At 31.3% G+C, this 256,249-nt stretch overlaps 4 protein-coding genes across 9 annotated transcripts; 2 read left to right on the top strand and 2 right to left on the bottom strand.

The window, feature by feature from the left end:
* Positions 1-27,015: 27,015 nt before the first annotated feature.
* LOC142322102 (ran GTPase-activating protein 1-like) lies at positions 27,016-91,740 on the bottom strand. Of its 3 annotated transcripts, none has more exons than XM_075360787.1 (12): positions 91,619-91,709; positions 86,005-86,114; positions 83,707-83,846; positions 77,022-77,209; positions 73,634-73,813; positions 69,583-69,717; positions 63,665-63,937; positions 57,744-57,925; positions 49,014-49,191; positions 44,892-44,984; positions 33,377-33,583; positions 27,016-28,313 (listed from the first exon to the last, which is right to left on the bottom strand). In XM_075360787.1, the coding sequence occupies exons 3-12, from the start codon at positions 83,825-83,827 to the stop codon at positions 28,152-28,154; spliced, it is 1,719 nt and encodes a 572-aa protein (XP_075216902.1). In that variant the 5' UTR covers positions 83,828-83,846; positions 86,005-86,114; positions 91,619-91,709; the 3' UTR covers positions 27,016-28,151. The 3 variants fall into 3 exon arrangements, with proteins under 3 accessions (XP_075216902.1, XP_075216903.1, XP_075216901.1); XM_075360788.1 differs by lacking the exon at positions 91,619-91,709 and adding an exon at positions 90,338-90,355; XM_075360786.1 differs by lacking the exon at positions 86,005-86,114 and having other exon boundaries at positions 91,619-91,740.
* Positions 91,741-92,285: 545 nt separating this feature from the next.
* Positions 92,286-159,298, top strand: Eb1 (microtubule-associated protein RP/EB family member 1). 3 transcript variants are annotated; one of them, XM_075360783.1, is made up of 7 exons: positions 92,286-92,425; positions 97,745-97,915; positions 101,330-101,436; positions 110,978-111,233; positions 133,579-133,682; positions 134,542-134,691; positions 158,342-159,298. In XM_075360783.1, exons 2-7 carry the CDS (start codon positions 97,756-97,758, stop codon positions 158,408-158,410), a joined length of 846 nt encoding a protein of 281 aa, XP_075216898.1. In that variant the 5' UTR covers positions 92,286-92,425; positions 97,745-97,755; the 3' UTR covers positions 158,411-159,298. The 3 variants fall into 3 exon arrangements, with proteins under 3 accessions (XP_075216898.1, XP_075216900.1, XP_075216899.1); XM_075360785.1 differs by lacking the exon at positions 110,978-111,233 and adding an exon at positions 101,815-102,049; XM_075360784.1 differs by lacking the exon at positions 158,342-159,298 and adding an exon at positions 145,229-145,320.
* A 16,286-nt stretch (positions 159,299-175,584) lies between these two features.
* Positions 175,585-212,029, bottom strand: LOC142322100 (pyroglutamyl-peptidase 1). Of its 2 annotated transcripts, none has more exons than XM_075360781.1 (4): positions 195,426-195,607; positions 191,137-191,370; positions 185,824-186,053; positions 175,585-176,755 (listed from the first exon to the last, which is right to left on the bottom strand). In XM_075360781.1, the coding sequence occupies exons 1-4, from the start codon at positions 195,531-195,533 to the stop codon at positions 176,554-176,556; spliced, it is 774 nt and encodes a 257-aa protein (XP_075216896.1). In that variant the 5' UTR covers positions 195,534-195,607; the 3' UTR covers positions 175,585-176,553. The 2 variants fall into 2 exon arrangements, with proteins under 2 accessions (XP_075216896.1, XP_075216897.1); XM_075360782.1 differs by lacking the exon at positions 195,426-195,607 and adding an exon at positions 211,875-212,029 and having other exon boundaries at positions 175,588-176,755.
* Positions 212,030-212,210: 181 nt separating this feature from the next.
* Positions 212,211-250,573, top strand: Efr (ER GDP-fucose transporter). Its single transcript, XM_075360780.1, has 8 exons — positions 212,211-212,519; positions 220,309-220,422; positions 226,009-226,111; positions 229,103-229,234; positions 237,226-237,295; positions 239,281-239,390; positions 240,071-240,222; positions 245,214-250,573. Exons 1-8 carry the CDS (start codon positions 212,443-212,445, stop codon positions 245,455-245,457), a joined length of 1,002 nt encoding a protein of 333 aa, XP_075216895.1. The 5' UTR covers positions 212,211-212,442; the 3' UTR covers positions 245,458-250,573.
* The last annotated feature ends 5,676 nt before the right edge of the window (positions 250,574-256,249 follow it).

Raw genomic sequence — 256,249 nt, 5'->3', positions numbered from 1 at the left:
TTTCCAGTCTCAGACTGATCACTCCTAAAATATTGCTATACGAATTAATCACCAACCTTCATGTTTAACTTATTATTATTATTTATGATTAAAATTTACTCAGGAGGTTTGATCAAAAAATTAGAAATTTTTAAATTTTCTGAGTCACAATTTTTTTGTGTTGGAAACATGTCTCTAATGCATATTTGCATTGGTCAGTGATTTTTAACTTGTGGAAAAAATAAAACAAAGAATTTGCATTTAATTTTCCTTTAGGAATGGAATAAAGTGCAGCACCACATTGGAACTATTGAATGTTGCTTTTGGCGATTTTTCTGAATAAAACAAATCTTGTCAAATCAACAAGCCTCACAACTTGACCATCACCAATTTCAAAAAGTTCACACAGGATTGATCATTGCAAAAAAACTTTTTTCAGTCACTCAGTTTTTTGTGTAGAACCCTGTAAAAAAGTGAAAAAATTGCAAAAAGCAAGGTTCAAGTAATTATAAAAAATTAATTTTCTCACCTCGTATAAAAGCTAGAGAGCTCAATTTGGCGTAATTTTAAAGCTCTTGGAATGGGCTTTCATGTGATATATCACTTGACAAGAATTTGTGGCATTAATAGCACCACATTGGAACACAATTGCAGCACCACATTGGAACTATTGAATGTTGCTTTTGGCGATTTTTCTGAATAAAACAAATCTTGTCAAATCAACAAGCCTCACAACTTGACCATCACCAATTTCAAAAAGTTCACACAGGATTGATCATTGCAAAAAAACTTTTTTCAGTCACTCAGTTTTTTGTGTAGAACCCTGTAAAAAAGTGAAAAAATTGCAAAAAGCAAGGTTCAAGTAATTATAAAAAATTAATTTTCTCACCTCGTATAAAAGCTAGAGAGCTCAATTTGGCGTAATTTTAAAGCTCTTGGAATGGGCTTTCATGTGATATATCACTTGACAAGAATTTGTGGCATTAATAGTTCAAGGTAACTAAAAAAAACTTATTTGACCTTGAATATATTCAAAAGTGTATTTTTAAAAATGAAAAAAAAACATTGCTTCATAATGTGTTGTATGTGTGATAAACATTTCATAATGAGATTGCAGTGTGATCATGGTGAAATAAAATATTCGATTTGTATGTACCACTTAACTGCAGTTCATATAGCTTACTAAGATATTTATAGAAGAATTGCACAGTGTACACTTCTGGTTAGCATTGTCCACTTCTTGCTTTGAGAGGTTATAAACTCTTCCTGTTGGATTTATCTAGATATCCTATGTACATGAAGCCTCAAAGTCTGAATTGTGGAAGGAAGGTAAAGATCCATGTGGATGTAAGAACTTCATCTTCACTGTTCGATTTGAGTGTAGAATACACCCCAACCACAAGTGTTTGTATGTGCAAATCAAGAACCCAACCATTTCTGTGAATTCAAGAACATTCTCAATATTTGTTGTGCTTGCTACTGTTGAGTTAGAAAATGAAAACAACCTTACTTGAACCGGATTCTTGTTCAGTAGAACAAAAGAATGGAGTTTCTGAGTACCTGGTATAGTTCTTGCAGTCATTGTCCTACTCTTCAAAGTCTCTTCTTCATGCGGTTCAATTGTATTGTAATGGAAATGTATCGACTCAGTGTGTCCAGTCATACAACTGTCGTGAAGTCATGATCTGGACATTGTAGGTCATTTGAAGACTTGCTCTAGCTGCAAGTCTTTTAATAGCCCCTCCCACACAATCACATGCACTTTTGCCAGGAGATCTGGGAAAAAATGGCACTCTGCTTTGGTCCCAAAGTTTGTCTGACTCATGGTTACTGAGCTTGAGAAAATTGAGTAAGCTTTTGTACTAAGCAAAAGCACCATTATACTGTGGTAAAATGAGACTGCATGAAACCAATTAAATATTTCTGTAAAAGGTGCACTGCTACCATGTGTCATGATAGCATGCCTTGTGTCATGTATCATGTGTAAGACAGTCAGAAATTATGACAAGAGATGTATGCATCAATGTTTTTGTTGTTTGATCTTGGAAATAGATTGTAAAGTGGTGAACTGTTGCCTGTGCATTGATCGAGTGGAGACCTTGGGCTGCATTCTAGAGAATGAATGAATAGTTCTCAGCAAAGTCGCATATTACATATTCATCTTCTTTCAGAGATTGCTTCAGATGTGTGAGTTAACTGGACTGTCGACTAGCAAGAAATGAGTGTTGAAGAAGTTGTATGGAAGTTTTAAAAAAGTATACTGATGAATTCTTCAGTAGGTTTTGACTAATATCTTGAGAGGTGTACTTTTCAATACAGTTGATCTCGATAGCTTCCTCAATTCTTCCCTTGACTTCTTCAGATCCAGGACAGTTCTTACAATTTCCAAAGTAGAAGCTTCAGTTGTATTAGCACACACTACATATGTCATAATATCTTTGTAAAACTTAATTGGTCTATCACCTTCTTTCAGTTCCTTCATTCTATAATGCATAACCATAAGTTTTGCATTTTGGTGAGTTGTACATACACAAACATTGTGTGTTCAACTAGCAGCTGAAAGAACAGAGTACTTAGGCCTGAGTTGACAGAATTTTGAAAATCCTGTTTTCAGCAATGGATACCTCTCTTTAAACAATGCAAAAGCTTCATGGAGATTACACAGAATTAATTTTTTCTGAATGTGCTCTCCGTCTTCCATTTATCTTAAGAGAATAAAATCTTTTTTCCCAGGCATCATTCGACTTACCATATTTATTCGACTACACCCCGCCCCCGAATAAGCCTCGCACCTCAATTTTCCAAACCGAAAATCTAAAAAAAAAAACTTGAGTGTATATACCGGTATTTTAAAGTGCAACAGATATGATAAAAAAAATATGTAAATACGAAAATATTCAGAAAGTAATGCATTTAATTCGTTCATTTAAATTACAGTAATTACTAATTACATTAATAATTAGTTACTGTAAGTACTAGTTTAGTTCAGAATCAGTAGGCCAGTAAAACGAAAAGAAAGTATCATGTTGAAAAGGATCATTTCAATACACTTTTTAATATGGGATTTTATTTTTAATTAATCACTGTCACTGTCAATAGAAGAGTTACCGGTATTCTCCACGTCGCTCTGCCAAAGGTGATAGTCTTCACTACCATCAAGTTCATTAGATATTCCGCATTTTTTAAAACTTTTCCTTACTAATTCCGTGGAAATACCTTCCCAAGCGTCTTTTATCCAAACACAAATCTGATTAAAATCTAGGCGTTTGATTCTTCCTGTAGGCTAGAGAAAGAAATTTTCATCAGCCATCCATTTACTATACAGTTGTTTTAATGCAGATTAATGGGGGTTTGATCAGCGTTTCCTTTTTGAGAAGGCAAATAGCCTTTATCTTTTCTAAGATTTATTATGTATTTGTGAAAATGTAATATTTTTTGTTCATAAGCATCTGGAAGTCGTTGAGAAATGGTCGTCCTTCGTCTTATTGACAAATCATTTCGTGCAAAAAATTGTGTTGTCCATCCACGGCTTGCTTTAAAATCAACTTTATTCAATGATGGACACATTTCTGTCATGACGGCATAACCGCATTTCCCTTTTTCCATAACAAAGTTATACAATTTTTTTTCTATGTCTGTGTATTTTGGTTTTAAGCCACGAAAAGCCCTTTTATTACCAGTGCCTTTCACCAGAAGTTGTTTCTTCTTACGCTAGTCTCGAATGCAGCTTTCATCTGCGTCAAATTTTCTTCCTGCCACCTGATTTCCAATTTTTTCAGTCTCTTCTGTAATGCACAGTTTTTCATTTACTGTAAAAGATCGTAGACACTACCCTTTTGTAATCATTTTAATGCCGTAATTAGAATAAATCACTGTATTAAACTTTACAAGATAAACTAAACAGATAAAATGTACATAACCGTCCACATGTACAATGACTACGACGAAGGGTAACTGTCATTAGAACCGGATGCAGCCTATACAGAATGAATCAGATTTATAAAAATACCGTAACTTCGTTCCTATCGATAATATGAACAGGATGTTAATAATTAAGGATGAATTCTGTATAAGCGGCATCCAGTATTGATAAACAAAAGTCTAATGTAACTATATTTATGTGACTGAATTTAGGTATTTCTAAAAAAATGTTTACTTTACATAAATTATCCTGGCTAAAGGCTATGTTTCAAGTAAGCCCTACACCCTTATTTTTTCTCTCCAATTTCAAGAAAAAAAGTGCGGGGGAACTCGAATAAATACGGTATTTCCTCACTCTCATACAGATCAGTTACTTTTTCTGCTGTTTCAAAATCTAAAGTTCTACCAGGTTTAGTATCAGGACATGATGTGGACGAAAGGCAAGCTCAGTTAATAAAGAGTGACTGAAAAAAAATTTTTTTTGCATCTCTATAGATATGAACAACCCTCTTGGGGACAATACCACTGGACCTTCTGTTCCAAGAGAAAATCCAGACTGAATATTACTTTACTTGTCTCAACAGGATGAAAAGTGTAAATTTTTTTGCTGGCACTACGAGTGCATGTCATGACATGCTATTTTTCAAGTGATCAAGTGATCCAGTCTGGAAGGGGATTCATTGATTGAATCGCAATTAGAAATTGCCATATAGGAGAACAAATTGAATATTCTGCTGTACTTACTTATTACAAAATTATTTTTTAACATGATCCCATTATGAAATGTTTACCACATTAGGAAGCAAAAAAAAAATTTTTTTTAAAATACACTTGGATATTTAAGGTCAAATAATGTTTTTGGTGACCGTGAACTATTAATACCACAAAACTTAGCCTATTGACATATCATATGAAAGCCCATTCCAAAAGCTTTAAAATGAGCTCTCTCTTATAGGAGCTGAGAAATTTATTCTTTTGTACTTGCCCAAACCTTGCTTTTTGCATTTTTTTACAGGGTCCTACACAAAAAAAACTAAGTGACTGTAAAAAATATCCTTTTGCATCACTTCATGGGTAGAACCAAATCTGTAAATTTTGTTTGAACATGAATCTGGGAATGCATTTTTTTGATGTGGAATGATCCTTAAGATGACGAGTGTCCTGGTCGTTCAAAGTGAAGAAAATGATTGTCTATAATCACTATCAGAGAAGTTGCTGATGTTGGTGTAACATTTGGCAGCAGAATTTGTTGAATATTAACCAAAAGCAGTCCAAATGAAGTGAATGATGGTCCAGAACTGTTCAAACTGGTGATGTAACCAGATGTATGGATGTCATTAAAACCAAGACCCAGTTGTCCCAATGGAAGCTTCCTGAAGAGGCAAGACGAAAAAAGGTTGTCAAGTTTAATTGAATGTGAAGGTTCTGATCACTGTACTTCAATTTCAATGGCTTATGTAATATAAATTTTTGCCACCAGGTTATATGGTCAATAAGGAGTACTACCTGGAAGTTCTACGCTGTTTGCGTAAAACAATCTGAAGAAAAGAGGATTTGTGGCAAAACAATTCATGGCAATTGTACCACAGTACTTACCTATTCACACCACTATTGTACCTGCTCACACTTCAATGCTTATTCATGAATTTTTTTGGCTAAAAACAACATTGTTATGATGCCTCAGCCTCTGTACTTGCCAGACATGGGCCCCTGTGACTTCCTATTCCTTAAGCTGAAAAGAACCATGTAAGGATTGATATTTTGCTAACATTGAAGAGATATAGACAGAATTGCTGAAGTAGCTAAATGCCATACTGAAAATTGCATTCCAGAGGTGCTTTGAACATTGAAAAAAGTGCTGGCACAAATATATTACATTGAAGGAGAGTAGTTTGAAAGTGAGAAAATCAATATTGAATAAAGATTTTTTGAAAACTAAAATTTTGCATATTTTTTTATCAAATCCTCTTATGCTTTGTAGAATAACTTTAGTATTAAGTTGTATTCTGTTTTAACAGAAGTATTGTTATCAAAGGTTTAATAATTTTGTCAAACGCAAATGATTCTTTTTAAAATTAAACTGTGATTTTGTAGATTTCTATTGCATAGTAGCTTCTGATTTGATTTTAGGAGGTAAACTTATATTTAGTTATTTGAACTTTCAGAAACTTGTGATAAATCATTTTTTTTAAAAACCTGCCTTTTTAAACATCCATTGACAAATTAAAGTTATTTTTTGTAATTTCATCTTGTTTGTCAGAGCGATGTTTTCTTTGGAATTAGCTAATGGATGATTATTTTGTTGTGGAAACACATTCAATTATGCATAAAATGTATGAATTCAGTTCATAAGGTAAGTGTTGAATAGATAACATTTTTTCTTTCATGTTATACAGTTCATTGCATCTTGCCGTGTGTAAATGGGTTCCCAGATTTAAACAAATGTAATGGGAGATAATGTATATAGAGTAGCATGAAATTAATCTGAACACAAATGTTATTTAATAAAAAATATCTTTATTTAGAAAAAGATCATGCCTGTACAATTTGTGAATATCTATCTAGTAATTAAGTTAATATGTCCGTAATCACTACACATACATGATTTGACATCGATTCAGCAAGTGTATGAATATTAACCCTTTGCAGTCCTTTGTCATAATATACTCAACACTCCAAAATTCACATCAGGTCCAATAACATAAACCACTCGATATGTGATTCATGTAGCAGTTCAATGTCGTGCATTGACATGATGTTTAGACGTCAGTAAATCTTGAACCGAGCATTGCTTGACATCATATTCTATTTAGTTTAGCATCAGCTGTTTAATCTGAATCTGTTATTAGTAAATGAACGCACATACAACAACATATTTAATAGGCTGTGTTCTGACTTCTTGTCTGAATTGAAAATAAACAAGTTACAGTACGAAAGATGGCTGGAAGTTCTTGTTGTAATCGAATTTGTGATTTCGTATTGAAAAATAATATGAATAAGTTTTTTAGTGATTTGTCTGTTTAGTGATGATGTAACTACGATCCAACAGTTAATGAAAATACTTTTGATTTGCCTTTAGGATCAGAAAGTGATAGTGAATTTGAGATTAGTGATCTGCTGGTTTTTGACAATATTGAAGATATTTCTGTGAGTAATACCAATAATTCTGATAACTATATTGACATACCTTCAGGAAATGGGCCATTCGCTGATAGTTGTTCTAATGCATTATAGGAAAATACGATGTAATTGATGGTAATTTGCCCAAATTTCCATTTACAGTTCTGCGATGTGGTTCAGTGTATAACAACAATTGGAAAACTGAATTGCAGTACTTCCAGTTATTTTTTATTGATTCATTATTGTCTGAAATTGTAGCCAAAACTAATTGATAAACAGAATAAAAAACAAAAAAAAAACATGCTGCTTAGGCAATATTCTATACAGTGGTGCTGGATGTTATCATCCTTGTTGAAATTAAAGCTTTACTGGGGGTAATAATTAATATGGGTATAAACCCTAAAACTAATATTAATAAATATTGATTAGAAGAATGGCAGAATAATGTGTTATTTTTTAAAGATGTATTGCACGTCATCACTTCTTTCATATTTTTTGGGCAGTTCGTTTGTTCTACAATCCAGGAGTTTGTTGGAGAGGCGGAAAGGTAAGAAATGTTTCCGACTATTGATAAACAATGTGGGGAAAACTTTATTCCAGCACAAGATATTGTTATTGATGTAAGTACTGTGGGTTGTAAAGGAAGAATTAAATTTAAATGCTGCTACTCAATGAAGCCCACTTCATATACGCACATTTTTTTTAAACAGATTCCTTGTTGTATACATAAATTTATTCCCTACTTTGAGAAGGCAACAACAAATGTTCTAGATCGACCAGAAATTCCTTTTACAAGTCAAATAGTTCTCCACCTTCTCAATAAAGTTATGCCTTACAGTCAGGGTTCAGACCTTACCATTTATATACTGATCGGTTTTACACTAATCCTGATTTAGCACTTGAACTTTATAAGCAAAGAGTGTGTACCACTGGCAATATTATGTTAAACTGTAAGGGAGTCCCTGAGGTTTTTAAAAATAAAGTACATGAACAGGTTGCTTATTGTTATGGCACAAAAATGATGTTACTTGCATGGAAAGACAAATGAATTGTTTCTTTATCAACATATCATAACACAACCACACAGACTGTTCAAAAAATAAATAAAAATAATAAGACTGAGTTCAATAAACCAACTGTAATTTGTCACTACACAGCTGAGATGGGTGCAGTTGATCAGGTGACCATTATATTGGTAGTTAAGCATTTGTAAGAAAATCTATAAAGTGGTGGTGAAAGATGTTCTTTTGGATGCTCGAGGGTTGGGATTGTAAATATCTATTTGTTATGTTGCTGGGATAAACAGGTACAAAATAATAATGCTCTCGCTCATAAGAGGTTTCACAAACATTTGCTTTACCAACTTGTTGGTGATGTCCGTAATCAGGAGAAAAGAAAAAGAGGGCAACCCTTATAAAGTTCTGATGCTGAAGAGCATTTGAATAATAAACCTCATTTTATTTATAAAGGAGCATCAAATAAGTAGGTGATAGGTGGTAGAAAAGAAACTGTGTTTTACTGCAATACTTGCAGTTGAAAGCAGCCCTTCATCCTAGTGAATGTTTTAAGAAGTATCACTGTAAAATATTGCTACACTTTTTTTTTTGTATTTTGCATACTTTATAAATAATAATAAATCATAAATGATTTTTTTCATTTTATTATACAATTTTTTAAATTTACTACTAACAATTAAAATAAAATAATTTTTTAAGTATGAAAATAAATTTATCAACTTAAAAAGAAACTTCAAGTATTGTAATGTAATTAAAATAAATGTTGGGAATTTTGCTGAGAAATTAAATATCAGGCAAGACAGAAATATTAGATTTTTCTTGCTGTAAAAATTGGACCTGGCTGGGATAGCGGTGAAAAAATTGACTCTAGGCTAGTTGGTCATTTACAATAAAAGTACTGCAAAGGGCTAAGTGAGCTAAAGGTTTGCTACTGTCAAGTGAATGTTGGCTGGCATAGGCGGGATGGGCGAGCGAAGTGAGGTTTGTTGTACTATCTAACCAGATGACATCAATCGATTGCTAATAATAAGACACATTTGTATACAAAATGCAAACATTAAAAATCTTGTTACAGTTTAATTGTGTAAAGTTAATTTGTTTGTACTCATCTTTTGGTTTTTTCATATTTTAAGTGCATTATCCTGTGTATAATATTTTTGTAGTCATATTCTAATATTAGCGAATATTTATTTTCTTGCAACAGTTATGGAGGTTTTACGTCAGAACTTAAGAGGGAAAACTATTCATAGTCAAGCTTGGAAAATTATATGGAATGTTAAATCAGTTTACGGAAAGAGAGGCTGAACAGTTTCAAGAACAGGTGATTCCAAGCGTATCATTTATTATTCCTGTGAAAAAGTGTGTATTGAGAACTGCTGCTGCTGCATGTGGGATTTCAGCGAGGCCTTTTAAAACTATTAGAAAAAAAAGAATTGGATATTAAGGGTCCCAAAAAAACGGGAAAACAGAATTACAAATTATAGACAGTTTCGATAAATTTTAGTCAGGCAACTTGTTTATGATTTCTATTTGCAAGAAAAAGTACTTCCTACAGCTAAATGTATTTGTAATAAACTGAAAGAGGCTGTTAGTTTTCAGGGTGGTACATGGAGCACCAGGAACATTTTGAAATCCTTTGGATTTTGATGGAGAAAATAAAAAATTAATATCAAATATATTCTCATCAAAAAATAATTAAATACAAGAACAAAGAATACATTATTTAAGGATGTTATAAAGAAGAAAAACGTCCTACGAGTTATTTAAATGAAACATACATTTTATCCTCTCATATCTAACAACTTGATTGGACAATTCTGATCAGGGCATACATCATGCTATTTCAAAAGGAGACCGAGCTATTAATCATGCACTGTGTCGGTGATGTGGGATTCATAAACAATGCTCTGCTGATATGGAAAAGTATCACATCAAATGAACTCCGAAAATTAAATGAATGGATGGAAACAAACTATGTCCAAATATACTCCCACAAGTTGTGATGCTGTGTACCATAATAATCAGTAGGATAAGGCACCTACCACAAAATCTAAGAAATTGGAAATGGTATCTTGGTAATAGGAGAAACAAATATAGTTTCATCCTAAAATGCTTAGTCCAGAACTTTACAAACTAAGGTGTAAGGCATATATTTTGGATCGCAGTCTTTAACTTCACAATCACACAGCCATTTTCCTGCCACCATACCACGTAGATGTAAACCCCATCAGAATGATATGGGCAAAAATAAAAGGATATGTGGCCCAAATAAACATCACGTCACGTTACATGCTATGATTACACTACATGAAGAATGAATTTCTAATATAACAGAGAAAGACTGGTCTCAGATATGGGGTATGTGAAAAAAATTGAAAACGAATATTCGGAGAAAAAACATTTAGTTGATAAAGAATCGTATCAATTTACAAGAAAGTTGTAATGAAGACAATGATTATTCATCTACAAATGAATACGATTTAGCGACACCTTTAGAGTAATAGTTTCTACATTATGGTAACTGAAAATTTAAAGTGCAAAATTTTAAAGTGCATAAAGAGTTCAAATTTATATCGTGTATAATGTATAAAACAATAGAAATAAAAAGAAATGAATACGAGCAGGCAAATTTTTTTGCAGGAGTAGTACACTAGACACTGCAGCTGGCGAAGGGTAAACTTTCAGCTCGCATAATGTACTACACATTTTTTTTATTTATACATGGAATCATACTGATATTTTTGCTTTAATGAGGTCAATTTTTGTGGTACAATCCATTTTTGGATGTTTTTGACTATTGCCCTAAGATTTTCAATCTTTGAGTTTGATTTTCAATCAAAGAGTATAAGTCTGGGTAGTTGTCTGGCCACAGGAGCACTGTAATGTTTCGTTCTTTGAAAAATTTTTTCACTTTTATGGCACCAAATCTTGTTGAACACTACTTTGCCTTGTGGGAATTTGTTTTGAAGTTATGCCAACCCTTTCTGTCAGAATTTTCAACATATCTACTGGGAAGTAATGAACAAGGACTTTAAAATGTAAAACAACCATAAAACTTTTTCTGCAGATGTTTTAACTGATTGTTGGAAATATCCATCTGATGCTTTTCGAATGTTATAAAAATTTGACTTGTCAAGTTTTTCCGAGATAAATTTTTATATTCACAACTGAAGTTTCTAAATTAAATAATTCATTCGGTTTATAAAAACTGAAGTTTTTATGTTTACCTGTTCCAGGTAGTCTGACAAACTTTCTTGACTACTTATTTTTAGTTTTTCTGACTACTAATATATTTTGGAGTCTTCTTTGATCCAATTAGCATGAGCTTAGAGCCTAACATTTGCCATGTTTAAATCAGTTCCACTGGCTGCTAATTCTTATTTAAGTTGCAGCATAAAATTTTGAATCAAGTTTACTTTTTCTCACTAATCCTGTCTGTCTTTGAGTAGTTTTTCTTTTACGGTCACATTTGGCTTTCCTTTGAGGTGAAAAAGAACCAATTTCTTTTAACCATTTTCTAAAGTAGCATTCACTATCCCTAGTCCAACACCACAATCAGAAACTACTTGTTGTCATACTGATATACTCTGAAAGAGAAACAATTCTCGATTGCTTTCTTTTGTAGTTTTAATAATTATTATATATTCAAGACAAGAACAAAAAATATTGTTTTTTAATAAAAAATACCTCCTCTATGGATCATGAGACCTTGCCGTTGGTGAGGGGGCTTGAGTGCTCAGGGATACAGAGTAGCTGGACCGAAGGTGCAACCATATCGGAGAGGTATCTGTTGAGAGCCAGACTAAGGAATGATTCCTGAAAGAGGGCAGCAGCTCTTTCAGTAGTTGTTAGGGGCGTGAGTCAGGACGACTTAAACGGCCGTATCAACATCACTCAGTCCTCTGAGTACTGCGCAGCTGAAAGCAATGGAAAACTACAGCTGTTTTTTTTTTCCAAGAAAATGTGGCTCTGCATTTTCAAAAGCAATAATGGAGGCGCCTTCCTTGGTAAAATATTCTGGAGGTAAAATAGTCCCCCGTTCGGATCTCCGGGTGGGGACTACTAAGGAAGGGGTCACCAGAAAAGTAAAAAATAACATTCTACGAGTCGGAGCGTGGAATGTTAGAAGCTTAAAAAAGGTTGGTAGGCTAGAGAATTTAAAAAGGGAAATGGATAGGGTAAACGCGGATATAGTAGGAATTAGTGAGGTTCGGTCGGAAGAGGAAGGCGACTTTTGGTCGGGTGACTTTAGAGTAATTAACTCAGCGTCAAATAATGGGCAGGCAGGAGTAGGTTTCGTGATGAACAAGAAAATAGGGAGGAGAGTGGAGTATTTCAAGACGCATAGCGATAGAGTCATTGTAATAAGGATAAATTCAAAACCTAAACCGACAACGATTGTTAACGTCTATATGCCTACAAGCGCCCATGATGATGATGAGGTAGAATGTGTATACGAAGAGATTGATGAAGCAATTAAACACGTAAAAGGAGATGAAAATTTAATAATAGTTGGAGATTGGAATGCAAGCATTGGAAAAGGCAAGGAAGGAAATATAGTGGGTGAATACGGGCTGGGCAAAAGGAATGAAAGAGGGGACCGACTTATAGAGTTTTGCACGAAGTATAATTTAGTAATTGCCAACACCCAATTTAAAAATCATAATAGAAGAATATACACTTGGAAAAAGCCAGGCGATACTGCAAGGTATCAGATAGATTATATCATGGTTAAGCAAAGATTTAGAAATCAACTCGTGGACTGCAAAACTTACCCTGGAGCAGACATTGATAGCGACCATAATTTGGTGATAATGAAATGTAGATTGGGGTTTAAAAACCTGAAGAAAAGACTTCAAAAAAAGTGTTATAGTAATGATACCAAAGAAATCAGGGGCAGATAAGTGTGAAGAATACAGAACAATTAGTTTAACTAGTCATGCATCAAAAATCTTAACTAGAATTCTATACAGAAGAATTGAGAGGAGAGTGGAGGAAGTGTTAGGAGAAGACCAATTTGGTTTCAGGAAAAGTATAGGGACAAGGGAAGCAATTTTAGGCCTCAGATTAATAGTAGAAGGAAGATTAAAGAAAAACAAACCAACATACTTGGCGTTTATAGACCTAGAAAAGGCATTCGATAACGTAGACTGGAATAAAATGTTCAGCATTTTAAAAAAATTAGGGTTCAAATACAGAGATAGAAGAACAATTGCTAACATGTACAGGAACCAAACAGCAACAGTAGCAATTGAAGAACATAAGAAAGAAGCCCTAATAAGAAAGGGAGTCCGACAAGGATGTTCTCTATCTCCGTTACTTTTTAATCTTTACATGGAACTAGCAGTTAATGATGTTAAAGAACAATTTAGATTCGGAGTAACAGTACAAGGTGAAAAGATAAAGATGCTACGATTTGCTGATGATATAGTAATTCTAGCCGAGAATAAAAAGGATTTAGAAGAAACAATGAACGGCATAGATGAAGTCCTACGCAAGAACTATCGCATGAAAATAAACAAGAACAAAACAAAAGTAATGAAATGTAGTAGAAATAACAAAGATGGACCACTGAATGTGAAAATAGGAGGAGAAAAGATTATGGAGGTAGAAGAATTTTGTTATTTGGGAAGTAGAATTACTAAAGATGGACGAAGCAGGAGCGATATAAAATGCCGAATAGCACAAGCTAAACGAGCCTTCAGTAAGAAATATAAGTTGTTTACATCAAGATTTTTGAAAGTGTATGTTTGGAGTGTCGCTTTATATGGAAGTGAAACTTGGACAATCGGAGTATCTGAGAAGAAAAGGTTAGAATAGGAGAATGTTAAAAATCAGATGGGTGGATAAAGTGACAAATGAGGAGGTATTGCGGCAAATAGATGAAGAAAGAAGCATTTGGAAAAATATAGTTAAAAGAAGAGACAGACTTATAGGCCACATACTAAGGCATCCTGGAATAGTCGCTTTAATTTTGGAAGGACAGGTAGAAGGGAAAAATTGTGTAGGCAGGCCACGTTTGGAATATGTAAAACAAATTGTTAGGGATGTAGGATGTAGAGGGTATACTGAAATGAAACGACTAGCACTAGATAGGGAATCTTGGAGAGCTGCATCAAACCAGTCAAGTGACTGAAGACAAAAAAAAAAAAAAAAATAAAAAATAAAATAAACCTTCACAAAACATTACAAACATCAATAACCTCACATTAAACAGATAACTTACAGAATGGCCATGGTCAAGCAGCTAGCCATAACCCAGAAATAAAGAAAAAAATCCTTGTGTTCAGATTAATTTGCATACTACTGTATATACAGAGTATACCATTAAGTTCGCCCGGGACTTTCATAACCTATTATACTCATGAAAAATAATGGAAAAAATTTGTATAAACATATGTCCTAAAATACTTCGTTTAGTGACCCCCAGTGAAATGAGGACTTACTGAAATTTTTAGGGCATTAATTAAGGGGCAAAATTAGTGATTTCTTATGATTCTGACCTGAAAAATCAAATAAAATAGTTCCCAGAACCATATCTGCAGTAGTTTTTGAGAATTAAAATCAATAAACTGATATATAAATAATTGGGGAAATCCGAGCAAAATCTTTTGCTACTAGATGAAACTCCCAAATAAAGCACTTTAGGACATGTTTATATGAACTTTTTCCATTATTTTCATGAGCAGAATAAATTATGAAAGGCCAGGGAGAACTTTGATAGATTCTGTATATATTAATAAAAAAATTTAATTACATGTAAAAACCAGGGTACTGAAGTTGTTTGAACCATAAATTTCAGTCAGAACAAAGTATTAAAAAAATACAACACAGTGTGATATAATAAGATTGTCTTGATCTTTATAGCTCTCTGCAACTAGTATTCAGTAGTTGAAACATGATATAACAGTATGATCATTCTCGACCTTTATTATATTAGTGTGTTATGTGAACTTAATCACACAGTGTGATTAAAAACACAGTGTTTGACTATATCACTTATTATTGGAGTATTTGTAAATTTCTTGTTAATCATATGCTAGCCAATTAATCATAATTGTCAGTGTGGACTGATTTTTTTTTCTTTTGCACTGCCTGGAAAACTTGCAAGGTAATAGTTTGTAACAGTTATGATTTTGCTAAACTGAAACAATCTAGCATATTCTTTTCCTACACACCTGAAGTACGACTGGGTTTACTTTGCTTAAGGGGTGGAGAATCCAGATATTATTTAGAACAACGAATAAATTTGAAGGGTGAAGATCAAACCCAAAAATTGTCAACAATGATTCCAGTTTTGAAAGTAAAAATAATGCAATCTGCCGAAGTAAGTTATGTCAAAGTAATTTGAAATTGCATCTATTTAAAATTTTTAACCATAATCAAATTTACTGCTGCAAGATAATTAAAGGAAAGTTAATAACTGGACAAATTATGTATCTAAAAAAAATATAAGTCTCATTTTATTACCTAGGTTACATATTACATATATATTTCAGAAATAAATGCCATCATCTGCTAGCAGGTCTTTTGATGCATCTTAACTATTCCTGGAGAGAATAAAGAATTGCAAAAAAAAAAGTTCTACAATACAATGAAATGAAAGTTATAAACATGTGCAAACAAATACTACCAAAAATTTTATCAAATTTTTTCAATAACAAGTGATTGTGGTAAGAATTGCTTTCTAGTCGGAAACAACCTGTTTTTGTGGAAATATCCATTTTGACTAGTTTCGACATGACGTCTGTACATACATATGTATGTATCTCACATAACTCAAAAATGATTAGCTGTAAAATGTCAAAATTTTGGATTTAGGACTGTTGTAACATCTAGTTGTGCACTTTCCCTTTTGATTGCGTGAACCAATAGTGTCCAAAAAAGCCCAAAATCCAAAAAAAATTAGATTCTGGACTTTTTCTTAATTGCAGTAATAAGCCCTTACTGAGAGCTTAAGCCCTCAATGGTATAAGTGGTACTTATTTTCATTGGTTCCAGACTTATAGCCAAATATAATTTTAATTAATGAAATATTTGGATCTTACAAGGAGAAGACATCAGTTCGAATCCAACTTCATTTCCTTTTTTTTATTTAAATATTTTGATTTATTAATAATTATTAACCTCTGATTGAAAAAAAAAATCAATCATAAGTTATTAGTGAAATAAAATTTTATGTACTATTAATTTTAATTACAAAATTTTTACAGAGGTTAATAATTATTAATAAATAAAATATTTAAATTAAAAGAAAATAAGTTTAAAAAAATGTATATATGGACATGAAGCTGGATTCAAACCGATGTGTGTATGGTTACGGATTCGACACATTCTCACTTACACTAGATAACTACTTGAGCAAAGTGTATATAAACTAATATAAAATACTGATATGGACACCACAAAAAAAAGTGATGCATGCAATGTGGTGTCCATCACAATGCAATTGTATAACTGTCCACTTTATTAAAGAAGAATCGCACTTTCAAATGAACTAAGTTTAAATGAAATGCAGCAAAAACTGTGTATGTGTAATTTAATAGCCATACAAAGAAGCCATGTGGTGTCCACATCATATTTATTTAAAAGCCGTGACTATTAAAACAGTCAAGTTTTTAAATGGTAACAAAAGTCAATGACTCTTTAGTTTAAAAGTAAAAAAAAAGAAAAGAATTTGTAATTTTGTTTATTTTAAAATTATTTGGTGTTTGATTAATATTGTGTGTAAAATAATGTGTAACTGTGACTCCAGTAACATAAATTAGTGTATATATGAAAAGTACTTCAGTGCTGAGCAAGAAAGAAAAACTAAAGTAAGGGTAAAACAATATTTTTTGTCTTCACATGTAACTTAGTTTATGTAGTAATTATAGTGGTCGCCATGAAAGATGGTGCTTGTGTTTAAACTATATTATCTCAGTAAAAAAAGTCGCACAATAAAAACGATAAATCACCGGATACTGCTATTATTTTTGGACTACCTGGATTCAACTGATTTTCATCATTTTTTTGAAAGTTTCCATCATTCTTTTGAAAATTAAGGAAAAATTAAAATTTTTTAAACTTTTTTTTTGAGAATATCATCTTTGAATTATTTTAAAGTCAAAACCAATAGAGATAAAAATGTTCTGCTTCTGGAGGTAGTTAAATGATTGTTTCTCAATAATTATAATTAAGATTTAGCCCAAAACTACTATTATTTAAGTATACAGGTAGTTTCAAGTAAAACCATCACATTTTGGTTAACATTAAGTATAGAAAAAAACATTTCTGCTAATATCAGGCATTAATTAATTATGTAGAATTCATATTTATAGATTTTAAGTTAATAAACATTTGGATTTTATGGTGAAGATGATAATCGATTTAAAAATGTGGCAATACAAGGACTAAAGAAGCTGTCTCAGCAAGTAGTACAATCTCTACAACTATGTAATAACTTCTGTTTAGGAATCCATAAGGATAAAAAAAAAATATAGATACATTACAATAACATCATTTCAAGTTATCATACATGAAATAAAAAAGGGGCCTTAAAAAGGTTTAAAACAAATAATAAAATGATAAATAACCAATAAAAATAACAAAATAGTTAAGAAACGATTGTTTTTAACTGTTTTCTTTGTTTAATTTTTTATTTAATTATTATCTGAAAAATTATATAAGCCTAATAGAATTAAATTTTAGACCTGTTCATGGATAAAAAATTGTTGTGCAACAGCAGATAATGTTATAGTAGGATGTCATAACTTCCAGGACTCATGTTATTGTTGCTATATGTTTATGTTCTTTGTTTTCTCATAAAACAAATGGATTTATGGCATTGTATATTAGTATAAAATAACTGCAGTGGCAGTATTGATGGGTTCAATACTGATCAGTCTGATGGGTTCATTAAGCTCTCAGCTTAATGATTTGATAGAATTTTTAATTTCTATACATTCAGTTTGTGTTGGTTTCTCAGCAAGTTTATTTAACACTGCTGCATTATGTCAAAGACGGTTTAGAACAGTATGTAAATTATATTTTCTTCTTTTTTTTTATCAGGTAATAAGTTAAGATTTTTGTTTCTCATAATTTTTCTGCAACTATTTTAAGTATAATATGAATGAGATGAAAACACTATCGTTTTCCGGTCAATATGGCTTAAGAGTGGTTTGAGAAATTTAATCAAATCTATAATGAATACAAATTTTTTCAAAGGCTGTTTTACCTTAAATTCCATAGTGTGATTAACTGTAACAAAGTTAAGAACTCTGCAGAACATATGGCATTAGTTAAGAGTCAGTACAAAGGATATGTAGGATAGATAAGGAGTGCCGACAGTTGCGTTCAGTTTGAAACACTAGGGAAAAAACCCTTTAGCATGTTGGAAGGTAGAGGTAGATTTCACTTGTGCTAAGTAGGAGATAAAAAAATGTTCACCTTAATTTGAAGAAAAACTTCAAATTTACTCAGTACGACAATGGTTGCATGTGAAAAAAGTTTCACATGTTTAGCATACGACAAAGCCTCATCTTACAATTCCATCAACATTTTGGTTTTTCCCATCAACAAAATTTTTTCAGACTTAAGTTTTAGGTAATGTTAGAGGACTAACGACCACTTTAAACCAATCTGATACTGTGTCTATTGAGGGAGGTATAATTTTTTTTGTCTTCAAAATCCCATTTTTTCCACCCTCCTTTTTTTTTTGGCAATTGTACCAGGTGGAGACCAGACCTGCTTTTTAAGTTCAACTCAATCCCCATCCTGCAAAAGGTCACATCCTCTACAACAAACACAAGCAAACATGCAGGGGGACGAACAGTGATCAGAAAACCTCTACACACCCTCGTCCACCTCTCTACCACAAACAATGGCCTCCACCATAGCAGCTACAGCTTTCCACCCAGCCTCTGAGTTCAGCATCTTGGTAACCATGCTTTCAGCCACCAATTCCCAGAACTCGGTAACCACGCTTTTAGCCACCAACTCCCCAAACTGGACTACTGGGCACCGTACATCATACCAGCGCCCACACCAGAACACCACATGTTCCAGGGAGTCGACAGCTGCACAATACCTACATAGGGGGGAACACCCTTCTCCCTATCCTATGCAGGTAAGCGCCAAAGCAACCATGGCCACTCAGAAACTGAGTGAGTTTGTATGACAGGTTTCCAGACTTCCTCCCTACCCAGGTCTTGATGTCTGGGATGAGGGATCTTGTAAATCCACCTGTCTGTGATGCCTGCCACCTCTCTTGCCACTGCCTGATAAGCCAATCACAAGCGACACTTGGCAAAGCATCCTGTTGTCTCATCACCCTCTCCTCTGCCATGAGACTCAGAGGCGGCACCCTGGCAATGACAAACACGGCCTCGCTAGAAACTGTCCTATAGGCACATGCAATCCGCAAAGCCAGCACCTGCTGCAAGCCGTCCAGTAGCTCCCTGGCCTGCCTAATACTAAGAGCTCTAGCCCAAACCGGTACCCTGTACAGGCAGACCGACCATGCCACCGAAGCAAGAAGTCTCCTTCTTCCGGTGGATGAGCCACCCCGACTCCACATCAGCTGTTCTCCTAGCCTTGCTTATAGCTTCTCGGACATGCTCCTCAAACGACCTTTGGTGGTCAAGCCACACTCCAAGGTATTTTACCTTATGCGAGGTCAGGACTTCGGTCGCAACGATATGTAACGTGATGGGGTCAAGTTTACGTTTCCCGGCCATGACCACTGACTCTGTCTTCTGCTATGTGAGCTTCAGTCCTCTTGTAGCAAGCCAGTCGCTCACCATACGGATCGCCATAGTGCCCTTCTCCACGACTTCCAGCTATGTTTTGGTGACAACAACCAGTGCCAGATCATCAGCAAAACAGACTGCAGTGACCCCTTCCAGGTATTCGATCCTCAGCACACCATCGTAAGCAATATTCCAGACCCCTGTGGGACACCACACACCACCTCATATCTAACTGACAGCCCCTCCTCAACCAGGCGACCTCAAACCTGTCGCTCAAGTACTGGCTGACCAACCGCCTGAGGTACGTGCTCACGCCAGGCAGCTCAAGCTCATCCATAATAACACGCCAGAGGCATTATTAAAGGCATTTTCAATGTCTAGGAGGATAACAAACAGTATTCTCCTAGTGCGCCGACTGCCCGTGGCAGCTTCGTCGACCAGCTGCATCACTTGGTCGATAGCATCCTCGGTAGACCTGCCTTTTCGGAACCCGAACTGGTTCGCACTTATTCCTACCTGTTTTCAACTCGGCTGTCAATCTACCTACAAGGAGGCGCTCGAAAAGCTTGTGGAGCATGCTTAACAAACACAGATATCCAGTAGCATTATCAAATTTGTCACGCCCCTTCTCAATCAGAGCCAGCCGAGCAACCTTCCATGCTCCTGGCACAAACTCGTTTGTTAAGCAGTAATTAAATGCATCGACAAGCTTCTGTGGGGCCACCTCAGCTAAGATCTGTACCGCTGATGTCATTAAGACCGGGACTCTTCTGCAGGTTGACACGCTTAGCTGTTGCAACCACTTCTTCCTGCTTGAAGAGAGGAACTACTTCATCCAGAGCAATTTACTTCCAAGGCATCCGTTCTACCTTGGGGAATAATTTGACTATCGCGTCCACTAGGCGCTCCTTACTCAGAATGGGAAGGGAATGACCAAACTTCTTCATTACTATCTTGTAATCGCTCCCTTGCATGTCAGCATTGACCTCATTGAGCATGTCAGTCCACTTTTTCTCCTTGGCACGACTAATACCTGCTCTGTAAGCCCGCCTAGCTTCACCAAGCATCTCCCTAGCATGAAGGATGCCCATTCTATCATTGCCTCTACAATCTCTGTCTTGCTCTGAGGCACTCTCTTCGAAGCTCCCCTACTTCCTCGTACTACAGTAAGCACTCTTGTTCCTGGCAGTGCATTTTGGTCGAAGCTCATCAAGTGTCTCCTGCACAATGGAGGTTACCTCATCAGGCATTAATGCGTGCCTTAGCCGCCAGCGATAGTATGGCAGAAAACCCCCATTGCATGCTCGCTTACTTTGCACTTGGGAGTGCAGCTAGCCACACTCCCAACAGTTTTATAGATGATGAGACGACCTTATGGTTGCTAAGGGTCTCCTCATCCAACACACACCAATTGCTGACCCTTTGGCACATCCTCTTACTTGCGAAAGTAACATCGATGAATGACGTCGACTCACCTCTCTCAAATGTAAGGACATAAACAATCACCCAGAGAGGAAGGTCCAGTGCCACTTGCAGCTTCCTCAAGGATTTGGCCCCTTCGATTGGTGACCACACCACCCCATGGCACACACACTTGGCGCTGAAGTCACTGTAGGCCATCTCCCCGTCAAAGCCATAACTTCATCAATGAATCTTTCATATTTCTCCAAACCCGAATTTGGAGAAATGTAGCCAACTATCAATGTGACCTCCTTGAGCTGCACAACGACAAAGCCCTTGCTAAGAGCTACACTGACTATTGGAAAGATTCGGGACACTTCCACAAGTGCAACGTCTACATCTGTGTCCCTAATCCAACCTTTCTCCTCAGCCAGCTTTTTGTTTGGCTCGCTTAGCAGGATGAAGTCTGCTTGGCTTCTCACCGCCAGCTCCCACGCATGTGCGAACCTACTCCTATTTGCATTAAATTGATGGAATTTAGCCATTTTTCTTTTCGCAGCCACCTAGTTTATGCCCCTTACCTTTGTACTTGAGACATTTCATAGCCTCCTTTGCCCCTCTTTGCTCTTTACATCATGCAGCAGATCCGCGTGATGTAATGTAATTTTGAGTCTCTGTAGTAGTTGCTTGCTCCTTTCCTGCAGAATTCACCACATCCCTAGCAGCAGTACCAACTGTTCTAAGGGAGTACTTGCAAATATCACATACTCTGCAACCTTCCTTAGGCTCTTACCCAACATGTTGACACATAAGGAAAGCTGCGGGGTGGCACTGATCTTCTGCAATGCATGGTGGAAATCCCACATTGCTGCCTCTTCACCCTTGGATGAGTCCACAACTACTACATATGCTCACTTCTCCGCCACCTCTACTCCCACCCCAAGAATCACCACAGGTCTGGAACACTCAGCAATAACAAGTCCTGCCTTCAGTTGTTCTCAGCTTCAAGCTGCCAGAGCACCTTAAACGCTCCAAAAACGAACCTCACAGCACCGCTCTTTGTCTGCAGCCAGATCTGCGATGTGAATAGATCCACCATCCGCTGTTGGTTCACAAGTTATGGCCACACGGGTCAACACCCTTATCGAGAAGATTTTTCACCTCCTCAAGTCCCCTGTTGGATGTTGTCTGGGTGGCCGCATTGATGGCCATCATACGCTCACCTGTTTGTCTGGCCGCACTTTTCAGGTCTTCCATCATCTCCTGTAGTTCAGCAAGACCGGACTTTAATTCTTTCTTGGTACTGTCGTCAACATGCTGCTGTAGCATGCTGATCACCTTACGGGCCACCTTGTCCACTGTATCAGTGAACAGATTCGCCTCTACATTGTTCTCCCCATCCAACTCCTTCCGGTCAAGGGAGCCCATTCTCTTAGGCAACTTAACCAACAATTGTCGCCCTTGGCTTTTACTTATGTGGGAGTTTTCTTCCTCATCCATTACCAACGACTTTTCATAAATTTCGACTTTCAACGAAATTTTCGTAATTTCCGACTCCCAAATTTTTCAGGGTTTATTAAACTAGAAACCTTTTCTGTACTCCAAACAGCCAACCTGCCAGTTTTTAGGCGCTTCGTTATTTCTCCACCTTTTCCAGTGGTGGGAGACCTTGAAATACTATACGAGGCTTAAAGACTGCCTCTACTGTCATTCCTGTTCAGTTGCAAACTGAAAATTTTCTTGTAAACAAGATTCCCGAACACTCTGTATTTATGTCGTTCAAAGAGCCCCAGAAGCACAAAACTGGCCCCGGAGACTATTTTTGATCCGATTGGACAAATAGAAAAATTTGTTGTCGTAGAAGCAACAGAAACCCACTACTTGCCAGTTTAGGATTAACTGACAATTGACGTCAACAGAGAAGCTGGCGCCAAGAAAAAACAAAAATAATGAGGTAAATACTCTTAAAAATACATAAAAACTAGAACTACTATCCACGTAGTGCGTACCAGACCTATACCCGACCAACTGCATTATTCGTCTTGCTCTGGGCAGACTCTAACCTGTATTCTGTATGTCAACATAGCCAACAGATACAGTCCTGTGATCAGTACTTATTTTCTCTCAAATATTGTACCTGGGGGGTAAGCCCCCAAAATCCAGAGATATTATGACAAAAACATGAAAGGTAGTCACCACATGCCAGACTGGAAGTTGCTCAGAAAAAGCTTATAAATAATGTTTTAATATAAAAGTTATATGAATTTACTTAACTAAACCTATTCTAAAGCACTATGAACCAATAAACTAGTAAATTAATGTAGTTTTCTGAAAATCGGCCCGTAAACACATGATGGACAGGAAATTGTTCAAAAAACGGCTTAAAAATTAAGAGTTTAAAATTAAAAACTATTTTAACTCACTACCTAGTTTTAAACACTGTTCGCGCTTCCTTAGCTATCGTTATATAGCTATATTCCTTAGCTATCCTTAGATAGCTAACAGAACAAAAAAAAAAGTTTGGCAACACGTGGTCACTCACTTCAATTATTAAAACGCTAAATAACTTAAAAATTAACGATCCTATTTTAATAATTCACTATTTACACTAAAATATTCCCCGCACCTAACATTATTACATTCCGTACAAAAACAAAAAGGAAACTCACTTTTTACTACTAAAATTTACAAAAAAAACACGGAGCACCAAAAACATACGTCCACCATGCACAATTAGTATACATAACCTAGCTCCTGGGCCATTTTCCACCCCCTGGGTCAATGGTTGGTGATATCAAAAAACTTTACTTAGATAAATTTCAGACCCTTATCCAAAGAATAGTAGGAACTTTAGACGAATTCGATATTTTACTTAATAAGAAAATAATAGTGATATTTTGTTTTTTTGAAAAAGCCACCCCATTTCCATCCCCATGGTCGGATTTTGGCTGTTAACGAACTCAACCAAGATTTTTGGTCGTGTTATTTTTAGGGAACAATTTGAAAGTTGCATTGGTGCAAAATTATGGCAGTTATTGTGTCCACAAGAAAGTGAAATATAAATACATATATATGTATATATATATAAACTTTTGAGGTGATGGTGATTTTAGGGTCTGAGGGATGTGAAACGTGAAGAATGTCAAAATTTTCTGGTCAAAATCATGGTACCCATTACAATAGGTAGCTGTTTTATGAAATCGACCTAATAGGCTATGAAATGCAGGTCTGCTACTGGATGATTTCAAGTCATGTATTGCACAGAATCAATCATATATCAGTACTACGATTGGAATGAAACCCCTACCATTAAGAAGCTCAGAGAAGAAACATGAGAAAAATGGATGTAAATCTATTATCTACCATTTATTGTATTCTGAAAAAAATTGGTTTTTGTTACAAAAAAATAAAAATGAAAGATGGGTGACATTTCTTGTTGGAAAAACTTGATATATTGCATTTTTACAGATATTTCACAAATTAAAAGCGTCAGGTGATGTTCGATCCATATTTTACATAGATGAGACGTGGGTTAATGAAAATCATTCTATACATATGGCAAGATTTGAAGAACAATGGAGGGATTAAAATACCCATCGGAAAAGGCAGTCGCTTAATAGTGTGTCATGCAGGTTCGGCTAAGAGTTCATTAAAGAATGTAAATGGGTTTTCCATAGTAAATCGAAAGCTGGTTCAGATTATCATTCAGAAATGAACAGCAGCAGTTTAAAAAATTGGTTTATAAATAACTTTTTGAATTACTTACAAGAAAGGAGCATAATAATAGATAACATAAGTTGTCATCCTGTTGCAGTGAATAAAGTTCCCACCAAGAGCTGGAGGAAAAGCTGAAAATCCAACAGTGGCTTCAAGAAAAAACGACTGCTTGCAATGATACTGAAACTAAACTAGAACTTGTTACAGCCAACAAGAAAGGACATTGTTATTTGCCTGTCATATGTAAATGTAATGAAATAGAGATTATACGGGTGCAAGTGAAAAGGAAAGTTGCTGATCGAAATCGAACTTTCAAGTTGACAGGTATTAAGAAATTAATTAATGAGGAATTAGAAAACGTTACAGCAAAGGACTGGGAAAAATGCGTTTTGCATACAGAAAAAATATCAGAGGATTTCTGCAATGAAGCTGTGTGAGATACTATAACAGAAAAATTCATCATAAATCTTCAGGAATCAGACTGATGTAAACAATTTTGATACTTCAGACAACAATGAAGAAGAGGATGAAGCCCTGACAGAATGACTTCCAGACTGAATACTACAAACAAACAATTGAGTATTACAAACAATGTTTATGAATTTTTATATTATTTTAAGCTGAAGGTCTTAACTTTATTTATTCCAACTTCTATGAAAGATTTTCACTACTGGAATAAAACATTAAAAATAAATGATGTATAAGAAGTTACACATAATAACACAATTTGTTATTCTTTTTATTTCAGCTGACTCTTTGATAGAAATATTGTAGACAGTTGTAAAAATAAAAATATATGAAAATAACTCAGTAGTAGTAATAAAAATAGTAGTAAACTACTAGTTGTGACTGTACTTTTTGAATGATAGTTTACCTTTCTCACCTCAATTAAAATCTTAATATTAAATACTTTATTTCAAAATACGTCATCTTATTCAAATTGTTTCAAAGATTACAACGATGTGTTTTTCCCCGTAAAATATTCATTGAAACTAAAGATAAGGTTGTCTTGTAAAACAACACTCTGCACACTCAAATAATAATAGTTGTGGGCTAATCTTAATTACAATTATTGAGAAATGATTGTTTTCTATCTGTAGTAATTCAAAGTTGACATTCTCAAAAAAAGTGAAAAAAATCGTGAGTTTTCTGCTTCTCATGCCTCCAATTTTCAAATGATTGACAGTAACTAAAATCAGCCAAATCCAGGTAGTGCAAAAATAATTGCAGTTTCCAATGATTGATACCTTCACTTTTAATGTACTTTTTTTTTTAACTTAGATACAAAGTTAAAACACAAGTGCCATCTTTCATGGCGACCACTGTAAGTGGATATAATTATTTAATAAATGCAGAAATTAATAACCTACTGTATCTTACTGACAAAGAAACATTTTCTGTAGTGAAAATCGTTACGGGGTTAATTTAATTATTACAAAATGAACTGACTTATAACAGCCTAAAGTTAGCCTATTACAGCTATGCTATCAACATATTTCTCTAATAACTACTTATAAAAACTAATTTCTTTCTCTAGTAACCTTTATAATTCATTATACATATTATTATAGTTACAGCTATACAGTTTCTATAATTAAAAATTATAATTCATTACAGGCAATAGGAACCAAAATATACTTATTTTTATGTAATCCAGAATGGTAGTAATGTTTCAATTTTAGGAAAATGACAAACAGTTTCCTGTTAGCTGGTAATTTTTGTTAATTTGATTGAAAAAAAAAAGTTCAAATTATTGTGATTTGACAACAGTGATCTACAAGATGAATGTCTGAACAATATTAAAATCATGAATAAGGAAAATGCCAAGAGAAAAAAAAATTTCAGTTTATAAAGCAGCACTAGACTAAATTTCTCTTAATGAAAGATTTAGTTAGAAAACCAAAATCTATAAACCAACCAATGTATAAGTAAAAATATTCATTCACTTGGAAAAATTGCCCATTAGTACAACAATTTATAGATTTTACACCTAACTGAAGTGTTTTTTTTTTTCAAATTCCTTTCAAATTTAAATACTGAACTTTGTTGAGTAACCTGCAATTATATAGCAGATTAGAAATATAATTATTTTTAGTGATAGATTCTTAAGTAATAAAGAATACAGAAAAATATACAAAATAATAAATCATTATTATTATCATCATCATCATCATCACAAAGTTTATAAATAAGTTAAAATAAGTAAAACTCATAAAATTTTTTTTATAATTCATAGATGAATTGAACATATCTTCCACATTAACCCTATGCAACCTCAGCATGTTCACTAGAGGTAGTGAACATGGTGATATCCTACATTAAATTAAGCCCATGCAACCTCTTGTGAACTAACTAACGTGCTATTTGTCACATCTTCCCCCCTGAATATTTTAGCAACTAATCACTGTATTTTTTTTTAAGTACATATATTCAGTTAATTACATGCACTCAATTCAAACTAAATGTAGCTCTAGGTACACAAGTTTTATATACGAGTATAGATTTTTTATTTACTATTTACAGCTTTTTATAACATTAATAAAGTACATTCTTTGTTAACTGTAAGTAATATGTACTAATCTCAACTTAATAAAACATAATCTTTATGAAACCCATAAAAATCAAGGATAGACAATTTTTCAGCAAACACAAGATAAAATACTCCTCCTTCATTGGTTATTGGTTTCAGAGTTTCTATTATTACAAGAATTGTATTTATTTATACTAGTTTAATTGCCTTCTTAAACAAAAGAATGTTAGATATTATTGGGTGGCATTGATTCTGAACCAAGATTTCATTAGAGTTTCAATATTTTTATTTCTCTAAACCATGTGTTCAATAAATAATTCTACAGAATTATTCAGTTAAATGTGGCCTTGATACTGACAAAAATTTATTAAATTATTTTACATAGCCTAAGAAAAATATACAAAATAACCTACCAAATATTTATGAAACAGTAGTTTTTAGATAAAAATAAGTGTACAGAAGAAATCTGTAAAAAATAAATGACTGCAACTAGTTAATGTAACTGGTTGCAAAGGATTGTTTAGTAGAAAATGACACATGAGTTATTTAGTTTTCTTGATAACTGAAAACACAAAATTTTAACTTTTTTTTTCACTAGAAATTTTTCATTTCACTTTGTTCATCATGACACTGGTATTTCTACAGCAGATTTAATTAAAAATAAAGAAAAAATTAAACACAATTAATTACAACAAATCCATCACAATTAGAATAAGTTAATTTACAGATACAAATCTTTCATAATACAATTGTAGTAACTTCTTTTTTAACTTGTCGCTCAAGGAAGAGTTTTATAGTATCACTTGAGTGAGCTGGAAAGTAATTACGTTTCATAGCTTGTCGCAATGCTAACTTACAGCCCTCAACATTGTTTGAAACTTTGAACTTCTTATCTTCACTCTGAAAATAAAAAGGAAAATAATTTATTTTTAAATGCCTTCAGTTTCATGTTTCTGTATTTGTATGCACTGTTTATCTTTAGTTAGTTTACTGAGAATAATTTCATAATTCTCTATCATATTTAGTTAATACTTAACAGGAATGTTATGTATTTTGTATTTGTTATTTACAAAAACTGTACCTTTATAAACAGTTGCTTTATAAGGAAACTGGTATTAAGTATGATAGTTAAACAAGCATCATCAGAAGGTACTAAGGAATTAAAAATATTTAATAATATTAATAAGAAACTAATAAAACTATTGATAAAATAATTGTACAATATATATGAAACATTATAAAAAGGGTATTTTTACATAAGTTAAAGAAATAAGAATTAACTTTTGACTAATAATTATGAAGTATTGGTACAATACTTCAACCCACAACCACAGCACACAGTAGAGAAGTTAGTACAACAGTCAAAACTCTCAACTAAGATTGCCCATCATGACCTAATTCACACCTCATGTAGGGATGGATAAGCTTAAAATTTATCTCAAGACAAAGATAGGAAGAACCTTAAACAAAAAAAAAAAACATCCTCATCCTCAATACTTTCAGACCTGGCCCTGAAAAAATGGACATTCTGTGTTGCATATAAAAAAATTGTAATATAGTACATGGAGATAACCTAATAAATTAACTTTAAATATTAAATCATCTGAAAGAGAAAAATGTAGAACTTCAAGATGATGCCTTGTTGTCGCATCCTCTCTCCATCAAGCCACTGTATAATGTAAAGCCTACAATCGGTAGGCTTTGTGCTGAACACACAGAATATTCAAAAACACTCTTTGTTTTTGAAAAATGCAGCTCTGAGACGGGCAATGTAAGGGAGCAGCCTTATTTTTCCTTCAAATACATACAAATGTTTTAGTTTACTTTTTCATGGTCTACAAGGTATATATAAATATGATTATCTATCAGTAAATTCTTTTATTTTAGAAAATCTTTTTTTAGCTAGGGCTTTTATTTTGTTAATCCCTATCCCACATTTATTTTTATTAGTAATGATCCTCCCTGGGCAGCAAAACTTTTCAATCTCATCCAAGACTGATTATCTTTCTTCTTTTCTATCACAATTGTTTTCTTTTTGTTAACCTTCAATTTTAATCCTAAGGGTTCAATAGTGGTTCTAGCATTTTGTTCATTTCTCCTTCAAAGCTTAGATTATTACTATATCATCAGTAAAGTGGATATTATAGATATCTATTATTAATCTTAATGCTGGTGGTAAACTATCACTTCTATGAGCAAGTAATAAGTAAGGTGATTAGACTACAACCTTGTCTCAGTCCTCGTTTTATTCTTGCTTATTTTTTATAACAGATAACATCAATTCCTCTCTTGTAATAAGTTCAAATTTGAAGTCATTATAGTCTTCTATTTCTCCGATCGAGTAGGAAGTTTCTCATTGTCCGAAACAGGACTCCCTGGTCAAGTTTATCAAACACTTTTTTCAAATCCAAAAGGCTGCTTATCACTTTCTAATAACCTCGTTGATCTTTCTCTTGATTAAAAATAATATAGTAGTCTTAAAAGTCAAAATTTCTTTCAAATTTCATGAAAATAAAACATCTATGTAAAACATCAAGGTTTATTTATGTGTTTTAGCATATATATCAGATAAATTTACACTAATAATCATTCATCATACATAATATAAAACTTTGTACTGAGAATAACAAACAGAAAATATAAAACATAAATGTCAAGCTTTTAATGGTAAGCCATTATATTTCACTACAGATTTTAACAGAATCAGTTTTACATCCATCCTTCTGTTTTTGGGCAAGGTATTTGTTAATGTGGGCTAGGTTATAGATCTAAAAGTGTTAAGCAAAACTTAAGGGAGGAGTAACAATTTAGTAGAAGATTTTCACAAGATTTTTAGTATATTTAAAAGGCTATCAGATACTGTTTCCTATTATTTTTCAACAGTGAAGTTTGAAAGGGCAGATTTCAGTTTGAAAAGTGTCACTTGATTTGGAAGCTTGTAATGGAGAACAGATTTAATTGCAGATACAGCTAAGTTTAATGTTTTTATTAAGGAAACCACAGACACATAAAAAAACAATCAATAAACATTTAGCAAAGATATAAAACAACTGTACTTCAAAATAACAAAGAATCAAATGAAACATGAACAGGAATTGTCATTGCCCTCTGTTTAGCAGCATGAAAAAAAAAATCTTAAACTATAACCTTAATTTGCCATGGTTACATCAAGGAAACAGGCCTCTGTTCTCAAAAATGCAAAAGATAAAACTGAATCTTTCATGGCAATGATTTAGGATGCTAGGCAAAATGAAAGAAAACTTTTAATGAGTAAAGAAGGATTTGATGAGATTTTTCTCATAACATAAAGCCAGAGAAAATGGTTGTAGCTCAACACTGCCTGGCAACTAGTCATGAATTGGTTTATTAGAAAGTTTTAAAAATGCCCATCGTTGGAAAACTTACTTTATAGATAACACAGAAACTTCAATGGTGGATAATAATGGGGGACTATCTGTTGGGTAAAGTTAACAAAAAACACACAGCTCGTATTTGCCAAAATAAATTGGACTTTAATTATGTAAAACAACTGAACATAACCTTAAATTAAATGAAATTAGGAAATAAACATAATTTAATTTTACATAAGAAATATCAGCATATCAGTAATAATAATATTAAATGAGATTTACAAAAAATATACTTAAAACAAAAACAAAACATCAATAAACATAGTAAAACTGGAAAACTATTGCATTACTGACAAATGCTGTAATATTGAAAAATTAGCAATGAACAAATGTCATTAACTTAGAAAAATAAATTACAGTAAATCTTAATTGGCACTGGCCTTTCCTGATTTATGAACAACAAACTTAGCATTAAATAATTCAAACATGTAATTCTAGTTTAATGTAGAAAAAAGGCCAAAATAATATTATAGCAAAAAAAGAGTTAATTAAAATAAATCAACATATAAATAGAGTTCCTTTACTAGTATAAGCTTTCTTGAAAATATAAAATTACAAAGAAGTCCTAAAACATAACAGCACATCAGGAGTAATTTGCTTTAGGTTAATTTACGAGAAGTATTATGAACACAGTTCATGCGTAGAAAAAAATTAATCTCGGCGATCAACAAGTTACAAGATTAAATTATGGAGTTAATTACCATAACAACAAGTTGCAATAATAAAGCACGTAAAATATGTAAGCCACCTATCAGGATTGCACTTAAGTGAATAAATGGTTTTTTTAAACTAAACTTGAAAATGAAATTCGCAAGGGTACGATGAACTGAATGTTCCACAAATTTTAATGATAAAATAACTGTTTAACGTAATAAATAATGAAAAATTGAACTTGCCTGTAGCACACAAATATTAGCAAGAGACGAACTCGTGAGTGAAGGTAAAGGAATACATACAGTAATCCTGGGCGTAGTCCGCACTGGTGTATCAGGAATACAGGGTGAGACGTGGTTTAGAGGTAGAATAATACGTAGCATCTCAGATATGTAGCAACGAGTTTGGAGAGATTCTGCATCGATGAAAAAGTAATCAGCAGTTAGAGAAGATTCGGCATCAATAGAATTGGCAGTTTGTAGTAATTGAAGCACTTTCAGCATAGACGTAATATACAGAATTTGAAGATTAAACTTGACAAAGAAACGAGGCAAAAACAAAACATAGAGATCGGTGAAATAACGAACCACTGACGGGTAGAACTAGAGATAATTTCGACAGAGAAATACCGCAACGTTTATGAAGACGAAGAAAGTATTAACATTATACAAGCGAAAGAGAACATTGAAGCCTGGTCCTCCAAGTCTGGAGGACCAGGATCCGCACAGCGTGAAAGTCAGGACTACAATGAACAAATCTGGCGTGGTGAGAAGTAGGGGAAGCGAACAAAGCAATGGACAGAAGAGTGTGTGTGTGTGTTGACAACAAGAGTAGTGTCTTAGTGTTAGTATGAGAACGATTAGAGAAAACGTGTGGAATTCGAGAACGAAGACAACAAAAATAATTTACAAGCAAGCAGACCACTAAAGAATTACGTAAGGCTGATAAAATAAATTCTGAATACGCAAGTTGAAGAAATGACATCAGGGCAGACAAAGAGAAATAGACTTCTAGGAACTATGACAATATTGAAATTGGTTGAGAATAAAAAACACTTAAGAATAATATATATATTAAGACTAAACAGTAATAAATAATGCGAGATATGAAATACGTTGACACCAATATGATGATGCAACAGTCAGTCAAGCTGGAGCCTGAGAGAAATGATATTGAAAACAAACCCGAACAACCTATTTAAAAATACACGTATGATAAGCCTTACAAAAATGCAAAATAAAATTACCAAGCCTGTAAACTACAAGATTCGACTATAACCTTGAATTCATTGGAATAAAACGACTTTACGCAAACAGCGTAAACACTATCATTCATATCTAATAGCCTTTTAGGATTTTAAATTTATCAAAGATATTTTTGTAAATTTTTTATTATCAGTTACGATCATCTTTAAGGGAGAAGACATTTCTTAGATGAGATAGACGTTCATATACTATGTATTTCTTGAGGTAAAATTTTTATCTTAACGAATCTGAATCATGTTATGGTGAGTTGGTTTCAAAGGTTAGGTAAATTCTAAGTCAAGTTTCTGATTTTATAAAACATTTCATCATTCTTTTATTAGTATTTAAATTTATCTTGTTCTCAGTGGTCACTATTCAAATATATTTTTTACTACTTTTATCTCCAATTTTCCATTTTTGCCAAGCACTTTGATTTAATGGCACTATAAGCAATAAAGCACTGATGAAATTGTGACAGTGAACAAGGTACACTCAAGAATTCTGGTCATCTTAAAAAATCTTTAATTATTCATCAGTTACAATTAAATTCTAATATGACCTGGTACAATCATAAAATATTCTTATTAAAGTTTAGTCTCGTAAGTTAAACTTGTTATTTTTAATATAAAAAAAAGAAAAACTATATATATATTACCTTTAATAAACCAAGATGAACAAGCAGAGAATTATTTACTAATGATAGCTGATCTTTGGAGCTGGCCCATCTGAACATTTCTTGATATAAAGCATCACTACATGCTAATGATGCTGATTGTATAGTACTATTATTACTGTTACTTAAGCTGGAAACTTTCATTAGAGATGTTAACAGTGTTTCTAAATAGCTGTCATCAGGTTGTTTCTGCAATAAAAACATTTTTAATAATACCAAATCAAAACAGAAACAAAAATGTGATCTATTTCAACAGATAAAAATATTTTTATTTGGTGGCATTCATTTCATAAGAATTTATATACAATGACCTGGACTGAATTACTAATGGGAACAAGTTAAAATTTTATTTATTAAGTTTGATTAACAATAAAGACTTTATTACAAAACAAAAAAAATTATATATTCTAGAAAAAAAACAATCAAAATTAAAAAAAATAAATTAATGAAAAATTAAATAAAACAACAGAGTAAAATAATTTATTATTAGACATATTAAAGCTAATTCAAAATTAACTTTATCAACTTAACTTTTTTAAATTTGTTTGAAATAATTCGTTTTAGAAGTAGGCAAAACTGTCAGCTGATACCAAAAATTAACTACTGAAAATTTTGTTTTTAGTACTTAGTTAAAACTTCCACATTTACATATGTTTTGTTATTAATAACCTTTGAAATTCTTGTTTGTATTTAGTTTCTGTGAACTTTATTCAAACCACTTTATACAGAACTAAATTCTATCTAAGTTTTGTTTATTACTTTACTGTTTTCATTACCTATTTAGCAAAGTTATTTTACACCAAAATGTAAAACAGTAAGTTTTCCCCAACCTTATGTCTTTTACTCCAGATTACTAAAATACAGTTCTGGGACCTATTTTGTTTTTCAATTTTCAGGTCAGATATATAAGACCATTAAATCTACAATAAGGAACAAATACAAGTTCAAAAAAACTTAATTTTATTACTACCACTTACTGTATGAAAACGAAGAGATTTAAAATTATAAAACAAGTTTGCTTTCCTATGAAGTACAATTATACAAAAAATACTACTGTATTAAAGATAATTAAAAAAATAAAAAAAACCAGTAATGTTATTCAGATAAAGTTTATGTATCTTTCTCTAGTTCACTGTAAAATTGAAAATTTGAGAAATTATGATTTTGTAAGTAGGTAATCCAGAAATCAGCTGGGCATCAGTACATTGCATGTTCTGGGTTACTGCTGTGAAATATTGCAGTACGGTGTAGATTAATTGTGTGTTAGTTTTAATTGGTGTTAAAATACAGCAGTGCCTTTGTTATTTATGACCAAGGAATACACTGACATGGTGTTTATCTTGAAGCTGTCTGATAGAAATGCAGATGCTGCTACAGATTATCAAACGTTTTCCTAACCGCAGAGTTCAGAATCCTAAAACTATCAGTGGAACATTCCATACACTACAAGAAATGAGCACACATTAATACTTACTGTGACCGTTTTGGCCATCATGATGCCAATATTGATGCTACTCAATGCAGTCTGGATCTTAGTACACGATGCCTTTCCAGGCGGTTTGGATTTTCCCAGTCTATGGTATGGAGGACACTTAATAAAAGCAAACTGTATCCTTACCATAATCAATGAATATAAAATCTTCAATCAAAAGATCCTCCTCTTCAATTGCAATATTGCAACTGGTTAAATATGAACAGCCGATTGCACAGGTTCATTTTATTTACTAATAAGGCTCAGTTTACTTGGAATGGCATCAACAACATTTGCAATGAACACACTTGGGCAGAAATCAATCCACACACGACAGTAGAATGTAATTTCAAAACATTGATTTAGTCAATGTGTGATGTGGTCTAGTTTACAATCAGCTAATTGGACTGTTCATTCTCCCAGGATGTCTAAATTATGAAATTTACTTGGAATCCCTTCAATTGCAGCTGCAATTAGAAATGTTCCACTAGCATCAAGATAGTATTGGATGCACTTTCAGCATGATTGTGTGCCTCCCCACTTCTCACTTACCATATGCAGATTGCCTGCCACCATTGTGCAGAGGGGTCGCATATGAATTTACATGGTCTCGTGTCGTGTCGATACAACAGAGCAGCCCCTGAAGTGCTTCAGGTGTTTTGAGGCTGATCACACAGCAAGAGGTTGTTGCGGCAATGACAGGTCTGTAGCACATTTTAATTGTGGAGGCGAGGGTCACAGGGTGGTGAACTGCAGGGAGGTGTCCAGATGTCATTCCTGTGGCGCTGAAGGGCACCACACAGGCTCTACAGCATGTCCTAGAGGAGCTGGAAAGGAGATTGCCGCTGAGGGCCGGGAGAGGACTGGGCATAGTAAAGAATGAAAATGAAAATTATACAAGTTAATTTGAATCACACAGCACTGTTGCATGACTTATTGGCCAGATATGCCTCAGAGATGGGCACGAATATTGTGCTTGTCTTCGAGCTGTACGTAATTCACTTCCAACTGGGGTGGCATCTGTCAGGAGTGGAGGTGCTGCCATCTGGACATGCAGGTCTTTACCTATCAGAGAAGTTTGCTTGGGAAGAACTTACATTAGGGCGAGAGTTGGAAAGATCTACCTTTACTCTTGTTATACATCACCGAATATTCCAATCGAGAAGTTTGAGAAGGAGTTTGGCTGATCTATTGTTGACATAACGTTTGTGACTTCAGAGCTGGCCACGCTTATTGGTAATTATCAGGTGTGGGAGGGCTTCTCTGGTAGTGACCATCAGCTGGTCATAATGACAATAATGGAGGAAGAATCTGGTGGAGAAGACCATCCAACATTCATTGGTTGGAGCACCAAAAACCTGGTTCCTGGTTGTTTTACACAGGTGCTTGAACTCAGAAGAGTAAATGAAGGGCGCGCAATGGAGGAGAAGGCATCTCGTTTAGTGAATTCAATTGAGGTGGCGTGTGGCAGTCTACCGTGAAGGTATTCCAGAAAGGGGCACCCGCCAGTATGCTGGTGGACCACTGAAATCGCAGAAAAGAGGAAGGCCTGTCACAGGGCTAGGAGATGCATGATGAGGATGCCTTCATCATGCAGGGAGGTATGCACCTCTCTGCCCTTAGAAACATCCTTACATATAGATATTATGAATGCAAGAAGGAACTTGTTAGATGCATCTGAGAAGCTAAGAAGAAGTCTTGGAAGAAACTAATTTCAGAAGTAGAAGATTCATGGGGCAGGCCTTACGACATACTGGTAAGGACGGCCTTAAGTCCTAGAGCCCCTGTTACTTAGGATGTCCATGAGATTTACAATATAATAGACGGGCTCTTTCCTGAAAGAGAGGAACTTAGGATTGTTGAGAGGAGTGAACAGGAAAGCCCTCCTCCTTTCACTTTAATTGAACTTTTTGAGGCAGCAACACAATTACCTCCAGCTAAGGTGCTGGGTCCAGACTGGCTGTCAAATTTTGTGGTCAAGGTGGCAGTTCGGGCTGCACCAGAGATTTTTCTTGAGGTTTACAACAGTTACCTCATGGAAGGGGTATTCCCCAAGATATGGAAGCGCCAGCAATGGTGCTTGTGAAACCTGGGAGAGATCTGGCACTCCCTTCTTCTTACTGGTCGCTGGCGATGATAGATGCGCTGGGCAAAATACAGGAGTGTATGCTCCAGCACAAATATCTCAGGCAGTTGTGGAGGGGAGGCGGACTCTCTGCTAGTCAGTATGGCTTTCGCAGAGGTAGATCCGTCCTTGATACTGTGGCGGTGGTGTGTGAGGTGGCTGGTAGAGCTGCAAGAGGGGAACAGCAAGGAATCTCTGTCCTTTTCACTCTAGACATGAGAAATGCATTTAACTGCATCTCTTACGTTGCCATAATGCAGGCCTTGGAGGAACATTAAGTGCCTTTGTATTTGCGACGAATGGTTCGTTCCTACTTATTGGGGCACAGGCTTGAATGTCGGCTATCAGGAGAAACAGTTCTGCAGAACCTTCATAGAGAAGTCCCTCAGGGGTCAGTACTTGGACCGACTCTCTGGAACCCGAGCTACGATGGTGTTTTTCAAGTTGCCCTTCTGTGCAGAACGTAACGATGTTTGGTTATGTCAATGACCTTGCTTTTGTTGTCAAGGCGAATACAAAGAGAGAGGTCATTGACAAAATAAGAGAAGCATACACAATGAAAGATTGGATGGGAGTGGGACTTACACTAGCTCCAGATACGACAGAAATGGTAGCGATCTCTGCAGCTAAGAAACCGATCCTCAAAGTAACATTAGAGGATAGGAGAATAGTGTCGAGGCCGGCAATAAAACACCTTGGCATATGGACAAATACCAGGTTAAGATTTAGCACACAAGCAATAGAGGAAGGTAATAAAGCCGAGAGGACAGTGAGATTAATAGCCAGCCTCCAATTTAATACTGGTGGACAACTATACATAGGAGATTATTAGCAAGTGACATATGCTACAATGCTGTACAGGGCGGATCTTTCGGCTGATGTAATGAGATTTGCAAAAATTTTGTGGAAGATTAGAGCTGGTTCATGGACGATGTTGTCTGCGAATCATAGCAGTGTATAGAAGTCTCTAAGGAGGCAGCTGAAGTCCTGGCATAGATTTGGTAATTTTGCAGAAGAAGAGGGTCAGCAGAGGCCTCTGCCATTAAGAGACAAAAAGTGCATAACATCCCAGATAACAGAAGAATTAATGGAGACTTGGCAGGAATGGTAGGACCAAGCCACTAAAGGTTGGTGGACCTATCGCCTTATAAGTGACATTGGGAGTTGGTGTAGGAGGACCCATGGTCCATTAGAATACAGTTTAACACAATACCTGGTGGGTCATGGCTGTTTCAGGGTGTATCTATATAAATATGGTCTGGACCACATGGATCGCTGTCCTGACTGTGATGAGAGAGACTCATGACCACATGCATTTCTCTTGCCCGCGCTTTGATAAACACAGGAAGATGTTAAATATGTTAGGCTTGGAAGATATGTTCTGTCCAGAGGACACACAAAGCATAATGCTAAAAGGAGCTAAAGAATGGAAAGCGGTTAAGAGCTACGTTAAGGAGGTGATGGATAAGCAACACATCTATGAAGAGTTCTGCCAGGAAATGAGACATTGAAGGGAGCCGGGGCAGATGGGACTGCAGCTGAGTGCTTAGGGGGCCCCCTGAGCACATGGGGGTCACCTCTGCGCAATGAGGCAGTGGGCACTCTGCATTTTGATGCCTGATGGTGTGACACACCCCTTTACCATATGTAATGCTCTCCACGAGTGGTCCCAGAAAGGGGAGGGGAACAAAAAGAAAAGCAAGAACAAAACAAAAAAAACCAACATTAGATTTGTATGTATGGGGCTGGATGGAAAGTATTGTGAACAAGAGAAATGTTGGTTGCGGTTGTATTACAGATGCTACTGCACAGATTAAGGAAAGTTGTGCTGAATTGTGGAGAGCAACGCTAGCAATCCAAAAGTGTGTAGCCAAATGTATTAAATTCGGACAATTTTTGAAAATTTACTGTAAAGTTTATTAAATGTATCAATTACATTTTAATTTTTTTAACATTGTTTCAATGTATGTTAACTTCATTTTATGTAGTTGACAACATTTAAAAGTTTTCAGACGTTAAGTGATTTTAATAAAATCAAATCTCTTGAAATTGTATTTGTTTTAATTGGATATCTTTATATAAATTTTCTCAGAATTAAATCCTCTACAAGTTTTGATAATAAATTTTACACATTTTCTAGTCATTTAACAAAGTTTTTGTATAACAAACATGTTTTTAGATAACTAATTTTTCTGCTTTAAGTTGAATATTATAAAAAACTACTGGAGATAAGGTTCTGGTAACAGTATGTTAATCATCCTGTACACCACGTTGATTTGTTCCTATCTTTCATCAGCAGATAGTCGTAGAAAGAATTGTTTGTATTTGGTAGCATTCTACATGTTTACTGTTCTGTGATGTACTTTAAGTTACTATTTTGTTATAAAGGGAATTTAAAAAATTGTGCAGAATTTGTTCAACATTTTCCTGGTTTTTTTTTTTATTATTTATTAAAACACAGACTGTTTTTACTGAAATTTCATATGATCTATTGTACAAATTTGTATGTTTATCTAGAATAACTCAATGTTATTTTTTCACAATTTATTAGTGATTCTAGAATTTTAATTAAGCTCAATCCATTTAAAGTGTCCCAAAAAAACCATAAGCTAGTTGCTGACTAATGTTCAAAAACAGAAACTTACTCAGTGTTTCCTACATGTTTCAGGACCTCAAAACTATTTTTTAAAATTTTTTTATTTAAGCAGTTTACCTGTGGCAGCCATTTTTTGTACGGTGCGCACAACCTATTTTTGTGATTATAAGGGTTTACAGAAAAAATCATAACTAAAAAACTATTGGTCCTGTATGTATGAAACAAAAAGCAATTTAATCATATTTTATCAAGGTAAAAGATTGGTCCAGTGATATATTATTTACCTATCTCTCTTCTTTCTATGAGAAAATGACCAATAAAGTTGAACATGAAAAATGGTGAAATTTCACTATGGTAATTTTTTTCAAGAGGCAGGGATGGCATAGACAATTTGAATTATTTTTTTATATTTAAGTATACGTTAGTAGTTTTACTATAAATAATATTAATAGTGATAAATTTTATGAAAAAAAGTTTTATGAATTTTTGAAAACTAATTTTTTTTTAAATTCAAATTTTGGCTTCAAATAACTCTGATGAGGCTGGTGATAAAAATCTCAAATTTGCACAACTTGCAGTTTTTATTTTTATGGCAAATAAAAAAGTTTCTTGTGTATTGTACTAATAAAAGTTACCTCTCAAAAATCATGAAAAATCCTGTTAAAAGCAATACCATTTTGACTCTCTAAGTAAGTTCTCCAAGGGGGTTTCTTGTCTTCTTTGCACTTTAAATTTTTTACATATTTTTTAAATTTAACTCCTATGTTGATGAAGTTAACGCTTTCAATATTTTTAAAATTATTAATGATACATCATAGTTTAATGATAACTTAAACCAATATCAGTAACCTAATACAAGTTTGATTAAAAAATGCTTGTAACTGAGATTTCTATGAGTAGCCTTCTACATCTTTTTTCAAGAATTCATTTTTATTTTTATATTGGTTTATTTTTGTTAACACTATTGAAGAAAAAATAAATTGTAGCAAAATTTTAATTCATCAATGAAATAGCCTGTTTTTGTAGCAATGAAAGTTTATTATTTAGTGTGGTTAACCAACAGCTGTGATATCTCTTCTGATAATTTTCTTGAAATTGTATGAGAAGACTTGTCACTGTAGTTAATTCAAGTGATATGAACTTTCTCAAGATCTTGCAGATCGGTACCCACACTTTGTCTTGCTGAGACTTTTGAAATGATGTACATGGTTCAGCTGGGTGGAAAAAATGAAGCTGCACATTGTATTTTTATACTTTTGAAATACAGAAACTTTCCAGGAACTAAATATAAATTTGGAAAAAATGTGTTCTTTAACAGCTTGCTCTAACGTTATTTGTCTTCAGTTTTTCTTAACTGTTTGTTTATAAGTTCTCAAAGGGTCACAACAGAACTGTCCATACAGGTGACTGAATTTAGACAAAAACATTTTTTATGGTATTTACAAATACTAGTGACATCTGAATTAACACGTAAAAAAAATAAGTTGTTGGTTTTCATCACTAAATTCACAAATTTTAATGAGTTCTTTTGGCACTGTACCATACACTGTTTTATGACCCTCTTAATTCACTAAATTCCTATGGAACATTATTCTTCCATTGCTTTATGTGAAATTACTTGAAAACAATGTAAAAATTTAACTGATTTTAAAATCTGCAAATATAATATTAAGTAAAACTTATTTATTTAATAAACATTTCCAAACACGCAATGAAATTTGAGACACTCAGTAAAGATGTGAACAGGTTATTGACTAATGTCAGACTGACCATTCTGTAACTGCAAAGCTAAATAAGCAGTTGCAACATGAATTTTCCTGACGACTGGAAATGACTTCAAGTGCCTGTTATAACATGTTTGAGTGGTTCAAACAAGTCTATTTCAACTATAGTAATAAGTATAAAAATATTAAAGTTCCAAGAAGATAAGAAACCCTCTTGAAGCACCTTATTTAGCGAGTCAAAATGGTATTGCTTTTAACAGGATTTTTCATGATTTTTGAGAGATAACTTTTTTTATTAGTACAATACACAAGAAACTTTTTTATTTGTCATAAAAATAAAAACTGCAAGTTGTGCAAATTTGAGATTTTTATCACCAGCCCCATCAGAGTTATTTGAAGCCAAAACATGAATTTAAAAAAAAAAATTAGTTTTTAAAAATTCATAAAACTTTAGAGGTACGTACATCACCATTAATATTATTTATGGTAAAATACTAACTATACCTACATATAAGAAAATAATTCTAACTGTGTACACCATTCCTGCCTCTTCAAAAAAATTACAAAATGTAAAATTTCACTGTTTTTCATCTTCTTTATTGGTAATTTTATCATAGAAAGAAGAGAGATAGGTAAATAAACCACTGGACCAATCTTTTACTTTGAGAAAATATGAATAAATTGCTTTTGTTTCATCCTTCTCGGAGCAATAGTTTTTTAGTTATGATTTTTTCCATAAACCCTTATAATCACAAAAATTGATGTGTGCACTGTAACAAAATTGGCCACCATAGGTAAACGTTTAAACCTTAGTTTTAATTTTAAGGTCCTGAGAGACGTAGGAAACAAGTGGGTAAGTTTCAATTTTTTTGAATTGGTCAAGCAACCACAGGGGTCACTTCAAATGGACTGAGCCATTAGCTAAGTAATACGAATAAAAAACACATGGATTGACCCATTAGCTAAATAATGTGAATAAAAAACACATCTAAGTCTAAAATCTGAAAAGCATTAATTAAATGTTTATTTGTAATTTGTTTCTTTTCCACTGAAAAGAAACAAAAATAAAATTAAATAACAAAAACTAAATAAAATGATACAGATCAGTAAACACAGGTGTAGACCTGTATAGTTTATTATATACTTGGGCCTCATCATTAGAGAAAAGAAAAATGAACTGAAAAATTTATGATGATAATTATAAGAGTAATATTGTAACAATTATGATCAGGAAATAATATTTAATAATAAACACAATTTACAATATGCATTATTCACTTTACACTAGACAATCTAGTTTATAATTTCTATAGACTCTGTTATAGTCTATGAACTTTTTACTTCTTCTAGCCAACATTAATGGCCTTTTGAGGATGAAGGTGCAAATTAAGTCCGGGAAGTGAATTCTGGTTCAAAGTCTGGGATTTTAAGTTCCTAGGTAGCAACATATTGCTGATGGCAAAACTCCATGTTAAGTAAATCTGACAAATATAACAAAATGTGTAAGAGAACTCCATTATAATAAGTAAGAAAGGAAATGATAAAACTATACAAAATCATGGCTGCACCTACAGATTTGGGTGATGAAATCTGCTGTACTGGTTGATACAATTGCATTTTCTTCATTCTGTTACTGAAATTACAAGGAGAGTTAAAATGCACAATAAGGAAGTGGGGCAATGGTAAAATTTAAATAGCTTTAATGCAAAAATTATCAAATACAGGACAACTGGAAACACTATATATATATATATATAAAAGGTCTGTTAAAAAATAACCTAACATTTTTAATTACGTGCCAACGAAGATATTTAGTGATGTACAGTTGGCAACAATGTGTACTGCATAACCTACTCTGTAACCAAATGTTCTTAGATTGTTGGTATCTCGTTTAATTTTCGTGTTATTGTTATTTGAGTGCAACATGTTTACGTGCTAGTAGCGATTTTGTAATGTGCGTTTTTCAGGAGCAACAATATAACATAAAATTTTGCGTGAAACTGGGGAAAACTTTCACAGAAACTTTTCAAAGTTTTGAAACAAACTTACGAAGATAATGCTCTGGATTGTATGCAATACTGCGAATGTTTTTCACAATTTAAAAGTGGTCATCAGTCAACTGAAGATGATCCTCGACCAAGAAGGCCTTTAACTTCAACTGATGACATACACGTACAGAGAATCAACGATCTGGTATGTACAAATTGCCAATTAACTGTCAGAGAACTTGCAGGAAGGGTTAGTATCTTGATTGGATCATGTCAGGACATTTTGATTGAAAAATTGAACATGCATTGAGTTGCAGCAAAGTTTGTTCATTTGATGACCGAAAAACAGAAAGAACATTGAGTGGACAATTGCCGGCAACTCTTTGAACAAGCTGATGACAATGAAATATTCATGCAAAGGATCGTAATGGGAAATGAAAGCTAGGTTTACGGCTACAACATTGAGGCTAAAGTTCAGTCATCAAAAAATCACACATTACAAAAATTGGTACTAACACTTAAAACACGTTGAACTCAAAAAAAAATAACACAAAAACAGATATCAACAATCCTAGAACATGTGGTTATAGAGAAGAGGTTATGCAGAACACAATGCTGCCAACAGCACATCACTAAATATTACAGTTGGCAAGTAATTAAAAATGTTTGGTTATTTTTTTAACAAACCTCATATATTACTACTTCATAATAAAAAAACCCTGAGATATACAGAAATTCTTAGAGAAAATGAAATGAAATAGCTAACATAATTAACATCACGTAATTTAATCTTGAGCAGGTTGTAAAAGCTAAACCTTGGATGCAGAAGAAGATGGCTAAACATTTTGAGATGTCTATTTTTCATAGCAAAATTTTAAAAAACTACATTGTAATCAGTTAATAAATTACATCAACATATATATATATACAGAGAAATTAAATCAAATATTATTATATACAAAGAGAAAATACCTTAAATTGGAGGATGATGTGAAAGGCTTACAGTATTTGAGATTACATAAGAGTGGAGAGGAATTACATAAGAATGGATTGAGGCAATGAAAGAAATTAATCTGTAAAATAAGAAAAAACTGTGATCACTTTCTATCTAACTTTTGTGCTTTTGGTCACAATCAGTTCAGCCATTTCCTGTAAATAAGTAAAAATTTACACAGTTAATATGTAGGCTATTTATAAATACTACAGATGGTCACACGTTATAAACAAATCAGTTTCCAAAGCAACATAGCATATGCGCAGTAGGCATCAATAAATATGATCACACATAGTCAGGTGCAATTTCATTTTGTACCACTCAAGTACTGCAGTATGAGGTGAAATATGGAGGTAATTGATGTTGGATTCTGCTGGTTGCAAGGTTCATGTCATTAATTTTTTGCACGTACAACAGAGTCAGAAAGTGATTATTTGCTTGAAACCCGATTACTTGAAGTAATCAATCCTTAAACCTCACTCAAATTGTAAATATTACATTTGAAATAAAAAAAAGGACTGCAAGGTTTCATTCACAACTCATTGAAGAAAATATAAGAATAATTGTTACATTATAATCATAAACAAAATAATACTTACTTTTATTTCATCTAATATTAGAGATGTTCTGTTATTACCAAGTCCTAACAATTTTTCTGGAGTAGGTGAGTTTAAGAAGTCAGCAGCAGATACCTGAAAAAGAATTCTGAAGTTAATTTTATAGCACATTTTCAGGAAAGGTTTTTAATCACTATAGAAATACTTATTTCACGCCTAAAAAAAATCAATAAATACTTATTTCTTTAGTTATTAAAAATTAATAAAGACATAAGTGATAATTATTAAATTAATACCAAATAAACATGTTCAGTGCCACCAAGAAACAATAAAGCTTATATAAAAGATTACATATGAAACAATTTTTTGCAATTACAGAATTAAATTTTTAATGATCTACACCTAGTGCCATAGGCCCTCAAAATTATTTTTTTTTGACAAGTAGTGCTTATGTAGAAATTTATAACACAATCAATTTTGAAAAAGTTCCTTTTACTAATATTCAATGTAAATTTTTTTTATGTAAAAGTGATGAAGAAAATTTGTTGGCTAAATGTGAAAAGTCTATTGGCTGATCATTATAATGATGAGAAAATTATGAAAATATGCGAGTATTTATATAAATATAAACTTGGGTATATGATGAACAAAATATTTTTCAAATCTGGTAATCTGGCACCACAAAACCTAATTTGGATTAACCATTTGCAGTAAACCGATTCAGATGTTTAATAAGTTTCATTCTAACCTTTATCACTTTCTCTATCAATTCATCATCACTATCATCCTCCCAACTATAATTCAATTAATTTCCGGATTGGGATGTCTATATATTTTATACATTCACTGCTTTTACTGTCTAAAAATTGTTTTAGTTTTAAATCTGACATTTAGCTGTTCTCTCTGATTTTGAAGGACCAGAATACATTGATAATATTGTATAAATTTTAAATAACATGATGCAATTAAAATAATTTATTTAAGAAATCTTATCAGTACACTGATTTCACAATCTCTTCTTGATGAATTACTGAATTAAACTATGCATTCCCCATTTTATATGCATAAATTCATTTTAGTTTCCCAATTTTAAAACTGTTTAGAATCCAGAATGATACAATTACAGCTGATTTTTTCCCAAAATTCATTAAGGTGGTGAGGGGATGTTGTCAAAAAACTAATCCTGATTTTCATCAGAGGCATTTTACAGAAAATTTTATTAAAGCAAAATTGTTACCTATAATATATATTATTATTATCATCTTTTATGACCACATAGGATCACTTTAGTCAGTCTGTTATCCAAGTTTCTTCAATGAGACTGTTTGGGCCTTGCAGTCCTCCCAGTACTTTTTCATAAGTTTTTTCTTTGTGTTTTTTTTAGCGTTGAAAATGTTCGTGTTGAGTTTTTTCTTGAGTGTGAAGCAAGTGTTTTTGTTCTAGATTTTCTTGTTTAATTTTATCTTATCTGTAGTGTCTACTGGTGTAAGGCCTATTTCCTTCAGATTTCTCTGATACATCTGCATCCTGTCTTGGGTGTTTTTCGAGTCTAAGACTGTTCTTGAATCTTGCATCCTCATGAATGATATGTCCAAAGAATCCTAGTCTCCTCTTACATATGGTATCAGTGATAGGTTCTAACTCTGTAGATGACTTTGTTGGGCACAATCCACCACTGCCTGTCTTTCTGGTACTTTTTATTGATGCAGGTTCTTCCAATTCTTCTTTCGATTTTCTGGAGTCTGACTGTCTTTGATTGTTCATTCAGCTAAAAGTGTTTTTACTGCATATGTGGCTTCTGGTTTTATAACTGGGTTGCAGTGTCTTATTTTTGCATTTAATAGCATTTTTTATTGTTAAGTGTACCCATTTAATTTTTGAGCTTTAGCTAGTTTGTTTCTTATTTGGATTGGGGTTTTTTCTTTAAGTTAGTTTGTTGCTATTTTTCCGAGGTATTTAAATTGGGTAATGTTTTGATTTTATTACCGTTTATGATTGATTACTTCTTTTAATTGTGCTGGTTTTTGGGGCATAATTTCCATCTCTTCGAATGGAATTTTGAGGCCAATTTTATCTGCAATGTTTTGAAGTTCTTATATCTGTGATTTAGCTTTGTCGATGTCATTTGCTACCAGTGCCCAAGTCATTGGCAAATCCAAGATAGTTGTTTTGATTTTTTGACCTATTTTTACTTTTGGTGGGCATTTTTTGAGCCATTCCCTCATTACCATTTCTAGAGAGCAGCTGAATAATAGCAGTGAAAGCCCATCGCCTTGGCACAGTCCTGTTTTGATCTCAAATGGTTCTGAGAGCTTGCCTCTGAATTTTACCTTCAACTTAGTGTTTGTGAGGGTCAGTTTTATCATGTTTATTAATCTCTAATATGTAGTCTGAGATGTCTTAGAATTTTTTGTAAGGATACTCTGTGAATGCAGTCATAAGGTTTCTTAAAATCTATAAATGTTATCACCATGTCTGTTTTTTCCTGCTGTAATCCATTATTAACTTGAGACTTATGATCTGGTCTGGACAGCTCCTCCAGGGTATTCTCCTAGTTCTTTCTCGAGTTGTGGACTGATCCTGTTGAGGATGATTCTTGAAATTTTATACGTTGTGTCTAGGAGCGAGATTCCCCTGTAATTGTTAGGGTCTGTTTTGTCCCCATTTTTGAGTAGCAGATGGATCAGGGTATAATCTGATGTTCTGATAGTTCTTCTTTAATCCAGATGTTAACATGCTGTTGATGAAGGGCAATTTTTGCTGATCTTCCTGCATGTTTCCAGATCTCTACAAAAGTCTGATCTTCTCCTGCTGCTTTGTAATTCTTCATCTCACCTAGTGCTTGGTACACTTCTTTTATTATGGGAGGTTTGATGTTTTCTGGTGGTGTTGTTGAAGTTAGGAATTCTGTCAGTTCTTCGCAATTTAGGAGTTTGTTGAAATATTTAGCTAGGATTTCTGCATTATCTATTGTTATAGGCCAGTTTACTGTTTCTGTTCTTTATTAATAGGATTGGGGTACATATCTTTGGAGCTGATTTTTGAAGGTTTTGTAGTAATCTCTCGATTGTGTTGTAGTGAGTTCTTCTTCTATTGACTTCAGTGTATCTCTACAATTCTCTACATCTCTACAATTCTTTTAAATTATAGACCCAAACCTAAAATGCAGAAATCTTTTGAAAACTCTATTTTTCTTACTTTATCCTTTATTGAAAGGAGTGTTAGATTTAGAGAATACTATAGTTAAGCAAATTTGTTAAGCTTAACATATATATGAATATTTTTATATATAGGTTAATATTTTATAAATTAATAATTTTTGAAGTAAAAAAAATTATATATAATATAATGTAATAAAAGCTGTGCAAGGTATTATATGACTTGACAGGCATAGTTGGAAAATGAATGCAGTAATTCATCCAGCTTTTATGTAATAGTTTTTTTTTTTTAGTGCGTTCAACATGTGACACTGACTTTAACATAGTTATGTTATATATATTGAAATTCAATGGTAGCATCCATCTCAAAAAACTAGTACAAAATTGATCCATTACCTAGTTTTAGAATAACAACACGTAAGCTAAATCACCGTTATAAAAAATTAACTACATTCCAGACTTAACTCTAAGTACCAAAACTTTCTTTAATCTTAAGGTTTAAACTTCTTTAAAAATTACAGGATTCTCCAGATATATTTAATAGAAAGAATAGATATTTCTGTACTAAACAAATATTTTAAAAATTCAAAGTTAAATTAGTCAGACTATATACCATGTTATTTGGAGTTCTATTTGAAGTTTCTATGTTAATAATAAGCACAAGATATATTTAACAGTGATTAAGAGCTCGGGCACAAACTGATTTTTTATAGTGACAATCTTTCATTATCTAACATTTTTTCTTTTATTAGTGGTTGGTATAATAAAAAAAACTGAAATTTAATTACAACTGGCTAAGTAGAAATCATTTTAAATATTGAACTCAAATTTTAGTTCATAATGATGACAGACTAATACATAAAAATAAAATACATTTCATTGAATAAATAAATTATATATAGGTTTTTAAATGAATAAATACAATAAAAATTACAGTGTAAAGAAAAGTAGAATTTAATTAAATTTATACTATACCTTTAACTTTATATAAATGAATTATACTAACATTTGAATAATAATTCTGCTGAACTACTGAATTCTGTTTTTCTTCAGGTTTCTCATTATTGTCATTTTCTTCTTGTTGTTCATCTTCACTTTCTTTTTCTTGTTCTTCTTCCTCCTCCTCATCCTCTTCTTCATCTTCATCATCATCATCATCTTCTTCTTCTGGGCCTTCGTCTTCACTATATTTGAAAGCAAAAATATTAACAAAGACACAATTAGGAGGATAGACCATCATGAAAAAAAAACCCATTAAAACTGCAGAATATGATCATCTATTTACAGATATATTATTTTCTTAATCAATGTTTTAAAATACAGAAATAAAATTAGATTGTGCTTTTTGTCCCAATAATCCATTACACAACATAAACAATACTTTTAGTGAAAATTTTGAGTCATAACAAAAAAATTAATTAACCAATCAGGAATGTGTTTGGGATGTAAAGAAAGTTAGCACCATCCCAACAAATTTCCTGCTCTTCTGAGTGGGAAATCAAGAGTTTGAGAACAGTCATACTGTAACTAACAGTTCTACAATACTTTCTTCTGGTTGGATTTGATTAACTGCAACACATTTTGACTTGCTAACTACGGTATGTAACAAACTTCAGGTAGTCATTATTCAAAACAAGGGAGCTGTTGCCTATGAACTTGAATCTAAGAGGCAAAACAACATAACTGAATTCTTTCAGAGTATCAAATGAATCAATCAAACTGCTGACATAAAATTTTAGTATTTAAACTAGAAATAGTTTTATTGCATAAATCTACAGCTTACATAAATGAATCTGTCACAAGTAATTTGTTTTTCATTTTATGTTCTCTTTATGTAGATACCAGAAAAAATAAAATTATATCATAAAGGAAATTTACCAATAAATCACGTTTTATAATTCATAAATTAAAAAATTATTTTAAAATATCTTGTTATAAGAGTATTGAAATTATTGAAGCAGACCCTCAAATATAATTAGGAAAAATTGTTGATAAAAACAGTTTGCAGCAAAACCATGTAAACAAGAAAACAAAAATAAGCAACTTCATTACACTTATTCTTCTGAAACAAATCTTAATCTAATTATAATAGACATAAGAGAAAAATTAAGAGCAAAAAGTGATACAACTAAAAAATAAAAATCTGATGTGGTCAGAAATGACTTCCTCATATGCATACAAATTTTTTTAAATTGAAAAGTAAATAAAATTTTATATCATAAATAACTTGATATTTTTTCATATATTTTTTTATTGTTATTGTTAAATTATTATTATCATATTTTTTTTACAGAAGTTAATAATTATTAATAAATCAATATATTTAAATTAAAAAAAGGAGATGAAGTCTGATTCTGATATGCCTTCCCCTTGTAAGATCCAAATATTTCTTTAATTAAAATTTCATTTTGCTATAACCCTGGGAAGTGTGAAAAATTACAAATCTACTTTTAAACTACTGACTTAATGTCATCTAGTTTTATATGTATATATAAAATGTAAGAAAAGTATGAAAGTGGTTTCAAAATATAAAACTGAGTGTTAGTAAGATAGAAACAAATTCAGATAGGAATAACTATTAAAAATAATATAATATATTAACAAATTAATTTTTGATTGCCATCCGATTCATTTTTTTTTAAATAGCAAGGAGGTTAGATAACATGATTATAATTATATAACTGTAGATATTAATGTTATAATAATCATGATGGATCATAGTTTCATACAAAGCATCCTCTATAACTGAATATCTATCTGTATAAAAGTCAATAGATTTCATACTGTCAAGGCCATCCTTAGAAATTGAGGTGTCCCCCCACTGCCAAATTCACCAAGTAGTGTAAATATTGAAATTTGAGTGCTAAAGGTAATGAAATAGAAAACAGATATACTTTTCATAATAACCTGAATGTTTTATTAAAACAGATTGTAAGACATATATTTATAAAAGATCTCTATTACTGTATGTATATGATCCAAATGTTATATTTAGGTTACCTGTATGTCTAAATATTATTTTACTTAACATTTTTAAATGATAAGATTTGTATCGCATGAAGCTAGTTCAAAGTAGTCTGCAGCCACTAAAACTATTAAGCAAAATTTATGAAAATAGTTGTAGACAAAAAGGAATTCTAATGCAGCATTGTTATTAGCCCAGTGTAGGTACAATCATTCTCATAGATGGAATAATTTTCGCTGTTTGTTTCTAAGACATATTGTATTATAAGAGTTAAATTTTCATTTGGTTTTTGAAACAAGCTCATTCAACCACTGCAAACATTCTTGAAATTTTTACACTACCCATTTTGTAACTACTATAAGTATGCGGAATATGAGATAGTCTCAACTTTACAATTTATTTTGAAAAAATAACATCATTTAGATCAAGTCCTTCATTTCTCATTAAATAGGGATTCTGCGTATTTTTGATTTGGTGAATAGGTCAATGATCTTTTCTATGCTGACACCCTTTGTGTCTTCATTTTCAAGAGATTATCGTGATTAACCTTTCTTGTCATTGTTGAACGTAAGTAAACTATTATCACTTTTAACTTACTGAAGCTTCATTCCCAACATGCCACCGTAACCGATATGATTAGAAGGATACAAAGAGAAATCCACAGATCAGTGAAGATATCTGCTTGTATTTTGATTTCTCACTTGTTATTACATTTACATGCAATTTCATTAAACAAGTCCTGCCTGTTTATATGTCTGATACACCTTTTACAGTAAGATGTTCCTGTAAATTTTTACAACGTTCTCAAAGTACTTCTTTTTCTGGTAAATGCATCAGGTCAAACAAATATTTCCATTTTGATTCACGGTTTAAAAATTAAAAAAAATTTTTATGGATGGATTTTGGATAGCCTATCTTTCAAAGACATTGTGTCAACAAGAGGAATGAATAAATCTTCAGGGCTCGGACTGTACTTATCCTTAGTTTTATAAGAGAACAGTCTTGACTTTGTTCTGGATTTTTTTTGTTGAAAAACTACTTCAATGCCAATTTCAGCAGCTATCTCTTTGGCTTTCGAGATTGAATCCTTCAAAATCCACTATCCCTGAATTTCTCAATGAAATCAACATGTTTTTGTAGTTGGTTAGACGCCAAAGAAATATCTGCAGACTGACTTCGAAGAATTTTGTTGACAAGATTAATCTCAAAGAGTATACCACACCAAGAATGAGAAATCTTCTATATGCAACTGCAGTGACTTTGCTTTTGATGAGATGGTTGAATCAGTCGTGGTTTCTCTCAGTTGATCAAATGCTTTTAGAACACTACCATACTGGTATTGGATAGCGTATACACAATTTATCTTTACTTCCCACATTGTATCACTAACTTTTTTGACTATTAAAGACTGAACATGATGGAATAACATCACCATCATTTTGATGATGCAGCAAAAATTATATATATTCATTGTAACACACCAAACAACAGGGTTAATTTCACCGAAGTTTTTACTCTGACACAGACAGCTAAATTCAGATTGTAACTGCAAGGCAGGTGGTCTGCTAAAATCTGAGCTTGAATGCCTTTTTGAATTCTAGCCATGTTTGCTGTATTGTTGTAGCCTAGGTCTCAATAGTTTTTTAGGTTTAACCTGCAGAATTCTATTTCTTGATTAAAAAAGTTTGAGATAGCTTCATCTGTCGACTCTTTGGCTAAGATATAGCCAAAAAAACTTTCTTTGATGATCACTTCATCTTCTCATCTTCACCGGTACTGTTTTCCTCTTTTCATGGATGTAGCGGATGGTAAGACAGGTTTGGTCCTTATGACTTATGTCTGGAGTGCAATCCATGACAATTGAAAAGTACTCTGCAACTTTTATCTTGAGAAAAATAGCATCCTTGACTTGCCAGAAGATTGATTAATTTAATTTTGAATATTTACCCTTAATATTTGTAAATGATGCTTCTTAGCTTCTATTTGTTGCAAGAGCTGCATCATCACAGTATCAAATTGTCCAAACAACTGGATAAGGCCGAAGAAGTTGCCATTAATTTTTGTGAAATGTTTTGATGAGTTCCCTCAGAATGCAATGTTTTTTCAACCAAGAACATGATAATTGCTATAATTCTTTTCAGTATATTTCTCCAACTATCAGTCTTAATGATAATTTGAACAATCATCTTTTGATTGATAGCTTGATCCTGTTTGAGCCTTTCAATCCATATTTGAGAAGAAATAAAATGCCTTAGTAATGCTTCATGTGTAGAAGCCCATTTGACAAACTTTTTCTAGCTGTTGAACCCCCTTCTTTTTTTTTTATAAATTTGATTTGGAATTACAATCAAACAAGCAACAAGGCAAACAAAAAGCTGCATTAGTAGACTAAGAAAACATGAGCCATCTTCTTTTGATACTTTCACCATTTTGTGTCAGTCTATATTGATATTCATTTTTAAAATGGCATTTTTCTACTCCAGGCTGAGGATATTCATCATCATGTTTTGAAAACTGTCAAGGCTCCATCAAGAGAATCTCATCTCTTTCTCTTACAATTAGGCATTCTGGCCAAGCTGATAGAACATTAGACAAAAGATTCATTGGATCAAGTAGGACATCTGTAAAACTATCATCTAGGCCTAATTCTACCCTAGTTTTACTCAAATCAGTGAGACTTCGGATAAGTTTCTTGAAAATCTTGTTCATCTGATTTTTCTTGGCCGCAAGTGGGACAAGAAGTTGAAGTTAAACCAGGAAAGACAATACTACTGCCAGCTGCTTCTTCAGGCACTTCAGAAGAAGTAGCTGATTTGAAAAGGTTTATTAATTTTGTAACTTTGCACAGAAGTGCTTCATGAACAGTATCATTGTCAATGATTTTTCTTTTCACAGTTCCATAAAACTATATAAAACAAAATAAAAAATACTATTCACAAAAAAAACACAAATAAGTTAATTACTATAACAATAGTAAAATTAAGTAAAAGAAAGACATTGTAAGTAATTTGTTAACCACTTACCAATAGATAGAACACAATGACCCTTAAGTAAACAATGCAATACATACAGTATGTGTTTGTATAGGATAGAATTGTTGACTGAAGAATATTAGAATTAAATCTATGTGAAAATAGTTTGTGGATATAATTATTCCCAGAGTATTAGGATGAAACATAATCGAAGAAAAACTGAAAGTGAGAAATGAGAATTGTAAATATATAGTCAACGGTGAATATAAATATTGTATGAATTATCTGTTTGAACACTATCCTCTGAAAGAAATTTTATTAAGATATTTACCTATTATTCACATTTAAATTGGAGAACAAACACATTTTTTAAGTCTATATGCATGTGTAGTGTTGTTTTTTAAAAATTTAAGTGATACCTATTGGTTTTGACACCTCAAGAGAGGGGACACCTACTGACACCCAGATCAGCTTGACCTCCCCCCTCTCCAGGGACGGCACTGCATACTGTAGCCTTTATTAGATGGTCATTTTACAGGCATTGCTAATCATGAAATGCTTGTCAATCAGATTCTACCAACCATCTATGAAAGTACTGGACAATAATTTAACAACTTATGGTTTTTGCATAAATAATAATACAGGGTGGGCCATATTTATATTCTAAATACTGCAAGCAATAACGTCATGCATGTTTTTCATTTAGCTTAACAGGAGTGTAAGGATGGGACTTACTGATACATGTTTCTTTCATTGTGGCAGGGAATCATCATGATGTGGACTGCCATTGAAATTTTGTATGTCATGGAGGTGTTCTTCAGTAGTGGAAACTCCATCATCACATCACAATGGCATTTCAAACATTTTAAGAAACGTGTAGCACCATCCCAAAAGATCATACTGCATGCTGTTCACAACTTTCATGAGGCTGCAAATGCCAACAAAAAGTTTGGTTCTTTGTAGCAAAGTCCAAAGAAGTCAACTCAGCAATTGTGTCGTCAAGTACATATTCCACGTACCAATGTGCGGCGAATCCTTAAAAAGGACTTACAACTGTAACCATATAAGATACAGGTGGTACATAAATTGTTTGATCAAGATAAGGTTCAAAAACCACATTCTGTGATTGTCTAATCGGCAAAGGTGATGACTTCGTGCAACACCTTATCATGTCCGATGAAGCCCATTTCCACCTCAGTGGTTATGTCAATAAACAAAACTATTGATTCTGGTCTAGACCAAATCTTCAACTGTTGCATGAAACACCATTGCACAGTGCTAAGGTGTGGTGTGCACCGAGTCATGCCTGTGTTATAGGTCACTATTTTTTGAGAACGAACATAATGACACTGTCATAGTTACTGCTGAGCAGTACAACACAATGTTATGAACATTTTTCATTCCTGAAATGAGACAGCTTGGCCTAAAGGACATGTGGATGCAGCAGGATGGTGCCACCAGTCATATTGCAGTAGTGTCAATGACAACCCTTCCACGAACGCAACATCTCCAGATTTGGTGATATCCAATGGCTATCCGGATCCTCCAATCCAACTCCACCAGACTATTTCCTGTGGGTTTATCTAAAGGAGAAGGTGTACATCACAAAGCCCACTACCATCAATGAACTGAAGGACAGCTTCCAGATGGCTGAGGTAGCAGCTATACCTGCCAAAACCCTGCACCAAACTGTGCTGAACATGATTGTTAGGGCCAAAGAATGTTCTTGTCAAGGTGAAGCCCAACTAAGGGATGTAATCTTCAAACACTGAACACAGCGCAAAACTCCTGTCCTTTGGCAATGTGTTCCACATAATCGGTAATAAATTTTCTGTTCAACATGCTCCACAAACACATTTTAAATGTGTCCTATCAATACGGCTCACTCTGTACATACCCAGATTGAGGGTTACATCATAGTGAAATACAGCTGGCTGTTCTCTAGACCAATCTTCAATGGATTATTTACATTTGCAGTACCAGAGATTTAATGTTTACCAAACCTGATACAATCAATGACCTGAGAAAGGTTTTAGAATGGACTAATTGGTGAAGCTACTTGCATACCAACTAATATTATAAAAGATCAAACAGATGTGACAGAAATCTGTGGGCTGAAAAAGTACAGAAAGGAAGTACTTTGAACATTCATTGTAAAGAAGTGAGCTTCCAAAATTTACTTTTACATTATAAAGAGACAAAAAAATCACAATCTTTTAAAACTTGATATTAACTACTTCCTAAAACTGTTTCAATAAAAAAATAAAGCTGATCAACAGCAGTGCCATTTAATATTATAATAATGGTGTAAAGTATGTGTAATTCTCCAAATTTTTGTTATGATATTGAATAACCTAAAACAATGAGTTGTTTTAAAACAGTAACTGTCATGAGTACAAGTGTATAACTACAACTCTTGTTAGTGTTGTTACTAAATGAAATATGAAGGTGAAACACAACAGAACAATTCCTACATGTTTTCCCCGGATTCATTTCTTAAATTTTTTTCTTTGAAATAGCAAATTTGGTAGTTAAATATGTCAAAAGCAAGAGTAGACCCTATGAAATGGGTTTCATCCAAAATTTTACATGAAAATCATATATTACATCAAAGCATCTTACTATTTAAAAATTTTAATTTAGATTTATGATAGTAAGCAAAATTCCATACTCTCTCTAGTATATTTGGAACTATACACATCTCCATCAATCTGTATTACCCAGTCACTTTCAGTTTTGTAATAAGAAGCCACTTCCAAATCTTTTCAGCATAACTTTAATAACTTTCATTTTACTCGGTAGTGTCAATTAATTTGATAAAATCTCCACAGTTATATCTGTTATGTCTGAGGGTAATCATTTAACATAAAGGGTATGAATTTAATAATATGAGGGCAGTTCGGAAAGAAACCTTCATTCAGCTGTAAATAAAAAACCTACAGATAGAAATATTTTATTACATGCAACTTAAAACTACAGTTTTTAACTATTTTTCAACTTAGATACCATTTAAATAGAAGCATTTATCCTACTGTATCACTAATTTGCAAATAATTTCTTCATAGCCACCTGGTTACCTAGCCAATCTTTCATGGCATTTTGAAGTTTGTTGTTGTCATCGACGTGCTGTGACGCAAGACATTTCTTCAAGTAAGTAGAGATGAAAATCACTTGTCGCCAATTCTGGGCTAAGCAGATGATAAAAAATGTCCCATTGGAATTGATTCAGAAGTTCTTTGAGCACTCTGAGTATGAGTGTTGTCATGCAAAAAGGACAGCATACTGTGACGTTTGTTCTCAATGGCTTGCCTAAGTTTCTTCAAAGTTTCACAGTAGACTACTGAAGTAGCTGTTTGGGTCACAGCACTTCAATGACGAACTTCTAAATGCCATGAAAGATTGGCTAGGTACACAACAGGTGGCTGAATTTTATGAAGGTATTTGTAAATTAATGCAACACTATGACAAATGCTTGAATTTAAATGGCGACTATGCTGAAAAATAGTTAAAAGCTGTAGTTTTAAGTTATACACAATAAAATATTTTTATCTATGCAGGTCTTTTATTTATAGTCAAATGGAGGTTACTTTCTGAACCACCTTCAGATTTTTCCAAGGTTCATGGTATTTTCTACAAGACAGATGAGCAAACATGATGTCTATAGAACACTTCACTAAGCATTCTCTAAAAATATTGAAAAGAATCTATTCAATTAAGTATTTCAGAATTATAGGATGTGTTTAAACTGATATCTCAAGAAAAAATATCACAAATAAAATAATAAATCAACAAAATGTACCTTATGCTAATAGCTGCACTACCAGAGTTTGACATAATTTTATTTTTAATTTCTTTTATTCCATCTTCACCAAACTGGTTACCATCTAGAACAACTGTAGTTAAATTTCTTTTTGTAGCCAAAACTTCAGCAATAGCTAATCCACCAGTTCGGCTAATTTCATTACAGGCTAAATGTACCTCCTAAGGAAAAAATAAACAAAATTTCTTTTAATTTTAAATAAAAGAATAATTTAATAAACTCTTTCTAAAATAGGGTGGGTTTATTTTTATTTTCAAATAGGGGGCCCACAGGTGCCTGTTTGAAAATAAAAATAAACTGTTTGTAATAGTAATAATGATTTCATTAACATGTTCATTGCTTCTTGGCCCGATTGGTCTCACTGGCTTGCATGATAGGATGCCGTCAGGACTGTTCAGTCTCATGATGACTAACTTAATTCTGGTGCCTGTCTGCAAACAAGCATGTGGCCTTGGTTCATTTCTATACTGTGGCAGTGTTCAATGATGTATATCCATTACTACTGTGCGGTTGGTTTTTGTAAAATGTGTTCAATGTTACTAATTCTTGCATTGTTGTTGTCTCGCTTCATCTTAAGATATTTGTGTTTAGTTTTTATTTTATTGTTCTAATTAGTTATTAACAATAATTTAAAAAAAAAAATCTGATGTGGGCACCAAGTAACTTCCTTATACGCCTATTAAATTACATATACACAATTTTTTTTATATTTAAATTTAAAAAAAAGGGAGATAAGTCTGATTCGAACCGATGTGCCTTCTCCTTCTAAGATCCAAACATTTCTTTAATTAAAATTTTATTTGGCTATAACACTGGAGCCAATGGAAATAAGGACCATTTACGATATATTGTTGAAAGGCTCTCAATAAGTGTTTATTACTACAGTTAAGAGAAAGTCCAAAATCCAAATTTTTTGGATTTTGGGCTTTTTTGGACACTTTTGGTTCAATCGATTGCAATCAAAAAGCGAAGTGCAGAGCTTGATGTTACAACAGTCCTAAATCCAACATTTCAACATCTTACAGGTAATAGTTTTTGAGTTATACGAGATACATATGTACGTATATATGTATATACATACAAACGTACATGCAGCTGTCAGGTCAAAATAGTCAAAATGGATTCAGAGATTGTCAAAAATGGATATTTCCATTCAAATCTGAAATTTTTCATGATCATAATATTTCCTTTACTTTATACAAGGAAGTAAAAATGAGTGAAATACTGGGATCTTCGTGTGAAAAACAACGATGTATTTCACAAAAGAGTAATTAAGTGAACAATGATTCAGAAACTGAAGATTATCTTTAGAAAGACAGTGGTTCTGAATATGAATTCAGTGATTCTGAGACTTCCTCTGAAAGTAATCTTTTTGATGCAGAACAAACATTCATGTGTTGTAGAAATAAATGATGGGATGGAAATACATTTATTGCCCTCAAACCAACCTGAACAAAACAATCAACCACCTGAAGAAAACAATCAAGCTAACAATCCTATCCGTGCTGAATAATCTTCAGTGTGGTCGTCTACTGGAACAATGAAAATTGGTATAAATTTTGACGAAGGTCAGGAATTACTTGCTCAACTTCCAGGTGACAATCCAATTCTTTAATTTTTTAGAGTATATTGTTATTGAAATAAACAATTGTGCAGCAAATCTTTTTTTATTGCCTGATATAAAAGAACATTCACAGATTACAAAATGGCATGATTTAGACGTAAATGAATTTCAAAATTTTCTTGGCCTTTTGTTACACACTGGAATCATTCCACTAAGTCATATTACTGATTGCTGGAAGAGTGATAGATTGTTCAATATTCCAATTTTTAGAGAACAAATGTCAAGGAATAGATTTCTATTGATTATGCGATATTTACATTTTAATTTGAATGACGATACTGATAACTGTCTGTCAAAAATAATTCCTGTAATTAATTTTTTAATGCCAAGATTAATTCAATTTATTCTCTGGCAAGGGAATTTATTCTCTCTCTTGATGAAAGCATGATTCTACAGCAGGAAAGGTTAGTATTTAGACAATATATTAAAAACAAAAGGCACAAGTAAGGTATTAAATTATATATGTTTCTTCTACAGTTTATGGTGTATGCTGGTGCAAACAATTATACTGGAGGGCCAGGACATACATAAAATTTGTACTTTCTTTACTACAATGACGATTACAAAAGGGACAAGCCATATTTATAGATAACTTTTACACCAGTTTTGCATTATCAAAATAATTACTAGAAGAGAAGACGTACTGCACAGGAATACTAAATAAAAAACAAATTGGTAATCCTAGATTTAGTAAAAAAATATTAAAAAAGGATGAAAATGCATCTTTATTCAAAGACCAAATATATATTGTAAATGGAAGGATAAAAGAAAAGTTTTATATATTACAGATGAATTTGAAAATGAAATGCAATTGACGACAAACAGGCCAAAAAAACAACCCGAAAGCAATTACAGAATACAATAAACATATGTCAGGAATTGATAGGCAAGATCAAATGATAGCTTACTATCTGATGGAATGTAAGATACTTCGGTGGTACAAGAAAATAGTAATTCATGTTTTACAACTTATAATTGTAAATTCCCATAAATTATACAACCGCTATAACAGCCAACAAAATGATTTTTGACTTTCTGTAATTACTGCTTTGTTACCATTAAAAGAAATACCAAGGAGACTGATAATTAAAACTTGTAGACTAAAGAAATTCTAGGAATTAGTTAATGACAAAGGAGAAGGACAAAGATTAGCTTGTAAAAGATGCAGATTGTGCTACAAGAAGGGAAAGGAGAAAAAATCCTATATTTTTGTGAAAAGTGTGATGATATATCAGGACTTTGTTTTGATGAATACCACATAAATATTTTGAATTAATTTTGTATGTGTTTTTATTTTTTGTATTAGCATTTTCGTATTCCTTATTTCTTATAGCGTAAGTGTATTTATTGCTATATTTTATTTTAAAATACTATTTATAAAAAAATCCAAACCAGAAAACATAAATCCCCCAACAGCCCAAGAAGTTGAGACAGCATCAAGGAGCTGAAAAACTATAAATGAAACGGGGAAGACAAGGTTTTCGCAGAAATTTGGAAATAAACTCAGACCTCTATAAAAAAATTTGGGAGACAAAAATCTTCCTGACCATCGGACAATGGCTATAATTCATCCACTACACAAGAAAGTGGACAAGAGCAATCCAGATAACTACACAGGCATATCCCTACTGGACTGCACACACAAAAGTTTATCCAGAATCTTGTACAACAGAATCAAGAAACAACTGGAACATTAATTAGGTGAGTATCAAGGAGGCTTCAGGCCCTGGAGAAGCTGTTCAGAACAAATTATCACCTTAAAATTGATCATGGCATACTAAAAAAAACAAAACAAATCTCTATCTGTAACCTTTGTGGACTTTAAAAAAGCGTATAACTGTGTCCATAGACCCCCAATGTTAAATATACTAACAAACTTTGGAGTTCACCCAAAACTGGTCAAGATGATAGAGCTCACATTAACAAACACAATATCCAAAGTCAAGTTTAGAGGGGAATTCTCTTAACCATTTAACATAAAAACTGCGACTGAGACAAGGAGATGTCCTTTCAACACTGCTGTTCAACTGTGTCTTGGAATATATAATGAGAAAATGGTACAAAGTCAACTCGAAGAATATAAAAATTGGATAACATAGAGAAAACATAAATTTAAATTGCCTATGATTAGCAGATGATCTGGCCCTTCTGGCAAACAATATACAAGAAACTAAACAACAAATAAAATCATCACTACAAGAGATAGCACAACGAATCGGTCTCAAAATATCTTTTGAAAAGACAGAAACAATGTTAACAGACTCCCCACTTGCAAATAAAACTTCAGTAAATAGCCAAAGAATAAAATTGTAGATAAATTCAGATAATCTCAACGAAAAACCAGAATGGCATAACAGAATAAACAAACTGACTAGGGTGTTATCATCTTACTAAGAACACCTACAATAAAAAAGTCTCTCAATAGCAACAAAATTAAAACACTATAAAACAGTCACACAACCAGAAATTACATATGCGAGTGAGACCATCTTCAAAACAATCAATACTGCAGCAATAGTCAAGATCCTCAAGATAGAAAGATTAGTCAGAACACAAAAAATATTTAAAAAATGGACACTGGAGGCTCGCTTCAAATGAAACAGTCTACAAAGAAATAAAACCAAAATAAAATGGATTACAGAAATCAAAGAAGAGATGAAGGAACTCGAAATTACAGTGGAAGATTTGAAGAACAAAACAGACAAAATTAAGAAACTCAGACAAACTAGACTACAAACGAAAATCAACAGACAAACAATAGGAAGGGTAATTTCAGACCAAGAAAGAAAGTTAAGATCCGAAAGAATGAAGTACTGGGCTAACAGGAAAGTGGAAAACCCCTCCTATAAAAACTGTCTAAATTTTATTTTAAAATTACTGATGCTTTTCTGATAATTTTGAGATAGAAAGTAGTTTTATATAATGTGGTTTATTATTCCAGTTACATATTCAAAACAAGATTTTACTTATATTATTATAATTTATTTTTTATTAAATTACTTTTCATATTACATTAAAACAATTGTTTCTAATGTAACAATATAATGATAATTTTTTGAAATAAATATTAACAAAAAATTTAAAAAAAAATAATGTGACCGTTCGATCCCACTGGCCCCAATGATCGTAATTTCATCTCGGGTGTCAGTCAAACCGATAGGTCTCAAGTTAGTTTTTTATTACTTTTACCAAAGAATAAGTGAAACGAACAGTTACCGATTTAAGGACCGTGGGAGGAAATTATTATTCTGGCATAGGGGACCCAAATAAAAAAAGTGGGAGAAATGAATGTGTTAATATAAAATTTAAAGAAAGCGACTGTAGAGTTTCTTTACAAAGAAACTTTTTCACTGCATTAAACATTTTTATTTATCCTGTAGCTACAACAAAACCTCCTATAGAATAAAGATAAAATGTTGCTAATATGTAAAAATGCCAAAAATATACAATATTTTAAAAATAGATTTTTTGGTAGCAATGATTCAAAAACCATAATTAAACATATGAACTTTGTTTAAACTTCAATTGTAGAATCAAGCAGTTATCTCATACAAAATGAGATTTGGAATGTTAAGAGGTTCAACATCTACTCTGGATGTAGACAATACATGTATTTCATATTCTCACACATACACAGTTAAGAGATAAAGATGAATTCCTAGAGTTCATTTTAGAAATAAAACTGAAGGTAAAGTAAGAACAGAAACTGAAATGCTATTGAAAAACAAAAAGAAATAGGAGAAATTTGAACAGGTATGTCTTCCTGAGAGTTAATTACATTAAAAAATTATTCTAACAGAATACTGGAACTAAAAATAGTGTTCAAAAATCTGTTTTTATGTTATATTTTTGTATGACACAGTAACATATTATTATATTAAATATTGTTCTGGAATGGCCTAAACAAACACCAACTCTATTTTTATTCATCTAAAAATATGAAAATATTCTCTAAACTTTTTGACAGATCTGTATTGTTCTTACTGTATCTTAATTTCATATTTGACTACTATCAATAAATAACTTTTCAAAATATTGTTTGAAATTTAAATTTGCAAAAATTACATTAGATAAAGAAATACTAGCTACAATTTTGGAATCTTGATTATTCATGGCAACTGGGCTTTCACATCTTAGAATACTTTTACTCTACCTTGCATGCACAGTTTCCAACCAATTACCTCTTGGATATAATGAGTAGCTTGGTGATGATCATGGTTTCTTAGAGGTACAGTTAACAGGGGGTCTTAATTTATAAATAAATAGTGAAACTTACCTTTAAATTAGCATGCCCTTCTGATAAAGCTGATGCAATGGATAACGCACCTTTTGTTTTTAATAAACAGTCACCAAGATTCAGGATTCTTAATGACTGAAGTTGTGGTAATACTTTAGCAAGAGCAGCACTACCTTTTTTGCCGACTGTGTTGTCATTAAGATCAAGAACTCTCAGGTTTTTATTATTCTGAAGAGAATTAGCTAAAGCAGTGACCCCAACATGATAGATACCATTTTGCGGCATTATTATTTCTTCAAGACTTTGCAGGGTCTAAAAATGAAAAAACCTTGAACTAGCAATAAATATATTAACTGGTAAAGGTCTATATGAATTATAAAAATGCAAAATAATATTAACTAAAAAGTAAATTATCATTTCACACTCCTTTAAGTTAAAAAAAAAAATAATAATAATAATGACAGAAAAAGAAAACTTTTTAAACATGTAACAAACACATTTGGTAGAGTCTGTTGCCTGAACTTATCTTGGCCACTCAATGTAATTTTAAATCAATGTCATTGTTTCAGATCTCCAGTCAATAAATAGTTTGTAATATGATTATTTTCACTGTTGTGAAGTGGTTATAAAACTATTTTGTAAAGCCATGTAATAAAACAACTGCAAATGAATTAGAGTCCATTATTAATTGACACTATTCTCAGGTTCATTATGTTATACAATGTTTTTTTTTAATTTTTTTATTATATTATTTTTTTATTACACATTCCTTTATGTTAAATAAATGTGAAAATGGAATATAAATAACAGTGCTAAAAACAATATGAAAAACTGTAGAGCAAACAGTTTTTAAGTATAATAATTAAAATGTCTGCTTATAATATAATGCTACAAGAGTATGTTCATATACAAGGCATCTTTAACAAAATATTAAATCTTTCAAATAAAAATATTATTTTATACCTTAAAACTTTTTTAAGGCTTTCCCGCCTTCAAAGTAGTTCTGTTGAATAGACAGTTTCCAGTGTTTCTTCAACTTTTGGAATGTGTTTTGAACTTGAATGGTTTTTTTATTTTGAATGGGATGCAGCTGTTACCTTTTTTAAATTTTTTCTATGGTTTAAAAATTATGTCCTTTTAAACTTGGAATGGAAACATCTTCTGAGGCCAAGGCATTAGAGTAGGCAGTACACTTACCTCAGGTTTTGCCAATTCACATGTGTTATTTCCCATAACCCAGGCCTCTTCCTGCGAACAGCATACTTCAAGTCCCCAAAAGCTTCAGGGTAGGAGTTCTTGTTATAGTCTGCCAATATGGAATTAATTCATAATTGATAAAGCCAAAAAAAATAAAAGAAATGATGTTCATTTCATATGGGTTTGTTTTTAGATGGGCGATCCGTTGTGATACATCAGTTTTGAAATCATAGTCATAACTCTAATTTTCTATGATTACATTTTCAAGAAATCTCATCATAAGCACAAGTAAGCAATTCTTGATTGGTATTAACACACGGTTTTTTCTGATTAACAGTTAGAATGGCATGACTTTTGCGATGTTACAATGCACAATGTGTGTTCCTCTTAAATCGGCATGAACCTAGCTGAGGCCCATTTATTCAGCAACTTTTAAGAGAAATAAATGGAATTCTTCACACATCATAAAATGAACTGCTTTCAAGTGGCCATCATCTGCTGATATGGAATACAACCAGGACTGAGATTTTCATTAGTTTATACTCTGTCCACTTTAAAGATGAACCATTTATGGAATTGCTTTCCCAACAAGCTTACTGAAGCTACTGAAACATCTCTGTAAACATCTTACAATTTAAAGCGTATTAAGTGCGTATGTGTATTACACATCTCTAGAGTAGCTTGATAACTAACATGGTAGCATGATACAGCATTATTTTCAAAGCTTGCCATAGCCTACACCAACTGTTAGAATACATTTCACACATTAGTAGTTAGTGTGCTACTACAAGTTCAGTCTTTTTATAACTGCCTCATATATATACATATATATATATATATATATATATATATATACATACATATATATAATAAGTAAGTGACACCTCTTACATTTTCATGTATATATATATATATATACATGAAAATGTAAGAGGTGTCACTTATCAATGATTCTCCAACTTCATGAAAACATAGAAATCTGAAATTTTATAACACTCCATTTACGACAACTTTATTTGGAAAACCAAGCTTAAATAATCCTGATTATTAACCTTTACAGAATTAGAAAGGTTTCAATATTTAAAACCTGAATAACAATAATATTTATTATCTTTTTGGGCACTTGGATCATTGGAAATTTTATGTTACAATTTCTGAAAAGATAATAAATAATTAACTTATTTTAAAAAAAATATAAACTCAAATTGTATTAAGAAGAAGTTAAATCTGAATTTAATTACTTTTCAATGTGAATGAATTTTTGTATGGTTATTTATAAGGACCACCAGCAAATATAGAACTAATAAAGTCTTGGTCAACATATTTCAAAAGATGTAAACAATATTTTATACCTAACAGTAACATTTAAACTTCAAAATAAAAAACAATCTAAATGTTTATCCTGTAAAAAAATTGGCAGAACCTTACAATTCTTACAACACTTTAGTAAAGATAATAACAGCATACAATCTCTAAGAGATAAATACAGGGTTGATGTAGATCAACCCTGTATTTATCATCACATACTATCCAAAAATTTTCTGAACTTTAGCATCAAACATAAAAACGTTGTGGTTTCATATTGATTTGAGTTTAATTTAATTAGAAGAACCCAACTGTTTTTATATACATCATTTTTTAAAAATTCAAATAATTTCTTAACATACTAATCCACCAAAACACAGTAAATAAAACTTATCTGTAAATAGATAAGTTAAACTTACAATATTAATTTCAAGAATCAATTTTTGGGAGATCCTACATCTTTATTAGAACAAAGGAAAATACAACATTTTAAACATTATGTGATTCCAGTTCTGGACAGCAAAATTTACACATTTGTCCATAATAAATTTCAAAAGTTCATAAAACAATAATAAATTCAAAATTCCCAAATTATTAAAACAATTTATTTTAAAGTAATTATAAAATTAAATACCAACTGAAGATGCGAGATGATCTCAAGAAAATTTATTCTTGGAATTATAAGTTTAATTTAACTATACTAAGTTTTGGCAGTTTATATTCCATTTAATATGAAATATATATATATATATATATATATATATATATATATATATATATATATATATATATATTTAATTTTATTAATATAAACCACCTAATACAGAATATTAAGATAAGACATATCTTACCTTAATTTTACCATTTTTAATCAATATTTTTATTTGTATTATTCAGTTTAATTAAGTATTTCAATCATGAGTGAGGATGCAGGATCTGCAAAAGTACTTTCATGGTAAAATTAAGGTAAGATATGTCTTATCTCAATATTCAGTATTAGGTGGTTTATATTAATAGAATTTAAAATGTAATTTAAATAATAGTACAGAAGAATAATATGAAACTTATAAACATTAATTTCAGTAAAGTAATATATATACAAATGTACAAGGTCTGTAAATAAAGTAATGAGACTGGTATAGAAAAATTTTTTATTTACAATCTAAATTATACATGGACTCACCTTCGAAATAGTTCCCTCGGGAAGCCATGCAATGCTTCAAATGGATTTCCCAATCTTCATAGCAGTGTTGAAACTCAGAATATTCTTCAGATGGTGGTTTCACTTTTTTTTTGTATTCTACTGTTCCAAAATGGTGTCCTCCTTTGAGGTGTTTTTTTAAAGTCAGGAACAGGAAAAAGTAACAGGGACTCAAGTCAGGTGAATAAGGTGGTTGAGGAACTACAAGAATGTTTTTCTTTGGCAAAAACTCATTAATTGAGAGTGCAGTGTGACAAGGCACATTGTCATGATGCAGCATCCAGTTGTCTATGATGGCTGGTCTCATACGGGCAACTCTTTTCTGCAGTCTTTCATGAATTTCTCAGTAAACATATTGATTTACAGTCTATCCTGTAGGCAAAAACGCCTTAGGGACAAAGCCATTAATATCAAAGAAACAAATTAGCATGGTTTTGATTTGCTCATTTCTGCTTTTTTGGGACGTGGTGAGTTTGAAGTGTGCCACTCCTTGTTCTGGCATTTTGTTTCTGGGTTGTACTCAAATATCCAAGATTCATCACCATTTTTTTTAGAAAATCAGGATCAGTTTCAATTCGCCATAGAAGATTGTGGCATACGTCCAACTTGTTTTTCTGTTCAACAATAAGGTTTTTTGGGACCAATTTTGCACGTTTTTCATGTCCAATTCGTTTGTCAAAATTGATGAACTGTGGTATGGTTTAAATTCAATTGTTCTGCTATCATTCTGACAGTTAATCGCCAGTCGTACTTTATCAGGTCTGATTTGCTCAACATTGTCATCACTTTTTGACATTAACGGTCTTCTAGAGTGTGGATCATCTGCAACTCATTCCCAACCATCTCAGAATACTTTAATAATCACCTAAAACCTTGTGCTTGTGACAAGTGTCATCTCCATACGCTCTTTTCAATTTTGAAAAAGTTTAAGTAACATTCTCACAGAGTTTAACACAAAATTTGATTGTACAACATTGCTCATAATTAGTATCACTCACTTTTGTAATGCACAACAAAAACTCGTTTTACGAAAAGTTTGTTTACGGCTCATGTGGCAACAATAGACTAAAAATATTAATACCTAATATAAATCAGCTGTTCATATAATCAAATTTTTACTAGTAACTATAGTGTTGCCCCTTTGGCTGCAAAAAAAAAACTAGTCTCATTACATTATTTACAGACCTTGTATGTGTGTGTATATATATATATATATATATATATATATATATATATATATATATACATTTTTCTTCCTTTTTCTTAATCTACAACATTAAATTAACAGTATAAAATAAAAAATCTTCAATTTAATACAAGTATGCATCATTTTGTAGTCATAACATATCACAATACAAAATGCTAAATTAATGAATATCATTTGTTTAAAGGTCATCTTTAAAATAATTATTACAAATTTTCCAGAGATTAAAGTGTTATTGAAATTAATATTACTGTTTTATAGTTCATTTCCACGAAATGCAACTAAGATTGTATAATTTGTAAAATATCTACTGCTATAAAGACTCTTTCAAAAGTTGTTAAATTGCAGCAGATTATTTATAAGCAATTTTGGTCATGCTTTTTGAAAGCAAGGCTGGAAAATATAATGATATATTGTAAAAAGAAATGTAGAGTCTTTTCTGTAGCAATTAGATTAACAAAATGTACTCATTCAGTTTTATACTTGGGATGGTGAATGTAAACTTTATCCATAAGTGTATCTGATTCTAAAAAAATGAGATTGAGTAAATTAAAGTGAATAAGTATAATTCTAAAATAATTGACTGTTCTTTCATCAGGTTTTTATTTACTCTATTTCCACAGAATCACACAAAATTATAAAATATAGTGAACTCTTTCGTGATAAAATTCTCAAAAGATGTACACATTGAAAAAACTGGATCTTAATTAAACAGTGAATAAAATACTGTATGGACAAGAATTTTAAATTCTAAAAATCATAATCTGTAATTTGGGAATCCTTGGCAGTTATTTTTTTAATAAACATAACAGCTTATTTAATTTTAAGCAATTTGGTATATAAAGCACACAACTGATACATTCTAAAAATAAAATATAATTAAGTAGTGTACATGAGGTAAATACTTAAACATAATGTTAGTATTAGAATTACAAAATTAAATACCACTGTAGAATAGTTAGGATATGAGTTGACTTTCTTACCTAAAAGGCACAGAAATCAAAATCTTTGTTAATTAATGAGAAAAAAGGAAAAATTTAAGAAACCTACCTCAAAAACATGTGATAATGCTTTAGCACCTTCATTTTCAAGTCTGTTACGCCCAGCAACGAATACCTTAAGAGCCAATGGTTTGTTCAAAGCTTTACTGTCTTCATAGCAATTCATCAGGGCTTTTGCTAATAACTGTGTAAAAATTAAATTATTTCATTAAAATAAAAACTTGTCAATTTAAAGAATAAGTAAATTAAAAAACCATTATGTCTTACAAGATCTGTTTGAAAAAAATAATCTTAGATTTTTCTTATTCCAATAAACTAACAATCTTCAAAAAAAAATTACACATGAAAAAATAAAAGCCTCTTTGTTGTTACTCTATTTACGCTGCTGTTGGGCTTGATTTCTAATAAGTATCTAACAGTCTTTCATAATCACTAAAACATCCCAACTTCCATGTTAAATATGTATAAATCATATTTGGGGATAAACATTAATCAGTAATAAATTATTAATACAAATTTACATTATGTAATTCGTATTCATTTTTAAATTCAAGTAAAGTATTTCTTAAATGCCTTATTATTTCCATAGTTATTCTCTTTCAAACGAGAAGTATTAAAGTTAATTTCTTTTTTGATAGTTTTTAAGTTTACAAAGTTGTAAACTCATATTCAATTTTGTTTTAATAATTAAAAAAAAATTATTTTAAATTTGATTGATAACATAATATAGTGTAACAAGATTGGTACAGCAGGTCTTTTCTTTCTTTTTCCTGTTTAACTTCCGGGAATTACCATTCAGGTATTACTTCAGAGGATGATATACATGTATGAGTGTAAATGAAGTGGTCTTGTACAGTTTCAGTTCGACCATTCCTGAGATGAGTGGTTAATTGTACCCAACCACAAAGAATACCAGTATCCATGATCTAGTATTCAAATCCATATAAAAGTAACTGCCTTTACTAGGACTTGAATGCTGGAATTCTCGACTTCCAAATCAGCTGATTTGGGAAGATGCATTCACCACTAGACCAACCCAATGGGTTAGTACAGCAGGCCTGAGTAACGAATTCCTACCAATTATTATGAAAGTAACAGAAAGTATAATATAATTGGAAGAATCCACAAAGGGACAAAAAGGAGAACCCTTTTTGTAAAGAATAGGTCCATTTAACAATTGTTCTTTGTTATACTGCCAGCTGTCACACAATGAACAAATATTTCTACAACGAGAAAAGCTACCGGACCTGGTTATGGAATCCATGAGAACGAACAGACTTGTCTATTGTTCTCACGCTTTGAGTTCGGTCCAGTCTGGTCTGGCAGGTAAAGAGCCTAGCAGTATAAAGAGCTTAGTAAGGTCAGCTAAAAATCAGTTCTATTAGAACCAGTCTGCAAGACGTTATGGTGTTGGTCCCACAAGGGCAGTTCTGCCAGGTGTTCAGCGAGTTGTGTGGAGTCATGTGGGTTCAGCAGATTTCTGTGAACAGTCCAGCAAGGAGTCACGGGTGTGAGTCTGCGAGGAGTCTTGAATCCAGTTTGATATGAGTAAGATGACGTCTCGAGTCATTCCAGCAAACAAGAAATATTGTCGGTGAGTTTCAGTAAAACTATAAGTGTATAAGTAAAAGAAATAATACAATAAACTTCATTCACAAACTGTTAGGGTAGACAGCAAAAGTATTTGCAAGTGAATTTTATACAATTGTTTGTTAATATAAGACTAGTGGTTAAAAAGAGTTAAAACTAGTGGTTTCTTTTGTTGTGGGTCTAAATTCATGTCTTCTATTTATCTACCTGGAAGAAATTCCAAACGATTATTTATTTTGAACTCTGTCTTGTGTATAATCTGTATTTATTATTTACTATTGACATTTATCACTATTTGATGTGTAATATTATGATTGTTATTCTTTGTTGACTACGTTAAGTATTATGTCTTGTATTAATTGATTTGTTTGTTATTGACATGTAACATTATTATCGTTTACTACTATTATCCTGATTATTATTGTCGTAATTACTATATTAATATATGTATTCATTAATTGTCACTTATTATTATTATCATTATTGTATTTATCACCACTGTTATTATTATTAATTTATCTGGTTGTAATTATGAACATTTAAAAATAATAAACTGTAATTATATAAACATTCTAAATTGTCAATCTCTCAATATCCTGATCGAGCAATGAACCATGCGACAGTACTGATTAACCTTCAATATAATTTCAGAAAAAATTTTTAATAGCTCAAACTTTTACAAAATTTAAATAACATCATCTGTCTTTCATATTTTTTACAACTTAGTAAAGCATTTTATTCAGTTCCACACCTCCTACTAATGAAACAAATTTATTCAGTATTTTATCAGATGAGCTGCTAAAAACTGGTTTCATTGTATTTTAAAGAATAGTATATTATATATATTTCTAACTTCACATAAAAAATTCATTTATCTCTAAAAAAAAAAAAAAAAACAACATCCACTCCTACAAAATCAGAATTTTAATTGGCTCCTTTTTATTTGGAACCCAACAATTTCAGTATGGCTTCATTTTACTCTTATGACTGCAATCAGGGCAAAATATTTTGCTAGTCATTAATAAAAAACAAAACGATTTTTGAACAAATGTTTATAGGAATGTTTTTGCTAATACAAGGTCTGTTCAGAAAACAACCAAACATTTTTAATTACACATCAATGAAGATATTTAGTGATGTGCAGTTGGCAGATTGTGTTCAGCATAACCTCCTCTGTAACCATGTTCTTGGATTGTTGATATATAGTTTAGTTTTCGTGTTATTGTTATTCGAATGCAACGTGTTAGTTGCAGTTTTCAGGAGCAACAATCCAATGTAAAATTTTACATTAAATTGGGGAAAACTTTCACAGAAACATTTCAACTTTTGAAACAAGCTTATGGAGATGTTGCTTTGGATCATATGTAATGTTACCAATGGTTTTCACGATGGTCATCAGTCAAATAAAGATGACCCTCAACCAGGAAAGCCATTCAACTTCAACTGATGACACTCACATTCAGAAAATCAACAATCTGGTGCGTGCAAATCACTGATTAAGTGTCCGAGAATTTGCAGCAGAGGTTAGCATCTTGACTAGATTCTGCCACGAGATTTTGGCTGAAAAATTGAACATACATTGAGTTACAGCAAAGTTTGTTCCTTGTTTGATGACTAAACAGCAGAAAGAACATTGAGTAAACACTTGTCGGCAACTTCTTGAACAAGCTAATGATGATGAAACAGTCATGCAAAGAATCATAATGGGAAATAAAAGCTGGGTTTATGGATACAACAGTGAGACAAAAGTTTAATCATCACAATGGATTGGCAAAAGATCTCCACGTACCAAGAAAGCACATCAGTCTCGATCCAGTGTCAAAGTAATGCTCTATGTTTTTTTTTTCAATTTTAATGAAATTGTACATTTTAATTCTTGCAAGGTGAAACAGTGAACTGTGCATACTATCAAGGCATTTTATAATGGTTAAGTAACCAAATTTGCAAAAAGAGACCGGAGTTGTGGCAAGACAACTCATGGTTCCTTCACCATGACACTGCGCCCGCACATTCAGCTTTGTCAATTCATCAGTTTTGTGCCTAAAATCAGATGACTGATTTACAACCTCCCTACTCGCCAGACCTGGCTCCTTGCAATTTTTTCTTATTTCCAAAATTAAAATCAGTGTTGAAGGATGCCATTTGAAACTATTGATGACATTAAAGCAAATTCGTCACAGATCTTAAGGCCATATTTTAAATGAAGCTATCCAGGGCTGCTTCACAAAGTGGAAACACCCCTGGGAAAAGTGTGTGAATAGGGGAAGGGAGTACTTTGAAGCGGAGGATGGATAATCTGTAAAAGAATAATAAAGATTAAAAAAGTAAAGTTCAGTTATTTTCTGAACAGACTTCGTGTTTGTTCCAAATCAGTTTCTTAAGCATTGACAAACAATTTTTAATCATTCTGTATATTAAAGCCACATTTATTTTATTAAAAACATCAGCCTTATAGTGTAAATATTAATTACATTAATTGAAATCTATAAGTTTCTTAAAAGAAAGTTTACCTTTCCTCCTGTAATACCAAGTCCATTGTTATTGAGTTTTAATTCTTGCAAAGCATAACAACAAGGGCTTTTCAATAATGATGCAAGACCCTCGACACCGATTGGTCCAAAAGCATTATCACTTAAATTCAACTCTGTTAAAGTAGCACCAGCTAGCATCAAACCACTACCTAGGAAGCGCTTTATAATAAAAGAACATCTTAAATTAAAGCAAATATTTTTTTATAAATAAATTAGAGTAACTATTTTAATCTAATTAAATTTTACATTATGTAAAAATATCTTTTTAAATACACTAAAAAAACAGCACTAATTTTTCTCAATATCTGCGCAATTATTAACTAACAAATGGAAAATAAATAAATAATTTCATAAAAAACACCTAATGCTGAGTTACAAACTTTGGAATTCTATTTCTGAGTTTTTCTTTATGTTCCTTTAAAAGTTTTAATTTTGTTACAGACTACTATTGAATACAAATGAAAACGGCACTACAGCTAATTCCGGTAATAAGTTAGGTAAGGATATTTGCAAAAATATCTTTAAAATATTCCACATCACAATGTGCAAGTGTACATCTGAAAAAAATTAATGAATTAGAGATTGTCTTTAAGGCCTGTTGATCCAGATGTTGACTGCATCACAAAACAAGTGTTTTGTGATACAATAAGCGTTTTGTGTAAATTTGTAATAATGAAATGGCTTGTTCTTTCTGTAAGAGTAAACAATCAAAAAATAAATAAAATAATTGTGCAAGGCAGAAATAAGAGTGGGTAAGGGAGTGAAGGATAAGACTGATACAAGATAAAACAGTTTTGATACTGCATTTTAGTGGTACAATCTTATTTTTATTAGCCTTCTATTATTTATGTTATACATTTATATTTCTATTTTAGTTTTATAAGTCCCTTTAAACCTTCAACCAAAAGTATACAGATCAATGTTTTTTTGTTCTTCATGTAAGATGGTCCCAACATGTGTCTGGATTTCTGAATTTATTATTTTTTATGATTTTTAATTTACTATATTAGAGAAAGAAATAAAGAATTGATGATTTATAGAACTATTTTCTCCAGTAGAAATTCATTTCCTTGCATTATTTTTAGTCTTCATCTCCATGAAAATGGAATTTATTTCAATAAAGAACTTTATTTAATTTTTTGTTCTAATTTTTCAAATTAAAAATTACTTAAAATTAAATTAATTTAATCAGTAAGTCAGGTTTTAATATTATTTTTTAATTTAGCCTGACAGATTTTCCAGTCAATCGACGCCCAAATCGATAAAAATTAAATATTTTTTTAAATATTCAAAATTTTTCAAGATTTTGTACAACAAAGTTTTCTCTTAATAATTATTTTTATTTTGGATGTTTCAATACAGGATTATCTACAGTTACAGTTGATGTTAAAACAAAATAATAAATTAAACTATGTGCTTACATGAATAAATTTTAAATATTCCTAGGCAAATCAGATTTATTAATGTAGAAAAATATATAAATAAAATTGCACATGACATTATTCTGGGTAATTTTGACTAATGCTTATACTTTCTTCAGGGTAGTAATTAAGCAAGTTTATTTTAAAAATAAACTTGCGACTTGATTTCAGTTGTATTCTCATACAACTGAAATCAAGTCTAGTGTAACTGAACAATAATAATTTAAGCCTAATCTATGGTAAGTGCTCACGTTGATGCAACTATTCCTCATCACTCTGCACAGATCACCTCAAGCATTACGTTAGCAGTGATAATAAGTGTGTTAATTACGTTCAGAAATACGTATGTTGATCTTTATAGATCTTTCTATGTAAATTTTTATTTATGACTTTTTTGTCTACAGGTGTTTGCGTGAATATACTGTTTTTAATTCAATATCTGATGATTATATATTTAAATGTGAAGAATACAGAACAATTAGTTTAACTAGTCATGCATCAAAAATCTTAACTATAATTGTATACAGAAGAATTGAGAGGAGAGTGGAAGAAGTGTTAGGAGAAGACCAATTTGGTTTCAGGAAAAGTATAGGGACAAGGGAAGCAATTTTAGTCCTCAGATTAATAGTAGAAGGAAGATTAAAGAAAAACAAACCAACATACTTGGCGTTTATAGACCTAGAAAAGGCATTCGATAACGTGGAATAAAATGTTCAGCATTTTAAAAAAATTAGGGTTCAAATACAGAGATAGAAGAACAATTGCTAACATATACAGGAACCAAACAGCAACAGTAATAATTGAAGAACATAAGAAAGAAGCCGTAATAAGAAAGGGAGTCCGACAAGGATGTTCCCTATCTCCGTTACTTTTTAATTTTTACATGGAACTAGCAGTTAATGATGTTAAAGAACAATTTAGATTCGGAGTAACAGTACAAGGTGAAAAGATAAAGGTGCTACGATTTGCTGATGATATAGTAATTCTAGCCGAGAGTAAAAAGGATTTAGAAGAAACAATGAACGGCATAGATGAAGTCCTACGCAAGAACTATCGCATGAATTAAACAAGAACAAAACAAAAGTAATGAAATGTAGTAGAAATAACAAAAATGGACCACTGAATGTGAAAATAGGAGGAGAAAAGATTATGGAGGTAGAAGAATTTTGTTATTTGGGAAGTAGAATTACTAAAGATGGACGAAGCAGGAGCGATATAAAATGCCGAATAGCACAAGCGAAACGAGCCTTCAGTAAGAAATGTAATTTGTTTACATCAAAAATTGATTTAAATGTCAGGAAAAGATTTTTTAAAGTGTATGTTTGGAGTGTAGTTTTATATGGAAGTGAAACTTGAATGATCAGAGTACCTGAGAAGAAACGATTAGAAGCTTTTGAAACATGGTGCTATAGGAGAATGTTAAAAATCAGATGGGTGGATAAAGTGACAAATGAAGAGGTGTTGCGGCAAGATGAAGAAAGAAGCATTTGGAAAATATAGTAAAAAGACTTATGGGCCACATACTAAGGCATCCTGGAATAGTCGCTTTAATATTGGAAGGACAGGTAGAAGGAAAAAATTGTGTAGGCAGGCCACGTTTGGAATATGTAAAACAAATTGTTAGGGATGTAGGATGTAGAGGGTATACTGAAATGAAACGACTAGCACTAGATAGGGAATCTTGGAGAGCTGCAACAAACCAGTCAAATGACTGAAGACAAAAAAAAATATATATATTTAAAAACTGAATTATTTGTATATCACATCGGAAAAAACACATCACTGCTCTCCATAATTATAACTTTTTATTTATAGTTATCATATTTTTATTAATTAGGTTTCTATTTGTAGAAACTTACTGAATGGATAAATTTACAAACAAGAGAAAAATTACTTTTTAAATTATTACTGAACTCATTTTTCATATTAGTAAGCAGAATACTTACCAGTGCATCAGGTATCTCTTCTTTCAGACGCCCAGTAAATATATCTTTCCATAAGGCTCTTTTAAATTCAGGATGGGATTCCAAAGCCTTGGCAATACCTTTAGCTGCATCAGTTCCTAAGGTATTTCCCTCTAGATTTAAATAAGTTAAATTTTTACATGCCAGTATAGAATCAGTAATTTCTTTAGCTAGGAAAAAATCAAACGAAATAAATAATTAAAGATTGAAAAAACATATAAGTAAAAGATAGAGTTTAACACAAAACACACAAAAAAGCTAAAAATCAATGCAGCCACCACCAAAACCAAGGTAATGTCACATTTGTTAAATCCACTAATTACTTACAGACAAAATTAAGTAGAATAACACCTTTATATTATGTTGATATAGCACCTTACAGTAAAAGACAAATCTAAAGGTATACCCAAAGTAAACTCACTCTTGATAAACACTCTACATACTTAAAACAACTCATTGGCATCAAATTGATCTACATTTTAATTTTATTAATAGTAATTTCGGAATAAATCCACACAGAAAACAATTAAAGGATTAATAAATTATTCATATCCCTTAATAATATAGTACACATTTTTTTTAAACAAATATTAATAATTTACCAAAATGAACAAAAAGAGTGTAAAACGGGATATTATCTTTTATTTAGTGAAGTGAATAAACTATACTTTTTACTTTAAAGTAAATACTGGTCAAGTAAAGTAAACCTTTGAGACTAAGTGAATAACCTTTTACTAATACTTATAAGTAAACACTTGTAACATTTGTAGTTGTCCAAGTATTTGCCAGTAGTTTTCCCATTTTGCTTTTACTTATCCAGTAAACACTTATATGATTTATATCCTGTACATCATCATGTTCAGACACGTTTGTCAATACATCAAATGTTTCTTTTGTTTTAATCAATCCAGCACAGTTTGCATGCCAGTCTTTTAGCAAACATCATCATGTCTAGTGAAGAGACTAATTTTGAAGTACAAGAACCAGTAGAACCATCTGCGTCAGAAAGTAGCAGAATGTATTTGGTAAATATTCTTAAAGACAACACCGTTGTTTTAGACCGGTGTATGAGTTCTAAAAGAATTGCTGCCAAAGAAAAAGGATGGAACACTATTCAGAAGGAATATCAGAAAAGTGCGGGGAAGACAATTACAGTAGAAAAACTTTAAAAAAATTAAATAATGTGAAAACAGACCTTAAAAAGAAAACTGACAAAAATAAAAGTGGGAATAGAGCAGTGAAATTAGTAAAATGGGAATCAAACCTCCTTGAGTTACTTGAAATTCATGAAAATCCTGTATTGCATCAGATACCGGGAGCAACCAAAGTAGGAATTGAAAATAGGATTCAAGAAGATACCCCAATTCAGCCTACTAATGAGATCGCTAACAAGTTATCAGACGAAAATCATTCAAAATCAGGACAGCCTGAAAAGCGTAAAAAAAAGACAACATTGGGACACTGATGAAACAGACACTATCAACCACTCTTTCTCAATGAGCAGCTGAAACTTGCAAGAATGCAGATGAAGAGAGAGGAAATAAAAATTAAAACAGAGGAGACAAAACTGGAACAAGAGAAAATAAAATTACGTCAGCTCCAATCATCTTCAACAAAACAGTGCGAAGTTAATGAAGAGAACAGAGATTTTGATCTCAGCCAATACATATTGTTGAAGTAATCTTTATTTTGTATTTCTGTAAAAAAAAATGTATGTATTTAATTTTGTATTTGTAAGCCTTAATAAAATAAAATAAAAACCTATCACTTCCAAAAAAAAAATTAAAAATTCATTTATACTTGCGGGGGCCGCGTATGTATGTGTGCTAACACATGTTCATTCATTCGCGTGAACACATGCATGCACACACATACACACACCAGTATAAATGATTAATTTTGTTTTTCTCTTGTACTGATTTTTCTCTTTATTTATTTTTCTCCTGTTATTTATACTTATTACATTTTTTATCTACAAAATGAGGTAAGGAAAAGGGTATCAAATTTATAATAATAATAATAAATTTTATTAAAGTTTAATAATAAATGATAAATATAAAAAAAAGGTAAAATGATAAGGAGTTTATTCGAAATCAATTTTGCAACAACAAAGCCATGATTTCATTTCTTCTTGCTTGCCCTCTGAGATGAATTCCATCCTCTTCAAGTTCTTCTGGTTCTTCATTTTCACCCTCTTCTCTTTCATAATTGATATTTTCTTCTAACTCACAATATTTGTCATTTAAATGTTTCGCAACATTGTGTAAAACAGAACAAGCCACAAATACTTTTGGAATTTTTCCCAATTTTACACGAACAAGATTCACCAATATCGGGAACCGTTTCTTAAGTTAAGTAATTCCGTACCCACTGTCTCCCAAAAGGCCATTAAATTTAGCCATGGTTTGGCAAACACTGCTCCGTTTCCAAATGCGACTTTCATGGGTGCTACCCGGCCAAGAAGCATCAACGCTAGTGATTTTTTCAGTGGAATCACATGTTACCTGAACGTTGATGTTGGGATACTTCTTACGGTTTATGTAACAGTCTCCGTAGCATGCTGGTTTATTTATTTCTAAGTGCGTGCAATCCACAGCACCTATTACGCTCGGCATTTTAAAGCGAGAACTCCATTTTCTCTTGGCTTCATTTAACTCATGAGCATTCTGTGGAAAGTGAATCCACTCAGATGCCTTTTCGTTTATTTTATTCAGAACGTAATCGAAAGTTTTGCATACTGTAGAACAGTGAATCCCGAAGTCTTCACAGACACCATTTTGAAATCCAGGGTCTGATAAGTACCGCAAAAATACTTCTATCTTCTGTTGCGATGACAGAGCACCTCCTTGCTTTTCATTACTTTCTTCCAAAAAAGCGTTCGTCAAAAATTCAACTGATTCTTTTGTAAAACGAATTAGTTCTTCATATCTTCTTGGACTCAATACTCGCCTTTTTGGTTGATGAATATTGACAAAGGCAGCCATACAAAGTATAAAAAATTAAATGAAAGTTTGATAAGGTTACTAAACAGCTACCTTGAAATTCTACCAGTAAATACTTAAATACTCTTCCAAACTTAGGATTTTATTCACTCGTTTTAAGTAAAGTCTGACCGGAATCAGTAATTGCGTGTAGTTACAAGTAAACGCTTGATAAGTAAAGGTTATTCACTTCCCTATTTTGTCAAGTAATTTGGTTTACCGTTGTTTATTCACAGAACTGCAAGTAAACACTTGTATAATTGCAAGTAAAAGTAAATACTGGTTTTTATTCACTTCACTAATTATAACGGTGTAATAATAAATTAATAATATTTAATGTTCATTTCACTTAAATATTGCAAATGTTTGCTGGAAATGAAATTTAAAAATAAAAAAGAAATCTTATTTCTCAATAGAAACAAAACCACTTACGTCTTTACAGTTAATTTAAATTACAATAAAAAAAAATTCATTTTTTTCAATATAAAAATTTGAGAATTAAATCAGTACTTCTAAATCATAATGTCACGGACTACTTTGCTTTATAATTATTAATAAGCATCTTTAGGAATATTATGTTGTATATTTGTGATAGAGAATTGTTCACAATGACTGCGTGCATCTAGATCTCGCACTCTAGATTGTTCTACTGCTCCATAACACTCCTGTACATCCACGCTCCGAAGAATTGGAAGCACTTAATTCACATGTAAAAGTTGTTTATATGCCTGCAAATATGACATTACTGATACAGCCATGTGATCAAAAATTGATAGCCACATTCAAGGTTTACTTTCTTAAAAAAATATTTTCTCAGGTGGTTTTGCAACTAACAGTTCAAGCAAAGAGGTCTGTGATCTGCGAACATTCTGGAAAAAATATAAGATCCTTCATGCTGCACATAATGCTAGCGAAGCTTATAAAGGAATCAAAGAGAGTACACTTTGAGGAGTATGGCACAAGCTGTATCAAGATCAAACTACATTTGATGATAATGAACAAGGAATTACAGGTACTATTAAAAATGAAGTTGTCCAATTTGCCAGCAGTGTAGGGCTCGAAGTTGATGCTAAAGATATAAATGAACTTGTGGAAGGAGATAAACAACTTTTAGAAAATGAAGACTTGTTAGCACTAGCCGAGTCGCCAAATGAGCAGCTAGACGACAATTCGAGTAGCTGTTTAAATCATGATCATCAAAAATCAACAGTAGTGAACCTTAAACCTCATTCTCCATTTCTCGGCCACAATTAACATTAAAGGATTACAGGAGGTATTAGGGGATACATTGAAAAATGTTGTGCTTATGTAACAGAAAATGATCCTGATCAAGAATGAAGTACAAAAGTTGTAAATGGACAGTTAGGTGATACAATATGCTACAAGATGGTGCTAAATCAGTTGCAACTATCAGTAAAGCAGAGTAAACTGGACACTTATTTTAAGAAACCAAAGCTGAACTAAATCACAAGTGTTTTTTTAAAATATTCCTTATTGTATTTAGGCCTACAAACGTTTATTTTAAGGTAATTATTTTTTTTAATAATACTGTACTGTAATATGATGTTTCTTTTGTACTTTATTATTCTTATATTTTTTACTTCATCTCTACAATACTGTACTGTATGTAATCATATTTACTGCACTGGATTCAATTTATATTCTATTAATTAAAGTATGTTAAACCAAACTGTCTAAAAATTCTGTGTCTTCTACATGCGAAAAGAATTATGAATTTAGCTTACTAGATACTATACTGCACAGTAGTACAGTAAAGTACTGTATACCTTTTTTGAGAAAACAGTTTTGATTTAGGCGGTTTTAATTTATACGATCATTTTCAGTGATGAATTAACCACGTAAATCAAGGTTCCCTGTACATTAAAAAATTCCTAGAAATAAACAAAAACATTTAACTTGTTTTAAAATTGTGGTTTAGACATAGGGTTTTAAACAGGTTATTTACTGCAACATTAACAAAAATGTAATTACAACAATCAATTACTACAATTACTGATGGATTAATGAGCGACAAAGCTATCTATCAGGCTGTAAGAAATGCAAATAAGAGCATTAGGACACCATTAATGCATCAAATAACATTCAAAGAACTTGCTAATCTAAGATAATAAAGTTTGGTACTCTCACAACCGAACTGAAATTAAGCCCAACTTCCACTGGCTATTAGATTTGACTGAAGTATTCAACTGGTTCCTGAGTAATCAACTGATTACCAATTATAATGATGTTATCATTTTGATATTATTCTGGTCATCTTATTTAACTTCCATATTCATTAGCTACATTGTTCTGATCAAAATAATTAATTTGACAAATGAGAGACAGCCACTGTGATGACGAGAGGTATTTCAGCACATCCCCAAACCTAACCTTCAACAATAGTATGAATATAGTACCTACTTCAAACTGAACAGAATTCATTAACAGAGAGATGTTTTTTTTTATCCTTGCATCATCTATTTTTTTTTTTAATATATAATTAAATTAATGAATAATTGTGTAAAAAAAATATCACACCAATAGCAAAATTTTATTGGCTGAAAATATCAAACACTACAGCAAACATAACATTTGATTTTTTTTTTTACTATAATAAAAACATAAATCAATTGTTTTGTAAACTATTTTATGGTTCATTATGCACTGACTATTATTGGTGACAAAAAGATGCATTTTAAAATAATTTTCATAACTGTTACCAAAGTGTACTTTTTCACAGTTGTGAGCACACATTAATAAAAATATCAATACAAAAAATGATAGACAAAGCATAAAAATATTTAATGCAATAGGTGATTAAAAAAAACCCAATATTTTTGGGCAACTTAATGAAACATAAGAGAAAAAGGTTATGGGCATGCTTTATGAACCGATTTATTTTTCAGTAAAAATCTGATTAAAGAAATAAATTCTTTGAAGTTTAATCTAGACTAGAGGATACCAGTTTGGTGGTATTTCATTTATTTTCCCAGCATAATCTTTTAAAAAATAAAAACCACACGGCCCAGTTGAGCAACATAAAATAAGTAAATTAACCCGGTGGTAGTTTCCTTTTCACTACCAACCTTTTTCTTTATTCTTGAGTGCTCCTTCACTATTATTGATTCTGTACAAGTAAGTCTTGATCCTGCTAAATTCCACATGCTGGAGATGCCAGAACCCTGATGAAAAGTATAATATATCCTTGATTTTATCTGAGACTCTACTTTACCAAATTAAAATGGTTATGGGAGTTAGGAGCAAATACAAATGATTAATGGTGGATCCAAACATTAGATACAATAACTGATGACTTATAAAACTTTCTAGAAAAGGCGAAGGGTCAATTTTACAATACATTTATAAAAATACTCAAGTTCAACATAGTTGTAGAAATATCAGTTAATGTTAGTCAGTGCTAAAGACCTGATCCCACACTCCTGATGACTAGCGTTTTCTGAAAAGGGAGTTAAAGGATTTTATTTCAAAACTAAACTTTTTTTTACAGAAAAAAATAAAAGATTCAGATCAGTAGGTTTTTAAAATAAAACCTACAAGAACTAGTGTAGCACTTTCAATGACTGATTACTTGCTGAAAAAGTACTAAGAAGTGAATTTTCCTTATTCACTTCTACATTATCTTTGCCTAACTATTCAGAAAGTATGAAACTGTTGCCAAAACTTACCATCCCTTTCAGTGTTAAGTTTTAGACTCTTTCCAGCAAAACTAAGACCTTGTTCTGAAATCAATTTAGTTTCAGCTAATAAATTTGTTATTTTATCAAGATCCATTTCCTTCGTACTCATGTTCTCAAATCTTAAAAGTCTGAAACAATTTAAAATAATAAATAACAAACTTGGCTAATCATGTACCTGTATATTCAATCAAACAATTAAAACTTTGTTAAATTAAACATATTTGAATAGTTTTTGATGCTGCAATGAAGTGATGTGAAAATTTGATGATAATAAAAAAGGTTGTTTGGAATGTTAATATAACATTTTTACAGGGCTGCTGAAAAAAAAAAAAAATATTCAAGCCCACTGCATCAAAATTTTACTGTATATAAATATATAGTGTGGTGTGTGTGTATGTACAGTTTATATGTGGGTATATATGCAGGTGTTTTTATAAAAAACACCTGCATATACACCCACATTCTGTTGCATGTCTTTAGTGGCAAACCTTTAAAGAAAAAATGGAAGATCAAGAAATGTAAATATCTTTCACCATTGAGTGTTTCAGGTAAAAAACAGACAAATAAATAGTCATCCAGAACACCAACCCATACATTTAAAGAAAACGTATATTGGTGATGGTTCTCTGAAATGCTATGACGGTTTTCAATTGACCACATGCGTGTGTTAAGAATGGCCAATATTGTAAATTTGGCTTCATCAGTAAAGAAAATATTTAAAAAATTCAGATTAATACATTCTCCAATAAGCCACTGGCACAGCCAAACACAGTGAGAATTATCTCAAGGCAAAATAGCTTGTAATCGCTGACAGTGATAGACATGGAGTTACTGTTCATGTGAAACCTTCTAAACTGTTGCATTTTCAACACTGAACTCAAAAGCCAGCTCTCTAGTACTTTATATGGAATGGTTAGATATTTCATCTAACATACCAACCTAAAATTCAGGTTACTTATTGAACATGATCATGCTAACTTACCATGTTGTTCAAATTTTAAGCTTCCTATGTCTATAAGCTGTCGATAAATGGATGAAAACATTGTGTAAGAAGGTAACTTTCAGTAGGGAAAGTGTTCCGGACACAAGACGTCTCACCTCAAGGGTGTTACAACATGCGACACCATATATTAAGTGCATATTTGCTATTTCTAAGATAGTATAAATACGATTCACATTACCTTCCATGGTGAATAAGATATGGAAAAAATATTGATTAACTTGTACAGCACAGATCAAAGTATTTCCTTGGTTAATAGCAAAAAACAAACTGGGAATAGTTTTTATTTACATTTACAACAATTACTTGTTTTAATACAAACTATTTTTCAATATTAATATTGCTTCTTACTATTATATTACAATATTATTAAATTATTATAATTTATTAAATATGATTAATAAAATTATTCCAGTTGGGATCATGTATAGTTATTTAATTTTATTTGGGAAGAAATGGGGTTTTTTAATCTAGATCGACTCACTTGAGAATTTTTGCTATAACTTTGTTATTTATGAACAGACTTGAAGAAATAAGCAGTCAATTTCTTCGTCATAAAATGCTTACCATTTTTTTGTAATAACATTTAAATGAACCAGCAGTTCCAAAAATATTAATAATTAAAATATTTACATGCCTGCCACTTTGAAATAAATTGAGAGATCAGGTTCATTATTTTTATATGAGTAAACCTCTTGATACCCTAGCAGTAACTGAAATTTTTGCTTGATATGATTAACCATTCCTGAGAAATAATTTTTACATAAAAAATACAAAATGGCAGATAGCCAGTAAATTAAGTGTTTCCAGACAAATGATGATATAAGGTTTTTTCTTTATTTTGATGGGGGGGGGGTCCATTCCCTGAATTCTTGAAATGATTTTTATAAACACCTGGAATATATAATCAATGAAACAGACCACACAATATGCGGACTTTTTAAGTTCCAAAGTACAGTATTAGTGCTAATAGTAATGTATGTATTCAGTTCAAATTCTACACTTAATAATTGACCCCATAATAATTGAAGTAATTTATAAAATGATTAGTCACATAAATCCAACTCAGTATTCATGAAACCATTCTATATCACAGTTTTGCATTTCCAACTAATCTAAAAAAATATATATTATGTCCATTTATAAAAAGGAAAGCAAAATAATATATGGGGAATGACAGATCAAGATTACTCTCCATTTTTATTAAGAAACTAGAAATGGTAATAACTAAGTGAATGTGTAACTTTACTGAAAAAAAAAAAATAATAATATTCTTCTTTACATACCTCAATATGGTTTCAGAAAGGCCATGCTGACAAAATCCAGCTTTTTAAAGATCATGAAATATTAAGAACCGTTTTAGATTTAAACAAAACTTTTGACTGTGTACATCAATCTATTCCAACAGACATACAAAATAAGATTGGTATTTATGAGATATTTTTAAAATTTGTTTCATGAAATCTAAAGAACCATCAAAAGTGTACTGAAATAAAATGTATTTTGACTTGATGTAACATGACTTATCATGGTAGTTTTTCAATTCAATTTTAATACTAGAAAGTAAGAGATCAGTTGCCTTTGCAGATGACACATCCTGACCACTCATATAAATAATCTTAAGAATTTAAACAGTAATTTAACGAAACTGAATTACATTAAGTTCAAATTAAAAAACAGCACTTTAGCTAATAGAAATTGATGATGTTTACATACTACATATATTTATTTCATATATAACACATACACAAAGTAATTAATGATAACAGAATTAATCAAGAAAGTTAAGTGTTTTAGATAAAAATTTTGCAAGAGAAAACATATTTGTAACTAATGAAAAAACATCACAAACAATTTCTGCTATTTCTAATTATTAAAAACGACTTAATTTCAAGTTTATTAACATTTTGTGTATGTTGTTATGATATGGAAAGGAATGCAGCTGGAAAAAATGGATAAGAAATTTTAACATTAAATTTAATCTGCCAAGTTAATTTAACCATGAACATTCCAATAAATAGTATGATCATTTTATTGCACACATCATTTAGTGGGATGGCCATACTGAATGATAATGGGTTTTTTGGTGATGAGGTGTATTTTCATCTTAAATAGTCAGAACAACAGATATTTGTCAACACAAAATCCTCACATATTAGATGAATCACCACTGCATTCACAGAAAGCAGGGGGTTTGATGTGAGATTTCTCAACGATGAAGAGTAATCCCAATTTTTTTTTATGACAAGCTGGACAGTACGGCAAACCAGAATATAATTATGCAATTTTTAGATTTCTCCAGTCTGTTGAACGCTATTGTTACCTGCAACAAGACGGGGCAACGTGGCATAGATAAAAAAACACCATCAAATTTTTGGAAGAAATGTTTGGTGAATAAATGATCTCAAAAGGTCTGTGGCCCCTCATTTCCCTGACTTATCACCACCAGAATTCTTTCTCAGGGGTTTTCTGAAAGGACATGTATAATGAGAAAATTCATGCACTCTACAAGACCTGAAGCAAACCATTACTGCAGAGATGAATTCCAACAGCCCTGATGTCCTACAAAGAGTGTCAAATAATATGTTGTGAATGGTTCATATCTGCCTTCAAAAAATCATGAACATTCCCAATACTTGCTGTAAGACATTACCAATTGCGCATAATTACATTCCATGAATTAAATCAAATGTGAGTATATCAGTATTATAGTCCATACTGGATGTAGTGTATAGTATCATGATGTGCATGATAAAATGATCGCCCTGTATATATTGTATACATATATACATGGTTTTTACATTAGCATTAAACGCATTTCTTTTATAATTATGAATCAATTTTTTAATTGCAATTTGGTACTGTATTAATTTTACAAGCAAAGTATGTATTAATTTTATTTCAACTGAACTGTGGCTGTTGTAGCTGCAATAATATACTGAACTCATCTGAGGAAATGAGAAAGAGGGAGTGTCTTTATTAAAGAACTATTCCCTATTTTTGTAAAATATATATAATATAATACACAGAGCAATTCTAAATGATTGCTTCAATTTAATAACTACATTTTCTGAACTATACATTGTATCTGACTGATCTGCATAGTAGTTAATGAGAAAGTAGGTCTGGAAGTTTTGAATAACATTGCTAGAGCGCATGTAGATTCATAAACTGCTAGAGTGCTTGCGCTGCCCTTACATGTCAGTTGTAAGATGGCTACAGTGAAACACAAGGCTTTCTGTGTTCTTGAGTATGGCAAATCTCACTGCAGTGTAGCATGTGTTTCATCTCCGATTTAACATTGACCCTCCAAAAAGAAAGAGCATGTTGTTGGTTTCACCAGTTTGAACATGGTGTCTCTGTAAAGACAAGAGCATGGGCCAACTACATATGGCACAGGAGAACATGAGATGAATTGAGAAAAGTTTTGTACAAAGCCCAGTAAATTCAACCCACAGAGTGAGCAGAGAACTGTCAGGCATGTTTTGAGGCTCTTCACAGAGATGACAAAGCAAATTGTGTTGAATTTTATGATCAAATGCTTGAAACATGGAGGATGATACTTTTCTTCCGTGTTTAATTGTTACTGCGATATTCCATCTCAGTGGAAAAATAAATAGACACAATGTTCACAAATGGGGTCTATAAAAAACCCATGACATACTGTCCCAAAGTTAATGTGTTTTGTGCCCTGTTCCAAATAAAGGTTTATAGACAATTCTTTTTTATGGAACACATGGTTATTGGGATAATGTACCAAGACATGCTGGAAAACTGGCTTTACCCTCAACTAAATGAAGATTCACAAGACTTCATTTTTAAAGAAGATGGAACTCCGCCCTACTGACACTTAGATGTTCGACACATCTGAATGAATTTCTATCTCAACGATGAATAGGGCACACCAGGAAAGAAGACCTGGCTCTTCAGTTCTGGCCTCCAAGATTACCAATCTCACACCATGTGAGTTTTGCTTGTCGGGGTTTATTAAATATGCAGTTCATGTACTACCTCTACAAACAAATCTGGTCAACCTACGAAACCGTATCAGAGCTGTGGTGAACTCAGTAACACAAGATATGCTTCCTTGCATGTGGAACCCAGCTAACCTTAGATGCATGTCATGCAACCAGAGGGCCACAGTGAACATTTATGAATGTAAACTTTATTATGCTTGTTATCAGATGTAATTTACTTCACATTTGTCATTAGTTCTTGATTTGGAGTACAGAATTACAAAACTGAGTCTATTAATTTGAATTACTCCTGTACAATTTCATATAAATTTCTGTATTTTACACATCAGACTAATTAAGATCTCACAGACAATATAACATTTTTAGATTATTTGAACTAGACCACATCCATTGACTAGTCTGGATGAATCCTCTTTCATCCACTATTACCCTCTTACAGTTGTGTACTTAATGCATACAGGTGTTATTTTAAAATGCAACCCAAAAAAGCAACTCAATTTAAAGAAAAATAACGTGCTATATTTTTAATGAAATTAATTATAAATATTACAATTATTTGTGCAAACAATATTAATTAAATTTCTTTATAATAAATGTTGAAAGAGTCCACCATTTTTATCAGTGCAAGCCTCTACCCGCTTTTCATATTCTGTCAACCTATCAAAGAGTACTGCTTCCAATTTCTCGTAATTCTTGAGTTATATTGGCTTCCAGTTCTTCAGTGGTGTATGGATTATTTTTGAATATACAATCTTTTAGATAACCCCAGAGAAAAAAATCTGCAGGATAAAGATCAGATAACCTATCTCGTCATAAGCCAGTCGATATTAATCTTTCACCAAAGAAATTTCTCAAAAGGTCCCTTGTTGTTCTTGCTGTGTGACATGTAATGAAACCACGAATGTCTCTCATTTAATTCAAAATTTGCAATAAATTGTGTGACAATTTCTTGGTAGAGATCTGCATTAACAATGTTTTCAAATAATACGCAGCCCACTTCTTTATCTGGAGATTGTACACCACACCAATTTTCTGTGGGTGTAGAGGTCATGAATGGATGATGTGAGGATTGTTGGAGCTCCAGTAGCAATAACCAACTGGTTTGGTCTAGTGGTTAACTCATCATCGCAAATAAACTGATTTCGAAGTTGAGAGTTCTAAGATTCAAATCCTAGTAAAGGCAGTTACTTTTATATGGATTTGAATACTAGATCATGAATATTGGTGTTCTTTGATAGTTGGGTTTCTATTACCACACATCTCAGTAATGGTAAACCAGAAACCAAGACTACACTTCATTTACATTCATACATATCATCTTCTTAGGTTGGTTCCAGAGGCTAAATAGCAAAAGAAAGCTCCAGTAGTGATCTTTCCAACTATTAATGTAACCATTCAAATGAAACTAATCCTCATCTGTAAGAATATATTATCCAACATTTTAATGCTCTCCTGAAAAGTGATTAAACCATTGACAGTAATGGTGCCTAGCAGCAAAATCAACTGGGGGTATAATTCATGCGATGCATGAATTTGGTATGGTTTTAAGTTAAGTAGCCGGGTAGCTTTAATATACAAGAGCTATTCCTTTTTGTTGCACAAGTTTTCGTAATGATTTTTAAGGCAAGTTTAAAATCCTTACCTTAACATCTTCCAGTGATTTGTCATAAAGTACTAAATGTTTCCAGCTATGTCTCTGATTACAAATAGAACCAGTCCCTTTATACTTCTTTATAGAACGATGAATTGAAGATTTATTTGATACATTCTTACCTGGTAACTGCAACTGAAAAAGATCTTGGCACAAAGCAAAAGATCTAGTTGTTAAATCATTTTCCATGATAAAAATCCTTTCTTCGGTTATGAAAAACACACAACCAAAAATATCTGTTCACAAAAAATAATAAAAGAAAATTATATCAGCTGATTATAAAACAATAAGTAGTGTTGCCAACTTCTTCATCCAAAATTATTGTATTAATGTTTCTAAAATTTTATTTTGCTTGTGTTGCGTTTTAAAATAAACACCCAGTATTATTAACATTATTTAACAATTTACTACCCACATTTATTAAATTATATCAATAATTACTATAATTTTATCAGTTATATTATTTATATATCTGACAAAACAGAAAAAAAATCAGTAAATCACATCCAAAGAACAATTAAGATATTAAATAAAATTGATCTTATACTGTAGAACAAATAATTTCATACTATATCTAACTTTGGTGGCAAATGAGTTATTTGCTATTAATAATATGATTTTCCTAAACTTCTGTTATTATTTTAACTTCTAAGTAACTATTATTCATATTCATATTAACCTGCATATACAATATTGTAATTTAACAAATGGAAACACATTTAAAACTTGCACTGTCGAGTGTTCCATGATGAATTTAAGAAAAGGACTAACAATACGTCGTTAATATCAGTATAAATATTTAAATTGCACTGAAAATAATTACTTTTTTAAAAACAAATAGAAGCAAGGAAAATACCATTCATATGATAAATAAAATTCTGAACATTACGAATACAATCTTAAAAAATACAATTTATATAATTATCAAGTTGTAAATCATACAGCCAGAATGAAGCAATTAAAATAACTTCATATTTTAAATGATGAATAATAAATGGTTTAAGCACAGAAACGAGTATAATAAATATAACTGAACAAAGATACGTATTTAAATATTTTTGTATCGTGGCGTTGAAAATAACTCAAATTTTAAATAAATAATCTCGCAAATAATTTAATCACACTAAATACAGCTTGAAAAGTATATGAAGGTTATATTTTCTCAAAACAAACCAAACGTATAACGATTTAGTTAATATTCAAAGTTAATAGTAAATTAATACCTACGAGAAAGATAAATGAAATACAATGAAAATAAAGATTAAAGCTCACCGCAGAATCAAACAGCCTCAAAGTTCATAAAATAAACACGAGCCAAAAATTAAAACGCGGTCATTTGCGTACAGCTGGTCCAAACAGCGGTTATAACTTAAACAGGATGTTGGTTATATAAATTGAACCGTCTGTACTATGCATAGACATTAAATAGTAGACAGAAATCTTTCATTGACAACTGGATTTAAACATCATAAACAAATTTTGAAAATAATGGAGGAAGCCCTAATTAAATAGTTTCAGTACTTTTTATATTTTTACTGTTTTGGAGTCTTTTTCTTTTCTTTTGTTTATAACGTAACTTTTTATTAGGACAATTAATTATAAAGGTACTGTAAAAATTAGTAATTTCTAGATATTTTGATATTTTAAGTCTTTCAAATAACATATAAATTCAAGCTAATTGAAAATGATGCATTGTTAATGCAAAAAAAGCTAAACATTGTTCTGAGTTAAATAACAAGAACTACTAGTTTCGTTAATGTAAGTTTAGTATGAATGGTAAATGATATGTACATTTGAAGAACAATATTATTGGCAGGCAATTATTGGAAAAATGACAATAATTATTTTTGCATTGAAACATAATTAAAATTTGCTTAATTTTTTTCACTCTATAATACCGGGGAAATTTTAATCATGAATTCAAAATAGAACACAGAAACATTAGCACTTCCGTTCTGTTAACAAATGACATGTTCTGTCGTTCGTTCGTGGGGTTTTGTTAACAATTAATGTGTTTTGTTGATACTGTTATTTTAGTGTTTTACTTTTATATAGGAAGAAAATATTAGCACAAAAATTGTGAGTACAGTTAAGTCCATATACTACTTTTTATTGCCATTTGGTTACCGGTTGTCGGGTCAAGGCCCAATGGAATCATTTTCTGATTATTCATGTAACAATGATAAAGTAATTTCTGTCGATGAGCATTATTTTAAATAGTTGACGTTTTATTAATCAGAATTCTGTTACTATTTCTGTGGCTATGATTATTTTTGTTTCTGTCTCGCTACTGTAGCGGGTGGGTTTCAAAATCGTTGCAGGCAATCTTGCAGGTTATGCATAAATTAAAAAATTCTTTATTTGGTACATTTAAATTGGGTTTACTGATAGTACAGGTTGTGTTTTATGTTACATTTCTAAGGGCGTTTGGTTATTTTTATTATTGTTCACTGTTTGAAACTATTGCAGGTTTAACAAAAACGGTTCATCAGTGATGACGTTTTTGAATCTCTGCAGTAGGCACGTATTCGAAGTGTGTTTTAAGAGCAGCATACCAGGAATTGAACCAGTTAATTTTCCTAAAAGCTTGTTGTAATCTTTTAAAATTATTAAGTGGTATTGCGATTTTCCGTTATGTTACATAGAAATTTATATATATATATATATATATTTTATATATGGCAGTGATGTTTTGTTGTTTTAATTAATATAAATTTATTGACATATTTGCTAGAGTTCAGTAATTAGGTTTGGAACATAGACTTGATATAACCTGATTGGCTACAATTTCTTGCTAAAGCTTTATCTGAATTATTACACATATTTTATGTAAATTCCCGATTAAATCTGTTTTATTTCTTCTGTTAATAAATAAACTGCTTGCACCAGGAAATAATGATTGTCTATGAACAAATCTATTGGTTGATAGTTATCCAGGGACTCTTTGAAATTCAAAAATTGATATGTATTAAAAAAAAATTAAAATAAACTTTGAAGTTAATATATTCAACACATAAGAATTGCCTAATTTGTGTGCTATTAAATGTTTATTAAAAAAAAATTAAAAAAGTTAATTATTGAATAAAGAACGATTTGAATGTATAAAATAATGCTGCAAGTTTTTGCTGGCCTCATTTTTAATTAAAACTTTTTTTAAATTCCAAAAGCATTGTGGAATAAGCCAGAAAAATCTCTGGTAAGGTTATATACATAGTAATCTATAAGACAGTATTCCTTCTATATTGGGATTCCTCCCATTTTAATATATATTAATACAGCATTATCTTATGAAAATAAGGTTTTTATTGTGTGATAAATTGTACAAGTCATGTATAAAAGACTTGTACTTAAAAATACTAATTACATTCTAATTAATATTCTTCAAATTTTCCATTTGGTGGTATATTGTCATCATGATTTGATGACAATATATACATAGATTAATCAAAGAGCATTAAAAAAATGACTTTTACATTAGAGTTAACAGCAGTTTTTAAGTCTATATAAATAAATCGGTTAAAATGTCAGTTAAATAATTAGTTAAATAAATAAATAATGTCAGTTAAATAATTAACTTACAATGTTTGTATTTTAACAGCAAAATATAAGCATTAAGTATTCTTTATTAGTTGTAGAAAAAAAATTGTATATTCAATTAGAATTTTAATTGCTGTGTATCTACTTTTTATATGTACTTGAATTCATTTTTTAATAAAATAGAAAATATATTTAACTAATATGCTTAAACATGGTCAATTATTTTCAAATTTGTATAAAAAAAATAATTTTATTTTACAAAAGACAAATTACAATGAGAACATGAGATAACCTTTCACTACCGAGTTGCTGTTTCATAAAAACTCAAGTTTTGGTAAAATATCATTATGCCTTTATTTTTTAAATTGCTCTGCTGTTTAATTTTAAACTTATAAAAACTCCCATTTTAATTTTGATCCTACAACATTTATTTTTTAGTTAACCTTATTGGTTTTCTTTGCGAGTTATACATCTCTTTCAGTTAACCTTATCATTTAATTAAAAAGTAAATTATAAACAAGCTATTTAAAAAATTACTGCAAACTATTTAAGGTTATTTATATTACTGTTTAAAGTAATTAATCTCTTTTACATCAAATAGAATAACCTAAACAAAAGCAATCATAAAATTTATTTCAACTTGTAATAACCATAACAAAGACAGATTTAAAATTTAGATGTTTATTATATTAAAAAATATATCTTCAAATTTTTGTTTATCTTATGTCATTTTGCTGGTTTGATGCAGCTTTCCATGATTTTCTATCTAATGCCAGTTGTTTCATTTCGGTGTACTCCCTACATCCTACATCCCTAACAATTTGTTTTACATATTCCAAATATTGCCTGCCTGCACAATTTATCCCATATATCGGTTTTTCCAATATCAAAGAGACTATTCCAAGATGCCTTAGGATGTGGCCCATAAGTACCTTTTATTTTAGCTATATTTTTCCAAATGCTTCTTTTTTTCAACAATTTGCCGCAAACACCCCTTCATTTGTCACTTTATGCACCAATCTGGTTTTTAATATTCTCCTATAGCACCACATTTTATAAGCTTGTAATCATTTCTTCTCAGGTGCTTCATTCTTCAAGTTTCACTTCCATATTAATTGTTGATGTAAGCAAATATATTTCTCACTGAAAGTTTGTTCAGCCTGTGCTATTTGGCATTTCATATTGCTCCTGCATTGTCCATCTTTTGTAATTCTACTTCCCAAATAAAAAAATTCTGTGGTCCATTTAATTTATTTCTATTACATTTCATTACTTTTGTTATGTTCTTGTTTATTTTCATGTGATAGTTCTTGTATAGGATGTAATCCATGCCATTCATTGTTCTAAATGTTTTTACTCGTTAAAGTTTACTATATCATCATCAAATCGTAACATCTTTTTCTTTTTACCTTACACTGTTTCATCTGAATCTAAAATGTTTTTTAACGTCATTAACTGCTATTTCTATGTAAAGATTAAAAAGTAATGTGGATAATTTAATCTTCCTTCTAATATTAATCAGAGCTAAAATTGCTTCCCTAGTTCCTATAGTTTTATTGAAACCAAATTTGTTTTCTCCTTATACTTTTTCCTTAGAATTCTGTACAGAATTCTAGTTAAATTTTTTGATGCATAAAGCTAATTGTTCTGTATTCACATTTATTTGGTTCTGCTTTCTATGGTATCATTATCATGACAATAACACTCTTTTTGAAGTCTGGCAGAACTTCCCCTTTTTCGTAAATATTACATACCAGTTTATGTAATCTATCTATCGCTTCTTCACCTTCACTGCACAGTAATTCTGCAGGTATCCTGTTTATCCAAGGAGCCTTTCTTCTATTCCTTTAATCCTCCTTTATTCGTTTAAATCCTTTAATGCTCTATGAAATTCAGATCTCATTAATGTATCTCCTTTTACTTCCTCTTTTTCCTCTACAATACTAGTTTTTAATTCATTTCCTCCATATAACTCTTCACAATATATTCCTCGGATCTATCAACCTTTTCTTTCGAGTTATAAATTGGTGTATCATCTTTATTTAACTAATTATTAGATTTTAACTTTTACAATAAATTCTCCTTAACTTTCCTGATTGCTCCATCGATTTTACCAATGATCATTTGTTTTACCACTACTGAACACTTTTCTTTACTCCACTCTTCTTTCACTAATTTTCACTTGCTGCTTATAGTATTCTTCATCACTAGCATTCTTATACTTGCTACGCTCATTCAGCATCTGCAATATCCAATATCCATCTTCTGTTATCCAAGGTTTTCTACTAGTTCTCTTTATTCTGCCTATGCTCGCTTTTGCTGATTTAAGAATTTCCTTTTTAACATTCTCCTATTGTTCTCTATACTTTCTACCTTATCCTTTTTTTACTCGGACCTCTTGCGATACCCTCCTCAAAAATCTTCTTTACCTCCTCTTCCTAAAGCTTCTCTGAATTCCACAGATTCATCTGACACCATTTCTTGAGGTTTTTAAACCCCTATCTACATTTCATTATCACTAAATTATGGTTGCTATTGATGTCTGCTCCTGCGAATGCTTTATAGTTGAGTTAATTTCTAAATCTTTGCTTAACCATGATATAATCTGCCTGATAACCTTGCTGCATTGCTCTGCTTTTCCCATGTGTATATTCTTCTATTATGATTTTTAAACTGGGTGTTGGAAAATAGTGTATTATACTTGTGCAAAACTCAATAACACATAGAATGTTATTTTTTAATTTTCTGGTGACCCCTTCCTTGGCAGTCCCCACCTGGAGATCTGATGGGGGACTAGTTTACCTCCAGAAAATTTTACCAACATCCATTTTTGTTACATGAAAATGCAGAGAGCTATATTTTAAGTCTGGGAAAAACAACTGTAGTTTTTCATTGCTTGCTTTCATCTGCGCAGTATTCAGGAGATTGAGTGATATCGATATGGCCGTTTAAGTCTTCCTGACCTATGTCTCCTTTTCCCTTTCAGGAATCATTCCGTAGTCTGGTTCTCAACAGATTCCATTCTGATAATGTTTTCACCTTCAGTTCAGCTACTCTGTATCACTAAGCACTCAAGCCCCCCTCACTATCAGCAAGGTCTCATGATTCATAGAGGCTGGCCTCTTGAAATATATAATTTAAAAATATGGAATTGTACCACTTTATTCATTCATTATTAGTGATCAAAATTAAAGGTCATTTATTTATGTGGAGTTCACAAACTTTTAATGTATGATAAATTCAAAGCTATTTATAATCAACCGTATTAGAATTAATTAGCTAGGGAATGACGTGGATTGGTAGTTTGGATAATATGAGGAAGTGCATGCATGACTTTCAATCACTGATTGACTTAAAAAATTCCATAGTACTATATATTATATATTTGAAGTTTGCAATCATTATATATTACATTTTGCCATCAAATTGAGTTCTGATTGTTTCATTAATTTTGATTAGGAAGCGGATGCAATTTTAAAAAGAAATTTTATTTTTTGTGTCTAATAAAATAAAATTGATTTGGGAATGGCTTCTGATAAAAAGAATTGTGTTTCACAAAGTGTATTTATTTTATTCAAAGGGCTGTCTACATTTATGTATTTTATATTATTTTTGAAATTATTTAGCTTAACTAAAAAGACAAACTTATCTGATTTAAAACTTTCAGTGCTACTGCTGATGTGTGTGTGTGTGTGTGTGTGTGTGTGTGTGCGCGCGCGCAATCAGTAAAATGATCATTTTCCTGTTTGATTTAAAAGTAGTTTATCGTATATTAACCACAATAACACCAAATTAAGTATAAACTATGACAATATAAATTTTGCAGTAAATTATACTTTTCACTTTTTTTATTGTTTACAGTTTTTCTAAAGATGGCAGTGAATGTATATTCTACAAATGTTACTACAGAGAATCTCAGTCGTCATGACATGCTTGCTTGGGTTAATGATTGTTTAGCTTCCAGTTTCACCAAAATTGAAGAATTATGTACAGGAGCTGCTTACTGCCAATTCATGGACATGCTTTTTCCAGGTATATTTTCAGGATTTTTTTTTAATGTGAGATAGTTATAGTAGCTTGAGAAAATAGTTACGCTATAGTTTATCAAAGATAAACTTGCGTTGAAATCTTTTTAAAATGATTCCTATTGGTTTTTGCAAAACTTCCTTGTTCTCAGCATTTAATGTTTTATTAGAGCTGGTCTCATCTGTCTACTTTAGAGAGATTTCTTTAAAAAAACATTGACTTGTGGAAGTATATTATTTATTAAGGTTTTTAAAAGGTTTTGTAATGTAGATTAGGATACTGGGGAACTGTCAGTGTTTGAAAATAACTAATTACACTTGTAATTATAAATTCCAGTGGCTAATAACTCGAGTTTTATAATTTCATGTGTAAGGGAGGAAATAGCAATGTAGAAATGTTATTACCAGCGTTAGACCTGTTTAAAGACTATGTCTTCTTACCTCATAATATCTCTTACTTAATTTACTGTTAAATTCTTATAGTGAAAATATGGTCTTCAGTCTGAATAGTTGGATATGAAAGCAGTATAACTTTATTTACTTATTGGTTGTCAACATTTAGTTTTTTACCATTATCTTAATGTATGACTTTTGTATAATAGTTAAAAGTCATACAGGGTGATCATAAATTATTCTGTGTGTTTTCAGTGTTAATAAAAAGATAACAAAGCAATGCACTTACATGCACATTTTATTGTTGAACAGGGAATTTCTAACGGTTTTGTTTATAATACTTATTAACTCAAACAAGTTCCACACGAGCACCTTTTGTGACACAAAATGTTTAAGACTATTCAATTTCATGCCGCACATTATAAAGAATATCTGAAGTTATTGCATTAATTACACCTTTGATTTTTCTTTTTAGTTCATTAATGTTGATAACCTTGTTGCATACACTCTTCCTTTGTGCATAATGTTAGAGGATCGAAGATGACCAGGGATTAGTCCATTATGGCTAATCCAACATTGAGGAAATTGTCCATGTAGGAGTCCCTAGCATGTAAATTCTATTGTAGAGGTGTAAACATTGAGTGAGCCATTGTTCAATTTGTGGTATTGCATATTCTTGTAACATATCTAGATAACTAATGCTAGTAACCATTAGTGAATAAGAATGGTCTGATCACTTCAGTCAAAGCACACCAACAGTTAATTTTTAGGCCATCATTTTGTGCTTGTCAACATAGTGAGGGTTCTTGCTAACCTAAAGTTGACAATAATGATAATTAACATGACCAGAAATGTGGAAGGTAGCTTCATCAGAGATACCTTCCAAGAGTTTATTCAGGGTCTGTTTTTTCAGTAACTATTTTTCAGTAACTAGTGTACTCTTAACGATCTGAATAATTTATATTCACCCGCTAAGAGTATTAGTATTAAATTAGTTATTTACTGAAGTAAATTATTAAGTACTTAACATTATAAGAAAGGTATTTAAGATAGTGCGTTTTCTAAACATTGTTCATTCAAAGTCATCGGTAACTAGTGCATTAATTTGCTAAATAATTTATGTCACCTGTATAGATGTGTTTCTTAACATTATATTTCTTTTTTTATACACAGGTGTAATGGCATTTTTTTCAGTCATCCAGCATATTTTTCTTTATGTACAGCTTCCTTAAGATTTCCCATATTCTTACTTGTGAGTCATCTCAATCAAACTGTCCCAGTACCCTTCCTGCCTATTATAAATTGTCCAGCATTTTTTGATCCAGCAAGAACTCTTTTGTTCTGTCATCTTAAATTTTATTTCATAAAATTCCTTTCAAACTTTTATTTATCTTATCTGTCTTACAGAGTGTTATTTTACTCAAAATTTTAGTACATTCTTCTTCTATTATCTCTTGTAGATCTGGTGCATCTTTTTAAGCATCCTCCTTTTTATTCTTTCATTAACTATTACTAATTTTAGTCTTTTTTTCTCTAATTCACATCCATATTTTACTGTTACCAGTCTATGATCAATTTCCAGTTCAATTCTCCTAAATTTCCTTACACCATTATGTTTGAATTTCTCCAGAATAAGTTCATATAATCAAGATACTTTGCATGCCTCTTCTTTCCTCAAAAGTTATTTGGTGCATCCATTTATGAGGAAAAAAGTATTTCCAATTAATAAGATGTTTTTGCACAGAATTCTACCATTTTCTTCTATTTTCATTTGCATCCTGTTATTACCTACCCTACTATTCTGTTATCCAATTACTATTTCATATCTATTGTAATATTTTCTATAGATTATTTAAAAGATTTTTATTTTTTGAGAATATCTTCGTGTTCAGTTTCAACTTAAAATTGAGGTTTTTTATTTCTGTATAGTTTATTACAGATAAAATTCTTGTTAAAATTACTTCCCAATGAATTTATTTTTTTACCTCTGGGAGGACCTTTTAGGTATTGCTTCAGAGGATGAGATAAATGATTTGTAGCACGTACGAAAATGTCATGCTGACCAGGATTCAAACCTGGGACCTCTGGATGAACGGCCAAGATGAATTAATTCCTTTTTTGTTTGTGGAGTCTTTATTACTCTTACACTATTTTTACCTTCATTTATCTCTAATTATTTTAAATTTTTTTTACCTTCTGTTATTATTTTATTACTTTTCTTTTGCATCTCACCATTTTCATTATCCTCACTTTGCCATTTTCTACATTAATGTTATATATTTTTAAAAATGATACATTTTGTGTTAACAGTATTATTTTTATATCCATGACCTAGTTTGAATTTTTTTTCCTATTTTATTAATTCTCTTTAGTTAATAATGAAAATTAGTCTGTTGCTAAATCCCTCTTAAGATGCCAGTTTCCCCAAGTGAGGTTAACTGTGCTGTTTTATTAAGCTGTTTGAGTAGCACCCTTTTGTGTTACTTAACAGGAATATGTAATTAAGTTATAATTTAAATGGAGACACTACGTTGAACATCACAATTTGCTTATTATATCTTATTAACTTAATGTCAAATTTTACATTGCTTCGTAGTTATAATTTCTTTTAACAATTAAATCTTTGAGTTACCTGTCTTGATATTTAGTTTGTTTGTTGTGCGTGCAATGTGATTAAAATTGTTATAAACTGAAGTAAATAATTAAGTACAAACCTGTTTTTCCAGTTGTCATGTTGTGGACTAGAAAATAAAAATTATAAATGCATGTAAATGTGAAACACAGAAAATGAAATTTTGTTTATGAAGTGATTGTTTAGACCACTTTGATTGGATTAATCTACTTATACAAAGTATTTCCATTTTAAGGATGTGCAAGTCTATTTAGTTTTACTGAAACTTATGATGGTCATGAAAATTTGGTCAAATATCAGTAATTCAACAAGTGTAATTTTAGATTATGAATGTTTTAGATTTAAATTGTAGAAATGTATTTTAAAGTTTATTTTAAAACCATAATATTTTTTTAGGGAGTGTTGTAATGAAACGCATAAAGTTTAGAACAAACTTAGAACATGAATACATTCAGAATTTCAAGATATTGCAGGCTGCGTTTAAGAAGATGAATGTAGATAAGGTGAGAGTCTATTGAAATCAATATTAGGTTTTTTTTATTTACAGCAGCTAAATCTTGTTTATTTTCTGTGACAGTTTAAAATTTTTTTTTAAACTATAATTTTTTATTAAAAGGTTTAACTACCTTTACCACCTCATAGTAATAGTTCTCCTTTTTAAAAGTAATAAATATATTCTAAATTTTATTGTGTTAGAAACTACATCTGTATTTTAGTGTTTGCATGCATTTAGTTTATTAAATTGACCTCTGAATTATTTATATTAACAAATTTTATTAATTTATTACATTGTTAGCAGTAATTAGGCATTTATGAAGATTTGTGTTACATTTTTTAACTGTATATGTACTGGAAGATGAATTGAATTTTCAATTTTTCAGGTTATTCCTGTAGACAAGTTGATAAAAGGTCGTTTTCAGGATAATTTTGAATTTCTTCAATGGTTTAAAAAGTTTTTTGATGCAAATTATGATGGTAGAGATTATGATGCGTTTGAAGCAAGAGGTGGAGTCATTCTGGGAAGTGGAAATATGAATGACATGGGGGGTTTCCAGGCACCACCACCACCACGACCCCCTGTGAAGGCACCCCAGTCCCGAACAATGAAGCAGCCGGGTAATTCTGTGAACTACCCATCCACCTGTAATCAATCCTATCTCAAGTCAATATAATTATTTAATTAAAATTATTTTAAGAATTCTAATTGCTTTTCTTGAAATATTTTTTATTAATATTTTGGAATTAATTGAATGTAGGCATAATAGATCTTCCTGAACATGTACAGATATGAATAGTAATTCATTTATTACCTCTTTTGTTAGTTAGTGCTACATATCTTTCTGGATCTGAAAAAAAATCAAGTTATTAAAAAAAAATACAAAAAAAATTACAAAAATATATTTGATTACATATAAAAAATTATTTTTTAAAAAAAGCTCTTATTTAACTAATATTAACATTAATAAAAAAAGGAAACAAATTAGAAAAATCCTCTAAAAAGTAAAAAATAAGAATTAAATTAAATTGAGAATTTTATACAGAAAAATATAATATATTAACAAATGCACTGAAAAGTAAAAAATAAACTATATAAATATCTAATAAATAACCAATAAATAAATGTAATAATTATTAAATTTTAAAATTAAAAGTAATGAAAATACTTTTAATAAATAAAAGTTAAATAAAAGCGTGGCGCAGTTTTTATAATTTATTTAAAACAACACAACATTTATTTTTACAACAACGTTCTACCTCCTTGCGTCATGCGCAAGGAGGCGGAAAGGTCTGCTGGAACCTCTCCAGTTGAGACTGACTAGTTACAAGTAACAATCTGGGGAAATGCACCCACTTGCTTTCTTTGTACGTGCTCTCACATAGTTGAAGTTCATCTTTGAATTCTGCTTGTAAGCCAAATTGAATGCACTCTTTCTGCTAAAAGTTTAATTTTAATCAATTATGAGTTTTTATTTAACGAATTCGTAATTACGATTACAATTATAATAATGATAATAACTAATAATTTTTCAGATTACCGTCAAAATGTAATAACTTTGTGCAAGATTTCTAAATTTAATTTTTATTTTTAATCTTATTAACCCTTAAAGTGCAAATTTGAACCATCAAAGAATTAAAACTTGAGTTATTTTATTACAGATAAATAAAGTATATACATATACTAAACAACCTCATTAAACAAAAAATATATTTTAAAATACAACAAATGTCTATAAATACTTATTCGAAAAGATTGTTTTAAAAACTGCGCCACGCTTTTATTTAACTAAATATTTTCATTACTTTTAATTTTAAAATTTAATAATTATTACATTTATTTTTTATTTATTGGTTATTTATTAGATATGTATATAATTTATTTTTTACTTTATAAGAGGGTTTTTCTAATTTGTTTCCTTTTTTTATTAATGTTAATATTAATATTAGTTAACTAAAAGCTTTTTTAAAAAAATAATTTTTTATATGTAATCAAATTATATTTTTGTATTTTTTAAGACTAAAAATAAAAGCTTTTAAAAAAGTAAAAATATTGATTTTTACACATCGACGTTACATACGTGTACTAAATTTCAATCATTTTCATACGATAGTTCATGAGAAATGAAAATTTTCAACTAAATGCATGAATTTAGTGCAGGGGTAGCGTGTGGGGGTGGGTCATTATCAAATTCCGATACCGTAGTGCTGTATTGTCATCGAAGTTACATACGTATACCAAATTTCATTGATTTTCATACGATAGATCAAAAGATAAAGCAGTTGCAAGATTTGATTTCCCAAAGTGAGTTAAATAAAAGCTTTTAAAAAAGCTGTATAAAAAAGTTGTACTTATTTATAACAGAAGACAAATTTTTCTCTCGTATTTTTTTTAATTTGGTACATTTGCATTATATCTGTTTTTAAAGTATTTTACACAGGTTCTGTTAATCGTAACCTCTTTTACTGCTGATTTTACTTAAAACAAATGATTTGTAACATAGTTTTCCATTTTAAAACAATAAGTAAGAAGAACAGCCAAACAGAAAAATAATAAATTTAGACAATTAGTGGAAATTAATTGTGTAGATTATTGCAGATGAAATCAATATTAAAAAAAGAAATTAAAAAAAGGTTCAGAAATAGTTACGAAACAATTTTATGATACATTCCAGGTAACACTTTTGAAGATAATAAATGCTCTCTCTTCTCTCCAAAAAGTAAAATTTGAATGTAGGAATCATTATTCTGAACCTGTGAAATTGTTTATTGTATACAACTTCAAATTTAAGAAATCATTCTCAGAAGTTTTTCCCTTGCCCAAAATAATTTCAAATTGATATGAATAAGTAGGATTGATTATAATCATGATTCATAACATATTTTTTTATGTTTGTTGTTATATTTCTGGTTACCATTAAAGAAGTTGTCACTGTGAAAAACAAGCATTCTATTGGAGGAATGTTTTTTTTTTCAAATTTACGTACATTATGGTCAGATGAGAACACATATTTTAAGACATTTTATTTTCTTACAAATTGTTTTACGTAGTTGTTAGGTTTGGGTAGTTAAAAAAACAAAGTTTCATATTTGTTGTTAATTTATTTTATGGTGATGATTATGGGGGTTTGTTCAAGGTGTAGGTCTCGTATTGATTCTTAGGATTAAGTTCCACAAAGAAATTCTTTAATTTACAATAGACTATAATAAATAAGCTCAAGTGGGAAATAACAAAGTTAAAAAGAGGATCCTGCTTCACTTTGTAAAATTTAGGTTGACAGTGATTAGTGAGCTGATAGAAATTGAAGTTTAACTTTATGAATGGAAGGCAAGAATTGCTTATTTACTACAGATAATTTGTAAAATTGTATTTTCCTACAGATTTGTCTTGTTTCAGACACTGTTTGGGAGTATTCAAAATAATGCTTAGTGAGGTTGCAATTAGTTGGGAATTAGACATATTGAGGATCTTGAGATGTACAAGTATTTTGACTTTTGTATCACAATCAAATGAATTATAAAAAAATATTCCACTTTATTTTAGATACTGTGTCGAGTAGCATCACATTAGAGAATGGAGTGCTTCGAGGAAGTGTATTAAGAAATGCCACCTTGTTTACCATAGCCATCAATGGTGTTACTAGATGTGTGCAACTACCTTTTTCATCTTCTCTATTTGTTGATGATTTTGCTATATATATATCACAACCTGTTCAACAGCCACAGCCAAGATAATACTACAGAATACTATTTCTCACTTTGAACTTTGTCCAAAGTCAAAATATGTACCTTTTTCTCATTCATGAAGACCCTTTCATTCCACAAGTTCTCAATGGAGAGCCAGTTGATTGATATCTCTCCTGACATACTTTACAACAGTCATCTTACGCGGATCAAACATAACACAGTTAAAAGTGAGATGATTTAAAAATTTAGATATGCTATGAATCCTTAACAATGCCAAGTGGGGAGCTGACTGATAACAGATTCTTACGTTTTTATTCTTTTTTATTATTCAACAGCTTGGATTGCGGCTGTAGTGCCTATTCTTCAGCGTGTCATACCGTGCTTAAGATACAGGATGGTGTACACCACTCTTTTCTTCATCATGCCACTGGTGCTTAGATCAAGCAGTGCTGCAAGCATACTTGCTGATTGCAATAAGTAAGCTATCACTTTGTGATAGATGGGACTGGCTGCTAGCATCTTACTCAGCCCATCTTAAAGGACAACCAAATCACCTGATTCGTAAAGCAGTCCTAGCAAATCCTGGAAATTCTCATTTCCAGTGATATGTGAACCATTCATGTAATACAGCACCAATGGGTTTCCATACGCAGTGTTTAATGTACCTTTTAAATTTTAACACACCTTTTATTTTTCCTAACCTATCCCTGTTCATATCCTCCGTGGAGACTGGACCCCATGAATTTTAATTTCGATCTCATCATATATAATAAAAAATGATCAGCTCTTCTCATCTTTCAGCAAACATTTTACCATTTTGTATCCAAGACAAACCCAGGTGTAGTAGTATACACGGATGGGTTGAAGTCGTTTGATATGATTTTGTTGTAAATGACAATCTATATGGGTTTTGGCTACCTGGAACTTACTTGCAGAAGCTCAGTACCCTCTCAGTATCTCTGAATATCATTATCAAAACAATGATCTATAGATTTGTATTCTAGACATCCTCACCAAAATTCATAATACAACCAAGTCACAACACATAAGTGAATTTCTGCTGAATCCCTAGCCATCTGGGAATCCTGGAAGCCAACTGTCTTTTACCACTCTAAAATGGGTAGATGGGTAAAGATGGGTACCCATCTAGCCATTTTATTAACTTCATTAAACAAACTTACATTTCAAAGAAGCTGGGCAAGATGTCTGGACTGCTACAGTGGATAATAAACTCTGACAGGTCTAAGGTATGGTGTTACTGTGGGACATTTCATACAGAAAAATTTGCCAAGAGAAAGTGGTCCTGTGTCAGTTGCAATTAGGACATACTAGAGCTACTCACGGATACCTGATGCCAGCAGAAAACCAACCACTGTGCATATGGTGTGACTGCCACTTGACTGTGCACCATATCCTTGTGGACTGCAGGTGTTATGCGCAAATTCAAGTTACTGAGAGATATTTGTCACGTCCTAGGAAATGATAAGAGTACTTGGCCTGGGTGTTAGAGTACTTGGCCTGGGTGTTGTCACGTCTTTGAACAATCTGTACACTTCATTAGATTTAACCAACCATAAATTTTGTTTTATTCTGTTATTTGTGGTACATAGATTATCATCCTAATGGTTACATTTATTTTATTATTTTAGTTTTAACCCTGTTATTATCTTAATTTTTAACCTTATCTTATTAATATTTTAATATCTGAGGAGATATATTATTATTTTGATCTGGGCAATGATGAAGTGAAAGTGTTTTTCACTTCAAAAAGGAAAAAGTTTTAGATGCTATCCTGTAGTGATATAATGACTTTTATTTTGGATTGATTATTTTATTATGTTAGTAGATATTATTTGTTTGTTGAATTGTGGTCATCAGAGATATAAATTTATTAATTAACATTTTTAAATATATATTAATCCTTTTGTAATACAGTAAAATTCTTTTTTTATATAATCTAATTTTACAATTTTCTGATTGTAACAACACATTTTGTTTGTCCTACTCTTAACTCTTCAGGACAACATTAAAATTTCATGCCTCTCATGATATCTTTTCTTGCATAATATGTTATTTTTAGCCCCATGACAAAAAGTCATAGCAGCAATTTTCAACATTTCTCAGTGACCGTGATGAACTTATTCATTTTTGGAAGAAAGTGAGAATTAAAGTAACATATATCGTCGGCCTTTGTAGCACGAGTGGTAGCATTGCAGCCTTTCATCTGGAGGTCCTGGTTTGAATCCCAGTCAGGCATGGCATTTTCACATTCTATAAAAGTTGTCATTCTTCTAATTCTCTGAAGCAATTGAACAGTGGTCCTGCAGTAATATATTGCTCTTAGAATAGTATAAAATGTGCGAAAAATTGCTCAGCATTGAACAATGTGGTCAGATCTACATATGGCTTGGTGAAGATTACTACAAACGTAATTTTGATATTTTTGCTGTTGTGTTTTATGTATATTTATTTTTCTTTAATATTAATTAATCGAGTAAATGTCTGTAATTGTCATCGGCAAAAACATTTGCGTACAGTAGAAAGTTTATTTTTTGTAGTTTAGCTATTCATGTGTGTGTAATGGTGATATTTTTTACAAGGAAAATATATACAAAAACACTATTGTTGTGGTAGAATTTCATGATTTTCAACCTTTTACTTAAAAAAATTTGGATGTAATGCCAAATAGCCACCTTAAATTGAATTAGCCATGATTGTGAAATTAATAGTATAATATGCAAAACGTAGAATCGGGTTTTTTTGTTGCAGTTTATTATATATTGTAGTTTAAAATGTAAAGTACTACTGTGTTTTAGATATAAAATATATATATTGGTTGTTTTAGGTATAAAAAATGTTCATTTGGAAATAGATTAATAGGTTGTTGTATTCTTTATTGAAGTGTATGGGGATTAACAAATGAGTTTAGGTTACTGATTTGTTAGTATTGTACTTATTTCAATTCCCTCTGCTACATAGTTCAACAACTAGGAACACCTATTGTCATTTACATTAATATTGTGATTATTATTAATTTTTTCAAATTGTTTATCACAATTCTGAACACTGTAATTAATTCACTGAAGTGAAATACAGTGTCCAGAGAGTCATTTTGATGAAGTATTATTTTTTCATTGTTGTTTACAAGCATGGTAATACCAATTTAAAAAATAAGAAGTGCTCAATATCATTAGTGATATGCAGAAAAAACAAACCTTTTTTCATTTTCCTATTTTTAATTGAGGTAAAATTTAAAGAACCAGATGACTGCACGCACCTACTGTTATGCGGATTAAATACTTATTTGCTCTACAGATAGATTAATATTTATATGTCAAGAAGCATTGATTGTTTAGTTTGACTTAAAAACTAGATTTTTTATTTATACTCTCAAGGTTCTTTTAGAGTAATTTATGAGACAAAATGGCAGGGTCAGTCTAATCGGAGGTACACCTTGTTGACTTGAGCAGCTAATTTCACACATCAGTATTTTATCTCCTTTAATAAAAAAACTTTCCTGCTAATCTTTTTTTCCTTCCTATTGAAAATGTTAAAAGTTCTACTGTATTTTAGTATTATTTAAAATATAGTTTTCTTACGTTTATAAAATTAATTCATAGTTGAAATAGAGTTTTTTCCAATGTGTTTCAAAAATACCAATATATTTTCTTGTATTCTTTTTCTTTTTACTTTTATCACATTTTTGTTATTTATGTCCTTACTTCATTTCGCATTATATTTACAGACTTCTGATTTTATTTTTCATAAATTGATAATTTCTTATGTATTGCTTTACGTGTTCAAATATATATTTTTTTCTAGGTGGTTTTAATATTAATGTAGTTACAAGATAAGGGAAAAAGTTAGGTAAATTATTTTTCAGTTTGATTATTTTAGATGTCATGTACATTTTTTGATTAAACAGTCAGCATTTTATAAACAAATATAGTTAATTGATTATTATATTTATAAAAGTTATTTGTAAAACATTGATATGACATCATACAGAAGTTAAAAAGAAATTGTATTTGCTGTAATATGGAGGAGACATAGGTAGGAGGTAGCTAGGAAACCTACTGTAGTAATTTGTGATCTCTTCAACACAGTGAGAATGGATCATTGATTTCATTCATGGTCAGATCTGTTTGTAAGAAACTTCATGAGCACAGGATTGGTTCTGGATCTGTGTTCTGGTTTTAAGAAATAGAGATAAATATGGAATAATCTACTGCTGGGCTCTTTATATTGCAGCAAACATGGTTGTTTCTTCAAAAACCATTTTGTAGGGTTACATGGTGGAAATTTGAGGCAAGAAAACCTGTAAAATGTGAAGTTTTTAGTACTGACAAAAGAACATAATCTAGCCAGGAGAATATGCGAGTAGCATACACAATTGTAAATTTATAATTTGACAAATATGCCTTTTCATATACACTACACAAAATTAATGCTTCACTGTTCAGACATGAGAATTTGAGTTCGGGTGTAGTGGGTGTTACATGCCTTAAGAACATCTTTCCAGTAGTATAAAAAGTAATATCTTAATAGCATTGAGCTTGCATTCATTGGTCTAATTGTAACACCTGAACTGTACTTAAATAGCATCTGTTCTCTGTTCTATACTTATCGGCGTTGGGATCAGTCCCATATTCATCCTAGTGGACCATCATGTCTGATTAAAGTGTGGGAATTTCTAGCTGATAAAAATGTCCCAGAATAGACTGAGCATTTTCTACAGTTCAATAGAATGGAAAACTGGATGATGTGGTTTGAAGGTTAATGTTGTGGTTAAAGGTTAAATCTTCATCAATTTTGATCATTTTTAGGGATGAGGTCTCAAGAGATACCAGTTCTTTGATAGAGAGGTGACCCACAATCTGAAAAGTGATGTATTATACAGCTTTTATTGACAAATTTTTTCATATGGAAAATATAGTTTATAGTTTTGCACATCTAATATAGTCATTTCATATAAAATGTTGTTCAGTTGATATTTATCTTAAATATTGATTATTCTGCTTTAAATTAATGTTTATATAAATAAAAAATAAAAATTAATTAATACAACAGAGATTTTATTTAAATTTACTTGAAATGTTGAGCATTGTAATATTTTGCCCATTCTGTATTTGTTGTATACTGTACAATACCAATCAACCTAATAATCCAAAATCTTCATGTAAATTTTAGAAACTTATAAATTGCTAGCATTTAATTATTACAAATAATCCAAATGTATCTAGATAGTAATAAGTATGTTAAAAAATTTCATTAAAAATAATTAACTACATTCCCAAATGCAATTTATTTGTAAATCTTACTCTTACAGATTTCAGCTGATTTAATTTTACAAGCAATAGCAGTACTTGATTTTTTTTATTCTATATCTGTTTTAATCAAAATATTTAGGTATTTAGAAAGAGTATCTTAACAGGATCTTGTCTGGCCAAATTTTATAGAATTTTTGTACTAAACTTTAATAAACTAAATCTTTTATTATAAAAAGTGAACTTTCTGATTTAAAATTAAATGAATGATAAACTGAGTAAGTAAAGTTATAAATAAAAAGATTATTTAAGTAATAGAAAAAATACCAGTTATTTGATGAATTTTTAGACAGAATTATTACATTTTTCAAATATTTTTTTAATTATTTAATTTTAAATTGACTTGAGAATTGACTTGAGGATTGACTTAGTAGATTGCACCCATTTACTGAATTGTAATTGCCTGTAGATGAACAAGGCTGTTGTATTGCATGTTGCTGTTGCAATCATACCTTTATTTTTATTGTTTTTTAATCATTACTTTTGCTTTTTTTGATGCACATTTTATGGTTATTTTTATAATAATTATTTACAGATAGTACCAATAGATAGACTTGTCAAAGGTCGATTCCAAGATAATTTTGAATTTCTCCAATGGTTCAAAAAGTTTTTTGATGCAAACTATGCAGGAACTGAATATGATGCAAAAGCTGCAAGAAATGGTGAAGAATTAGGACTAGGCGGTGCATCAGCGCCCAGGGGTGGACCTGCTTCTGCTCCTGTTAGAAGAATTCAACCAACAAAACCTGTTAACTCTGCACCAACCAGGCCTGTTGCAACAAGACCAGCTGGTATAATGATTGTATAATCATTCCAATTAATTCTTTGTACTGATAAGTTTTATTTTGTTATTTTCACTAACAAGCTTCAATATTAGAAGTAACTAATCATAACATATAATAGGCATCTTTTTTATATTCCCTCAAGAGAGAAAAAGTCACTAGATGGTTTTACACACATCCTTTCCTCTCCACAAGGTTCTGAAACTTAAGTAGTTAAACTCTTTATCAAATTCTGAAGTATTAATATTAGATTGTTTCAGTAACTAGTTCAAATTTATTAGAGGCAAATTAAAAAACAGCGGATGATTTTTTAACCCAGTGTTTCATTACCTTTCTGATGTCACTGACACCTGTAGTGACTTGTTAATTCTCCATGGTTTCCATAAAATAAAATATTATTTTTTAAATATATTTTACATATAAAAATGAAGTGATAAATACAAGTTTACTACATTAAATGTATCATTTATGGCACGCTGTGGCCTGTGATTGTTAAGGTTTTTGAGAAGGTCGTGTATTTTCGTATTAATGTCTGATTGGTCACTGATTATTTGCTAATGGACAACTAGTATGGTTTCCGACTGGGCAAGAGCACTGAAGATGCCATACTAAAATGATGGATATAGCTTCCTCTAGTTCATGCAAGTATGTATTAGGGATCATTCTGGACATATCTGGAGCATTTAATAACTTATGGTGGCCCTCTGCCCTGTTTCAGATGCAGAAGCGAAAATGTACACAAAATTAATTAGAAGTGCTCTCAAGTTATTTCAGCCATCGGACTGTTTCCCTGCATGATGACAGCTCGGAGGTTTGTAAGACCCTCTTTGATGCCCTCAGGACAGTGTTCTGAGTCCTCTTTGGATTATAGAATTTGATTCCATGTTACGTTTAAGGTTGCCACGTGGTTGTCGTGTCATCGCTTATGTTGACAACTCGCTGCTGCTGATTGAAGGGGATTTGCGTAATGAAGTACAGTTCTGAGCTGCTCGTGCTTGTGAGGCACTCCGGCTGTGGAGTCTCCAACATAAAATGTTTTTCAGCCCAGAGAACCACAATGATATTGCTTAAGGGCTGCTTCCTGACGAATCTGGGTTCAGATGGTTGATCTCCCCATTCAGTACATTATGGCTCAAAAGTACCTGGGTGTTATTCTTGATGAGAATTTTCAGTTCAAGGAACATCTACAGCATGTAGCAAAAAAGGCCACTGATGCTTTTTATGGAATCCGTAGAATCATTCATCCCGATTGGGGGTTGAATTACCGTACCATGTGTATCATTTACAAAGGTGTCAGTGTGGCTGTTATGCTACATGCTGCACCTGTCTGGGCTCACTGCTTGGCTTTTAGGTGTTACATGGACATTTTGCTGTGGGCCCAGAGACTTTTGCTGGCTGTTATTGGAGGTTATAGAACAGTTTCATGGGAGGCAATCTGTGTTATAGCTGGGGTCAAACCAGTAGATATCTTTGCAAATGAGCATAAGGAACGCTACATTTCCAAGGTAAATAACCTATTGATGTCGGAATGAAAGCAGGAGATTGAAGACCAGGGCCTTGCATCTTGGCAGGTTAGGTGGTATGAATCCCCCACAGGTCGCTATATGCATGGTATATTTCTTATAGTGTCTGATTTAGGTGCGATTAGATGGGTTTCCCCCAATTGGTATATCACACAGTTTCTCTCCGGGCATGGTGCCTTTCGGGCGAGTTTGTCAAGGTTTTGTTTGGTGGATTCGCATCAATGCCTGGATTGTGGGACTGATGATAGAGTGGACCACGTCCTTTATATCTGTCCCCTATATGAGGTCAAACATTCATGAGCTGTTAGGGAACTTGAGAGAATACATTGCTTTCTGGATCTCTGTATTTACTGGATGATCTGCTGAGGAGTGGTTATAGTGGCTAGTTTTTTCTCGTGCCCTTACGGTGTGTAGGTCTGCAGTAGGAGTTTAATTTGATCGTGGTAGGATCCTGGGTGGCAGGGTTCCAGCCTGGGTATTGGAATGGTTGGAGGTAGGCATATTGGCATTGAGCCACGGTTATATTGGTATTGTTTATGATTTGATTTTGGGTTCTCGCTGTCAGGGCTGGCTGTGCTGCCGGGGTATGGTAGCCTGTGTGACCAGGGACGTGGCTTTGTTCAATCAGTGGCAGTCCCTGATTGTGACCTGGTAATGCCACATGAGACTCCATGATGGGACCAGGTAGGAGTGCAGGGTTTGTCCCCGGCTCCTGCCCGGACCAGAATGAGGTTACATTCCCCTTGTTAGGTGACCCAATTTGGTCAACTTATTTGGGTGTAGATCTGAATTTCTATGTTGTGTAAAACATAATTTTGATTGGTATGAGTTAGCACTGATTTAACTTACAACTTGTTCATTTTCTGCATTCACAGTCATGAACGGTGTTGTCAGATTTGGACCAGGCATGGGGAATCCGCAGTGTCGGTTAGTTAGTTTGAGGGAATCATACTAGGTTGGATGTGAAGATGTCAGTTTGAGGCCTGTGTGAAGGCAAAATTTGATTTGTATTTTACAGATGCAAATGTCTGCTGAGGCATTTACATTGGTGGCATCCCAGCCGGAGATATTCAGGATTATCATACCAGTTAGACCTGATATTATGAATTCAATATTACTTGCCTATTGTTGTGATGTCTGATGCTGATTTTCAGACATCAACTTCCATATGTCTGGATATCAAAACTGAATAATTTCAGATGTAGATCTGGCTCCATGATGTATTCCTGTATTTGTTACTTTTCAATTTACAAGATGAGAAAATGTCGTCTTTCGCAGATATTGCAACAGGAAAATGGCAACAGTCATTTTTTAATTTCAGGATAAACAGCCTTAGAATGGAACCAAAACTCCAGTAACAGTAACAAAGGAAACAGCATTCTGAATGTTGAATCACAAGACATATTCTGATCTAGAAAGAAAGTTTTCATCCATTTTTATTTTTCAGCACAAATTGGAAAATACAAACTTAGTTGAGATGGTGGTCACTCTTGTGTTAAAAGAAATCTTATTCCTTTCTCCAAGCAGTTAAATTATAATTTAAACTTCTTGAGTGTTGTGTCCATCTTGCTTGTACAGAAGACCCAGTGACAAATGTACCTTGAAGGCTCATATTAAGAGGACACAAGATGTTAAAAAGTTAGGCAAATAAACAACAGATGAGAGCATGTGAAATCATTTAAATTGTATGTTAACTGAAATATAGAATTTCTGAAGAACAACCTTACTACGAGATACAACCTTGTCTGAGATAGGCAGCAAATTTCTGAGTACAATAATAGGTCTTGTTTTTGATCACTTCCCACTTCTTTATCTGAAAATAACTGGTTGTTAAGAGGATGAGGCTTAATAATAATTTTTACTGCTTAATTTAGAAAGGTTTTCCTTTTGGAGGGCATATGTTGTGTAGCTAATAATTAGCAGTGTATACAACAATGTGTCAGTTTCACAAGAGGTGTGACTTTGTGGCATGTTAATCAAATCTTTATATATGCCTGACATTGTCTTCTTACCATCTGTACCTACACATTTTTCCCAATGGAACTTCAAACTAGAAAAAAAGTCTAATTTTGTGTTGTATCGCACAAAAAATTTTTGTGTTGTATCACACCAAAGCTATCAGATTAGCTTTATTTGAAATATCATAGAGTATTCACTTCTATGTAAATGTTTAAGCAAAATATTTTTCACATTTTGAGCCACTTCATTGATTTTTCTTGTCATATTTTGTCAGATAACGATATAGACCTTGTTGGCATGATTTTCATTAAACTAGCTCTTTGCTATCACTTTTGTTGCAGGAAAAAGTAGATTTTCCCCAGTTTTACGGGGTGGTTCATTTCTAGTGATCTGAAGGGTGACTTCAATAAGAGACTTGAAAACCATTTTAATTTTTTGTGAACCTTTGTTGTGTTGATTTCTACTGGTTTATTAACCGACTAGTTTGTTTCAAGATGGCGTTTGAAGTTCAATGGTTTCTTTTGATAACATTTTACAACAAACAACACACTGTGGTCTGTCGTTATCCAGAATGGAAAATCCAATTTGCAAATAGGATGGACAATATCTGTGCAGATTTTTCTGTGAAGGAATTTTATCTAGACTAATACTTTTAACAACACTAGATCTACACGAATTATCAACCTGTTTTGTTTCATCGATCAACATTAACCACTGATCCATGATCATGAACAAATTGAAAATAAGAAGTTCTGTTGAACTCGATTATTTAATCAGAAGCAGAAAAAATAATTGTATAATATTGCAAAAAACCTAAAGAAACAGCTTGTTCACTTTGCCACTGAATTGAATAAGAGTCATGGTCAGTGTTTCCTTAACTCGAAACAAAGAGGGATGGGTTTGGTGCGGGAGGTGGTAAGAAAGATAGTCCACAGTGATACAGAGGTTTGAGATAGAATTGACCAGCCAGAAGAAAATGTACATGAAAAACCTACACAAAGGGGGTCAGTTAATTATTCGCCTCTTCACAAAGGAAAACATTAAAGTACCAATATTCATGTTAAAATTTTACCTAAACCCAGGCCTTGAGAGCCTGAAATGTGCATTACAAATATCCCAGGTGTGAGCAACATCAGATAAATTTTAATGAAAATAAAATGTTCTACAGAACTCAGGTTGGGAAATGCTGATTTTAACAATTTTCCTTCTGCCACATTTATTATTTTAAAAAATAGTAACTTTAGGTGTGGATAGGAAGATTCTATAATGATCAAAATTTTTGTGTGAATTTTAAATGAAACATTGAAGAAAAAATGATAAGCAATTTACAGGTAGTAAGTGTTTTTAATGCATGGTTGTATTAAATAAAATAATGTTTATTGCATTGTTTGCTGAATGTTATTACACTTACTTAATGATTGCTGCATTGCGACTTTTTTAAATATCTTTTGTTTTGTCTATGTGTATTTAATACTAAATGTGCACTATAATAGCTTAGTGTAATTAAACAGTTTATATCAGTAATATTAGAGAATTAGTTAAAGAAAAGATCTCTATTTCTTTTACTTTCTTGTGTTTAGTTATACTTAACTAGAATATTCATTAGTGATGCTGTATTTAGCAGGTGTTTGTAGCTGTATATCGATACATATTGATTTGAAATCAAATTATGCTTGTTGATAAATTAGTTTGATTTATTTTTTTTTTATGTTTATGTAATATGAAGAAGTAAAAAATGATTTTAAAGTAATTATATAGTCAAATATTATAGTTTAATTTTTTTATAAACATTAAAACGAAAAGTTAAATTGTAGGCTTAAAGCTTATGGAACTCATCTTATTTACAGCATTTAACTTGTTTTTAAAGATGGAATCTGGAGAATCAAGTTGTAAAACTAAAAGTAAAAAATAACAATAAAATTGAATATTTTTTCTGTTTGATTTTTTAAAAAAAATTAATCATTATGTTGTAACAGTTGAGCAATTGCAAGTCTCAGCCTTTGCGAAGATCCCCTTAGCCTAGCATCATAAATATATATACCTGGTTGTATTTTTTTTACCATTGCAAAATGTGAAAAAATGTTCTACAATTCCGTAGACTAGTTGTAATACTCATTGAGCTTATTGAATTGTCAGCATTAAACTGATGACATTATATATTCTACACCAATTAGCTGGCTAGTTTTTACTGGTCAGCAAATTTAATTGGGTTCTCATTAAACTAGTCTGGATTTGATTTCCAGCAGGGGTGATATTTTTCCATACGATCATAATTATTTAAAAAAAATTAATTTCTATAATTTGACAATGTCTATAGAGTGCATAAATGAATATCGAGTTTTTGTGATGTTAGACTTTTTTTTATTTTTCATCTGTTGAAAGTGCTTTAGTAAGTTATAAGATATCAGAAAAATGTGTATAGTAGTAATATTTTAATCTGTGTTTGGGAAGACTGTAACATTAGTCACTTTTGTAAATGGTTTTGTGAGCTAAAATCCTCACAAATGGTGGATATGAAATCTGACTAATAATTATCAATTTTGTGCAGTGTCTTTGCAGTTAAGTCAATTTTCAAAAATAAGGCTTAGTTTTGTTTATAATGAAAGATTCAGAATTTTACTTAATAAAATGTATTTTGATAAGTTATTAAAAAAATAACCATATAGACTAAACTGAGATATAAAAAAATTAAATATTGGTGATGGTTGTCACTTTGAAATTTATGAATGTGTTTGTCAATATTTGTTTATTTATTAAAGAAAGTTGGTTCAAACATGCGAATAAAATATTGTAATCATTTTTCAGCCTGCACTTAAAATATCAATTTTGAAAGTATAAGATATAAAGATGAAAGTAAAATCATATTCATAGAATATGAAAATTAGAATTGATACATAGAATTTTAAAAGCAATGGCCTCGTATATTTTTTTGTTGATTACTCTGATTACATGTAGTTACAATAAAATGATTAAAACAATTTTTCTGTTAAACAATGTACTTAGTTGAGAATTTAATCAAATTCTATCAGCAGTCAAATCTTAAAAGCCAAAGAAAAATATCTATTCACCAACTTATTCCTGTCAGAGTACTCCCCTAATTATTACTACCCTGATAGTTGTTTTATTGATAATTTGTAGTTCGTCACTGGTTTTGCAATTGTTTGAAATGATAACAATGGCTATCTTTGTCAGATAGCAGCTTTTTGTTAAATAGTTTTAAACCTGTTTTGTTGTGTTGTATGATATAGTTATTTTCAGTATTTATTGCACAAAGGAGGTATTTGAAAGTTGTTGATTGGAGGAATATACTCTTGTGTAAATATTTCATGTTAAAGGGAATCATAACAGTTTAGTCATGGTTATGATTAACTTTTCATGCTCATTTTATTGAAATTAGTATCACTATTATGAAAGGAACAAAAATTTTTTTAAATTGTGTACAAATGGGGTTGTTTACATCTGATATTGTTCAACTACTAAGTCATGAAAACAATATTTAAGAGGAATATGTAAAGAAAAAAATAATTTTAATTGTGCAGATTTCAATTAATAATAAATACTTCAGGTTTTACTGTAAGGCTTATCAGACATTCATAATGAGGGATTCAGAGAGAGGGGTTTTCAATGTGTGCTCTGACCTCATAGTTTTTGCTTAAGTGTCTGAAGTTTTTTTAGTGGTTTTAAAAAACATTTTGAAACAGAATTGGTTTTACTTTAATAAACTAAAAGCAGGAAATAACCAATTCTAATTGTAATTAATTGAAGTCTTGAAGGGGTATAGTGTACCTGCTCATTTTGACATATTGAGGTTTTTGTATGCCCTTGAAAATGTTTGTTCTAAATTGCAGTTCTAAATATCACAGAATTTCGATTTATCTTTATGAAAGTATTAAGAAATCAAAAGTAGGCTGTATGTAGCTGGGCAACAGGGCTCTTAGAAAAGGACAGACAAAGTATACATTTTAAAAGTGTACTGTTGAAAATTAGTTATAACACTGGTCAACAAAATTTAATTTTTTTGTTAAATGAGAGTGAATGGCTGATTTCTTGTAGTAGTATTTTTTATGCTGATTTCATAAATGTTTATAGATTTTTTTCTATCAGACTGTTTTCTTGTAATTGAAATTTCTTTTGAAATAAAATATGTATGGTGAACATAATATGACAATATATTACATGCATTTTGTATCTCCTAAAATTTATTTCGTTTGGATTTTCTGCTGTAATTTGCTGTGGGTGTCCTTTACATTCCAGCAGTAGTCAGCGATCATTTTGGGGTTCCATTTTCAATGGTATCATATTTCTATTATAGATAAGTCCTGGTGAAAGCATTCTCCTTGTTGATCACTAATAGCCATTCTCCAAAACACCAGATCACTCATTAGTTTTCTTATTTGTGGTTCAACACATTTTTTTTGTCTTCAGTCATTTGACTGGTTTGATGCAGCTCTCCAAGATTCCCTATCTAGTGCTATTCGTTTCATTTCAGTATACCCCGTACATCCTACATCCCTAACAATTTGTTTTACATATTCCAAACGTGGCCTGCCTACACAATTTTTTCCTTCTACCTGTCCTTCCAATATTAAAGCGACTATTCCAGGATGCCTTAGTATGTGGCCCATAAGTCTTTTTACTATATTTTTCCAAATGCTTCTTTCTTCATCTTGCCGCAACACCTCTTCATTTGTCACTTTTTCCACCCATCTGATTTTTAACATTCTCCTGTAGCACCACATTTCAAAAGCATTAGAAAAGCTTCTAATCTTTTCTTCTCAGATACTCCGATTGTCCAAGTTTCATTTCCACATAAAGCGACACTCCAAACATATACTTTCAAAAATCTTTTCCTGACCTTTAAATTAATTTTTGATGTAAACAAATTATATTTCTGACTGAAGGCTCGTTTCGCCTGTGCTATTCAGCATTTTATATCGCTCCTGCTTTGTCCATCTTTAGTAATTGTACTTCCCAAATAACAAAATTCCCATAATCTTTTCTCCTCCTATTTTCACATTCAGTGGTCCATCTTTGTTATTTCTACTATTTTTCATTACTTTCGTTTAGTTCTTGTTTATTTTCATGTGATAGTTCTTGCGTAGGACTTCATCTATGCCGTTCATTGTTCTAAATCCTTTTTACTCTCGGCTAGAATTACTATATCATCAGCAACTCGTAGCATCTTTATCTTTTCACCTTGTACTGTTACTCCGAATCTAAATTGTTCTTTAACATCATTAACTGCTAGTTCCATGTAAAGATTAAAAAGCAACGGGGATAGTGAACATCCTTGTTGGACTCCCTTTCTTATTACGGCTTCTTTCTTATGTACTTCAATTATTACGGTTGCTGTTTGGTTCCTGTAAATGTTAGCAATTGTTCTTCTATCTCTGTATTTTACCCCTAATTTTTTTAAAATGCTGAACATTTTATTCCAGTCTACGTTATCGAGAATGCCTTTTCTAGATCTATAAATGCCAAGTATGTTGGTTTGTTTTTCTTTAATCTTCCTTCCACTATTAATCTGAGGCCTAAAATTGCTTCCCTTCTCCCTATACTTTTCCTGAAATCAAATTGGTCTTCTCCTAACACTTGTCTCAAATTCTTCTCCTCTAACACTTCAGTATACACTTCTTACCCAGCTTTTATTAAAGCTGGGGGGATATGGATTTATTCGTTGTTTAGGTTATATTTATTATTTTTTATTACACACTTCTTCTCTCAATTCTTCTGTATAGAATTCTAGTTAAGATTTTTGATGCATGACTAAAACTAATTGTTCTGTATTCTTTACATTTATCTGCCCCTGCTTTCTTTGGTATCATGACTATAACCCTTTTTTTGAAGTCTGATGGAACTTCCCCTTTTTCATAAATATTACACACCAGTTTGTATAGTCTATTATATATATATTAGTATAGTATATTATTATATTGTATAGTTTACTTTTCTTTCCACTTCTGAACACTTTTCTTTAATCCACTCTTCTTTCGCTAGTTTGTACTTCCTGTTTATAGTATTTCTTGATTGTCGATAGTTCCTTATACTTTCTTCATCACTAGCATTCTTATATTTTCTATGTTCATCCATCAGCTGCAGTATATACTCTGAAACCTAAGGTTTTCTACCAGTTCTCTTTGTTCCGCCTAAGTTCACTTCTGCTGATTTAAGAATTTCCTTTATAACATTCTCTCATTTTTATTCAACATTTTCTATGTTATCTTTTTTACTCAGACCTCTTGCGATGTCCTCCTCAAAAATCTTCTGTACCTCCTCTTCCTCAAGCTTCTCTAAATTCCACAGATTCATCTGACACCTATTCTTCAGGTTTTTAAACCCCAATCTACATTTCATTATCACCAAATTATGGTCGCTATCAATGTCTGCTCCAGGGTAAGTTTTGCAATCAACGAGTTGATTTCTAAATCTTTGCTTAACCATGATATAATCTATCTGATACCTTGCAGTATCGCCTGGCTTTTTCCAAGTGTATATTCTTCTGTTATGATTTTTAATTTGGGTGTTGGCAATTACTAAATTATACTTCGTGCAAAACTATAGGTCGGTCCCCTCTTTCATTCCTTTTGCCCAGCCTGTACTCACCCACTATATTTCCTTCTTTGCCTTTTCCAATGCTTGCATTCCAGTCTCCAACTAATATTAAATTTTCATCTCCTTTTATGTGTTTAATTGCATCGTAAATTTCTTCATATATACACCCTACCACCTCATCATCATCATGGGTGCTTGTAGGTATACAGACGATGATAATCGTTGTCGGTTTAGGATTTGATTTTATCCTTATTACAATGATTCTATCGCTTTGCATTTTGAAATACTTTACTCTCTTCCCTATCTTCTTGTTCATTACGAATCCTACTCCTGCCTGCCCATTATTTGAAGCTGAGTTAATTATTCTAAAATCACCTGACCAAAAGTCGCCTTCCTCTTCCCACTGAACCTCACTAATTCCTACTACATCTACATTTATCCTATCCATTTGCCTTTTTAAATTTTCTAACCTACCAACCTTTTTTAAACTTCTAACATTCCACACTCCGACTCGTAGAATGTTATTTTTTAATTTTCTGGTGACCCCTTCCTTAGTAGTCCCCACCAGGAGATCCGAACGGGGGACTAGTTTACCTCCGGAATATTTTACCAAGGAAGGCGCCTCCATCATTGCTATATGAAAATGCAGAGCGCTACATTTTCATCAATCAAAAAAAGCAGCTGTAGTTTTCCATTGCTTTCAGCTGCATAGTACTCAGATGACTGAGTGATGATATGGCCGTTTAAGTCGTCATGACTTAGGCTCTTAAGAACTACTGAAAGAGCTGCTGCCCTCTTTCAGGAATCGTTCCTTAGTCTGGCTCTCAACAGATTCCTCTCCAATATGGTTGCACCTTCGGTCCAGCTATTATGTATCACAGAGCACTCAAGCCCCCTCACCAACAGCAAGATCTCATAAAGGGAGGAAATAAATATTATAAAATTGTACAGTATAACTGTACAAAGTTACTCCTGCTCAGCAATTAGTATGAATATTTATCAAGATTTTAAGTAACAGAATTGAACTTGTGTTTTATTTTCAGTATACTAATTCATAAGTTTGAAGTAAACATCAGTGTTGTAAATATGCCAATACATAATTGTGAATTTTTGATGGCAGCTTGTTATTCATGTAGGAGTTTCCAATCTTGCAAGAAGTTTGATTGGAATGGTGTGCTCGCCAGTCTGGATATAAAAAATGTGATATTAAAGGAACAGATATCTGTTCCTTTAACAATGACAATCTGTTATGATAATTGCTGGCACTGTCATTGCAGTGTTATGACTATCATCGATATTTGAGTGATCTAGTTTATTCTTAATTTATTGTTTATTGTAAAATTGTTTGATCAATACCTTAGGTTGTAGATTCTCAGTAATAAAATGTATTTGGACTTTCGACCTTTGTTGTCTCATTTGGATTTGTAGGTGCCCAGAATAGCATGAATCATGTTCTTTTAACTTTCCTTTGATTATTTTTTTCTTCATTACATTGCCAACACATGATATGTATGATTGAACTTTACCAATTTTTTCTCTGTAACTGATAGATAAGCAATAAGTATTAAATTTGGAGTTATTACTTTGTAATTTAGAATCATTAAATCTGTTCATATGAATGAGTATATTGTGTTTCTTAGCACAAATCTTACACAAATTTTTTGAATAACATTGATTATTGAGATGGCCTTTATGCAGCCAATTAGAACAATTATTTTCAAAAAGCTTTTACGATTATCAATAGACAAGTTTAAAAATTCCTTATATTGATATAAGTAATGATTTGAATTACAGAATGAGCATTAATAGAAGTTAAATTTTGAATAAAAACTGCCTTTTTTTCTTTTATATTGTTTATGATAAGTTTTAGTTGAGTTACTGTAGCGATTTACTTTGACATTGTTTCCTGTATCACTTTTCTATTTGAAGTGACTACTTTAATGTTTTCTAGAGGTTGGCTTCTTTTGTTGAGAAATGCTATAAAGTCTTTAAAGTTGGGAAACCTTTGATTTGACAATTTCTCATTCCATAATCTTAAAGTGTTATAATCCAATTTAGATTTTAGACATTGGACTGCAATAAGTTCATATGTATTAACAGGAAGTTGCATTGCTTTAAGTGAAGTCACATGAGGATATTTTATTAATAAGATAAGACTAAGTATCTACAGATTCTCTTTTAATGGATTCTGAACTTAAGATCAATTAGAATTATGAGATGCGATTAAATATTTGTCAAATCGTTCCTTTAATAATTCTAGAGCAATAATATTATTTTCGTTAGTTATTGGCAGATCTTTAATTATGGCTAATGCTTCATCTTTTAACTAAGCATGCAAATAAGTATTTTTTTGTAAATTTGTTAAATCAGTATTATTATATTTGTCAATAAATATCTTATAAAAATGCTGCCACTCTTAACACATTACTTCTAAATACAGATATATATATGTATAAATATATATATATATTGATTGGTTGTATTTGTGTTTGTTTAAATTATTGTATTTGAATTAATTTCTTTATTAAATGATTTTTTTTATTATTAGTATCATTTATTAAATGTTGAAATAAAAATAATTATTAAAAAAAAAATAAAATAATAAATAAATAATTAAAAATGATCAAATTTACAACACCATTGTAACATCACATGCATTTATTATAATTTTTTTATAGTTATACCAATCATAATTGGAGGATTTGGAAACTGACTGGTACCAATAATAATTGGAGCCCCAGACATAGCATTCCCACGAATAAATAATATAAGATTTTGATTATTACCCCCATCAATCACATTATTAACTTCAAGTTCAGTTGTAGGATCAGGATCCGAAACAGGATGAACAGTTTACCCTGTTATATCTGTCTTGCAAATCAAGACGTTTCCTTAACTTAATTTGTAAGTCAATTCTATCATCTTGTGAGGGATCAAATTTATCAGTAAAGTTGCAAATTCTCATTTAGAGGCCTTTACCTTGCCCCTCTTTGTCTTATTAATTGTTCCAATTCTATAATTGCATTAAATAACTTATAATATGCTAACAAAGTAAATTAAATGTGAAATGAATTTGTGATATTACATAAATGATGAAACAATGTAAATTTACGTAATAATAAATTAAGCAAGATTTTACATAAATGATGTAGATTTAGATGCTGTGTATCCCCTTTATATGCACCACGTTGTTGAGAGGATTCTTGAATGATGAATCTTCAAATTATAGATTTTATCCACAGTTCTGGTAGATTAAATGATGAATTCTTCAAAAATGTAGATTATGTATATATCCATGGTTGGAGGACCAAAAAATATGTAGAAATAATATTCACCTTGGTTAGGGTAATTACTCTTTGTATTTATTGGTGGTTCAAACAGTAAATAAATATAGACATTTATCACTTTATAATTAGATGTTAAAGAATATATTATATTTTGTAAGTTTGTATGTTGAATCCATGAAGATTGATAGAAGAAGACTACGTGAATGTTGTGCTGAGCCAGCTTATAATAGTGTGTATGGAAACACTGAATCGACAGGAGCCGAGTGCTTCTGAAAGGAGCTGTGTGAACTGTATGGAGCCTAGTGCAGCCAAGAGGAGCCGAGTGTGAACCGCTAGAAAGACCTATAAATTTTAAAGTCCTTCTTAAATAAATTTTTAATAACATGCACTGAGTCTGAAGACCCTATAATCTCGAAAAATATTGTGATCACGTGTAACTTCTTATAGGGTGTTATTAGAATGTCTATGATGTTGAAGATGATATTTGTAAATAACTTAACAGTCATATTACTAGTAACTGATAATATTGAAACAGAATTCTTCACTACATTATATAAGATTTTTTAAAGGCAGGATGCCAGATTGAGTTAAGAGCATTGCAGTAAAATTTTTCAGTTTGCCCCACACCAACACATCTCTCTCTCTCTCTAGTCTTTCAGCATTAATTAAATCAGTCCTAAAAATTTAGTAAAACATTCTAGTTCGGAGTAAATTACTAATATACTGCAGTGGTATCATAAGATTTTGTTAGTGCAGTTTTGTAAAAAAAACACTAAGTCCGGTGTCCTCATTTTTTGAGTAGTGCTTTGGTTGACATCCGTGCTTTTTGTCAAACAGTGTTTATCAAATTGTCTGAAATTCATTCATTTGATTAATGAAGTAAAATAACTGATTTGTGAATTTTAATAAATTTGACATTTGTGAATTTTAGTTTTTAATCTGAGAAAGATAGGTATTCCTTTTTTGTCAATTTCAATTAGTTTCAGGTTTTAATCCTCCTTCTTTGCTATAAAAGAGATAAGCATCTTTTGTATATCTGGTTCAGTTGTCATATTTAACGTTTCATTGTTTATATAGACTCATTTCTTATTTTGTTTTATCGTTTGTATATAATGCCCTTTGTCAAAAGGTGTACCAGAATGAAAAATGATGCTGTTTTATGTTATTTTTACTTATTATAATATTAGAATCGGGCATAACGTGCATGAGCATAAAGAAATAATGCACATGGATGAACATAAGGACCATACATAAGTACCAACTGGTGGTGAAATTGTGAAACCCATCCCTACTAATGGTCAGAAATAGCTAATTTTTTCAAACTTTATTTGGAAAAAATTAATTTAACAATTGATGGAATGATATTATTTCCTTCTAATTTCAAATTTTAATCAAAAGAACACATTTGAAAATTTTTTCAATTAATATTCTTTAGGCAGTTCACATTTAAATGTATAACAAATAGAAAAAACAAATTGTTTCACATAATATACTTGCGGTAGTTACGTCTTATGCACGATCTTACTGGTTGTAAAACACAAATGTGTACATGTAAGTTGTTGGGTAAAGTTAACAAAAATAAAGATGATACATAGCTCGTATTTGCCAAAAGAAATTGGACTTTAATTAGAAAGAAAACAACTGAACTTATTTTAAATCATAATCTTAAAAAATTAAATGAAATTATGAAATAAACATAACTTATAATAATACATGACAAATACAGAAAATAAACATTTTTCAAAATAATAGTTTGAGAATCTACAATTAAACAAAACCTGAAAAAACAAAGCAAAATAAAACACCTTATTTACCAATCATATACTTAAACAAAAATTAAAAGAAATTGCGAGACTATGCAGAATTTATGCAAAATAATATCGGCTGAAACAACATATTGATTCTAATAATAAGCTACAAAAAACATAAATATACTTGTTTCAAAAAATCAATTTGAAAATATTGCATTAAAATACGTGGGTAAAACAGTTTAAATAACTAAATACATTATTATTCAAACTACAGGATGGGATACAAAAACAATAAATTTTACTAGAACAATTTACAATAATAATTACAGAGAAGTCTACAATTACGACTTCACTTCAGGAGATATAATTTTTAGATTAACATAAGAAACGTAATATGAATTCAGTACATGAATTAGATAAGAATTAATCTCTGCGATTAACAAATTAAGTTAGATTAAATAATAGAGTTAATTACAATAAAAACAAATTGTAATAAGTAAGCACATAAAATATGTTGCACATGAACATTAATAACATGAATATTGGTAAAAAATGAACTCGTGAAATTAAAGTGCACGTATACATACAGTTTATCCTTGGCGTGGTCTACAATGGCGAATCAAAAATCGAGATAACAATTTGTGATTAGAAGTTGAAAAATCTGGAGAAGATTTGGCGTCGATAGTATTGGCAGTTTGTAGTGATCGACACACTTTCAACAGAAACGTAATATACTGAATTTGAAGATTAACTTAACAAAGAAACGAGGCAAAACAAAACATAGAGATCGGTGAAATCACGAAACACTGATGAGTAGAACTAGAAAATATTTCAACAGACAACGTTTATGAGATTATGAATGCGATGAAAGTACTTAAACATTATACGAGAGAGACAATTGCAAGCTGATTCTCCAAGGCTGGAGGATCAGCCTTGTGGATCCGCACAACGTGAAAGCCTGGACTAGAATGCTAAAAGTGTGGCATGGTGAGAAGTAGGGGAAGCAAACAAAGCAATGGACAGAAGAGTGTATGTGTGTGTGTGTGTGTTGACAACAAAAGTAGTGTCTAAGTGTTAGTATGAGAACGATTAGAGAAAACGTGGAATTCGGGAACAAAGACAAAACAAAAATAATTTACAAGCAAGCAGACCATTAAAGAATTACGTAAGACTGATAAAATAATTTCTGAATACATACAAGTTGAAGAAATGACATCAGGGCAGACAAAGAGAAATAGACTTCTAGGAACTATGATAATATTGAAATTTGTGAGAATAAAAAACACTATATTAAGACTAAACAGCAATAAATAATGCGTGATAGAAATAAGCTGACACCAATATGATGATGCAACAGTAAGTCAAACTGGAGCTGAGAGAAATTGATAATTAAAACAACAAACCAAACTATATTAAAAGTACACATAAGATAAGCCTTACAAAAATGCAAAAATAATTTACCAAGCATGTAAACTACAAGACTCGACCATAACCTTGAATACTATGGAATAAACGCAACTTTACGCAACAGCGTAAACATAAGTATAGATTTTTTTTTGAAGTTTTTCTTTAAGTATCGATTTTTTCTTCACTTTAATTTTCTATGTTAGTTTAGTTCCAGTATATTATTTTGATTTTATTATCATGTTTTGTCTAATATTTTTCCTTTGATCAATACTATCATTCCATTCTGTTCTCCATGTTAGTATTATTAAATAAGCTTTTTGTTAGTTTTTACTTATATTGTGTTAAAATCTCATAATGCGTGATTTCTGAAGCCAGAATAACATTTTTGTAACATTAGTGGTGTTTTGTTTTGCCTCTCTAACGACCCCTCTACATTAGAATATATTTCTGCAAATTTGATTAGTTTATTTTAATTTTTTTTTTTCATATTTTAATATTGGGGAATATGATGCTATAAATTAGAGTAAGGGAATTGACAAATCATTTTCTCATCTTTTTAAAATAATCAAAATTCGTCCTTAAAAACCATGAAAAAATACATATATTAACCTCATTTTAATTAAAGACTTAAATGCTCTTTATGGTTCAAATTATAAAATTATACCACTATAATCAGTCAGTTAAACTTTGTAAACGTGTAACTAATAAAATTGTGGCTAGATAACTGTAAAAAAATTGTTAGGCAAATAAGTTAAATTTCATATTATGGTCAATAAACTAATGAATAAATATATTTCATTTAATCTTATTCTAAAATTAATACACATAGCAGTATTTTCTGATAATATTTATTCGTTAAAGAATATATATGCGATAACATTTTTGTCAAATTAAAAATTATTTTGAATGATCTTATTAATTTTATATATATATATATAAATCTTATTTTTCTTGTTAGCTGTTAATAGATATATTGCTTGGAATGATTGAATGTTGCTTGTTTTAGTAATAATTATACTTTGTTTTTTTTAATTTTATGTTTGCATTTGTGTGTTATGTCTTCAGTAAATATTTCATTTATTGTTATGGGTTCAAAATCGTAGCTGAACTATTTTGAATGTGTTTTATTTTTGCATTGTTGGATTTGTTAGTTTTGTGGAATTTAGCTGCTCTTCCATAATAATATTTATAGAGGAATCAAGTATTTAAAAAAACAGTGAAAATTTTGAAAGCACCTTACTTTTATCTATTATAATAGTTATACCCCAGTTAGATAGCAGAGAATCGATTAGTTTGTGGCTTTTATAAAATAATAAAATTTATAAAACAATATTTGTACATAATGTTTGATATTAAACTTGTATGGGTTTCTGTTTATTGAAGACAAAAGGTAATTTAATCATAGTTTAGGCATAGATATAGAGATGGGGACATCATTGGATTAATATTCCCATATTATTAACATTTATATTTTATTAAATAAACTAATCCTTTTGAAGGAATTTTATAAATAGCTAATTCATATGCTGTCAGATATTTGAATATGCATTAATGAAGATCTATTACTACATTTCTCAGCATTATTAGTTATAGCTGCTCTCTCCAATGAGCAATTTATATTGGAAGGATATAATTTGTAAGTACTTAATTTATTAATATTATAAATATAGACAAAAATTTATTTATAAAAAGATCAAATTTATTGAGGTTGTAAAAAATTCCCAACTGGACTGGATTTTAACCCATAATTTTTATTAATGTAGATCTTTTATCGTTGATCTTTACATTGCATAATTTTTTAATATTACTGGCAATTATTTATATTATTTTATGGTAAATTTTGTATTTTTAAACCATTTATCAATAAACAAATGATTTATCAGTTAAGAGAAAAATTAAAAACAATCTTTTAATAGATCACACATTTCTAAAAGTAAAAAAATAATTTAATAAAATTCATAATTATTTTTAATTATAATAATAATAATTTAAAATACCATTCTAGATTATACCCTTTTGAACAGATTGCCTTGCCCCTAAAATAACTGGACTATCAAAAATTCATAAATTAAACATTCCAATGCAACCTTTAATCAGTCATGATGTATTGTATCCAAAATAAATAAAATTCTTAGGAAAAAAATGAATTTACCTAATACATATAATATAGAAAACTGTAAAAAGTAACCAGGAAAATTCAAGATTTATTAAGATAATCACTATTGTATATATCAACAAAATTATTTTGAATTTAATAACAATATACACAAAAAATATCATACCTACCATACCTTTCCACCATCAGCAATTATTTCAGAAATATATTTACAGGAATTTGAGAATTAGTGCATGGCATCAATCATAAAGTTTTAATATGGGGACAGTAAATTGACGATATTCTGATTATGTATTACCTGGTGATAATCAATGAACATTTAATATTAAAAAGATTAAATTCTTATAATGAAAATTTAAAATTCATATTTGAAATAGATGTTAAATTATTAGATGTCAATATCGAATTAATCAAGGATAATCAAATTGAATCATCAGTATGTAGAAAACTTGTATTTAATAATATAAAAATCAAGTCACCCTTCTTGCTCTCATAACATTAACACTTATATAAATATGATTAATAGAGCAATCAAATACACTTATAATAACAAAGAAAAGTTAAATAATGAAATAAGCATCATAAAACATACAGCAATTAAAAATGAATATTGTAATTACAAACAAAATTTCAGTTTGATAAACCAGATAGTGTTACAGGCGGCAGACAGTTTCATAAAACTGCAACAGATAGCAGCACTCTTACAATAAATTAATATCAATTTTCATTGTTTTATATGTAGTTTAATAAAATATTTCAATCATGACTCAGGATGTGGGATGCTGTGAAAGTGCTTTCATTATAAAATTACACTGTAAGATATGTCTTAACTTAATATTTTCTGCTAGGTGGTTTATATTAGCAAAATTTAATATATAATTTGAAAATTCAAATAATTAATTACGCATTGACCACTGTGCTAATAAAATTTAATATTAAATATAATATAAACCACCAAAGTAGAGTAAATTGATAAACTTACCATATTAATGCAAGAATTGATTCATAGTAATCCCACATCATCAGTTGGTATTTTATTCTATAATTACATTATAATTTGTGGATTTTTAATTCACAATTTTTACCATTTTAAAAATTTTTAATTTTATTATGGACAAATACACAAATTCTGCTTCTGGACAGCAGAATTTATGTTTTCATCCATGATTGAATTCACATTCAATGTAACTTGCAGCAACTTCTCAGCTGAAATAACTATTTTTTCACAAATCCTAGCTATTAGTTCAATTATAAATAATTCAACATGAGATTGGTGAGAGAACAGCTCCCTTAAAATGCCTCTTAAAAGAAATTATATATGAGAAGATAGTGATGACGTGCTCATAAAAGCAATCTTATGAGGTTCGTTAATAAGTCCTTAGAAAATCCAAAAGATGGTGCTCGTGGTATAGGAAGTGGTTTCTTTTAGTAATCATCATTTGTTGCTAGAGTGCAGTTAAAGTTTCAGCTGTATCTATCACATGGTTTCATTGTCATAGTTGATTGAAGCAACAAGCTATTGTCTGTTTAGAAAAATGAAAAAAATTGAGTTTAGAATGAGTGATTAAATATTTACATTTAAAAGGCTTAACACTGAAAGAGATCAAATCTGAGTTGGATGAAGTTGGCACATTTGCCCCTGTGTTTGCAACTGTTTACAATTTGGTAAATGAGTTTAAACGTGGCCGTGTATCCACAAATGATGAACATTGTTTGGAATGTCCAGTGGAAGTAACCACCCCTGAAATGATTGACAAAATTCACAATATGGTTTTGAGTGATCGATGAATCAGTGCGTAAAATAGTTGAGGCCACAGGCTTATTGCAATGTACAGTGTTTTCAATTTTCCATGAAAAATTGGGTGTGAAAAAATTTCAGCAACATGGGTGCTGAATTTCCTTTCTGTGGAGAATAAACGCAAACGCGTAGTTGACTCTGAGGCTGTTTTGGCACTTTTCTGTCGCAATCCTGTCGAGTTTCTGCATCTATACATAACTATGGATGAAATGTGGATACACTACTACACTCCATAGACAAATGAACAGTCAAAACAGCGGGTTTTTGAAGGCGAAGACTGTGAAATCGGCTGGCAAGGTGATGGCCACAGTTTTTTGGGATGCATGCGGTATCATCTACACTACTTGGAAAAAGAACAAACAATAACTGGAGAGTATTATGCATTGTTATCGCATTGGTTGAGCGATGAAATCAAGAAAAAGTCCGCATTTGAAAAAGAAAAAGATCCTCTTCCATCAAGACAATGCACAGATGTACACCTGTGCAGTTTTGATGCCCAGAATTATGGTATTAAAGTTGGAATTATTACAACATCCACTGTATTCACTGGATTTGGCCCTCAGTGATTTTTTTTTCAAACTTAAAAAATTGGGTCGGCAGGCAGTAGTTCACATCGAATGAGGAGGAAGGTCATCATCGCCACAACAGGTGCTTATTTTGAGGATCTTCCAAAATCCTACTTTTTGGACGGCTCAAAAAAAAAAGTTAGAGAAAGGCTTGGAAAGGTGGAGTTAAAAGAAAATTATGTTGAAAAATAAAAAAATATCTACACAGAATAATTTGTTTTTCTATCTTTTTCTAAGGACTTATTGAACGACCCTTCTCACTTTACAAGTTATAGCTTTGTTGTACTGAAATCATATGATGTTACCCGCATAAGTTGTTCATATCATCTCTGAGGTATGTTAGAATCTTCATTCAGTGGCGTTCTGAAGTCTCAGTAACTACTTGGAAATCATAATTTAAGAAAGTATGGCTGTATCATTCCTTTTGATGATACTGCATGCTGTTTGTCATATTTAACCTTATGTGTTAACTTAAAAATCAATTCATATTTTATTAGGAAGTACATTATTTAGATTACTTGATTTTTCAATAATGACTTGGAAATTTTTATGGGACAAAAACTGTGATAATCAACACAGTTGTGATTAAAACTAATTTTGCTTATGAACATTAGTATTTAACATCAATTTGTATAATAAAAGACATATAGACAAAGTTAATTCTATGTAATATACTCTATTACACGGTGTCAGTTTCCAATTTAATCTTTACTACTTTAAACTTTGCATTAATGAAATTTTTATCTTTAGTAAAAAGAGAGGAATAAATAAAAACTACACCTTATTCTTATCATTTAATTAAAATCTGTCAAGTAGTTTTTGGATGATTAGTGTATTAGTCTTTTGGCTCCCAAACTTTTTTTAATTTTAAGTATTTTCCAAAAACTTTTTTACATGTTTTTTTTCTTCAGTTTTCTATTATTACACTATACAATGGCTCATCAATTATAAAAAAATTATACACTTATCTAATTATATCATCAGATAAACATTCCTTTTTTTATATTAAGATGATGACTAATCAATCTATCCATGGGAGTTTTTAAGTACCTCTGAGCCTATAAAATTGATTCGTTAATAGTAGTTTGAAATTGAAGAGTTAAGAGGCTTTTGTTAACAGCATTTTTCAGTTAAATTTGGTATCTTATTCTATTCACAATATATTGTAAAAGCACAAAATTGATATTTTGAGATGCAATTACAGAATTATGTTAACGAGTAATTCTGATTAAATATAAGTACTGCTGATAACTGGACAAAAATGACTGATTTGATGTACAAAATAACAAAATTGTAATAATAATTAGTCTGTCACTGTTACTACTATTTTTTCCTTTATTTTACCTTGAAATTAACTATATAATTGGAATATAATATTATATTATTATTTTACAGTTCAGAAAGTACCAGGATCACGGGGTACCGGTATGCCCTCTCGTAATGTTGGATCAATGAACCCAAGAGGAGATGCCAGTAGAATAGAAGAATTGAATAGTCAGGTATTATCATTATACATAATTTTTTTTTACTTTTTCTTCCTAACTAGAATTAGTATTTCATTTGGTGTAGTGTAAATAAATTTTATGTATCTGATCAAAAATTCTCTTGTAACATTCTGTATAATGTTCAACAAAGAATTTGATAAAGACCTTATCATTAGATATTTTAAGTTTACTTCGTTTGGCATTATAGTGTTTATGAGAAAATAGAGGATCACTTGTAACATTAAACCATTCATTCATATTAAAGGTTATGGTATTAAGATGGTTGAGAAAATAATAAAAATATGTGAAAACTTCATATTAAATTAGAATTTTCAAAAAATAAAATTCTTAGTTTCCCTAAATGCCTAAAAATAAAATGAAATATGTATTATAAGATAAGTGCTTAATAATACTTTTGAATAAGTTACATTTAATTTTCATAATAATAACTGTCTTGTCAGAGGTGATATTAAAACTGATGATTTTTGTGATAAATTTATTTTGGTATAGAATATTTTATGGCATGTTGATATAAGTTATTCTTAATTTCAGAATAACGTTTTTAATAAGGATTTTAATACTTGTCTGAAGAATGTTAGAGTTATGTCAGTTATTAAAATCTTTTCAAAACCAAATAACAAACTTAAATTCAGAGACAATAAACTATATGTTTAAATAAAGTACTGACAGTCCTATTAGATTAACTGGACTTGTTAAATCTAAATGGTATTAATTGCAATAAAACATTAATTTGGGAAACTGGGAGCTGGGGTTCATTAGTTAATCAGTTGGGTATACTTTCAAACATTCTACTTCAGTGATTCTTAAATGTCCATATATGTTTTATCACCTCTTTTCACTGTTCTTCTTATAGATGATGGATATGAAACTAACTATTGATGGCCTTGAAAAAGAACGAGATTTTTATTTCGGGAAATTACGTGACATAGAAGTACTCTGTCAAGAACAAGAAGCGGAAAATCCAGTCCTCCAGAAGATATTGGAAATTTTATATGCCACTGAGGTTAGTAAATCAAAGGATTATTATAAGTATTGCCTATAAAATATGTGAGTAAATTACGAACTTAATATAATGCATTTTTCTAAACTATGTGTAGTTTTATATACATTACACATACAGATGCATACATCATAATTTAGAATAGTACATCAGCATATAAACATTTTAAAATAAGCGTACTCAACTTCCGAGATTTTTTTTTTTTTTAATATATATACACTGAAAATATAAGCTATAAATTTATAAATAATGCTGAAAAAGAATTGCTTTACTTCAGTAAAAGAATGGTTTGTAAACCTTTAAATTCTGTTAAAGTTTACATAATAATTAACACAAAACAAATTAAAATAATGTTAAAACAAATAATGCATCTCACTACAATTTAAATAACACTGTGTTGCATATATTAAAAAAAAAAAATTGAGCTGTTAAAATTAACTGGACATTTAATTGCAGACACACTTATATCCAAACAATAACAAATTTTGAATATAATAATTAGAATTGACAAGATTTGATTGGGAAAATGTTATACAGGTTGTATCTCGAAATTCTCCTGTGACTTTTATAACCTATTCTACTAGTGAGAATAATGGAAAAAGTTTATATAAACATATGTCCTAAAACACTATGGTAGCGAGATTACGGCTAGTGAAAAGTTTCGCTCTGATTTCAGCTACTTTGGTGAAATGAGGTCATACTAGAATTTTTAGGATTAATTAAGGGGTAAAATTAGTGATTACTTGTGGTCTTTGACCTGAAATATTGAATAAAATAAGTCCCAGTACCATATCTGGGATGAAAACCAATATAATAGGATAACAAACAACCCTTTTTTTTATGTTTGACTTACAGGAATTTTGTTAAATAGGTAATAAACACATAACATTTTTTAAACACAACTTTAGAGAATTTAATTCTGAACAGAATGGTAAGATAGGTGGAATAAAACAAAGAAAAAATTAAAAAATTACTTCGGTAATAATTTTTTTATTAATGACAAATTATTTCAAAGTTGGCAATAAAATCAACAAGGCGCAATACTATAATATACTGTTTACATGAACTCTGCTGTCATTACCGAAGGATTTCTGTGAATTTTAGTTTGAACGTGATTGGTTTGCCGTTGAAGTAATGCCATATTTACTTAACAGATGAATACTCTATGTTATTCATTTTGGGTGTGTGTAATAGTAATGCTACAGCTGCTGCAGTAGAGTATGAAATATATTATCTGAATCGCAAGATTCCAGATTCCAAAACAATTAGCACGTGTTGCGCTGATTGTGAAGTGTCTTCACAATCTTTGGGAAACAGGTTCACTACTTAATATTTGTACCAGCAACATTCCAACACAATGCTGTTATTGATGAAATTATTATCGATGCAGTTCAGCACAGTTCAAGTGTCAGTATCTTTCTAAACAGAATATCTTTCTAAATGGATCAGAGTTTCACATTTGATGGTTTGGAGGACACAAACAACTGTTATTATCCTTATCACAAACAGCTAGTTCAACATCTACAGTCAGGAGATGGTCCACATTGCTTGGAGTTCTGTAACTGGAATACAAATTGGCAACTCTACAACTCTTGTTTTGTTTACAGATGAGGCAAATTTTACTCAAGATTGAGTGTAAACAATTTGCAATGAGCATACATGGGCAGAAGTAAATCCTTGTGAAAAGGTGGTAGGCAATTTTCAACATTGATGTAGCATAAATGCAGCCTTCTTCACAATTGGCTGTTTGAACCATATATATTACCTGGCCACTTAAATGCTGAATTGTATTTGCACTTTCTTCAAGAAGAATTACCACAGATGCTTGAAGGTGTTTTTCTAGCGCTGAAACGCAAAGTATACTCCAGCATGATGGCATGCCTCTCCACTTCTCTTGTGCAGTTTCCAATCGCTTAAATCATTTCCCTGAGAAATGGATCGGTCGTGGAGTACATATTCCTGGCCACCAAGATCACGTATCTGGTGATTGATGAAAGATATACACAAAGCAAAAATATATTCTCGGTAGGAATTATCTGCATTATGGATGTGGCTGAGCAACTAAGGACAGCCCTGAAGAACTAAAAAGAGCAACAGAAAAATGTCAAGAAATATATTGAAAATGGCAGGCTCATTTTTGAACATTTATTATTAATTGTTATGTATAATGCACTTCAGTCTAAATGAAAATTGTACGTATGTCAAATTAAGATGTGATATGTCATTAATAATTAACAGCAAAAAATCCAAATGTTCGTATAATAAAATGATTTACTTTTATTGTTTTGGTGGTTATTTAAATGAAATATATTAATCTCATCAGTAGTGAATTATGTTTTATGAAGTAATGATTATCACATAATGAATTTTCTGAAATAATTTTAAAATAAATATTCATGTTTTTTTTGTTGCTCTAGACAGATATTGACAAAATTTTCAACTATTAGCTTTATAAAGAATAGCCACAATACTGTTAAAACACGTTCACAGCCATGCAGTTTTAGAGTATAAGTCTCTACTTTTTCTTCTTCAAGTTTTAGATAATCACATAATACTTTTGTAAAAATTTATTGTAACTAGATATGCAATATATAGAAACCCTGCATAAAATTACATAGTAGATTTATTGTACCGTAATTATTTGCCACTTGTGTGTTCTCATGCTCCAGAAGTTTCTTTGATTTTAAACACCTATAAGTAATAACAATTAAAAATATGACGTTCACAAGGTGCGGTTCAAAAGTAAGGGCCAATGTGTTATAAATAGTATTTGACAACACTGATTGGTTTGGGCATGCATGGTAATATTAAGTTATCTGTTAGTTCATTGTTTGCTCTTGCAAGACTGCATTAAAAATGAGTGTGTGCTAATAACAAATCCCATTGTTTGAGAAATTTGATCAATAATTTTCTCAGATTTCTAAATACGTAACATAATACTTCTGATTTTCATCATCAGTTCTGTGAAACATTGGACCTACCGCAATGATTGACTGAACGAAGGAAGGCCTTTTACAATGAACAGAGAAGTGGCAGGCCTAGTATCTGGACTGACAATCTCATTAAGCATGTAAATGCAAAAGTGCGAGAAAATCATCACTTTACGATTAGCAGTCTTTCTCTAGAATTTCCAGAAGTTCAGATAACTTTGTTGAGAATTATGACTGATACTCTATGCTATCATAAATTGTGTGCTTGATGGATGCCAAAAATATTGACAAGTACTCACAAATATTACAGTGAACATAGTTTTTCTTGACCGCTACAACCACAAGGGAGACAATTCTTTTCCCATATCGTATGACATGGATATCAGTGATGTATATCACTGATGAAACATGAATGTTCGTCTCAATGCTGACACAAAACAACAATCCATGCAGTGGCATCATTCTGTTTCACTATTTTGAAAAAAATCCAAACGAACCCAGTATCGAAGAAAAGTCATGGCAACTGCATTCTGGGATCAAAAAGGGGGGGGGGGGTATGCTCTTTTCATTAATTTCATGGAACCTCATCACATCACAAGTGTTGTGAAACACTTTCTAAACTGCATCTTGCCACTCAGAACCGATGAATGAGAAACTGAGATCAGGAATTTGTTTTTATTTTCAAAAACGCACATCCACACATGGCTGCATACACACAATTCAAAAATTTGAATGGGAACTTTTTTATTATCTTACAGTTCTGATCTCACAACCAACGACTCTCTTCCTGAATTCAAAAACTGGCTTGCATTTCAACGATTTCAGGAAAGTGAAGAGTTGAAAATTTTTTTTCAAAAATGGCTATAATCCCAGGTGGCGGATTTTATGCAGTGGGTTTGAAGAAGCTTGTTTCATGATATCAAAAGTGTTTGGAACAAAATTGTGATCATGTAGAAAAATATAGTAAATATGTTAATATATGAAATCAATAAATTTTCATTTTTTCAATTGTTCTTGGTATGTTACTGATCAACCCTTATTTTTTAACTGCGCCCCATAGGAAAAACATTTTGTAATAAATGTTTCTGTATGATGCTTTATTTCTTTCTTGTCAAGTGTTAAGTTTATAAAAATAATATTTCATTCATCTATTCAAGTACATTTGAATTATTTTAATTGTGTATAAAAAATTTAACTGCTTCATTGAATATTTTTTAACTGCATGAAACAAAATGTAATCATACACTACTCTTCAGTTTATTATGTTACTTTTCAACTAATGCGTTTTTATTTCTACTTCATTGAATACTCTGTAAATTAAAAATTATATGAAATAATATCTATTATTTAAAAATTATAATAGAATTCACTCTAGAAGGGTCATCACACTGGATGAAGTAAAGGCCAAGACCTTAACACTCATCCAGCCTGTTCATCAAAAATTTATTATTGAAATATGATTAAAACTATTTCAATAATAAATTATTGAACATTTTTAAAATAGTTTTTATTCAAATATTCCAGAAATTGCAGTAGCTTTTTGTTATGGTTGAACAATGTTTAATACATTTTATTATAATCTAAACAAAAAGTAAATAAACATAGTTTAAGGCCTAAGTTATAATTTATGGGGGGAAAGTAAGAAATGCAGGTCAGTGGAAATTATGCATGAGCATCCCAAAAGACAGTGTCAGTAATCTATCCTGCTGATTGATTGGTTTTCATATTCTTTGGAGCAAGTTCCCAGACTGTAATCCTGTCTGTTTTTGGTTTCAGGTTGATACTGACTTATCAAAATTTCATAAACTGTCAATGAAATATAAAAAAATCTTCACAATTTTGGTTTTGATAAATTGTGAGCAAACAGCACCCCTATTCATTTGAGATGCCTATTGTCTTAACAATTTCATGCACTTTTAATCTGCTATCTTTCACTTTGTGGATTTTTTCAAATCCCTGTAACCTCAGCAAGCCATTGTTCATCAACGTTGTTTGTGTTGCAATATACTGTATAAATACTCTTAAAATAAACAAACCACATGTAATTTGTTCTAGCTACGGCTCACCGTAGTATTTCAGCTTGACTTTACTGTGCAGTTTTGCTTTTCAAAAAGTTTGTTTGTCATCATGTAAAATTCTGTTTCATCCATTTTTCTCAACAGAAGAATTATGAATGTAACAGAAACTTGATGTGAGCTCTTAATGGAATAGAATGATCTCAACAATGTAGTACAAGTGCAATCTCTTGACTTGTATCGTGGTATCAAACTCTCCTCATATTAAAAACTATTGTAGAAAAAGACGAAAGGGTAAAAAAACTTGTTTTCAATGAAATTTTAAAAAAATTAGAAAGAAACAGATTTAAAAGCTAAATTTACTTAAGAATATATAATTCTTATTTGCTAAGTTAATGTAATAACAAAACTATTTAGTCAAAACTACATCCTTGAAATACTCATGTGAAACATATGATTTCAACCCAAGTCACATGAAAGTCAAGGATCAGTCATGTGTGTTACATGACTAGTAAACATGTAAACACCATTTATAAATTAAAATTATAATTTAAATGTGAATAATTTGTCCTATATAGAAAACTGCACACAATTCATTTGGCCTTTAAAATTGACAAACAAAATTTCATATTCTTAAATTTTTGAAAAAGTTGCTTATTTTGTGTTAAGCATATCAGATTTTCTTTGTAAACTAGTTTTGTTCTGTTTAAATGAAATTCACTTTCAGGTATTTATAAATACTTAAAAAATGATTTTTACAGAAAATATTCTTCTAAATTAAACTTATCAACAGTAATTAAAATTACACTTACTGCTTTGGGTTTACTGTGACTCTTCTTTACCATTTTTTTGTTATTGATATGCTGTGATCATTTTCTACTTATAAACAAAGTTCCCTGAAAGGAACTGGTTTTCTGTTGAGAGTGGTAAAGGAAAAGACAGCATATGTTGATTGTGTCTAGGAATCAACTGAAATGATCATGTGTTTCCACTTACAGAAAATTGAAATATAGGATAATATGGAAAGAAGTTCAGTTATTATACTTTAATAGCCAAGCTTCATATCTTCCTTTAAAAATATAATATAAAAACAATTATATCTTTATTTTGTTCATGGGTGTATTTTTATTTTGTAATTAAGTAAAAAACAATGGAAAAGCCTGGAAAATAAAATCAACAAAATGTTACTGGTAATGTTGTGTAATAGTGAAAAATTCTATTAATATGATTGTCATGATAACTATTTTGCTCAGTGATGAATGTGTGACTACATCACTTTTGCTTTCCCTGGATGACCTAAGATGGAATTTTATTGCTCTTAGTGTTATTCCAATTCTGGGTGTGTCTTACATTTTGTGACAACCTACAATTTTAGCAGTTATTATCCTGACTTTCAAAGTAATTGAATACAGATTAAAAAGATGGTTGTTCTTTTAAAATTGCATTAAGAGTTGTATGTTAATTGAAATTCATCTATAACTAGTTCCTGTTAAAATAGTACAAATTTTCATAGGTTTGACACAACTATAAATTATCATTCTTTTCATTTATTTTATTAGATAGCATAAAATATTAGGTTAAATTGCAGAGAAACTTGATAGAGGTACTTCAAAAACTTTTAATTAATAACAGAGGCCAACAAAAAAACTTTGTGAAAACATTTTACTTGTTAATAGCTGATTTGTGTGTTTTATTTGGTGCTTAATCTGTATCTGACTTCAGTTTTTTCAAACACCCACTGTTTCATCACAGTATGACTTATAAGCTAGGAAATTGGGTAACATAGGATAAGTAAAAAATTAATGTTATAATATGAATAAAAGCTTATATTTAAGTATAAACATGAAAATACTTCATTACATAAGCTTTATGTGTCCATTGGTTTGTATTTACTTTTCCTCTTCTCCTTAAAATGTCTGCTATAACTTTATCTTGTATACGTCACTTGCTGAACTTCTTGGTGAAGTGATCAACAGTAGTTTCCCATCATATTGGTATTCCAACGGCCCTGATACCGTCTGTCTATCACTTTGATATCCTCATGAAAGTGTTCACCTTGCTCTTGACTGACATCTCCAAAATTGGGAAAAAATCAAGGTGACTGTTCAAAAAATTTACCTTCAGGCTCTTGATGAAAGTGTCGACCTTGCTCTTCACTGACATCACCCAAATTGCCTAGGAAAAAATCAAGGTGATTGTTCAAAAACTTAATCTTCAGGCTCATTAAACATCCTAACTCTGAATTTTTGCAACATGTTGGGTATAATATAAGAGGGCTGCTTTTTCAACCTCCAATTGTGTATCTAAGTAAACAAGAGATAGGCGGGAGACAGGTCTGCACATCATGTGATTACACTGCCCCCCCATCACAACTTGTTGCCATTGTTTGTTCCATTGCATCAGTCTGAGCTGAGCTACAGGCAATTAAACATGGCTACTACAATCGATGCTCCTGCAAAATGTGATAGGTTTTCTGCAAGCAGAAGGATGTAACAATACTGAAATCCATCGCAAAATGAGTCTAATGTATGGTGAAAACTTTACAGGAATGGTGTAGGGCGAACAGATATCCATGATGAATGTGGGCAAGGACGCAAGTATGTCACTACTGTATGCTTGGATGAGTGTGTTGATGATTTTGTCTGTGACTAACAGAGGTTTATAATAAGTGAACTTTCTGTAGAAATCCTAGAAATTTCAAAGCCTTCTCTATTCACAATTGTGACTAAAGACCTTGGATATTGGGAACTGTGTGCATGTTGTGTCTCAAAAATGTTGAGTGATCACAAAACACAGTGAATAGCATCAACCTTAATGTTTCTCACACATTAGAATAATTAGGTGAAGAGATTTTAGTCTATCGTTAGTGGCAATGAAACTTGGATCCAGTATGACAATTCAGAAACCAAAGAACAGTCTAAGCAGTAGATGCACACTTCTCCAAAAAAGTTCTAACAGACACTGAGCAACAGGAAAACAATGGCTACAGTTTTTTGGGACCATAAGGGTGTCTTGTTGGTGGATTTTATGGAGCTGAGGACAGCAATAACAAAGGAAGTTTATTGTGAATCTTTCATCACCTCCACAGAGCGATCCAGAACAAATGAAAAGGCATGCTCTCATCCAGTGCGGTTTTGATCCATGACCACATTGTGTCAACATGATGCAAGACCTCAAACAATTCAAGTAGGAAATTTTCAACCATCCACCATATAGTCCAGACCTAGCATGTAGCGATTTTCACCTCTTTTGAAAATTGAAGTTATGGTTGTGTAGACAACACTTTGCCACCAATAAAGAACTTTAGGAAGCTGACAAGGCGTCTTTACCCTACTGGTCGCAAACTTCTTTGAAGAGGGCATCGGAAGGCTGGTGCCACAATATGACAAATGCCTCGATCTTTGGTGATGATGTAGAAAAAGTTAGACACTACTCAACTTTTAATAATAATATCATTTTGTCAATTTATTTTTATAGCCATCAGAGGTTGAAAAAAAATCCCTCGTATATATGGTGTGGGTGGGTCCTTTCTGTTGCCCAAGAAATTGGTTACAACCTGCGTGCGTGATACCCAAGCCTCCCTTTCATTTAAATTCATTTTTGGTCCAAAGTTAAAATCTACCATCTTTTTTTGGATGTCAAGTTCAACAAATGTGCCTTCTTTTAATTTAGCTTCTGATAGATGAGGAAATTTCTCTTAGAGACACTGTTCAACTTCGGGTAAGGCTTTCACAAACTGTTTTATTAGGCTCAATTTCATGTATAGAGGTGGCAGGAGGAAGTTTTCCAGGTCCATGGTTATTGTGCAGAATTTTCTTCTCTCCAGGCTTTTAAGATTTTCTTGCAGGCCAATAATTTTTTCTGGACCGATGTTGATCCCTTGCCCTATTGTCCCATTCACATGGGACAATATCCATTTCCATTTTTTCCCCAAAAATGGAAATTTGGTAAAACCATTTTTGCTGGCCAAGAAGCATGATGCATGACACTTTTCTATATTCAATTCCAAATTCATACATCAAACTGGCAGTATACCAAATCACCTTGTTTGAAAAACAATTCAGCTTTTTCCTTCGTTAAGCCCAAATCCCTAACCAAATTATTTAGCTTGGTATTAGTAAACAACTTAAATTCAAATTTTTTGTAGTATATTGAAACTTATAATCTGCATCAGACTGGGCATCACTAGACATATCCATCACTACACATACCATCATCAGAAATCTCTGGTGGTTTAGGGACAGGACAATCTGGACTATGTACCGTATTATTTTTTATATGTTGTGTTGTAACCAGTAATATTAACGCTTCGAAAGTAATTATGACTAGAATGGTTTATTGGCTTCCTCCATATCATTGGAATAACAAATCTAAAGGTTTTTCTCCTTTTCAACCATTTTTTTAAGATCTTCAACACATACATAGCATACCTTATGTGCTGCCCAAGACTTATCTTGATCAAAAAGTTTAGTTCTAATGTATGAGAACTATGCTTTTTAATGAACTCTGTAATGTTTCTTTTTTTAATCACAAATTTACCACAAATATAACAAAAACTGTCAGGAAAGTTCTTACAGCCACAAATTAGTCATTGTACTAAACATGTGCACAAAAAGGTAGAAAACTGAGGTTGGGTTGACTGTAACAAAACAACTGTAAATAGTTTGTAGTTACGTGCATAAGATAAATGGGACCAGTGCCATCTGATTATAAACAAATTTTTACTGTTTTATATACCTAATAATAAAATTGAATAATAAGAAAATAATAAAATACCAAAAGAAATACCTAATAAGAAAATACCATTGAATTCACGAAAAAATCCATTTCTTAAAATATTGATGGTTAAAATGCTAAATAATGATTGGTGATACGGTGTGTTTATTGTTATATTTGGATTTAGTTCATCATTGGCCTGTTTAATATTTGCTGGTTCATTGTAACAGGTTTGGAAGACTCAATAATTTTGTAGAATAAGTTAGGTTTTTGTTGAGAGTAAGACAATTTATCATTAACACGTGTTGAACATGGAAGCAGTGTTCAAAATATACTAGTATCTTTTAAGAAAAGTTTCCTTTCATGTGTTGAGTAATGTCAGATTTAGAATTTTTTTCATAATCATTAAAAACATTTGTAGGGATTGTAATAGAATAACTTTTTAAATTAGTTTTACCCTCTGCTGCACATTGTGATTAGATTTGTAGCAATATACATTTTAATAACAACTAAGTTTATTAATAGCAAGTGTTTCAAATCCTAAAAGTATTTTCTACTACTAAAGTCTACTTCTATTGGTAATTGCCATTATTCATAATTTACATTTAACTTTAATTATAATTTTGGTTTTGCTAATTTAAACTATAAAGTAACTATTTGTTATAATTTAAAATCCTTTTTAGGGATAATTTTATGTTAATTTTTGTAATAACTTGTGAAATTGATAGGTAAATCTTAGGCACACTAAACAGATATTTATACTTTTTTTTTACCATTTGTTAAACTACAAAATTACTTTTTTCTTAAGATAAAGTAGAAAATTGCTTCAACATTAACAGAACACAGTTGGCAAGATATTTATTGCTAGGCTGATTTCAGGAGGATCAGAGCAGGAGTGATACGCTGAGTGAATCAAATGAGAGCCACTAATATAGATTTTTTTCACAAAACCTCAAGGTAACAATTGTGCTAATGAATGCATTTCAGTGTTGGGCAGTGGAATTACTTATTCAGTCTTCTAGATTACTGTGTAGTTATTTCACTTAACTTTAGGTGACAGTTTTTTTTTAACAAACCGTATAAGACTGTTGCTTAGGAGGGCATACTGTGTACATTATGTTAGATTAGAATTAAAAATAAAAAGTGTTAACATATATTTCTCTCTTGAAAATTAAATTTCTGCATCAAAATAAAATATGTTTAAAAAAAGATAACTTAGGGAACACTGAAAATTATAAAAATAGTATTTAGTAGTAAATGAAAATAAGACTTAATAAAGTATTTGTTACACCTCACATCAGTCATGCAAAGTAGATATTGTATAAAGCATAAAATGAGAACTTGATTGACTAGCTTTATAGTCTTTCAGTTAAGTTTCACTTTATTGGCACACACTACATTAACAACTTAGTAATGTGGGAAAGAAAAAAGTTGCAGATTTTTTTTAATATAAATATTGAATTTAAACTCACTAACATATAAAAGAAAATTTGAACTTTAAATCCTAGTGGATCTAACTATTTGAAAACATTGTTTAAACAACTGAATGATATTTAAATTTTCTTAGGCATTTTTATTATAGTAAAATGCATTTTCACATGAAGTTCTTAGAATGTAAAAGAAAAAAATGAAATGTACACACTGGCTAAATTATTGATACATGGATTCTTCTGATTTATTTTCAGTAACTTTCTTTGAACTAAGATGTTTATGAAGCCTTTTTCTACATAAAAACGTAATTCACTAATCCTCTCAAAGTCATTTCTTATCAGTTAGCTGATGAACTGCTATACAAACTATTGTTCTTGTATCGATGATCATTCACTTCAATGTTTAATAAAATTCTAATCTACCTGGGCTGTAGGTACTGGTGATATCATTTTTTTCCACTGTATTTGTTGATGTAAACTGATTAGCAGATTTAATTCTGAAAGAGTATAATACATGCCACTACAAACATTATTATGGTTGTGCTAGTGATAATAGCATACCACTGTTAGAGTTTGAAAACAAGTTTTAGTTATGTAAACTGTCATAGGCTGCAAAGCTGTCATAGTGACAATTGTCACAAAGAAGTTACGTTGTCATGCAACAACACTCCTTAAAGTTAAAAATCCTAACAGAAAATTTCTATATTGTAGTCAGTTAAATCCATCTAATGAAAGAAAATGTTTTGATTTAATAAAAACAGTTGCTTGTGAAAGAAAAAGATTTATATTTGTCATAACTAACTGCATTACATTATTACCGAATCCTAAATAATTAAAAAAATCTTTTCAAGATTCTTTTTACTCCACAAATTAATAAACATATCTGTGCATTACTGGAGTTCATATTTAGTGTGTACATTGGAGCATCCAAAGATTGGTCATTTATCCCTTAAATAACTGCCATAGAACTGTGTATCATATTCTACTTGATTATTTTCCATTATGTTGTATGTTTAAACTAGCACAAACTTTATATTGTTTGGTGATGTGTAACCGAAATTGAAAAACCTAAAATACTTTGAAATAGTAAAAAATTTCTCTGAATTTTTTCATGCAGCCTCTTCATATTCCCGCCTTATGAATTGATGATTCCACTTGTGGAATTGAGATGAATAATTTGGTACCTATTTTATGAGAATTGCTGTACTATTCTTGACTTAGAGGCTTACAGCCATAGTTTACTGTATACAATACTCTGCTGCTGCTGGATTAAAAAAAATTCAAAATTTTAAACTGGGTGTCACACTCGTTATTATATGCAGCCAATATCTACAACTAACAATTTTTTGGGGGTGAAATTTTCAGTATATTTGATAAACGGTTATGAACATATTATATGATTCAGATTTTAAATTCTAAGCATCTAAATTTGATGCAAAATGTTTATTGAAGATGATGTGAGTGCTACATTACTCTGAAATTTATATTTTCTCTGTGACTATAAAGTCATGTCGGTTAAGATTAAATTAATTGTAGTTACGCATAAAATTTTTATTTAGTGGCAGTAGAGATGCCTGTTCCTTCCATTTGTTTGAAAAACTATTTTTCATCATCAGGTTTACTAATGTTATCTTGATTTTTTTTTTTTTTTTTAATTTGTTTTGGACTGTTCCATAACGATCAGCTTGTAACTGTAATTGTATGATCAGTTTCTGTAACTATCAGCGTACATGTTAAACTGATCCCCACTACTAATATTTCTGTGTTGTCACTGTTCTTACCCAATCACATGATTGCTGCATGATAGCACTGTTTATTGCACTAATTTATGCCAAAGTATTAATGTAGCAAGGAGCTATCTTGAGTAAAATAAAAACAATAAGTATTATTTGATATACTGTGAGAAAATATTATTTGTATGCGAGATATAATGGGTCATTCAAATATAAACTAGAATTTTGGACTGAGGAAGAGTAGTGAATGTGTTGACTGCTGCAGTTGGTTGGATATGGGTGGAGGGGAGCAACTGGGACAGTCTTGCCCATAGGTCACATTCCCACATCAGTAGCAGAAGGTACGCAATGAATTATAATTAATTGGTCACCAACAAATGGGTCAAACCTCTGAAATATAAACTCGTACTCCGGACACAGTTTCTCAGGAGATGCTATCCTGTCAAAAAATCAGTGTTTGATCAAGTCAAAAAAATTTGAAGTGGCCGTGATGTTATGGAGAACAAAAGTCATGAATGTTGTTAATGGTGATACAATCAAGCCATTCGTGACTTTGTGTCTGTGACTGTCGCTGAGAGGTTGGCCTAAGTGTTGGGCACATCTTTTCACTGCAGCACAGAGAAATCTCTGGAAAGACATTGGCAACGGCTTATTGTGACCTGAGACGAAATGTGAGTCCACCACTACACTACAAAAAGCAAGGTGTGTTGATTGTTTTCCTGCATGAACAATTGTTGGACGAGATCAGGGCTGCTTATCAGAACAAACAATGCCGGCAACCAATTCACAATGTCCACCTTCTCCACGACAACACTCAGCCACATCCAGCTGCTCAGACTTGTGAAAACCCCCACTAAAATTCATTGGATACCTCTTGAGCACCCACTTTACAGTCCTGACCTGTCACCAGGTGATTTCCACACATTTGGTTTGCTGAAAGAAGTTTTAGGAGAAGAAAGATTCAAAGACTATGCATTATATGCACAATTGGTTGTTGGGGCAGCCATCTTGTTTTTTATGGGTTCAGGAAGTTACCTATCCAGTGGAAAAAATGTATTTCTGCTGACAGAAAGTACATAGAAAAATAAGGCTATTTATTTATTTTATTTAATATCAATAAAGATATGTAAACAAATTCTGGTTTATATTTGAGTGACATAGCATACATAGCATTTATTGTGCAGCAGATAATCATCTAGAATTGAGTTCGCAATTTTAAATTAACTTTGTCTAGTTCATTATATTAAACATTTATCATTTTTGGTTTAGTATTAAATCATACATTATGTCTTGTCATGAATGCTGTGCAATACATTATTTAACATTTATACATTAGATTTATTATTATCTCCAATATAATGTAACAAATATTTGGTGTCACTGCACCATTAAAAAAAAATTATACCACTGTAATTGCTTGATTTAAATGTTATTTTCTGCCTTTCCTAGCATTGCTACTCTTAAAATTCGTTATTGATGTGTTTCAGAGTACCTCCATTCTCAAAACTACATTTAGCACTTTAGGGAAATAAAAGTAGTTTTGAGAATGGAGATACTCCAAAAGACATAAACTACAAATGTTAAAGTGACAATACTAGGAAAGGCAGATAATAACACTCAAATCAATTAGGATAATCCTAGTACAAATATACAGTGTTATATTCTGAAAATTTTAACTGTAATTACACTTAAAACCACAAGTCTTTTATGTACGGTATGTTTGGAAAGTTACTGTGCACTACAATTATGGAAATGTAATGATAAACTTTCTGAAATGTTACTTTGTATTTTTATTTCATTATTTTATAGAAACTGGAGTAGTTTATAAAAGCAGTTGAGAATGACCTCCAACATCAATACAACGCTGCACACATTTCAATTTGTTTTCAAAAACTTTAACCAGCTTATGTACTGGAATGTCTTGTATACATGTGCTGTTTTTGTGGTTTTCAGTTTGTCAATTATGTGTTGTCTGTTGTAGTACACTGCTTATTTACTGCCCCCTCATAGAAAGTAATCTGGGGGAGTCCGATCGGGTAATCATGTAGGCTACAAACCTATTGAAATGATTCATTTACCAAAGACACTTTGTAAAAAAGTAATTGACTTGTTAGCTGAGTAAGTGCTCTGAGGTGCCATCTTGTTGGAACCAACCAGCGTAATTTGATTTCAACTTCTGTTAACTGACTAGAAGTTTGTTAAAATACCCCAACAACAATCACTATTAACTGTATTTTCAAAACTGATTGAATCCACAATGATTGTTCTACTCATATCAACCCAGACTCCAATTTTCGCATAATGTAAAGATTGTTCATGTAATTCATGGGGTTAATTGTCGACCATAGTCGTGTATTTTGTGAATACCCTCCCAGATGAAACCACACTTCATATGTAAAAAACATATTGTCAAGGATATGTATGGAATTTTGGTCAATAAAACATTTAAACCATTGACTGATTTAGTCGTTTGGTATGATCTGTAGGTTTCAGTTCTTGAACACACATTACTTTATAGGGGAAAAGTTTCAATTATTTTCTCACAGCTTTATGTGGGGTACCAAGTCTGATATTTTGCTGCTGTACTAAGTGTGCATTGACTTTGATGGACTTCTGCCCATAGCATCCAAAATATCAAGCAGGTTCTGTTTGTTTTGATTATCTTTCACTGATCAGCATCTTCAACAGAGCTTGTTGCCCAAAATTTTTCAGAACAGGAGTATTTGGAACTTCAGAAAACCTGTACTTCACTAAATCTGTATATTTGTCACCTTCATGAAAGCTGTGTTCAGCAAGATAAATGGATCCCTCTACCAGAACCATCATGTTTCTCATAACTATTAATTCTGATAAACAAAACTCGCACATTCAATCAGCTCAACAACTGATGTCTTTTTTTTTATTATGGAGCAACACCCAGCGAACTCACAGAGCACCCAACCTAAGTACATAATGCACCACATAATTCTAAAGCATACTGTACAGCGACTTTCCAGACACAATCTACAAAATATTCAAAATAAAGTATATGTATCTTTTTTTTTATAAGTATAGAAAAGAAAGAACACATTTTTGTTTAAGTTGTTTTTACAGATTTTTAGGTTAGTTGAAATGAATACACAATAATTAAATAGCAAATTTGAACCCTCTCTCTCATATACTTGTAGTCCTCTTCAAGTTCAGTGCTAATGATTTGAATTTTTCTAGTTGTTTATACTTGCAGTCATCTGAAGTACCACATTAATTATTTTTTTAAGTACGCTGTTTTTTTATGGATAAAATTCAAACTAACTGTAATTTGTTTTTGGTGTTACAAAAAGGTAAATCTAAGTATAATTTAATAAGGTGCCATTTACTTAATTCATTATCTAAATGTTCACAGTGACAAACAAATTAATCTGAACACAGGAATTTTTATTTTTAAAAGAAAAAAATGTTTAACAGTGAAACAATATTAATAGTTGTGTACTCCTTTGCTTTTGATCATCTCATTAATCTTCTTTGGCATTGATTCCACTAAGGTAAAACAATGATTTTGGATTTTTTCATCTCGAAACCAAACATTTATCACTGGAATAAATTTTCAATGGGATTCAGGTCAGAGGAGGAGTTCCCTGGCCACGAGAGCACTCCAGTTTTTTGGTTTTTGAAGAATTCTTGCTTTTTTTTACATGTGACATGGTGCAAGGTCCTGTTGGAAAACGAGTTCTGGGTTCTGCATATTTTTCTTTGATATTTGTTAATGTATTGGTCCAATTTCATCATCCCATCCACAAGCATAAGTGCTCCTGGCTCTTCATGTGTAAAACATCCCCAAAACATCTTTTTGGCTGGATGTCGAGGAGCTTGTTGCAGGTGTGCTGGTGTGGGGTAGTCTTCTCTTCTGCTCACTTATGAATGTAGGCTATTCTCTCCCCTTGGACAAAGAAATGCATCTTGTCTGAAAAAATAACTTTTCCCACATCGCAATTGTTCATTTCTTATGTTCCTTTGCCCATTGAAGTCTTCATAAACTGTGTCAGTAACTGCTTCTTTTTAGGTTTCCAAGTAATCCTTCCCACTGTCAACAATCTTCTACGAACTGTCATAAAAACATTAGTCCCAATGGCACTCTTGTACCTATTAAGGTCAACAGCTGACAATCTTGGATTAATTTTGCTTTTTCTTATTAGTAATTTTATCCTGTGTAGGTGTGCTTTTCCACTGACATTTTCCTTTTCTCTTTGGAGAGACAGAACCTGTTTCCCTAAATTTTTTCACGATTTCATTTACAGTACCAAAACCCACAACACCTACACTCACTGGCAATCTGTCTTTGAATCATTTGTATGTGTTGGGACAGAGCAACAATTTTTTACTGCTTTTGTGGTTTTATATTCATTGTATTAACTAGAAACGAATAACAAAACTTAATAATAGAAACTCACAAGATCACCAAAAACCAATTTTAAAAGCACAAAAACAACTAATTCTGTTTGTATATGAACTATCAACATAACCTGAAACACCTAACAGCAAGCAGTCTGCCACAGAATAAAAATTCTGTTTGTTCGGAATAATTTGTTCGCTACTGTATTTACCTCAATTACAACGTATTACTCAAAAGCTGCTTGTTATGGACAACAGTGCTAGATAATATCACTAATGTAATTAATTGTTTCTTTTAATGATGGAGGATTGGTGGTTTTTTTTTTGCAGAAACAAAAAGTCTGTAACATTATTTTTCTTTCATCTTATGTCATTAGCTTATTTAAAAAAAATTGAAGTTCATTTATAAAATTCTTATACATCACATTACAATTTAAAAATGGACAAGGACAATTGTCAATTTGAATTTACATGCTGTACATCCAGCTTCCCTCCAAAAAGAAAGCCATCTATTGATTTTTTCTGATAAAAGGTTTTAACCAAAGCTATTAACTTTTTTCTGCAGATTGCATAATATTCAGATGTGCTATTTACATAAAATAGTAATAGTGAGAGAAAGAAACGAATCTTGATTTCTTATCTCATGCAATCACATAAGTAAAAATAAATCTCAGGATTTAATATACTGGAATCTTATACTAAAGTTTGTATAAAAAAACCAGTGATCTTTTATTTTAATAATGGCAGTCATTATTATAAACAACTATAATAAAAATATGGGTGAGTTTAAGTAAACCAATTAATAACAATAAAAATCTCAATAAATAAAAAGTTCCAATAAAGAGCATCCCATCAAACCTAATCTCACAACATAAAAATATTACCTACTGGATGTTAAGTGTAAAATATCCTTCCATCTTAAAAAAAACTCATCTAAATATTTTAGCAATCAGTCATGGGAATAGAAGATGGAGAGAGAGTTAAATTCAATTAAATAATGCTGTTCTATTGTAGCATGCAGATTAATCCCAACACAGAATATTTTGTGTGGCTACACTGCTTGACCGCCACAGCCATTCTTTTAACCTCACATTGCACAGTTGTCTGTGCAATGTGAGGTTATTGTTAAGTTATTTAGCAGTTTTCTTGTTATAAACAGTTTTTTGTGAAAGTTTATTTCATTTTTTACTACAAAATCATATTTTTGTATTTTTTACTCTGTGTATCTTGAATATATAACAGTGGACTTAGCTACAAGAAAGTTTTTGAAAACTGTTTCTCTTTCTGAGCATACCAGTATGACAACAACAAATAGCTTCTAAGTGTGGTGATGGACTCGAGACAGTGAATGTTATTTTAAAGCATTTTAAAGAAACTGCTTCCTTTCCACCTCAAAGGAAAGGTAAATGTGATTTAAAAACAACTCAACTCATGATTGTTTATTATTGTAAAAAGTAAACTGATCCAAAATTATCTGCTGTGAGGTTAAATCGAGAATTAGCAGGCACATCAATCCTGCAGGGGAAGCACCCACCTTGTGAAGTTACCGGCTGCCACACCACTCCCTCCATTCTGAGCCCTGAGGGGCTTTACCGGAAGTTGTCTTTTAACTGATTACATCTGTCATCAGCCAGGTTTTGGTCAGAATGCCACTGATGTAAATGTCTTGGCAGATGTTTGCATCAGTGAAATACAAATCAAATTTTCCCTTCACGTAAGCCTCAAATGGACATCTTCACATCCAACCTAACATGATTCCCTCAAACTAACTAACGGAGACCGCAGAAGCGCGGACCCCTCACCTTGTCCAAATTTGACAATACCGTTCGTGACTGCAACTGCCTCTGTAAAAACGAACAAGTTGTAAGTCAAATCAGTGCTACACTCATACCAATCAAAATTATGTTTTATGCAACTTAGAAATTCAGACCCACACCCAATAAGTAGACCAAATTAGGTCACCTAACAAGGGAAACGTAACCTCATTTTGGTCCGTGTAGGAGCCAGGAAGAAACCCTGCACTCCCACCCGATCCCATCATGGAGCCTCACGCGGCATTCACAAGTCACAATGAGGGACCGCCACCAGTGGAACAAAGCCACACCCCTGATCACACAGGCCACATACAGTGCGACCACCCCTACCATTGGGAGCCCCAAATCGAACCGCAAACGATACCAATATAACCGTGGCACGATGTCAATGTGCTTACCTCCAACCAATCCAATGCCTAGGCCAGAACCCTACCCACCCACGATCCTGCCATGATTAAACTCCCTCTGCAGACCTACACATACACATTGCAAGGGAGCGAAGAAAACCAGCCACTATAGACCACTCCTTATAGATCATCCAGTTATTACGGAGCTCCAGTAAGTAATGTATTCTCAAGTTCCGTAACAGCTCGTGAACATTCGATCTCATATTGGGGACAGACATAGAAGACATGGTCCACTGTATCATCAGTCCCACAATCCTAACATTCACTCGAATCCACCAAACAAAACCTAGCCAAACTCGCCTAAAAGGCATCATGCCCAGAGAGAAATTGTGTGATATATCGATTGGGGGAAACCCATCTAATCACACCTAAATCAGACACTAGGAAATATACCATGTGTATAGCAACCTGTGGGGGATTCGTCTCACCAGAATTAGAAGGCAGTGGGACATGACAACTGTTAGACTCAGACTTCTTGCAGCTGGATGAAAAGCTTGTGGATCGGTTAAAAAACAACTTTTAACACCAGCAACATGCAAGAAAAGGCTCTTGTAGGCCAAAGCATAAGCTGAGTATACCAAGAATACTAGAAAAAAACGTTTTTCAAATAATCATATTTTTATATTAAGGGGCAAAGGGTTCCATATGTAACAGAAACATCAGATAAAAATATATAACTGAGTAATATCAAACAATCAATTAGAACATCCCCTGAAAAAAAAATGTTTTGGGGTTGTTTTTAATTTAATTTCTAAATATTTTATTATAATTTATATTGTATTCAGTTTTAGCATATTCATTTACTATATATTATTCATTAGCTTTATCTTTCCTTTGTGTATTTTTTATTCTGGTGTATAATTTATTTATTAATTTAGTATCACATCCATTATTTAAAGCTGTATATTTAATATTATTCATTTTATATTATTTTTTAAAGTATTTTTATCATTATTTAAATTAATTAAAGGTTGCCATTTTTTGACTCTGAGGATGAAAAGATTTAAATATATATTATATTAAAATGTATTCTGTTTGGTTGGCTTTCTGTAAATGTATATTGATTTTATTAATGATAATGTTTGTTAAATTTTATGTCCAGGTAATCAATGCTATTGTTATTTTCTCTGTTTAAAGTGAATTTAATATTATTATTTAAAGAATTAATTTCTTTAATTATTGTATTTTCTTCATTGTTAAATTGTTGGTTATATATTGAAGATTTCATCCACATGCCTTTTTTTATAAAATAATCTGATGCTTATTAATTGTATTGGATATCAGGGTGTTCACTAGTTCATTCATAAAGATATCGGATAAAATAGCAGAAAGTGAACATCCCGTACTTAAACCCTTTTCTTGTTTATAATATTTATTATTAAATTTAAAATAGTTGTATTTAATACATAATTCTAATAGATTTGTTATTTCATAAATTATATTTATGGTTTTATTAGTATCTATGTTTGTGTACGTATCTTTTATATCCAGTGTTATAAATTTGGTTGTATTATTTATATTTATATCATTGATCATATTTATTAATTCATAAACTGTTCTTTAAACTGTATTTATTCTAAATTTTAATATATTCTTTTAATTTATTAGGGGTCTTATGGACATGTTTCCTTTATCTATTTTAGGTAGTGCTTTTAATATTGGAGTATTAGTTATTATATTCCAGAATAAAAAATAAAATTACACATAAATGAAAAATAAAGCTAATGAATAATAATATAATAAATGAATACACTAAAATTGAATTCATTATAAATTATAATAGATTTAATAAAATATTTAAAACTTAAATTAAAAACAGCATGTACAACAAATTCAAAATACATAAATAATGAAGACCCTTCTATAACAATAAATCGAGGTAATAATTATTATTTACAAAAACAAGGAGTGTATAGTCTTAATTGCGAAAACTGTGACTTAAAACATATTGGAATGGCAAATCTCTTTCATTTGCCAAAAGAATTAAAGAACATAATTGAATTAAATAATAAAGAAAAATCTAATTTTGCCAACACATTTTAGAAACTGGTCATAATTATAACACTAACAAATATATTACAATATTAGAATATATTAATGATTATAAAACCAGTATTTAAAAAAAAAATTCATATAAATTTGAATAATAATAAATCAATGAATGAACAAGTCAATTTCAATATGATATCCTTTAAAAACAAATTATATAATTAATTATTAATAGGTTGGTACTATTTCATTTAATATTAAATGAAATATAACTATTATTTTATTTCATAATAGTTGTAAACATCTTACGGACTTGACGTTTAGTCTTATTGACGTACAAATTAATTTTATTTCTTGACAACAGAGTGTTATGAACAATTTTTAATTTAAATAAGATTATACATTTAAATTTGGATTAACGTCTTATGGGAAATCCGTAACGATTGAGTAATGGCTCTGAAAGTTACTCGGATATATATTTTTAAAATTGTTGCTAAGTGGAACTTTAATTTATAAATTGTATTAATATAAACAGTGCCAAATGCTTAGTAAATTAAATATAAATTTATTTAATAATATAAAATTTACATATTTACTGTGTTCTATAAGTAGACTTGCTTCTTACACAATTTTAGCTTTCTGTGAATTCTTTAAAAAGAATTAAAAATGTGGTAATGTAGTTGTATTTTTCCTTTTTTGAAAATACTGTTATTTATTATGTGTTCTAAATTACATGTTAAACAATTTTCTGATGTTTGTTTCTAGTAGTTTTTACTTGTATTAATCATAGGTGTGAAATCTTTGTGTTTGTTTGCTATATAAGTAGGAAACAGTAGTGAAATTTGCCATAGGAGCAGCAACATTCAGATTTCAGATCTGATATTGCATGAATTTTTTTCTTTCTATTAATAAGATTCAAGTGATTTTTCTCTGATAATTTTTTTGTGTTTGTGTGTGCTTAAAATTGTTAAAATGTAGCCGATTAAATTGTGTTGCTAACAAGATAGTACTAGAAGCTTATATTATATTTTTAAATAAAATAAAAAGAATGAAGTAGTAGCAAATAACATATAATGATCTTTTGTGCATGTTTATTGAGGAAATTCTTAACAAAAACACCTCTTTTCACTTAATTCTTTCACAGCTCAGAATAAATTAGTTAGGAGAGCAGAGTATGTACAACTCCTGCTTTTGCACGTGTTTACTTCAGAAGAGCTATTCGTGCTACTTGTATATATGTGGTGCCATATGTTAGTTAAACTACATTGTTTTTCTACTTGTCAAATCAGTATAATAGATGTGTATAATTTTATTTAGATATAATTTTTTTTTTATAGGTTGCAACACTAGTATGTCAGACTATACTTTCACGTGCAATAATATTTGCTCTGTAAACAATGCAGATTTATATATGAATTTCAGCAGCAGATTTGTTTTTTCCTTTAGTATTTATTTTTTTTTAGCATTTTATTTTAATTCACTCTTCAAATATTTATATACATTAATACAGACACAAATAAAATAACCACAGATAAATACAGACACAAATAGACATGCTATGTAAACCCTGTCTGTTTCTAAAGTATAATTGGTGGTAAAGTTAAACAGTGCTTTCTTAAAAATAACGTCTTTTATAATTAACACAAATCTATGCTTTTTGTCAGAAATGGTCGTTTTGGTAATTCACGTTCTCTTTCCCAGCCTTACCACTGTTTTTGTATTGCATTCCATTTTTTATTTTATTTTTAAGCTGGTGGATTTTTATACAACATTAATAACAAGATTCTTCTTTTTTCAAATTGTAAGTTTCTGGTTAATGCAGAAACAAGCTTTGTACTGCATATCATTTTAATAGTTTATACAGAAGTGGTACTTACATACTTGTCATCTTTCACTACCATGCCACTACCTGACATTGATTTCTTTATAACTTTTTTTATCTTGATCAGTTTTTATGGAATATTCTTTGAGTGCAGATGATTGCGCAGTTAGTAGCATCAGCTCTGTAAGATTAGGAAACTGTTCAGAATATTTAATTTGTATCTTCTCTTCTAATGTTTTATTTTTGAATAGTTAATTGTACAAATTAAATTCTGGTCAGTTAATGAAGAATTTTTAGAATTTGTAACGCTATTTGTAAGCAATAGACCGACCAACCAATTTTTTATTGATAAATGTAGTGTCTACTAAAATGCATAAAATTTTCTATGTACATTTTAGCTGTTTTATTATTTACTTTTATTTGTTTCAGGATGGCTTTGCACCACCAGAAGAAGCTGATAATGATGGAGTACATCATGAAGAAGAAGAAGAATATTGAGTAAACATATTACTGTTTGTGTACTCAGTATTTTAATTCGTAACTATGTTAATGCGATGACATCGGATGGAAATTATCAGTGATGTTTCTGTTAATGTATTTATATATAGCACTGTTGGTTTTGTGTAAATTATTGTTAATATTATTATTATTATAATAATTATTATTATGCTGATAATGAGTATTAATTTTTCTGCATTTCTTGTATTGGCTTTTGCTATTACTTATTTTGGGCTTTTATGTAGAGATAAAAGACCAATACATTCACTTGCCTCCAATTTTAAAATTAAATAATTTCTCTTTTAGGAAAAAAATTAAAGAAGAAATCAGTGACTATGTTATATAAATTATTCCTATCATACTTTTTATTTTTTATTTATAGGTTATTGAAATAATTATATATAATAATAATAATAAAAATTACACTTTTCAGTCCCTTCTATTAAATTAAGAATTGTTTATTCTGTACTCTTTCTTTGTGATTCCTTACATTCAATAATATGCAGAATGTTGTGAGAGTATATTTTTCTTCAAGACTGTTTATCAATAAATTAAAATATTTAATTTTATATGAGTAAGTATTAATATACATTATTAGATGACAAAATACAATAGATTATGTTATCCCAGTCTTATCTTTAAGTTATTGAGCGAATTAAATTATTCTATTGTAAGATATATATTGTTCTAGCATTAATTATCTTAACTGAAACAAACTAATTTTTTAATTTATTTACCCGGTTTAAAATATATTTTTTTTTAATTTTCAGTCAGTTATGATTATTATCAATGTTATAATTATTTTTACTACTACTATTGCTTAATGTTACTTTAAGAGAGTTTTTTTTTATATTGATGCAATAAAATGTTTTGTAATTAATCATGCGATCTAAATTTGTAATATCTTCATTGACATACTCCTTGCAGCTGTGTACATAATTTTTTTTCATTTGTATATCAAGATAATGCATTTAATTTTGAGTATATTTCTTATTTTTATAACTTAAATTAAATGAACTGTCTTTAAGAAATGATATAATACAATAAAAACACAACTAGTGAGAAAAATAATCATATTTCGTATAGAAAGAATCTATTAGATATTCCAACTATATGCCTTAGTTTTTATAAAATTGCTTAAGTTTTAACAATCTATGTGCTCAAAATAGTTAAATTACTTATTAAAACTATTATAAAGAATCTTTTTTTTTTTAATTCAATTTTAGTACTAAAAATAAAGTTTCTAACCTTTTGAGTTCTGAAAATGGATACCATTAAGCAATTTTATTCTAATCTTACAGTGTATGGAATGGATGTTTAAAAAATATATTCATATCTATTTTAGAACCAAATTCTTTTTAACTGATCAACGGCCTGCACAACAAAATATGAACTAGATTCCCAGTGGTGAAGAGGCAGGAGAACCTGGAGTGGTTACTTGGATAAATTACCCTGTAGATTCAGAGGGCAAGATAACAAATCCATCATTTAGCTTAATCTGTGCAGCACTCATAATGCAGACATTGGATTTTTTCTGCCAGTAATCAACTACATGCAAAGACCAAATTAGCCTCAGAGTGGAACAGACATCGGCTAAAAAAGGGACAGGAAAACTCATAAGAGAAATGGATTATGGATAAATTAGTTATAGTTATAGGTAGAAGGAATGCTCAGTCAATAGAGAACAAGGAATATTAAGTAGCACATATTCTAAAGGAGAAAGAAGTAGAAGTTGCATTCATCTCTGAAATAAAAAAGAAGCAACATGGCAATAAGTATACAGAAGATTATGTAATGTTTTATAGTGGTATGCAACAGAACCAATGGGCAAAGGAGGATATATGTTTATTTAAAAAAGGTTGTAAAGTTGAATCATGACATGAATATATCTCTCGTTGAAGAATGAATCTGAAGATTTTTTTTTTAATGAAAGTCTTTAGAAAATAGTAGATAAATATTCCAAAGTGTGATGAGATAGTGGTGATCTGGGGATTTAATTGCTAGGAATGGGACCTATCCCTGGTTGTGTATGTAGTTTTAGTGGAGGTACAATTAATGAGAATGTTGAAAGACTTTTAGTTTTAATGATTTAAGTTTCAGAATACTTTCTTCAAAAACGAAAAAATTTCATATATATACATGGACAGCTCGAGGTCATAGGTCAATAATTGATTACTGTGTAGCAAATAAGAAATTATCTGGGCAAGTTGTAGAGGTAAGAGTATATTGACCGTTCAGACTACTATCTCTTAATCAGCAAGAGAGATATGTGTACAGTGTACAAGATGGAAAGTCGATGTCTAATGTCTAACAAAAACATAAAAGAGAATGGAGATATAGAGGAAAGTGGAATAACTTGGAAGAAGCTATACATAAAATGTCTATGGAGGTTCCGGGGGAAAAGAGGAAAGGTTAAAAATATGGATAGAGAAGACTGAAAAGGCAATAAAATAGAAGAATATTGCTTACAGGAATTTTATGTAACCCCACAGTTAGAAACAAGTACTTGTATAAAGAAAACAAAATATTGCTAAGCAAGTGGGAAAGGAGAATCATAAAGATTCATGGAAAAGATTTATTGCAGTGATTGAAAATTGTTCTCATGGACAACAGGATTTTTCTTGCAAAATATTTAAAACCCTATTTAATGAACAGCTTGACTGTCAAATTAAACGTCATTGGGAAGGAGAAGTGGATGGAGCATTATAAAAAATTGTGGAGGAAAAACTGCCTTATAGGACACCAGGAGCTAGGATGATATAATTGTGGAAGTGACCAAAGCAGTAAAGGCTTTGAAGAAAAGGAAAGCAATTTGTATGGAAGGATTCAATGTGGAATGTTTGAAATATGGTAGTATTTTATTACACCTAAGATTCCTTTATCTGTACATGTGTTGAAAATAGGGTAAGTCCCTTTGAATTGACAGAAAGCAAAAGTTATCCCATTATAATTATAGGGGCATTTGTAATTTGTGGGATGGTATATGTAAAATACGGTAGGATCTTAAATGGTAGACTTAAATCTATAGCTGACCATGTTATTAGTAGAGACCGGATTATATACAACATAAAATGCTTGAAATATGCATGAAAAGTGTCAAAATATGCAACTTTAAGTAATAAAAAAATAGTAATAGTAGTTTAGTTTTTTTATTTTAAAATCAGCATACAATTAATAAGTAGTTGAATAACAGATCGATAATTTTGATAATTAACAATTATTTAACATTTTGTAAACGTAAACAATCGTGTACGGTTCCCAATGTTTCATAGTAAGATTGTGTCTTCGATCACTCAGAATAATTTAATAAGTGGAAAAGGATCTTTCCACATACACTGAGGTCACTGAGTATTTGAATTTGGGTGCTATATTAGCACTTATTGTTTCTGGCAAAAGTTCACCCCATCCCATTAATAAAACTAACAATTTTATATAAAGGTTCAAAGCTTGGGTTGTTGTTCAAAATCTTTTCAAATTTCTCTTAAATTTATATGGGAATACCTCTGGCAATGTGGAATTCATTTGGCAAATTTTATTCATTAACTGAATAGATTCAGTTAAATTCAGTTGGTCAACGCCAAACCTTGAGTTTCAAGCTTTTTAATACTGGCAGGTATGTACGAAAAATGAGTGGTAATCACAGCTATATTTTTTAATACTAAAATTGTTAAATGCTTCCTTGGACTGACAAACTGCCATAGCCTGTGCACTATCAAAGTCGTTTATTACACCTTTGATGGCCTTGAAATGTTCATTGAAAAATAGTACAGCTTCAATCCACATTCCCCATCGAGTTAACCACTGGTTTGGGAGATAAAGGCACATTCGGCAGTTTTTCTTTATATGCCTTATTGCGAGCAGGTCCCTTAAGAAACACTTTATTTTTTGATGAAATCAGTTTATTTACATTCCCAAACGTGGATCGTATTTCTTAAGCGAGTCGATGTACTCCATGAGCAAAGCATATGTCACATGAATCAAATTGGGATAAAATACTTCTTGAGGGCTTTGGCTGCCTTGACCATGTAGGGAGTAGCATCTGAGAGAAATATAAACACTTCATTTGCAGAAGATTCAGGAAATATTTTTTTAATACACACATTCACAAATGTGGCAATAGTGTAGAATGATGATTAGTCTTTTCAAGGCCTTTGTAGGCCACCAGGTAGGAAGAAGAAGGCTCTAGTTTTAATGCACCAACAATTAAATTCGCTATGTAATGGCCACAACCATCAGTAGTTTCATCAGCTGAAATCCAAATAATGCTATCCTTGAGTTCATTGCATATTTCTTCCAGAACATGTAGGAAAATTGTTGGTATGTAATCTTTACGCAATGTTGATTCATCTGGTATATTTTGATTCAAGCAATATTTTCGCAAAAAATCTTTGAAGGTAGGATTTGTAAGTTTGTAAGGAGGAATATTACTTGTAAGCAATGCTTCACATAAATCCTGCTAAAGTAGTTTTTTTGTTTACCTTTGGAAGTGAAGTCACTGCTACTTGCCGCTTTTATAAATTGTTCTCATGGGCCTTTCTTTTACAATCCTGTGATATGAAGACTTGTCCTGACATGCTAGTCTATTTTAAGCTTTTTTGTGCATGAAATATTTTTCCTGCAAACTTAACAATAGAAAACATTTCTGTGGTATGCAAGTGTTCCAGGATAGTCCACTATCTACGAAGAACTTTTTTTGGTAGGCATGGTACACATTAAACCTTGCTCAAATAAATAAAAAAATTAACAATGCAATGAGCACATCAAACAATAATGTGCACAATTTAATTGCCTGATGGGAGAAGTGCTGCAGTAGGTGAGTGCGATGCAGAACTGTATCGTCCATCTTTGTCTCGCATGATTCAGTTTTATTTGGCCTCATAATATTATCCTACCAAAACCATAGACATTTATTAACTAGGTACCCTACAGAAAAATATTGTAAATATACTGAAAATATGCAATAACTGGTGAGAATGGGCTTAATATGCAAATGCATATAATCTGGTCTCTAGTTATTAGAGAGGAGTAGATGAGGATCAGAAAAGGTCACTTAACGACAGATATTGTTTTCACTCTGGACCAGATTTTAGAGAAGAGAATTTAATTTTCAAACGTACGTACCGTTTGATGATAATGAAAACGCCTTTGATAGTCTGGACAGGAAGAAGCTATCTATTAATTAGAAGAGGATTCTCTTTCGATCTTGTTACAGCCATTAACAGTTTATAAGGACATTATGATAAACATTTATATAGGTAGTCGCCTAACAAAGGCTGCTGAATCTCTGATACTTGAATACATATTTGGATGATGTCTTCTGTAAGTGGTGACAGGTTTTGACCCAGGGATACAGTTAAGCACAGACGTATGTATTAATGCTTATGCAGATATGATAAGATTTAGGAAACATAAGATAAACTGCAAAAGGGATTTTCACACTGCAGAATATGCAATTAGTACAAATTAAGAATGTCCATACAAAAGACAAAAGTTTGGCTTTTTTTAGGAAAGTATCTGATAAGATGGAAAATTGTACTCAACATTACAATTCTTGAGCAAGTATCCCACTTTAAATATTTAGGTTGATACATCTTTCCTCAAAAACGAACATGATTAATAGATTTAGACATATCTGTGGGACAATATAAAAAAATCTTAAGGATAAAGTTTTCTGAAACTATGGTAGTAAAATGCAGGCACTTTCTAGAAGAGAAAAGTAGCTACTGTGTGCAGCGGAAATGAGGTTTCTCAAAGCAGTAAAGGGATGCAGTTTGCAAGATAAATTACTGAATAAGAACATGAAAGGAATTAAATATTTTTAATATTGAAGAAAAACGGTTTATAAAAGAACTGGTGTGATTACTTAGAGCGTATGTATTAAGAACATTTTCCACTGCAGGTGAGAAAATTCAAACCTGAAGTACATCAGTGTGTTGTACAACTAATGAGGAGATTGTTCTTGGAACAGGAATTGTTGCATAATCCGTGAAGAAGGTTTTCCTTGCATTTTGTCATTGTTATTAGATTTCCATTTCCATTATTATATGTTTATCAGTTTAAGTGATTTAAAAAGTAAGACAAGATATAAATGTCCCTGTTCTCAACATATGAATCATTAACATTTTTTGTACATCAGCATTATGAGTCAAGGTATTTAATTGGTTTTAAGGTGTTTATCAAGATTTTTAATTGTTTTTTTTATATTTTAGTTTATATGTTTCATAATTCAATCGTGTCAATTATTAATTCAATCAATTTCAGTAGATTGATTTATTTGTGCCCTTATACAAATCAATAATAGTTTTTTCTTAAAAAGGGTAGCCTGCCACTTATGGCTTAGAAATTACTAATTTGTAGGATGTAATTGCTTTCTTAACTTTTAGATTTGTATTTTATAATGTTAAATAAGCATAAGTGAATTTTGTTTGGATTATGCATGTATAAAGATTGTCCATAAAATTCTAAAACTTTTTAAATTGTGCAGCAGGTTGCACTACTAACAGAAGAAAAAAGTAATAGGGCATAATCTCAGTGAAAACCACAATGTAATATTTTGTATAGTCTTTGTAGTAAGCCTGTTTGTTTCAAGAGGACTGAATAAGTAATATTATCTTGACTTAATGAAAAATCTTCATGAGGCTATCAGAAAATGGTAAATGGCCTGAATCTTGGAAATCACAAACCAATGGATGCTCCATGTTGACAATGTACACATGCACAAATCTGAATTAGTCAGTTTTTGGCAAAACACTAGATAAATAATTTCACATCCTTATTAACCTGATCTAGTACCAGTTGACTTTTTTATTCCTGGAATTAAAAATGATATTAAAAGGTCAATGTTTTCAGTAGACTGGATAAAGGTAAAAATTCACTAGCCAATCTGTGCAACGTCTCAAATGAAGAATTTAGAAGTGTTTCAAAAAATGAAAGAAAATGGGTTTAAGTGGAGAGTACTACTTTGAAGTCGATAACATTGAATAACTTCTAAGGTAAGAGATCATTATCTATTTAAAAAATGTAGGAATTTTATCGACATTTTGTAAGTGTTGTTTCACAATGAAACAGAAATAATTTCAGAATATGTTCTGCTGTTGAACATAAAGAAAAGAATATTCATATAAATGTAAATTTAAAATCATTTTGTTATAGCTAATGAAAATTCTCACTCTCTGTTTTGTTCCCAAGGCTATTCTGAGTACAAGGAAAATATTAGCGGTTTTAAGTTTTTCAGCCTGTAAATGTTTTTGAATGGATCATACAGTTGTATCTTCCAGAAGTAAGAAAAAAACTACAGTTAATAAAATAAACTAACCTTTTTTGGTTTGATATAAGAACTCTGTAATAAAACTTCTAGAGTAAGAAATGTTATGCAAATGAAGTCAAATAAACGCAAATAAAAATTTAAGAAACTTTCATTGTGAAACAAAATGAAGCACAAAATAATTTATCTTCATCAAACAAAAAAATTTTGTTAATTTTTCTGTTTGGAATCTTGTAGAGAAATTTTTCTGAATAAGCATATATATTTTTATATAGTGCTCATCTCCATTAAACGTCTAACTTTAGTAACAAAAATAATGTCCAGAGGATTAAGTCTTCTTGTCCTCAAGACACTGTATAACAAAATTTGAACTACTGCAATATTCCAGCCACTTTCAAACATGTTCTACCATAAAAAAATTAAAATCCATATTGATTCCTAAAGATTTAGGCTTTCTTGTTTACACATTCTATTCTCCAGTTTTGTGAAGTACTGCAGTATTCGACCATTCTTTTTAAAGAGATTGTCATTATGTCCTCCAAAGCACTAATATTTCCCTAACCCCCACCAATTAGGAAATAATACTATTTTTGTTATGTATTTTACCTTCATGAAAAACGTTTTTCCCCTAAGGGCTTCAAAGTTAAAATCATCAGAACTCAATCCTTTTTTAAGTGTAATATATATTGGCGAGCACAGAAAATTTTATGATATTAAAAGCTTGAGCACAAGTACTTTTAAGACTTAAAACCCCCATAACAAAAAAAAGTGGGATATTGAACCAATTTTCTTTGACACATAAACCCTAATGATGTCAAAGAGTTAAGGAACTCCTTGCTTTCATTAAATTAAAATTGAAATTTATTATTTCCTGCCTTCAAGTTATGAAAATGAATATTTTATCTTAACATTTTTTCCAAAACACTTATTTTTTGACCAACTAAAAAATTCAATGTTGTCAATCGTCTATAAACCCTTCTAGGTTATACTCGCCTAGTGTTCAATTATAAAAATCTGGTTGGCTTTGCTGTTATAAATAAATAATTGTTAAATGTTGATGTATCTTTTCATATTTAGTGATAAAAAACAAACTCATGTAAACAGCCCCATTTTGAAATACTGCCATAGCTAATTTTTCTTTTTCAGCATAACGGTTTGTCCCATTTGCAAATAAAACACAAGTATTTAGTATAGCCTAACAAAATAGCTATAACTTTCAAAACACCACGTGTTTCAACTGTTTTTTATCATTTATTTTTTTCAAGAATGTCTTTCATCACATCATATGTCTTTTCAAATTAATACCATAGCCGATTGGTATCAAAGGTTATTTGTTATTGTTGTTTAGTAGAACCATTTTTAAACTATTCGTGGACGAATTTATGAAAATGCGCCAGGCCTCAGGTTTGTGAACTTGCCCTAAGAGCAACAGAAGCTCATCAATATTTGTGCAATAAACCAAATTATTTTCATCAATAAAATACTGAGAAAGTTTTTTTGTTGGCTTCGAAAACCCGAAACTTTTGTATTTTTCCGTAAATTCCAACATTGCAGTCTTGATTTTTTGATAAATTTAAATCCCTAACCAAGTCATTTAATGTAAGATGTGGCTTGTTTCGCTGCTTTCAAAACATACATTCAGGTGGCTCAGGAAATGGAATAATTTCACTGTTAGTTACAGGTCTGTTTGCAAATTCCAATGAAGGATATTTTACAGTATGTTTTAGAAATTCCAGACACACTTGTTAAACAAAAGTAACGATCTGTTACATGATCCTTTAGTTCACGCCAAACCATAGGTATACCAAATGGCAAAGCCTTCTGGTTTACCTCTCAGCCATCCTCTTAAATATACAGAACAATTGGTGCATACTATATGAGGAGCCTATGTCTTAATCTGATCACCAATTTTACTGTGAAAGTACAAATTATATGCTTTTTAATTAAAGGTGTAATTTTTTTTGTATTTGATTTTATAGTTAACTCACCACATACATAACAAAAGGCATCCACATCATTTACACAATTTTGAGCACTGCACTGTGAACAAACTTAAAACAGCAATAAGACTGAACAAAAATAATTCATTCCTAAATCCAGTGCTTAATAAAAACAACTTAGCAATTTTCAGATACATGTTTTGACCTGCACGGACATTAATCTTGTCCATGAAGGCTCACTCTTCAGTATTGGATATGATGTCATAATATGTGACTATGATATTATTTATTTCTTTGTCTAGTATTGTTTATTTATAGCTTACAAATTATGTTAACAAAGTTAAACAATAAAAAATGAGTTAATAAAATATCTGAGCTTAAAATGCTAACTATACATTGAAAAATTCCTTTAATTAAAATTAAAATTTTTTTCAAAAATGGTGGGTGATATAAAGATTCTGAGTTCATATTTGTTTTCAGCATCAAAAAACAGAGTTTCCTAACATCATATGTTAGGAAACAAAAATCACGTTTTCAGTGTAATTTACTAAAGTGACTAAATTTACTTTAGGCACTTGACAAGTGCTTGTTAAGGAAAGTAACCATTTTTATAAATATTTTAATATAAAAAAGTATCAGGATTATTTTCACATTAATTTTTTTCATTGAAAATCATAACATTGATTTATTTTTTAAATACTCTGATCAACTGATTATTTTTTATTTCTGATCAACTCTCCTACATAGGTAGCTTTTATGGACCTAATGAATTTTCCACATTTTACCCTGTATTATTTCCCTCTATACAGACACCTTGCCCAAAAATGAATACTAAAAATTGTAAAATCAGTTGTTAATAGGGCTGATTTTTGAAGTTGAAGGTTCAGAAGTTCAAATCCTGGTAAATACTAGACAGTGGATTACCGATGTACTTTGGTGGTTGGGATTCAATTAACCACTTGTCTCAGGAATGATCAACCTGAGTCTGTGTCTATTCTTTTGAATTGGGTTTAAACTTATTACTTCTCTGTACAAGTAGTCTTATTTTCACAAAATAGATTATTTTGTTGATAAACAATTTGAACATCATCCAGCCTGATTAGAGTATATGAATATATTCATACATTTTAGTAAGAATATATTCACATACTGTAATGAAGATGGATGAGTTCAAATTGTTGATTAATATAGTTGTGTTGTATGTTGCTCCCAATTAATTAAATTTAATAGACATAATTTTAAGTAAAATTATTGTACTGGACTCACATCTACAAAGGGTTTATATGGCTTTTCACTTAATTTAAATAAATTTAAATTAAGTGAAAAACTAGAAATAACTGAATAGGCTTTGAGAAAAATGTAGTACATTGGATGAATTAAAGAGAACTGTTAAAGAAAATACCATCGCTAATCTGTGTTTTTTTCTGTTTAATTAATGCATGTATTTATACATTTAAAACTGATACAGTAAATTTCTGTATGTACATTATCTTGATTATACTATAAATTACTACAGAGCTGCTTTTTTTTATTTCCTGTAGGTTATTGTTCCAACCAATTCTCTAACAGAATCAGTTGATGACTATAGTAAACAAGAAGATACTGAAATTAACAGGTGCTTTTACTAATTATCAAAATTCACTGCAAGTAATACTTTTTAATTGAAACTTTTACATAATTAAAAATTATACTTATGACTATAACTTGATAAATGAATTAATACTGATAATTAATATTGGTCAGTAATAGTGCGTGCCTCTAGTCTTATGTTCAGTTAGTACTTGTGTGTCTTACTATAAATATCCATATTACAAAAGTTTACTGTTATTTATTTTGCAATTGTAATTGATATCACCAGCTAAATATGTTGTGTGTTAAATATAAAGAAATGATATTAAAATGAAAAATCGAAAGGAAGCCATTAAATGTAGTGAATGCAAGAATTTGTACCATGCTTCATGTACCAGATTTGAAACTATGGAAAAAGGAAGAATGCCAAAACTAAATTAATGTGATGGGTTGTTATTGTATCTGAAGGTCAATTCAGTAACCAGATTTTAATAAAATTTTGATTTCACTTTCCAATTTGTGTGATGAAATTACTTCTTTATTCAACAGAAAACTTGATCTCTCCATCCAAATTGAAGTACTGAACGAAACCTATGAATAAACAAAATTGCAAATTATCCATTGAAAATAATTGAATAGGAAGAAAAGAATACAAAATTAACTGAAGACATGTCATAATTGCAACATGAATTACATTATTTATAGCAACAAACAAGAATAAATAACATCAAAATATCTGGCATTACAGAGATTTAAGGACAAGAATTTAATGCAACATCTTGGAATACATTGCTCATGTCATTCAAATAGAGTTGAATCATGAAAAAGTGTCTGCTATGCATAGGGTGCCAAATGCTAAGAATTTGAGTTCTGTTATGGTCAACTTTGTCTCTAGAAAAGTTAAAAACACATTGACCTTGGCTGTGAAGAAGAAAAATTGGTTAAAAACAACGGAAATCAGTCAGGACTGAAGGATAATAACATCTATATAAGCAAACACCTATCTCTTTATTACAAAGCTGTTTAAGGAGCAGTGACGGATCTTGAAGTGAAGAAAAAACTGGCATTCGTAGGGGTGCAAGATGGGAAGATCTTAATTAGACAGTCAGCATCAGCTCCTGTGAGAAGAATATTTAAAAAAGAAGATTTGTTGGTTAGTGTAAGTTATAGATTGTGTGTACAGTGTTTGTTTTGTATTGGTAGCATTAGTCATAATTGTTTAGAGTGGCTATTTTCAGTGATTTCAGTAATAACTTATATTATTACTCCTTATCTGAGCCACTAGGTTAGCCACTTCTTTATCACAATTATTTAGAATTATAAAGTAGAATATATAGTGATGTTAGTAATGGTGTAACAGTTTTAATCATTGTTATTAATATAATATTTTTACTATTATAATGATACGTGCTTCATAAACATGACTCAGACATCTATGCAGTTTCATATACTAGATTATTTTATTTTGTTTTTCTTTCTTTTTACTTTTATTATTATGGTTCTTATTAATAATTTTGATAATGAAATTTCTTATGAAATGTATGATGCAAATGAGGTTGATAATATCTTACGTTTTAATCTGCAAAATTATAATGTTGGAAAATTCTTTAATATATTGCAAATTAACAAACCTAGCTTAAGTAGAAATTTTGATGAATTTGCCTACATACTTCAAAATTGTAATATTAAGTAGAATGCAATAATTTTAATAGAAAATCGGGTTACTGATCATGATCAATTTAATTATAATCTAAACGGATGCTTAATGTGTGATGAGCCTGGTACCTAAAACAAATGTAATGATATTTGTGTGTTTCATTGAAAAACCAAAAGAAATAATTTTGGTTTACTCAAACCAAATTCAATAATTTTGAGTGTTGAGAATCCACAAATATTATTCTCATTGCTGTTTATAGATCACCACCTGCAATTGTGGATACATTTCTTAACAGTTCAAAAGAGTTTACATAATCTTAAGGACAGTGGTAACACTTGTCTTAATCAGGGATATGAACATCCATTTGAATAAAGTTTATGAATATTTCGGTATATTACTATCATAAGGCTTATGATACTACTATAAGATGGTATATTATATACTATTATCAAAATGACTTCAAGTGGTATGTAAATAAATCCATAAAGGTACATGAAAATACCAAATCTTGTATTGATCATATATTCCTTACGAATACTAATTTTTATTTTGAAAATATCAGATCAATCCTTAAAATTAAAATCTCTGACCATTTTTGCACTGCCTTTCACCTCAGAATGGAAAGTAAAGTAAATAACAGTACTAAAGAGCAGTCATTTAATGAAGAAGTAGATTATATGTTGGTGCAAACTCTTTAAGTAGAAAAGTGGGAGAATGTTGTTGGGTCATGCACAGATGTTGATATGTTAAATTCTTTTTTGAATAAACCGACCAATCACATAAAAAAATGTAATGCATAAAAAACATGTAACACACAAATACTACGGATCTTCAAAAATTGTGTAACTATTTGCTTCAACTGAGAAATATATTATATTATAATAATATATTGACTGAGAAATAGAGATTAATTATACAAAACTCCTCAAATAATCTTTCAATGCCAATTTAAAATCGAAATATAGAAAATACAGAAATTTTTAGGTGAACTAATTAAAAAATGTAAACAACTATTTATTTACTATAAAAGTAAAATTTAAAAAGTTAAAGGAAATTGTAAAAAGACATGGGATTATATAAATGAAATATTAAATAAAAAAAAAAAACAAATTATTCCTGAAATAGACCCTGAAATTTTAAATTTCCATTTTACTCAAGTATGTAAGGAATATGTGGAAAAGTTTTTAAATGCAACTATGTCTATTATGCATGACAGTCATCAAACAGGTGCAGATATGGCAACTCAGTTCTTTTTTTTTTGTTTCCAACAAATGAAAACAAAATTATCAATATAATTGATAATTATTTTTTTCTCAAAAATAATTCATCTCCTGGAATTGATGGTTTTAAAAACACATAAATAAAAATCTCCATATATAGCTAAGCCTATTAAAGAATTGTAGGTTGTTTATCTAATAAATTTAAAATTGGTAATATTATCCCACCTTTCAAATCGGGAGATCATTGTATTTGTTATTTCACAAATTACAGTCTAATAAGCTTGTTAAACAGTCTATCTAAAGTTATGGAAAAATTTGTTAAATCACAAATGACAAAATATTTAAGAAAATTCAACATGTCATGCAAATCTATTAATGTCAACCAAAGAAAAGCATCCAAGATGCGATAAATTACCTGATTGGCTCCATAGTAAATAACTTTTAAGAATAATAAAAAAAAGTTTGGTAGTTTTTTTAAATCTGGCAAAAGTCTTTGACACTATTCCATATTCAAAGTTGCTACAAAAATTAAATACATGGCTTACCTCATAAATTATTTACAAGATACTTAAAAGCCAGATTGCAAATAATTACGAACAACAGAAATATTAGCATTAAGCACTGGATTGTATATGTCCTACCACAGGGATCAGTCTTATCCCCTATCTTATTCTTAATGTACATAAATAACATACTAAAAATATAAAAAAACTGATATATAATATCTTACACTGATGACACTGCCTTGATTTTTACAGGCTCCTCATTGGATGAGGTTATAAGATAAGCTAAAGAAGGTCTTAGGATTGTCAAAGTCTGGTTTCACAAACATCAACAAACTTTAAATGTTAAAAAAGGCATGTTTATGAACAAATCATGATAGTCAACCTCCTAACCTAAATAATTTAACCTTGCGTTCAATAAACTGCAAAAGGCCAACTTTATTCCATGTTTTTGTCTCTGGAAAAAGTAAATAAAATAAAATATTTTTGTGTCTGGATAGACCCACACCTTAAACGGGATGTGTACAAGAATTAAACACTTGAATATTTTGTGTATGGCAATCAATATTGCAGTATGTAGTATGTTCATGGGAAGGGGCAAGAAACATGTACTTAAGCGTACAAACTTAAATAAATAAATAAGCCCAGACTTAACCCTACAGCTGACCTATTCAGGAATTTAATGTGTTAACAATGAGTAAGCTCTACATCAAAAGCATTGTTTTATGTATTAACAAAAATACAAACCTCTTTAATACCAGTAATTCATCATATAATTTTTTTTTCCTTGTTTCATCTCCGGGACCAACGTTAGTTAATATTTCAGAGGATGAGAACAATTTGTAGCATGTGTGAAAATACCATGCCTGACCAGGATTTGAACCCAGGACCACCAGATGAAAGGCCATGACACTACCACTCGCACCACAGAGGCCGGCTCATCATATAATTTTGAGGCTATCTAGCATCACCTTTATACTATAAATCTAGTATCACCTACACTAGATGGTCTGAGATTACTGTATAATACCTCAAAATGACCTACCAGTCAGCAGAAGACATTTCATGCATATTTCTGCTAAACTTAATAAATTTTATTACTGCTAAATTTATGTATGGCAGAGTGAACAAAAAACTCCTTAAAGAAACAGATGAGTGGATAATGACAAATAATGTATATGAATCATTATTCTAAACATGTTTTTACCATCCTGTCTAAACAATATGTAATTAGTTTTTTATATAAAATCCTATAATAGAGTTAATCCAAACTAAGGAAGGCAAACTTAAATAGAAATTAATAATAATTGTCATAATATTAATACTAACATTATTTAGAATTTTTTTGTGTTACAAAATAGTGTTAACAACATAACAGATATATTCATTTTACTCCAATTTATGCAATATAATAAGCATAAAAGTGTACAACAATATAAATATTATTTACACCACCTTCATTATTCTTGTATCTTCTTGATATTACTAAATCTAAAATGTTGAATTTTAATACATGGGTGCAAGTGTTCATTTGTTATAGTATTATGTTCAATTTTTCCCCCTTTTTTATTCTTTCATTGTTTTTCTAAGATAATAAATTTTGAAAGGAGTTTAATTTTTATATTTATTTTTTTATTTAATTTTTAATTCCCTTTTTAGAAATAAAAAGTTATAAAGTGGCTCATATCTGTGCACAGGTTATCATTTGCAGGTATTATGTTTCCTAATTATATATTGTAATTCTTGTCATATTTTTTACAAGAGAAATAAAGGTTTATTCATTTCACTTTAAATACACACAGAAGAACAAATTTTGAAATTAAAATGTTACAAAGCAGATTCAGTGTAAGGCTGCTCTGGCTTTAAACAAACCTAATGCAAGTGAGAAATGTGGAGTAATTAATTAAAAGCACATACACTGTGAATAGATAATTAGCAATTACTTTTCACAGCCCAATGTGGCAAACTTTCTTCACCAAATTCACTATGGATTTTGTTTAATAATTATTTTTATTTCTAAGTTAACTAAAATAAAATGAGTAAAATCTTTTTACAGATATTCATTATTAGCTATACGTTATTTAATATTTTTATTTAAGAAATTATAAGGAACTTTAAACTATGCAGAATAATTTTTAATGAGTATAATAATAAAATGGTTCACAAATAATAATCTATGATGGGTCCAAACCTTTATGTAGGCACAGTATTTACATCTATACTTAAGTATACTGTAAGAATAGCAAATAGATATTAAAATAAGTTAAGATTGTCAGTGATTTATCCAGTCATTAATCTTCCCCACCAATATTAATACACTTGTCCCATCGATGAACTAGTTTTTTTATACCTGATCCAAAGAAGTCTTTGTCCTGTTGTTTGAGCCACAAATTCTTTGATCTCCTCATTGCTGAACTTTTTTCCACGTAAAGCCTCCTGTATGGAGTGGACTCGAGTGGACCAAACAAATGAAAATCCGAGTGAGCCAAATCTTGACTGTAGGGAGGATGTAGTAGTATCTCCTAACCCATTTTTCCAATAGTTTTTTGGGTCAGCTGGGCGGTGTGAGGGCGAACATTGTCGTGTAGCAATATCACACCTTTTCTTTGAGATGCACGATGTTTTTGTCTCATTGCTGCTTTACATACAGCCACACATACAGTATTGTACTCAATACAGTACTGCATGTGTGCCACATAATAAAAAACATTTTTAATTTTATATTTTTTAATATTTATGACTACATATTTTTATATGTTATAATTAATGTGTTAATTAATTATATGTTATAATTTAATGTGTGATTTGGAAGAAAAAGTTTAACTGATGATGAGGGAAAACCTATAAAGCACTATTAGAAAAAAATAATAAGCATAAGGTAAGAAGGATTATCGAATTCTGGACTCTTGGTGGTAAACGGTTTTTATACTTTTGTCTTTGATATATTAGTACAGAGGGGAATACGGACTAATACAATAACAAAAGAATTGTTTTTGCTAAGTTTTATATATATATACATTTATCACAATTTTATTATCATTAATCTTTTAACTGGTTTTAAGCACTTCTCCATTACTTTTTATTCTGTAGCAACATCTCTCTTCCACCATTTTTATCCCATACACCTAGAACTAAGTTCTATATTCATAAAGTTATGTTCATTGAAAATATGCTAAGGATGACATATATGCAAACGTATTGTTTGTACTACATTTTATGTGATTAGTTGTATTTTAATTACAATTGTATTTTCTGTTTAGTCGTTTCACCCTACTTCTCAAAATATCTTTTTTTGACTACATGTTTTCTTGATTCTACCATTCTTGTTTATTTTTATTTATTGATTTGATATATTGTTATTTTTATCTTGCACAATTATGGATGTGTCCTGGGTTTTGTGTGTGTAAAAAGTCCTTTTTTGTACAAAAGTCTGTTTTTGTTTTCTTTTTGGTTTATTATTACTATTTACGATACAGTAGTTATCTCAAATGTTTTTATTAGCTTTAAATTGTTTTACAATTTAAAAACATTTTTGTTATAGTGAAAATTTAATTCTAAATTAAACAAGTGTTAAACTCTGGAAAAAATAACAATTCAAATGAATAAAACAGATTTAGGAAACCTGCTACACTATAAAAAAATAAACTGAAAATCTTGATAAAACAGACAGTAGCTTTACAAGAACCATATTAATTTAATTATTCTACCAATATAAAAATAATTTACTAATTCAGGATTTTGAGTAATTTTATTGCTGGGAATTTTATTATCTTAATATCTAAAAGAGTAATTATACCTGAAATATAATGAATTTAAATTACCACCACCAAATTTTACTCTGTACTCTGTACTATGGTCATATTCCAATAAATTTATAACAACTAATTTTTCCATTATCTTTAATATTTTTCTTCTGATATTTGTATCTGACAAAAACTTATAAACCATATCTTAATACCAGTCTGTTACTAAAATGGCTTAGGATCTAATTCATGAAAATTTTAAGAAATTATCAAGATTAAATTGATTTTTTTCAGCACGTAATTGTTCAACAAGTAGTTTAATAATTCTACATAATCCAAGTGCTGTTTGTTCAGATGTATATGGTTTTTGTAGATCTGGTACATGTACAAATAAACATCTTGAATGATCTTGACTAAGAGATGTATAATAGGTGTATTCACATAAATACCTACAAAAGAAAAATACACACAAACACACACATATATATTAAATATTAATATATTAAATATATATATAATATTATGTTAAAAATAGTAATTTTTACATAATTTTAATTTAATACATAAAAAATGATTTTTTAAAAAATTATATATATAATACCTTAATATTATTGACATAAATAATATTTATACACTCAGACTGAAAATATTGGTTTCTTTATTTAAAAGTATTGATTTTTTAAAGCAATAAAATCAAATCCTTATATCTGTTAAAGAGGTAATTTATTTGTGTGATCTACACTTTGCAAACGCTTGGCTGTATTTTACTTTATGATCGTATGTACGGTATTTTTATAAGTTTAAAAAGTATTTTAGTGTAACATATAGTACCCAAAAAATATCAGAACAATAAGTGCAATACAATATTCAAGGTTGTTGTTTCTGACAGCAATAAAATTCCAAAAATAAAGTGTATTATTCTGCTATCTAACAGCCAGTTGCAGTTCTGTTCATGACCAGCCAGCCAGGTGTGGTGTGATTTTGAACTTCCACAAAAACTGGAGAAAATAGGAACATCAGGTGAAGCAACAACCAGTTTAGATCATATCTAGTTAGGAGGCCAATAAACAGAGATAAAGCAACAGATGAAGAATAATAAGATATTATTTTTCCCTGTCAGTATCAATTCTAGGTACATCTTTAATATATGCCAGTGAACCGCTAAGAGTGTTTAAAATGAGTCAAACAGTAAATCTATGCAAAATGATGGTTGTAACACTGTTACAACCCAGTGCTAATTATTATCTTTTACAATGGCTTAGGATCACTTTAATCAAACCATTATCCAAGTCTCTTTAATGAGAGTGTTTGGGCCTTGTGGTCTCCTCCCAGTACTTTTCATACGTTCTGATCTTTGTGCACTTTCGAGTGTTGAAAATGTTTGTGTTGTGAGTATGATGTGCATTTGTTCTTGATTTTCTTGTTTAAATCTTTTCTGGTGTAAGGCTTTTTCTTTTAGATCTTCACTTATTTCTCTGATCCATCTACATCCTACCTTGGTGATTTTGGAGTCGAATTGTAGTGTATTTGCTGATTTAGAAGTCTTCCTTTTAAAGCCCAACAAAGCTAGGGGGGTGATGTGGCGACTGGAATGACACATGAAAGACACCTGCCTATTGACATTCCAGTCGCCACATCACCCCCCTAGCTTTGTTGGGCTTTAAAGGGAAGACTTCTAAGCAGGTGTTTTCCTGTATGGGGTTGGGATGTTTCAGAAGTCTTATGACATAGACCATAGCCTTTCTGATGAGGAGATTCTGACCCTCATGAGGGAACAGAACACCAAGTTGGACGAGGCTGCGTTCAGAAAAGAATGCAGGCTTATCTTCAAAACAGGGAAGCGTAATGCCCCACGGTGTAACAGAGTGTTCAAATTAGGTGGTGATCTCTTCCGGGAGTTCTTGTTGAAGGGTAGAATCTTTCTGGATTTTGCATCCTGGCGCATTAAGGAGTACCTTGACGTGCAGCAATGCTTTAAATGTTGCTTCGGCCATAGGGCCAAATTCTACAAGTATGCATTGGTCTGCGTACATTGTGATGAAGAGGACCACAAGCATGACGATTGTCTGCCGAAAAAAGAGGCTGCGACTTGCATCAACTGTAAAAGGGTGCACAAGAGTCATAGGCACTCTGTGAATAGTAAGGAGTGTGGTTGTTACAATAGGGCAGTTGAAATTTATTTCAACTCTCTCGATGGTTAGGTTCGGTCAACTAAATGACCAGGGTGCCTACATAGTCCAAGTTGAGTTAGGTGAAATTATTGAAAAATGCAGCATCAATGTTGTTCACAACACCCTTATGTGTTTAAAGGTGATCTGCAAGGTTTTCCCGATTGAAGGAAGTTTTTCGTTGGTGACAGCAAGTCCGCTGTACTGTGCAGGAAGTCTTTAGATAGCGTCTTCATACGACAAGCCTGTGACGCGCATCACGTCGTTATCAAGCTTGCCGTGGATGGTCTGAACCTAGTTGTAGAGTGTGCGTACTTTCAGTACAGGGATCTCACTGAACAGCATGTGGAAAGATGGGATAGATTTGTTAGTCTGGTAGTGGGTCATCCAATTCTTATAGGTGTTGATGCGATTGCCAAATCGTCTCTTTGACACAGTAGGATCACGGACGATGGCGGTGAGTTAATCGAAGGTTTTATCGGGCAGCATCATTTCGATGTCTTTAATGTAACCGGTGAATTGCCCACTTTCGCTGGTGCAGTTGAGTTGCGGATTGCCTTCCATGGTACCAAAATCGATGTTACCATTGGTAAAGGATATACCGGTAGGATTCAAAACTGGTCAGTGGTCGATGATTGCGCGAGTGATCATCGACTAATAGTTTTTGAGTAGGTATGCGGGCTGCACGATGTCTATAGGGGAACATCCCTGTTCAGCAGGGGCGTTTCTTGCACAGGAAAGCGGATTGGCCTAAGTTGTCTAATATTCTTGCGGCCAGGCTTTGGGTTTTGCTCGTAGTCTGGACTTTCTCCCGTTAGAACTGGCAGAGAATTTCTCTTCTACGGTAGTTGAAGCCGCTGAACAGTCAATTCCCAGAGGTACGGGTCGAGAGAAAGTAGCTGGATGGTGAAATAGGGACTTGACAGCGATGAAGAGGACTCAGGAGAGCTGTACAACGTGAGGGTGATCCTGATCGGCGTGCAGTCTTGCTTGCGGACTGTCGTCGGAAAAGGACCGAGTATTTTCATAAGGTTAGGTCTTCTAAGCGTGATTCTTGGCGGTCTTTTATTAAAGAGCAGAGAAATAAGGATCCTTGGGGTGTCGTTTACAGAGCTCTTGGTCATAAGAAGAAAAAATACATTCTTTTATCGGTTCTCTCGACCCGGGATGGGATAAAGATCGTGTCCTCACTCTTCTGATGAATCAATCATCTGCTTCCAAATGATCTGAGGTTGGTGCGTTGTCCCTGGTACGAGGCTGAACGTACCAGAGTTGTTAGGGAACTCAAGAGGGTGGATTCCTTCTTTGATCTTCGACTGACTGGCTTGTGGCTGGCTTCCTCCGTTTCCTTGCCCTGAGCAGGGTGGCTGAAGGGGTATAGTAGAGTAGCACCCCGGGTGGCTAGGAACCGTCTGGGCAGTTGATTGGCCGGAGGTAGGTAGGTAATTTTTTGAGCCATTCCCTCTACCATTTCTAGAATGCAGTTCAATAATAGCAGTAAAAGCCTGCTATTAATCACCTTGGTGTAGGACCTGTTTTGATTTCAAGTGGTTCCAAGAGTCACATCTGAATGTATCTTCAACTCAGTGTTTGTGAAGGTCAGTTTTATCATGTTTATTAATTTGGTATGTAGTGTGAGGTGTCTTAGGATTTTTTGTCGGGATTCTCTGTAGATTCAGTCATAAGCTTTCTTGAAATTTACAAATGTTACCACCATGTCTGTTTCTTTTCCTGTTCTAATCCATTATTAGCTTATGATCTCATCTGGACAGCTCCTTCAGGGTCTGAAATCTCCCTGGTATTCTACTAGTTCTTTCTTGAGTTGTGAACTAATCCTGTTGAGGATGATTCTTAAAAGAATTTTGTATATTGTGTCTAGGAGTGAGATTTCCCTGTAATTGTTAGGGTCTGTTTTATCCCCTTTTTGTGTAGCGGATGGATGAGGCTGTAATCCAGTTTTCTGGTAGTTCTTTGATCCAGATGTTGATGAAGGGCAATTTTTGCTGATCTTCCTACATGTTTCCAGATCTCTATAAAAGTCTGATCTGCTGCTGCTTTGTAATTTTTCATCTCACCCAGTGCTTGGTGACTTCTTTTATTGTGGGAAGGTTGATGTTTTCTGGTGATGTTGTTGGTGTTGAAGTTTATGAGTTCTATTGGTTCTTCGCAATTTAGTTGTTGTTTGAAATATTTGGATAGGATTTTCACATTGTTTTTATTGTTATGGACCAGTTTACTATTTTCATTCTTTATTAGCAGGGTTGGGGGATCATATTTTAGGAGCTCATTTTTTACGGTTTTTGTAGTAGTCTCTCAACTGTATTTTATTAAACTCTTCTTCTATTGACCTCAGTGTGTCTTTATGGTGTTTTCTGTTTATTCTCCTTAGGGTGGTAATTTCTTTTTTTTTATTTAATAGATTTTGTAAGGTTGTTTCAGATTTTTGGGATTTATAAAATAGCCATGTTTGATGTCTTTTCTTAACTATTTCATCACGTTCACTATTACACCACTGATTTTTTTGCAGGATTTTATTGGGGCTAATGTTTCTGAGTTTATCCATGATTGTTATATTTTTAGTTGCTTTTTAGTAATTTTCATTATTGATTAGTTGGGCAGGATCCATTTTTCTTTTAGTTTTAGGGGCTTGGTTTTGTTGCTTTCTTTGGGGAGTAAATTTAATTTTAACTACATAGTGATCTGGGCCTGTGTCTACTTCTCTGAGGACTTTACATTTTAGATGTACTTGTGGTGGTGATCTAGTTGCCATTCTCCTTTAGTGGTAGTTGGGATGTTTCCAGGTTTTGAGGTTTTCTCTTGAAATATATGGATTTTGAGATTAGTTTGTGGTGTCTGCCGAGATCGACGAGTCTCTGTTTGTTTTCTTTTGGATGGGCCATTTTCTAATGTTGCAGCATCTTTTTTCTCTGCCTAGTTGAGCACTGAAGTCTCCGATTAATTGTCTAACATGGTTTTTGGGGATGTTATTTATAGTCAGGTCGAGTAGAATCCAGAAATTTTCTGTTCTTTATGGTCTTTTGGAGAGTTAATTTTATTAATAGTGGATGTATGGGTGTTTATTATAATGTAGTTTTATTAGATGTTTTTAGGGTGACTGTTGAGATTCTTGGGGATTGTGACTTGAATTTTGTATGGAGTTTATTTATTATATTGAGGCTGAATAAAAAAGCTGTTCCAAAGTGTGGGACATTTTTCATCACTCTCTTCCCAGGTATTCCTTTATACAGCCTATATACTTGAGATTCCATAGCGTCCTGTAGTGTTCCTTATTTCCTGCAGACCCATAAAGAGAATTTTGTGTTGGTCAATTAGGCCATTTATTATTTTTAGTTTACTAGTCTGCATGAGCAAGTTTACATTGTGTGTCGAAATGTAGGTGATTTGCTTTGTCTTAATATTTTTCTTGTTCGTGTATGTAGTGTTGAGGCATTCAATGCTTCTGATCCCATTTAATGTTCTAAGTGGCAGCCCACCATATTGGAATGCTGCCTTCTCAAAACTCTGATGTAACTTGGTTCAGCCACTGGAGTATTCCTTAAAAGACCTTTCATGGTTGATTGTCAAGGGGTCACCTGTGGCTGTGGTGGGACTATGTCCCAAGCTACGAGGGCTATTCAGAAAGTAAGGAACGTTTTGAAATTTTAAAAAAACCAAGTACAAGAAAAACTTTTCATTATATACATGTGAAAGAGAAACTAAAATATACTTTTAAACATAATCACCATACAAACTCAGGCACTTATGATAGCGGTGGACAAGCTTTGAAATTCCTGTGTCATAGAATTATGCCGCCTGTGATCTCAACCACTCAGTAACGTGTCCACTCTGTGACGGAGCTCCATCTTGCACAAAATTTGTGGTAGCCTAGCTTCTGTGAAACAATAAAGTCCGAGAAACTTGTGGGAAACATAGAGAAAGCTCAGTTATTGTGAAACGGCGGTTTTCACGAATCTTTTCGTCAACGGAGACCAGATCGTCAGTCACAATGCTCGGACGTCCACTCTTCTCTTTATCGTGAACGTTTGTTCGGCCATTTTTAAACTGAATGCACCACTTCCTGACAGAACTTTCACTCATTACGTTGTTCCCATACACTTCACACAGTTCCCGATGAATTTCTATTGGTTTTAAGTTTTTTGCCTACAAAAAACGAGAATCACAGACCGCACTTCATAACTGGCGGGATTTTCGATTGCAGCACACATTTCAAATTTGTATATAAAAAAACGGGCAGATGCGGAGATGTTCCCGTTGTAACGGCTGGACGCTGACTGAGGTGCCGAGCACGAGCACACCAATATATACGCGATTGGCGTGCGCCTGGTGGCGTCAGGTGGAAACGTTCCTTACTTTCTGAATAGCCCTCGTACAATTCTAGGTGTGATCTAGTGAGGTGTGATTTTATGATAAATGAAGCTGTGGAGTTTATTAATTCAGTAGGCTAATTTTTACTATTTGTTCCGGGTATATCCAGGCACACCTCGTGGAGGCTCGATCCGAATTTTATTAAAGTGTTTACTTTGGTGAACACAAAGTCTGATCCTAAACGTTATGCTCACAGCTAATAGCGCTCAGTATTAATACAAATACAATAGTAATAGATACTTTTACAGTAACACATTTTGTGTGAGAGGTAAAATCGTGATAATTCCAATCGATTAGCCATTTATAAAAGAATGAATTCAATTTTAAGTGTGCTCATAGTGTTTCACATTTTTTTATAAACTAGAAATTGGATCTAAAAATCACTTTAGTAGTTTGGGCTTGCCATTTAACTGCCCTAAAATGATTGTTAATTCATATCAAGGGGAAACATTCTTACAGTAACCAATATGTTTATTAAATTTTTCTTTCGAGATCTACTAAATTTATTAAGGAATTGAAATGCAGTAAACAATAGTTATGTAAGTATCCAAAAATGAGAGATTAAGCATGACAAGAAGTTTGCTTACAGACCAGTAATGGTTTATGCATTCTCATGATGAGGAAATAGAAGGTGGTCAAATCCCTTCTTATGATATATTATTAAAATATAATTTTTTTTCTGCTGTGATCGTTATAATTTTTATATTGAGTACAATTATTATCTTCTTTTTTAACTTCGACATAGTTACATGTTGATGCATTTTAGATAAATTCCATCGTAATTTATGATTGAGTAGTAAGCTATGATGTTAGGTGTATAAATTTCTTTTCTGTATACTTTGAAATCTAAACTACTGTTATTTCTTCTCACTGTTAAATCTAGAAAGTTAATAGTCTCTTATCCTTCTTTTTCCATAGTACATTTTTTATGTTATGATGTAATTCGTTCATTTCTTCCAAAATCCTTTCTTCAGTATTATTTATAACTTTTTAATTATTAATATTGTGTCATCTATATATCTAATATATTCCAAACATATATTTCCAAACATTTTTCATAATATCTTTTAAATTTTCTTCTTCAGTATAATGTATGAATACTTTGCTTGTAACACAGACGGCGGATTACCCATATCTAACCCGCCTTTCATTTAGAATTGATTCTGTTAAAGTATTTTTTCTAATATTGGGATAATTTCTACTTTCAGGTTATTTTAATAGTTTCTTTCAGTGGTATATAGATGTACTTAATTTTCTATCAAACGATACAGTCCTGCAATTTTCTGTTATCCTTACCTTTTCTTTAATTTTTTTTCTGCTGCTTTGACTGAATTTTTACCATATATTGCTTTTTCAATATCCCCATATTTTTCAACATCTCTGCTAGATATTTTGCTAATTTATTAAACTCGGGTTCATATTAATGTATTTGTTGTAACCTTCTTACCAATTAAGTTTTTAGATTCTTTATAATTTATTTGTGATATTTTAGTTTTATTTTCCTTTTCTGTTGTATACTACATTTTATTTAGAAAATCTTCTGTCTTTTGCAAGCAATTTTCTTTCCTAATGATAACTTTTTTTGCTTTTATGTTTTTCCTTTTTTTCTATATTGTATGCTTTTATATTTATTTTGTTTTTATTGTTTAATCTTTTTCCGAAAGATCTTTTTTATTAATTCTGCTAATAATTGCCTCTGTTCTATAGATGTCATTTCTATTGCATTCTCTACATCTATGATATTTTATTCAACATTTTTTGCAATGTCAAGAGTTTTTTATAAAATGTTTTAATACTTTGTAATAGTTTAAATACTTCTTTGTCTAAGTTTAATTCATAATTAAAAAAAAAGTTTTAATTTCCAATTTATAAATGGACAGACAGATTAATAATTAAGCAGATGTTTTATTTTAGAATCTTAAATTTGCTGAGAATATCAAAGACCAATAGATATCAAAGACAAGAAGGAAGAATAACCAAATAATGAGTGGGGAAGGAGATGTTACCTAATGCTGTATAAAGCTAAAATAGAAGAAATGCCAATACAAGGAGTTCTGAAAATGGTATTTATGCTAAATGTGTCCTTCTTATGATTTGAAATGGAATTGCAAATAAACAAGAGTCCTGAAAGTTTAAAATGATAAAGTACAAATTCTACAATGTTAATGTCAAACAGAGATTGTAGCTATATGACAAGAAAAAATGCATACAAAATTAAAATAAATGCAGAAACATATAAAATATCACTAAAACGACTGACTGAGCTTGAATAAGGAAAAAATTATAAAATTGTAGTAAACTGGGCAACTTTGTAAACTTATGCTTGATGTGGCCTAAGTCAAATCACATGGTACAAGTTATGCAAAAAAGGATAGGATATTTTCAAATAATCTGTCAAGATTATTCAAAACAAGGGTGAAACAGAATAAGCATGGATTTACTAAACACCATGAATTTTTGAATCTGAACAGAAAATAAAAATCTTATGCTAACAATATACAAAATTGTAAAATTTTCTTTAATTATACTGGAAAAAATTGTTTTGCATTTCCAGTAATTTTCTGAAAGAGCTGGAAATATTAAAGGAAAGTGTTATGTGAAAAAAATCTCAGCATCAGATTTTTTGGTTATTATATTTTTTATCATTACTTTTGCAATTCATATATTCTATTTACCAATCAAATTTTAAATTATCTATGCAAATTGCATGTTAAGAACTAAAGAATAAAGTTGGGAGTTTAAAAATCAGTTATTTGCCATTCCAAAGAATGGGTATTTCACCTAGTTAATACGCAAATTGATTCTATTAAAGAAAACTTTCCGTTTATTTTGAAGTTTTACATTGAAGTTTTTGTTTTGCATTAATTCTACTGAAATTTTTAGCTAGAATTGTATTACCTCTCAACCTGGTTACCACTCACATCTAGATGTTTTATACTAATTATAAATATTACAAATATTACCTTCCAGCATCAGTGGATACACTGGTTTGAACACAGTCTCTCAATGTATTAATTTTTCCAGACAAGTCCAAAATATCAAGAGAGGAGTAAATTATTTTTTCAGAGCCAAAACATGTAGTAAATAGAGGTTTTTGACCTTTAATATCACATTTTTTATATCCAGACTGGCGAGCACACCGTTCCAAAGTCAAATTTCTTGCAAGATTGGAAACTCCTACATGGATAACAAGCTGCCATCAAAAATTCACAATTATGTATTGGCATATTTACAACACTGATGTTTACTACAAACTTATAAATTAGTATACTGAAAATAAAACACAAGTTCAATTCTGTTACTTAAAATCTTGATAAATATTCATACTAATTGCTGAGCAGTAGTAACTTTGTACAGTTATACTGTACAATTTTATAATATTCATAATATTTATTTCCTCCCTCTATGAGATCTTGACGTTAGTGAGGGGGCTTGAGTCCTCAGTGATACAGAATAGCTGGATCGAAGGTGCAACCATATCAGAGAGGTATCTGTTGAGAGCCAGACTAAGGAATGATTCCTGAAAGAGAGCAGAAGCTCTTTCAGTAGTTGTTAAGGGCGTAGGTCAAGACTTAAACGGCCATATCATCACTCAATCATCTGAGTACTGTGCAGCTGAAAGCAATGGAAAACTACAGCTGCTTTTTTTCCAAGAAAATGTTGCTCTCTGCATTTTCATATAAAAATGATGGAGGCGCCTTCCTCGGTAAAATATTCTGGAGGTAAACTAAACTCCGTTCAGATCTCAAGGTGGGGACTACGAAGGAAGGGGTCACCAGAAAATTAAAAAATAACATTCTACGAATCGGAGCTTGGAATGTTAGAAGCCTAAAAAAGGTTGGTAGGTTAGAAAATTTAAAGAGGGAAATGGATAAGATAAATGTAGATATAGTAGGAATTAGCGAGGTTCAGTGGGAAGAGGAAAACGACTTTTGGTCAGGTGATTTTAGAGTAATTACCACAGCTTCAAATAATGGGCAGGCAGGAGTAGGTTTTGCATTGTAACTTGTAATGCATCTTGTAAGTTACAAGAAAATAGAGAAGAGGGTAGAGTATTTCAAAATGCATAGCGATAGAATCATTGTAATAAGGATAAAATTGAAACCTAAACCGACAACTATTGTTAATGTCTATATGCCTACAAGCGCCCATGATGATGATGAGGTAGAGTGTGTATACAAAGAAATTGAAGAAGCAATTAAACATGTAAAAAGGAGATGAAAATTTAGTAATAGTTGGAGATGGATTGCAAGCATTGGAAAAGACAAGGAAGGAAATATATTGGGTGAATACAAGCTGGGCAAAAGGAATGAAAGAAGGGACCGATTAATAGAGCTTTGCACGAAGTATAATTTAGTAATTGCCAATCCCCAGTTTAAAAATCATAATAGAAGAACATACACTTGGAAAAAGCCAGGTGATACTGCAAGGTATCAGATAGATTATATCACGGTTAAGCAAAGATTTAGAAATCAACTCATCGACTGCAAAGCTTACCCTAGAGCAGACATTGATAGTGACCATAATTTAGTGATAATGAAATGTAGATTGGGGTTTAAAAACCTGAAGAAAAGGTATCAGATGAATCGGTGGAATTTAGAGAAGCTTGAGAAATAGGTGGTACAGAAGATTTTTGAGGAGGACATGCAAGAGGTCTGAGTAAAAAAGACAAGGTAGAAAATGTACAAGAAGATTGGGAGAATGTTATAAAGGAAATAATTAAATCAGCAGAAGCGAACTTAGGTGGAACAAAGAGAACTGGTAGAAAACCTTGGATATCAGAGGATATATTGCAGCTGATGGATGAATGTAGAAAATATAAGAATGCTAGTAATGAAGAAAGTAAAAGGAACTATAGACAATTAAGAAATAATATAAACAGGAAGTGCAAACTAGCGAAAGAAGAGTGGATTAAAGAAAAGTGTTCTGAAGTGGAAAGAGAAATGATAATTGGTAAAACAGATGGAGCATACAGGAAAGTTAAGGAAAATTTTTGGATACATAAATTAAAATCTAAATGTGTTAAAGATCGTACACCGATTTATAATACGAAAGGCAAAAAGTCGATAGATGGGTGGAATATATTGAAGAGTTATACAGAAAAAATAAATTAGAAAATGGTGTTATAGAGAAAGAAGAGGAAGTTGAAGAGGATGAAGGGGAGAAGCAATACTGAGATCTGAATTTAAGAGAGCATTAAAAGATTTGAATGGCAGAAAGGCTCCTGGAATAGACAGAATACCTGCAGAATTACAGCGCAGTGCAAGTGAGGAAACGATGGATAGATTATACAAACTGGTATGTAATATTTACAAAAAAGGGAAACTTCCGTCGGACTTCAAAAAGAGTGTAATAAATAGTCATGATACCAAAGAAAGCAGGAGCAGATAAATGTGAAGAATACAGAACAATTAGTTTAACTAGTCATGCATCAAATATCTAAACTAGAATTCCATACAGAAGAATTGAGAGGAGAGTAGAAGTGTTAGGAGAAGACCGATTTTATATCAGGAAAAGTATAGGGTCAAAGGAAGCAATTTTAGACCTCAGATTAATAGTAGAAGGAAGATTAAAGGAAAACAAACCAACATACTTGGCATTTATAGACCTAGAAAAGGCATTTGATAACGTAGACTGGAATAAAATGTTCAGCATTTTTAAAAAATTAGGGTTCAAATACAGAGACAGAAGAACAATTGCTAACATTTACAGGAACCAAACAGCAACAGTAATAATTGAAGGACATAAGAAAGAAGTCGTAATGAGAAAGGGAGTCTGACAAGGATGTTCCCTATCCCCGTTACTTTTTAATCTTTACATAGAACTAGCAGTTAGTGATGTTAAAGAACAATTTAGATCCGGAGTAACAGTACAAGATGAAAAGATAAAGATGCTATGATCTGCTGATGATATAGTAATTCCAGCTGAGAGTAAAAAAGATTTAGAAGGAACGATGAATGGCATGGATGAAGTCCTACGCAAGAAGTACCACATGAAAATAAACAAGAACAAAACAAAAGTCACTACTTTTGTTTTGTAGTAGAAATAACAAAGATGGACCACTGAATGTGAAATAGGAGGAGAAAAGATTATGGAGGTAGAAGAATTTTGTAATTTGGGAAGTAGAATTACTAAAGATGGACAAAGCAGGAGTGATATAAAATGCCAAATAGCACAGGCAAAACGAGCTTTCAGTCTGAAATATAATTTTTTTACATCAAAAATTAATTTAAACGTCAGGAAAACATTTTTGAAAGTATATGTTTGGAACATAGTTTTATATGGAAGTGAAACTTTGGTGATTGGAGTACCTGAAAAGAAAATATTAGAAGATTTTGAAATGTGGTGCTATAGGAGACTGTTAAAAATCATACGGGTGGATAAAGTGACAAATGAAGAAGCGTTACGGCAAATAGATGAAGAAAGAAAGAAGCATTTGGAAAAATATAGTTAAAAGAAGAGACAGACTTATAGGCTACATATTATGTGGCTTATAAGCCACATTTTCGCATCCTGGAATAGTCGCTTTAATATTGGCAGGTCAGGCAGAAGGAAAAAAAATGTGCAGGTAGGCAACGTTTGGAATATGTAAAACAAATTGTTACGGATGTAGGATGTAGGGGGTATACTGAAATGAAACGACTAGAACTAGATAGGGAATCTTGGAGAGCTGCATCAAAGCACTCAAATGACTGAAGAAAAAAAAAGTTATTTCAATGTCATATCAGTTCTTTCCAACATTCAAGTGAAAATTTGTATATTAATGTGAATAATTATTAATCACAACTCAATGATTGTCTAAATTTTATGAATATAAAATTTAAATCTCTGCTTATTATTTGTAGAAATTTCATTTTAACTCTTAGATACAGAAAGTATACTTAATTGGTTACTTACTAGTTACTACTTACACTTAACTTAATTATACAAAAGGATACTTAAATATCTTCAAAACCTTTTAGAAGATACTAAGGTGAAATAAAATGAAAAAACTTTCCTAGTCATTTTTTTCCTGTACATGTTAAAAAAAAAAAAACAGAATAAAATAAAAATTTTTACTTTTTTTGTAGGTTTGCAGGCCAGTAGGAAACGCCTGGATTAAAAACAAAAATGCCAATCGTTACAAAATATATGTCATGATGATGAATTCATAAAAATGTTTTCTTCAATATCTGTAGTTTATATTAATATCTTTAAAAAAAAAAATTAACTATTCATAAACTTATAATTTGTTATATATATATATATATATATATATATATATATATATATATATATATATGTAATAATAACACAATATATGTATATTGTGTGATAGGTACTGCAGTCATAACAGTTATAGGTAATCTGACACTCAAAAATATTATCTTTTTCACTAAGCTAAATATACTGTTGAATCCTAGTATGTCAGACCTACTGAAATTTTAATTAATATTCTTACTATACAAATTAGATTTTCTCTCTGTTCACAACAGGAGCTGGGTGTGTATGGGAAATCATTACTCTAAGTGAAAGCTACTCTGATTTGTGCTTGTACTTCAGATGCTTGCTTAATATGCATTACAACCATAAGAAAACTAAAACAGATAAAGTAAAGTAACAAAGTGAAGGGTTGTATTCCTTTCTGTGGAAAACAATGTGTTTAAACGTGTACTTCTGCTATCAAACTGAATAAATGTAAAGAAGTTATACTTTGTAATAAATTCAGATATTATTTTTTTTACTATTCATTCTAATTCTTTAAACTTTTTGCATATTTTAAATATTACGAGTAATCTGAATAAACAACTCCTCATGTGTGAAAATATTTTGCTTACAGCATCTATTATTGATAAAAAAAGTAATTTATTAAGGAAATTTGTTACATACATTTTGGATGAGTTCTGGATAACTATTCAATCCATTTTTAAATGACTTGACCACTTTGGGCTGCTAAATATTATTTTGCTGATAGTTTTTCAATAGTAAACATTAATAGTTCTAAAGAATAGTTATAAAAAATATCTGTTCTAAAGAACAATATTACTTAACCACACTAAGTCAAAGAAATCATTAGTTCTTCCAATGGTTTATAATATTAATTCTTTAGTGTCATATTAGAACAATATAATACTCATACTTCCTCTATTCATATCATCTGCATATGTATATCTAAAGTTGGTTAAAACTGAAATTACATTTACTGTTAATACAGAGTAGAGATTAACTAGTTTATGAGATGTGCAATTAAAATATGTGGAGGTTTCCTCTTGTAAAAAATAAACTAAATTACTTACCAGGGGGTTGTATTGTTTCCATAGCTCAGGGATTCTTTTTTCTATAGCATTATATACTACTGGAATTTCTTCAATAACTAAATTAATATCTGCTTCATTTTCAATATTCATTCCTGGTAACAATTTGACAGCTTCCCAGCTTGCATTTACAGGATGTCCATAAAATGGGCCAAAACCAGTGACAACCACATTGCGTTTTGTCGTTTGTTGTGAAGGTGCTGTTTCAGTAACATTCTAGACATAAGACATGAACATATGTTTAGAATTATTTACATACTCACACATAAATATATATAAATATATACAATAAGCAACTGCCCATGGCCCAATGAGATGGTGATGATATGTGTGACATGCAAATGAGGTGAAGTCCTCTACAGATTCAGACCGACCATTCCACCAAACCAAACACCAAAGTACACCGGTATCCATTGTCTGGTATTCAAATCCTTATAAAAGCAACTAACTTTTTTCTGAAATTTGAATCTTATCTTTGAGTTGGAAAATCAGCTGTTGAACAATGGATTTGGAACAAGTTAACCACTAGGCCAGCCTGGTGGGCTAAAAAAAATAATTTACATTTAAAATTAATACTTTTGCATTATTCTTTGAATTTTAACTTTTTGATGTAAGTGCCAAATTAAAAATACTCACCGACTTAATAATCCATAATTTGTTGCTGACTTCAAAAAGTAAAAATTTAACGAAGAATTGAAAAAGTATTATTTAAAGTTTTAATTTTTTAACTGTATATTATTTTATGATACATTTTTTATGTTTATTTTTAAGTTTTGGATAGGTCAAAATAAACTGCCTATATGAAAAAAAATGCCAAAAATTCAAAGAAATGGTGTATAGAAAGAAGAAAAGAAGTATTGAAAAATGATATCAAGAGGTTTAGCTTTAGCTTGAGTTAAGGCTCCCTGGAATGAATATATGTATATATATTTTTTACTGTGTCTTGATGAAAATAAGAAAACATAATATAATGAAAAAATTCAAAGAAATGGTGTATAGAAAGAAGAAAAGAAGTATTGAAAAATGATATCAAGAGGTTGAGCTCTAGCTTGAGCATAGGCTCCCTGGAATGAATATATGTATTTATATTTTACTGTGTCTCTGTGAAAATAAGAAAACATAATACAATGCAGAGAATAAATATAAAAACTGTAGGTCAAGGTCTATAGCAGCGCTGTCCAACCCGGGGCCTGTGGGTGCCATGGTGCCTTTCATTTCATCTTTTGGCGCCCGTGCCCATTTGCCAATTTTTATTACTAATTCACATTTCAAAATTTATTATTACTCTAAATTTAAAAATTTATTATTATTATTTTATCTTAAAAAGGATTAAAAAATACATTTTAGCCGTTATATTTTCCATTACCTTTATAATGGTATAAAGGTATAAGTCTAGCTCAACAGAACAAATTAGGTAATTGTCACTCATTTGGTGGTCTGCTCTCCACTCAAGCTACTAACATTCTTTGTAATAAATTTCAAACTGACATTCTTTTCTATTTTTTGGTAAACCTGAGTCCCTTTTGTTATTTGTATTTCCTAACACCAATTTTAATAAATTTTAACTTTCTTAAAATAGAAACAGATGTTTCTCGTGAGAGAGAGTTTTTGAATTAATTAGCATATGGGTGTGGCCAGTGAATTTTCTGTTATTTAGAAAAATCAATGAACTTCTATCTTTCAACATAATAAGTCTTCAGCCAATAAGAAGATGAATTTGACACATTTTAACAATTCTAACTCTTTGAGTGCCATCTAATTCTTGTATTTTAACTTCAGTATAACTTGGTAGTTGTGAAGTGAAATAGGCCAATGTTCTGCTGGTATAATTTGAAGTTCTTTAAATTATTAGACATTATTTTAACATAATATCTAGTGTAGTCTTAACACGACTAAAAGGCACAGAACTTACAGCTCTAACAGTGAATGAGAGAACTAATATTGTTTTATTGAATATAGGGGAATATCTGTGTGTTTATTGTGTAATGCTAGTGTGTCTATTTCTAAAAGAAGTAATGTAGAGCAATGTTTTTTGACTAATTGCAAACAGTTTAATAATGAATTTCTTGTGAATTCTGAACTGAGAAAAACACAAAATTAAAGAATTTAAATCTAAATTACAACTGCAACAATCTGTGTTTACAAAACCTGATCAGGACACCAGTAACTTCACAGAAGTTTCTTACAAAATCTGTTATGTACTAGCTAAAAGAGAAAGCCGTTTAGCGATGGGGCTACATGAATACATAGAATACATGAAAATATATTCATGTTTTGGTTCACTGTGTCTTTATGAAGTTGCATTTTCATCACTAAATATCATCAAAAACAAGTACCGATCCTGCCTGACAAGACTTCCTGTCACCTTGATGACGTGTTAAGAGCAGCTTGTTCCAGCTACACACCAGATTTTCCTCAACTTGCAGCGAGTATGCAGTGTCAAATTTCACATCAATTATGTGGTGAGTAAATATAATTGTTTTTTCTTTCAAATTATTTTGTCTTTATTTATTTATTTATAATTATTGATTTTGTTAGTAGCAGCAGTAGTGTGGAGATAGTTGAAATGAATACTGGTACCCGTGCAACCTTTGTAATCATTCAGATGCACCCCTGGTTGTAAAACGGTTGGACAGCGCTAATTTATGGTATGCAGGAATTTATTCTGTTTTATTATAAGTTTCCACTCACTTTATTAAATTTTCATGTTTAATTACTTTGAACAGTGTAAGAACATCAGGCTACATATCATTACACTATAACAATCCTACTGGATTAGAATTATAAGTGAAAATGATAACACAAATGTCATAATTTAAATGACTTATTTAAAAAATATTCCCTTGTTATTATTCATGTTCACATTATTATCACATTTTTCTCTTCCCAGTTATACTATATACTTGAATTTATTTAAACGCAATATTTTCCATCATTGAAGGAGGTAAAATAAATAAAAATATTTATTTTAGAATAATTTATATAAAAAATCAACTTCAATGGTTTTTAATATCAATTTTTAATGACATTTTCAATCATAAACCTTCTTGCAATCTATGAAACACTGATATATAGTTTGGTTATTATCCATAAATCTTTGTACAAACTCTGCTACACTGCAACTCTGCCTCGCCAATTGTGAATTCTTTTATGTTCTTTTCATGTTATTTCATGTAACATGCAAATACCTTTAAAAATTGACTCAACAGATTATTTGTATGATACACCTCATAATCCTTGGGACAATCTTCTTTGGTAATGTACAAATCGTGAACACAGCTAGTCAGAATTAAGAAATTAACATGACATTGAATTAAGAAATTCTGTTAAAAACTTCATCTGACCCCTGATAAAATCTTGAGACCCTCTTCATGTATCTTATGAGTTTTCAATTTTTTGCTTCCCAAATAGGAATAGCAATCTCACTTTCTAGTATCAGAAGATGATCGTTCACATCCAGAATATATATATATTTTTTCATCTGCAAAAGGTTCTTCCAGATACTCTTTTCATTTGCAAAAGCTGGCCATTGACATTTATAATTAAGTCATTATTTATACCCAAGAACTTATTTCCTTGAAGGGTGAAATAATAATTGAAAAATGTCTGATTCTTGTTATGAACTGAACTTGAAACCAGCTGATGTAGAAGTCAGTCTGTTAAGCACTACACTAACTGGCCAGCCCAGCCCATCACATTTTTTTTTTAAAAACTGAACTTGACTAATATTTACTGAACTTTTTTTAAAATATATAAAAGTACTATTAATCTCGTCTGTGATAAAAAAGGGGTTTTTTTGTCACATAAACTTCTTAAATCATTAGTGACTACAGTGGAGTTTATAGACTCATTATAGACATTTCAGAATTTATTTGGGATATGAACTTGGGACCTTAAGTGTAGCAGGTAGGCATGCTATCTATCTAAATTGCTAAAAAATTTTTAAAATACAAAATATACAGTCAAGAATCATTGAATAAACAAAATATTGGCAATCAAGTAAATCAATTTTTTTTTTTAAATATAAAATATAATGTTTCTAAAACCAAAATTTTTGTTGTTTAACGTACAATGATTTGTAACCCATACATAATAGGTAATTTACTCTTCGATAGCCTTTTTTATAAAGTCTATTCTTAGAACAGAACTTGCTGTATGGGGCTAAAATTATATAATCATCTCCCACTTAATACAAAAAGCATTGAACAATTAAAAGTTTAAAGACTTAACTATTTCAACATAATATCTGTTTTTATTAAGTAAACAATTACCTGGCAGTAATAATTCATTAATGTCATTTTGTTTAGGTAGTGGCTCAGTGGTTGTGAGATAACTGCCATTTGAATTCTCATGATAATATTTCTTGTTATTTTCTGCATTTTTATAACTTTATATCTTTTGTTTTTATGACTATTGTAAATAATGAAGCTAGATAATAAATTATATGGTAGGATGCATACCTTTCCAAAAATATGTCAGAAAAAGTGATGTTACGCTAAATATAATAATTACTGTGCCTGTGGTTTACAAGTCTCCAAACAAATGATAGTTATCAAAATATATGTATTGATTAATATCCAATACATAATAATTATAAAATACGAAAAAATAAACATATAATTATGATGAAACCAAAAATTTATAATTCATAATAGAACTAATGACATTTTCATTCAATGACTGCATTCCCTGTTTTTCTTACTGGAGCTCATGCTTTTATTAAAAAGAATGGTTCAAACATTTCTATAATGATTAGAAATTATTGCAGTTCAATGTTAAATTGTGAATATGAAAAAAATAAGTCAGTAATGCAGATAAAATATATATGGGAGGGGGCAAATTGGGTAATCTTGAAACAGTCTATAAGATAGCAGTTATAAAATATATATGGGAGGGGGCAAATTGGGCAATCTTGAAACAGTCTATAAGATAGTAATTATAAATTAAAAATTTTGATTTTAATATAATACACTACAAGTTCAATTTTCTTTTAATTTATGTATATCATCAGGTTTAAATCAGCTAAACAGTTTTTGTAATAAATCAAAACATATATTTTATAATATTTTTATATATATATATTTATTAATATTAAAATGTTTTTTAGTAAATTAAAAAATTACACTGAAATATAACAGTTTTTTATAAGAATGAAAAAGTTTAGAGCTATTGTTAAGTATAAAATTCTGTGCAGAGGTCATGAGATAAAATTCTAATTAATGATGAAAACAGAACTGCACATATCCAACAGCAGCAGCATAAGTGCCAATTTTCCACCAATTATTGAAGAACAAAAAAACACCAAATAAGATATTTTAATGAAACGCAATCTGTGAAGGTGACAAAAAATTCTGCACCAACTGGTGCCTAACTTATTTTAACTGCCAGTCACATCAACTGTAGTCATATTGTCAATAATAATGAAATATGTTTATCCACACACATTCATGTTGTACGACATAGCCTACTGCAATCCAACCTAGCAGTAAAACCATTTAAAAATTAACAAGTAGAGATTACATTTTGCCACATGAAATGTATATATATTTTAAATGAATAGCTGAATGTTTATTGGGGTTAGTGGTGTGAACACTTGTAAAATTATGATCATATACTTTGTCAACAGTATTATGCAATTTCATTTGAAAAATTGTTACAGAATAAAGTAACTTAAGTAAAATAAATTTACAACAGAATGAGTGAAAATGTGGGAGGGACCTCACACTGGTGATTGTGGAATAGAACAGGCATATTTACAATCTTTTAGAGACTTAAAGATGACTTACTTTTAGAGAGCTCTAAAAACTTTCTTTTAGAAAGCTTAAGAAATGCTACCTGTCTGTTAGCAGAAAAGATTGTATTTTTTAAAATCTTTTCAACTGAAGTAAAAATTCTGTGCTAAAAAATGTAACTAGTTTATTGTAAAATTACCCAAATGTGATGGCTTATATGAAGTAGAAATGTGTTATCTTCAAACCTTTATACCCAATTTACTCCATTAAATAGACTAATGTGAATGTTCAGGGGGAGTACGTTGTAAACATATAACATAAATTTTCCTTTCATAAGTTAAGGTAAAATTCAGAAATTGAATTTCTTGAAAGGAAAGGGCAATAGTTATTGAAATATTTTGTATCTAGTATTGGTTAGAAATATGCACATCAGTATTACTTAAATCAGGGACCTCTTCCACAAAAGTACAAGTTATAAGTTACAGGTAATTTTTCCGCAACTTAAGTGAAATTGTGTTCCCGAGTACTTGTAAATAATTATGGAAGTTTTAGAAGTTATATCTCTTTTTTACAAGTGTAAAGAAAAACAATTTAAAAAGTACAAGTTTGTAATTATTCCCTATAAGAAATATGTACAAGATTAAAGGCCATCAAAAATAGATTACAATTATATTATAGTAATTTTAAATTATATAATTAATGATTATGTTCAGTGAAAACTGGTTGTCATCAGATGAAAACAAGAACAACTGTATATCAAAATGCAATATACGAGGGTAAATCAAATATAAAAGGGATTTTATTATTTCTTAAAAATCTATTTATTGAAAAATAAAAGGAAAATATAATTTATTTTTCTACATAGTTTTCTGCTTTAGAAATACATTTTTCCCAGCGAGAAGGAAGGCTTATTATCGAAGCATCGTAGAATGAAGCTGGTTGCGTCAAGAGCCAATTGTGCACGAATCCCTCCACGCCCTCGTCATCTTCAAATCGCTTCTCTCCTAGAGCTTCTCTAAGCGGCCCAAACAAATGAAAATCGCAGGGCGATAGGTCCGGGCGTAGGACCTCAACTTCTGATCTGAGGCCATAAGACGAGGGACCCATCTAGCACACACTTTACGGAACTATAGGTCGTTTGTCGTGATCGCTTGACAGCCCCTTATTCCACCTGTTCTTTAATTTCTGATACTCTCACCCGTCCATCGTCTTCAAGAATGTCTCGAACCGCGCGAATGTTTTCGTCTGTTCTGCTGGTCCGAGGACGGACCAGGCTGGTTCTCGAACTTCCTTGAACTCTTTATGCCAGGCAAACAACACACGAGTCCGTGACAATGTTCAATGTACACGTGTCCGTCACAATGGTCCCCGAACTGTGCAATCAATCTCCGGAAAATTTCCGTCGCTTGAACTCCTTCACGAACAGGAAATTTTATAATTATGCGTTGCGCAGTGAAGGGGAACACCTGTTGCTCCGACATCATGAGCTATAAGGGCGAATTGTTTGGGAGTGTGAAGTTGAATGGCCGGCTCTTCCCACTCCTAATGACTCCACCCAAGCATACTAGAAGCGCGGACCCAGTCCCACCAACCGTAGATGCTCAGGAACAAAAAATTCCGTTTATATTTGATTTACCCTAATAAAGTAAATAATAATTCCAGAAGTATTTTTCAGTTAATGAAAATTTTATAATAAATTCTATTAAATTAGAATCATTACTTATTAATATAATATAGGGTATAGGCTGTGTCAACCTACGAATGTAAACAAAGAAAATTGAATTTATGTGCTGCTCTTCACTGATTAGGAGGTGGTGATTAGCACTACTCAATGGCAGATATGAACTTTGTAGTAAAATCTAGTGTGTGCCCTGTAGTTCATTCAATTGTTAATACGATAAATGAAATAAAATCTCCTTTAGTAAATTGGTCAGTAAATATAGTAGACATAGCTCTGAAGTTTTATGATATTTACCATAATCTGTAATGTAGATGCTCCTCAAGAAAATTAAACTCATGATCATTCAATAAATTGTATGGTAGTTTATGGACCGGATTATTCTTTTACGTTAGTGCCAGATGGCCTGGAAGTAGGCATGATGCAAGAGCACTAATGGAAGCAAGATCCCACCCAGATATCCCAGATTCTGTACTATTGATGAGCTTAGGTTTTCCCTAAAAGAATGGCTGCTTCCTTTGTCAACAGATGATGCAAACTACATTATAATGAGTAAATTTAATAGAATTCAGAAGTCTAGTAGAAAATGCTTTAATGATTATGAAAGAGAAAATCCAATATTTAAATTACTTACTAAAGTCTGTTTAGCTGAAGGTCAAGATTTTTAAATGCATTATTGCTTTGTGTAACACTGCTAGAAGTAAGGGGACAATAATTATGGTTGATAATAAAAATTATCAAGATAATAAAGTAATTGATACTGAATACTGAGCTGATGTTGCAGTTATACAAAGGCTGAACCAGGCAGTTAACTATTTTAGGTAAGTGAAACAACTATTACAATAATTAACACAATACTATGTACTAGTATTAACATTACACAATTTATTTCAAAGAATTTATTTTTGGACGGATATAAAAAAAATCAGTTTATTTCATTTTTTTGTCTTCAGTCGTTTGACTGGTTTGATGCAGCTCTCCAAGATTTCCTATCTAGTGGTAGTCGTTTCATTTCGGTATACCCCCTACATCCTAAACAATTTGTTTTACATTTTCCAAACGTTGCCTGCCTGCACAATTTTTTCCCTCTACGTGCCCCTCCAATATTAAAGTGACTATTCCATGATGCCTTAATATGTAGCATATAAGTCTGTCTCTTCTTTTAACTATATTTTTCCAAAATTTATTTCATTAAAGCACTTAATGAAAGAATGTGCATTTCTAGATATATTTATGAATGTCCGTCTGTAATTACGTAATTTACTCGCATAAGACACGCACCCGAAAAATAATGGTGCAGTTTTGGGGAAAAGGTTAACAGCATTAACATGTAAATGTTAAAAATCATTCTTCAATTGATTTTATTTATATTTTAGTACAATAATATTTAAATACTAAAATATGTGCTTGAAAATTAAATTGTTATTAAATACTAAATTATGTAAAAAAAATTGTGGTACACTGATAAACACTAAAAAATTCGTAAATACACGTAGGCTAGCAGGCACAAAGAGCCTATGTCTCAGCATCGTAAAATCAGTTAAAATTATGTCTCAAGTTAAAATTATTATTGTTCATCTGAAAGATTCTTACTTGTTTTTTAATCTTCATCGCTGTTTGAATCTTGCAACTTCTGAAGGGGCGTACAGCAGACCGAATTACAAGGAGCAAGTACACACCAAGTTGGAACCTGTAAATTGTTCATGTTTGTGCACTTCTTATATGCATGTCCATAATCGTCGCTATCAACGCAGGTAAATAGTTTTAACTAGGTTTCATTGGGTTGGTCTAGTGGTGAACTCGTCATCGCAGATCAGCAGATTCGAAGTCGATAGTTCTAGGGTTCAAATCGTTATAAAGGCAACTATAAATCAATTTCAATACTAGATCGTGGATACCGGTGTTCTTTGGTGATTGGGTTTCAATTAACCACACATTTCAGGAATGGTCGACCTGAGACTATCCACTTTATTTACATTCATATATATTATTCTCTGAAGTAATACCTCACGGCAGTTCCAGAGGCTAAACAGGAAAAAAACGGTTCATTGAGTTGGGGGTCGCAAAATATTCATTATATATATTTTTTTACTCTTTGGAAGTTAAAAAAGGTTGAGAATCACTGATATAGTCTATTAGAAGTGCAACATTTCTTGAAGATCTTAAGAACCAAATATAGAGCCCATTTAAGCCCAATTAAGAGCCCATTTGAAGTAAGATCCCATACAACCAAGATCCACTCACACATTAATGTCAAACTCGGATTCGTTTCATGGACTGTAGTTGCCATGCATACTGAATAAAAATGTTTCAAATGGGCTTTGAAAGTCCGATTAATACAAACATCGAGTGGCTGGAGTAATGACATCATTCCAGTAGGAATTTAAACTTGCACCGTTTTACTAGAAGTCTTTTTTCACATTGTCTGTTACATGTCCATGGAAACTGTCCATCACTACATACTTTTTAATTCTAAAGAGTACCAGGTCGCCGCTCCTATACATATTTTTACCACTCTAAAACTAGCGCGTTATCTATCTATGTTGAAGTAAACTGGTGTTTGATCGGCATTTTCTATCTGTCCCATTTTTCGTCATAACTGAATTATATGTTTTCTGGAAGGCCAATAATTTGTCCTTAAAGGCATTAGTTCATTACAATTCATACAACTTAACTTGCTTTAAAATCCGGTTCTTGAAATTCTCTCGCGATGTTTGCGTCTTTTAACAGGGTTCCCACCAAATTTTACTGTTTTTCCTGACTTTTACTGACCAATTTAGTAAAAATTTCATGATTCTCATAATATTATGAAAAAAACATGTAGATATTTTATGTTTTTGCAACCTCCACCATCCCCATAACTGCCCAACTCACGCCTTTTTTTAATTTAATTATTATTACATTCATTTTTAAAGTTTATTTTTAAAAAGTTTTTTACAGTACCATTTAAAATTAGGCTATTTTTTTTTGTGATAAATTGTTTCAGTAAATTATATAGCAAAGTACAAAAAAAAGCAACAACAATATTTAATGAATTTCTTGCCTAAAAACGAACGTCATAGTAACTAAAAGTAACACAGATAAGAAATAAAACTAATTAATTGGCTAGCACCTAACATTGCTAAACGTTTTTCACAAAAACTAGCCTGCATTATTTTGCAAAGTAAACAAAAACCAATATTTAATAACTTGGTTTGCGTAAAAATGTTAAGAAATACAGATTTCAATTAAACAAAGAATATATGTATGATCACAATTTAATGTATGAAAAACTAAAATCACTGTGACTAAAAGTAATAGATAAGAAAACAAGAACAGACAACTTTTTTTTACAGAAAACTAACATTATAAACATTTACTTGAAAAATATTTTGTCATTATTATTCTAGCGTATTTGCAGAATACAATCAAAGTGCGATGCAAGGTCATGATTACTGACTTAGATCCGGCGACTTAACTATCCAGCCCGGAGTACCATGAAACGTTGTGGTATATTTTAGAGCGAATATGGACTGTATTTGATGATGAAGAAATGAAACAATTCCTTGTTGCCTTTGAATTGTTATATTTAATATGTCGTTACTCTTGACTTGACATAACTATCATGACAACTGTCATGGTAGTTATTATGTCAAGGTAGGTAGGTTTGGGTGTGAGTTAGGTTTAGGTTTGGTCAAGGTAGGTAGGTAGGTTTACCGTTGGGGTAGCTGAGTGGATTAAGGCGTTCAGCAAACGTACTCAGAAGGTAGGTAGGTTTGTCATAGTAGTTATTATATATGTAGTTAAATTGACACTAATAAATGCTAACATAACTAGACTTGAACTTGAATCAAGACTAGACTAGTATACTTGAATCAAGTATACTACTAGTATCACTAATTGTCCATCCGGACGAAATGAAAAATACGACTGCTCCTTGCACGATTAGGGCGCCGATTGAATACAGGTTACTTATACGATCATAACCGATGCTTGCAGATCATGACGTAGAACATCGTATGATCAGAGCTTGCCGGGAAGCTCTAGCTCTTGCTAGGTAGCAGCACCAGACTAAAAGTGGAACGTAACACACCGCCCACCAATTATAATGTTATTACATTACACAAAATGAACTTAACATAGAAAATAAGAAGTGATACGTAAAATTAACTACACACTTTCAAGGTTTAAACTAAAGTTAATTCAACAATACAATGCTGATGAGAGCAAAGACTACAACAAATACATTAGGATGACGTTAAATAAATATCATTGATTGCATTCATGATCACAATTGCATATCAATGACTCATGTCATCACAATCATTTAAATTTGGAAGAACAATCAATTTGTTAATGGTTCTTTTTATTATTGTATTATTGGTTTTTACGTCCACTAATCTAACGAGTCCATCTTTACCTGGATGCATTTGAACAATTATTCCTAACTTTCACATCAGTGGAGGAAGATTACTTTCCTTGATTATAACTACATTGCCAACACAAACATTATTATTTGAAATTTTACACTTGTTCCTCTACTACAAGTAATGTAAGGAATCATTATACCACGTTTTCCAAAAATCTTTTAATATCTTTTGTATAAGCTGACACCTTATAAGCTAAATGAACTTATTTACATTAATGCCTGAGAAATCAGGATCAGGTAAGGAAGTTAAAGAGGTTAAAGGAGCAGAGGTTAAAAAATGTCCAGGAGTAAGTGGAGTAGGATCAGATGTATGACGCCCGCCATGAAGGATAAGTATTGGGCTAGCATAATCAACGCCAGTTGACTGAAATGGTCTGGAAATTGTAACTCTCTTTTGGCAATTGACCAAGTAACTGACTCTGAGCTCTAAAACGAAAACAAGTTAAACATTTATGTATGACAGAGTGAATTATGATTTTGGAATTGACGATCCAATATTTCTGCCTAAGTGAAGAATGAATTAACTGTAATCTTCCATGGCATAACCTTAAATGTTCAAGAGAAATAATTAATCGAGTGAGATGACTATTAGGACTTAAAATTATAGGATGTTTAGCATTTAAAGACAAGTTGGAAAAACTTAAACGACCTCCAACGCGAATAATACCATTTCGATCCAAAAATGGGTTAAAAGAAACTAATTTACTTTTCATTGATACAGCTGAATTTTTCCTTAAATCGCTTAATTCTTTAGTAAAAGGCAATTCTTGCAGCTAAAGTCCGTATTTGTTAAGCAATAACAAAATATTATTGTATAATTCTTTTAACTGATCGATGTTATCACAACCAGTGAGTAAATCATCGACATAAAAATCTTGCTTGATTGATCGACAAGCTTCAGGGGAAAGGATGATTCATTTTGATTTGAAATTTCAATCAAACATCTCGTAGCTAGAAAACTTGAAGGTGCTAAACCGTAGTAACTGTTTGCAAATTGTATGGAGTGACTGATGAGTTTTCATTATCATACAAGAGGATTCTTTGCAGTGGGAAGTTCTGAGGATTGATGCGAATTTTTCTATACATTTTAGGAATATCTCCTGATGGCACATAGCTATGAGTTCTAAAACGAATTATGATTGAAAATAAATCTTGTTGTACTACTGCACCCGTAGCAAGAATTGAATTGAGTGATTGGCCATTCGAAGTTTTCGCATTACCATCAAATACTACTCTAGTTTTGATAGTGGTGGAAGATTCACGAAATACTGCGTGATGAGGCAAATAAAAGGTTTCAGATGAAATCTTACATTCAGATGAACCTACAGGTTGCATGCAATCTAATTCTTGATATTCCTTCATGAAATGGAAGTAATCTTCCTTAAGTTTAAACTTTTTCTGGCATCTACGATGTAACAAATTGAAACGATGCCTTGCATTCTCATACGAATCTCCTAAAGCACAGTTTTCCTTAAGAGGAAGAAGTACAACAAATCGGCCTTGGTCATCACGCAAGGTATTTTCAACGAAATGTTTTTCGCAAAAGGATTCTTCCTTAGTCGGTAAACGATCTTTAATCTCTTCAGATCTCCAAACTGACTCCAATTGAAAGGAAAGCTGTTCATTGCTAGCAAAAAGCGATATTGAATCTGAATCGTTTTTCCGTTTACTAGGCTTAGGGGTTTGACCAGAGACTATGAAATCAAGACGAGTTTCTTGAAGTATGGTATGATTAGAATTATGAGTTAATTGAACAGGCTTAAGCAACGAAAGATAATATTAAGCTCCTAGAAGAATGTCGATTTACCCAGGAATATTAAAATTAGTATCGGCAAGAAAAGGTTGAGAAGAAATTTCCCAGTCCGTTAGGTTTATAAAATCATTAGGTCACAAACCTGTAATGGGAGTATATGACATTTTAAAAAAATTAAAATTTTCATACCTAGAATTAATATTTAAATCAACATTTAGCTTAGACTTAGTAATAACATAAATTTTCATAATTTTTCCCTTTTTAATGGTTTTAGATTAATAATTTCTAAAGCATGTTTAGCTGCAATTAGTCGTTTATTGTCATAACGAGCTTTAAGTAATTTTATTGCAGTTTCATAATTTTCATACGTTACTGATAAATCTTTTATTACATCAAGTGCGTTATCTTTTAAGAAATTTGTGAAGTTGTTAAACAGAGTGTTTTTAGATGCCATTTAAAAACAATAAATTACTTTAAATTAAAAAAAAAATTACGGTGGTTTTAGAGTAATTCCAAGAAAACAGTTAACAACCTTTAACTTTTTCAGTGGCAAAGTTTTGTTAAAATTTTACTAGTGAAAAAATTAACAATTTGGAATATTCCTCCTTTAATATAAAATAATAATTGGGAAATGTAAGTAAGAACAGGACATGATAATGGCTGTTTGAAGCATGAAGTTGCAGTGTGCTGGGGTCGCCATTTCCCGATGCTGGGAAAGTATATCAAATATATTTAGGCATTACTTAAAATATACTTTATTACTAACACGATCTTAATTCAGTAACAAAAATGCAATTCTCTGAAATATTTTGCAATTTTTCCTGATTTTTTCCCCAAAAATTCCTGACTAAATTTATATTTCCTGACTTTTCTTGCCTGTGGAAACCATGTTTAATTAAGCCATCTCTGTTGAAACAACAAATCCTTGCTTGCGTCTTGAATGTAAGAAAACAACTGCTAGTCTATTTGAGGAAATTTCTGAATTCCATCACAAAATGCCCTTCTACCTTTACTACAATCCATAAGCTTCTCTTTTTTCTTTCTACAATTTCTTAATTCTTAATTTAACATAATTCCTGAATATCATATTTATGGCCTGCTGTACAATTATAGATTTCCTCAGCTTAGCAAATTTTTATTTTTTGCAGAACATAAATGAATACAAACGTTTTAGTGAACTCATTTTTACTAGCTCGCTTAAAGTACAAACTGGAAAACCTTAATATAAGTATAAACTAAACATACAATCTATCTTCATTTGACTAAAACAAAATGAATACTATTATGTGTTTAATCGAGACGGCTTGTGTCCTATACAAAAATACTGGTTGATAGATAATAACAAATGTTATAATATCCAGAAATTCAGGATACACAAAATTGCTTAAGACAAGAGTTTATTTATAAACAGGCAATTACCATATAGCCTACATAACAAATGTGACTCAACATAAATTTGCTGCTGTGAAATCAAAAGTAATTAGAATACACACTACGATTTGTTTACTTTACTACCATTTGTTAGTATTATATACCAAAATATATCAACAATGGTAAATATAAGCTGGACCCTCACCTTTTAAGAAAAAAAGGTGCACATCTTACACAAGTAAATAGGTACTATGTTTTTATCTATAATTTCAATAGATCTTTGGAGAGGTCTGGAAATTCTTGAGTAAATTTTGAGGGGGGGTGGCCAAGAAACATTCTTTCCATTTGCAAGGTGGATAAAGTTTTTACATAATTTTTCTTCTATAGTACTAATTTTAGTTTAATTTTTTATTTTTCATTACTTTTTTTCTTACAACATAATTTTTCTCTATCTTAAAAATACTACTTTATTTCTCTCAGAATACTATTTTGTTTACTTTCATCACTTAAAATGTGATGATTCTGCAGATTGCCATGTTTCTGGAATGTAGATAAACACAATGGATCTTCACCTATTATGCCCAGCAAACACAATCTGTTTCACTTAATTTACTGTCATTCAGAGGGAAAGTTCATTCTCAGTTTGTTTGTTTTTGATCTTCTCTGTAAAATATATATGTATATGTAGCTGCCAATAATTTTCTCATCAAATTTGATAAAAAATCATAATTTTAAGAGAAGATACAGAAAAGACCTCTAAAATACTGTTGTATTATTACATTATTCAATTGAATCACACAAGATGTTATTGTGGGGCAGTAAACTGTTGTAGATGTTGTTAATACTACATTAAATCAATGATTGAGGAAGTCTTCAATAGGTCCTAATGTCAATCAACGTTGTTTTTAACAAGCTTTGAAATAATTTCAAGATCGTAATACAAAAGCAAAAGAATTGTGTCGGAATGGTATTTAATTGTGTCAGAAAAACTAAATGAGTCAAGTATTTCATTACTCTAAATTCTACAATGATAAGTTATTATTTATTATGAATGCTGATGAGTCAGTAGAAATAGTAACAGAGAGAAAAAATTAGCAAGGTTTCAGAGAGAAAAATTAACAAAGCAAAAAATGAATCTAATTCATTCATAATGTATTCATTGTTCATTTTACTGTATTGTTCATTGTAATTTATTCATAATTTAATTCATTGTAATGTTCATTGATTAGCCTACTGTGCTAGGAAGGGCAGAAAATAGCATTCCAATATATTTTGATCACTTATTGATTATATGGCACATATTAGAATTTTACTGATATTCTTTTTATATCGAATTGTAACAGCATTTTTGTCACATTTATTGTTTACATTTCAATAAAAGTATTGCAAATGTTTAATATCTGAATTATTAATGAAGGATAGTAACATAGTACCTAACATTACTTTTTTCTAACTTAAAGGTACCACATTAATTGATAAGCGCCCAATTTTATTCAAGCTGTTTGAAGTAGTAAATTCTAACTTAATGAAGTATTAATTTAATGAAAAAAATACCTCACAACTCAAAACTACTTTTTAGTTTTGAGAATAAGATATCTGAAACACATCAACTACAAATGTTAGTGTGACAATGCTAGGAAGGACAGAAAATAACACTCAAATCAATTATGATAATCCTAGTGGAAATAAGAAATATTGTGAAAATTTTGAGTGATTAAAATTTTATAATGAACATAATAAATAATCATAAAATATGTGTGTATTTTATAATTATTGATACATTGTGTTCACAATGCCTAAATATACTAGTCAACACAAAATGTTTATCTAACATGTTACACAACTTTTCTCCCTGTAATATGGGTGCTGATATTAAATATGCTATTGAAATTGTGTTACCATATAAAGGTTTTACATAAATTGTAAATTTGTAAACTTTTTTTATAATAAACTCATTTTGATCAACTACTGGTTACAATTAAGAATAGTTTCTATATATTTTTTTCTTTTAAATAACATGGATAAATGCTTAATAAAGAGAAAATAAATAAATATACACTGTATCATGAGAAGTAGGCAAATTCAAATCTGTCTGTATGATGGCATCATACAGACATCTGTTGTTGGCTACTACAGTACTTAAAATCTTATTCTGTCTAGCTTCACTTGTCTACACTGTGTGTAGTGTTTCACAGAGTTATTAGTGTTTAAGTATATTTTCATCAATTCTTTATAATACAAAAGTGATTTTTCTAATTTTTATTTGTTAGCATGGCTTCTGCAAAAGTTTTTAGATGTTCAAATCATCCAGAAAATTTTTGTTATGTCTAAATTTACGTGTAAATTTCAAAGAAAGACTATTTCTGAATTGATAAAAACAGCTTATAAATTTTAATTTGATTGTGTACCTGGGGATCAAGAAAAAGTCTAGGCACCTCATGTTATTTGCAGCATATCATGCTAAGTAACTTAACTGAATGGTTGAAGGGGAAATGATGAGCCATGCTATTTATTGTACCGATGTTCTGGCTTGAACCTAAGGACCACTTCACATATTGCTACTTTTATGTGTCAAATATATTTGGATTTTCATTCAAAAATAGAATGTTCATAAAATATGCAGATGTATCCTTAGCTCTAAAGCCCCACACAGAGAGGAGTTATCTGTACCTGTACTACCATATAATTTGACATTGCTAGAAGAACAATCTGAAAATGAAGCAGATGATATAAAGAATGCTGAAGAATTTCTTCCTGTATCTGATCAGAAATCTCCTCATTTAATTCAACATGAACTTAATGATTTATCTTGCGATTTAAAGTTATTAAAGCAGTAAGCTGAACTTTTTGGAGTCTATACTTCAACAGAGGGATCTTTTAGCATAAAAAACAAACATTTCTACATTTAGAACAAAAAATAAAACTCTTTTAACTTATTTTGCTATGAAAAATTAATTCTGCATTTGTACTGATGTTGAAGGCCTGATGAAAGAGCCTGGAATTCAGCATTTTCCTGAAGAATGGCATCTGTTTATTGACATCTAAAGTTAGCATGAAAGTAGTTTATTGTACGCGACAAACAACCATCCATTCCATTAGCTCAACATGAAAGAAATGTATCAAGCTGTAGTATTAATATTAGAAGCAATAAAATATAAAGAGCATGTGGCAAGTTTGTAGTGATTTGAATGTTGTCGCGTTACTTCTTGGTTTACAAAATATTTTTATCTTTTCTTTGTCTTTGGTATAGTCGTGATACAAAACGTCATTACCAAGTAAAGAACTGGCCACTGCTGCAGAACTTTATGACTGGTGAAAAAATGTAAAGCATTTATCATTAACTGAGGGGTAAAATTATACTGCCACCACTTCACATAAAACCCGGATTTATAAAAAATTTTCTAAAGGCACTACACATAAAAATCTGATGTGGACACCACATGACTTTCTTGTACGCCTATTAAATTACATATACACATTTTTTGCTGTATTTCATTTAAACTTATTTCATTTGAAAGTGAGATACGATTCTCCAATTCTTTAATAAAGTGAATAGTAATACAATTGAATGTGGTGGACACCACATTGCATCACATTTTTTGTAGTGTTTGTATCAGAATTTTATATTAGTTTATATATTAATTTTGTTTCACATTGCTTAAGTAATTATGTGGTGTAAGTGAGAATGTGTCAGATCCATAACCATGCACATATCGGTTCAAATCTGACTTTATATACATATATTTTTTTATCTTTTATTTTCAATTTAAATGTACTGATTTATTAATAATTATTAACCTCTAACATTTTAGAATTAAAATGAAAAGTACATAAAATTTTATTTTACTAATAACATCTGATTTTTTCATATTTTTTCTTTTATTGTTGTTATTGAATTATTTTATTGTAAAACTTTTTTAACAAACAGAGATTAATAAATTACTAATAAATCAATATATTTAAATTAAAAAAAAAGGAAATGAAGTCGGATTCGAACCGATGTGCCTTCCTATTGTACGGCAAAAATATTTCATTAATTAAAATTTTATTTGGCATTAATTTTTATTTTATTTGGAACCAACGAAAATAAGTAGCACTTATGATATATCGTTGAAAAGCTCTCAATAAGTGCTTATTATTACAGTTAACAAAAAGTCCAAAATTCAAATTTTTTGGATTTTGGGCTTTTTTGGTCCAGTTGATTGCAACCAAAAAGGGAGGTGCACTACAAGATGTTACAACAGTCCTAAATCCATAATTCCAACATCCTACGGCTAATCATTTTTGAGTTATACAGACGTCACGCGGAAACTAGTAAAACCTATTCAAGGATGGTCAAAATCGTTATTAACGTTGAAATCTAAAAACCAAAATTTTTCGCGATCACAATACTTTCTTTACTTCGTATAAGGAAGTAAAAATGGGTCAGGATTTAATCATTTAAAAATAAATTTTTCTAAATTGGGTGATGGTAAGCTCAAGGAAGGTATATTTATTGGTCCGAAAATCCGGTCCGAGAAGCTGCTTAAGGATTAAACTTTTGATGGTAAACTTTAGCGAATATGAACTAGCTGCGTCCTTTAAAGAGTTGTTGGTGGTTTTTTAGCCAAGAGAAAAAATTAAAACTATATGTTTTGGTTAATACACTGTTAGAAAACTACAAACGTTTAAGAGGTAGGATAACATTAAAAATTCATTTCCCACGCTCCCACCTAGACTTTTTTTCCCGAAAATCTGGGCTGTCAGCGATGAAGAAGGATAACGTTTCCATCAGGATATTCTGACCATAGAGCATCGGTACCAAGGAAGATGGGTGACTATTGTCGGTTTTTATTTAGAGCAATTGAGCAAATGTCGTACAAGCGAAAAAATCTATCAACATAAAAAATTAAAGATAAGATAATTCCAATGATTTAAACTTTAAAAAACTGTTATTATATTTCAATTTATCTGTGTGTGAATAAATAAAAATTTAGTAGATTTAACCAAATGTTAAATGAATACACATAAATAATATATTTTTTTAAAATATTGATTTCACAGTGATTATGCATTTATTGGTAAATAAATAGCGTGTCTAAATCGTACGTATCCAAAAATCGAGACGTGTACATAAATTCTTATTTCAGTTTTGAATTCAGCATCCCAAATTAATTAATAGCACTATGTTCGATTCCTGATACAAGAAAAAAAATTTTTTGTTGACTAATTTTATTACTACTACCGACCTCCGCGGGGCGATTGGTAGCGTCTTGGCCTTTCATCTAGAGGTTCCGGGTTTGAATCACGGTCAGGCGAGGCATTTTCACACACTACAAAATTATCATTTCATATGATACAAAATTAAAATAGTTAAAAAAAATATTGCTAGCCTATAAAATTGTATTTTTAGTGGTAAAAGTTTTTAATTATTCTATGCTTGCTGCAAGAAACTAGTTTTCAAAGTGTTCGTAATACTTTTGTAGGCAAATCCCAGGAGTAGTTACCAATTAACTTCCATCTAGATAGATTGAGATTTATTACCATCGATGACTTGATATCATGTATTATTAAGACTACAGGTAGTAACATAATTAAATTGACTTATTTAAGTTGTAGATGGAATGTAATAGTGCTATGTACATACGGATTAAATGCAATAATTTGATGAAATTGTACAAATTGAAGACAACCACCGTTTCAACATCCTGTCGAAAGTATTCGTTGCTTAACTAACCTACCAAAAGTTAACCTAACAGTCGTCAATAAATTAAATAAGATATTATTAATTCAATATACCAGTAGAGCTGATGCCATCGTTTAAATATTAACCTCAACACCGGTGTTCCGTGTCTTGAGTACAAAATATTACACTAGGTAATTTCCAGATTGATAATTTCTGGATGTTGATAACAATTGTATTGACTTCGCACCACCAGTTCAGTGAGTGAACTAATGTTAACAAACAAATTTCTCCCTCTGATCCTAGTAAAAACAAATGCTTTTTGTGTTTACTTTTTCAGATTTATTTTTGTATTATAGTTTTAAATTCTGTTTAATAAGAATTGTTAAAAATATGCGAGATATATATGTATTTTTGTGCGAAGTGAGGTTAAGTTAATTTAATTGATTAGAATTGTGAAGGTAGTGCGTGCTCCAGTTCGGCCTTGTGATTAGTTCTGATGTTGAATGATTGTGCTTTTTTGTAGTAGCTTTTTTTTAATAAGTTCTTAACGTTAAACTGAGTTGTTCCAAGAATTTGTATGTAATTTGAAATCAGTGGGTATTATTGAATTGTTGCTCATGCAATTACCGGTTATTATTAAACTGAAGTGATCAACGGTTTGATTAACATTTTTGATTAGAAATGGGAGTTGGATTAGCTATTGCATCTGTGTTTCTTGGTTGTTGTAGTAATGTGGTATTCTTGGAGTTGCTAGTTAAGTAAGTTATAATAAATTAATTTTTTAGTCAGTTTATTTGTGATAATTTGTTTTCTGTTTATGTTGTATGTGTAACTTATTCTCAACAAATGCACTTTTTATTATGATAATCTTGTAGTATTTTGCACATTAAATGTTGATAGGCAGTTAGACTATTTCTTAAGCTATTTTCCTGCATACGCACATATGTGTGTTTAAACAGTTGGTGTTTTAAATTAATAACATAAAATTTTCATCTATATGTTTAATGTAATTCAATGGAATGATAACTTATTTAATTGTTAATTTAACTAAATGTAGCTTAAGATTTATAAAAGAAGGGAGAAGATACTTATTATTTTATTCAAGAAATAAAATTTTATTGAAATGTGTTGTAAATCTGATTCAAAATTTTCTGAGACATATATTTTTTAAAAATTGTCGAGTTCTACTCACAATCAGTAGAAATGCAGACTTTATAAATTTTCATTAATTAATAGGCGCTTTTCCCTAGAATCTTTTAAATTTCAAACTTATATGTGTAAGCATATAAGTTTGAAATTTCTCTTTTAAATTACAAAAGAGAAACATTTAGTAACCAATTATTTTATTTTTCAGTTTGGAAAACAAATTTGGAATGAGCATGTAATGAAATACTTAATTCCTTGAGTATTAATTATGCATATTGCAGAAAATTTTGAATTGCCCTTATTATTATCTAATACCCATGTATATGCAAAACTTCTACTGCTAGTGTTGTACTGAGATGAATTAAAAACCAGTATCAGTTTAAATTGATCATTTTACTATTTTTGTTTTCATTTGAACTGTTAACTGCCATCCAGCTAAGCATAGTAAACTTATTAATGGAGAGCAGTGTTATATCACAATTTATAAAGAATACATGTGTGCATTTGTTAAAAAAATATTTATGAAGCATCATGAAAATTCCCACAGTTATGATTTTTTTACAATTTCAAATGAATTTGTAAAAAATATTAATTTCATGGTTGAAGGCCCTAATTTAATGGTTAAAATGCAGAAATTCTGTTTTTGATGAATTGATTATTAAAACTGAATTAATCAAAACAAATTGTTTCAAAAGATTTGAGATTTGTCATGGATGAAATCGCATGTGAAAAAGGTCACATAATATTATTATTATCCCCCCATACCACTAAAAATTAAATCCAATAGAAATTATCTGGAGCCAGATTAATGGGTATATATCACTTAATAACAAAACATGTAAAATAAAAGACATGGAATAGTTGCTAGAAGATAGTAGAGTGTGGGTATTAGCCGATAGTTGTTCAACATGTTTGAAAAACACATTGAACAAGATAAATATTATTTATCTTTAAGTATTTTTAAATATTAAAAATTTAAAAAACATGACTGCAAAAAAAAATGTCCTTTAATACAGGATAATTAAAGTGGGTGACAATTTTGTATGCAATAATATTTTTTTTCAAAATTTTTCAATTTATTTAAACATATATATATATTTACTTAGCCTATGACTCTTAGTAATATAAAGATTCCACTATGGGTTCATATGTCTAAATCGGTTCAGCCATTGAGCTGCTATGGTGGAATAAACATATATACATATGTATGTACATTTATACATACATAATACACCCTAAATGTCATGTAAAAAGAAGAGAATTATTTTTGGGGAAAAGGTGTGATTAAGACGGCAGTTGAAAATGTAATTTTCTTACTAACCTGATTTGGATGGATTTGCAAAGCTGGATTAAGGAACTTTACTTTTATGTGTAATTAACAGTAATGTGTTTATTGATTTCATATGAAATACTAAAATTATTTGTAATTCATAAAAACTAAATTAGTATTTATTAATTATTTAATTATTTTGTTAAAACTGTGTTGAAGTTTTAATATTGTAGTTTTAACTTATATTTGTTATATTGAAAAAATATAAAAGATAAAACTGAAACTGATAGGAAATAAAAATAGTACAGGAAATAAAAGTAATACAAAGGAAAAAAAGAATAAGTATGCAAATAAAGTATACGTGTTGTCTATTTTCTGAAGAATTTCCATATTTAGTTTGAACAAATAAGTCAGTAGCATATAAGGAGAGTGATTTATCATTTGATTGCGTAACTTTGATACGCACACAAATCTCCACCTAGTTCATAAAGATGTACCCATTTTTGAGAATTTAACAAATGTTTTTAATAAACCTTGCAACATGTCTGTTACAATGCTACGCACTTTGTTTACAGCAGGTTAGATCTTGTGAATCAAGTGTAGTCTATTTTTTTTTGTTTAGTTACATGGAGGTATTATTAAATTTCCAATGTTTCCCCTATGATTGTCAGGAGTGAAAATTATAGAAAATTTTTATAGAACTCTGAACCAAGTTTATTTTAAAATAATGTTTTTTTAATTTTTAGTTGTTTTTTGACCATTGTTAGCAGGCTGGCCTCATAATCAACTGTAACAAAAGTGTTAGGATATGAGGGATTTTAAAAATGTTAAACTGATAGAAATAAATTTACTCTCATTTAACGTTTACTATTAGTAGGTTCCACTGATAAAATTTCAGATTTTATGATGTAAACTCACTCAACAACTTGATTTAAATTTTTAATGTAAGATATATAAAAAGCATAATGAAATGAAACAATGGTCATCAGAAGAAAAGCATCTTTATATGAATTTTTCATAACCAAAAACAGTACTCTATTAATTTCTCCTTATCCTTTACATATAGTAAAATGTTCTGGATACAGATTGGTCTGGAAAGTAATTGTTCATTTGCTTGTCAGCCAATGCAGAATTCATTGAACATAAATTATCCAGGCTGTGTCTAAATTGGTCAGGTAATGACATAATTCAGAGGAATATTTTTATATTTTATTTATGGGTATAAAAACAAAGTATACACATATATAAGCATAACAAAAATCAGTTGTCTACCTCAATAAACAAAATTTTTTATTGAGAAAGTGATTTTTGTCTCTTTAATCACTCCATCCCATGCTTGATCTTTATGTTTATTTTTTAATGTGAATACAGTTATATAGTATTATAACTGTAATATATTAACAAGCAAATATTATGCTATTTGTGGTAGGTTGATAATGTTTCTATATATTTCGTAGTTAAAATGTATAAATTATATTAATATGTTTAATTAATTATACATATAAAAAAATATTTATTTTAAAAATATATTTTTTTAGTTTGCAGTTGTGACCCTATCATATTATGTTAAACCCAGACACAACAAATATGACAATCAAGTGGGAAAATATGAAAATAATCACTCCTGTGTCTTCACAAATTGAATGTTTAAGTTTGTAATTGTTTGTAATTTAAGTTTGTAATATGTTTAAATTTACCCATTTTTGTAAATTTAACAGATGTTTTTGATAAACTCTCCAAAACCCCTACATTATGAAAACTACAACTTTTGAAGAGAAGTTTTCAACTGAATGTGAAATTAATATAGACCATGGTCAGTGGCTCATTTTGAACCAAAAGTTAAAAAATAAATTAGTGAAATGAATCTAGTCAATCGCATAAGAAAGAAGCAGTGTCATTGTTATATTAAGGTACAAAGAAAATAAAAAATTCAGTGATACTCGAATTGTGGAACAACTGCATCGATTATGTTTATAAAGATAATGCTAGAAGAAAGATCATTTATTAATAAAATTTTCAGATAAGCAACCAATTACAGATTGTCGCCGAATGGGCACTTTAAAACCTTATGGTAGCTGTATTAGGGCCAGGAGACAGCTACAGTGGGCCAGGAGAAGGGGATGTCGTGAGGACATTCTCTCATGCAGAAAGGAGCTGACCAAAAAATGGAGTGCTTACAGGAGTGAAATACTAGATAGTAAGAAGAGGAAGCGGCTCCTGGACAGGTTGGGGGATGACGCCTACCAAATCGTTACTGGTAGATTTGCTAGGGTGTTACCCGTTCATGATGAGTAGGTTCTTAGGAACCAAATTGATGTTTTGTTCCCTAGAGGTAATCGGCCCATCTATAAAGAGATAGTTGCAGTGGATATCCCTATATTCACAATGGGTGAGCTGCAACAGGTGGCAAGGAGGCTGAAAACTAAAGATTCCCAGCCTCGACCAGGTTAGTAACGAGGTTGTGGTTGCAATGGTGGAAGTTGCTGCGGACCAAGTGCTGGCAACCTTCAGTTAAATACTCCTGGATGGTTGTTTGCCACCAGAATGGAAGGAGGTCAGGGTGGTTCTACTGAGGAAAGGTGGAGGAGAGCTAGGAAGGCCAGTCAGATACCGACCTCTTTGCCTGTTGAGTTGCCTAAGCAAACTCTTCAAGAGGCTGTTGGCGGAGCGTCTCCGAGATGAAATAGAACGGAAAGAAGGCCTTAGTGAATGTCAATATGGATTCAGGAGAGGGCAGACAACGGAGGGTGCCATAGCTAAGGTGATGAGGATTGTTGATGGAGCTGCAGCAGGTTCTTGAAGGACAAGGTACATCCCGGCGGTGGTGATGTTGGATGTCAAGAATGTATTAAACTCGCTGCCGTTCGAGTGCATCATGGATGAGTTGATTCGGAGAGATATCAGCCCGTATCTGGTGCGAGTTTTTCAGGACTATTTTATTGGCAGGAAAATAGTTGGTCATGCAGAGAGTAAAGAGCTTACGACCAATATGGAGCGCAGTGTCCTGCAGGGTTCGGTAATTGAACTGATCCTGTGGAACCTAGCATATGATGGCGTCCTCAGGTTGAGGTATCCTGAGGGAGTTTTGGTTACCGGTTTTGCATGACGTCTGCATGGTATTAGTCGTCAGAACAGAAGAAGAGATAATCAGGAAAGGTGAACGGGCCATTCTGTTGTTCAACAGATGGTTGGTGAGCCACGGCCTTAGCCTCGCTGCAGAGAAAACGAAGCTGCTGGTGATGGCCGGGAGAAGGCGACTCTTCCTAATCAGGCTACAAATAAGGGGGGTCGTTATCGAGCCGGTCATTAGAGCCAAATACCTATGGGTTTGGCTTGGCAGCTAAAGAGCCTTTCAAAATCATGATAGAGTAGCAGTCGACAAGGCAGGTAGAACGGTATCGGCTGTCTCAAGGCTGGCGGGCCGAGCTCATCAAATAGGAGGATGCTGGCGGCGGTGGTTAGGTCCGTTTCATTGTATGCCGTGCCAGTGTGGAGGAGGCATTGAGCACAAAAGTGGCCGTTCGGAGGCTGCAATCCCGACTAGCAATCGGCGTTGCTAGGGCTTACCGAACCGTCTCTACAGAGGCAGTTCTGGTGACTGCATCGCTCACCCCTATGGAGCTCGTGGCGGAAGAACGAGTGTGAAGAAGAGAAGGGATGACAAAGAGCATGGCGAGGAAGGAGACGACAGAGCGCTGGTAGGAGAGATGGACTGGATGAGAGGTGGGTCTCTGAACGAAGAAGTTAATAACAGATTTCAGGCCTTGGCCTGATAGCGCGTACGTATGCTGTATTCCCGCTGATGACATCTGGCTACTAGCGTTGTGTCCGCCGATATTACACTACGCATATATGAGGTAACAACTCACTTCCGTCTAGGCGGGCGCATACAGAGCCAGATCTGATGGATATTAGTCTAGTTGAATTGTCAGGGCTTGGTGTGCAGGTTTGAGCCTGGAGACGTGTACCTTTAGCCGGGTGCCTTTTCGGTCGATTTTATAAATTTACCCTCGTAAAAAGGGTTCGTTGAAGGACAATGTACGGCCCTTCCCATGTAGCCTCGAATCCTGCAAATCGACCATCCTGAGCAGGACCGGTGTGCTGCCTGACGAACACTTAGTCGTCCACCTCAAATGTCGGTTGCTCTCTGCTGACTACGAGCTTCTTTTGACAGTAGACCTCCTGGTGTGATGCTGTCTTCTCTCTTTCCTCAATGGGTTAAGGTGGTTCCTCTGCTTTTGGGTGCTGCCAATCTACAGGTATCTTTAACTGTCTTCCATTGAGCATTCGCCTGGTAGCGTACCGGTCGCGATGTTAGCCCGATTTTTTAATGCGGAAGAAATGTGCCACTCGTGGCACACTCTTATCCCAGGTTAGATGTATTAGAACATCCTGCTCAAGTGCTATTCTCATTGTCTTCTTCACCTCCTTATTACGACGCTCCATGGTATTCTCCCATGGAGGTGTAGTTCAGTGTGCATTGTTTCATTGGTGGCATAACTTCTTCCACTTCCGGCTTGTGAGCACAGTTCTGTTATCTGTTAGGACGGCTCCAGGATAGCCCCAGCGGCAAGACACTTCCTCCAAACAGCTGAAGATTGTACCTGTGTCAGCCCAAGGAACAGGCTAAGCCTCTACCCAGTGGGAAAACTTGTCATCACCATAACTAGGAATTTGTTGCCTCATTCCGTTTCTGGATATGGACCCATTAAGTCAACTGTTACATGCTTCCAACAAGTTGTAGGCCCCTGAGTTCGCTGATTGTCTGGTAGAGGATTTCGCCCTCGTTTGTAGCGGGCACATGTGCGGCACTTCCAGATGTACTGCTGAATGTCCTTCATAAGGCCTTGTTAGTTGAAGTATTGATGGATTGCCCCCCCCGGCTCTCTTCTGCTCCATGATGACCAGCTTTTGAAGTGTTGTAGTAGTGTCGTATGACAGTCATTGCTGGGTGGAATGTACACTTTCATTGTTCAGGGTCCTCTGTCCAAACAATGCCGCATCTTCGTCCACTCTGAGGTGGGTGACTGAGGCTGAATTTGGATCCGAATTTAGATCTGGTAGTTCATGTCAGGATAGTGCTCTAATGTAACGTGAAACTTTGAACCAATAATGTCCAGTGAGCATATTTTGTTTTGTGCTCGGTGGTCTGTTTTAGCCATGTCAAAGCCATGTTGTCTCTTTGAGGATGAAAATTCAGTCTTTGAGGTGTTGTTGATAGCGTTTGATTGCCCACACCAGGGCAAGGCATTTGAGCTCATTGGAGTGATATTTCTTCTCTGCCTCTGAAATCTTCGTGCTAGTGTATGAGACAACTCTTTGCTCCCTGTTTTCAGCTTGCTGGTAAAGCATGTCTTCCAGTCCTCGCTGGCTGGTGTTGGCTTGCAAGACTGTAGGAAGTTCTGGATCTGGCTGAGATAACTTCAACGATCTGCTGAAGGCCTGCTGAACAGCTTCAAAGGCTTGCTATGTAGTTTTTGAATTTGAAGGATTCTGTTGCAGATTTACCATTGGAATCAGCCAAATTGGGGTTTAATGAATCTTTTTACATCAAATTAGGTCTTTTTTCTGAATTCATCTAAAGTAATTTCATTTAGAGAAATAAACCAAAAAAATTTGAAGTCAACTACTAAATGTAAAATTAACCAGATCAAAAAGTAATGTATTAATCATTAAAATCTAACAATTTTTTTCCAGTTATTGATGCTGAAATACAAACTACATAATATCTAATAATAAAACAAATTGTTAGGGATGTAGAATGTAGGGGGTATACCGAAATGAAACGACTAGCACTAGATAGGGAATCTTGGAGAGCTGCATCAAACCAGTCAAATGACTGAAGACCAAAAAAAAAAAAATAATATCTATTCAGGTGGTAAACTTTTAACTACAGTGAGATGTTGTGACAAAACACAAGAAGTATTGAGAAGATGTTAGAATTATTTATTTTTATATACTGATGACCTAGAAATTTTTAAGTCCTTTTTAATAAAAGTTTATTTTTACCAACTTCAAACTGATCCTTTTTTATAAGTTTAAATCATAATACTTTTATAAAGTTAGTTGTAAATGATAATTTTTAAATAATGTATTTATAATTTATTTAAAAAGGGCTCTTTTTGTTTCAGAGAGGATCCTGGGAGTGGTAACCTGATAACGTTTTCACAGTTTCTTTTCATAGCACTTCATGGTTTCTTTATTACCTCAAAATGTGGAACAGTTAAGCCAAAGATAGCAATATGGTAATGTAAAAATTTATTATTTATTTATTTAATCGTTTTCTTATGTTTTATTATTTTACTGTATATTGCTTTTATTGATAAAATTATTCTTTGCTCATGTGATAAAATGATATGTTTTGTGGTATCTGATTTTATTCTTACACTTTTTCATTTATATATATTTATGATTTTAGAAAACTTTTGAATCCCTTTTGTGAGTTACATGATCTTTAGGATTATTACAATCGCTGTGGTTCAATTCATTACCCTCCACTGATCTTTTTAAGATATAATTGTAACATTATTGTACTGAGGTAACTATGAGGGTCATTCAAATATAAACTGGAATTTTGTTGTGCAGACTGAGGGATAGCAGTGAATATGGTGGAGTACTGCTTAGTTAATCGGATATGTTGCTGGGGAGGGGCATGGGCAGCCATGTCTGTAGGTCATGTTTCCATCTCAGATTGTCTGACATGGAAGTACCATCATTTGTTGTGCAACAAATTATAATCTGATTTCTTGCCAACAATCGTGTCAAATCCTCTAAAATTTTGACTTGACTCCAGGCACAGTTTGGAGAAGTTAAAGCTACTCTTTCAAAAATTCATGTGTTTGATCAGGGCCAAAAAATGTCAAAGTGGCCATGATGCAGTAGAGAACGAAAGTCATAAACGTTGTCCGTCATCTAGCGTGAATGGTGACAATCAGATTTTTCATGATTTTGTGGAAGGTGACTGCTGCATAACCGTTGCTGAAATTGCATCAGAGGTAGGCATAAGTGTTGGGACTATGCATGTAATGTTGCCAGACACTTTAGGATATAGCAAAGTGTTGGTGAGGTGGGTTCCATATTTCCTCACTGAGGTACAGAGAAATATCTGGAAAGATGTCTTCAGCGACTTCTGAATTGCTTTGAGGAAGAAGGAGATGCATTTTTAGACCTCATTGTATTTTGCGACGAAACTAAGTCCAGTACTACACCTCAGAAAGCAAGAGAACAAGTATGATGGGGAGGAAAAGTGGGGAGGCCAAGAAATGCTTGTCAGCCGGAAAAATTTCTGGCAACGAAGGACAGTAAATGTGGCATACTACTGCCAGTTGTTAGATGACGTCAAGGATACTTATCACAATAAACAATGCTGGCAACTGATTTGCAATGTCCTCCTTCATGACAATACATGGCCACATACAGCAACTCAAACTTGCGATAAACTTACTAAAATTCATTGAACAACTCTTGAACACAACATTGTACAGCCCATTCTTGTCACCATGTAATTTCCGCAGTTTGTATTGCTAAAAGAAGCTTTAGGAGAGGAAAGATTAAAAAATGATGCCGCAGTTGAGCATTACCTGCGCAGTTGGTTGATGGGGCAACTATCTTGTTTTTTGATGTGGGGATCAGGAAGCTGCCTATCTGGTGGAGAAAATGTATATCAGTTAAAGGAAACTATGTAGAAAAATAATATTATTTGTAATTTTATCTAATATTAATAAAACTAAACAAATTCTGGTTTATTACTTACTTTATTTTATTTAACTAACAATGTTTTTTCAATTTTTTTTCATGTTTGTCTTCAAATCTTGCATCCTTAATTTAGCATACTTCCTGACATTGCCTATTGATGAAATTTTGCACAGTTATTAAGGTCGGTTGACAATACAATATTCCGACATTACTTTCACAAAAATCCCCCCTTACAGGAGTAAATTAAGGGAGGGGGTGTAAAAAATTGCATAATCTGCAAAATGGCTACGCTGGGTTTCAAAGAAAATTAACCTACAATTATATTCTTTATTAATTTATATTACAATTATTATCTTTAATTTACAGTTATATTTCTTTATTTGTTTATTGGTAAATTAAAAAAATTATTTTACTCCATACCTAAAAAAGTGTATTTTCTGACAAAACTTATTCCTATTTTACCCTGTTTTTCTTAAAATCTAAGTGAGATAGAGGTCTGGGACCCCTTTTATTCAATTTCTTATATAAAAAAATGATGAAGAAGAACCAAATTTCCTCCTTGATTTATTCCCCAAGAATTTCACATGAACTTTTACATTTACATAAACTTTTTTTCTTATTTTTGGTTATAGAATCATCTCCTGAGTGATTGCTATGCAATTTGGAATCATCCTTAATAAACAGGTGTATCACAGTCCTCCTGGGGGTTTCATAACATATTCTACTTGTGAAAATTATCAAAAATGTTCATATAAACATATATCCTAAAATGCTTTGTTTGCGAGTTATGGCTAGTGAAAGATTTTGCTTGGATTTCAGCTAACCTGGTAAAGTGAGGTTGTACTGAAATTTTTAGGATGTTAATTTAGAGGCAGAATTAATGATTTTTTTTGGTTTTTGACATGAAAAGTCAAATAAAATAGGTCCCAGAACTTATCTGCAGTAGTTTTTGAGAAATCTGGGGTGAAAAACCAATAAATTGGAGTAAAAAACTCCAATTTTTATGTTCAGTTGTTTTATGTCCAGTTTTTTATGTTTGACATACAATAATTTTGTTAAATGGGTATTAAACACATAAAACTTCTAGAGAGTTTAATTCTGAACAAAATGGTATAAGATCAGTTGAATACAAGAAAGAAAAGTTAAAAAAAATTTGAATTTTATTTAGAAACAGTACACTAGACCAAAGTGCATTGTACACACCAGTTTATAATAAATATTCACAAATGACCCCATGATTTTCAACCATTCCTTGACCATTTTTTTTACCATATCATGTATCACTCCTTGTACCATTTCTTGGCATGCTTTTGTACTGTTTTTGTTGCTTTTTTTAGTTTTTCAGGGTTGTCCTTAAGCTGCTCAGCCGCATCCTTAGTGAGGACAGTTAATTCCTCACGAGTATGTATTTTTGTTTTGTATACAACATTTTTCATCCTCCCCAGATGCAAAAATCTAAAGGTGTTAGATCAGGCAGTGTTGATGCCCAGGAATGTGGACCTCCACCACGATCGATCCATTTTTCAGGGAAATGATGACTTAAGTGAGTGGAAACGGCACCTGAGAAGTAGGGAGGGGCGCTGTCATACTGGAAGTATACTTTGGTCATTTCTGACAAATATAGTTATGTACTGTTTCTAAATAAAATCCAGATTTTTCTAACTTTCCTTTGTTTTATTTAACTTTTTTTACATCATTTTGTTCAGAATTAAATTCTCTGCAAGTTTTATTTAAAAGATTTACATGTTTATTATTCATTAACAGAGTTGTATATCAGACATAAAAAACAGGGGTTTTTTTACCTCAGTTTTATTGCTTTTCACCACAAATTTTTCAAAAACTACTGCAGAAGCAGTTCTCCAGTAGTTTTTTATTGACTATTTTTTCAATTTTTCAGGTCAAAAACCATAAGAAATTACTAATTTTGTGCCTTAATTAACATCCTAAAAATTTCAGTATGACAATTTCACTGGGATAGTTGAAATTTGAGTGAAATCTTTCACTAGCAGTATCGTTTTAGCAAATGAAGCATTTTAGGACATGTTTATATTAATTTTTCCATTATTTTCATGAGTAGAATAGGTTGTGAAATGTGAAAGTCTCGGAGAACTTTGTGATACACTCTGTACTTATTATTTATTTTGTTGAAAATTTCATTTTTTTTTTTTTTTGCTTGATATCACCACCGTGGCTTGTGAGGCTTGTACATTAATGTCTGCTTAACAATTGAAATGAGTATCTTAGTTTAAATTTTAAGTGGAGTACAATTTTTTGTAAATGGTTTATTCGAGAGTAATTTGTTTTCAAATTTTTAACAAACCTTTTAATGTACTGGAAAAATGAAAAGTATGTTGTGGAACCTTATAAAGAGATCAAGCTGTTTGCTGTTTGCTTAGACATCCGGGTTATTTAATTTGATTTACTTTAAAAGAAATTGTAGCTGATAAAAAATGTTAAGGAAGACAAAGATAAGAATGTACTGTATAAAACTGATAATTTTGATTTCCCTCGCAATCACATGTATTGCAACAATGATTGTTCTGATATAACTCATAACCTGTATTGTTTCATTGTTACCTATTTGTGATTGTGTTTAAAAAAGACTGTTTAAAATGAGTGCTCCTTTGTCTGATTGTACCAAAGAAGAAATGTGAGCTGTGATATGGTTTCTCAGTTCAGAAGGGATGAAACCAGCAGGATTATTCATCGAATGCAGCAGCAATATGGAGAGAATTTGAGTGGAAGTAAGATCTATGAATAAATTGATCGCTTTAGAAATGGTAGGATTTCTCTCTGTGATGAACAGCAGCAAGGTTGGTCTTTCACTTCAAAGACTAATGACAATATTGAAGCGATTAAACAAGTGATTCTCAGTAGTTGACAAATTGTAGTTGATGACATTGCAAGTGAGTTGAATATAAGCTATGGATCAGCATTTTCAATCATCCATGATCCTTTAAACTTTTGAAAAGTCTGTGCTCGCCAGGTTCCATGTCAATTGACCAGAATCCACAGAGACTCATTTGAAAATTTCCCAGAAGCTTTTGACACGTTACAAAGATGAAGCAGACTCATTTCTTAAGCGAATAATAACCGTTGATGAGATATGGGTTCATCACTTTGAACCTGTGAGTAAGCGAAAAAGTTTAGTGTGGAAACATCTTTCATCCCCCACAGTAAAAAAGTTCAAAACTCAGATGTCTGCAGGAAAGGTGATGATGACAAATTCTGGCTAATGGAAGATACACTTTTAGTTTACTGAATACCTATAGGTCAATCAGTAAGTAGTGACAGCTAATGTGAGCTACTGCGTTTACTGAAGCAAAAAATCAAATCCAAAAGACGTGGTAAACCGTCTAAAGGCGTGATTTTGCTTCAGGATAACGCCTGATCTCATATGGCCAAAAAACAGTCCTTTGCCTTCAATAGCTCAGTTTTGAGCTGCTGGACCTGGCTTCAAATGATTTTCATCTTTTTGGCCTGTAAAAGAAGAGTTAAGAGGGAATCATTATCAATCTGATGAAGAGGCCACAGAAGCAGTGAAATATTTTCTACACACCAGACTGAAAACTTTCTTCCAGGAAAGAATTCAAAAGCTAGTTAAAAGATGGATTAAGTGCATAGAAGTAAGAGGGGATTATGCTGAAAAATAATGCATGTATCATTTATGTTAGTACATTTAAATATACTGTTTTTTTTTTTAATTTCATTTTACTTTTTGACTTGCCCTCGTACATTATAAAAAAAGATAATTGAAATTAAGTGCAGATTAGAAGGATTAGAAAAATAAATACAAACTAGACAAATGTCTGACAATAAAATAATGTTACCCTAGATGATTTTGTGATATTTTTTCTGTCACTCCTTTTCTTTTTCTTGTAGTGGGTTTTTATTTAAACATATTTATGAACTGACATCTGAAAGATTTTATAAAAGAGTTTCATAATGAATGTGCATTACACAAATAAAACAGAAAATTAGACTTGTTTGTAATGAACCAACTAGGTAGTTTGTTTAAAATGTTGCAATTTTATTTTGTCTGTCATTAGCTGTAAGATTTTCTCATGTTTTCTGTTTTATAGTTTTGTTAATTTTATTTTATTGTATAAAATTTTTTTATTTATTATCTGTTTTAGGGATTACTCGGTCCTAGTTATTATGTTTTTTATTGTTAATGTTTGTAATAATTATGCATTTGATTTTAATATTGCTGTTCCACTTCACATGATATTCAGAGCTGTAAGTATTATTTTTTTATTTGTATTCATGTATATATTTACTTTAATTTTTTTCTTTGAAAATATTAAATTGTTTAATAATATTAGTTTGTGAAGCAGTTGGTTGTAGCAGCACTGGAGAGATTGCATCTTCATCCTGCAGGCTGATAAATAGAAACGTGTGTGTCCTGTGTACAGATTTGTTTAAAATATAATTAAAGTAATCTATTGTAATTTAATTATCTAATCTAATAATTTATAATCTACATAGTGAAAAAATTTTAAGAAATTATTTTATTTTAAAACAATTTTTGTTGTTGTTGTTTTATTTTCCCAAGCACCAGTAAACTGCTCCTGTTGCAGTATAGTTGTATAAGGAATGTATACCAATTAGTCAAAATTTTGGGAATCAGGGTTTTTGTGAATGTTAATGGTTTGCCCGTAGTACAAAAAAAAAAGTTATAAAAATTTTTGAAAAATGTATGTTTGTACATGATCAGTATTTTAAATAATATCCTCAGATTTGCTGAAGATAAAGTTTTCAAAAAATGTTTTATTTATGAGGCAATGATAGCATTCAAGTTTGGACAGAATTATAAAAGAGGAGGGGCAGTTTAAAATTTCAAAGTTTTAAGTCGACCAGGTTAACTAGTTGGGGATATTCAATATTATTTTTAAATATTTTTTTATCCTGGGGTCCAGGTCAACACAGGTGAACCCCAGAGTTGACCCAGGTGCTCCTCAGGGTCTTCCAGGGTTGCAAAGCTTCTTCGCTCACCATTCCTGTCTAGCCAGAGGGCTCCACTCCCCTGGACTCCCACAGTGTTTGTTACCTTTATGGTTGTGAAAATAATACTGATAAATAACAATTAAAATATTCAGGCTTTATAGAAACCTGAAAAAGAAACTAAATTACAAAGGACAGAATAGTAGTAATTGTAACTGTTTAAGTCCACACATCTTTGATAACAGCACATTCATAACTTATTTTTCTTGCCATGGTGACAAAAATATAATAATGAGGTAAAAGGATTAATTTTTCTTTTCTTTAATGAATATCTTTAATTCACAACTTTACCCCCAAGGTGGCTAGGGCCCTTCAAAGCTTAAAACCTTCCCTGAGATAATATGAATGTATCTTGCAAACTCAAAACCAATTGGTTGGTTGGTTCTTGCATGATGAGAACAAACAACCAGAGACAAACTTTCAGCTTTATGTATAAGATATCCATTTTAGAATTTTGTTAACCATAAGAGTTGGCACCAAGAAAGTTTTATAATCCTTTTGCTGGCTTTTTTAAATGTTTACACAAATTTCAGATAGCTGTACATTATTTTTGCTCTCTTACACAAGAATGAAGTTTCAAATCTTATTGTAATTAACAGTATCCAATAATTATATGAAAATGTATGCTTATGTTTGCACTTTTTATAGTTGTGTAACTAATTTTGATTTTATTCACTGATTATTTAATTGTTTCAAATAGAAATCATATAGCCTTTTATTTGGGTGCTTATTTTATTTAATCATAAAAACTCAAATTATTTAATAAAAATAACAAGTAGGATTTTTTGGGATTTTTTTTAAGTTTTAAAAACTTTTTTTTTTTTTTTAACTACTTACACTGATGCCCAATTTTAGATACCCTCCTTGCTATTTTTTTTGTGATATGATTTTTCAAACATTAATTTTTAATGTTTGAAAAATCCAAGCCTACTGACATTCAAACCCAGAATCTTCCAAATAAAGAGATTGTACAATTATACCATGGAGATTGGTGGAATGTCAACATCCATAGTGTATTATCTATTAGAAACATCATAAGTTTTGTAATGAATATTAAAAATAAAATTAATAATCTTTTATCATTTATGTCAATCCTGTGTTCACCACGTAGAAGTGCTGACAAAAATTTTTGTGATAGAATTAGACAAATCAGTTAAAACTAATATGTCAATTCAGCTTTAACATTAATATAAATATGTTTTAAAGAATTAATGTTTGCAGAAAGGAAATGAATATAAATAAATAATAGATTCATAAATATGCCAATATTGTTCAGTTGCTATGAATATGCACTCGTATATCATTCAACATTGACTTGCTTATCATGTATTGATTAATGAATTTATATGTTAGTAAAAGAAAACCTTTTTGTGTTACTGCCTCAGAGATGTAAATGAATAAAAAAGATAATAAAGTGAATAAATAAAACCAATTTATTGTTGTTTATAATACTTGTACTTGTGTCGCCAAACAAGTGACAAGGTTTTTGTTTGATTTAATATCTTATCCTCGTATCTGAAATAAAATGAAAAATTTAATTTGGTTAAAATTAAGTTAATTTGCCTAGTTTTACTTTGTTTACATTCATATTCCAAGGAAGTAGAATTACTGTAATAGTTTTGATAAAAAATCAAAATTAAAGTTAGGAAAATATAAGTTACTATCTTAAAGAATATTTTTTCAACTTTATATCTTTTGAGTGGATAAAAAAGATATTGAATATTTATATTTAATATCTCTGAAAATATATTCAATGTATTTTTCAATATCTTTTTAATAACACTTCATTTTCTCATAGAACTTTCTGTGTTCTGTTACAATCAGTCTATGCTAAAACTTCACTAATTTAAAAAAAAAAAATTATCCCGGTTTTTTATGTCAATCAGAAATTGCTGTAACTATCTCTACACTGTTGCTCCTTATAATTGAAATTTAAAAATTTCAAGATGATTATTGAAAAAAATTTTTTAGTTTCACTTGACTTTTCCTAAAGTTTCTAAGAAGTATAAATATGATCTAAATAATTATATCTCTCTTTAATAATGTAATGACTACTTTTATAAATTATGATGAGGCACTTTCATTTGGCCAAATTCAAGGCATGAAAGTTACATTTATAGATCAAAACAGCATTTTTAAAATTGATGAGTTTTTTAATATTGAAAACTTTCTTGGCTGATTTTTACTTGTATTTTTTCTACATTTTGTTTGATGATTTTGTTCCAGGGATCTCTTATTGCAAACATGATTATGGGAATTATTATACTGAAAAAAGTTTACACAATTTCTAAGTACTTGTCAGTTGGAATGATTACACTTGGTATAATTATTTGTACTCTTATTTCAAGCAAAGATGTGGTAATTAAAAATTTATTATATTAATTTTTCTCTTTTGTATTTTAAAGTTGCATTATCATCAGGTTTTTGACTTATTGTTGATTAATTAAAAAACATTGGAAATTAATTTCAAATTTTAAGTTTAATGATACAGATTTTCATGTACTGAAACATTTTAAGTAATGAATATTATTATTATTATTTTTTTTAAATCAGCTTTTAAAGTAGGCATATTTGCTGATCTTTCATAAATGTAGTAATTTCTACTAACTAGATGAGGGATTAACAAGGACAAATTCCTCAGTGATCATTTCCTTTGGTAATTTTTTAAATTAATTTTATGTTAATCCAGAAATCAGAACTCTTTTGTATTAAGATGTTTTTGAAGGAGAAGTGCTTTTATGATCTCTTTTATAATTTTGTTAATAAGAATATTAGGCTCTAGTGCAGGAGGAAATTTTTTGTACCAGATTTCTGTTTTCTATCTAAAGATGTTCTGTTTATCTTAAAATTTTCAAGTAAAATGCAATTTATGTGTACTGAGTTTTAAATTTATGTAATTTTCAGAGATAGAGCCTGGAAGTTGTGGATGAAACAAAATTTGTTCTCTTTAACTGGTGATTGGTGTCCATTTCATGTGATCACGATTATATTTTTTCATATAAACAGAGAAATCTGTTGGTGTTTGACAATTTAGGTTTTTATAACAAATATAAAAATTTGCAACCATCTAAAAATTTGATAAATGTTTTTTAAGGCTTCATAGCATATTACATTTTATCGTTTTAATGTATTTATTTCATTGTTCTGTTGTTCTATGTATCTTTTTACTTAAGTCAAATGTTTCAAAAAGATTATTTTAATTATCACCATTAAAAATTTCTCTTATATTCAGAAAAAATGATATATATATTAAACATTTTGTTCTTTGTAGACCTACTTTTAAATGCTTTTATTTAAAAATTTTCTGAATTTTTCTTTTTTGTAATAAAAATAAATAAGTTAACCTATTAATTTCATTCTGGAAGCATAAATGATTCAAAAAGAGTGAAAATCAATACAGATCAATGAATTGCACAGACTTCTGAGGACTTTTAACTTCTGAACACAAAAAAGTCAGCAGTACTGATTAAAAAAATACTGGTAGAAGATTGAACTTTGAGTGTTTGGATATTAAAAATGACACTAGAGAGAAGCAGGATGCAACATTTTTTCGTTAAGAATTTGAAATTTAAAAAAAAAGAGTATACATATTTTGTTAATGTTTGATTCTTTGAAATCAGGAATTGGAACGGATTAAATATTTTATAAAAATATTTTTCTCTTGTGTTTTACTTCCATGTACAAAGTAAAGGAAGTATTGTGATTGCGAAAAATTTCGGTTTTTAGATTTCAACGGAAATATCCATTTTGACCATCCCTGAATCCATTTTGCCTAGTTTCGGCATGACATCTGTACGTATATATGTATTTCACATAAATCAAATCGATTAGCCGTAGGATGTTGAAATTTTGGATTTAGGACTGTTGTAATATCTAGTTGTACATCTCCCTTTTTGATTACAATCGACTGAACCTAAAGTGTCCAAAAAAAAACCCAAAATCTTAAACAATGTGGATTGTGAACTTTTTCTTAACTGTAGTAATAAGCCCTCATTGAGAGCTTTTCAACGATATGTCATAAGTGGTACTTATTTTCATTGGTTCCAGAGTTATAGCTAAATAAAATTTTAATTAATGAAATATCTTAAAAGGGGGAAGGCACATTGGTTCAAATCAGACTTCATCTCCTTTTTTTAACTTTATTCTTTTATTTAAATATATTGATTTATTAATAATTATTAACCTCTGATTGTAAAAAAAAATATGATAAATAATAATACAATCACAATAAAAAACAATGAAAAAATATCAGAAGTTATTAATGAAATAAAATTTTATGTACTTATCATTTTAAAAAAAAATGTATATGTAATTTAATAGGCATACAAGGAAGTTATGTGGTTTCGACATAAGATTTTTTTTTTATATATTGATTGCCAGAATAAGCATTAATTTAAGTTAAAAATATCACTTATTACAGTAACAAAATGATGATTTTGTCTGTCTGTTAATTGTTAATATGATAACTTCTAGATAGCATTATTTTAAACTTTTTGTACACTATTATTACAGGTCTATAAAATTATTAATTTAAAAAAGATTATTTCTTTTTTTACATATATGTTCTATTATCTTATCAAGACAAGTCAGTATAGCTGTTCTCTGAAATATTAATGCTATGTAATTATCATTAAATTATTATTTCTTATCGTTTTTTTTAAATTGAAAAACTTTATATAAACTGCTGGAGTACGTTAAACTTCTAATATCATTATATGACTAGGGTAATTTGAATTGTGTAATTGTTTATTAATACTTCTGCTTGGTGTATGTTATTTCAGATTAAACAATTTTTATTTTTACTTTTATTGCTCCCATGTAATGAGTAAAAGTGTACTATTTGTAAAAATAACATTCCTACCCCATGTATTTTAACATTATTAATGTTTGACGTCTCTTTAATTCAAAAATATGTAGTTAAAAGATTATTATATAAGCATATGTGTATATATGCATGAGTGTTTTTTGTTTTTATTTTTAATGTATATCCCAAGAATAATCATGAAGTTAAAATGTTACAATCATGAAGTTTGATCTGGTAGCTTGTATATTAAATCTTACACTTTAATAAAAAAAATATAGAAAAAAGATATTAAACATTGAAGTTGGATGATAATATTGGTATTAATATTGATTCAAATAGAAAAATACGTTTTATAATAAGTGCACTGACTTTAGCTGTAACAACCATAGGTGAGCTGAAGTAAGTCAAATCACTATAGAATATGTGAAAAAATGTAATAAAATTGAATCAACTTAACAGGGCAAATATAATATTTATATTTTTTTAAATTTTTAATGACTTTTTCAACAAACAATTTGCTATTGAATTAATTATGTTTGTGTGCATGTGTATGAACACTTTTTGACCTGTATTTTGATTTTGGTTTGAGCATTGTTAGAGGATTAAAAAAACACATGAATGGCCTCTGAATTCACCTCAAAATGACTGCCAAAAATGAGATTTTATAATAATCATTACCGCAGTAACAGTTTAAGCTATCAAGTTGGTTCTAACACACTAATGTAAGCTTTACTAAAATGCATAAAACATATAAATATCAATTTTGTAAATCAAGTGTTAGACACCAAAATGATTGAAAAACTAACTTTTTAAGAATTGAAAAAAATAAAATGTGTCATAAAACCGCTGAAGCACAAGATAAATAAATTATATTAATTACTCTGTATTAATTTATTAATTGCTTAGAGTAAGTAGAAGTTAGAGATAATAACTTTGCTAGGAGTGAATTAATAATTGGGAGAACGGTAATAACAATAAGAATGTTCCTTTGGGAAAGTTTTAATAAACTTTTCATTGATAACTAGATTACTTTGAATGTATTCTTATGTCTGTTTACATAGTGATCATGTGATCTCAAATTAATTTTGTTTTTGTTAAAAAAAAAATAATTAAAAATTTATTGTATTCAAAATATAGAAAAGATTTATCATTTTTCAACTGACTATAGACGTATTTTATTGAACGTAATATTTAATGAACTTTTTCCCATGTACTATTTCATGGGAAAAAGTAACTTTCTTCATTTTTAATCACTAATTATAGTAAATCTTACTAACATAGTAATATTACATTTCTTCCGAGTAATTATTTTTTTCTTAACACAAATGCTTTTTAATTTTTATATACACTCACGAGTGCTTTTATAGTAGTGCTGATGGTACTATATGTGTGATATACATGGATGTTGTTGTTCATTGTTTCTTCCTCTTTTCAGATTCTGTTCTCTTTCTGTCCTTATTCTGTACTTTACAGATATATAAGACTTTTCACCTTCCTTAGCTATTTTTTCAACCACCACTCTTCATGTTGGTTTGTCTTTTTTTTTGGTTATAATTGCTTCATCACAATTTTATATATTAAGTTTAATTCATGTTCACCCATTATTTTTCTCCATCAACATTTCTGTCTATGCAATTAGCAGCCACCAGATTGTTGGTTTAACGGTGCTCATCAACATTTTCAAATTATCAACCTTCATTTATTTTTCTGCAATCTTTCCTGCCAACTTCAACAGTATATCATCCATCTCTGCAGTAAATAATAGGAAGCCCACTGGGCTGGTCTAATTGTTAACTTGTCATCATGAATCAGCTGATTTTGAAGTCGAGAGTTCTAAGATTCAAGTCCTAGTAAAGGACTTTTATACGAATTTGAATATTAGATCATGGATACTGGTGTTCTTTGGTGGTTGGGTTTCAATTAACCACAAATCTCAGGAATGGTTGACCTGAGACTGTACAAGACTACTCTTCATTTACATTCATACATATCATCCTCATTCATTATCTGAAGTAATACCTTACAGTGGTTCCAGAAGCTAAACAGAAAAAAAAGAAAAAAGTAAATAATAGGAAGATTGGAGTTGTTTATTCCAAATCATACTTTTACTCTCCAATCTTTTTTTCTATCTTTACACAGGCCACCATCTTCACTCATCCTTCATATATATATAATTTAATATTAAATGAATTTTAATCTTGCAAAACACAGTAAATAGATAAGTTAAAGTTGCCATATTAATTGCAAGAATCAATTTTCATGAGATCCGCATCTTCAGTTAGTATTTAATTCTATACATTAAAATAAATTGTTTTTATAATTTTTGAATTTGTCAAATTGTTAGTTTTTTCATAAATTTTGAAATTATTACAGTCGAATGTGCATATTCTGCTGTGCAGTACTAGATTGATGTAATATTTAAAATTTGTATTTTCCTTTTTTCTAATCATTACTGGCAACCATTAGATCATTTCATTATGTTTTTAATTAAATCATCAATCACCGAAGATGTTGGTTTATTATTAAATTGAAATTTTCTTTATATTTATATATGTACTATTTTTAATATTATATATTATATCATATATATTTTAATATTTTAAATATTATGTATATAATACAAACAAAATTTCAATTTGATAAATCATAAGATAGTGTTTGAATGAGATGGTCTTAAAATATGCAACAGATAGCAGCATTTGCATAAATTAATGCAACATTTTCATTATATTACTATTTTTATGTTAAGCTTTTATTATGCAATAAAAGAATTATTTCAGTCATGACTGAGAATATGGGATTCTGTATAAGTACTTTCATGAAAAATTAAGGTAAGTTATGTCTTACCTCAATATTCTGTACTAAGTGATTTATTTATTTAATAGAATTTATATAAATGAATATTAACTGAAATGTAATTTATTTAAGTTTATTTTCCTCTTGATTGGATAGTATTAAATATAATAAAAAAACATATTTTACTTAAACATATTACCTTTATTAATTTCTTGGGTTAACCAATCAACTATACAAACTTATAAATTAAATACACAACGTTTCACTTAGAATTCTGTAAGCTTCCTCAGGTGACAATACACATTCATACGAAGTTATCTTATATGCTAAGAAATTAACTGGTCTACCCATCCTAGTTAACAATATTTTATGTGTAGTGGTTCTATTATTACAACAAGGGTGGGGACCCTTGTTGTAATAATAGAACCTTTACACATACCTATTATCTTTATAATTAACTGTTTATATAAGCTAATTACTAATTCCTGTGTATTGAAACCTTTGTCATGCACATATTTTTCTAAAAATTACAAATGTTAAACATTCTTTTCCTTAAAACTAAATTTACAATATAAATATGATTTTTTAAATTAAATTAACATATATATTGCTTAATCTGGCTATGTTCGTTCAATTGTTGACAGTTTTTGTGTATTTCTTGATTTATGTAATTTCTAGAGTGGTCTTTTATATGTATTTTGTTCTTTGTCCAATATTTTGGTGTTGTTGAAATCAAATGAGTTTTCATGTTCTACATGGACATGCTCTGCCTTTCTGTATGGTTTTATATACGATTTTGTTGATATTTTCTTTTTGAAATGTTATTGTTATATTAAAAATGTTTATACTATTGGTAATTTCAAATTCTTTTATAAATTGTATATGTTCATTAAATAGGTTAAATTCTTTTAATATTAACTCAATATCCTGTTCATGTGCACATACTAGAATATCTACGTGTTGTTTATAGAATGAGACCTTAGTATTTAATCTCACTAATACTTTATTTTCTAAATATTCCATAGTTAGGTTTGCTAAACAGGCTGAGATTGGTGACCCCAACGTTAAACTATGGCATTGTTTGTATTATTTATTTTTAAATAAATGTGTATACACAAACACACACATATATATATATATATATATATATATATATATGTGATGTGTATATATATATATATATATATATATATATATATATAAGGGTTGTTTTTTTTTCAAGGTCCGATCGGTCACAAAATTAAAACCACAGTGAAAATAAAAATTTTTTATTTGTAACAAGTACTTACATAGTTACGCACGCTATTTCTCTACATAGTCGCCACTCTGATTTCGACATTTGTTGTAGCGTGGTGTGGTACCAACTTTCCAATACCCTCGTCATAGAATGGAGCTGCCTGAGTTTTCAGCCATGTTTCTACGCTGGTCTGCAGCTCGATGTCTGTGCCAAAATGTTGTCCTAGCCAGCATTTCATGTGAGCAAAGAAGTGAAAATCGGATGGAGCCAAGTCCGGGCTGTATGGTGGGTGATCAAACACGAAAGCTCCTGCAGTGTTTTCTCCCAACGAAAACACTGCAGGAGCTTCTTTGTTACAGCAGCAGTGTGCGGCCGAGCATTGTCATGGAGAAAGACAATGCCTGATGACAACATTTCTCTCCGCTTATTCTGAATTGCTCTTCGTAGACGTTGAAGAGTCACGCAGTATGAGGCTGCAGTGATAGTCGTGCCACGTTCTATGAATTCCACCAAGAGAACTCCATTTCGGTCCCAGAACACACTTTTATTATATACTATTATATACTTCTATTATATGGTCCCAGTACACTTTCTATTGGAGAAGGTTTGCTTGAACTTCTTTGGTTTACTGGGAGAATGAGAATGCATCCACTGTTTGGATTGTTCTTTTGTTTCTTCAATTTCGAAATGGACCCAGTGACAATTTTGTTCAAACAATATTCTCCTTCATTGTGGTAGCGCTGGAGAAATGTTAGGGAGGCATCCATTCTCATTGTTTTGTGATGGTCAGACAGCATCTTGGGAACCCATCTTGCACACAGTTTGCGGTATTGAAGTCTCTCACTCACAATGGTGTAGAGAGCTGACCTTGAAATTTCAGGAAATGAATCACTCAATACAGAAATTGTGAACCGACGATTTTCTCAAATTGCCTCATCCACTCGCTCAACGAGATCATCGGTTGACACTCGCTCAACGAGATCATCGGTTGACACTCGCTTCCTTCCCTGACCGCCTGCATCATGAACATCTGTACGTCCTGTTTTAAAGTTCCTACACAATTATCGTACTTTGCTGTCACTCATTGAAGTTTCACTGTACACATTACTTATTTTTCGATGAATTTCAGCTGCATTACAGCCCTCAGCCTGAAAAAATTGAATTACCGCACTTCACACTTGGCTGGAGATGCTATTGTTGTAGACATGTTTACGTGCTAGCTGCGTGTTCAGAACTAAACAAAGTGATGCGGTGTGATTGAAGGCCATACTAGAGACACTGCGCAGCAGATACGCACAAAGGTTCATCCGACTTTTATGCGGGTTTTTATTTCATGACCGATCAGACCTTAAAAAAAAAAATAACCCTCGTGTGTATATATATATATATGTAATCTCTTATTTTGTTAGCAGTATTACGTTGTCTTATTATGTTTATAAATCTGTTATTATTTAAAAATATATATTGTCCGTTTATTTTATTTATTTATTTATTGTTTTTTTTTTTTTTTAGAAAAAGACTGGGCCAATCAGTGAATTAATTCCTACCAGTGAAGTAGAAGATTTCTTTTGGTGGGTTGTAGGTGAGATAGATTATTTAATTCTTTTATTTACGAGGCTCTTGAAAGAGTGTTAGGTAGTAATTTTTTTTTCAAATTCATCATAACTTTGATTCAAGGAATTTAGTTCAGTATAAGATAATGTTAAATTACTTTATAATTCTTTGATTGTACTCTTTTGGCAATCTGGCTGTAAAAGATTTTCAGAATTTTATTGTGAAATTCCATTATTGTATTTAATTTATTTATGCTGAAAGTTTTCCTGAAAAATATAAGTTTTAAATATAAGTTTTCTTACTTGTATGAAGTATAAGAAAGTATTGTAATCGTGAAAAATCGTGGTTTTCAGATTTCATTGGAGATATCCATTTTGACTAGTTATGGCACGACGTTTGTACGTACATATGTGCCTAAGTATCTTGCACAACTCAAAAATGATTAGCTGTAGGATGTTGAAATTTTTGATTTAGGATTGTTGTAACATCTAGTTGTGCACCTCCTCTTTTGATTACAATCAACTGGATCAGAAGTGTCCAAAAAAGCCCAAAATCAAAAAAATTTAGATTTTGGACTTTTTTTTAACTGCAGTCATAAATTATTATTTTCGTTGGTTCCAGAGTTATTGCCAAATAAAATTTTAATTAATGAAATGTTTGGATCTTAGAAGGGACACTTAGGCTTGAATAAGACTTCATTACCTTTTTTTTTAATTTAAATATATTGACTTATTAACAATTATTACTTCTGACTGTAAAAGGTTTTTACAATAAATAATTCAATAACAAAAGATAAATAAATAAATAAAAAAAATATGTAATAAAAAATGTATGTAATTTAATAGGTGTACCCTATTTTGTGAGATTTCAAGATTCTCATATTTGGTTAGCTGATGAAAGGAAAAATTATGCTCAGTATTCTTAGAAATTTAATCATTTTCTCAATTAATTTTTATTTTTTGTAATTTTTAAAAAAAAATTTGAGTTATTAACAGAAATAGAGATGAGAGAAAAAAATGTCTCATGAAGTGCAGGATATCTACTGCTCAATCAATTTTAATCAATTATATATAATTAACATCAACTATATATACAGTTGATAATCATATATATATATTTTTAAGCCTCTGGGGATGACCGTTAGGTATTACCATGTCTGACCTGGATTTGAACCCTGATCCTCCAGATAGGCCAAGACGCTACCACTAGCATCACAGAGGTCAGCATATATATCTCTAGAAAATACTCAAAAATTGTTCACAAAAAAATTTTTTTTTTTAATCTAAGTCTAGTTGGCCATTTTAGTTATTAAATACTCATCATCAGTAGGTTCTGAAAAATTAGTATTAAAAAAAGTTACTTAACAAAAATAAAGAAGGCTTACTTCAAGCCTTTCACTTTTACTCTTTCGCCGTTACTTTACATTCGTGATTGTGATTGTCTAAAATTATATTTTTATTATTTTTAATAGTTATTTTTATTCAGTACTGGCAAAAGTTTTTCTGTATTATTTGAAAAGTATTTTTATTTGTTAATTATTTATAATTTTTTCTTAATTAACATTTTTTTCAATTTTATTTATTTTGTTACGTACTAATATTATAGTTATTATCTACTGATAGTAATTATTTAAAATTGAAATGGCTATCTAGTTTAAGATTTTAATTAATTTTTTCTTTCTTTTTTTGTTAATTGTTTTTTAGCTTTTTCTCTTTTTCAATTGTTTCGTCTGCTGTGATAGTATTGTATTTTACCTTCATTATTTATAACTGCATCATTTCCAAGTGATAAAAAGCAAGAAATGAATCTAATGGATTGATGGATTGAAAAACAATTAAAAAAAAATCACAAACTATGATGTGTACTTGTGTAATCATCTATAAGCCATTTATTTTTAAAAAAAAATTAAGTTGACTAATTCTATTCCAAGATAAATTATATATTTCTTCTTAAAACAATTAAATGGTGCTTAAGATGATGTTGAATTAAAATTAATTTATTTCAATTTTTCAGGAATTTCTCTGATGACTGTTGCTCTCTTCATTTCTGCTAGAATGGGAATTTATCAAGAAATTCTTTATAAAAAACATGGGAAACATCCATATGAGGCTCTGTATTACACTGTAAGAATCTGAAATTAATTCTATTTTGCATTTATTTTTTTTACTGACCCAAGAAAGACTTTTTTGAGTGATAATTAAAAATATATATATATTTTTTTAATATGCATTTATCACATTTATTAAGTTCAGTTTTTCCATATGTACAAGGGTAAGTCAATTATTATCCGCAATTTAGTTATATTTTTCTTTATGTTGGTAATACTGTCGTGTTGCGTAGATGACGCATGTGTGGTTTAATTGTTGTTATGTCTGTGCAGGTTGGAAGTAAGTATTCTCATGAGTACACAATTCTTTAATTTAATAATTTAATTTCTATAATCACTGAAAGGAAATTTTTTTATTCAAAATATATATCGTTATCAATAGTGATTAATTAAAATTTGTTGTTATTGTATTATTCCACATTCCCCTCTGTACTAATTATGTCAAAGACAAAAATATAAAAATACATATATATATATATATATATATATATATTTATATGCTCATTTTTCTGTAGACTCTTAGAAAATTTATTTTTAGCTGTTTGTGTGTTTGTTAGTTTTTGTTTTATATTTGAATATGCCATATAAGTATCGAAAGAGCTAATCTCTTCAGTATTCATGAAAAGATATGAATTTATACTGAATCCTGTTTTGTTTTACTTTTGATAATTCTTTTTTTGTGTTTTTTTTTAATAGCATCTTTTACCGTTACCAGCATTTACAATATTGTATAGCAACATATTTGAACATTTTATGATGGCATTAAATAGCCACCCATTAATACTACCTGTGATTGGAATCAGTCTACCTCGATCGATTGTCTTCCTCCTGGGAGACGTTCTTACGCAGTATCCTTTATGCATTAAATTATTAGATTTATTCAAATTCATATTTACATTTAAAAATATATTTATAGTATATAGCACCAAAATAGTTCAGTTATCTAACTTAGATTATATATTTTTATAACTAAGATATAATAGTATAATTGATTTCATCTAAATGGCTGTGGTAGTAAACAACTGACTCTTTTTATGCATCGTATTTTTAAAAAAATAAAAAAATGTTCTGAAGAAGCAGAAATCTCAAAAACACTTAACAGGGATAAAAAATTAAAAAACTAGTAAGTAATATATTTATATCAATATTTATAAATTAATTTATTCTGCAACTTTATTTACAACAGGGTGTGTATATATATATATATATATATATATATATATATATATATATATATATATATATATTATGTATATATACACACCCTGATTTTTATTAAAAATCTTTGTTTTCTTTCTATCTGCCATTTTATTAGTGAAGTGAATAAAAACCAGTATTTACTTTTACTTGCAATTATACAAGTGTTTACTTGCAGTTCTGTGAATAAACAACGGTAAACCAAATACTTGACAAGTATTGTCTTTACTTGTAAAATAGGGAAGTGAATAACCTTTACTTATCAAGCGTTTACTTGTAACTACACACAATTACTGATTCCGGTCAGACTTTACTTAAAACGAGTGAATAAAATCCTAAGTTCGGAAGAGTATTCAAGTATTTACTGGAAGAATTTCAAGGTAGCTATTTAGTAACCTTATCAAACTTTCATTTAATTTTTTATACTTGGTATGGCTGCCTTTGTCAACATTCGTCAACCAAAAACTTACAAAGAAAGGCGAGTATTGAGTCCAAGAAGATATGAAGAACTAATTCGTTTTACAAAAGACTCAGTTGAATTTTTGACGAACACTTTTTTGGAAGAAAGTAATGAAAAGCAAGGAGGTGCTCTGTCATCGCAACAGAAGATGGAAGTATATTTGCGGTACTTATCAGACCCTGGATTTCAAAACGGTGTCAGTGAAGACTTCGGGATTCATCATTCTACAGTATGCAAAACTTTCGATTACGTTCTGAATAAAATAAACGAAAAGGCATCTGAGTGGATTCACTTTCCACAGAATGCTCATGAGTTAAATGAAGCCAAGAGAAAATGGAGTTCTCGCTTTAAAATGCCGAGCGTAATAGGTGCTGTGGATTGCACGCACTTAGAAATAAATAAACCAGCACGGTACGGAGACTTTTACGTAAACCGTAAGAAGTATCCCAGTATCAACGTTCAGGTAACATGTGATTCCACTGAAAAAATCACTAGCGTTGATGCTTCTTGGCCGGGTAGCACCCATGACAGTCGCATTTAGAAACGGAGCAGTGTTTGCCAAACCATGGCTAAATTTAATAGTACGGTATGCCTTTTGGAAGACAGTTTTAAAACGCTGTTACGAAATCATTTTATATGGCATCTAAGTCACTTATTTTGTTTATACGATGTAAAATGTTTTATTTAGACTAGAAAGAATATGACTATTTTTTTCTCAGAAATGTATAGCTAATCTTACTAGCAACATATCGATGTATTGAAACACATAATAAATTATGATATACGGCACACAAAAAAAAAGAAGGAATTTGTGGTCATAAATACATCACTTTACTTGAGGTCTATAAATATCTTTTCTGACAAATGATATCGGTAAACATGTAACACATAACGATTCGTACTGAATAAGAGTTTACAGTAAAAATGGTTTTTTGTCAATATGAATAGCCTTTTGAGTGGTGGGAATTTTTATAAAACGTAGTTTTCTGAATCTACGTTCACTTATACTAACATATGTTACTGATCTGTGATTTATGACACGGGTTTTTCATCATATTTTGCCCAATTTTCAACCGATTGGCTTGAAAGTTTTATTTTTAAAATCAGCAAACTATGTTTCATAACAGAAAGCAAAAAAAAAAAAATATCGCTAATAAAAAACGCGGTAGAAATGCGCAAAATAATTCTGCAATTAAATTATCGTAATTTTTTAGGCAATCAGATACCAACATATTTTCGCGGATACCAATCAACCGCGGATCATTGTGATGGGAAAAGATTAAAACAAAAGAAACGTTTGATGTATTGACAAACGTGTCTGAACATGATGATGTACAGGATATGAATCATATAAGTGTTTACTTGATAAGTAAAAGAGAATACTGGATAAGTAAAAGCAAAATGGGAAAACTACTGGCAAATACTTGGACAACTACAAATGTTACAAGTGTTTACTTATAAGTTTTAGTAAAAGGTTATTCACTTAGTCTCAAGGGTTTACTTTACTTGACCAGTATTTACTTTAAAGTAAAAAGTATAGTTTATTCACTTCACTATATGTTTATTAATGAAAAATTTATATCTTATGATCGGATTGAGGAATTTCAATAATTTGGTGCACACCATTTATACCAACATTGTCTAGTAAATAAAAAATTACAATGTAATCAATCATGTTCTCAAATTTCAAAATGATAGTCATCTCAATTGTTCAATCCTTTATATATAAGTAATCTTCAGTTTTATCATATTACATTTGTGAAAATGTTAAGCACCTTATTGTGAACAAGGTGACACCTTAGTTTTGAAATTCTGTTGATAAATAACCAACGTATGACAGAAAATGTATACCATAATTTTCTGTGATTGAAATCAGTCTTCCTCAAATAGACCAGTCTACCTCGATCATATGTGTGTGTGTGTGTGTGTATGTGCGCTTGTGCACACATGCACATGCATGTTTGTATCTGTATCTCATTTATCTGTTGGTTAAGTTTATTTATTTGCAGTCAGTCTTTGTTAGTGATGCTGCAGAACCACGATTCAAATAAAATAATTAAAAATTACTATCCATGTTTTACTGTGAATTATAATTTTACCTTGAAATATTCCAGAATTTAATGATCACTTTAAGATTTAGGCTTAAATTGTAGTTTCCAATGGACAACAAATTGTTAATAATTTGCTTTGCAGCTATTTGTTTTTTAAAGATTATTTTATTTGATGAAGAGAAATTGTATGAATTGTGATAATGTTAAATGCTTGTACCATTGTTTAAGAGAAATTTCTAAGTAAAGAGAGGGAAATTTATAAACTAATTTAGGGGTAGGTCAGCTAAGAAAGTTATGGTGATTTGTAAATTTGATATTTATTTAGATTTCTTAGGTGTTGCTACTAATAATTGCACTAGAGATATTATGAAAATCACAGTGAATGCTAAGGGTACATTTGTCCCAGTTGATATTGCTACAAATATGCTTAGTGTACAATGAGAGTATTGATGAATTTTCATTTACCAGGAATTTTTTATTTATTTATTTATTAAAGTTGTTCATAGTTATATAAGATAAATGACTTTTTAACCAAAATGTTTTTAAATCTTAAAAGAATTAATTTTGTGTCTATTCTTTCTATTGAAAAAGTATTTTCACTCGCTTTTTTTTCAGTAACAGCTCTTCTGTAAAAATTGATCTTTTTATAGCACATATAGTAATTCATTTTAGTCAAATTAGGGGATTGGTTTTTTTACTAAATGCGCAGTTCGGTTGAGTTTTAAACTTAAAATATATTTTGCAGGTAATTATGAGGTTTGGTTATTTACAAAAGTTTTTGCAGGAATTACTAAAGGTTAACTGATAACTGTATTTTATTACTATATTTTTAATTTTGGTAATGGCATAATGAATATAATTTATTCATTGTGAGGGAACTGTACATTTTGGTTTTAATTAGATTTGAATGCCAGAGATACTCCTAAATTTTCTTGTTGGAATTCACTTAATAAAAATGTCATACGAATAGTTGGGCAGGGACCGACCAATAGTGATCAAGACTAAAAAGTAATTTGATTTTCAGCCTACTATAGTTCAGTTGGATACTTCCTCATGCCACAAAATTCTGAGAGCTGGTGAGGTTATTACTTTAAGAACATTATACTTGCTCTCAGGCAGCTTTTTAATTTATAAACGAAAAGCAATTTTTGTTGCAGTATACTGGTATATATTTAATTTGGTCAGTGCAAGATTGTTGATTGCTGCTTACATTTTTGAAAAATTTTCCAGTCTCCTGAAGGATTCTATATGAGAGTCTGCTACATGGAGGGGGCTTTGTGATTTCCTTTGGCTTGAGTTTATCTCATACAATTGGGTTGTTTCTCACTACTCATCCTTTTTCCTTAACCATGATTCCTCTTAATTTTCAGTTATGTGAATGCAGGTTTGACCGAATTAGTTCTATGCTAAGTGCTAGGACCTGTAGTGCGACTGCATTTTTGCTGTGTTAGGGTGCCTGTGAATATACCAGGAGATTCTATCCAACCCTATGGCTGCTCAGTTAATCTAATAACTGAAATGCCTGTTGGGTAACGTTGCCCAAAATACAAGTACCATCTTTTGATAGAATAGTAAATAAAGAAATAAAGGAAATTATTACAAATAGGAAAATATATATACAAACCAACAAAATACAGTAAATAGATAAGGTAAACTCACCATATTAATTCCAAAATTCACAGGATCTCACATCTTTAGTTGTTATTAAATTCTATAATTACATTAAAAACTTATTTACGTAAAATTTCATTAATTTATTAAAATTGTTTTTTTTTTTGAAAATTTTGAATTTTATTCTTAAATACGCAAATTCTGCTGTCCATTACTGGAATATATATATGTGAAAAATGGATTGAATATATGATTTAACTGAAAAATAGTCAAGTATTTGTATTACTATGCTGTATTTCAGCTATTCATGCCAATTGCCATAAAGCAGATGTTAATTTTATTATTTTAATTGAGATATATAATGTGATATATGTTAGTTTATTACAACAAATATATCATCTTCGGGTGATAACGCAGAAGTGTTTTTCACTAAGAAAAACCAAAAAAAAACAAAATGAAAGAAAAAACAGTCTTTTTATTCTTTTACAACACAGTTTATTTGCCTTAACTTGAAACACAGATATTTATGCATAAGTTCTGTTTATCTCCTAACAACAGAGTGCTCATCACTAACTGTTACACTTGTTATAACTCTACGGAAATTTGTTAGCCTTCTGTTCAGTATTATTTATTTCAAGAATGAGTTTACAATTTTACATTGGTTTGGTACAGTTTTAGTCTTTGGAGGTACACTGATATTTGCAGAGGTTCCTCAGAGAATAAAGGACGCTCTTTATGACAGAAAATTAAAGAAAGAAGAATAATGTCAGATAAATTTAAAAAGATAACATGATTCTTTGTATGTGATCCAGATTTATACTAATGCAATGTTGCTTAAATAAATTAAATTAAATTAAATTTTTGTTCACTTAGCTGTAGTATTTTCAAGTTTCAGTATTTTCGTCTTAAACGCATTACTATTCCTATAAAATATTTTTTAATGGCTGTTTCTTTGCTGGGATTACAAAGCAGTTTATCTCTTGTTAGTACTTCACGTTTAATTGAATTATTGATACTGTTTAATCTTGTTATTATTCCACAATAATATTTAATATTCTGTTTATAGTATTCATTTTAAATTCTGTTTATTTATTAAACCAAATGCAATACAAAAATTACAAGGTAATTTATCACTATTTATACATGTTTCCTAATAGCAGGTCCAGTTAAAATTTTAATAGCTACGTAATGTTAAAAAATTCACATATTTTAAATTTCAAATAGGGAATTATTAATTAAAAGAAATAATTTTGTGTTTAATATCAAGGATTGTTTAGGTCAGACACAATATTTTTATGATTGCTCACCTTATGACAAGTGATTCTTTACTAAATAATATACTTAGTAAAATGTTTCTTTATTAAGTTAATATAAGTGTATAAATTTATATAATATAAACTTTATGTAATATAATACTAATAACTATACAGGGATTCTTTTTTTAAGAATTAGGGAGGTTTACATTGAGTAAAATTTGAGTGAGTATTCTCATCAGAAATATATTCCCAAAGTAAAAAAATACTTTCTTGTATGAATTAGCCAGAAGTTACCATAAGAAAATGTATAAAGGGTGAAGAGGTCAAGGGGTACAGGTACCAAAAACCACTTTTCAAGAAAATCAAAAGTAAAGTAAGTTTAAATTTTAACAGAAAAATTTAATTCTGGGTAAAAACAGGAGGAGTGAAACTGATATAATGCTTACTCACAAAGGTTTTTAGTAGGTTATAATCTGTGTTTGGATGTAGCTCATTTTTGTTATTTATCAGCGATTTTGTAATAAAAAGTCACCCTTGGACCTCTTGTCCTGCAAATGATAAAGGAACTGCAATAAAACTAATAGGTTGTAAGTAAAATCAAGTATTGTATTTTCTAAAAACAAGTAAATTAAGTCAGAACTCAAACAATAACATGGCTTTCTTGCATCGCTGTGATTTAGTCTTGATTTACTGTCATAAGTATTGTCTACTTAAGGTTCTTTCTCCACTTCTGTTGAAATGTCAGTCTCAACTGTCTTCTGTTGTTCAGCTCTTCTGTGTAAAGTTTGCTGCTTTAGTTTGTATTTATACATTATCATCTGCAGGAAGCGACTTGAAAAGTAATGATGTATAAAGGAATTAATGGCAAAAGGTTTATGAGATCCTTGTACTTCACACCTTTAATTTTTTCTTGTCCTTTTCAGGGGTCAGAGAGGCCAGCTCATTTTGAAATCTTCCTACTGTGTTAGACTTCATGTTGGACTTTAAGAATGGCATGTCTTCATTGTATGTTTTTTTTGTAGAAAAGTGTCTGTGGTTCATTCATTTTATACTGCACCTGTTGCAAGCTTCATATTCCAACAATTGATTTAAGATAAAGGTGTACCTCATCAGGAGTAATGAAATCAACCTCTTTTATACATGTCACCAGGAATTTTGTATTACTTTTGACAATAATCTGTGCCCAGGTTTCTCCAACAAAACACCTCTTCCTTTATTCTTTCTTGTATTTTCAGTAGTAGTAAAATCATGGCCACAGTCATAAGAATGCCCTGGTAAGAGGAACTTGAGATCTACAGTTATATTAGTCTTGTTAATAATGTACATCCAGAATTTGACTATAAATTGGCTCTTATTTTGGCCCCCACAATTATCATTGAAAGCTGTTCCGTGTATGTAGGGGTCAGTTAATTAATACAATTTAACAAAAAAGACGAAATTTCCTCACAGTCTTTTGCTGTTTGATCCTCATGCTATAAAAAGATACGTGCTTTTCCTCTAGAAAGGTTGTGTACACATAAGTTATATGTCCAGAGCTGTCTGATATAGTATATTTTGGAGCTGGCAACTAAACTGGTAAGCTGGTGTTGCATCATTTTTTGAAGATCAAAACATATTGCGATAAGGGTGAATTGGTTTTACACTGTTCTTTAGCCTGTGGCTTGGCAGAGTTAGCGCTCTGTTTTATGCAGATGGAGGGAGCTCTGCAGCATTTCTTGCATCAGGTGAACCTTGTTCTGTAGTGTTTTGTAATTTGTCACATGTTACATTTGCCACTGTGAGGTTTGTGAAACTGAGATTGTAGCATTTGCTAAAAAACATGTTTATAGAAAGATAGTCACAGGTTCTTTGCTTCTTTCTTTTCAAAATTTTTGTTACAAATGGTAGTTTTGTAAGGTTTAAATCACTATTCAGAAATTTTTTGTTTGGGGCTTATTGCCTGGAATAGTGGCTACTATAACGTGTTAATGGTGAAATGTTTCAGATTTTTTTCTTAATTATAACGTTAGTGATGCACTTGTTTGAGATATTTAGAGTTATTTAAAAAAATTCTTTACATACTCTTTTTTCTGCTAGGTAATACTAGGAGCTAACAAATTTACCACGAATTGCATTTTCTTTTTTCTTGCCTGGGTCATCCAAAACATCTGTAGAATTTAAATATGATGATTGTAATTCCCTGTTGCTGAGTCCCCAATACGAATCAAAAAGTATTTTACATGAGTGAGTATTTCCTCACTCAGCTGGCTATTGCACTGGAAACTGCAATTGTAATTAAAATTTTTAATTTTTCTAGCCTCATGTACCTTACCTGTGTATGTTTTGTGCATTTACTGAATTTTTCTTTTTCCAAAGATGCATCTTATGTTTTTTTTTCATCCTGGATATCTGTTTGAAGGTGGTCCATCTGCAACATTTTGTTATTCCATAACATGCAAAATGTAACAGAAAATTTTTGTAAATAACATTTTTATTAAATAGAGGGAGAATGCTGTTGCTAAATTAAACAACCTCAACCCATTTTTGATAAAAATGTCAGGGATTTAAAAGAGAACACATAGTATAGTATTAAAATATGCCTTTATTTGACAGTATTGTTAGCAAGTATTACATTTAGACACCTTCGTGATAGAAAGATTCCCTGGAAATGTCATCCGTTCTAGGACTGTAGGTTACATTTTCATCAGTATTTTCTGTAAAAATCATAAAGTACTGTTAGGCCTTACCTGCAGACATGAGAAGTCGATGAAAAAATAAAAATGTAATCTCTATAATATACCAAAACAAGCTTTACATACCTTCAGATTGGTTAAGAAGGGTTTCTCCTGAGTGTGACATGGTTATGTTTCTGGCAGTGTCTAAAATTCAAATTAAGTAACGATAACTAGTAAACAGTAAAATAACAGTTAAATTAGTTATTAAAATGTAAAATTTATCATAAGAAATAATAATACTAAAAAAGCAGCTCAAAATTAGTAAACATTAACAACAGCAACCAGCATATAAATTAAAGAAATCAGCTGTAGCTTAGTGTACAAGTGATTTGTATCCCTTGCCCTCTCATCAAAACATTTAATTGAGGAATTGGTTTTTCTATTTGCTACTAGATCTCAACACTGGAGAGAAAGATAGAGTTAGATATCTTGTCCGCAACATTTTTAATGCTGTTGGCTAATCATTTGTCTTCTCGGCCCCTTGTCACATTTCATGTTAAAGAATGTAGAAAGAACATTTATATGGGAATTTATTAAATTTTTGTATTAAATTTAAATAGGATGTACTAGATTGTAAACTGGATGTATTATTAGGGCAGAAACTGAGTGCGGATTAAATATTTCGTATGGTTTAGTAATGAAATAAAATTTACTGATATTTTTGTTTAAAAATCTTTTAATCAGGTGTTTGTCTTTTTATTTAATCAATATCTTAAACCTCACCTTTATTTTTTGTTAACTATATTTAGTTTATAAATGAGGGTATTTGCCTTGTAAATATGTTGTATTTTTGTTCTTTATTTAACTGTGATGTTATTGTTATGTAATGTTATTTTGTTATTTTTTCTTTTTTGTTATTATTTTAAATTAATAAATTGTGTATAAATATCCAAATACGTGATAAAAACTTTAATGTTAATTTTTGTGACTAAATTATGTTGCTGTATTGTCTTGTACTGGGTGGTTGGTTTTGTTTTTTTTTGTTTATATCAATTTATATATACATTACTTGTTATCTGTGACATTATTTATTAGTGGAGTACCTGGTAATATATAGTATGACATCAAAAATATATTTTTTTCTATTAGGCTTTAAGAGACAGCTCTAGCATTTTATTATTATTTTAATTAAATTTAAAAAGCTTTGTTGGTGTAAAAAGTTTCTCAAATAGAATTCTAGTTTTAATTTTAAAATTCTGTCCTTGTTTTTAAAAACTTGATTGGCTATTTTTAGTACATTTTAATTTGTTATAATTTTTTTTTTAATGTTCTTTGCCAAATTAAACTATTCATTTTTACATTTTTAACTGAATCTGAAATGAGCAACATTTATTTATATTTCTAGAAAAATCCAAAGAAAACAAACAGCATTTTAACTCTTTTTTATGTATGCAATTATTTATAAGTTTTATACCTAGAGTAAAACTAGAGTAATTGCTAGTATATTTAAAAATATTAAAGCAATAATGAAAGCATTGCAGTTTCTTTATTTTTACTTTCAGAAAATTTCAAGTCACTTTGTAACTTTGATAACAGTCTTTTAAAAACTGAATATTTCAATTTTTACCATGAGTTTACCACTAATAGTCTTTCAACAATCTGTTTATTGTTATTTAAATAAGTTCTTAATAAAATAACATACACGAGAACAGGATTTAATTAACAGTTTGTTACAGAATTATCACAGCTAAAATTTTTTCTGTATTGTTTTCTTTTGAAAGCCGAACTATAATCCAGATGTTTATGTATGTATATAAACTAATAGATATTTGTATTAATATACAAATATATATTTATCAGTTATAAATTTTTTTTCAATTAATTTTGAGATAAAGGTGTGAAATAAGTAATGGCTGTGAGATATTTTTTTAACTTGTGTGATATTCTTATTAAAGTTATTAAGATCTGTGTATTCTTTTTGTACTATTAATTATATATCATTGTTGAATGTTTAATATAAGTACTTATATGTCATTTTTGCAAAAAAATGTGTAAACTGATTTCTATCCAAATAATAATTATTACAATTTAATAATAATAAAAAAAACAAAAAAAAAAAACAGTATCAGTTAAACAGAAATAACTTATATTAACTTATATTATATTCACATTGGTGAATAAACATAAACTAAAGACTAATTTAGATTTTTATATATAAAAATTTATTTGACAAATCTGATTGATAATCATGTCCTGGCTGTAATATTCCAAAAACAAATTTCCAGCTTATGAAGTCAGTATGTAAAAAGTTGACTGTGATGTGACTTAGTATTCTTATCTCAGATAATTTTTTTTTTATTAAGAATGAAAAATATATAATATAATATTTTATACATTAACATTTAATGAGGGTCTTTACCATGAAAATAAAATTTAATTTTCATTTGTTAATTATGTCAGTATTTTTATATACACACACTCAAGGAATTTCAGTCTTAATTTAGTATTGTTAAAGAATGCTATATAATTATAAATATTTGTTGAATTTATTTAATATTTTCTTAAATTGACTAGGTTTTTTACATAGTTATTTTTTCTTCTTTCTTTATGGATTGTCAACAGTAATGCAAAGTACCATTAGTACTGCTGGTCCAGCTTAGCAGCATATTGTTTGAAAATTCTAGATATTGGTGTGTCAGCCAACCAAATGTCATCCAAGTTTTATAATTTTATAATGCTGTTAATCCAATTTTATAATGCTGTTAAATTGGCTAAAATAAATTGTAGCCACTAACTTAGGTATTGTCGTACATGGTGGAGTTAAAATAATAAATAAACATATTACAGCTAACATCTTAACAGAATGATGAAGATGTACAGTTATATTATAGAAATATAACATTGATCTCTATTGTATAATAAAATAATGATCATTGTTTGTAGTTTTAGGAAACAAATACTTTAAAATGTTTTCTGTGACCTTTTATGTAGGTAAGCTGAGTATCCAAAAAAAAATAAAATTAGCAAAAATAGATGTAACTGTAAGTGCACCTAATGGACTTAACATTACTAAAAGCTCAAAGTATAAAATTCATAAAAGCTAGCAAAGTATTGGGTGATTTTCCTCGCTATGCCAGTCCATAATACAATACCTTGCACAGTTTTTTGCAATTCAAACATTAAGGGTCACACTTTTATTTTTTTTAAAATAAATTTAAAAGAGAATCATTTAAAAATATTTAAAAAAATAAATTAAATATTATCAAATAAATAAAATAAAAATAGAAAGAAGAATAATTTGAAAAATTCTAGGCCCAGTTTATGGAAATGACAGTTGTATAACAAAGACATAACAAAAAAATTTGTCAACACACAGAAACCCACATCCCTGGCAGTCACCATAGAGATCTTTATCCCATTCAAATTGTATATCTGATCTATACCTCTTGCTGAACTGCAAGTTTGATGCACTAGATATACAAAATCTCCATGTTCAGATTGCATCTCTGTTGTTAATAGTGGGAGACTTTAATCCCTTTTTTTTGTCCTAGGAGGGGAAACCTTTTATAGACACCATGTGATCTCATACACCATAGTAATGTGGGACTCTCCCTTACAAGCCTACCCACTAAAACCCCTCCTCCTTTACTACAAGAGATACTAGGCCACCTTATGGTATTATCACAGCACCCCAAGTGTCTTGTTATCATTCATCCCAGCGTTGCTGCCTTTGAACTTTTCAGAATCCTGTGTTTTTTATTTTTATTTTTTCTAATTTATTTTTTTATTTACATATATATATATTTTTTTTTTATAATTTATTTATTTTTTAAACTTTGACCTTTTGGGGCCGGGAACATGCCCCAGGGAGTCTCAGATAGTGGACATTGCGTGCCACACAGTATCCACGATCTCTGGGGTAAGTACGCTGAATCTTCCACTGCATGCTTCCTTTTGCTGCAGGAACCGATCACTTGAGCCCTTGATAATGGCAGCGCTACTGTTGGCATTGTAGAACCACTAACTCTCAGCAGCCAATGCTATATTTGGCTCGCTGCACAGCATGTCTGCTTTTACCCATCTTAGGGGAGTCTTATTCTTTAAGACTTTGGGGGTTGGCGTCCCCATGGGCCTAGCCTCTGCAGCTTTTCTTCCCACTACACACTTAGCTGGAGAATACTTTTCACTAACCCACCGGGTTGGTCTAGTGGTTAATGCGTCTTCCCAAATCAGCTGATTTGGAAGTCGAGAGTTTCAGCGTTCAAGTCCTAGTAAAGCCAGTTATTTTTACACGGATTTGAATACTAGATCGTTGATACCGGTGTTCTTTGGTGGTTGGGTTTCAATTAACCACACATCTCAGGAATAGTCGCACCGAGAATGTACAAGACTACACTTCATTTACACTCAGAGAGGATTAGAGTGGGTTACCTCTCCGTTCGGGTACGCCAGTTCATTCCCAACCCACGGCGGTGTTTCAGGTGCCAAAGGTACACACTACAACATCTTGCTCGAGGTCGGAGATCTGTGCTCGATGTGCTACCGAAGGCCACAGTGACGCTAACTGCGAGGAAAGAGAAAAATGTGCGAACTGCAATGGTTCGCATACGGCTCGCTCCCGAGATTGCCCAACCTTTAAGAAAGAGAAGGCGATTCTCAAGATCTGTACTGAGCAGAAACTATCTTTCCCGGCTGCACGCAGGGAGTATAGGAAGATAGTTAACTCGCGGAACCTCGTTCAACCTGATGTGTCCTTCGCCACTGCTGCGTCGAAACAGACTGCTTCACCTGTTCATACTCCACAGTGCGGATCCTGCACGGAACTTAAGAAACTCGTTCAGATGCTTTCTGATCAGGTAACTTCGCTTACGGCCACTATTTCCGGGCTGACAAGGATGAGTGACAAGTCCTGCGTCGCAATAACTGAATCCAGCAGTGTAGTCCGTACAAAAGTTCCTGCTCCCAAAGTGCTGCCGACAGCCACTATTTCCGGGCTGACAAGGGTGAGTGAAAAGTCCTGCGTCGCAATAACTGAATCCAACAGTGTGGTCAGTACAAAAGTTCTTGCTCCCAACGTGCTGCCGGTACGGGCAGAGGCTACCACAGATGGTGGTAAGCCAACTAACAAGGTCCCCACGAAAGTAACCCGCATGACCACCCCCTCTGGGATGTCAGTAGCGACATCTCGTTCTTATAAATCTCCTCCGCTGTCACCCCATATACTGGAGGATATGGTTGAGGAACCTCCCGACCCAAAGGCGTCGGAGTTATCTAAGTTGGAGAACACAAAAAATAAAAATATAATCACGTACAACTGAATTCTATATGGTTTCTTGAGTATATTTATTTGTTATTTATTATTATTATATTTATATTTTTTACTTTATTTTAATTTTATGAACATTATTCAGTGGAATGTTCGGGGTGTACGGTCCCGCATTGAAGATATTACTGGCGCAGCTGCATTATCCGATTGTCATGTGTTTCCAGGAAACTCATCTTCTGCGACATGACCCAATCGCACTCGGGGTATACTTTTGTGACAGATTCGACTGTATAGTGGACGGTAGAGAGAGTGGTGGAGTGGCTATTTTCATGAGGGATGAGGTATCGGCTACAAGGATTCGACTGACCACTCTCGTTCCTGCTGTTGCAGTGAAGATCTCTGTCCCCTTCAAGTTGCATATCTGCAATCTGTATCTCTCGCCGAACACTGAGTTCGGCGCTTTGGATATCTCAAACCTCCTCGCACAAATACAATCTCCATCATTAATAGTAGGAGACTTCAATGCCCACCATGTTTCTTGGGGCTCGACTTTCTGCTACACTCGGGGAAATATAGTACACAATGTGAGACAGGCCTTGGACCTTTTTTGCTGAATGATGGATCTCATACATTCATGTCTTTATCACCTGGCACTGTGTCTAATATTGATCTCCATATGCTCGCCGGCTTTACTCCCTCGTTTTGATTGGTCTGTTTGTGATGATTTTCATGGCAGCGACCATAAACCATTTGTTATTCGTTTCGGTGTGGACCACTAGATTCGGAGAAGGCCACGGAGGTGGATTGTTGAAAAGGCGGATTGGGATGGATATCGTACGCCTTCCAATCGCAGTGTGACGTCGGTGCGAACGTCCTTGAGCAACTTTCCTCTCACGTCCAAAATACTTGAAACTGCCAGCAGATATGTCCCACAAACATCGGGTAATCCTAAACGTCCTTCCGTTCCGTGGTGGAATGATGATTGCAAGTGTGCTATTCTGAATCGATGGCAAGCACTACGCAAATTCAATAATAGACCTACAACTGAACATCTAGATATGTACCGCTAGGTACATATCATAGGACTAGGGCGGTGTGCCGTCGGTTCTTCTTGACCGCTAAGAGGAATTCATGGATGAAGTATGTGAACTCCATCTCACGTACTACTCCCACGTCTACTGTGTGGGGAAAAATCCATGCAATTTTCAGGTCGCCAGGGCAATCTATTCTCGGTCTCGTCGATGAGGGAGAACTCCTTACATCATCTTCGGCTGTAGCAAATGATTTAGCGAAATCTTTCCGCTCGGTGTCTCTCACTTCGTCATATAGTAACGACTTTCCGAGGTACAAAGCACAGATGGAAGTATTTGCGTTGAATATTGGTGTTTCGGTTGGTGAATTGAACGCTCCATTCTTACTTAAAGAATTGTTGCATGAACTTAGGAACTCACGTGACACTTCCCCTGGACCAGACAACGTGTTCGCCTTTGTATGCTTTCGCACCTTCCTGACTCAGCACTACAACATCTTTTGAGTATTTACAATGGTTTATTCTCCGGACAAGTCTTTCCGCCCGGCTGGTCAGAAGCATTTATTATACCAGTATTAAAGCCTGGTAAAGAGAAAACCGATCCCTTAAGCTCTCGCCCTATTTCTTTAACAAGCGTATTGTGTAAAGTAATGGATAGGATGATGAACCGCAGGCTTGCATGGTACTTGGAGAAACATGGCTTTCTTTCTTCGGAACAGTGTGGTTTCCGATAGGGGAGGTCTTTCCATTGACCATTTGGTGTCGATGGAGACAGCCATACAAAACGCCTTCCTGAACCGCCAACACCTCGTTGCTATCTTCGATATAAAAAAGGCGTACGACGGCCTGGCGACGTGGCATTCTTAACACTCTTAGAAGGTGGGGGATCACTGGCAATATGCTTGCTTTTATCCGGGGATTCTTGAATCACCGGACGTTTCGTTTTCGTGTAGACGATTCACTTTCAGACAGTGTCGTCTCGGAAAATGGGGTACCTCAAGGTAGTGTATTAAGTGCCACCTTGTTTTCTGTAGCCATAAACAGCATTACCGATTGTGTACAGGCTCCTGTCTTTTCGTTGATGATTTTGTTATTTACGTTGCGAGCCGCTCTACACCCACTGCGGAGCGACTGATACAGAACACTATATTCCGCCTTGAAGCTTGGTCAGGGACTACTGGTTTCACATTTTCACCCGACAAGACGAAATGTGTAGTCTTTTCTCGGCTACGGAACCCTTCTAATCCGCGGGTTTTTCTGAACAGAGAGCTTATTGCTGTCTCTACTTACGTCAGGTTTCTGGGTTTGCTTTTTGATAGCCGTCTTACCTGGATCACACATATAAGGGAA

This window comes from Lycorma delicatula, chromosome 3, assembly GCF_047948215.1.
Source record: "Lycorma delicatula isolate Av1 chromosome 3, ASM4794821v1, whole genome shotgun sequence".
NCBI lineage: Eukaryota > Metazoa > Arthropoda > Insecta > Hemiptera > Fulgoridae > Lycorma > Lycorma delicatula.
This window is presented reverse-complemented; position numbering and strand designations above follow the sequence as displayed.

Bases quoted from the DNA above. Each gene is read 5' to 3' on its own strand.
- LOC142322102 (XM_075360786.1), bottom strand. From the start codon at position 83,827: ATGAGTACGAAGGAAATGGATCTTGATAAAATAACAAATTTATTAGCT. The intron at 77,210-83,706 runs GTAAGTTTTGGC...ATTTTTTCCTAG, and splicing joins ACTTAACACTGAAAGGGATG to CTAAAGAAATTACTGATTCT. The intron at 33,584-44,891 runs GTAAGTATTATT...TTTTTATTGCAG, and splicing joins TAATATTAGATGAAATAAAA to AAACAACCTGATGACAGCTA.
- Eb1 (XM_075360783.1), top strand. From the start codon at position 97,756: ATGGCAGTGAATGTATATTCTACAAATGTTACTACAGAGAATCTCAGT. The intron at 133,683-134,541 runs GTATTATCATTA...TTCTTCTTATAG, and splicing joins TAGAAGAATTGAATAGTCAG to ATGATGGATATGAAACTAAC. The intron at 134,692-158,341 runs GTTAGTAAATCA...TATTTGTTTCAG, and splicing joins AAATTTTATATGCCACTGAG to GATGGCTTTGCACCACCAGA.
- LOC142322100 (XM_075360781.1), bottom strand. From the start codon at position 195,533: ATGCAGAAAATAACAAGAAATATTATCATGAGAATTCAAATGGCAGTT. The intron at 191,371-195,425 runs GTAATTGTTTAC...TCTTATGTCTAG, and splicing joins TAATGAATTATTACTGCCAG to AATGTTACTGAAACAGCACC. The intron at 176,756-185,823 runs GTAATATTTGTA...TTTCTTTTGTAG, and splicing joins GTATCCACTGATGCTGGAAG to GTATTTATGTGAATACACCT.
- Efr (XM_075360780.1), top strand. From the start codon at position 212,443: ATGGGAGTTGGATTAGCTATTGCATCTGTGTTTCTTGGTTGTTGTAGT. The intron at 226,112-229,102 runs GTAAGTATTATT...ATTTTGTTCCAG, and splicing joins TTCACATGATATTCAGAGCT to GGATCTCTTATTGCAAACAT. The intron at 237,296-239,280 runs GTGAGATAGATT...TCAATTTTTCAG, and splicing joins TTTCTTTTGGTGGGTTGTAG to GAATTTCTCTGATGACTGTT.